Raw genomic sequence first — 288358 nt, forward strand, 5'->3', positions numbered from 1 at the left:
TGCTAGAGGAGCTACGGAGACCTTTTTTTGGGGCCATCTTCTTCAGAGCAGGTCAGACAGCAGGCCGCAGTTGCACTAATTGTAGAGTTGTCTGAGGCCAGACGTGACGTCGCGTGACGTTATGCTGCACACACACACCGCTGCAGGACTTCTTCCTGGCACTGGTGGTTCTCTTGAGTCTTGTGCACCTAAAAAAAATGGAAGACAGAGGAACATCAGTTCAGTTATACAGCACAAAAAAATCGAAAAACACTGCAAAATCAGCACAATCCCAATCCATCCATGCCCTCCATAATGTTTAAATTCAAGACAACCCACAGAAAGACTAGGCCCATGCAAGACTCACTACCCCTGGGCATAAATAAAGGTTGAAAAGTAGGCAAAATGGTTGCAGGCCTAACAACAAAGCCTGCATTCAAAATGGCCACTTGCCTGCCAGCACATGGCCAGTGCCTGTAGCTGCACTCAAAATGGCCACCAGCCACATGGCCTGTCCCTCCCCATGAACACCCCCAAAAATCGAAAAACACTGCAAAATCAGCACAATCCCATTCCATCCATGCCCTCCATGATGTTTAAGTTCAAGACAACCCACAGAAAGACTAGGCCCATGCAAGACTCACTACCCCTGGGCATAAATAAAGGTTGAAAAGTAGGCAAAATGGTTGGAGGCCTAACAACAAAGCCTGCATTCAAAATGGCCACTTGCCTGCCAGCACATGGCCAGTGCCTGTAGCTGCACTCAAAATGGCCACCAGCCACATGGCCTGTCCCTCCCCATGAACACCCCCAAAAATCGAAAAACACTGCAAAATCAGCACAATCCCATTCCATCCATGCCCTCCATGATGTTTAAGTTCAAGACAACCCACAGAAAGACTAGGCCCATGCAAGACTCACTACCCCTGGGCATAAATAAAGGTTGAAAAGTAGGCAAAATGGTTGCAGGCCTAACAACAAAGCCTGCATTCAAAATGGCCACTTGCCTGCCAGCACATGGCCAGTGCCTGTAGCTGCACTCAAAATGGCCACCAGCCACATGGCCTGTCCCTCCCCATGAACACCCCCAAAAATCGAAAAACACTGCAAAATCAGCACAATCCCATTCCATCCATGGCCTCCATGATGTTTAAGTTCAAGACAGCCCACAGAAAGACTAGGCCCATGCTAGACTCAAATACCCCTGGTGAAAAGGCCACAAGTACAGGCCCAAAAAACGAAAATCACTGAAAAATCAGCACAATCCCATTCCATCCATGGCCTCCATGATGTTTAAATTCAAGACAACCCACAGAAAGACTGGGCCCATGCTAGACTCAAATACCTCTGGTGAAAAGGCCACAAGTACAGCCCCAAAAAACGAAAATCACTGAAAAATCAGCACAATCCCAATCCATCCATGGCCTCCATGATGTTTAAGTTCAAGACAACCCACAGAAAGACTCAGTCCACCCACCACTGAGTACCCCTGGGCAAAAGGCCCCAAAACAGCCCAAAAATCGAAAATTCCAAAATTTTAGTTGCAGCAACTGTAATGCCCCAAACAAACTTACTTGTAAAATTTCTAATCCAACAGTGATCCAAAGAAAGTCAAAAAGGCCTCAAATCCAAATATCCAGCAGCATCCACAAAAAGTAATCCTTCCAGCTCCAGATCCAAATGAAAAGTGACCAGGAGATGGACAAAGCACTGGGAGGAGCCTGCTGAACAGGAACAGGAAGTTGAAGACTGTGGGGCACTTCCTTCCTCCCACCCCCCTCCCCCCCTCCCCAAAATGGACTCCTCGCTAAAAAAGTGCAGGCAAATGTCAACCTAAGGAGTTATTCAGATAAAAATCATCATTTCTAGAAGGTTTATGCTGCTTGCTGGTGGATTTCTTGTGCAGAATTGCAAATTTTATATTTTCGCTCGCCGCATCTCAAATCTCGCAATTGCGAAGTACCGCGAGACGTGATCTTGCCGTACTCGCGTTGACAAACTCTCGCTGGCAATCCGCGATGACGTTGCGCGCTCGCCAATTCCCGCGGGATCACACAGCAAGATCCAAAATGGCGCAGCACTCGCAAACTATCGAGAAAAACAACCCGGCAAACGATGATAAACGCCGCGCGCCGCAAAAATTGTATCACCAACGCCGCGCGCCGCAAAAAAAATCCGCTGCGTGCGAATTTGCGGATTTTGCGGGAAATTCGCAAATCTCGCGGATTGCGAATTTCCCAAAAATCCGCAAAATCCGCGAGCGAAACGGATTTTCCGCCCATGCTTACTAATAACCAAGAAATAGAAAATCGCAGATCCTCCAGAGATAATTATCTGGAAGCGTTCACTCATAATATGGGCACAAGCGGAAAGTACAGCACTACACAGAGAGGAGACAGTGGGGCTCCACAAATATCCTATTGCGCAAGGCTGGAACACATTACTCACTGCCCTACGAACCGGCAACACAATGGACGCAGACAATACCCTAACTGCTGATCCCTGACAGATACACTAGTGCTTCACTGCTCAGCTAAGTGGAGCAGACACGCTTCAGAATGCACATAATAGGAAATGACCGCACCCCCTGGTCCGTTGTGGGTAGGCACACGTACCCCATCAGTTTTTAGACTTAGAGGTCCCCTTTGCTGGTTGGTTATTATATTTAGTTATGCGCACAGCTTCAATTTCTGACCGGATGTGCCACTATGTGGAAATGAACCGATAATACACCCTTGTACCCAGTCATGTAGCACTGATTTAGTTTGTATTCCATTAACGGCAGATTTCCTTTTTATATTATAAGTTGTAGTTTAGTTTGAATGTTTTTAGAAAACAAGTCTTATTGGTATTTTTCAGTGATTACTTTTTACACTCTGTCATCATATAATTCCTTTTTTTCCACAGTGAAGTGGGTTTTGTATGTTCATGACATATATAAATAAGATCCTGTCATTACAGTTCAGGTCGGATGTGTCATAAGTAAGATGTGAATAGAAATGGTTATAATTTATAAACCATGATGTAGCAAAACACTGAGCAATGGCACATTGGGACCCCAGAACACATACCAACATAAAATGCAAATATCTGCAACCGAGAATAGTACATTAGTAACAATAACCATCTGGTGCAATGTGTAATACTATTCTATATATGTGTTCTGTATTTATGTTATATGCATTTGGATATTTTGTATAAAATTGTGATGACAGTCATGTTAAAATCATAAAATACCAATAAGCCCATTTAAACAAAAAAATTGGATGAACTGGTAAGAGTCTGAAAGCAGACTTAATGTCAGCTTTTGACATTTCTGCTCCTGTCCGGAAAATTCATATCATGTGTACCTCTTCATCAATTCTGGTGTATGTTACCCAATAATCTTTTTAGGTCGAGCGACCTATCTCAATGCGCATGGGCATTGAGAGGGAGCTCGATATATAGCGTCTTAAACAGACTTTACCTAACTGGGCGATTTGGTGCTGTGCCCGTGGCTTTTATGTCAATGCGCAAGCGCATTGACCTAAAATGCGCGTGCACATCACCAAATCGCCGTCTGTTCCCTCAGCCGCACTCCTCCCACACCTTTGAAGTGAAGCTTAGCTTCACTTCAAAGGTATCCCCCTCCCCCGCCCCCTGCTTCACACTTCTCACGGCCGGCAGGCCGGCTCGTATTTCTCCTCCCTCCTTCGCCTCCCTCCCTCAGCACTGACGACGCAAAAGATTTACCTCCATAAATCTTAGCTTGGTCCTCCGAAAACCCTCATCTCCTTCCTCTCAGCTGTCAGAAAACAGTGGTCAACGCACTTAGTTTATCACGTGGCCTGGACTATGGCAACTCTTTACTTGGGTGCTCTTCCTTATGTTGTAAAACAGTTTCAAATTGCGCAGAGCACAACAGCCTTTCTGCTTAAACTTCCTTGTTATTCTCCAGCATCTGCACATCTTTTCTTGCTTACATTGGCTTCCGCTTTAGCTGCTGTTTGTATTTAAAGGCCTCTGATTCTCTCATCGAGCTTTCTATGGCACTAGACCGAATTACATTACAGACAAACTTCAGATCTACTCTTCCGTGTGCATTATTACGCTTACCTGCTGAGAATTTTCATCTATTCCTTGAAATTCTCAGGACTAGAGTAAGAGGTCTTGACTAATTCTTTTTGGACCCCCAAATTATGGAATGAACTCCCTTCTGTTCTTCATGAGGAAAGTAGTTTATCAGTGTTCTGATACAACCTGAAAGCCCATCTGTTTCCATAGGGCAGCAAACTATGATTTCTGTTCTCTCTTCTCCATTTTTGTTTTCTCTTCGTGCCAGAACACCCTTCTGGGTAATTCGCTTAATACAACTTCTCAATCAATCTTTAGTTTTTCTGTCGTCTATTTTCGTGTATTGCATGCTTAAATTGTAAAATAATGCTTATTGGAGTGGTAGTGAAAATGTGCAAATAGTTTTTATAAATCTGATTTAAATCTGAGTCAAGGTGAGTGTAGAAAGTGTGACAGGTTGTCAGACCTGAACAGGGAGCGAAAAGCAGCCCTGCAAAATGTTTTATGTCAACCACATAAACCACCAAACGAGTGAGTTCAGCAGGAAACTTTAACTCTACCCATAAAGATTTTTGAAGGTTCTTAACTCAAGAACATATGTATATATATTGTTTTAATGGGAAAATCCTTTTACTGTACATGTTTCTCAACTATATTGGTTTAAAAAGAATTTTTCAATCACCACATCCACCACCACTTCACCACCGCATCCACCACCACCACCACATCCACCATTACATCCACATCTAATATGACATCCACCACCACATCCACCACCACATCCACCACCACCACCAATACCACCACCACATCCACCACCGCCACATCCACCACTGCCACATCCACCACCGCCACATCCACCACCACATCCACCACCACCACATCCACCACCACCACCACATCCACCGCATCCACCACCACCACCACATCCACCACCACATCCACCACCACATCCCCCACCACATCCACCACTTCCACCGCATCCACCACCACCACATCCACCACCTCATCCACCACCTCATCCACCACCTCATCCACCACCACATCCACCACCACCGCATCCACCACCACCACCACACCCACCACCACATCCACCGAATCCACCACATCCACCACCACCGCATCCACCACCACCACCACACCCACCACCACATCCACTACAACCACCACCCCATCCACCACCACCGCATCCACCACCACCACTGCATCCACCACATCCACCGCATCCACATCCACCGCATCCACCACCACATCCACCATCACATCCACCATCACATCCACCACCACATCCACCACCACATCCACCACCACATCCACCACCACCACATCCACCACCACTTCACCACTGCATCCACCACCACCACATCCACCATCACACCCACATCCACCACCGCATCTACCGCCACATCCACCACCGCATCCACCACCACATCCACCACCACCACATCCACCACCGCCACATCCACCACCACCACATCCACCACCGCCACATCCACCACCACATCCACCAGCACCACCGCATCCACCACCACATCCACAACCACATCCACCACCACATCCACCACTTCCACCGCATCCACCACCACCACATCCACCACCACCACCACTACATCCACCACCGCATCCACCACCACCACATCCACCACCACATCCACCACCACATCCACCACCTCATCCACCACCTCATCCACCACCGCATCCACCACCACCACATCCACCACACCCACCACCATCACTTCCACCACCACATCCACCACCACTTTTACCACATCCACAAGCACCACATCCACCACCACCACATCCACCACATCACCACCACATCCACCATCACCACCACATCCACCATCACATCCACCACCCCCACCACACCACATCCACCATCACATCCACCATCACCTCCACATCCACCATGACATCCACCGCCACATCCACCACCACATCCACCACATCCACCACATCCACCACCACCACATCTACCACCACCGCATGCACCACCACCACCACACCCACCACCACTACATCCACCACCACATCCACTACAACCACCACCACCGCATCCACCACCACCACCACATCCACCACCGCATTCACCACCACCACCGCATCCACCACCGCATCCACCACCACATCCACCACCACATCCACCATCACATCCACCATCACATCCACCACCACCACCACATCCACCACATCCACCACCACATCCACTACCACATCCACCACCACATCCACCACCACATCCACCAACACCTCATCCACCACCGCATCCACCACCACTACATCCACCACACCCACCACCATCACTTCCACCACCACCGCATCCACCATCACCACCACATCCACCATCACATCCACCATCACATCCACCACCACCACCACATCCACCACCACCACCACATCCACCACCACATCCACCATCACCTCCACATCCACCATGAAATCCACCACCACATCCACCACCACATCCACCACCACCACCACATCCACCACCACCACATCCACCACCACATCCACCACCACTTCCACCGCATCCACCACCACCACATCCACCACCACATTCACCATCAAATCCACCGCATCCACCACCACCACATCCACCACCACCATGACCACCACATCCACCACCGCATCCACCACCACCACATCCACCACCACATCCACCACCACATTCACCACCACCTCATCCACCACCTCATCCACCACCGCATCCACCACCACCACCACCACCACCACATCCACCACCACCACCACATCCACCACCACATCCACCATCACATCCACCATCACATCCACCACCACATCCACCACCACATCCACCACTTCCACCTCATCCACCACCACCACATCCACCACCACCACCACCACAACTGCATCCACCACCACCACATCCACCACCACATCCACCACCACCTCATCCACCACCTCATCCACCACCGCATCCACCACCACTACATCCACCACACCCACCACCATCACTTCCACCACCACCGCATCCACCATCACCACCACATCCACCATCACATCCACCATCACATCCACCAACCACCACAACCACCACCACATCCACCACCACATCCACCACCACATCCACCACCACCTCCACATCCACCATGAAATCCACCACCACATCCACCACCACATCCACCACCACATCCACCACCACTTCCACCGCATCCACCACCACCACATCCACCACCACATCCACCACCTCATCCGCCACCTCATCCGCCACCACATCCATTACCGCATCCGCCACCACCACATCCACCACACCCATCACCACATCCACCACCACATCCACCACCACTTTCACCACATCCACAACCACCACATCCACCACCACCACCACATCCACCACATCACCACCACACCCACCACCTCCACCACATCCACCACCACCACCACATCCACCACCACATCCACCCCACATCCACCACCATCACCACCACATCCACCATTACCACCACCACCACATCCACCACCACCATATCCCCCAGATCCACCACAACCACATCTATATGTGTGTGGCTCTGTGTGTGGTAGGTGCAAATGCAATGTTCTTGGATTTTCGTCACAAAAAAATACACTGAACATAATCTTCACAAAAGTTATTTACAAACGTTTAAGCTATTGCCATTATAAATTACAATAACTTTTATTTAAGTATTAATTATTTACAAAATTAAAAGCCATTGTTATTTGTAATATCAAGACATCTAAGTCACATAAATACAACACACATTGCATTACAAATGCTATAGGTGTCACATTTGCAAAAGTTAAAACTATTGACATTGTAACTGACAAAGCTATTAATTTTGCTACTTTCAAAACCAACACATAAATAAAAAAAGTGTCATTTACTATACCAATTGCGCAAACTTTCCTAATGCGCGACCTATTGCATTTCCAATGCTTGTTGATTAATGTAATCATTAATTAATAAACCCTCTGGCCGTGATAGATGATGAATCAGCCTATATTTCCTTTCAATCTTTTGGGAACTAAACCAATCAATGACAGAATAAAATTATGAATTGGCTGTGACTCAAATGGTCCTGCCATCCTGTGCCCCCTGCCACCTCCATATCAGGATTCTCTTGCACCAACTTCTCATTCCTCCTACAAGATTTTAAATTATCTACCTACCTTTTGAATCTTGGCCTTGTGTATAGTGCCCTGGAACCTTCTGTGAACCCCTCTCCAATTACCCTGCCTCCCTGTAGCCAGGGTATGGTTGCAACCATCCTTTCAATATCCCAATCTTTATTGGCGTAATTGTCTTTTCCAGTAAAACTTTACCTCTGGCCCCTTGCTGTGCTCCTTGTCCCACATTGCACTGTATAAGAGGGCCCCGGCCATTGCATTTCTGGCCTGCGTACCTGAACTTCCAGGGGGTATATATGACATGCCCCGTTATTGTAGTTCCAACAAGACCAGACTGATCCTGCTTTCCCTGTTTGTACTGTTCCCCAAACCTCCTTTCCCACACTGTCCCACGACCCCCTTGTGGACACCCAGGAAACTGTTGTATGGGAAGGGGGAGACTGCTTGCCGTGTGCTGTGTTGCTAATGGCCTAGGAGGTGTCATCTGTTTTAGCCATTGTCCATAGTCCAATCTCCCCATGCTTTTGCTGGTTCAAACTTTTTCTGGAACAAACCTTTTCATCATACCAAAGCCTTTGCAAGGCCACTAAAGCATACACTGGCAGTTTTAAACCTGTTTTCTTCTGGGCGTTTCTCACACTTAGGGGCAGATCTACAAGAAAGTGCCGCAGCGCAGCACCGCAAGCCCTTTGGCTGCGCCAGGCTGCAGCACTTTCAGAGCACAGGAATGCGACATATCTACAATGATATGTCGCATTCCTGTGCTCTCCCCAGCTTTGGCGCAGAAGCAGCTGCCAGGCGCTGGCGCAGGCACTCATGCACCATGGTCCAAGGATGCCTGCGCCATGGGATGATTGCTTTTGTGAAGGAAGGGGCCCCTTCGTTCACAAAAGCATTCACTGCAGGCATTTCCTCTTTCAATGCATGATGTAGAATGCAGCACACATTGAAAGAGGTAAAAATGAGGAGAAATGAAAAATTTCTCCTCGTTTCGCTTGGCTACCCCACCCTTATGGTGGCGCAGCAAACTGATGCATTTCCAGGTTTACAATTTCTCGTAAATGTGGAAATGCATCAGTAGAAATGGGTGTTGCATGGGAAAAGTCATGTCCCGCCCCTAACATGCAAAGTGCTGCGTGAACAGGGGCGATATTTAAAAGCACAGGTTAAGTCACGCAGGGTGACTTTAACTGTACTTGTAAATATCCCTTAGCAGGCTGCACCACCGGTGCGTCATGCAACGTGATGCACCGGCGGCGCATGGGGCTTGTAAATCTACCCTTTAATGCTCACATAGATAGTTAAAGCCAATGTCCATGTATTAATATTTTTAGGACTGCTTGAACTTTTCACTAGCAGGACTGTGGTTGAAATGCTGTAGTATTCATATCTTCTTCCTCCGCTGTCCTTATGTTAACTGCTCCTTTTTGCTTTCCTACAGTGCCCTGAAAAGTCTTCTCCTGAGGTTGTTCTGGAACCTCCACCCAAAAGGACCAGAATCTTCGAATGAAGAATAACCTATTTGTTTGGAATACTACTTCCTGCACTTGGGATGACCCTGGGTATTGTTTCTGCCTGTTCTGCTAAGCAAAATATATTCTGTGTTGGTGCAAATGCTCCTCAACGATGTGACAGAGATGTCTAATCTCGTTCCACTCATATCCTTGTGTCATGTCTTTTTGGCCAACATCTTCAATAATTAAAGCAAAAACTACACTTTCTGGGGACTACTGCTGCTCTGTCAGATACCTGTCCTACTCACACCTCAGTCCTGCTTCAGGATTGGTATACTACACCATCTACCTCATACTGAATACTCCATCCTCTTACTGACACTGAACCCTCACTGCCCTGGGGAGTGGTGTGTCCACCTCACATTTGTTCTTTAGTAAGACCTTTGATGAGATGATCCTGATGGAGGTCCCACACAGGCCTCATTAGGCTATGTTTGTTTCTGACACCTCTCTGCAGAGAAGTGGTGCGCCACAGGCTCTCCTCTGGCTGCTGTGGAGAGAAGCAGGAACGTAGAACTATAGGCCTAGCATTCCTCCCTTTCCTGGGAGTAGTACGCCATGCTGCTACTGAGGCCCCAACACCAGCTGTAGCTGCTCTTTCCAGTCTACTTGTAGCTCGCATGAATGGATCCCATTGAGGAAAACCCTCCTCTCTGCTGAAAAAACTAGCGGTTGTCGTGGGAGCGGCTGCAATTTCATCTGCGTATGGAATGTGCAACGCGTCTCCCTCCGACGTGGTCTCCTGACGGAAAGCTGCTCTCAAGGCGGATTAGGAATGATGTAATTGTAACATCCTTTTGGCCGCCTCGTCTTTGTGCCCATGGCTTCCCTCCCACAATAATCCTCAGGCAGAGATGGTGGGACCTGCCTCTTCCACATAGGGCCCTGTTTACAAGTTGCCTCTTCCATTTAGTTTCATTTTGTCACAGTTCCTCCAACTGTTGAATCAACGTGCTCTCTGTGATCCTGCCTCGGATCATTCTTAGTACCATCATGGCGACAAGACCCCCCCCCCCCCCCCGCCATCTTAGCATGCATCCCGCAAATAAATACACTCCACACAAGTATTAACTTGGGAAAAACTGCTGCAGGTTTATTACATACAACGTTATGTAATCTTGTGGGTTAGCTTATGGGCGATCCAAGGGCAGGTAGCATTCTCGTCACCTGTCCGCCTGATGAGCCAAGCAGCACTGTGGTGAACCACCTATGTACTGCCCCTTCTGGTAATCCCCTTCCAGGATCACATGACCATTGGTCCCTTATGCTCACGCCCCTTTCGGGGCGGAGCTTAGCTAGGCAAGCCCCCAGTTGCTCAGGCCCATAACCGCCTGAAGGACTAATGGGGCGCTGTCACAGGTTCCAGGAACCTCCTATGAGGCCCCTGGGGTTAGGCTCTAGCACCCCTATGTGCCGCGCTGAGGTACCCTTCTGTACCCATATGCTGCCAGATCGCCCTGTAACTCCTCCAGCAACGATAAAATAAAACCTTAAAAAGTTCATGCCATGTCGCTTTACGCCGACACGCTGGGTAAGCGGTAGGGTGGGAGACAGTGTGTCCACCCCTAGGTGTCCACGGCGCGTCCGGTGCTCCAAAAGGCAGAAAACATGGCAAGGGGGACTTATGTACCCCTCGCTCTGCCTGGTGCACCGGACGTGACGTAGCACACCCACGACCCCCGAGGCGACTCCTTCCTTAGCCAGCCCCCCTTTGGTGAAAACGGGGTGGAAGAGGGGGGGAAGCCCAATGGCACTAAAGGACCGCCCTCCTGAGTGGCCCCCTACGGTGGCCTCAGGCAGCCGCATAGTACCATCATGGCAACAGGACCCCCCCCCACCTTAGCATGCATCCCGCAAATAAATACATGCCACACAAGTATTAACTTGGGAAAATCTGCTGCAGGTTTATTACATACAACGTTGTGTAATCTTGTGGGTTAGCTTACGGGCGATCCAAGGGCAGGCAGCATTCTCGCCACCTGCCCGCCTGATGAGCCAAGCAGCACAGTGGCGAACCACCTATATACTGCCCCTTCTGGTAATCCCCTTCCAGGACCACATGACCACTGGCCCCTTATACTCACACCCCTTTCTGGGCGGAGCATAGCTAGGCAAGCCCCCAGTTGCTTAGGCCCACAAACACCCGAAGGACTAATGGGCGCCAATACTGGTTCCAGGAACCTCCCAAGAGGCCCCTGTGGTTAGGCTCTGGCACCCCTATGTGCCGTGATGAGGTACACTTCTGTACCCATATGCTTCCAGATCGCCCTGTAACACCTCCACAGCCCGGGAGGCGGCTATCGTCACCGCCAGGGCCCCCACTAAACCGCTCATGTCTTTACCTGCAATACTTCTGCGCTAAAGCTTCCTGTAAGTAACAGGTACTAGTCCATCCCTACTGGTGATAGGCATACCCCATCTGCTACAAAATATCCTTTGACCCTCTCTTGGATCATATCATGTCTAATGAATCCCAGGCCCCTCTGTTCAGTGAATTGCGCATGGAGATGTTCACGCGTCTCCTGGAGCGCCCGATCGCCTCGCAAGATTTCGCCCCATGCCACAACCTACGTGGCACAATCACTGACCACCAGAGCTCATACTGCCCCATGCGCATGCTGACCGCCCCCAGGTCGTGTTTCATCATTTGCAATAGTAAAGTACTCCCAGAGGTAGTGAGGTTGTTGCCCCCCAAATGTAACACCAAACAGTTGGGCGGAGCTTCCTCAGCGTGGCTAGCGAGTGCTTAATAACACTCCAAGGTACCCCAACCACGCAAATTTTGTCTGTGAAAATTCACGCACCCAGAACTTGATCGATACCCAACGGGCTAACCTGAAGATGGCTGAGTGCCCAATGACCCCTACTCTGTACCCTGATAAAATGAAGGACACGTTTCAACTCAGTATTTTTATTATTCAAAGCCATTGTGCCATAGCACTCAAACACTGTAAAACGCAGCAAACCATATTAGCACACCGCACTGCAAAACTACTTTCTACAACACAGACGCCTTCAAGGGCAGATATAACGTGTAGGCCAGCCCTGTACAAGCGTGCCCCCATTATATGCTCCGTCATATACTTGGTTAAAGGCCCCGTGCCTGCATGGATCAATAAATGGCCCGGTCCCACTGGGCACAGCTGCAAAAGGGAAGCCTCAAAGGGCGAGAGGGTAACAACTCGTAGGACATCCAGCATCGCCTATGGTATAGTTAAGTCGAGTGGGGACCTGCTGTCAGAAACCCTTGACTCCTCTCTGGCCTAACCTTTCAGGGCCGCCCTGATGATAACGTACTTAGCTGGGTCCTGCCCTTCCCACAACTTAACATCGTGGCAGACTGCCGCCAAATGTCCACAAACCCAGGAGTGTCTCTTACCCAGTTTCTTGTCCCAAACCACAAAAGCCTGTACTCTGCCCTCCCTGGGTAACCCAGCCAAGCCCAAGGCATCGGCCACTTGGTTGAACGCGGCCAGCTGGGCCAGGGACCGTTTACCTAGTACCTGGTGCCAAGGACCGGTCCCCCAGTGTTCTCAACTCTTGTTCGACTCTAAGATTCTCCAGAGGGAATGGGACCTTTCTGTCTGACAGGATCTCTGGCCACAGGTGGAGTGCACTAACGATGGGGAACAGCTCCAGGACGGTGATCTAGGCGGTGCCGCACTTACACCACGCGTTGGGCCACTCCTGGGCACCCTGCTAGAACTAAGGCGCTCGCAAGGACAAAATATTGGGCAAGAGCGGGTGATTAGTGGGGGGAGGGGAACTAGTGGTAGTGGTAATCATGCAGCCTCGACTATTTTGCCCGCCTTTTACGGCTGGCTGAGTGCCCTGCTTAGTGTAGCAGAAAATCGCAGGGTGAGGCCTACCACATGTGTAACATACGTGCTGGAACTTGCACATCCTACCCCATGAGCATGATCCATTGTTAAAAAGGTGGCATGTACCTGGGGGGACCACCTGAAACCTCCTCTTTGTCTCTCCCCCTGCGTGTGCCGCGAAATGCCTGTTTACCTCGTGCACCCGCATAAAAGGATCCCCTGGGTAGAGCCCGTCCTGCTTGTGTATTTACCTGGGGGCCCATCCTCTGCTGTGCCCGGGACCCCATGCAGTCCCTCCATAGCTTGACCTATTTTTGGTCCCAACCCATACCGGGACACTGGAACATCATCCACCTGAACTCCCTATCATAGTTCAGCCAGCCATTTCCCCCCCACTTCATAGCCTCATTGAGTATTGACATAGAATACTGCATTAGCCCAGGGCCCTGTTCTGGAAATTTCTCCATTGTTACAGAAGCTAGGATGGAAAAAGCATAAAGCCAGTTTGCAATGTTCTTAACTGGCCAAGGCTGGTATTTGACTTCTCTATCGTCCTCGTTCGCCCCTATCATCCTGGCGTCCAGACCCTCTTGGCCCAAAATGAGCAGGGTAAAAATGTCTATGAAATCCCTCCTCCAAATCCCCTCTTTGGCTGCCTGGGGCACCTGCCAGGCCAGTGAGCATCGCCCAGACAGCAGCGGGCGGTGGTAACTTGGACCATGGAGGGTGAGGAAGGGCGTACAATGGAGGACATTACTGAAGTGACCCCCGCACTGATGTTCACAGGGGGCGGAACCTGGCAGGATGATTGGGGGAGGGGCGCGACGGGTGCTGTCACAGGGATATGCCCCCCAGAAGTTGTAGTTGCCGGAATACCCACAGCTGCAGGGACCCCCATCTGTCCCACTGGCTCGCCTGCTGACCCTACCTTTGCTGCTGCTAACATGGCCTCTTCCTGTCCCCTTATACTGATGCCCAAATGACCTCGGCTGGGGCCAACAGCCCCCACTTGTAACAATGACATGAAATTGTTCATAGCGTCCGAGAGTTTGGCCAGGAAGTCCCTGGTGGCGTGGTTACCTTGGGCAGTGGGACAGTCCGTCGGGGTGGGCGGCCCCTGAGGCGGTGGAACAACCGACGGTGTTGTGACCTCCTTGGGGGTCAGAACAGTTCTGCTTTTAGGTGGCGGCAGCAGGTCTTGCGGGCAATCCCTGATCGAGGGTATGCGGACCCGCTTGGGTCTAGAGGGGCCCGCCTCTGCGCTGGGATTCTGTTCTGGAGTGAATGAATCGCCAACAATCCCAGAGTCTGCCTGTTCAGGGGCGTTCATAATGCTGCTAGCCCATGCCAAACCTTTGACCTCGGCCGTCGCAAGAAAATTCACCCATTATGCATCTTGTAAAGTGCCCGGCATCGAGTCCTCCACCTGAGACGTCTCTGGGAATAGGGAGGGGGGCAATGGCTGTCCATGCTGACTTCTGCCGTCACACGGAACACCAATCTGAGGAGAAAATGTTTGGATCAGCATAATGGATTCACTGAGTTGTTTGCCTAGGGAGGACCTCTAAGTCTCCTGTTGTTGCAGCGGCTCTGTGACCCCCACCTTCCATTATACTTACTTAACGTGTGGTCGCGTAAGTGGACGTGGGGTGCAACGTGCGCAAAAATCGGTGCGGTAAGTCTTCTGCGTGCGAGGATGGGTGGGGGGCTAGGCTGAAAAAACAAATATTTAGCTGAAACAATGGTGTGTGGTACGTGAACCATCAGTGTACTTCCTCGTTATGCTTCTGGTACCCCAACTGTGGGCCAGATGCCATCTCCCTTGCTCCCCCCCACCTGCCGACCCCTGACCCATACCTGCTATTAATCCCCACTGTTCATTCCTTTATTTACATTTCCACCTGCGTCCTTGCCTCGATAGCGATTGACTCTTCGTCCTGCAAATAGAAAGACAAATTTTTCAATGGGCTCCGGGCCGAGCCCTGTGTTCCTGACCCATTGACCACTGCTGCGTTGTCGTCTTAGGCCCCCGGTCACGTCCAGCGCGTGCATCGCCCAATCCTTAAAAGCGTGAAAGCTATACAAGACACACCCTGAAAGTAAACCAATGTGACCAAGCACATGCAATAATTCTTGCAATCAGCCAATAGAGGCTTTTATTTTTCTGACAGGCATTCCAAGAAATTGTTATTAATCACCCATGAGACTCCGCTAAAATCCCCTATTATAATTAAACTCAGACTGGAGAGCAGCAGTGGGAACATATTTATATAGTGCGAACTCGACCCAAAGATCAAGGAGCGCCTCACATGGCACCATATTTCATCACACATTCAGGCATGTGGAGAATGGATGATCCTTCTGCCTGGCGTTCACGCTCAGCTGTAGGGGGGGGGCACATCGCTAGGGCGCACTTCATGTATGTGCCGTGCGCCAGCAGAAGTGAGCATGGACAGCCAGGGCTCCCCCCTCCCCTTTTACCAGAGACTACGCAGGTGGAGGACTCGTTGCCGGGTACCTCCCAAGATGCACAGTGGGCAGACTTTTTCGAGATGGCCTAGCTTGAAGGCCTACCGTGGGCAAACAGCATCATGCATGCCCCCGAGACAGAAGACTCTGGATTTGTGGGTGATCCATCCCCGTCGGATCTTCAGCCCAGCGCTGATGTGGCCCCATCCAGACCCAAGCGGGTTCGCAAGCCCACCGTCAGGGATTTCCCTCAAGACCCTTTGCCACCACCCAGGAGCAGAACTGTGTCGACCCCCCGGGAGGTCATATCCCAGGTGGCTGCTCCCCTGCCACAAGCACCGGTTATCACGAAGAATAGCCTCGCTGCCCAAGGTAATTACGCAACTAGGGATGACATGGCCAAAATGTTGGACACATTGAACTCTTTCATGGTACGTTTTCAAGCAGGGTCAGTAGCTGCAAGCACGTCACAGGTGGGCTCCATTGTCTGTGATAAATTGAGTGCTGCACCTGTAGCGTCTAATGTTTGGTCCACAGGGCAGCCAGCGAATCTGGGCGGGGCAGCGCCGGCGGTGAGCATTCAGGTTGCTAGCAGTGATGGGGGGTCGAGTGCGCCACCTCCTCCGGTCGCTCCTCCCCTGGTGTCCAGCCAGGTCCCGCCGTAGCACACAGTACCTCAGGGGTCACTCCTGCAGTTATCCGGGCGCCCATTCCCCCTAGCTCTTTGGTTCCACTAGTCACCTCCGCCCCGCTCTTGTCCGGACGTTGCTCTTTGGCCTGGCAAGTACCGCAGGCCGCCAAAGAGGGTATCTGGAGGCGGGATCTCTTAGATATCTTCACGTTGCTCATGCTGGGCCAAGAAGGCATGGACGCCAGAAAGATAGGTGCCAAGGAAGATGAGAAAAAGGTTAAGTACCAACCCTGGCCGGAAAAGAACACTGCAAACTAGCATGAAGCCTTCTCTATTCTAGCCTCAGTCACGATGGAGAGATTTCCAGAGCAAGGCCCAGAGTTGGTGCAGTACTCCAGGATAATTCACAACGAGGCCATGAAATTGGGAGGTAATGGGTGGGTCAACTACGACAGGGAATTTAGGAGAAAGATATCGCAGTGCCCAGAAATGAGATGGGATCAGAAAGAGGTGCAGCTCTGGATGGAGCACATGGGGGCCCGTGCTCACCAGACCAGTGGCTCCCAGGGTTTCCCCCCGGGGGACAGCCCTCACAAGGAGGGTCCTTTCAGTCAGGGCCAAGGGGCAAACATACCTTTCGAGGAGGCCGCAGAGGGGGCGGACATAGAGGGGGCTTCAAGAGATCCCCCCCAGGGATCATGCTCCTGGGGTAAGACATGCAAATTCCTGCACGCATGTCACACTTGTGGGGGACCTCACCCTGCGGCCTCCTGCCAACCCAAACAAAGCTCACAACCAGCAGGAATAGGGAGCAAGCACAGTTGAATCAGTTATCTCGCCCCCAGCTCTGGTTCCCCCTCCCCCTCCACTTTCTCCTGCCCCCGCGCACCTCCTGGGCGGGGGCAGTTTCTCTAATTTCCCTGCCACCTTGCCACCAGTTGCTCTTTCTCCTTCTCCAGGGCACGCTGCTTAAGGTTGTTCTCCTATAATCCTGGACAACATTACCCCTTTGCTTAGGCGTTATCCCCTGGGGACTGACAGCCGCCTGCTGTTGTTTGGATTCCATGAAGGTTTCAGGATCCCCTACGTAGGTGCCCTCGGCAGCAGAGAAGCAGACAACCTTAGATCTGCCAAAGACCAACCAAAGGTAGTTCGGGCACAAGTGGAGAAGGAGAGATCATTGGGCAGGGTGGGGGTACCCTTCTCGTTTCCCCGATGGAAAACTTTGTTGTCTCGCCCCTGGGGGTGGTACCCAAGAAATAACCTGGTGCCTTCAGATTGATCCATCACCTTTCATACCCAGAGGGGGCTTCTGTTAACCATTGTTTGAAGGAGGGCTTATGCTCTGTGTCATATTGTACGCTGGACGTGGCCTTGGACCTAGTCAGGCGGGCGGGCAGAGGGGCCTGATTAACAAAGGCAGACATTGAATCTACTTTTCGCCTATTACCAGTCCACCCGAACAGCTCTCACCTACTGGGCTTCAAGCTAGACGGAAAGTACTATTATGACAAATGCATGCCCATGGGCTGCGCTGTGTCCTGTGCCTACTTCAAAGCGTTCAGTTGTTTCTTGCAATGGGCCCTCAAAGACACCTACGGGGTGGAAGGGGTGACTCATTAACTAGACGACTTCCATTTCATCGGGAGCGATGGGACACAGCATTGTTCACAGGCCCTAGCAGACTTTGTACAACTAACTGGGCATCTGGGGGTCCCTTCCGCCCCTGGAAAGACAGTAGGGCCAGCGCAAGTGTAAACATTCCTGGGAATTGAGATTGATACCATTGCGGAGGAGTCCAGGTTACCGACTGACAAAGTGAGGGACCTGGCGAGTCTGATCCAATCTTTAGCTGGTCTAGACAGGGCCCCCTGGAATGCATTCAAGGCATCTTATGGTAACTCAACTTCGCAGCTAGAATCATCCCAGCTGGTAGGGTGGTTGCCAGAAGACTCACTAGGGCCACCGCCAAAGTCACCAAGAAACACCACATGGTGAAGCTGAGTAAAGGCATGCAGCACGACCTGGCCATGTGGGCAGAATTCCTGGCCAATTTCAACGGGGTAGTGATCTGGAGGGCTCCATGGGCTGGCAGCCCCGACCTCACTCTTTACACTGATGCTTCTGGTAGGCAGGGTTTTGTTGCCATTCTGGACAGGGACTGGTGTGCTGAGACATGGCCCAACGCTTGGCACAAGAAAAAGGTGACAGCTAAGATTACAGCTCTTTAGTTATTCCCCATTGTTGTGTCTTTTCACTTGTGGCCTGCAGTGTTGTCAGCCAAAAGGGTCCTGTTATGGTCGGATAACCTGGCTGTAGTACAAGCCATAAACTCCCATTCTGCTAGTTGCCCACTGGTTTTGTGCATCCTACGTGAGCTGGTGCGAGTGTGTCTTTTCAACAATGTAGAATGCAGGGCACGACACATTCAAGGTACCTAAAACATTGCGCCTGACGCTCTCGTTTTCAGTGGAGCCGGTTCCGGGAAGCATGGCCAAGAGCGAGAGAGGAGGCAACCCCCTTACCAGCACATCTCTGGTACCTGTTGAAGTGGGAAAGCGAATGAGGGGACTGGGGGAGCTGTCTTTAGCACCTAAGACCGTCAGTAGATACAGGACATGCATTCATTAGAAGCGAGAGTACAGTCATTTATCCTGTGGGCTAAGGACAGCAAGAAGAGCCATTCCTGGATATCTGGCCACCTAGCGGCCATCAGCCACCACGCCAAGCTCAGGGGGCAAGCTGACCCTACCAAGGCCTTCATGATTAGGGCAGCGTTAAAAGGTTGGGCTAGGAGTGAACCTAAGGCTCCAGACAGTAGATCACCCATAGATTTTCAGACTTTACAAGGGATGATCGATTGGCTGCCCCAAGCAACTAGCTCAGATTTTGAGGCTGCGCTGTTTGAACCCACTTTTGGCATGGCTTTCTTTGGAGCGTTCAGGATTTGCGAGTTGGTTGCTAGATCTAAGAATGACCCGTCAGGGGTGGCACTGAAGTTGCATGATGTGTCTCTCTCTGGCGAGGCACTCAAACTCACGCTGCGACAATCTAAGACTGATCAGCGGGGGGGAAAGTGTTTTGGTTGAACAGCCTAGGAGTTAGCAAGTATTGCCCAGTCCGTTTAGTAGCCGCCTACTTGGCAGCACGCCCGGCAGTGGACGGCTATCTCCTCATCCATGCAGACAGCACCCCCCTCACCAAATATCAGGTGGAACACATTATGCACACATGTCTGGCGCTGTCTGGGGCAAACGCCCCAGGCAGGCGCTTTTGCACTCATTCCTTTCGCATAGGCGCAGCCACCACAGCATTTACAGAAGGCTTGCCAGCGGAGGGCATAAAGCAGGTGGGGCGGTGGCAATCAAACTGTTTCAAAAGGTACATTAGACCATGAGCGCACAATTATATGGTCAGGTCCGACAACAGACAGCGAAGGGGGACATTTCATAGGGTGTTAGTGACATGTACTTTTAATCAATGATGGCATGTGGCCACAAAGTTATGGAGCTGCCAGTACACATCGCCCTGTCTGGCAGCAGAGTGTTGTGTTATGTATTCATTTGCAGTGTGGTGTGATTTGTGTTTAACAAAACAAGTTTGATACATCACATCTCTTTATTTACCAGGAACGAAAGTCTGGGTGATGGGCCACGCGGGTGTCTCCAGATTGGCACAGTGGGCTGAAAGCAGGAGGTGGAAACATGGGTTTTGCAACCCTGAGATCATTTGACTGGGATTCCGGGGCATGCGTTGGAATGGGTTGTTGGGCACCTTGCAGCGAGAACTGGGTAGGATCTTCTCTCCGCCAGACGTACTAGTCATACACCTTGGCGGGGACGACCTACCGGCATTGGGCAAAAGGTTTCTGCTGAGGGACATAAAGGCGAACATGTGCAAGATAAGCAGCATGTTAGGGACATTTGAACTGTAGTGGTCTGAGATCACGCCACGTCTGGTGTGGCATGGGGCACGATCAGGGCAAGCTTTGGAGGTGGCGCACAGGAGAGTTAACAACACAATGCGTAAATTCACCGACCAGTTGGGTTTTGGCTTTATTCGACATGGGGAACTGCACGCCAAATCCACCAGATGCTTTGAGGTTGAAGGAGTTCACCTTTCCAATGTGGGCATGGACTTGTTCCTCTAAGACCTTGAAGAAGCGTTAGGAGTAGCAGGATGCAAATAAGTAGGTGTGCTCGGGTGGGGGGGGCCTGGTTGCGACGGTCGCCACACTTAGGGCTGTGGCGGAGTTACAGGATGATCCAGAGGCCGAAAGGGACTCAGGAGTACCCTATGCAGGAGCACAAAGGGTGCTGAGGCCTAATATCCCTGCAAGATCTGTGCGGTGGACCCTGGGGTGCGACGGCGCACCGTTATCCTACGGGCGGTTGGAAACCTGTACAACCGGGGGTCGCTTGAACGCTCCACCCCTCGTAGGGGGGGTGTGAGCAAGAGGGTGGACCAATGGTTTACCAGATATGGGAGGGGCTATCCTCTCACCACAACCGCTAAGCACCGTCTGGCCAAGACCGCAATGCTACTTGGCCCATCATGTGGTAAGCTGAGAGGGGCAGCTTGCCTTTGGATCATCTGTAAGATAACCCACCATGTTGGCATTGTTTATGCTAATAAACCTGCAACAATGTTTTCCCATCAACAATTGTCTGGTCTGTTTATTTATGGGATATGCATGTTGCTGGGGGGCTGGTGTGTGAGCCGATATGGGCACTATGGCCATGATTATTACGGAGTCTATCTGTATTCCAAGGGAGCCTACCCCTTCTATCTGCCGCCGAACGGTAATCGCCGCCGCCACCCGTGGCCCGCTTGGCTGTGAGCATGGTCTGATGACGGAAGCGGAAGTGCGGCCTGCGAGGGCTGGGACTGATGGCAGAAGTGTTGCGGGGCTCCCAAAGGCGGTTATGTTTGTGCACTTGGCAGCGCAGGGGGCCGAGGCACATCGTCGGTGCCTGTCCCCTGCCGCATGTCGCGAAAGAATGTAGCACAACGCTGCCGCCCGTTGAAAGCGGTGGCCAGCGTGCCAGTTGCCAGTAGTGTTGCGGGGCTCCCAGAGGCGAGTGGAAGCCCCACAGTAACGGAGGTGTGCTTTGCAGCACAGGGGGCTAGAGTCACATTGTTGGTGCCTGCCCCCTGCCGCATGTCGATTAAGAATTCAGCATGACGCCTCCGCCTGGCCACCCGTGGAAAGCGGTGGCCTCATATCCCGCCCACCTGACAGGAGTACCCAGAGAGTTGCCCGCTGAGCCATCTTCTCTCCCTCATGCTACCATCTTTGGGTAAGGGGGGTGGGGGCTTGGAGCACGCGGGGAGGCAGGGCGCTTGTGGGGAGAGAGGTTGGCCTCGTCTTGGTGTTCCTACGGGCCATGCGACGCTGTATGGGCCGCTGTCCTGCACGGCCACAACCGTTGCTCGGGGCTAGCAGTCTCACTATACCTATGCACTATAACACCCCATTGACACCCTCCGCCATCTAGGCGCCGGGACCCGCAGTAAACGGTCCCCTGCAGCGGACCCAGCAGCCTGCATGGGGAAATAGCAATCTGCAGCAAGCGATACCGCACACACACGGAAGAGGAGCGGGTGGCGAGGCACATGGACAGGCCCAAGGCGGCCCCCAACTCCCCGCAATACTCTTCATTTACTAAAACGAAGGCCCTTCCCGTACTGGGCAGTCCTAGAGACACCCCTCACACCTGGCAAACTCGGCATGCTTCTGAAGCACATGTCCCCTCAAAAAGAATAAGCAGATAACACGTGAAGGCCGGACCCGAAGCGCGACTGCCTGGTGCACCGGACGTGACGGAGCACGCCCACGACCCCCGAGGAGACTGCTCCCTTAGGCAACCCCCCTTTGGTGAAAAGGGCGGTGGGGTAAGGGAGGGACGCCCAATGGCATTAGAGGGCTGCCCTCCTGAGTGGCCCCCTACGGTGGCCTCGGGCAGCCGCATATCCTGTGTGTTGCGCTTCTTCACTTTTGCTCTGATTGCTCCAGACTCAATTGCTTCAGCCTTACCATTTCACAATCATACTTTCAGGGCTGAACGTCAAGTCTTTTCTCTGTTTATACAGGACAAATAAGTCAGATGTCGATGCATGTTTGATAAATAAACACACTGAAAGGTGAGTTATTTTCAAATAATCTATTATCTTCAGTTATTTACATAGGTATGAAACATCTTTGCGACCTAAAGTGGAATAAAATATTATAAATACAAAATATGCCAGCAGGTAGAAGAGGGACTGTTATAAATATTTCACGCATAGACAAAAATAGATACACCCTAATATTTAAAAATATGTTGATGCAATATACAACTTTAAACTGATTTACAGAAAATAAACTATAAATTACAAAAAACTGATTTTCAGTCTTTTTCTGTGTCCTAGTACAGTACAGTTCTTTCAAACTCCTGCTGCGCTTTTCATCAGGACTCTCTGGCTGTAAGGGACGGAAGCTAGTAAAAAAAAACAAAAAAACGAAGAAGTCATAAAAGTGCAAGGCAGAAGAGTGGTAGTGATTAGTGACCATCAGTTTTATGGACTCACTGTGGTTTTTAGTTTATCTTGGCTTTAGTGTGACAGGTTAAAAATGGCAGACGGTGTAGTACGTTGACTGTGTGATATAATTCACAAAATGACTGATCACTGTATTTTTTGGGGTACCTACTTTGTCTCAGACTAAGCCCTTTTATTTTGATTGCCTGGATTTGGCCACCCAAGTACAACTTAGTATTGGATCTTTGGAAGTACTGTATCTACAAGGACAGCCTGGCTAATGGATGGGTAAATTTGGATTTTTTTATAAAGTTGGGCCGCCCTTGCACAGTGGCTCCCAATATCAGAAGGTGCAGCGGCTCTTGCCCTGAGAACTCCAATGTGCACTCATTGAGCCTGTATGCATCCACCACTAATCCCATGGATGCATTCCATTTGGAGCGATTCAGTCTTGCCCTTCTCCATGGTAAAGGAGAGGAGCCTATGCTGCACAGACCGGAAGCTGCAATGTATATGTGGCCCACAGAGACTGTATCATCTCCAGCGCATGCAGTGTGACATTGTGGGCCAATCCACTGGTCTCGACAATCAGTCTTAAGGATGCTTAGTCAATGGAACCACAAACATGCGGCCCGCCTGACTGCGCACAGGGTGAATGGCAGATACTCATAAAATCAGATTTTTATAAGCCAAGGAACCATACGAGTTCCAGTGGGACATTTTATTATGGACAGCTGCCATGATTAAGGGATAACTGTCCTAGTGAAACACAGAATAAGGAAACGTCATCATTGTTCCTGCTAGAAAACAGCCATTTTGCAGTCCATTCTTTCTTTTCATGCTCTTCACTACAGAGTAGTAATTGGATTTAAGAATATTTCAACTAATTAAATTGAATGTTTCACACAGTGTGAGTTTCTGGCTTATTAAGATTCAGAAGGTGTTTATCCAGCAGGACACAAAACATGACGTTGTGTTACCATTGTTTATATGAGAGGCTTTCCAAGATCATTCACGACATCTTCACAAGCATAATAATGGACATGTGACTAATCTGACAGAGGCCGATCAAACTGGTGCAATATTTGATATTTGAGACAAGGAATCCTCTTGTAAATCTTGAATATTGTGGAAAGGGTGAGACAGACACCCCTGTGACCTTCTTTTTCTTTACTTATGCCATCCCTGAAACATTTCTTCTTCTACTTCTTGAGGGAGATTGTCTTCCACCATGGTGCTACTCTGCACCAAAACGGCATCCTTCCCTTTTACTTCCGGTGTCCCTTGCCCCTTTCCCTGGAGGTGATACACGGTGTCCTGCTTGGGGAATGCTAAGCCCTTTGAGTCCTAGTTCCCTGCGTCTAGGGTGAAATCCATATGATGACGCGGCATCTATAAAGGTCAGACTTTAAGTTGCAAAGTATGGAAAAAATGAGTTAGCCACAGGTATTACATTTTAAATACTGTAGAGAAAGGATGTATATTAAGCTGAAGGCCTGGCACTAAAATCAATGTGGCTGGTTCCTGGACATTTCATGAAAGAAATAATATTAAGAAAAGTCAGTGGCCACAATTAATCGCGTCAAGTACTCGCTACATTATGTGGACAAGTATAGTTTTTTTACACACAATGGTGAAGAGAACATTAATGCTCGCACAAGTCGGACCAAAAAAAACACGTTAGATGAAACAGATTGAATTTGATGATGGCGCACACCTCCCCATTGCATCCAGTCGTATCTTTCTCTGCGTATGTTGACATCAGAGGCTCTGCTTCGTCTCCAGGCTGCTCCTACTTTCTTTGTGGGATTATACACCTCTGCTTGTCGAGGTGTTATGGCTTTTAAAAGTTGAGCATGTCACAGCGATGATACATTCACCACATCACTGTTACAACTAGGCAAAATTGTTCATAACCAACCTGCAGAATATTCTTATGAAGTTGCCAAAATGTATATGCAATTTCACAATGGCACACATACAGAAAACAGACTTTGAATGTCAGCCTTTCACAAGAACCTAATGGAACTCTCAGAGAAGGGTTCTTTCAATAAAATTCTACATTAGACATTTCCTTCAATTCTACCCAAGAGTAGGACGGAACACTTTTGCCGACCCCATTATCAACCTCGATATGGTTAGTGTGCAGAAATTATGAGGTGCATTTCCATTTTTTTTACAAAATAATCAAGTCGGCTCCTTAATGCAAGCAATCAAGCAGAATCGTTTTTGCAGGGTGACACAAGGGCAATGCAACCCTTGGATTTACCGAGCCACACAGAGCCCCCTTGCGCGGCCCTCTGCATGCGTGGTTTGGCAAATCTGGAGTAACGCAAGGCAGCTCAAATCACCGCCTCTGGTTACTCTCTGCCAGGAAGGCATTACATGCGTGGAGAGTGAGTGCTCCCATGCATCCTTCCATGGTTTTTGCCGCATGCCAAAATTTCCAAGATTAGCAAACCTGGAATGCGTCAATATTGTAAGGCTTCCTGACACAGTTGCAATGAGGAGATATATCTTTTTTTTCTTCCTTGTTGTTTCCTCTTTCGAAGTGTCACACTCAGAAAGAGGAAAAAGCCTCTAAGGATTGTTTTAGTGCAGGAAGGTGCCCCTTCCCTAACAAAAACACTGCCTGTAACGCAGGGTGCATGCGTTGTTGCTAGGCAGCATATAGTGCACCAGGCATTAAGAGAGCAGTCATGTGCCATATGTTAGTAAATATGGCACCTTCCTGCTCTCTTCATTTGATGCAGTGCAGCATATATTGATAAATATGCCCTCGCATGGCGCACTCCTGACACAGAGGCAGCTACTCCGGTTCACATCATGAGAGTACTTAGAGGACACAGGCATGTTTACTTTAAGGACTGTGTGTACTTATTTTCAGTAAGTACAATTGTGACAAGAATTAAAGCTGTGTGCTGCAATATTCTGCTAACTGGATCACTCTATTTTGAAATCAATGGCGTATTGGTTGGTCCATTTTAAGGATTGTGACGCTGGAGCAAAAATGTTGCGACATTTCCTTTTACAAGTTTTGCTGTGCCTAGCGCCCATGGCACTTTGTTCCTGAGATGATGAACTACAGCTTGGGATCCAAAACCTGAGAATGAACTAGTCAGGCTACGGAGAAAGCACGTCAGCACCTGGGAGTGGGCAACAGCAGCACTGTATGCATCACTAGCTTAACGTCCTGAGGTTTGTAGGCTCTGCACCTAAATGCGTCCTGCTCGTAGCATTAAGTGTTATAGAAGTCTTCTCTGGTAGAATACATTCCAGAAAAAAAATGTGTGCCCTACTTACTTCTGAGGTAGATTACCAAGTTTCATTGGGATGTTCTGTTCCAAGTAGAGGGGGATAGTCAGTGGACTTTAGTTGGAAAATGGTTTCCTAATACACTCAATAGGTGCTATGCTCTTGTAAAAAGAGGACCCACCCGTGGTATTTTCTTTACCTGTGCCGGTATCTAAAGAAATTTGGAGAGGTCACCTCACCCACACATTATCATGGCATGCGTCGTCAAAGGTGTCCTCTCCACCTCGACAGCCTCAACCAGTTCTGGAAACATTGCAAATGGGAAAATCAGGGATCTAGATGTAATGTAAAATTTTTTTAGGGTATACCTAAGAGAAGTTCCGTTTATTTGATGAGTACCCTAGATATGATTTAACGTTTTTGTTAGGATGTTTGATGAAAACAAGTGTTTCTTCCATCCTTAATATCTTGTCAAGATGTTTCAGCTTGATACATGCCCAAACGGGTAATCGTCCTTCTTCAGTGCTCTTATGATCCCTGCCTCGTATGCATTCATACCATGCAAATAGAAGAAGCCTAAAGCTCTTATACGTGTTCTTGAAGTTCCCTATACCCACATTTTATGGTTTATAATGTATTCTAGTTTAGAGGGCACCTGCATGGTTAAAGAGAATACCATGGTTGACTCTCCTTTTTACATGACCTTAGTTCTGGTTATGGATATTAGTTGTCTATAAGAAGGGGGTGTAAAGGTATTTTCCCTCTCTGCTTTGGTGTGCTCAAAAAATGGTTCCCTGCCACGAACAGTAAGCTGTTTCAGAGTCATTCTTGAGGTGCAACGCTAGTATTCCCTCTGCACCACGGTGGCACTCAGGCAATGGGGAGAACCTTAGATCAGCAGGCATGACTGAGAGTGTAAGTGCACAAGTGACAGCATTTTTTTATACAGCACACACTGCAAGCTGAGTAACTCTAAAGGCACTTCATTTCATGTTGGGTGTATATTTTGTGCTGTGAAAGATGCTTGCTGGGAGCATTAGGTCCTGAAGGCCTTCGAGGTAGCACCCACGTATTGCTGTTATCACCAAATAAGATGATGATCTTGAACATGTTATTCACTGAGTATGCAGAGGTAGATACCAGAGAGGCGATCCCGTGCAGCAGGTATTTAAATTCCATTGGGATCTAGGAACTGAAATAGGCATCAGCCTGTTCCAAAGTATCATAATAATGGTCTTTAAGGCAACCCTCTCCCTCCTCCCGAAAATAGAAAGGAATAGTTTTTGAAAATGTGCTCTTCCATTACCAGTCTACTCATGAAAGCTGAATTTAAGAAGTTCAGAGAGATTCTAGATCAAACTGCACCTTCTCATCAAATCAAAGGGCTTCTGATGAATCCTGTCCACATTTTCAAAGTCCCTTTAAGTTTCTAAAGTGTATAGCTTATAAACATTGCCAAGGACACAACAGTAAGTCGCTGGATCTGAAACTGGCCCTTTGCATGGTCAAAGAAAGATGATTGCATCCTTCACAACTTTGCATTGCAGGACCATCTACTATACTTGTCCTGCAGATGATCCATGTCAAGGTCCTGCTGAAGCTCGATCCTCTGTGCTTGGCAAGTGGTACACATCAGGTGTACACAGAGGCACATTGACCCTCAGAAAGTTTTGAGTTTTAGCACCTTGGACACGGGTTCCTTTGCACTGGAGTAAATGAGGTAGGAGCCAGAGCTGGTGTTGAATGCTTCCCAGTCTCTGCAGCCGAAGGTTGGGAGGTGGTGGACGGCCACAAATCCTTCGTATCCCTGCCACCTGCAAAACAAATAATAGCCATCATTGTCATCTTCTGTCCTTTGTTTTAGGATAGTTTATTATGGCACTTTATTTTACTGTGATCAAATACATACCAGCAAACCTATCTAACTTAGGAGGATTAAAAAAGCATGCTGGTCCAGCAGGAAATAGATTATTTGGCCGTTTTAATATATTATCTTGTATCAAACAGTACTGCACATGTACTTTATTAATCACAAATTTCATGAGTACCAATTTCGGATAGAGTTGGTGTGAACAAGTCATAATCCTCAAAGCATAAATGATTTGACTCAGGACTAATTTTTGGGCTTCCAAGTTAATTGGGTAACGAAGTCTTAATGACGCCCTTCCAATTCTTAATGTGAAAAGAAAACAGTCTTTTTCCCATATTGAAATGCCTGATTTTAAAATAAAGGAATGTATTCTACAAAGAACTCTTTATACAAGTGGCATCCATTTTCACACCCATAACTCGTCTAATTTGTGACATCTCATAGTACCTAATTCCGAGAGATATGGAAGCATACACATGGTCTACACTATCTCCAAACACACAAGCATATTGATGCATGCTCTCACCCACCCCAGCCCCAGTGCCTCGTGTGTATCCTAGAACAAGACATTTTTCTGCCTCTTCTATAGGATTTAGATTGGTTCTCATCACTGTAACTATGCTCATCCACAAGAAGAGAGAAACGGTGTGGCCTGAAGCGCCACACTCTCAGGGTAGCAGCCCATGTAAATTTGGCCAACTACAATTTAGAGAACATATATTGTGTTGCAATGCTTTCTTTTGGATTATCACAGCTCATGGACTACATAGTCATAGACCCTTGTTAAGGTGGCACAGGAAATGTGGTGGGAAAAATCGAGCCTTTTATGCGCTCGACCCTAAAGTCCGCTAAGAAATAAGAAATTCCTGGAGGAATTGGATCTGATTCCCCAGGTAATTCCTTATTTTGGGGCAAACTTTCACCTGGAGTTTTTTGCATGCTTGCAGCAGTCACAAAACCCTCAATAATGATTGAACACTCAAGTATTTGCTGAGGCATTTGCATCTCCCAGAAATACAGCCACAGCGCCCATGTGCTACGTACCCAACAGTTAGCAGTTCCCTGATCTAAAGCATTGCAAATACTGGCCCCAGGTTACTGTGCGTACTTCCTCTGGTACAGAGTTGGACAGATCAGGTGCTCACCTGTATATCACACTCTTCACCAAGAAGGAGGAACCATCGAAGGAGTTGGCTACGACCAGGAAGGAGTCTTCACCCACCGAAAAGAACTCCCAGTCCACGGCACTGAAAAGAAAATAGCAAGGTGTTAAGTGAATCTAGAAAGAACTAAATGGTTGTGAATGTCGTTAAATGTAGAAATGTCCAAAGAAAGCACAAACAAAACAAATGAGAAATTAATGATTTTAAGATGTGTCTAGAGTCAATCTCAAAGTTGCTTTTAAAAAAGTAGACATGCGGCAGGGGAGATTGGGTGCTTCCAGGAATGTTTTTGCCACTATTTGGCTCAACATATTAGTGCACTGTGTGGATTCTGCAAGGTCATGCTATCACCACTCTCTGCTGTTTGGTCTACATTGCTAGCACATAGACGGTCACCTCCGGGCGACATTCCGTACTCAGAAAATACGGTGGATATTTGCAATGAGTGCAATGGCTCTACAATGCAGTGCCAGCAGATGATATTCTAAGAGCCAGTGTAAATTAAAAAGCATATAAAGACCAGATATTCATCTTTTAAAAACAGAAACAGGGTACATGATGGTGATATTATTACCATCATTTTTCATGTTCATTAATGGCGCTTTAGTGGTATTGACCTAGAGAAGCTTGGTTTACGTGTCTCTTCCCGTACAGGTCTACGTGAGTTTGTGTGAAGAGTGTTGCGTACGTGCATGCACGCCAAGGCTCCTAAGCAGCAGAAAGCTCTTAGCTCTGAACTTCTCTGCAGTCTCAGCGTGAATTCCATTCTAGTGCCCCAGGTGCAGCAATAATTTGTTTTAATGTTGGAAATAAGCTGTTTTTGCTCTTATAAACAGAAAGGAAGAGAAAAAGACGCTGGGCAATCATTGCACCCCTGCCAGGCGAGCAAAGCGTGGCTCGGAGGGAAGGCAGACTAGCAAACAGCCAACAAGCAAAGGCAGCAAATGTGTGTCTTGAGGAAACTGGACCTTTAGTATTTTAGAGTAAAGCATTGGAAAAGAGGAGAGGAGAGGAGAGGAGAAGAGAGGAGAGGAGAAGGGGGAGGGGGGAGAGGGGTGAGGGGAGAGGGTGGTGAGAGGGGGGGGGTATGGGGGGAGGAGAGGCTTCATTAATATTGGCCGGTAACAAGTTAGAAATTACTGGGGAACTCAGTAATTACAGATCAGATTCCATGGTAATTCCTCTTTTTCTCCCGAATTTCAGCTGGAGATTTCAGCAGTCAAAATCTTCTGGTGAAACAAAGTAAGCACTGCTAGAGCAGCCTGAATCTTTTTAAAGATGGTGGTAATGGTTACCAGGCTCCTTTGGAATTTAAGGGACCTCTCTCAATGAAGGCAAATGTCTGGTTGAGTCTTGAATAGTGACTTCTTGCAGCCTGTTGATCATCTGACAGTGGCCTATGGTTCTTCTGTCAGGTTATATAACCTAATTTCATGCTCTTCCTACTAAAACCTTGAGAATGTACTGAAAATGTACGAAACCTGGGAAATATCTCAACCCGGAGAAATAGTATGATTTATGTTCTGTAAATACCTCACCCTCTTCTGATCTACTTGGAATCAGGGACTTAGTATGATGAGATGAAAAAATCAAAAAAGTATTATAGCTATGGCATTCCTGACCTGCAAAAGTGGTCTTCAACCTTATGTGTCATCCCTCTCCTTGTTTCAGGCAACAACTCTTCTGGGGAAAGGCCACAGGCATAAGCCTGATTTTGGCCTGGCCGTGATGTTTGCTCAATCCTGTTGTCGAAGTAACCAAAATAGAGGTGAGCCTCGGAGCTGAAAATCGGGTTGCACTCCTTTTCACTTTCACATCTCCCTTTCAAGAGAACAGGAACAGTGCTTTGGGGTTTTTTCACAGCTTCACTACATAGTGACCTGAAGTGTCCTCGCTTGATTTCCCTTATTCCTACTGGAGAGGATTGGAGTGTACTCCATTCCATATCTCCCCTAAAAGTAGTGGTGCACACAGTTTTAATTGTATAGTTATGTAAAATCTGGACATTTCAGCCCACAGTAGCTTTCGTATTTTGCTATAACAAAGTTATATGTATACCTAAGCTGTTCCTGTTTTCCCTGGCACGTGTTTATTGGGAGTGTGCATCCTAATCACCGGCATCCCCTGATTTGTGGCATCCAGGAAAAACAAATGATGGTTAGGTATGCGGGTTGCCTGGATCCCCATCCAGCACTTCCTGTATCTGGATTCAGATGTCATGGTAATGCTGCTGGAAAGCATGGATTCTCCTACTGAACACTAGGAGGTGCAAGATTGCCCAGCAGGGATTGAATTTGGGGTTGACCATCATGTGATGTGTGTGGGCAGGTTGTCTGCAGAGCAGGAAGAGGCCAGGAATTAAGTTATGCCAGGCAGGGCTGCCCTATTTGTTGGCAAGCCTGGCCACAAAAACATCTTTGGGTGGGTGTGCAGGCTGGCCTAAGCACTGGAGGTTCTTACCAGGGGATGGCTAGATGACTGCATAGTAGCACTAGTACTCAGTTCACTAGAGCAACCTCAAAGTTTTTAAACTGCAGGAGTTATGCTAGCGGCACACTTTGCGTAGCTCAGTAAATTCAGCAATATTTTTCAGATTTACAAGTATTGGCTCTACAGTATTTTGCACACTAGATGTGCTTTACTCCACTCTTCCATTATGAAGGGACTGAGCCGGTCTCCCATATCAGAGGATTAGGAAAGGGGTGCTTCATTCCACGCCCTCACACATGAAAGTAACTTCAGCATACTTTAATGCATGGCACCTTTATTAGAGTACCGGGGATGTGCTTCCATTTCACCCCCTCTGCCCCCTCCCGGATCAGACGTAGACAGAAAACATTTCTGGGCATTACATTAAAATCAGATAGCTAAAAAAGTACCCCACATTTGCTAATCAGGGAAGTTTTGAGCTTGCAAAGACATGCTATATAGGTGTTTTGCAAGGTATGGGAGACTGCTTGCATTTGTACTTGCTGCAGACAATGTTTGTGATAATATCTGGGATATCAACAGTAAAAACCAGCCCATCAGACCATGAAACAGGCCCAAACAGTCAAAAAGCGGCCTACACACTGGCCTGTCAGACCAATCCTCCTGGCACTTCCTGATAGCCCTACAGGCCAGTCTGCACCCTCATGAGGTGGCAGGAACTGACATGCTATACCTTCAAATCTCCGTTATACAACTTTTGAACTGCTTTTTCACCAGATACTACTTGTTGGGTGAAGATGAGAGAAATTATTCTCCCAAGTCCCACTTTGTATATGTTTTGTGCCTCTCACCATAGCAGGAGCATGCATGTCCTCTGCGCCTGTGACTATAGGAGATATGTTCTGTTATGTTATTTGTAACATGCGCACTCTACGCTGTCTTGTTTCTGAGGTTGCCACGTTATATTATTTGTAACTCCACACCACAAACTGGCCTGTCTCTGGGCATGTGGTGAGTGCTGATAGCTGCTGCATGCCATATTGTGTGTACACATTCCCCCCTCTGAAAAGTACAAGGTGCAGATCTTCACTCAGCTGTTCATTTCCCTCACATGAGCATCATCCCATCTCCATGGGACATTCAAACCGAATGAAGTGACACGTCTGAGAAAAATGCCTGCCAAGTGACTCTCTGACAAAACCTAGCACTGTTCTGATCAAAAGTGTGAGGTATTTTTCCTGTGAAATTAGTGCAATGAATTAAAGATAACTAAATTAACTAGAAGATGAGGAATTTCCCTATGGGATTTCCAAATGCGTTCTGTTTGACTAAAGGACAGACACCAAGATACTCCTTCATATCATGAATAACCTTAGACTCTAGACCCCAAGTTGTAGGCCACGAACTGAATTGTCACTCAGTATTCTTTACCAGCACGCAGAGTTAACAGGTTTTACCTTGATAGCAGAGTCCCTAGATATTCAGAATCATTAATTACCCGTACTGCAACAAAAGATTAAGAGCTTGATTTAAAGTTTGACACTATGGGAGAATGGAGCTCAGGTAAGTGTGTTAGGGACAGGAGTTTGGTTGAGTAGGCACAAAGGAAGACGTCTTGTATGGCCTGTTGAAGTGACCAATATCTGGTCCATCACTATATTAACAATTAACTTATTTGCTGCCTTGCGGTTCCCTCATTTGGCATCCGGTACGACAGCTACTTGCACCCTTTGGTGGATGAATCTATTGTTAAATGCAAAGTTGCATCATCCAAAATACTGTACAACTCTTTTGTTTTATCCAAGACCTGCATTTCTTAAATGTTTTGTAGCAACACTGCCTTAGTGTTACTCATTTACTGATAGCTGTATCTAATGTGGACATTCGAATAATTGCTTTAAGAAGAAAAGGCGGGGGTCACATGTTCATGCCCTAGGAAACCTTATGTACAATAAATACACATCATGCAACGTTGGTATACAAAGCAAACAGCAATAAAAGCAAAATTCTCTATAAGCACAGGAAAAAAGTCCCTGTTTTTTCACTGTGCAAAAAAATGTGAACACCTATAACCACTATTATTTACAAGTTTTGAAAACACCGAAAAAAACCACCCGGATTCCCCAAAACACAGATATTGAAAACTGCAGATTCTATCAAAATGGTAACATATAAGGTAAAAATCGATACTTCTGAGACAGACTGCTTCTAGACACAAAGGGGCCTATTAGGATGGCGGGCGGACTGTAGTCCGCCCACCACCCTAGCGGTGCTGGGACCGTCTGCCAGTGGTACGGCGGCCCGCACCGGTAATTAGGATGCCACCGCCAAGGTGGCATCCCCCATCCACATCATTGTGGCGGGAGGTGCACACCGCACCGCCCACCACAATGCTGTGGCTGCACATTGTGCATTTGCATGCACAACGTGGCAGGCACCGCGTGGTGCCTGCCACGTTGTGCATGCAAATGCAGGGGGTACTATAGGTACCCCCCTGTGTGCACCCCACACCCCCCGACATCCTGGGGGCCCGCAATGGGCCCCTAACTACGCACACCGCATGCCTTTCCGCCACGGAAAGGCTGCTTCCCGCCTGTATAGTAATATGGGTGGCGGTGTCTTGCAGACACCGCCATCATATTCAATCCTTTTCCGCCCAGGCGACTCGTCGACCGGGTGGAAAAGTGGCGGGTGGTTTTCCCGTCCCCAGCAGTACCCCCCGCCATCATATTATGGCGGGGGAAATGGGAGGCGGGCAGCAGATAATGTCGGGCGATCGGATGGCGATCCGCCTGACATTATAATAGACCCCATAGTATTCCAAAGAAAAAACAGCTACAGAAAGGAGCTAAAAAATGCAAACCACAAAGTGTCTCTGAAAGGGTTATTTATCATATTTAAGCCTCAGTCCCACTGACTTCTAATTTAAATGAGGGCGGTGGTAGGTGGAAGCAGAAGAGGAGTTACCTCTGATGAATGAGTACAGACCAAGCACCACAGCGTGGCAAAGCTGCATGTGTATCTGGAGTGGGCTAAGATGAGCAGTGGTTACCTGAAGGTGAGAATGTCTTGGAACTTGACAAACATCTGGGCCGTGATGTTGAGCTCATAAATGACCGAGTTGATGGCATAAGAATTGTTCTGCACCAGGGTGCCGCTGTCATAGCTGTGACTGTTGGCCACAGCCAGGAAGATCCGGTCATGGATGCGGAACACCTCCCAGTCTGCAGCGCCAAAGGTCTATGGATAAAGTGATAATAAACATTAACTTCAGCATACTGGCATCAACAAAGAGAGGCCTGGCCATACTGTGCAGACTTCTGAACATGGCACCAATCGGTTCGCTGAGGAATGACCGCATTCATCGTGGTAACCATTGATCACAATAGACGAAAATATAATAGCTACAGCAATGACATTCAACTAAAAGTATATTTTCAGGAAATACATATGGCTCAGCAAAGTAGGTGTTTACTGCTAATATCTGAGGTGTGCTTCAAGTCACAAGTTTGAATTCTGCTCGCTAACTCATCCTTCTACCCTTCTTAAGGTGACAAACCTCATACCATTAAAGTGGTCAATAGTAATAGAAAAAGCTCATGTTAAACAGCTATTAGAAGCCGCAAAAATTGTTGTATTACATACCTAATGAAGAAGGCCATTACTAATATTAATATTAATGTTATTATCAAGAATGATGATGATGCTACTATAAATAATAATAATAATAGCAATAATGATAATGTTGTGTTTGTTGTTATGGCGTGTTTTATATTTGACTCCACAAACTAGACACCTGGTATCTCTGCGTATACCGTGCGTTTCCATTACTTATATTGACTTCAAATGAGTGAGAAGGTCTGTGGGTCCTGCCAGGGTTCTAATGGGGGTCCGCAGGTTAAACACGCATTTTAGAAGCAGCCAAAACCATCCAGTTAAGTGTCCAGCACTGGCTGGATGATAGAATGTATATGTGAGGGTGACCTCAAACATCGATGTAGGTGTTTTGTACTCCACTTCAACCATCCCTCATGTTTTATTTAGCTTTTATTGTCTACATTCCCTCTCCATACATGATTTCATCCTATGAAGGGGTGTTTTAATAGTGTCAATCCCTTCTTTATAACTTTATACTTATTAAGCTGCTTCTCTTGACATATATGCTGCTTCTCGCTTTATTTGTTTGCATGTGCGTAGAGTGCCTGCTATCCTGCTGCAGAGCAAGTTGCATCTGACACACTTTTCAACCACAAAAGTGTCTCGTTACTTGGAGTGAAAAGAATTGTGAACGCAACACAAATGAGATCTTGATTCATCCATAAGGAGTCAACGAGGATTCAAGAATGCTGCTCACCTACAGTCCATACCTGGGGAATGCCAGGATGGCATCAGGAATTCTTGCCTGTAATTCCTTACCATGATTGACTGGAAGAGTCTGAACATTCCACCGAGCCAGATGTAAAGGTGAGAGTCAATCCGTGTTGAGGTGCCATTGAAGGTGTTTGCCACCACCAAGAAGGAGTATGGTCCAACTGTGAAATACTCCCAGTCGTAAGCACCAGAGGTGGGTATGGTCTGGTTGACCTCAAACATCTGTGTCTTGGGGTTCCATTTGTACACAACACTGTTAATATTGTGATTGTCTTCTAAAATACACAATAATGCAAAAATTAGACTTCGGATAGAGGAGGAATAACAGTGCAAACAAGTCGGAGGCTTAAAACTCATTAGCCTGGCAATTCTATCAAACATGGAAGCAAAAGGGTCAGCCATAGGGGTCAAGGGCAAGCCTTCAGGAAGAACCTCAGACCGTTTCAGGCTTATGTGTTTTTGATTCTTGTTCATTGATTCCAGTGACAGTTCAGGGCAACTCCTCTATGAGGTCTGGCCGGGCAGCCTGTGAGATCCATTTGTCTATGCAAAAGGTACCATGGGAAGCTACTATGCAGAGGAAGAACATTGGAAAATATATTATCTCTGCTGAAAGCCTTAGCCTACAGCACTGTGAATTTCGACACGCTTATAGAGCAACTCATGATAATGCCATTGGAATTTAAAGAAATATTAAATCTTACAATCATGTTTACTAAAGTGCCTCACTTTAAGCCATGCAATTAAAGTTAGATAACACATTCATTTTCAATGTTTTTGAGCTTTCCCAATAAATTGTATAATACTCATAGAACTCTCAGTGACTTGAAAAACAGAAAATAGAGCAATGAAAATGTTACTTACCCTTTAAGCATCTGTTCATGGCATGTAGCACTGTAGATTCGCATTCTCTGCATACCCCTGCCATCTAATGTTGGGTTAAGATTTGTGCAACTTGTTTTTCTTAAAAGAAGTCTCTTGCATCATGAGGTATAATGACTCCTCCTACAGTTGGTAATACTCATGGACACCAGTTCCATTCACACGTGGTGGATGCGGATAGAAATTGAGCATGGAAATTAAATAAAATTCCCCTAGAGATAGAGAAATTAAAGGAAAAGCATCTGCAACAGGCAACGGCTTCCTGGAAGGATAGTGGGTGCATGTAAATCTATAGCACTACCTTCCACGAACAGATGCTTTTGAGGTAAGTAACATTTTCTGTTTGAGGCATGCTCTTCATAGACTGAAAAGAAGTTCTCCCATTAGCTTTGGCTAGCCAGAGGATGTTGTAGAAGACTGGAAAAGTGTACGGAATGCAGACAGGCCATCTTGGGCTTGTTGCTGTACCAGAACAGCCACACAATAGTGCTTGGTCAATATGTGAGGGATGGGCCAAGTAACTGCTTCACAGATATCAGCTATTGGGATATTGCCAAGAAAGTCAGTGGAAAGTCCATGGGGGGCTGCTTTCTTGCATGAGAAAGCAATGCAAGCAGAAAAGCAACTTCTTTAATAATTAAATTTGCCATTTTGGTTCAGGAGTAGTCAGCACCAAGAAACCTTACTATGTATGCGTGCTTAATCCATTTTATAACATACCTTCCAGGATAGAAATTGGAGAGGGCAAGAGTGAAAGGACTCAAAAGTGGATATGACTCTGGTTAAGACTATATTGAGATTACATACATGGGCTGGGGGTAACCTGGGTGGGATAACCTTTTTTAGTCCTTCCATTAAAGCTTTCATGACAGGGAAACTGAATGGGACAAGAATTGATGCCTGCTTGCACTTTTGATCAGCTAATCAACAAGGTAAGGGAACACGTGGAATACCGCTCCCCCATGGATTGGCTAAGGGATAAAAATCCAATACCCCAAGTATTAGCCATATCTATATATTGTGTTAGCATAATGTATCTATATACTCTTTGCGTTTTATATGCCTAATGCCTAATCTATATCTGCTTTAGCTAGTTGATAAGGGTATATGCTGTTTGTGTGTTCTGTTTACATCGAGTAGGCCGAGAACCATAAAGACGCCATCTTTCTCTGCCTGTGCCAGACCCGAGCAGTGATCACGTGTTACTCTCCAATAGTTGTCAGGCCCCAATTTAGTTGAGTTACTGAGAGCAGCTGAATGCACACCATTCTTCCTCTGTCCTGGGACTCAAGGTTGCATCTGGCTGTGGGTGTGATAAGCGCATTCCTGAAGGCACCGTGCCTGCACTCCCGGGCACCGGGACAAAAGGGAGTCGCCCCTCCTGACCTCCACAATAATAAATAAGCAGAGCTTTGAACTAATCATGTGTGCCATATATGGTCCTTCCTCGAGGCCCAAGAGCCAAGTAGTGTTTTTCCATTTACGGTGACTTCATGTACTGTGCTGAGAGTATATATGTGCTATTTTGAATGTAAACCAACAGTCTTCTCCGCGCGCCTGATGGGTGAGGATTGGAGAGGCTCCTCTCTAGAGTATTTGCATAATAAACGATTGAACTTTTTTCACTGCCAACTGACTGGTTATTTTATAATTGGTATTGGGGCTATTGGTAGGTATAGCTCCTTTGTTATTTTTTATGGTACATCAGGGCAGCTACCACAGCAAGGCATTTGGTAAAGACTTTGGTGGCCACAGTGACCCTAAGCGCAGTACTTTGAATTGGAAATTATGTCCACAAACTTTGGATAGCGGCGGTGAGGAGACTGGGTTGGGATATGGAACTAGACGTACTTCAGGTCAACAGCCATCATGAAGTTGCCTTTTGTACAGCTGAATGAGATCCTGGAGCGTGACCACGTGGAAGTGCTCTGAACAGATGTACTTGTTGAGGGGCCTGAGGTGCTACAAGTCTTTCTTATACAACCTCAGGACCGTAGTTACAAGTCTTTCTTGGGAATGAGAAAGCACAGGGAGTACACCCCTTTGCTATTCTGTTGTAGGGTCACAGGCTCCATGGAAGCTTTGACTATGAGCGCCTATACATCCTCGTGTAAGAGGCACTGATATCTGGAGAGAGGGAGGGTTTGCAGAGGGGATGGTGTTACATGGTTGAGCCGTGACTTCCAGGCAGTAACACTGCTCTACAATGGAAATTACCCATTGATCTGATGCGATCTATTGCCCATATAGGAGGAACCCCTGCAATCTTCCACTGACAGGTGTTGTGTGAAGGGAGAGAGAGTCACTGTTTAGCGGGAGCAGCTCTCTGAGCTGCACCCCTTCTACCTCAACCATTGGAATTATTACCCCTATCGGCACCCCTGGAGTATCCCTGGAGGGGTTGCCGATATTGCTGCTGCCTCTGATAAGAGGTGAAAGCGTCCGTAGAGGTGGTTTGGGCACTGCCATAAAACTGGGTTATATGAAAGGACCCATGGGGAAATGGGGACTGGAGCGCCCCCCAGCCCTATAGCAGTGTCTGCCTTGTTTTTTTCCAGCATCTGATCAACTTGTTGCCCAAAAAGGAGTTCCCAATCGAAAGGTAAGTTGGTGAGATGCTGATGGACTACCGGCTGGAAGCCCGAGACATGGAGCCACGCATGTGTTGATTCACAGCAGCATCTAAGGCACACCTAATGGTGGTATTAGAGATAGTCTTTTCCTTGGAAAGTAGCTCTTGTAACCACTGCTTATACTCGTCAGGGAGACATTGGGTTAGGTTCCCCCACTTCATCCCATTGGGCCCTGTCATAGCTGGAGAGTAGACCAACCGAGTTGGCAATGCGCCAGTGGTTGGCTAACTGTAAAGTCACCCTTTTGCCCACCAATTTAATCATCTTACCCTCCTTGTCCAGTGGCAGGGTGTAGCCAGTACCCTGTGCATTGGCACGCTTACGTGCAGTGTGCACTACCAGAGGGTCCCATGGGAGGTGGCCTGGTATATAAGGGGAGTCCTAGAGGGAGAGTTTATACTTTTCATCTACCCTCAGAGTGTTCGCTCAGGCCTTCAAAGGGTATTTATGGATCTCCGGAGTGTTTTTTACCATGCCCCTTTAGCATGGAGAGATAGTGGACAGAAAACACAGTGTTAGAAAGTGTTTTCATGTGGAAATCGTCCTGCTAAGGGATTGTGTATAGGTCAACCTTGTGAAAGGTGGCTGCCCTGTGAATAACTTCATGATAACAGGTGGTGTTATCGGGATGGGATGGCTTCAATGGGTATAGATCAGGGTGGTTGTCCAATGGGTGGACGACATTAAAGTCGTTCCATGGATCATTCTTTGGCTCATGGTCACATTGTCCCTCATAAGACTCCAATGAACTTGAAGGGTTATCCTCCCATAGGATGAATGTGGAGAGCCTTTGATGAATGTGGAAGAGATGGTCTATGTCGTGGTACTGGAGGAATGGAGGAGAAGGCAGTGATGATTGAGGAGGAGATGGAGGTGGAAGAAGTGGAGGACAAGCCAGGGGCGGAGGAGGAGGAGCAGGACGAGGAGATAGAAGATTGGACCTCCTGTCCTGAAGTTTCTGTAGTTTTGGAGGCAAGTTGTTCTTCAAAGGTGAGAATTCTCTTTTTGGGGAGTTGGTCTTGTACTTTTGGCAGTGCTTTTGTACATCTGTGGGTGAATGAACACTCTTTTTGCCAGGTATCTAACTCCTCCTGGAGGCGCTGCTGAATAGGCTGCTTTCACTCATCAGAGTCCACAGAGGAAGGAGGTTTTGATGTTTGCGTCAAACTTGATGGGGTGTTTGATGTTGATGGAGGCCTCAATGCAGAGTGGTGTTTTTGATCTTAAGAGGGCTTTGGCATCAGCGTAAAGAGCTCTGTAGGCATCAAAGAGAAAGATGGGTCTTGTCAGGCCCTTTCAGTGCATTGAAGTCAGCGCTGAAGCCCTGTGCCGGTGCTTACCATAGCTGGAAGGTAGTGGTGGCTCAGAATTCTTTTGTGATGGGGTTGTGGGCTCAATGCCCAACTCCCTTGATGGTGGTTGAAGGATAGCAGGCTGGAGAAACCTTCTTACTGTTAACATCTTCTTGAGTTTGTGCCAGCTGGGCTGGTCATTGGTCTCGGAGCCTGATGGAGAACTCGTCTCCGGGCTGAAGTGAAGCAGAATCATCAACATGCAACTGGGCCGCCACCTCAAAGACAACAACATCTTGGACCCATCCCAGTCCAGATTCAGACGAAACCACAGCACCGAGACAGCCATCATCGCCGCCACAGACGACATCAGGTGCCATCTAGACAACGGCGAAACATCAGCCCTCATCCTCCTGGACCTGTCAGCCGCCTTCAACACGGTCTGCCATCGCATTCTAAAGACACACCCTCTAGAAGCCGGAATCCAAGAGAAGGCTCTTGACTTAACCACCTCCTTCCTCTCCGGCAGAACCCAGAGTGTCCGCCTCCCACCCTTCCGATCCGAAGCCACCCACATCATCTGTGGCATCCCCCAGGGCTCATCCCTCAGCCCAACCCTGTTCAATGTCTACATGGCCCCCCTCGCACAAGTGGCCCGCCATCATGACCTCAACATCATCTCCTACGTTGACGACACCCAGCTCATCCTCTCCGTCACCAAGGACCCGCACACCGCCAAAACCAACCTCCACGCGGCAATGAAGGCCGTCGCCGATTGGATGAGTAGCAGCCGTCTGTAGCTGAACTCGGGCAAGACGGAGGTCCTCAACCTCAGACCCACCCCCTCAGCCTGGGATGACTCCTGGTGGCCGACCACACTGGGAACAGCACCTGCACCCACCGACCATGCACGCAATCTAGGATTCATCCTCGACTCCTCCCTCTCCATGTCTAAGCAGGTAAACGCCGTCTCCTCCTCCTGATACAACACCCTCTGCATGCTCCGCAGGATCTACAAGTAGATCCCGACCGAAACAAGAAGAACGGTGACACAGGCCCTCGTCAGCAGCAGACTGGACTATGGCAAAAACTCTAAGCAGGAATCCCAGCCAAACACCTACGACGACTACAACGCATCCAAAACGCCTCCGCCCGACTGATCGTCAACGTCTCCCGCCGCAGCCACATCACCCCCTACCTGAGAGACCTACACTGGCTCCCCGTTGACAAGAGGAACCCCTTCAAGCTCCTCACCTACGCACACAAAGCACTCCACAACGCCGGACCAGCCTACCTGAACAGCAGACTCAGCTTCTACACCCCCAACCGCCAGCTCCGCTCCGCCAGCCTCGCCGCTGTCCCCCGCATCCATTGAATGACCTCCGGCGGCCGATCCTTCTCCTACCTCGCCTCCAAGACCTGGAACACCCTCCCTACCCACATATGGCAGACCCAAGACCTACTCGCCTTCAGAAGAGTCCTCAAGACCTGGCTCTTCGAGCAGTAGCAGCACCTCCCCTCCCCTCAGTGCCTTGGGACCCTCACGGGTAAGTAGCGCCCTTTACAAGTACTCTGATTGATTGATTGAGTTGATCACCTCTTCGACATCCCTGCTGAAGCTGTCCGGATTGTTGTTGTCACGTTGATGAGCCATTGTGCATCGATCCATTCACCAATCACACCAGTACCTGAAGATCTTCTTGGACTGAAAGGCCAGGCAGGTGAAACAGGAGTCGTGACACAGTGTGCAGACGGTGGTTGTCTGGTCATGGGTACCTTGAATGACACTGTGAACAGTACTACGTGGGAGTCCTTTCTTTGATGGTCTCTGCATTCTTGAGGACAGAGTCCAATGAGAAGGCCCCTGGAGGCACAAGGCCCTGACAGAGGGAGTTGAGGAGACCCCAGTCATAGTCGCAGAACTGGAATCACAACAGAGATTAACCGAATGCAAAAAAGTGATTGTGTCTTGCCAACAGGAGTGGAAGAACCCAAAGCCTCTGATGACGATCACTACACAATATCAAATCGGAGCTTCAGCATTGCACATGCAAAGCAGATGGCAAAAGAAAGCAATATAACAATAGACATATTGCCCATGAGTATTACTAACTGTAGAAGGGGTCACTATACCTCATGACTCAAGAGACGTCTTTGAAGAAAAACAAGTTTTACACATTGGAGACCAACACTAGATAGCAGGAGTATGCAGAGCACTTTTATCTACAACCACACCAGCCACGATCATAATGTCTTACCGTGTCAATGACTAAATGTTAGAATGAGACCTAGCAGTTTACAATCTTAGCAATTATGACTGTAGTATTAGATCCCATGTCCTGGAGCAAAATCTGTACCTGGTCAAAAGAGCTACCTAGCTTTTTCAGAGTTCTGATGTAAATAATTAATTTACTCTCTTAATTTCTATGCAGGTAAGTACTTAATCAATAATAACTCAATCGAAATGAAGGAAAACAGAGTCCGTGGTGCAAGAGTTTCTAAGGGTTTTATTCCTCATAAAGGAATCAGGATATCATGTTCTGACCACCACACAGGATGTCAGAAGGGATAGATGAGCGCGCTGGCGTTTATTGACAATACATAGCTTATATACTTGATTAACATCATAATGTTCAATGTAAGAGGCGTAGCAGCTGAGAGAAGACAAGATAACAGTATACACGTGGTGCTAATACATCATCAAGAGGCGTAAACTAGGCGTGAACTAGGGTGTGTGCTAGAAAACGTCACTGATAGGTGACGCAAGTGGGTGGCACCAAGGGGTGGTGCTAACAGAATGTTGCAATGTCAGCGGAAATCGGAAGCTTGGATGCGCGCGCAGCTGCATGACGTGTGATAGACGGGGTGCAGGGGACTTGACATTTACACTGACGGAAAGAGACAGAAGTCTGGCATGTCAGATCAACTTGTGCTTCTATCATATCTGATATCTGATGTTTAGGAACTAAGCTATCTGGGCAGAAAGGTCTCTAGAGCAGAAGCTATTCTATACTTGCTGTGAGTGCGTGTATAAGCGCCTGAGTGTCTGTATGAGAAGCGTGGGGGCATGGGGCCTTCCATGGAAGCATGGCAACAGAGGCTATGAATTACTTGCATAAAGACAGGTCGGCCCTTTAGCCCTGTAGCTGAGGAAGGATGTTTACTGAAGCTAGCAGGCTGGAATGTATCTTCGGGGAGGGAAACAGATAACTCGAAGGTTATAGTCAATCTTGGCAGGCAGCAGGCTGAGCTGAGCACGGAGGGCCGCGCTAGAAGTAAGTCAGAGTTCACGGGTACGGGGGCTGCTTGGGCAGAGGCCCTCGCAGTCAGAAGCCAGAGAAGAGGCTCGGTGGCAGAGATTCAGGGCCTACTCTGCGGCCAAGCTGAAAAACGTAGGAGTACACTTCAAAAAGACGTTGGCATAGCATACTTAGGAACGGACCATCAAACCCATTCAGGGTGGGTCTGAAAGAGGACAAGTTAACGTTGGACGCAAATGTATTTGCGTCTTCATAGCTGGTAGAGGAGGGAAGTTACATGCACTTTTAACTCGTACATGGAGTCGGTGGGGTACTCGCTAGGGAACACAACATGACCATAAAATTTATATTACCTCATTCCCTCCTTGTTCCCTACGGACCCTTCATGATATATCGATCCTCATAAATCGATCGGTTTGTTCTTGTAACATTATATGTTCGTCTTTCTTTCTTTGACTGTTTGAGAGGCAACTGGAATGCTCAATGCAGGATGTGGCACACAGTCCACATATCGCTGGCCCACACTGCAGGCATAGGCAACAACTGAATACTATAACAAGACCAATGCCTAGGAAGGATAAGATCTTCCATCCCCAAGCTGTTAACGTAGTCCAGAACCAACCGGACCAAGTCCAGGTGCCTGGATTCTGATGTATCTGATTTGCAATTTTATGTAAACGGGTGATAGCTTGATAGACAGATGGTGCGTTTTGTGGAATGAAAACACAGCAGCTTGACCCGATGACCTTACAGGCTCCACCTCTATCTGCCAAGATGACGTCAATCACAAGACGATTTTGAAGGACAACAGTCCGTATAGCAGACTGCTCCTCTGTTAAGTTACCTAGAGCGGAGGCAGTTTCGTTCACTACTGCTTCAAGTGTTCTCGTTAATCTGCGTATTAATTTACTGTTTTGGACAGGACCTAGGAAGAAAAAGAATCCTTTATTGAAATCAGTGTACTGTTCCCATGCCGTTTCGGTGTAGTCGACAAGGGGAATATCTCTTTTGGGTCTATTTGGTGCTAGATTCGTATTTCTATGGTAATCAGGGGGAGCTAGAAAAACAGGTGGCAGAAGGAATGCAATGTAACAGGTACCATCCCAATCTGGAGGCAAACGTATGTATGCGGTATGACCACAAACAAAGTAGGAATGACTGGTAGCTTTAAAAGACGATTTACCATGGTCACTGAACTCGACCACAGTAGTGCATTTACTATGACCTACGTGTACTGAACCTTTCTTGCTAACACATAATTCACCTGTGACTGGTAACACTAACATATGGGGCAGAACTGGAGCAGTTTCAGATTCAACAGTGAGGATCATAAGGCTAATTGTGTAATTACCTAATCCATATACTTCATTTTCTAGATCAGTTCCTATTCGAGTGGGAAGTCCCTCTTTATCCGGATAACAGACGTTGAGCAGGACTAAGTTCAGGTTTCCCCAAACCCAGCCTCCATCGAAAACAGCAATATCAGGATCTAAAGAATTAATTATTTTAAACCATGCTCCACAGGAGCCATTGTGAGTGAATGGGTACGGAAAGAGAGGCAGAGCTCCCTTGTAATTCTGGTAGGGAGGGAGTCGGCCACATATCCAACAGTCTGTAGCATTATTTGTCTGATGGGAATGGTGTAACATACTAATGAATGTATTGTTGCGCAGCGCAAGTCTGTAAGAGAGTTCATGTGCGGGAAGTTCACTAAAAGTGTGTTCAGCAGAAACATTGTAAGCAGATTGTTCACGCCTGAAAATAGGCCAGTACATAGGAAGCAGAATGCTGGCAATAATAATTAGAATACTCAGAATAAACATGATTATTAGTGTCACTATGCAGTGACTACGAAGTGATTTGCAATATGTTCTTCTCTTTTCCTCTCTCTCTCTAACTCGATCTAGGGGGTACATGTCAGAAACTATTTAACCGATTCACCTAGGGGAGGACTTAAACAATTAAACTGTCTGACTTGCTAGATCGAAGCTTCATACGGAAAAGTTCTTGAGGAGTCTTTTCTCTTTTAGGCACAGTAACGTCTTGTGCTTCAACACAGTCTTTGGTGGGGGTGGACGAGTCAGAGTCCTGTTTCAGTCCGTTTTTTTAGTTCATTGCATAGCTTGATGTGACTCGTGTGGACCCACCCCTTTCTCCCCTCGATTTTTACGGCGGTCCTGGTGGTAAGCAGAACGGTCTTTGGAGACTTCCAGCGGGGCTCCAGCGGACTTTTCCGGTCGAAATTCCGGACGACTACCAGGTCTCCTGGACGGACCTCATTCGCCTTTACATCGGTGTTGTCAGGGAAGGCTGCGGCAACCTGTGAACGACATGATTGGAGTGCAGACATCAAGGAGGCAAGGTAATCTGTCAACATGTTACAATCAATATCAGTGATCTTTTTCGGAACGGGCGTCCCCCACATATTCGGCGGTCTGCCAAAGACCACTTCGTACGGGGATAGCCCTGATCTTGAGTGGGCGACCATTCTCATGTAGAATAGCGCCACGGGCAGGGCGACTATCCAGTCGACCCCTTTTTCCTGACAGATCTTGGCAAGACGGATTTTTAGTGTCTGATTATGCCTTTCTACAAGGCCAGCTGCTTCGGGATGTCGGACACAGTGGAACCTCCACTGATATCCTAGCAAGAGGGAAACTTGTTTCATCAGCTCGGACGAGAACGGCTGTCCGTTATCTGAATACACGACACGGGGCAAGCCGTACCGTGGGAAGAATTCACGAACCAACTGTCTGGCAGTGGTCGGAGCAGTGTAGTCTGGGACTGGGTATGCTTCGGTCCAACGGGACAGAGCACAAACAATTACAAGGACATACTTAAATCCTCTACAGCTATTCATCTGGATATAATCCATCTGGAGGACTTCAAAAGGGTGATCGGGAGGATGGAATCCACCTTGCTCAACAGGGACGCTTTTACCTGGATTGAACTGACAACAGATCATGCAAGTACGCACTTTCTGTTTTGCTGCTGCTCGTAAGTGTTTGTTGTACCAGAGATTCTGTAAACTGTCTAACATCGCCTTCTCTCCTAGATGGGCAGGACTATGTGCTGTATTTATTATGACTTGAACCATTGAGTCGGGGAGAAACCATATAGATTTGCCCTTCGTCACCCAACCTTGATCTGTCTGAATCCCTCCTAGTTCAGTCCATTTCTTTATCTCCTCTGGAGTAGCATGTGTCTGGATATCAATTACATCTAGGGCGGGATCTCTAACTGCCATACACTGGGTCTGGACTATTGTCTTTGTCACATCAGTAGTCTGGGTGCGAGTCAGTGCTGTGTGTTTTGCTGTCTGGTCTGCCAGGTCGTTACCCTGGGAGACAGAATCTGTGACCTTAGTATGTGCCTTACACTTCATGACTGATATGCCCGAGGGCAAATGTATTGCTTCTAACAGTGCTTGAATAAGGGGGCCATGTTGTATCTTGGCCCCATGGGAAGTCAGAAAACCTCGTTCTTGCCAGAGGACTCCGAAGTCGTGTACAACTCCGAAGGCATAGCGGGAATCTGTGTATATGTTCACATTTCTGTTCTTGGCTAGAATACAAGCTCGGGTCAGAGCGATGAGCTCTGCTGCTTGAGCAGACAGTGTGTCAATACGATGTGTTTCTTTAATTTCAGTTTCAGTGGTCACGGCGTACGCGGCCACTAATTCTCCTGTACTTGTTCTCATGCATGAACCATCCACATAAAGTGTCAGGTCTGGATTTGTCAATGGGACATCTGTTAAGTCTCGTCTAGGCTTAGTTACTGCATTAATTATTTCTATACAATCATGCGGAGCTGGATCTGTCATAACTGTAGGTAACAGTGTTGCTGGGTTCAGGATGCTGCAACGTCTGATTTCTATGTGTGGCTGGAATAGTGTTAATTCATAACCTGTCAGTCGTGCTATAGTTAAGTGTTGAGTCTGGGTTCGGTTTAACAAAACCTCTACAGAATGTGGTACTTGAACTGTTAACTGATGACCTAAAACAATTGAATCACTTTGTCTTATTGCTAACGCTGTTGCTGCTACTGACTTTAAGCACGCAGGGAGTGCTTGAGCTACTGAATCCAATGTACTAGAAAAATAAGCACAAGGCTTATGTGAACCTGCTTGGTCTTGAGTGAGGACAGACAACGCTGTGCCTTCACGTTCTGTAACAAAAAGTGTAAACGGTTTGCTGTAACATGGTGTCGCTAAAACTGGTGCTTGGCATAAAACTTTCTTTAATTCTTCAAAAGCTTGTGTGTGTTCCTGAGTCCAAGGGAGGACAGTCGAAGTCGCTGCCTCCTGTGTCGTTAACTGGATGAGTGGTTTAGCTAGAAATGCATACTGGGGAATCCATTGTCTGCAGTACGAGGTGAGGCCTATGAAGGCCCGCACTTCCTTTTGTGTCTTGGGTTGCGGCATGTTCACAATTAACTGAATGCGATCGGGAGTGAGCTGTCTCCCCACTTTGGACAGTAAGTGACCCAAGTACACAACTTGCTGAGCGCAGAATTGTAGCTTCGAAGGAGACACCTTGTGTCCCTTGTCAGCCAGGAAATGTAAAACTGTCAGTGATGCTTTTTCACATTCGGGCTCACTTCGTGCGGTGATCAGCAGATCATCGACGTATTGTAGTAAAGCGGTGTTAACTGGCATTTGAATACAATCTAGTTGTCTTTTCAGTGCTTGACTATAGATGCTGGGGCTTTCTGTGAATCCTTGAGGTGCGCGCGAAAATTTGAAACTGCGTCCATTTAAACAGAATCCGAAGAGGTATTGGCTCTCCGGATCAATAGGCACGCTGAAGAAGGCGTTCTTGAGATCAATTACAGTAAAGAACGTTGCTTCTGAATCAATAGCAGTCAAGAGAGATGATATATCGGGGACCACAGGATACTGTGGGATAATGCATTTATTCAATTCTCGGAGATCAATCACCAGCCGATATACTGGCGGTGCATTGGGATCAGTACGTTTAAGAATCGGAATGATGGGTGAATTACAGATATTGGAGTCGGTCTCGACGACCACTCCTTGGGCAATGAGCTCTTCAATGATTTTCAGTAAAGCCGCTACAGCATCGGGTGGTAACTTATATTGTCTGATTCTGGGTAATACAACACCTGCCTTGAGGGTAACACGGTATGGTGTAATGTGCATACATCCTACATCAGTTGGGCCTTTTGCCCACAGGTAATCAGGTACATTTTTCAATCTGACGTCAAACTCACGAAGGACGTAATGACCCTTGAAATCCCGCAGAAAGAGTCTAACCCCCTCCGGGGAGCAGCATATTATAGCTCCTAGAGCTTTCAGTGTTTTAATTCCTAACAGATTTTCCGGACATGATTTTGTTAGTAACAGGTCTGTAACGCGTGATAATGGACCCACAGCCAGGGGAACTGGTTCTGATACTTCATTTACAATAGGTTGTCCTGAAAAACCAAGGGAAACATTTTGTGAGCCTGAGAGGGGTGCCCCTGGAACTTCGTCATGACTTATTGTAGTGCGACTTGCCCCTGTGTCAATTAAAAACTTTCTATCTTTCCCCAATACTTGACTGTGTACATAAGGACCTTCTTGATCTACAGGAATCTCGATAAGAGGCAAGCCACCTTCCCTCTCTAGGCTGTTTCATGTATATCTGGAATATTCGGGGTAAGCAGACTGGGCATACTGGTACATCTGTTGTGAGACTTGTTGAGTTGCAGCAATGGGCTGTGGCTGTGGTACTGCTACGGTCTGTGCTGTCTGTGCAGATGCATGCATGGGCTGTGTATTCTGTGTAGACTGATGCTGGTTATGATCTTGTCTAGGCGGATGCGGTCTCTCTTTAGTTTTACCTGTCGCTATGTTATGTTTCAGAACTGCACATTCGTGTACGTAGTGACCTGGCTGCTTGCAATAATTGCATGTCCCTTTAACAGGAGCTGCAGCGTGACTTGTCTGGGTCGTACCTTTCCTGTGATTGTCGGATGGGACTGTCTGGGCTACTAACATTTTCATTTTCGTGTCTTTCATACGCTTCTGTTCCTGATCTTGTTCTTCCCTAATTCTATTCTGGTGATATTGTAACATTTGTAACATCTGGGATGGCGTATTTGCTTGCCATGTACTCTCGACTTTATACACTCTATTCTTAACTAACGGTAGGGAATTCTCGACTAACTTTGATACAAAAAGATGTGGGTACGACTCGCTACTTGGCTGGAGGCCACTATTGATAATAAAACATTTCTCGAATCTTGAATAAAAGTCGCTAGTATCTTCATCATGTTTCTGTTTACAGGACGAGATTGCATCCCAATCCTCCTTTCTAGTTGTCAATAATCTGGGCAGGACCTGTACTATCAAACCTGGTAATGCTTTAGTTTTGTCCCCAAGGCCTAACCCTGGAACCCGTTTTTTCTCTTCGTCTTCTATTTCTGCCCAGGCAATCTTTGCGTCTCCCACCTCCCAGTCCTTTTCCTTTAATTTCTCGAATATTCCCGTAGGCAATAATACTTTCAACATTTTCATGATATCATCATATGTGTAGTCCCCCATTAATAACATGTCTTTAAGCTCTCTATGGAATCCTGCAGGGTCTTTATCATGGCATGGTACTAATTTCTTCATTTCTAACAGTTCTAATTTAGTCAGAGGCGTGTGTACATACACGCGTTTCAAAGTTTTATCCTCACCCATGACAGGGTGCACTTCTCGTAAGGGGTTCTGACTTTCAATACCACTCCCGCACTGCATATGGTACATTTTCCTTTCTGGAGGTGGGGCGGGGACATATTCAGGACTTACAAAAGTATCATATCTGCGTCGTTGTTCTAGAATTATTTGAACTAATTTAGTGCTTAGGCCTCTCCATCTATCCATCAGTAGTGCTTCTAGTGTCTCATGTAAGGGACCTGGATCGGAATAATGTTTTCTGTACTTAATGAGAAGGTGCTGAATCATATATACCCCTGCTAATTTCTGTTCGTCGGGGGAGAGGTTCAGAAATGTCTGTGCTACGGTGTCATCATTATATATGTCTGCATTTTCGGCCCATGATACCGCTGATCGGGCTAATTCTTGTTCATCCATAGAATTGAGTACATGGTACCCAACTCGATCTCGAAGCCGTTTATCAGTTTCCTGGAACTGATGCTCAGCAGAATTCGGATTCGTTAAGGCAGAGAAGAAAACTCTCTTGCTTTCCGGACGGACACCTTTCCTAAGGTAGTTTCCCCTACCTACATATGCTATAGTACTTGTAGTTGGTTCTGGTTCTTCAGATTCTTCTTCCTCCTCGGAGGGAGCCTTTTCTTTTTCTTTCTCGTGTACTGCTATCACTGCTTTCTTAATCTTTTTATACATGGCCTCTATGCAATTTTGTCTGTCATGTTTTCCGTCGGCTATATTTTGACCCCACTTGTTCAATGCATCTAATTCACTCTGCTCTGTTCCGGGCCTGTCTCGTTCTCTTATTAGACAATTTATGCAAAATCGTAGTATCAGTCCTTGCATGTTAACTTTCTGTTTCTCCAGGGCATCCTTAATACTGTCGGGGTCCTTTCCCGTTTGAACGAACTCATATATTCTATCTAGGCGCTCCTTCATTCCTGCATAACATAACAAACTATCAGTAGCAGATCTTAACCGTAAAGACGCTAATACCATTAAGTCGTCCTGTCCAGGTTCTGGATCGTATCTACAAACTGACATATTTTCTTTTAGTGCATCAAGACGGGATGAATTAGAAGAACGGGGGGATCTGTACGTAAGAGGACTCTGCTGACCTCTGAGATTTAATCTGTGAGTCGGTGGCGGGGTCTGGAGACCCGCGGTCGCACCTTCTGAAGCGGAAGCTTGGGCATTATCTCTGTGTGTAGTCAGTATCTGAATTTGTCTTTTAGTAGGATCTGATTGAAGTGGTTTCGGTAACTCAGTTTTAGGTGAGGGAAGTGGCGGAGCTGGCGGAACGGAACTAGTCTTTTTCGGTGTTGGCTGAGAGTGATCTTGGGGGGCAGTACCACCCCCGGCCCCGTCAGTAGGCAGGGCACGAACAGGCAGATTGGTGTAAGCTGGCGCTACATCTTCGAGGTATGAATTTAGGAATATGTCTTTAGTAGTCTTATGCATTACTTTAGTTGGAACTAATGGTGACGGCAAATTTTTCGGTATTTCTGAAATGGCGTCAGGGGTACCATCGGCCAAAAGATACATGTTGTTCACTTTGCCATTTTGGATACGATCTATTTGTTCTACCTTTACTCGAATTCCCTCAGTAACTAGTTCGTTTTCTTGGGCTTTTTCTGATTCTTTAAGCCTGTCTTCTCTACGGAGTGCTCTATCAGCACGTTTACGTGATTCCTTACGCCAAAATTCTATGGCGTCTTTCTGAGATTGTCTAGCTTTCTTTTTCCGTAATATTTCTTCTACCTTTATGATGCACTCGGCATCCCATGTTCCGTTAACTGGCCATCGGTATCTTTCCTCTAGGTGCTTGGTATAATCTGTCCATAACTCTAGATACAAGATGGCGTCTATGCCATGTTTATTGTACATAAAATTACCTGGAGTGTCCCTAGGGGGGATTGGAATTTCTTCCTCTAACATCCCTTTCCTAGTTCCTATCTGCTTTAATTTGTTGAAAAACGGCATTGTGCCTACTTGATACTGGAGTGCTTGATCCTTGATACTTAATGTCAACTGTAACTATTTATACAAAAACACAATAGTAAAAACAATCACATTCATACCACGACATTAATCACATGAAACATTTAAAGACATAGCTAACTTCCCCCTACTCTGAATGTACCGCTCAACGATACAGATACACTGCTGTAACAGTGCAGAAATTCGGAATACTTTATATACTGCTAAACAGTACAGATACACTGCCTAAAAACAGTGCAGACCGGACTTGCGTACCCAAACCCGTCTAGATACGACCCAGCAATGGTACTCACCGGGAAGCACGGAAAACAGAAGGCCTCGGAAACTCGACGGGACTCGACTCGGAACTTCGGAAAACTTTGGAAAACTTCGGAAAACTTCGGAAAACTTCGGAAAACTTCGGAAAACTTCGGAAAACTTCGGAAAACTGGTGGGCCTCTTCACACCTCGGACCTTGCTTCCTTCGGCTGGGCTCTGGTCGGGATCCTCCGCACTCCTCACCGCCTCGTCTGGGCACTGATCGCAGTCTTCGTCACCTCCGTGTGTCAGAGGGGGATGCAGGAAATCCTGCCAGTACACGTGTTGTCCGTCTAACTGATGGCAGGGGACACGGATTGCAACGCACCTTCCGGCGCGTGAGGTGGGGGAGGGGTCCCTATTCGGGCGCCAAAATGATGTAAATAATTAATTTACTCTCTTAATTTCTATGCAGGTAAGTACTTAATCAATAATAACTCAATCGAAATGAAGGAAAACAGAGTCCGTGGTGCAAGAGTTTCTAAGGGTTTTATTCCTCATAAAGGAATCAGGATATCATGTTCTGACCACCACACAGGATGTCAGAAGGGATAGATGAGCGCGCTGGCGTTTATTGACAATACATAGCTTATATACTTGATTAACATCATAATGTTCAATGTAAGAGGCGTAGCAGCTGAGAGAAGACAAGATAACAGTATACACGTGGTGCTAATACATCATCAAGAGGCGTAAACTAGGCGTGAACTAGGGTGTGTGCTAGAAAACGTCACTGATAGGTGACGCAAGTGGGTGGCACCAAGGGGTGGTGCTAACAGAATGTTGCAATGTCAGCGGAAATCGGAAGCTTGGATGCGCGCGCAGCTGCATGACGTGTGATAGACGGGGTGCAGGGGACTTGACATTTACACTGACGGAAAGAGACAGAAGTCTGGCATGTCAGATCAACTTGTGCTTCTATCATATCTGATATCTGATGTTTAGGAACTAAGCTATCTGGGCAGAAAGGTCTCTAGAGCAGAAGCTATTCTATACTTGCTGTGAGTGCGTGTATAAGCGCCTGAGTGTCTGTATGAGAAGCGTGGGGGCATGGGGCCTTCCATGGAAGCATGGCAACAGAGGCTATGAATTACTTGCATAAAGACAGGTCGGCCCTTTAGCCCTGTAGCTGAGGAAGGATGTTTACTGAAGCTAGCAGGCTGGAATGTATCTTCGGGGAGGGAAACAGATAACTCGAAGGTTATAGTCAATCTTGGCAGGCAGCAGGCTGAGCTGAGCACGGAGGGCCGCGCTAGAAGTAAGTCAGAGTTCACGGGTACGGGGGCTGCTTGGGCAGAGGCCCTCGCAGTCAGAAGCCAGAGAAGAGGCTCGGTGGCAGAGATTCAGGGCCTACTCTGCGGCCAAGCTGAAAAACGTAGGAGTACACTTCAAAAAGACGTTGGCATAGCATACTTAGGAACGGACCATCAAACCCATTCAGGGTGGGTCTGAAAGAGGACAAGTTAACGTTGGACGCAAATGTATTTGCGTCTTCATAGCTGGTAGAGGAGGGAAGTTACATGCACTTTTAACTCGTACATGGAGTCGGTGGGGTACTCGCTAGGGAACACAACATGACCATAAAATTTATATTACCTCAGTTCCTTCACAGAAATATGTTTAAAAGTTCACTGCAGCACTACAATCTGTAAACATTGTCTAATGACTACATGTTCCAAACTGTTGCTGCACAATATAAATGACTTAACTGCTAACATCACAAGTGCAATATATATCCCTGTATGCCCTCCGAAAGCAGTGCACATCCATTCTCTCAAGTTATCTTTTTCTTGTCACCACTATTACTGTTTCAAAGTGAGCCTCCACATACCCCGACCCTTTATTTTTTAACTTTTGAAAATGTTCATTCATATGCCCTCCCCATCATGAGGACGACATATGAATGAAGAACACCAAAGACATTCTAATTAAGAAGCTGTGATCACCTGGTTTAAAGAGTGATCCACCTAGAGAGACAGGTATGTTATGGTTGTAACAAGAAAAGATATCAGAGAGGAATTAAATTTTCTAATAAATAATCAAATCACCATCACCTCCTGTCTCACCGTATTACAGTCCTTACTGTTTCTAAATGAGGTGTTGCTGAAGCTCACATTGGTGGACCTCATTACTTCAATTATCCTGCACCAAAGAAGTGGGAAAAATTGCTACTCCATTACTAGTGCCCAGGACAGGTAGACAATATTAATCACACCCGGTCGGAGTTTATCAGGGGCACTAAATATGGCCTATTAATTGTTATACCCCACAAAATAGGGCATAATATGGCAATGGTGGTGTTTTGCAACTAAATTCACACACCCCAGTGTTTAGCAGGATCTTTCTCCCCATTACGTTTTGGCAAGTTTGATCTGATTAAATTTATTGGGGAAAATCTGAAAGTGCAGGGCCTGATTCACACAGCTAACTCACACATTTGAGTAAGTTTACTACTTTTCGGTATTTGCAAATTGCACTTTTGTAATAACTTACACTTTGAAGTAAGTCCAGCACTGCAAATGGCCAAATACTGGTACTGCAACACCCTCCCATAGAAAATAATGGAGTTAGGAACTTATTAAAAGAGTGTAAGTTACTTGCAAAAGTGGAGTTTGTGAAAAGCACTTTGTAGTAAAGTTTGTAGTACTAAAATACATACTACAGAGTGCAGTTTGTGAATAAGCACTAAAGTCTTCATTATGCTCAGTAATGAGCAAGTGACCTAAACAACACGTGCATTTGCGATCTCTGTAAAAGCATGTGTTTGAACATGGTTCTTAAATTACAAAAACACATAATCAAGGCCTTGGAAGCCATTTATTGTAAAGAAGGTTGGAAACCTTTGGTTTTTCTCGAAGGTCAAGGTGGACTTTCTCTCATTGAACGTGTGGGTCATTATCTGATCCTGTTTGGGAATTGCCACAAAAGCCACTTTTCCAGTGTTCCAGTGTTTGCTTGTCATTATCTGATCCATAAATGCTGCCGTGCCACTGCCATTGCTACTGCCTCCAAGGTGGGTGCCCTCAGCCTCCAAATTAATTGTTTAATTAGAATCGAGCCTGTTATTTCACGGTTCTTAAATAATCCTCTCTTTCCAGCATTATTGCTGACAGGCTCTCAAGTCCTTCAGCCAGTCCTTCTCTGTGGGATAATGTGACTCTACATTCTCCAAAGTATGATTGCAGCAGATGACACATGGAAACAAAATACTATCCAGTTCATTCCACTTTCTCGTAATTGGATCTGTTATATTTATTCGTTTTGATTATATGCATCACGTAATTGGATATTGGGAGCAAAAGCATATTGATATTGTGAAAATAGATCCTAGCTAGGGCCCACCATTGGTTCAACTTCAGTAAAAAGATGCCTTGCTTCTGAAATGTTGAACTATACTCAGCAAACCTTCTTTATGAACCTTCATTTACTGTGTAATGCTCTTTAAGCCCACTGGATGGAGAGATGCAGAAGTATATGATTTGATGCAGATGAATATCAACATCTGTGGAATTTTCTCCTCACAAAGGACTTTACCTTTTCGTCAGCCAGTGTTGTGCTCACATCCTTACACAACCAGTGCTGCAACTCAACCATCCTCAGGAACTGAATCAGTAAGCCCCAGATTAGAATTGGTGTAGCATGCATGCTTTGAGATCTATAACAGAAGCAAAGTCCAAAGAGTCCTCTCTCCCTAAATCGTATCTGCTTTTACACGAGTACCTGAGATCTCTGGAATTAGGAATTCCCCTTTTATTTCAGCCCACAAGTGAGAAGGCTGTGTTTATTCCTCAAAGGCCTTATGTAGGTTTATAGAGTACCATTCCTAAGATGTCTTCTGCACTGCCTAAAGTTCCTATTGATAGGTAACCCGCAGAGCGATGGCCAGGCTCCAGAATACAAAAGTTTGAATTCTGCTGATGGTTGAGGTCCCACACTGTAACACCAACCAAGGCCGAATTCCACAGCCCTGTAAGACCCTGACTTATTTCCGGATTCCATTCTGTCTTCACCCGCACCACACAGGGCAAAAGCAACCTAACCAAGAGCAGCTGAGCCATGTCTTGGAGATCAACTCTTCTCTTCTCCTTACCGGCTGTCTATCCATGCTGCTGATCAAATCCTCATCCTGGGACTTCCGGTGTACTTGTCCATCCAGTGTTTAATGCAAAGAATGCCTTTTCCTTCACCTAAAGGGCTATGAGTTATGCGCCAGGCTGTGCATTCGAACTATGGCAGCCATTAAACTTGCTGGAGCTAAGGGTTGCCTCGTTCCTTAGAAACAAGATGCCTTCCGAGTAAGCTGTCCTTTATGGGCTCTCTGTTGGGAGAAGAGATACTAGAAATGTAAACAGTTGTAAAACAGCATTAACAGGTTGTCCGCCTGGACGTATGTGGACTCATTCAACCCAGCAATTGCTGGAAAATATGAGGGAGTAGAAAATAATCGAGTTTACCGATAGGAAGTTTTCTTCAAAGGATGGGAGAGCTGAAGACAGAATAAGTCACGTGGCAGGAAAACTAAGAACTGGCTTCCTATAACGTATGCTTCTTTTATAAGGCGCTGCATAGAAGAAGGTTAAGGGGAACTCGGCCAGGTAATGTTTTCCACCCGTCCGCTCTTATGGGTAAAACATAACTCTATGGGTGTTAAGAGGTTTCACTTCAACGCTGCCTTTATGCTGTCTCATTGTGGGTCCTGTGAGCGCTAAAATAGTGTTTTCCACAAATGGTAACTGTTCCAGCAGACATGCCTCCTACGTTGACTCTTTGTATGTTGAGTCTCTACTTAGGGCAGCTCATTTGCGAAATGCATGTATTACAGAACTTCGTATGCAATTGTTGGGTCATAGATGCATGATACTTGTGGGATTAACGTACACGTTTATCCTGCGGAACAATTTTCACAATTTTCAAGTTTTTCAAACTGTTCTGTACAGCCACTGCATCTCTTGGCAAAAGTTCAACTTCTGTCTAAACAGATGTATCTTACAGCCCAGCATACCCCACTCCCCCCCCATAAACCCCCAAACCTTCCCCGGAGACCGTATAACTATCTTGTTTTTCCTTTGTCCAAACGTTACAACTGTGGGATGAGGTCACTGCTGCAGGCAACCTAGCGTGTAGTGGGCTTCCATCTTCACCTCCCTAGTATCCATCATCGTAAACACCTTTGACGTGTCTGGGGTTGTCCAACCCAGCTTCTCTCATGGTGTCAGGTCATGGGAGTTTTGTGTACGTCATAAATTCCGCACCAAATAATTTCCGCACCAAATAGCGCTACATTTGACTTCTGTTGCCTACCCTGCCTGTGTTTATGCAGCACACATACTGCTTCTATAGGCATTAGGGCTTGCTCCACAAAACAAAACAGAATGCCTTGAACACGCGACTCCTCACAGCTGGGACACCGAGCAGGCCATGAATCGCACGCTGGCCATAGGTCGGTACCATTTGAAAGGTAAGAGGAGGAAGGTGAAAGGGGATAATGTCCATGATGTAGTTGAGTGGAATTCGCCACACTTGCTCCTCCTCAGGCACAAAACCAGAGCACAGACATCTGCATCCCCAGCACAGTGGTGCGGGCGCATGGTCTATTTAATCCTTTCCTCCTAGGGCAGAAACATGGCCGGACATAATCAGGCGAAATCCCAATGCCACGTGTGTCATCCCTCGCGCTGCTCTCGCACCTTGGGATACCAGGTCAGGCAGAGAAGGCCCGCCACAGCTTATCTCAGAAAATTGCTTCCTGCGCGAGGGGAAGAGCGCTGGAAGGGGAGATTGTCTCAGCAGAAGTCCATCACAGCGAGCGCTCCTGCTGGGCGCGGACGCATTTCTGCTCAGTGATTGACGTGCCCACACATATCCCGCCGCTTCTGACTCGCAGGCAAAATAGGCAATTTGAGAGTGGATTATCACTGCAAATTGTGTTTATTCTGTGTCTGTTGTCTGTGTCTTTTCAGATAAAATGAGTATTGCTCTGTACAATTACCCTGGTCGTTATTATTGTTTCGTGATGTTCTGTTTCTTCTCAGAACGTGTCATAAAAGCCTGTTTTGCCGATGAACTGTACAGGCTCTCTCCTGATATTTCTGTATCATACAAAAACCCTAGGTTCGGACCTCGTGGCAGAGACGTTTTCAGGCATGGACAAAGTGAGTACGTCGCCTGGGCCCCCATCTTCAAGGGCCTCCCTGGGAAAGTGAACTTTTTATCTAGCTTAAGGGTATTTCTGTACCTTTGATGAATTTTCGAATTTTTGTTGGTAACATAGGGCTTGAATTAGCAGCTGTCAGAATGGGGGTCCTAGTCGGCAGGTTGTTACCTTGTTCAAGTAGGGACCCTTCTTCCTAGTCAGGATAAGGGGGATATCCTTCTAGGGGGGCGTGGCTTGGATGCCGAGGAGGTAGGCTGCATGAGCCCGGAGCTCCGCGCCCGATCCCAGATATTATCCTGATTATCCACGCGAATTCCAGTGAAATTTGGAAAATCCGTGATTTAAAGGCATCGCGGAGGCAGCGGCGTTCAGAGTGGACGACCTGGAGCTGTTCCTCGTCCTGAACATCGACCTCGAGTAAATGCATCGGGTGTGATAGCCATTGATCTAAGATGGCGGTCTGAGGCCTGGACGATTGTCGCAGTCGGCGGAGGTGGTTTGAGGCCTGATTCTCCTGCTGATCCAATACTAGCGGTGATTACCGGACCGGAGGGCCTCCCCTAACCCTGTCAGCAGGCACAGGTGGCTTTTCCTCGCCCTGGTGGCGAGTCACGGGGACACAAGAATGCATGCAAATTCTCTGAGGAGGCCCCAAAATGGCGGCGGCTTTGTGGCGACGACCCTGACTCTCCGCGCGTGGACTGGCACCTCGAGACCCCGTTGTGGCAGAGGACTTCCGGGAACTGGCCCCACGGGTGCGGTCAGAGCAGCGCTCAGTGCCCTACAGGTGTCTTAGATTACTGATCCTATCGCCCGGGGGAGCTATCCGGTGGCGAGGTCCTGCAGTGCGGAGACAGCGAGGAGAACAAAGGGGTCCTGGGAGCCAGTGCCTACTGCAGCCAGGATGGTGAAACCAAAAGGGAAGGGGGACGGAGCGGCTGAATCGGAAACGATGGATGGAGCGGATCGAGACCACTCTGCTCTCCAGCGCATGCAAGAGCGTATACTAGAGGCCATCACGACCACAAAAGACGCCCTGCAGCAGGACATCGCCCAGGTGGCGACGGGCCTAGGTCTCCTGAAAGCGGACCATGACAAGCTTAAAGACAGAGTTAAGAATATAGAGATATCTATTCAGAAATTGGCCCCGGACCACGCAGCGGTGAAAGCACAGATGGCGGATGCTTTGGACAGGCTGAAGGTGTTGGAGAGGAGGGCCGAGGATGCGGAGAATAGGAGTAGGCGCAACAATGTTCGCCTCGTGGGCCTTCCGGAAAAAATTGAGGGCGATGACATGGTGGGCTACCTCGATAATTGGCTATGCGCCGAAGTCGCACCAGAGGGACTATCTCCTTTCTTTTCCCTGGAGCGGGCCCACAGGGTTCCAGCCCGACCTCCGGCCCCGGGCCTGCCTCCTCGCCCGGTGGTGATTAAGCTACTTCACTACAAGGATCGAGACTGGCTACTACAGAGGGCGAGGGAGGCAGGACCCTTTCAAGTTGACAATAACAGGGTCACCCTGTTCCCGGACTACACTTTTGAGACCCAAAGGCTCAGGGCCAATTTCCTGTCGCTCAAGCGTGAGCTCCGTGGGGAGGGTATAAAATACTCCCTTCTCTTTCCAGCGAAGCTGAGAGTAGTGGTGGACGACAAGTCGCTTTTCTTTACCACCTCGGCGGATGCTTGGGCCTGGTGGGACACGTACAAGGCTGGTACGGACGGAGCAAGGGCCAGGGTGGAGGAGGCTAGAGAGAAGCAGCCGATCAGGACGTCACAACGTATTCGCAAGAATCGGCAGAGAACTGGGAAACCCTCGGTGTCACAGACGGAGACAGAGAGGAAGGCAGCCCTACAGGCGGTGGTGGACCTCTCTGGCACGGCAAGAAGCCAGTCCGGGAAGGGCACGGACTCGGAGGAGCAGGGCACGGGATCGGAGACGGAACTTTCGGAATTCGGAGGAGCCAAGGGCCCCATCGTCACGCCTCAAACATCTGGGGAGATAGTCGAGACATGAAACGCTGGACTTGAGGAGCGACCTGTTGGTCAGACACAGGGGCGCTGTGCCCGTGTGCGCAGTTTACCACTATATGGGACTTCGTGAGTTTTCATGGGGGGATCATGGGGAGGGATATGCAGGACTGATTTGCTTTGACGAACTCCTTCGGCAGCGGTCTGCGCCCTACTGGCCCTTACGGTCATCGCAGTGGCGACTGCGAGTATTAGTGCCTTTCTTTGAGGGGATATTTAGTTGTAACAGTTTGGATGGGTTCACTTCCAATTGTGGAGGGGCCTGTCCTGGGGGGTGGGAACCAAGAGTAGTTGGGGATGCTCAGGTTGATTTTGGGGGGATGTGGGGTTCATCTGTTTGGAGTGGGATGGGGGGCAGCATTATGTTGGCACGAGCGCATGGTCGATGGCTGTTATTGTTCTGTCTGCGGGTGCAGGGGGGTATGGCTAATACAGGGGCTTTGAAATGTGTGACCTGGAATGTGCGGGGTCTCCATACCATGGTGCGTAGACACAAGGTCCATGCGTATCTGAAACGTAGGGGTGTGCATATAGCTTTTCTTCAAGAGACGCACCTCACCAAGCAGGAGGGAATAGCGCTACAGAGGAGGTGGAGGGGGCTGCTATTTAACACAACGTATTCAGCCTTTGCGAGGGGGGCATTGATTTGGATACGGGCAGGGGTCCCCTTCCAGGTCACTAAAAAAGTAGTAGATCCAGAGGGTAGATTTGTGGCTGTGGAGGGAAGACTCAGGGGCCGGATAGTGTCTCTCTGTAGTGTGTATGCTCCGAATGTAGATTATCCCGCTTTCCTGACAGCGCTTTCGGGCAAACTGGCGAGCTATTTGGCAGGGCCGATGGTCATGGGAGGAGATTTCAATTCGGTGGTGGATACTGATTTGGATAGATCCCATCCCCCATTGCACGCCTCCCCAGTACACAGGGTAGCGAAACGTCGACTAGATTGGCAGGAGAGTTGGGACCTGGGGGACGCCTGGAGGGCACTACACCCTACCACGAGGGGTTACTCCTTTCATTCTACTTTACATGACCTGCATGTTAGGCTGGATGTGTTTCTGTGATTTTCGCATGTGCTCTCGGCAGTGGGGAGCGCAGAATATTTGGCCCGCACGTTGTCGGACCATAACCCTCTGTTGTTGTCCCTGAACTGGATGGTGGAAATCAATTGTGTCCCAACATGGCGGCTGCAACCTGATGCATTGGATGATTTGCTTTTTAGGGAGGCCTTGGGGGAGCGAGTGACACGTTATTTTGAGGAGGATAGTGGCTCCGCCTCCACTAGGGCTGTGGAGTGGGATGCGTTTAAGGTGGTGGTCAGGGGTCACTGTATCGGGAACGCTGCAGGTGCTCGTAAGACTTTGTTGGATGATCTTGAAAGAGCGGAGCGGCGGTTGTGGGAGAAGGAGAGAGAGCGCCCGAATCATCCTGAGCTCCAGGAGGGGGTAAGAGGCGCCAGAGAAGCTATGGCGGTGGAGCTAGAGCAGTTGCGTTGCTTCGATCACAAGGTATATCTGACGAGAGCGCATGCGGAGGGCGATAAGGCAGGGTCGATACTGGCGTGGCTTGCCAACCCGATCAGGAGGGGTGCTCCAATCATGGTGGTTCAAGAAGAGGGGGGCGGGCTTTGCCACACCCAAGCCGGGATCCTGGATAGGTTTAGAGCATATTATGAGGGTTTGTATGAGAGCGGGCTGACGGGCGGGGCGGAAGGATTGGAAGCCTTTCTTGGGGGGTTGCAGCTGCCACAGCTAGAGAAATCGGAAGCAGAGGAGCTGGGTCGGCCTATAACGATCGGAGAGATAGGGAGTGCGGTGAAACAGATGGCCAGGAATAAAACCCCATGGCTTGACGGTCTGCCGATAGAGTTCTATATCAAATACTTGGAGTGCCTGGCCCCACAACTGCAATTGGTCTACAACGAGGCGCAATCGTGAGGTAGACTTCTGCGGTCAATGTGGGAGGCCCTTATGATCCCGTTGTTAAAACCAGGTAGAGCGAGTGAGGCCCTCTCATCTTACCGTCCATTATCTATGCTTACGACGGATTACAAGATACTGAGCAAAATCCTGGCGAATAGATTGTTGACTCACATCACAGGCTTGATTCATAAAGATCAGTGCGGCTTCATCCCAACGCGAAATACCACCCACAATATTCGCAGGCTGACTAGGATGTTGGGGGCTCGGTTATCGTAGGGGACTACTCCATTCGTGCTCTCCATAGATATCGAGAAAGCCTTCGATAGTCTTGAATGGGAGTATCTGTATGAAGTAATGAGGCGTTTCGGACTAGGGAGGGTTATATTAACTGGACCAAAGTCTTATATACGGAAGCCACGGCTAGGGTTAGAGTGGGTTCACTGATCTCGAGTCAATATCCGGTACGACGCGGCACTAGGCAGGGGTGCTCCCTTTCCCCCCTTTTGTTCGCGTTGGCAATGGAGCCTTTTGCAGCGGAGGCCAGGTCCGGCCGCTACTACAAGGGGTTGGTCTACAGGGCCGGGCCGCATGTCATCTCGTTGTATGCAGACGACTTGCTGATGTTTTTGGCCGATGCGGACGAGGAGTTGCTGGGAGCGAGACGTTTGCTAGAATTATTCGGGCGGATGTCGGGCCTGAAGGTGAATTGGCCCAAATCTTGTCTGTACCCGCTGAGACGGGGAGAGCCATGCCCCCTCATGGTGCAGGAACTCTGATGGGAGCCTCACTGCCTGCACTACCTCGGCGTTTATGTGTACCACACCCCGGCAGATATGCTGGATGGTAATATCACTCGTTGTATTAATGCCTTGAAAGGGTGTATGGATTTCTGGGCTACTCTCCCACTCTCGCTGGCAGGTCGGGTCTCCTTGCTTAAGATGGTGGCACTACTTAGGCTACTATATTATTTTAGAACTCTCCCGATATGGGTGCCAGGCTCAGTCTTTCGGCGCCTGAGGTCGCTGGTCATAGCGTTTCTGTGGGGCACGGGTCGGCGGCGAATAGCACTGGATACCCTTTTGCGACCCAAAGATGAGGGAGGCATGGCGGTGCCTGATTTCGAATGCTATTACCTGGCGGCTCAACTGCAGACTTTCACACAGGAGGTCACGAGGGTGTACCGAGGCCCGGAGCATTCTAGAGATGAGGGAACTCCGCGGCATGTGCTTGCGTATATCACGCTGCATCAGAAGTTATTGCTTAGAGATCTAACAGTGGAAGAGCAGACGTTCCGACTTTGCTGGAACCGGGCGCGCAAACGAGCGGGAATCCGCCGCATGTATGCTCCGGAGATCCCGCTGGGAATGGTCACAGCCCTGCCTCATGGTGGCGACTGGTCGAGACTACTAGGTTGGGAAGAGGCTGGGGTTCAGATGCTGGGCGATTTGTATGAAGACGGTGCATTGCTTCCGTTTCAAGAGCTTCAGGAGCGGTTTGACCTTCCACGAGGCGATTATTTATTGCATGCGGCGATAACGGGCGCCATGCAAGACCACTGGGGAGAGGGATTGCAGGAACCTGCGACCTCCATGGCGTGCCAATACGCGATGATGGCGGCCGAAACCTTTAAGGCGGTAACCTGTCTGTATTCCAGAATGTTGCGGGAGGCCTTGCAGCCGCTCACAGCTCTAAAAGCTAAGTGGGAACTGGACCTCCAAATGGAGATTCCTGACGCCACTTGGGGTCAACTATTGCGGAGGGTGCGGAAGAGCACAAGGAACGCTAGATTCCAACTCATACATTTTTATATTATTCATCGAGCATACCTCACGCCAGGGAAACTACGGCAGTACTTTGGAGTAGAACAAGCGGCCTGTCCTAGGTGCAACACAATGAGGGCGGATCTGGGACACATGCTGTGGGATTGCCCTACCTCGGGGGAATACTGGCAGGAGGTTGGGAGAGCTTTAAACAACGCCACGGATAGGGAGATACAGTACACTAAAGCAGTGGGGGTGCTGTACTGGTACCCACACACATCCAAAAATAAGACAACCAGCAGATTCATAGATATGGGGCTGATATTGGCGAAGAGGGAAATAACCGGGAATTGGAAATCGAAAGTGGGGCCCACATACAAGCGCTGGGATGGTGAATGTCTGAGGTGGGCAGCCTGTGAAAGCACTTTACGATACCAGATGTCAAGGAGGACTGATGATGAGAAAGCCATGGAGAGGGCAACAGCATGGGAAATGATGGTGCAGGCGCTCTGGGATGATAATGATGAGGAGGAGGGAGAGGATATGAACTCTGAAACGGCCGACCCCATTAGCCCACCTTTAGTGAATGTTTAACTCCTCCTTGCACACACCAGACCTTATTTTTTCTCTAGGATTCTACTATAGCGCTGCCACGGGGGGGGGTGTTCGGGAGTTGGGGGGGGGGTGGTTAATAGTGGGTGGGGGAGGGGCGAAAATGTAAAAGCAGTCCGCGTCTTTCTGTGTTTTGGACAATGAAGCAGGAAATGGACTCACTATATTTGTTGCTCAGTCTTCTACCTGGAGACATGAATAGCATGTTGGAGGGGGCGAAATGATTATGTGCCTTACTGCTATGTTGATTTGCTATCCATCAATGTGTTGTCTGTGCAATTATTTTGGTACTGCAATAAAAACGATGTTACAAAAAAAAAGGGGGATATCCTTCTAAAAAATAACGCCTGCTCAACCCCTTGGTAGCTTGGCCCAAGCAGCCATGCTTATTTCGGAGGCAGTTTGTAAAGCAATTATATATAACATTCAGTAATACATGAAAAACACTACAAGGACACCACACCAGTTGTAACAAAAATATACAATACTTTATCAATGCAAACAAGACCAAAAACAATAAAAATCCACCACATAGTTCTTAGAAATAGCAATAAGCAAAAATAGACTTAAAATACAGTTCCTTGAAGGCAATAGCTCCCTCTGGGGCTATCATGGCATCGTGAACAACAAATCCAAATAGTTCTGGCTGGCCCCGGCATCGCGGGTCAGCTATGGTGTTGGGAAGACCCGCAAACAGTACTTTTAGAAATGCAGGGAGTTAGTGGCCTAGCGATGAGCCTTGAATAGCCGGTGTTCTCAGGCGTCTGTTCCGAAGGTCGGTGTAGGAGTCGTCGTGGGCCTTGAAGACACACCCATTGCAGATCGAACTCTGTGCTGATGAAGTCAGAAGCGCTGGCTTCAGCAGGCATCGGAGCTCCGGTGCGAAGTGCAGCAGTGAGGCGTATGGTGCCCTCAGGTTGCAGTGCATGAGGAGGCTCTGTGATGGTCGTCCAGCGGCGTCGCTGAGACCAGGGCTGCGGTGTGAAGTGGTGCAGGGGTTCGTAGGTCACAGTGCAGGCAGGGGCATCGTTGTTGCTGAAGCGCTGTTGTCAGCTGACGAACTGAAGTCAATGGCGTCAGTAGGTCAAGGATGCGGTAACTTACGAGTGGTGACCTCAAACCACAGTGCAAGCAGTGGCGTCAATGTCAGCATGGAGCGGCGTCATCAGGGATACCAAAGTGGCGGTGTGAAGCCCATAGGTCACAGTGCAGCAGCGGCTCTGTGGCGGCGTCAGTGAGACCAGGGTTGGAGTGTGAAGTGCTGCAGTGCCCTCTGCAGTGCCTTCAGGACACGGAGCCTGCAGCAGCGTCATTGGTGGAGTCGGGGTGCTTTTTGCTTCTGTTGCAGAACAAAACACACAGTTCCCAGTGCTAGTAGCGGATGAAGTTGAAGTCTGTGCTGTTCCTGAGACTTCTTGAACAGGGGGCAAGCTCTACTTCAAGCCCTTGGAGAAACTCAAACAAAGAGGTTGCAGAAAGTTAAGTCCAGTCCTTTCTCTGCCCAAGACAGAAGCAGCCACTGCAGGCCAACAGAGCAAAGCACACAGTAAAGTGGTAGTTCCTCCTCACAGCTCCTCCAGCTCTTCTTCTTGGCAGGTTCTTTTATCCAAAAGAGTTCTAAAGTCCTGTGGACAGGGCTCCAATATTTAAACTACATTTTCTCTTTGTCCTCATTTTGGCAAGGGTCTCTGAGCCCTGTCCAAAGCAGTTCTACCCTCTCTGGCCCAGTTTCATTACAGGAGGCGGAGACATCATTGTGCAGAGGAGACACCCCCTATTCAGGTGTATGTGAAACTCCTCCCACTACTCTAAATGCATCTAAGATCTAGTCAGCTCAGCTCCGAGACACTCAGGAAATGCAGGACACACCTCAACCCCCCCTTGTGGCTGTCTACAGTGAATGCACATCCCCAGCCGCTCCAAAACCGGACAGTCAATACACCAACCACCAGAGGAACACAGAATGGTTAAACAGAAAATGCCTTCTTTCTAAAAGTAATCACCAAATGGGATAGGCCCAAATTGGACAGGGGACAGGTCAGGCTGTTTTAAATTACAAACACAAAAAAGCGCCTGGCCCCGTTCTGCTTTATGCTCATCAATTTTACGAGCTACAACCAGACAACCACTATATCTGTTTGCATGGATTGTTTATTTATCCACTTCTATTCAAATTGGTTTCTCCGAAAATATTTTTTTCCAAAAATTCAAGGTACAGAAAAGAAAATGCTTCAATTTCAACTAACATTTCTCATCAACCATTGAATATATTCTTGATAACACAAATTACATTAATACAGACAATAATGCACAACCTACACTCACACATTTCACTCATAAACATCATCCTCCCTACAACTAAAACGAATCTATGCAACGTCATCCACTCACTCTGTCACACACAGGGAAATATTAAACGCAACTGGGGGATACAACTCATCACCATCCCTCTCAGAATGCACAAATAATTTTAATTTTTTTTAAATCCTCTGCTGTTTTTAAAAGGACCACTCTGCACCAGGAACACAGGGGCACTTTGGCTGTGAGCAGCTGCCCCGTCCGGGCAGCGCCTAAGCGCTTAGAGACCCCGGGTGATAACGCGCTATATAAATTGAAATAAATAAATAAATAAATAAAATATGCGTGACCGCGCACCCTCGCACCCTAATCCTCTTCACTGCGGCGCTTATATTATCAAATAAATTCCTTTTCAGTCTGCACTCGCAGCTCTTTTGTCAACAACTTCTCAATGTTATATTTTCGAATGCTCCGGATCCATTTACTGCAACAACGCCATTCTGAAAACAGCATTGAAATGCATCTGATGCTGTTTTCAGAATGGTGCTGTCCTGAGATCTGCCCCGAACGCAGAGAGTCCAATCACAAGGGCAGAGAATTTGCACTCGTAACTTTACTACGTGTAAGTACCCTTATAAATCAGGCCCTCTGAGTCACTGAAGCACCACAAATGGCCAACGACTGGTACTGCAATGGGCTACCATAGAAATCAAAGGAGGCAGGCAATAATAGTAATATGTAGGGAAAAATGTAAACACATGAAATTAAATATCATGTCAAATTACATTTTATTTAAAATAATTAACATTTTTATACTAAATATTTTGTAAATAATAATTAAATGTTACATGAATACATGTAAAAGCATTTAAATAACATGTATTGTAAATGACAATGTATTCATTACATTTAAAACAAATAAAATAGTGTAAATACATAACTTGCATCGTAGATTGTGACAATACTTAACACGAGTTATACAGGAAGAGTTGGGGAGATAGAATTACCAATTCATTTAATAAAAAGCATAATTTAGATAACCATTTTGGAAAAATGAATTAAGATAAAATGTTATGTTAAGTATTAGTCCAGGTGTGTTTTTCCTTGCTACTCTCGTAGTCTTAGGTGAATACTAATTAGAGAAAAGTGTTTGTATTTTTCTTATTACAAAAATATTTTATGAAGAATTAATTTTCTAAAACCTCCGCATTACTTTCTGTAGGGTGATCTTCCTGGGTGTAGGTGTAGATCTGCACTCGAGGAGATCTCCGGATAAACCTACCATTGTGACTCAGCCCTTTTGTGTTTATATTCTAAAACTCTTTATTTATCTGAAAATGCAAACATGTTAGGCAGAGATAATTATATCCTTCTCAATAAGAAAAGACTGAAATGTGACATTTTAAGTGGTATAAACCACCCTCTATAAAGCCAAACTCCAATTAGTATTTTAATTAAACTTTGTAGGAGACATCCACTCAACTTATCAATGTGTTGTTCTGGATGCACTAAGAGTATCTTACCTTCTCGATGGTTAGCCACAGCAAGAAATGACTCCCCGTCAATCTGGAAGGCTTCCCAGTCCCTGGCACTATGTGTGAGGATCTTCTGGTAGACCAGGAATTTCAGCTTCCAATGGTTCCACTTGTAGATGACGGAAGCCTCCTCACCCCTGCCATTTTCTTCAAAGTTGGCCACAACGAGGAAGATCTGAAAAAGCAGATGTCATAAAATTAGTAATTTATGTTCACTGCCTCTATATGCTTTTCCCAGCTCTTCGGGCGAATAGAAGCAGCAATACTTAGAACAGAAGAATTCAGAGGTAGGTTGGCCAACAGGGAGATAAGAAGATTGTTCAGACAGTCTGCCTAGCCAGCCAAATGTTACTTGCATTATTATACGAATTGAATTACATTATTGCATTTGTCCACATTTTTTGAAAAAATATAAAAATAAAAGAAGAAAAAAAGTGGCGAAAAGTACTATTTATGCCTTAATTTGTGAAAAGAGATGCAAAATCTATGAGATTGTGACATAACTACTGTTTTGTAGGCAGTTTCATGTAACCAGGGCCAGCTTTAGGGGTGTTTTTTGGCGCCCCCCCCAATGACCACCTCCGCCACGGATTCCCTCCCTACTACCCTTTAACAGTCTCCATAGCCACTCTCTCTCAGATGCATTTATTACATTTTATAGCATCACTCATAAAAGTGAAGGGTGTCAGAGCACTGTACATAATAACGCACACATTACACTATCAATCATAGGCGTGCAATCAGCCTATAGGACATGTTTTATAAGACAAAGGATAACAAGGGGTGAATTCACATGTCATTCATATTGATAGGCATTATGGTTTTGTTTTAAAAAAAAAATATTGTTCTTATACAGCAAAACTGCGAGAAAATACACAATAATCAATTCACTTTTCCATCATCTCTCACATGAAAAGGAAAAAAAGAGAAAAAAGGAAATACAAATATGTTTACATCCAAATGAAAACTCATTATTCATAATAATCCCTGAACGCACTTCAAATTTTTGTACCCAGTCTTTTTTTCCTCAGTCCTTTAATTGAGAATAAACTCCACTCAAGATTATATAGACTCAACATTTTAGCACGCCACTGATGAAAGTCCGGTGGTTTTTCCTGTAGCCACTCCATAACTATGCACAGGCGTGCAGCTGTCATTGCAAAAAGAATGAAATGGTGGTATTGGAATAGTGGTTCCGATGTGTTGTCTTTTGGAATTTTACCTAATAACAACATTGCTGGAGTGATAACAACCGATATTTTAATCACCAGAGATAAAAACTGTTCAAGGTCTCCAATATAGCCCTGGAGCTTAACACAGCTATAAAAAATATGTATCGCCCCAGCATCATTTTCCCCACACCTGAAGCATTTGCCTTCATTTCCACCTCCCCATTTTGCCATTCTTTTAGGAGTGTAGTATAGATCATATACAGTTTTAAAGAACTGAGCTTTCAAATTTGCGGACATTAAGGCCTCCTTTGATAGTATTAAAAGGTCTTCCACTTCTATCTCTGAGTCTCCTAAAGAGTCTCTCCATTTTAACTTAACTTTTTCCATATCATCATTCTTAACTGATAACAATAATTGATATATCACTCCAATTTTAACAGATATCCGAATTCCTTCAATAACTTTATTTTGATTTAAGTTCCCTCCTCGTCGATTTAGTTAATCACGAATTTGTAAATATTTAAAGAAGTAACTTCTAGGCAGCAAATATTTATCCTTTATCTCATCAAAAGATTTACAAATCCCCTCCTCATTTACCATATCTCCTAAAAACCTGATTCCTTTCTGTTGCCATATTAAAGTCATTGCATCGGAGAAGATTCCAGGTAAAATCCTATGTGCGTTAAGAGGGGTGTAATACGATACTCTTCCTATCCCGATTGTTTTTATGAACCATTTCCAAACCTTAAATGCACCTAGGGTTACCTTAAACCTGGTTCGTTCGTAGTAGCTCCCATCAATCTCTTTACCTAAAGAGTGCTTTGCCCATGCCCCTAACTGAATATCGAAAATGTTCGGGCATTAGCCACCTCACTTCCTTGCTCACCAGTAATCAAAACCCTCATCTTTAACAAGAAACAAGTTACATAATATAAAAAAAAATCTGGGACCCCCATTCCTCCCCCTAAGTACGGTAAAGTCATATAATTCATTGCCCTTCTGGGTCTTCCTGGACTCCATATAAATTTCCTACACACGGCTTGCAATGCCTGTATTTTATCTTTAGTGATTTCTAAAGGTATCGACCAGAATAGGTATAAAACCTTTGGTAGTATATTCATTTTTATGACATTTGATCGACCGATAATGGTTAAGTATAGCCGCTCCCACCTATCCAAAGATGACTTAATTTTAGCCATCAGCATATTCCAATTTACTTGAACTAATTCCATCATGTTTGCCCTTTCTAAAATACCTAGATACGTTACTTCTTTTACCACTCTACGATCCTGCCATGTTACAGTCTCAGAGCAAAGAATTTGAGTTTTTGCCTCATTCAATTAATATCCGGTGATTGTCCCGAAAACCTTTGTCAGCCACTCGATTTTTTAATTGCAGTTTCGGGGTGAGTAGTTACCACTGCGATATCGTCGGCGTAGGCAAAAACCGAAAAAAGATAGTCTTGGACTTTATAAGGTGGAAGCAGAATGTTCCGACTTAATAACTCTATGAAAGGATTAATGTAAAGGGCAAACAAAAGAGGGGAGCAAGGGCATCCTTGTCGAGTACCACGTGTAATTTTAACAGTATTCGAGAGTAAACCCATAGCTGATATCTTTGCTATAGGGTGTAGATATGAATATTGACTTGCGTGAATACATTTTTGACCAAACCCCATTTCTCTCATTAATTTCCACAGATATCCCCACTGCACACGATCAAACGCTTTTTCCGCGTCAAGCAGAATCAGCGCTAGATCGTTCCTTTTCACAGCGGCTATATCAAACAGAGAGATAACTTTATTAACATACTCTACCGTCCCCCTTCTAGGAATAAAGCCATGTTGATGGTATGAGACTAAGGAGGTCATGCATTGGGTCAATCTCTGGACTAATATTTTGGAATATATTTTATTATCTACATTTAACAATGATATTGGTCGATAGGAACCTACTAACTCTGGTGGCTTACCCTTCTTGCAAAAAACTGGGATGGTGGCTTCGGCCCATGATTTTGGTTGATATCCAAGCTGAGCATCTCGTATAACTTTTAATAACTCCTCTTTAATATCTTGATAAAATTGTGCATAGACCTCACTAGGTATCCTATCAGGACCTGCGGCTTTTCCATTTGCGAGACTTTTCACTGCCTTTTCCAACTCTTCCTCTGTAATCGTGTCTTCTAGCCATTGTGCTTCCGCAGGCTCTTAAAAACATGGTTGTTTAACCAGTAAGAGGATGGCTGACTCCAGTAGCTCCACAGCGCCGAGACACCCCAGGGTATTTGTTGCGCTATAAAAATTACGTAAATAAATAAATAAAATAAATATAGGGTCTATCCTTTTTAAACCCTCTTCTAACATTGCAACCCAATCTGATCCATCACCGTCAGCTCCTTTCTGTTGATCATATAACTCTGAATAAAATTGTTGAAAAATCTTAAGTATTTCTTGTGGGTCCGAATGAGCCACCCCAGCAGAATCCATCATTTGAACAATGTTTCTGGTTGATTCTTTTATTCGTAATTGGGCCACCAATTTTTTCCCAATTGCCTCACCATATTCATATTTTTCCATCTTGGATGTAAGAAATCTCCTTGCATTTTCTACGGACCAAAGTCCTAGCACTTTCGCTCCATCCTTTGCCACTGTGTCCTCCAATGTAGTTAAATCGCACCCCCCATTAACTGTCCCCTGCATCAATAATGTTTCAGATTGACTTATTTGCAAATATAGTCTATCTAACTCCTGTCTCACCTTCCTTTGATTCTTACAGGAAAAACTGATACATTCTCCCCGCAATCCTGCTTTAAAAGTATCCCAAATTATGGCCTGCGTGGTAGATCCCTTGTTTTCTTCAAAAAATAACTTGATCCACTTCCTTATATGAAACCTAAAATCACTATTAACTACCATCTTCCTATCAAATGTGAAATTAAATTGTCTAGATTTAATTAGCGCTGTGCCTATCTCCAATACTATCGGAGAATGATCTGATGAAATCCTGGGATACACAGTAGTTGGTCTGCAGAAGCACAAACCATGAATTTAAAATGTAACACAATGGTTTGGGGCTCTCTTTAATGACACCCAAGTGAACTCTTTTCGCAACATTAGAATAATGAAAGTCTGGGGAAAAACCCATATGTTCTAATCTATACCTTGAAGTCTATCAGCAGTTCTTTGATGACAGTTATTAGGTCACTGTAAACTGAAGCTAACAAAATGAAGTCTCTGACAAACGCAGTAACCCACTGACCTGTTTACGTTACATTCACTTTGTGATCTGCATGGTATATGTTCTGTGCAGCAGGCATATCAACCCTCTGCACTACCTATCCAAGAATAACAACTTCCTCGAGTCAAAACATCTATTAGACAAAACTCAGCTGGAAGAAAATTAATCACCAGAGTTTAATTGACATTTTAATTCCTGCATGAACACTGCAAGAAGCCAGGAACGCGGCAGCAGGTGCTTTTACGCCCCTGTGCGAAGTCAGCACCCGTTGCGGTGGCACCGGTCGCACCGCCCTGCATGTAACTATGAATTTCCTTGAATTGAAAGAAGCGACCATGCCTTTTATCCAATGTGAACTGAACTGCATTTACATTTTAAGAATTTCTTCCTTGGCCCATTTTTTCCAGTTCAAGATGGACAAATTAGCACCACCGGACACAGTTCTGATCGCTTTGATGCCTTAATAAATCAATCGCTGAAAGTCGACCAGTTGACCCTCACAGAGTGTCTAAAATTGCATCCTGCTTTCCATGCTTTATATGTGCAACTTTTAAGTAATTTGTGACCCATTTCAGCTTGAAACATGTTGTTTGAGGATGTCTGCAAATTGTGGGAAGTTTGTCAAATGCACTTCTAAGCACAAAATGCTGGAGCTGCAGGCTTGCACAATCCCCGTGCACCTACGTGTAATCAACTACAAATAGTAGAGCTAAAGATAATTCTGTGTTTTGGGGGATAAATGCAGGAAGGAAAAAATTGTGAACCTGACACTCCTCTGTTGGCAAATTCTATTTTAAAGGATCTGTTGTTAGAAACACATTTAGTGGCTGGAGATAAATTGAATTAAAAAGCATAGTGAACACCAAGCGTGTCCACATGCTCAATAATTTCCTTTCAATATTCCCTTTGTGTCACCCTCTAGAACGAGCTCACACACATGCACACACTTGGGTAGCATCATACACACGGCCGTGCAGCAAGTGCTTAATTTGTTCTGCTGTTCTTCCGTGATCAGCTCTGACCCCCATTTCCCCTGTATATACATCCCACATGTGAACAATTCTGAATAAAGACAAGATTTTAAATGCATCTTTGGAAATTGAATTATACTTCCTGGTTATTTAAATTCATAATTATTGTGTGGTGCACCGGGTGAACTTTGTTTAGCAATGTAAAAAATATATTTAAAAAGTAAAAAATATAGGCATAAAATAAGAATATATACTTAAAAATAATTATAAACATAATGATTAAAAAATATATATACACGAGTAAAGATACTACTAAAAGTAATAATAATTACAACCTCTAAATATTAAAAAAACTACAAAAAACAAACAGTAAACAAGTATTTACATTAAACTAGCTTTTAAAATTAAAACAAAAAAATGTATTTTGAAAGATTTTTTTTTTTAAACCAGATACAAAGAAATTGACCTGGAGGTGTCAAATTCACTACTCCCACTCCTACCTGAACAACAGTAGGGAAAGTGGTGGAATTTGGAGAGTGAATAGCCAATCCCACCCCTCACAAATAAGCAACAGTAGGGAAAATGTTGGACATTGGAGTAGGTAGATTTACTATTCCCACTCTGACTTATGAAACAATAGGGATGGTGCTGGACTCTGGTGGGGTTAGATTTACTATGCCCTTCCGACCTCGGCAATAGTAGGCAAAGTGTTGGGCTCTGGACTCAAATTTACTATCCCACTCCAGCGTAAGCAACAGTAGGGAAAGTGTTTCACTTAGGGGGGTATTAGATTTGCTATTCCCATTTCAATTTACAATTCCCACTTCATCCCCATTAATAGGAAAAGTGTTGGGCTCTGGAAGGATCAGAATTACTATTCCCACTCAAACGTAAGCAACGGTACAGAAAGTGCTGAACTTTGGAGGGGGCAAATTTACTATTTCTACTCCAACATAATATTAAAATATTATATATAATTGATTAATATCAAAATTATTAAAAACTAAATAATTAACATAATTACCTAGTTAACCAATGAATACATTTAAAAAATGATAACCACAGTTTTTAAGATATCTATTAAAAAACTGTGAAATATATTTCCACTATTTCATATTTAAAATAATAGCAATTTATAATCCAAAACGAAAACTACTACACTATAATAAATAAATAAACAATATTATGTACAACAATATTTTTTTTAAACAATATGAAAGACTTAAAAGAATGATACTCTTAGCTTTTACATTCTGCCCCATGATATTTTGGACACAATATTTGTATCTTGCGATGGTTTTGAACCAATATTTTGGATGATTACCGCTCTAAATAGCTATGTAGGTACTATACAAAAAATACTGTGTCAATTCCCAATACAAATTCCTACTCCTGCTTTAAATTATGTTCAAGTGCAGTCACAACCAATTAATAAATATCCTTAGGAGTTGCAAGTAGGGTTCAATGCCCCATTTGCTGTGTGATTCAAAAAGAGGTACAGTGTTCAAGTCGAAGAGACATTTATGACTCACGGTCTCTGTTTTGTAAGTTGCAGTGTGAACTTTTGGAATGGGTTTTGGGGGGGGCGGCCGACCATCGGGAGGCCTGCCACCCCCGGGGGTCTTTGGAGCCAGGAAGGAGGGGGTGGTGGGGGGGTTCGGAGACTACGGGGATCCGGGATTGGGCTCCTTGGGCTGGCGTCGGTTGGTTGGGCTCCCTTTTGGGCTGGGGGCTTGGGCTGGTTGGGCTGGTGGCTATATTACCGGCCATTTTGGGGTTACTGACTACCATTTTCGTGGCGGTGACCCAACAGGCAGAGGGGGCCCCAGTCGCGCGTTTTTGCCTTTTGCCCACCCTCCCTCCCTGGGTTTTTGTGGTAGGGGTGGTTGGTTCTGGGGAAGAGGGATCTTTTCATTATCCTTTTCCTTGGGGTCTGCATCTGGGTCATGCATGGGACAGGCTTGGAGGGAAAAGGGGGGTTTGTTTCCCAGGGGAGTTTTCTTGGGAGCACGGTGCATCGGGTTCTGAGGTTGTGGAGTTTTCGTGTCACTGGAGCAGGTGCAGTGTGCAATACAAGAGGTTGGCGCTTTCCTACCAATAAAGGGGGCTAAGGGTAGGAGGCCTGGGCTTGTTTGCCAAGGGGTGGGGATTGCAGAGGTCAAGGAATGTTTATTGCGGTAAGGAGGCATGTTGCAGGTGGTATGTTGTGGTTATGTTGTGGGTGTGTTGTGTTATGTAAAATGGGGGGGAAATCATTTAGGGGAGGGGGTGGTGGGGGATTGGTTAGGTACTGCATATTTAGTGAGGTGTCGTTTTGTTCGGTACAGGCCAAGGTTTGTTTATTTAGGATTCACCTGTTTCCAATAAAGCGGCCTTTGTCACACTTCAATACTTGTCTGTGGTCATTTCCTCCCCCCCCCTGCCCTCCTGGGTGGGCCCCAAATAAAGCCTGCCAATGTTTTCATTGTACGGTTTTGGATTACAGACACTGGTTGGAAATACTATGGGCATCTGGCCCTTCATTTAGAAAGGCAAGATACGCGCATACTCTGAACCATGATTCACTCTGATTGAAAAGACGCTAAGAATGCAACCCAGAAACTTGTAGGCGAAATGAAAACAAAAAGTCTATGATGCTGGTAGAGCGTTTTGTAAAGATGCTGTAACTAGGTAACATAAAATGTTTTAAGATGACAAAGAAAATTATTTAAAAAACATACTCTACCAGCATGAAAGAACATCTCAGGAAAGCTACGGTTATCTTGACCCTGCACGCTAGTTCAACTCTGTCTGAATAACTTTTTTGTATGCTGTCCTCTTTCTTCAGTAGCATACTACAGTCAATAAACAAAGAGATTCAGAAGCCTAATAGACTTTCAAGCGTATCTAACATCGCCATTGGCAACCAACACGCAACGCTGGCCTTTAGAATTTCTCAGACCCTCTTCTCAGAAACTGAATCATGTGGCCCGACACGTGAACTCATATCACGATGGGCATGGAGCAAGTTGTGTGATGAACTAACATCTCTAGTCAATGACATTGCCAATGTCTCTTTGGCATTCTGTGGGTCCCAAATACAGCAAAAACAGCACTACAATTCAAGAAGGCTAAATTGGACCACAGAGAGCCCCAGCAATATTAGAGCTGTTGAGCTTTTTGAGCAATGTGTGGTGGTATCGGGTCAACCTCAGAAGCACCTTGATAATTAGGGTCTCGTCCCCTCTCTTCAACAAGGGTGTCTATCGTAGCAATAGGGACTGAGGCTACCAAGGTCAAGCTTTGGGACAATGTTATACACTCAGGTAAGTAATATTCAAAGTCCTCGGTAAAATTACAGTTCTTCACTTGCATACTCTTCTTACCTGAAAAATAAGGTAATTTGTTAAGAAATTCTAAGCAATCTGACACCCTCTTAAGTGCCCCACGGGGGTGTTGTAAGGCACCAGCCTACAGTGGTTTTTACACACCACCACCCTGAATGTGGTGGGGTATGCAGAAAGAGGATAGCAGGTTTGGTTGATTTTGCTAGTGCCCCATCAGGTCTTATTGCCATGATCCTCAGTGAGTAAAATTGTGTAACTAGATTGCTTCCCCAAAGAGAAAAAATTGGTTGGTCTAGAACAGATTCTGTCTATATTTTGCAAAAATGTACTGCGGGTTCCCTCATGAGCCTCTGTTCTCCCTAACATTATTCATCATCTATCCCCCAAACTTACAATTAGGCACTGGCTACTTTCATTTCTGTAAGACAATAGATGGGTCATCCTGTCAGATTCAAAATGTTTCCACCTTTCTAGATAATCTGAATTGGGCTATTGAAAGCAAACAAATTAAATGAAGCAAGACATCGTTCGCCTTGGCTTAATGTTATTAATTGTATTTGAGAAAAACGCCCTTACTCCTTGCCCGAAATAAAATTCTAGGAGTCACCCCAGATGATGAACTTAGCAGAGTCCAGCGGGTCTGATGTTCTGCAATTGACTGTTGTTAGTTAAGGAGAAAAAATTGAAAGATCCTAACTTTCCTTCTGAAGCAAAATTTACTATTTTTAAAGGAGAGGTGTCTAACCGTAGGCCAGCTACAATAAGTATGAATGTTTTCTTACATGGTGCAAACGTAAGGAAATCAGTAGCGCTAAACAGAGGACAAGAGAGAGACCAGGTATATTTTTCGTAGGATGTTTCTAAGCATTAGCAGAGAGGCCAGAGAGGGTGGGTACTTAGTGGGTGCCTCAGTACCTCACTGACACCTACTAAGAAGACATGGTCAATGCAGTAATTTCCTGCAGGGTTGTTCCCTTCTGGCACCACGCCACAGGCACATACACCATGACAGGAGCAGGAGGAGACTATAAAGTAATCCATTGCAAGTAGAAGCATCTTCGTAGCAAGTGAACAGTCCTGGAACCAACCCCAGGAGAATGGCGCCACATTCAGGTTGTGACACTGAACAACATTCAGCAAGATGCAAAACAACATAAACAAGCATTAGTAAAGCCAGACTCTAGTTTTAATGCAACAACAAATGCAAACACAAGTGTACTAAAAAGTGCACAGTATGTAACTTGCCTCTTGCTGTGCCTATGTTTGTGTTCTGTTTTTTTATACCTCAAAAAAACATGATTAGGTGTGACATTAGCAAGTGGGTGGAAACACTTTTAGCTACAAAATCACACTTAAATGCAACTTCATTAGAAATATGGAAATACTTTTAAGAGAACGCTGCTTATTTCAATATCTGGAATTATCCAATCCAGAACAAAAACAAGCCAACAAATAGGAAATAATTAGTCTAGAAGTTAGAAAAGAATCCCTTAGAGTGAATAAATCCTTATAACCAAAAAGAATGTCCTTTACGTGGTTTTTTTGTTATAACCTCCAGAGGCAGAGGGAAACAAAAAGACAACCAAAGGGGGTGGGGGTTCCTAAGTGTGTGATGGTAATTCTCTCAAATTCAAATTTAATGAGAGGATTAAATATATGGCCAACCCGTTGCTACCGGTGGGAAGGGAAAGAGACCCTTTTCTTTTAGTAGCTCTCACTCACTCTAATGGTGACATGCTTCATCATCGGGCTCACCCCAATTCCTAAAGGTCAGGGTGGACTCAACCATATTTCAGGGAAAATTGGCTCAAGCCGGGGAGCTTGAGTACGAGTAGGTTCCAGCAGGGCAGGACCTTTGACCAATGTGTGACTACAAGGCTTCCCTCCTGCGCTCCCTTGGGAATCATTAGCCCTGAGTCGTGGGGTAATTTCATATCCAGACCGGTGGCATGTATTAGGCTTGTTCCAATTTTTAACACTTAGAAATGCACATATAGCGTATATGCACTCGCGTCTCTGGGGGAAGTAACCTCATTATGTCCCACCCTGACGAAAGCCGAGGACTTATTTAGGCCAGTTAAGAAGGGCTGAAACATGTTGGTGCTGATTCTAGGGTCATAGGACCATCACATCCTGATACCAATTTGTATATATTTTAACCTTCCCTCCCACTCCACTATTAAAGAATTCTTTAGGACTGGGTGAGGAATTTTATCTTTAATGGTACGCCCCCATGCACAATATCTTTAAGTGCTCCCTGAAATATGGTTGAGCCCACCCGACCTTTAGGAGTTGGAGTGAGCCCGATGATGAAGCATGTCACTATTAGAGTGAGTGAGAACTACTAAAAGAAAAGTGTCTCTTTCCCTTCCATCCCGTAGCAATGGGTTGGCCATATATTTAATCCTCTCATAACATTTTCATTTTAGGGAATTCCCGTCAAACACTTAGGAACCCCCCACCCACTTTGGTTGTCTTTTTGTTTTCCTCCGCCTCTGGAGGTTATAACAAAAAACACCAGAAAGGACATTCTTTTTGATAAAAAGTATATCAAATAGGGCGGGCATGTCCTTTCTATCATCGTGACTGAGGACCGCTCTACCCGCCCGGGACCCCCCTGATCCCAGGATTTTGTGTCCCTGAATCAATTCTTCAACATGGATTGCTTGGAGAAGGGTAGAGAGGAGGGGCATTACATATAAACTCAAAGAAAACACAGTAGGTATTAGGAGTAATAATAATAATAAAAAGGTATTATTATTATTATAGCCATTGCTGCAGCTATTATATATTATTAAGTAAAATTATTATAATAATAATTTTAAAAAATTATCTCGTGACACAAGGTGAACCAGAAGCCCTGTGTTAAATATTAGGTTAATCCATCTTCAACTGACTACTCTAAACGATGTCTGTCTGGTGAGTTAAAATATACAATTACTTCTGTAACGCAGCATTCTCCATGTGCACAAATGACCTGTATGTCGCAGCTCTGGACAGACAAAAAATAGAATATTGGTTTGTTGGTAAACTTAACGTGTCACACAAAGCTTGCAATATGCGGCCAGTTGTACCTTTCAGAGTTTGCAGTCAAAAGATTAGCAAAGTCGAGACGAAGTGTAAATATGTCAATTATGCAACGTTTGGAACCTTTGAATCAATATAACATCATACAAAGTAAAGAATGCTTCTATAGCTAAGGGAACAGATAGGACAGATAGACAGGATGCTACAGCACTCTTTACAGACTAACTTGACGGCAGGGATTTCGCCATCCTTCAGCTATAGTTAAAATTGCTCCAATGTGATGAAGGCAGTGTAGCCACTCCGCTTGCCTTGACTCACGCCACTTGTCTGCTAGGGCCCTTGAAGCATTCATTGCACTTGCGGGGAAGAGTGTCTTGGGGCACATTGCAATCAGCCACGGATGCCATCTGGATCAAATAATTGGCTCTTAACCATCTGTACACTCTAGAGATAGCTCTGGGGCTGCTTTCCACCTTGTTGATGTGATGATGTTACTGCAGAAAGCTTTACAGGGAGAGACAGAGATGATATCCATCCCCTTGATGGAAGGAAAAGTACAAACCCCCCCGTTGAACTTTCTGCTTTACTACAGACGCGAAGGACTGTAAGTAGCTAGGAGTACAAGCATTAGCAATGCAATCGGTCTCGCCTTTGGAACCTTATATGTATTTAGCTATGCAGCACATTAGCCTGGGTGTTGAAACGTCTACTGTTCTTTAACATGGAGGGAAAATAAGCACCAAACTGTGGAAAATGGCAGGTATGGGAACACTTGGAGAGAAATACTGCCTATTAGTGGGAACTGGTATTGTCTAAAGCTCTGTTTTTAAAATAAAATCAGGGCCTTTGGTAGTCATATCACTTAAAACACAAGATTTAAAAGAAATATTATTCCCTTTAGGTGCTCGTGGAAGACAAGTTTCTATGGCCTGGAATCTAGGGAATGCTAAAGTGATTCTGGTATTTTACTGACTTCTGCTGGTCGTTTTCTATCAAGAAAGTTAAATAGAGACAGTTACCAGAAAAATAAAAAAGAAAGTCCCTAAGCAGGAAGCAATTCTGGTATTTTACTGACCTCTACTGGTCGTTTTCTATTAAGACAGTTAAAGCAGTAAAAAAAAAGCGGAAGTATACAAGTCTTAGGGCTGATCTCCAGAGCCCGCAAAGAACATACAGCGCTGTCTAGGCTCGACCTAAAAAAGTACTCCATTGGAAGGCAAAAGTGAAAGAGAGAGGCCCCTTATATGAAGAATTGAAGTGAACAAAGTAATATGAAACTGTCAAAAATGCCTTACCTCTCATTTTCTGATAGAGCCGACAATAGGCAAGAAAGCTGCTGCAGAGAGCAAAATAAGAGAAAGAGAGCATGGATGACACAGAAAACAAGGCAGAAGAAGCAACTCCCTAAGTACTGCTAATTGAACCTGGGGTAAGATCTGATTGCGGACAAATCCACAGCCACCTAGCAGATATATATTGTTATATATAGCTATTCTGTCAGAATTTCAAATTAAAGTCCTAGTTATGTTCTGTTGACAGCTCAGAAGAACATTATACACACTATTCCTTTATCCAAAATAAAAAATCTGAGACAATTTGAGATTTCTTAACAGGGTGGCTCTCAGGAAGAGTCACCTCAGTCAATCACATATCATAAATCCATTGCATAACAAGTGTGGTGTGTCTCTAGTTTGAACCTTAATGTGTAATTCAAGCATTTTCTGAGCAAAATTCACAGTACCTTTTTGCCGATGGTGAAGTGTCTCCAGGCTTGAGCTTGGTACGTTCTAAGGTACTGGTAGGGCTCGAACCTTCCATTGATCCACTTGTATATGGCAGATCCAGGACGAGTGTTCCTATTGGCTGTTGCTACAAAGAGTCCAGCATTGGGAATGGTGAAGATCTCAAGACCCATTGTTTCTGAGCCAGTGGCCAGATTCTGATACTCCTCTACATAGTCTAACCTCTCTTTTGCTGAAAGGGAAACACAAACATTAATTGAAGTTACCGGGCATCACGTAGTATCACTCTCCATCGCGGTTCCCATTATAGCTCCCTGTGTGGTCATAATAGCTCCGAATGTTCCCGTCTCAACTCCCAATATCCCCATCTTAATCCTCAGTGTCTCTACAGCGAGGTGTTCAATGTAGGTTTATTGTGGGCCAGAGCCATGACAGATTTTCATGATATCCATGCAAGTTAAATTTAAATATAATTAATTTAAATGTAAGCATTTTTCACAATTTCCTAAAATCTAGTTTGTATCCAGCCCTCCGTGACCTTTGGTGGACATGTCAGTGCTAGTGTCTCAATTTACATTTAAAAAGAAAGTGAAACCTTAATCTATATTGTAATGTATCCAACCAGGTTAACATTTCTGAGGTTCACAACAGAAAAAGGGAAGGACCGGAAGTCTAAAAAAGGGGTTGTAGAAAGTTATCTGTCATGTTCCATCTGTGCTCTATTAATATTCAGCAACAACTCCATTTATGGCTGGTTCTTCAGAGGGCATACTAATAAAGGTATATAAAACAGAATTTGCAAGAAGGGCATCATGGCACATGATAGAAAGTCCTGATAGACACCATTTCACAGGAAGTCCTCAGATGCAGTACCCATTTCATCCTCTATGTGTGCCTGCCAATAGAGCTATGTTGGGCGGATTGTGTCTCCATATATGAACACATCAAACAAACAGATCCCTCTTTGCACTCCCTCCTTACGCTAATCAAATCATGCAAATAGTGCGGACCTGACAGTCTTACTCCCTATACTATACTCTTCACACAAGTATTGTAGTCTTTTGAAACCACATCCATCAACTCCAGTAAGAGGTGCATGTAAGAGAAAAAAAATCTGTGACCCCAGAAACATAATAATCATCATCATTATAGACACTGCTCAGGTATGAGAAACAAAATAAATGAGTGACAGCCTAACCGGTTGCCTGATGTATGGTTTGGTATGATTAGTTTAAAATGATAATACTCAAAAGATCGGATTATTGTAACTAACAGGAGAAAGCTGCTTATTTCAATATCTGGGAGTTATCCAGCCCAGAACAAGAACAAGCCAAAAAATAGGAAATAATTAGTCTAGAAGCTAGAAAAGAAGCCCTTAGAGTAAATCAATTCTTCTACATGGACTGCTTGAAGAAGGGTAGAGAGGAGGGAAATTATTTATAAACTCAAAGAAAATCAATACACAATAAATAAGAACCAAGGGGCATACTTACAATGCTCCAGCAGCACTTTTACGCTGCCGGAGCGTCACTTTTGTGATGCTCAAGAGGCGCAGTGTCTTGGCCCATATTTACAAGGCCACGCAAAGCGACCCTGCATGGCTTTTCATCGCCTTGTAAATATGGAGTACGGCAATGCCTTACTCTGCATGGAAGGAGTGCTCCATGGGTGTTGCTGTGGGTGTTCCCAAGCAACATCCATGGTTTTTGACAGTGCCCCAGATTTAAGGCATAGTGGAAGTCTGGAGCAGTGTCAAAACTAACGCCTTCCCAAAGCACGTGTAACAAAGATAATTTCTGCTTTTTTTTTCCTCTTTCAACGTGTGCTGCATTCTGCAGCACACATAGAATCAGAAAAAACTCCTCCTTGGATTGCTTGTGGGCAGGAAGGTGCCCCTTCGTGCACAAAAACAATCATGCCAACAACACAAACACCCTTGCACCATGGTGCAGGGGTGGGGTGCCTGCATTGGCACTTGGCTGCAGTTTGTGCACTGGCGCTGGCAGAAAGGATAGGAATGAGCTGTATCTTGTAGATGCGGCACAGTCAGGATAGGAATGAGCTGTATCTTGTAGATGCGGCAGTCATGCCTTTTTCTATTGACGTAGGGCAGGAAAGCTAGAAGACTTACGGCACTTCCCTACACCAAAATATTGTAAAGATGTCCCTTAAGTTATTTAGGAGACTTTTCAAAGAACCTTGGGACCCTCGGGAAATCAACAGGCATTACATTACTGTAGACATTTCTCTATGAGGCGGAGGTTCGTGGAAAAATCTCTGTCTGTTAGAGAAATTGATATAGGAATCATCCTCTGGTCATAGGCCACAAGGTAAGTCTTCCTTTGGAAAAGAGAATGCTCCCAGGGATTCTGGGTACCAGGGAATGAAGCTTCATGACCATAGTTCACATTGTTATGTCCCCCTGGAAATTATAGATCACAAATCTGGGTCCCTGGGAACTCTCAACGTTCATACTGGCTATTAAAAGGTTCAAGTAAAAATCCCTAAAGCGAGAGAGATCTTGTCTTTTGGAGGGCTACTCTGGCGTCTGAACCAATAATAATATTATGGAAATATCAACAATTGCATACTGCACCTTCCAGCACGGAAATCCATTCCATGCCATTGCAGATAAAGAGTCCTTTTCCAAATGCGTCCAACCAAAACTGAGCACTTTCATTTTTCGTGCAAACTGGACGAGTGCCGAGTGTCACCCTCATGTCAGCTTCTGAACACAATGACATGAAAAAATAAATAATTTAGGCATGTTCAAGGTCAATGGGATTTAAGCCTCTGTCGTTACAGAAATCTGGATAATATGGAGGCAAGATTAGGTACACACAAAGATAATTTAAATCAGGGCAATAACAAAGATATATTATAAGGTGATATTTTGAGCAATAGATTAAAAAAAGTTAAGCTAAAAAGAATTAAAAATAGTATTTTAAATACAGTGATTACATTCAAAATTATAAACAATGAACACAACTTTAATAAAAATATATTAAAATGTAAATCTTAAAACAAATTTTAAAACGAGCAAAAGCGATAAACAGTAGAATTTGAAAACAGGATTACAAACATAGGCGACAAACAGAGGGAAGTAATAGTTTGAGCTGTTTAAAAGACCTTAAAGCAGGCTTATGAAAATAAATGGTTTTGCTAGAAAGATTTAAAAATAGAAATCTGGAGTATGAAGCTTAGATTCTAGTTGAAGAACATTATATATAAAATATGTAAAGCATAATTTGAGCTAAAGACTGAATTGAAGACCTGGATTTTAGACAAACGCAATAAAGTGCCGATTAAACAAAAAGAACAGGGGGAATAAGTATAATTATCTATCAACTGAAATAAATTATATAAGTGGTATTGTTAAGATGTGTGAACATAAAAGATCCGCAAGTAAAACAATACATCAAATATTAGATGAAAAAGGAGTTTGAACATGCAAATTTAAATGCATTGTTGGAAACACAGAAAATATAACGTAAAGAGAGTCTTAACAACATACACTGAAATTGTCATATGAAACTTAGACACAATTTCAAAGCCAAACTAAAAATGTCCACGAATATAGTTTCACCTAATTTGGAGAACAGACGTTTCTTTCAAGGCTCAGCTAGTCTGATATATTTTGCTACGTCCATCAATTCCTTAAGTCTGTGCTTGCTAAAGTCAACTTGCGATGCACCGTTCTAATCCTTTTTTAGGTTTCGCCTGTCGAAAGCTGCGCAAGCAGCCTTTCGTGCTGGCGAAATCTAATGAGAACAGTATGTGGCTTGGTCACCGCCTCTCTGTTCCATTGGCTAGCTCCATAAATGGAGGCTAGCCATTGGAACAGAGATCTGTCCGTCATAGGCAAAGCAGATTCGTGGGTGTTCCGGCAAATTTTAGGCTTTTCGCAACGTCATAAAGACGTGTCCACTGTGGGCGTGTACTTTTTTTTTTTTTACATGGCTTCTTTTTCATCATTTGTTCGATCATCCTGGTCCCGCATGGTTGTATCCTGCTGTCCGTCCCCCCTCCCGTTGTCCGTGTCTTTGTCCCCCCCCCCCTCGTCACTCCCGCTGTCCGTGTGCCCGTCCCCGCTGTCACACGGGGCACCTCTAACCGTATCTCAGCCCTCAATCCCAGTCTTGTTTTAGGACATGTGCCCTTGGAAGTGCAGTAGCAACTGAAGAGATAAGAAGGGCCGGTACTCAGGACTGGAGAGCAACCGTCAGAGAGAGGATAAGGGCAAGACCCTGCAGCAGAGGAAGAGACAGTGAAAGAGAAAGGACTGGAGCAGCACGACAGATTGGTAAAGTGAAAGCTGCCAGGCAGGAGAGCAACAAGAAGTGTCGGGGATCAAACAAATACAAAAGCATAGTGGAATAGGGCAAGAGCAGAAGCGCTTAAGCGGCTTCGGGGGCGGGGTGGGTGTGCAAACAATGAATAACACAGGCAGGGTTGTAAGGGCGGAGAAGAGAACATACGCTTCTCTGTCCCAATACTATAGACAGCATTTTATCAATATACATACATAACTGGATCTCATGACATTCCATGAATTAAAAACCCACCCAGTAGCTCAGACAGCGATTTCCGCTGCTCCCTCAGAGCAGGTTCCATTAGCCCAGACATGCCCTGTTCGGGTTTAGCTAAATGTAGCACAGAAGTACCAGCTAAACGTGGGAGCGAATAGTCAGTCATTCCAAAACACCATTGGCGGGCATAGACACAGAAGAAAGACAGCCATCAGATGCGTACTGGTAGCGGAGTCCGCTAAAACTGGAGATTCGAGTTCTTTTGCTAAAAGAATTAGGCAAGAACACTCGACAACAACGAAATCAACAAACAGGCTTTTATGTTTTACTAAATTTTGATAGCAAATTAAAATTCACAATACAAAATGTTATTAGATTTACGTTCGAACACCATTGCATTATGCCACTCTCGAAAACAACTATTAGTTTCTAAGAGTCTCTCACAAAATCTATTTTTAAATGGAGGGGGTAGCAAGGCAGCTCTATATAACTAAGGCTTTGGAACACTAGTCCGAAACGGCGGACTGTGCTATTGGCTGAGGATACATTTATTGTCCTTTTTTAGTGTTTATACAACTAAAGCAGCCAGCCTCCAAAACAGAAAGCCACGAGACTTTACACTCCTCCTCGAGCACAGGTTCTCTCATTCTACTGGCTAAAGTTTTGGGTGTGCGTCAATCCTGATTGGCTAGTTGACCTCGATGTTTCCTGCTCCGAACCTTCTATTTGTCAATAGTTTTGAAAAACACGTTCTTTGCTTTTAGATTGTTTTGTTGTGGTGCAGCGATGCCGAGGACAACAGTAGGGTTCTCTGCACTATAAATAGTTTTTTTTACCCACCGTTTCATTATGAGCTTGAGTCATGGGGGGCATTTGTGGTGCTAACCGGGTTTCCACAAGTTTATTTTGGTTCTGTAATTCAGGCAAATGGGTTTCATTTTCAAATGATCCGGCACCCAGCCCTGGCTTTTCATTCAACATTTTTTTTATTGTGGTATTTAGTTTCCTGTGCATCATTTATCAGTATGAAGTTAAAAAAAAAGCAGGCAAGAGTTGTTAGCAAAAAAGCCAGGACTGACTTAAAACGTCACACCAAATTTCGGGTCACACAAGTCCCTGATAACTCATGTCATCAAGGAGCACCATTTCCTTTAGTAATTATTTGCATTTTAGGAATTTTAGTTTAGGTTCATTTCAACTGGACTAACATTAAAACAATGATTTGTAAATGGAAATCACAGCATTGGAACATAGTGTCCTTGATAACAAAGTCATCTGGTAACCTTAATTTTAACTGGTTTGATTAAGTATTGGAAAGCCTATTCCTGAGTTCATGATATCTTATTTCTTTCGTTTTAGTCAGATATATGGCAGTCCCACAACTTCAAAGTACTTGTTTTCCATTCTTGTCGCTGCCTTTATGACCAGAGCAGCAACAGCAAGTCCAGGCGTAGCAACTGCTACGCCCAAATGATGTCAATGGTGGTAAATCCGAGGTGAGGGCGGGGCAAGCAGCTGCGTAAGGAGGGTCTTATAAAACTTTGACCCGACGCCATTGGAATCCCTAAATCACATCAGGAAATCCCCTATGGGTGCTTCTAGTTACAGCCCCAGTGGCCAATGAAATCCCCTTTTCTACATAATTTAGAATGACCCATATCCTGCATCTCGCTCACCCCTGTGTCTGGGGTACTCGCCTCCTCCTCCTCCGGCCAAGCAAGACCCTCCTTCACTCTCACCCCCCACCCAGGGTCCTCCGTCCCACACTCGCTCCATCGGTCCATTATCGGCAGGGCCTCTAAGGCGCAGAGTGTTGCTGCAGTTTTACACACTCCCTCGAGTCTGGGGTACACCTCCTCCACCTCTGGCCGAGTTCGACCCCCCCCACGTACGCAGCTCTCCCTTCACGCTTGCTTTCCTCCTCTCTTTCATCACTTCTCCCTTACCCTCCCTCTATTTCATGCTAGAGGCTTTATGCGAGCCTCAGCTGGTGAAACTCTGCTTCTGTGCCACCCCTGACCTCTGTGTGGGGCTCTTTGCGTGTGTGTGTGTGGGGCTCTTTGCGTGTGTGTGTGTGTGTGTGTGGCTCTTTGCGTGTGTGTGTGGGGGGGGCTCTTTGCGTGTGTGTGGGGGCTCTCTGCGTGTGTGTGGGGGGCTCTTGTGTGTGGGGGGCTCTTGTGTGTGTGGGGGGCTCTTGTGTGTGTGTGGGGGCTCTTGCGTGTGTGTGGGGGTCTTTTGCATCTGTGGGGGGCTCTTGCGGGTGTGGGGCTCTTGCATGTGTGGGGGCTATTGTGTGTGTGGGGGGCTCTTGCATGTGTGTGGGGGGCTCTTGCGTGTGTGTGGGGGGCTCTTTGCGTGTGTGTGTGTGTGTGTGGCTCTTTGCGTGTGTGTGTGTGGGGCTCTTTGCATGTGTGTGTGTGTGGCTCTTTGCGTGTGTGTGTGTGGGAGGCTCTTTGCGTGTGTGTGGGGGCTCTCTGCGTGTGTGTGGGGGGCTCGTGTGTGTAGGGGGCTCTTGTGTGTGTGGGGGGCTCTTGCATGTGTGTGGGGGGCTCTTGCGTGTGTGTGGGGGGCTCTTGCGTGTGTGGGGGGGGGCTCTTGCGTGTGTGTGTTGGGCTCCTGCGTGTGTGTGTGTGGGGGGGGGAGGCTCTTGCGTGTGTGTGTGGGGGGGGGCCTTGCGTGTGTGTGTGGGGGGCTCTTGTGTGGTGTGTGTGGGGGGCTCTTGTGTGGTGTGTGTGTGTGGGCCTCTTGTGTGTGTGTGGGGGGCTCTTGTGTGTGTGGGGGGCTCTTGTGTGGGTGTGTGTGTGCAAATGCAATACGTCTCGCATTTGCGACAGAGTGAGCTATTGGCATTGTAAATGACAATGCCATTTATTTATCTGTTTTCAAAACCAACACATAAATAAAAAGTTTGTCATTTACAATGCCAATAGCTCTAACTTTTCTGAAGGCAAAACTGTTGCATTGTAAATGCTTGTTATATACATTGTCAATAATCAAGATCAGAGTTTTGTTCAGTGGTTAATCTGTAAAAAGTGCTGGGGCTCTCATCAGAAGGAAGCTTGCACCAGCCCATTTCTCCTGTTAGTGCCACCTAACACAGAACCAAGTACTACCAATGAAAGTGGGGATAGGATGTGGCATAATAACCAGAGCTGCTGACTTCAGAAATAGTGAACCAGGTCCAAGTCTTGGTGTCAGATCAACATCTCATGATTCTGGGTAACACATGCATTCTCCCAGTGCCTACCACAAATGAATATGTCCTTAAATGGTGCTCCTGAAAAGTGCCAGCGTTGATGATTAAGTGCTGGCGCTCAGCACCAGAAACAACCAGCTCAAATTAAGCACTGGCTTTTTTTTTTTTAAATAAAAGTAGTCACTACAACATTTTCATTATTACCAGGGGCTCTTGAATGTTTTCAATTCTTGTGTACATTTTTATGGTGTCCCATTCGCAATGATGCATGTATTATGAATTTTTACACAATTACAACAAATCACATATTTATTTTAGTTAATTGAGCTGATTTCTGTAATGCCGCACGTGACATTCTTTGACCTTTTCAGAGCAACTTTTTGAATTAACATCTTACAAACTAAAGAGGTAACTTGAGTGTTCACATGATATGCTGAGTACATCTCTGGATACAAGTATAACATACTCTGGTGGTCATCTGGTATGGAGGAGCAATATGCTTCTATTTTAAGGTAACTAATTAGTAGCAATGGTGGCGCTGGGCTATCTCATATTGGTTACAGGATACAGTTTGCTGTTGGCCACGGCAGAGGGAATCCAGTAATCTGGTATTACTCAATGGTGCTGTCTCACTTCATAGCCATGTGTTTGTTTGGAAGATTTTATTTTCCTCAATATCATGAAGACAGGGCAGTTAGGTTTTGCTTTTATGGTAGGTTGAATGTGTTCTTGAGGCCAGAACATGTCATTCCTATAGAACTGACCCTATGTAATAGTCATTTTAATTTTTCAGTGTATTGTCTGTGTGGTGGCTACGTGTAGGATCTTTTGATGGGATGAAATGAGGGACAGTTTCCTATCTAACTTGAGCCATTGTTTCTGGACCCATTATGCCCTGTTCATAATCAATTGAATGTAATCCTGACTTTTAATGTGAGCCACTAAACTGCATTTAGGGAGGGTTTAATGTCGCCATATGTCTTCCAATTGAGGGGTTACTTTGCAGAGAGGTTCTGCCCAGTTTGTGGTCTGTCAATAAACTGTTTTGGCAAATATAAATGACATTGCAGAGTCCTGTCATTTCAAAACAAAGGCTATTGCCAGCAGCATTTCTTTGAAGCAGCAATGAATGGTTTGTTCTTTTACCATTATGTATGAAGGAACTGTGCCTTTCCCACAGAAGGGCCATGTTTGAAACAGGATAATTCTCTGTTTTACACGACTATTATTAAAATGTGCATTTTAGTACCGTTCACGAGCGAGAGTGCTTTCCTCACCCAATGGTGGTTATGGTTCAAGTTATCTGTGATGTTAGTTTGACTTCCAGTTTTGCCACCCAGATGGAGTCTGTGTGCCTTTGGTGGACATTTGAAACATCAGCTGTAGTTTCAAAGTTGTGTGGTTTAATTGTGAAATCAGTGGCGTAACACAGACCCCCCCCCCCCCCCCCACCAAGCCCCACGCTACAGGGGGCTCCCATCACCACAGTACTCCGGCTGGAGACCTCCTGATTGAGCCGGGAGGGGGCACCTCCACATACCTTGCAGGGGGCCCCCCTCAAGTTTCGTTACACCGCTGGGTGAAATGCATGAGTGGTGTTAAGGATGGCTCATATAGTGCAAGAGATGGGACTCTACGCTTACAGTATCTATCGACCCTATTCTGGCTGAAGTTAAGGAAAAGTTGGATACACCCACAATCATGCCTGTGATTTCCATCATTCGTCTTTATGTTAAGTAGGATGCAATGGCCTAGCATGACGCATGCTGCAGAAATGCTTCATAATCTTCAGTGAGGGTGATAACGAGGTCTTCTCTGATATTCCCTATTGTGGCGTGCATTCCTCTTTTGGGCATGAATTCATATCATCGGCCATGGAGTATTGTGTATTGCTCCGCCCATTTTAGCAGTTACCTGCACTGTGAATGCCTTTTCAAGATTATTACTAGTGTAGATAAGTTTTTACATGTTAGAAAATAAAGCCTAATTTAAACGTGTTTTCATTTAGCATGACTAGGCCACTGTCAGCTTGCATTGACAGCTATTTATATTTGCAAAATAATAGTGCACTTTTTTATGAGAGTGAGCCTTTCTCTCTCTCTCTCTTTGTGCTTATGAGTTTTTGAAGCATTCAATTGTAGAGTCTGTACAAGCATAAGATGTATTATATGTGTACTCACAAGGAAGCAATGCTCAGGATGTTCCGTTATTTTGTAGATTTCCAAGGTTTATTCGCCTTGGTCTAAGTATTGTGGAGATTCACACAAACCCTTAATTCGTTAATTAGAGTGTCAGCACTAGTAAAAGAGAGGTTTGAGATTAGCCCCTAGTTGATTGTGTTTTTGGGGGTCAGTTATTGGTTTCTTTCAGGTGTTGTGTAGCAACTGCAAAACACACAAGATGATGGACGGAATGTTGCACAATGGCAAAACATTCATCCCCAGTCACAGATCTGGGTTTAATCCATCGTTATTTTGCTCACCAAGCCACCCCAGTTCAGACATGGCCATATGCAAATCAGTCTTGACCCTGTGCCTCATGGGAACAGTCCAGACCGAACTGCCAAGCCATGTCTTCCCTGGACCGGAATCAAGCATCCTGGGACCGGTTTCTGGCTATCAGCCGTCTTCAGCCAGGATAGCTTGACTCCAGTGGCTTAGTGAGCACGGGGCCCACATCTGGGTATACCCTTCCCACATAGGGTGGACAGCAAAACACACAGGATGATGGACGGAATGTTGCACAATGGCAAAACATTCACCCCCAGTCACAGATCGGTAGCAACTGCCTGCTTCAAAACCACAAGAACTCTTCCCTTGTGGAAAGCTAAGGAGGTCTTATATGTCTATGGAAAACATCTTTAAAAACTGTCGAAACTTCTCGACAAATAAAAAAATGATGCCTTATTTCAATTAGATTAAAAACAGATGGCTTTAGATAAAGAATACATCACAGACTGAACTGCCTTAAATACTGGGCATTATTATTAATCACCTCAGGGGTCCTCATTGCATCAATGCTGGAATAATGAAAGGCGAGGTAAGTGGTCCAGTAATTTGAAACTATGGGCTGTAGATTACACACACACATACAAGTGGTGGCACTGTACCTACTGATCTATCACTCCGATTTAGGAAATCCTACAGACTATAGCTGAGATAAGCTGGTTTTGGAGCTTACAACTAAAGTTCTTGACTTCATTGAAGTATGTCCTGTGGGGTCAGAGCTGTAAATAATACTTGAGGCTCATACTGTAGACTCTCAAGTCACACTTCCATTGCAGTCATGTGTAGACTGAAGATTGGCCGGATGCGCCCAATACTGACAACCAATGGGCATAATTGGACTTGCTTATTATTGTGAGGTAACCTACACAGGAAAACTGCCCCAGGAAATAGATCCTGTGAAGTTGACACATTCCATGATGTCTGACATTGCTTCATAATAAAATAGAAAATAAGAAAACAGCAAAGCATCCTTTGGCTCAAATTCACTAATTCCAAGTCCCCGTTGGCAGTGAGGAAGACTAGGCCTTTTCAGTAATGCCAAAAGTATCATGGCAATCGACAGAAGTGGTATTCCAGTGAGCGTAATTTCATCTGCACTGTGCAAACCCCAATGTAAATGGCATTCACCTACCTGGCTGCCAGCACATTTTGTAATAGCAAGTGTAGACTGTCCTTAGATACTGCTAATTTTGGAGCAGGTAGGAATGTTCAGCTTTCCGGTGATTCATGAGGCCTTGTAGTATGCTACGTTGGGGCTATAAGGTTGAACAATTTAGTAGGGTGGTGGGTGTTCAAGTGCAAGGTGGTTCTGGGCACTGAATGTAAGCTCCATTCTGAACCTAAGCTAGTGAATGGATGGCATTCACACATCCACACAACCCCTTATACACTCACTCATTCACATACACTCCTACTGACAGACTCACTGACACTCACATACTCACTCATGTCCCCTGTAAGTTCATGAATCTATCTGTTCCAGAGTACTCACCGTATGGATATGTGAGCTGAATCTCATTGTTCTCCAACTTGATGGGCAGTTCCACCAGCGCCGGAGGGACCACCAGAACTGCCAGCTGTGGGCGGAGACTCGGACAAAGTTCTGCTGTCGCGTCAGAGCCTGGTACTAAAACCAGCTGCCTTAATAACCCCTATAAAAACACACAACTGCAATGTGTATAAGCATTATAAAGAGAGGGGAAAGCATATCAATTGGCTTCACTGTATTGTTCAACTATGCATGTTTCTGTACATTTCATTGAATCCCTTAAATAACACTGTATCCAGAAATAAAATAGTTTATTATCCAAATTAATTAATTCCTGACTGGGGGAGGGGGGGGCGGGTAATACATTTGAGTGGCCTTTCCCTATAAACCTTTTGGTCCATTTGCTGTTTACTCTGAGGTACCAGCTCCGACGCTTGTATTTGATAGTCACATTCCAGGTTCATGCATGACACATTACCGACCTTTCCCCATCCCAGGCGGTCTGTACCACCCAATGGTCTGTCCAGAAATATCCTGTTTGTATAGTCCAGTGAGCTACTGTATTTTTACCTACTGAGGATGCATTTATGAAATAGAGTCCGGGTTTTCTCCAAGCAACTTTCCTTAGTAAGGGGAGCATTTCTGCATCCTCTCTTGGACATCTGTTCATAAAACTCACGTGTAAAGGCATTGATTTGAGCATCAAAAGAAGACATGCTTATGTTAAATTTGTTTGCATTTGTATCCATGGTGTGGGGCCGAGTAGGAGGGTGAAAGCAATAAGACCCTTGCTGCGCAAAGGCTTTGCTTCAGCACCCCAGTCGCTCAGCCATTGAGTCATTCGGATTGTCTAAATTGAGGATGTAGTGAACATCTGGAGACAGTGAGGCTTCAGTAGCTGTACTCCCTCCATCCCCGTAAGTACCAAACTAGCTGTCTTATGTACACCACGCCAGAAGGGGCTATCCAGGTGTGGGGTCTCTTTGCTGCACATCTTTCCCTCACTTTTCTGTACTGTCCATTTTGCACTTCAAGAGGTTATCATTTGTCCAAATCTGCAACAGTATTTTTTATTAAATCACACTTTGCCCTTTTCACAGGTGAGCGTTTAGTGGCTCGGCCACTAGGCGGTGATATGCTATAGTAATCTTTCAGGAAAGTGAGCAATGAGGAATGGAAGGGACAAACCAAACCACCTCTAAGCACAAGGGGACGAGAGAGATATTAAGTCACACTGCCAAATATCCTCCCTGCAGAACTATGGGCACACTAAGGTATTGCAGTCTGCAAGTGATTTACAGCCCCTATTTCATCGTTATTCATTTCCAACAGGCACACAGACAGATGTAGAATCCATGCCCACATAATATGGCCAGCTCCGCCGTTGGATCTCCCATAAAGCACAGTGACAATGGTGCATGGTTTGTTTATTTCTGTGTGTTAGGATATGCTGTTGTCCTTTTATGTCCCACTCACATCTGTTGGCCTTCCCTAGTGGATCTCATTCAATTAAACATGGGTCAGCTTATTTTGCCTAGCAGTGGCTGATGTCTGTGAAAACCTGGCGGGGCTGTTGCTTTGGTCAATCAGATATCAGCTTTGCCCCGATGTGACTATCCCAGACCCACCACCCTGTTGAGAAACCTCTTGATTCCCCAACATACGTGTCTCAGGGATGATATACTCACAGTGAAGGATCCTTTCCGCCTCTTTCTGCTTCCAATGTAAAACTTCGACCCTTCGGTACTGAGGGTCGTTGGGAACAACGTACCCACCACACTACAAAGCAAGCAGAAAACAATAACGTGCTCTAATGAGGGTAAAATACCAAAGCAGAATTAAGCATGTAACCAGCCAATGAAATGCATTGATGCAGATACCACATGAAATCATCCAGTGACATACATTGTTCAAACAGTAAACAATCGACTTCTGTAGTAGCAAGTGCACAAATTAAGGTATTAAATAGAAGGCAAATGCCTATAAAAATATGTATTTTCGATTAAATAAAAGAAGCTAGCAGGATAAGATCTGAAAATAGTTGAAAGAAACTGCTGAAACCTTTGCCAGTGATATTTAGATCAACCTAAATATTTAAAGATATTACTTTCTAACGAAAATACTGAATTGTGACAAAGGGTTTACAATGGGCTAATTTCAAAATGTCCCTCCAGTTCCAAATGTTCGCATCTTTATAAAGAGCATGTATAGCCCTTGGAAGTTAATGCACTGTACCTTTTTTTTCTCAATTTTGTAGGCATCACTTCCTGTAGGCTGAATAACTACAATGTGCTCTTTTGTGGCGATTAACGCAGCTTAACATTGGTTATCTAATACCATATAGTAATTTTTTTCAATTGATGCATTTTATTATTTTCCCTCCTGCATTGGAATGAATCAACCAAATAAAATGGTAGCAGCAGACTGAAAACGGACTTACTTCCGCTGCAGCAGCTATGAGGTTTGAGGACAGATGTGAATTTGGAGAACTCTGCTGGCAAAGCACCCTCCCGGATCAATAGAGCGACGGAACAGCATCACAGGAAGTAATTACACCGAAATACACGGTGAATCACGTACAGTAAATACAAAGTGAAGCAGGGATGGGGATAGAAAACATACACACTGAGTACATAGGGACAAGTTTCCGAGAGCAACATCCGACCCAGAGATGAATGGAGAACTTGCTGGAAATGTGTCTGCTGCTATTATCGACTCTCATTTCAGAGTTGCGACATTTGTAACACTCTCTCTTTGAAGGTTTCCCAATAATAGGAGTTCTGTGAGGTAATATGTCCTGCTCCAAGGAAATAGCTGTCCTTGCATATTGCGGAGGGAGATACCTCATCTGCTCTCAGTTTGATCGAAACAGCCCCGGAAAGGTATTGGGGTTCATCCTGTTCTGCTTTTTCCTGATGCTAAATGGTGCCCAAGTTGGATTGTGGTCGACCAAGGGGTAGAGGCTCTAATCAATCATGAATGGTGATTTTATGAGCACTTATTAATGTCCAACTTAGTAGATGCCTTCCTCCCCCTCAGGGCGGGAGCTCATCTGTGTTCATCCCACAGTCTGCACTGCATGTGTAGGCCATTGACTTGTATTTTCCATAGAAGCAGCTGCACTTAGCGCTAAACTGAATGCATTTGTCAGTAAAGGTTGCTCGTTTTGGGGTCTGTGTGTCTTTGCCAGTGAACTATACTTATTTGTCAGTAAAGGTTGTGTTTCTGGAGGGGGCCTTGGTGTCTTTGCCGTTGACCACTACATGGATGTCATTACCAGTACCTTTATCTTTCCAAGTGCCCTTTATATTTTGGTAGCCACTGGCTTTTATCTAATTACAAATCAATCAAATCTATCAGGTTCTTGTAGAGCACGGCTAATCACCTGTTAGGGTCCGAAACGGAAATGGTGTTTTTTATGATTGTATAATTCTACTTTGCAAGACCTGGACATCTCAGATATGGGTAGGCTTTGGTTGGCTTTGGTTTTCGTTTTGGCTAAAAGAAATATCACACAACAGTGGCGAGCACCAGAGGCTTTGAATCTTAGGAAACAGAATGCAGGGATGAACTATTGCAGGGTTCTGGGAGCGTCTATGCATGAAGTCCATGGCATAAGATATGGGAGCTATGGATAGCTTATATAGGGGCTCTCATAGGGAATATATTGATTACACTTAGTTTCAAAAATAGTTCTTCTAGTAGGGGCTGATTAACACTTTTCATGGTGCATGTTAATTACAAAATAACTGAACAGCACATTTATACCCAGTCTATAGTACGCAACGATGATGTTAGATGTTTTTCTTTTTTTTCTTTTGCTCAAATGCCAATAAACCGGTTTTATTAAAAACTAATAATAAAAAACGGTTGTATCATTTTTATGATCTACATGGGTTTTTCTGTTTTTCTTTAAGTGAACGCCCTGATGTGACCAAATAATAGGTTTGTGTATTTATTAAATAATAGGCACCACAGAGCTAAAGAGCACAAGTTTTAAATAATTTTACATTTTAAAATAAGAATTTAGATTTTTACGTGGTTCATATAGATTTGTTAATTGAACCCCGTAAAGTAAGTCTATGCAAGAGTTAATTTATCCATATATTGTAATTCTTTGCTGCATACTGTTAAAATAAACAATGTGTATATTTTTTCTGGAAAACAAGTCTTAAAATGATAGGGTTATGTATGACCTCTGACTCTCGGTCTAGGTCAATCAATCAATCAGGAAATTGTAAGCACGCTACTCATCTGTGAGGGTCTCAAGGCGCTGAGGGGGACGGGGCATGCAGACCTGTTCAGCTGAAGAGCCAGGTCTTGAGGGTCTTCCTTAACGGTGGGCGGCCAGCTACGCTCCGTGCACGGAGTGTGCGTAGTGCCGCCTACTCCACATTTTGCGGAGCTGGCGGAGCCAGGCGGCACTACGCACGCTCCGCAGACGGAGCGTAGCTGGCCGCCACCCGCCTCCCTCCCGCCCTCCCTAAATACTTTGAAATAAAGGAATAAAATAATTTTAAAAGCACTTACCTTGCCGCCGCTGCCCGCCGCGTCCCCGGGGCTCGGATCTTCCGTCCGCTTTACTAATGCGCATGCGCGGGCGGCCGCGCATGCGCATTTTCACGAGAAAATGCGCATGCGCGGCCGCCCGCGCATGCGCATTAGTAAAGAAGACGGAAGATCCGAGCCCCGGGGACGCGGCGGGCAGCGGCGGCAAGGTAAGTGCTTTTTAAATTATTTTATTCCTTTATTTCAAAGTATTTAGGGAGGGCGGGAGGGAGGCGGGTGGCGGGGCTGGCGGCCAGTGGTGTTTGCGGAGTGGGGCTACGCGGAGTGCGGAGGTGGGCGTAGTTTCTCGCCCACTTCGCGTAGCTCCGTGAAGCCCCACTCCGCGAACTCCGCCCAGGGTTAGAAGGTGTTCAGGTTGGGGGAGAGTCTGATATCTGCTGGTTGCTCATTCCAAGTTTTGGCTGCAATGTGGGAGAACGATCGTCCACCTGCTCTGGCTCTGTGGATGCGAGGGGTATCAGCCAGTGCGAGGTTGGCAGACCGGAGGTTTCTTTTGGGTAAGTGGAAGTTTATTCTGTCATTGAGGTATTTGGGTCCGTTGTTGTGTAGGCATTTTTGTAGGCGTGGGTGAGGATTTTGACGAGGACGCCAAACAACCACAGGACTACCACAACCAGATCAGAGCCACCAAGAAGAGCTGCATTCACAACAAAATGCTGGCCAACTCCAAGGAACTTTTCAGTGTCATTCAAGTATTCACCAACCCAAGCAGCAAAGCCACAGACATCACCCCATCCCAAGACCTCTGCGACAAGCTTGGGACCTATTTCCACCCTAGGATCAAAAACCTCTACGACAACTTCATCGACCATCCACCAGGTGCCACAGACGCCCCCCCCCCCTCCAAAAACACCAGCCAGCCCACCATATCCAACTGGACGCTGATCACGGCCAAAGACACCGCCTCGACCGTGAAAAGCATCCACTCAGGGACCCCACCAACCCCTGCCCTCCTCACATCTACCACAGAGCCGCCATCACACCCAAACTACAACACACCATCAACACCACCTTCAAAACAGGCACCTTCCCAGAAGACTGTAAGTGCGCAGAAGTCAGACCTCTGCTCAAGAAGCCCACAGCTGATCCCACCGACCTCAACAACTATCGGCCCATCTCGCTCCTCCCCTTTACAGCCAAAGTTGCAGAGAAAACAGTCAACAGGAAACTGACACAATTCGTTGAAGAAAACGCTGTCCTCAACCCGTCCCTATCTGCATTCCGAAGCAACCACAGCACAGAGACCACCCTACTCGCCGTCACGATGACATCTGCACCCTCCTGGACCAGGGCCACTTTGCAGCATTCATCCTACTCAAACTATCACCGGCCTTCGACACCGTCTCCCACGGCCCACTAGTCATCAGACAACATGATGCAGGCATACAAGGAAAAGCCCTGGACTGGATCCGATCATTCCTCACCGGAAGAAGCCAAAGGATCAGACTCCCACCCTTCCTCTCCGACCCCACGAAAATCACCTGCAGAGTCCCACAGTGTTCATCCCTGAGCCCCACCCTCTTCAACATCTACATGAGCCCCCTCGCAGCCATCGTCCGACAACATGGCCTCAACATCGTACCCTATACCGACGACACCCAGCTCACCCTCTTTCTCACCTAAGACCCCATCACTGCCAAACTCAACTTCCAGAAAGGAATGCAAGACGTTGCAGTCTGAATGACCATCAGCTGCCTGAAGCTCAACGCCGAGAAGACAGAAGTCCTCGTCCTCGGTACCACCCCTTCTGCATGGGACAGCACCTTGTGGCCGACTGCCCTCGGAAGCCCATCTCCCCCCTCAGACCACACCAAGTACTCGCATCGTACTCATCACTCATCACTCATCATGAACTGAAAGTTCAACGCCTTCCCCTCCAGCTGCTTCAACACCCTCCCCATCCTGCACAAGACCTTCAAGTGGATCCCCCATGAGTCAAGGAAGTCATTCACCCATGCACTCATCCCCAGCAGACTGGACTATGGAAATGCACTCTACGCCAGCATAAACAAGTCCCTACTCCGCAAATTCCAGACAATACAGACCACCACCGACAGCCTCGTCCTCGGCATCCCCCGACATAAAAACATCAGTCAACACCTACGAAGTCTCCACTGGCTCTCCTTGGAGAAAAGAGTAACTTTCAAAATCCTCACTCTTGCCTATCAATGCCTACACAACAATGGACCCAAATACCTCAAAGACATATTCAACTTCCACGTACCCAAAAGAAACCTCCAATCTTCCAACCTCGCACTGGCCGAAATCCCGCGCAACCACAGAGCCAGAGCAGGCGGATGATCCTTCTCTCACATTGCAGCCAAGACTTGGAACGAGCTACCGGCAGACATCAGACGTGCCCCCTCCCTGAACACCTTCAGGAAGACCTGGCTCTTCGGCTAAACAGATCTGTGGACCCTCCCCCTCAGTGCCTTAAGACCCTCATGGGTGAGTAGCACGCTTACAATTCCCTGATTGATTGATGTGAGAAAAGGCAATCTGGGAAAAATGTGTCAAAAATGTATATAACTGCAGTATCAAGAAGCAAACTGTTTGGCTTTGAATCATCAGATAATTCAGCTGAAAGACACAGACTTTTGGATTTAGAAAAGGCAAGGGACAATGCTGCTGTACCTTACTCATGACTTATCCAACGTCCTCATACCTACGATCACCCTTCAGCTGATATGTAAGTCTCCACCCGGGAGCTGTAATAGTACTGACACATGCGTATTGATAGTGATTATTTAATTGTCTGCATCATAACAAGTCAAGACAAAAGGTATAATAAAGATTGGGTTGTTGCACATAGATACAGATGATAAAGTGGTTGCATTATGGGAACACAGAATATAACAAATTGTGTTTTGCAGAGAGAAAAAATAAGTTCAACAAAAATATACTAGTAAAACAACAACAAATTATTTGCGTTTTTCTGGGTTGGGTTGCCAGGGCTTTTGGTGGTGAGTTATTGTAAGAATGGATGGAGTACTGACTTCGAATTAACTGTGTGTGTGAGTATGTGAGTGTAAGAGCAAGTCGTTGACTTGTATTCATTCTTATTTGTGTATGTACTATGTATCATAGTGATCTATATATGTTTGGGAGTGATCTAAATGTATTTAACAGAGAGAAATATGGAATTTATAGAGACCGGAATGCGTTTCGTGGTGATTTATGTGTTTTTACAGTTAGCCTGTATATGAGTCTCAAGCGTTTTCTGGCCATAGGCATGTATTTTGAAGGGAACTCATTATTTATTATAGAAAGCAAGTGGAAAAGGATGTGATAATCAATCTTACCCATTTCTTTAGACTGACAGGAGTTGTAAGACAGAGCTCTATTATCCACCTGCAATGTTGTATTGCCCAGAGGCATCTGTGTGCTTGTTGGCTATCTGTATGTGCTATTCACTGATATTCACATTTTTAGTGGCCTACATGTCTTTGTTAGGGATCTGTGTGTTTTGCCAAAGTCACTAATCTGCTTATTATCAACCAGTATGTTTTTTTACTGATGTCTACGTGTTTGCCTATGGCCTCTATGTTTGCTACAGTTCTGGTTGTGTTTACCAGTGACCTTAATTCCCTTTTCACAATGGTTCGAACAACTTTGCCACTTAGCTCTGTTTTTCACTAACTAGCAAGTATTTTCTGGTATGAATGTGTGTGCCACTGCCCTGTATGTGTTTGCAACTAATCGTTATTTGATTGCTATTGGCTCTCTAATGTTTGCTTATGATATGTTTGAGTTTGGTAATAATGTTATATGTGAACTGGATTTATCTCCAAACACCAATATAGAGTTGTATGTAAATGTAAAGTTCGCACCACTACAATAAATAGGGGTGAGAAGGTGTTTTATCAGATGTGGGGTTCACTAAACTAACTTCCACCCTGTGCAACACCTGACACAAAAAATATAAACGAAATATGCAGCTCACAACTAAAAATAGAAATTAGAAAATAGAATACTGCCCTATTAAATACCCTGAAGGAACTTACATATCTAAAGGCATGCTGCAGTCAATGGTGAGAGAAAAGGAGTACCCAGACACCGCGAGTACAAGTGTGTGCCACTGGTTATCTGCCAAGCTGATGTCTCTGAAGGTTACCCGCGTCTGCCAGCCATTGGCCAGGTCTCTGTTCCAAAAGAGAAAGTGGAGCTTGCTCGAGGAGTACCGCAGGCCAACCAAGACATTCTTGCTTCCTTCTTGGATCATTGTAAAGATATATTCATTCTTCTGTGGGACAAGGTGTAAACAAGTTTAAGAGTTTGTGCCTCGTGAAACACATCAATACACCTTCAGTGGCTCATGGCAGTGTCTGCATGCCCAATGTTAATACCTCTAAAATATTAATGAAGCATTTTATTATAAGTGTAAAAAAAGATTTCCAAAAGCCATTTCTCAATAGAAGTGAAAATCCACTGAACGGGCACAAAATCCAAAATACATACTTGCCTCACCCAAGCAGTTGTAGTCATGAAACTGGGAGCCTGAAATGCTAATCCCAGATCACACACATTCCTAGACAGGTTTGACTATATCATAGGTATATAATATATATTCCATTCCCATTAAAGTTATCATAGGTGTATGCCATTCCCATTAAAGTGTCACATGCACAGGAAGCACTTTACCTTAGCAGGCATACTATCAATTTTCACAGTGATGACAAGAGAAAATTCTTCCGGGAAAAGATCACAGTGAACGAAGAGCCGGGATGCTGGGAAGCTGAGAGCATGTGCGGAAGAGGAGAAGCGGAAACCACGCGCCCCTTGCGCCTGGATCATCCGTATCCCACTCGGTGCCGGCCTAGAAGGAGCCACTTCCGCCAGAAGATCCAATGGGCGCAAATCTGTGAAACGAGATTGCTTGGATATTAACAGCCTGTTGGGTAACCCTGTGGAGGGGATCTTCTGAAACAGAGGAGTTGTCAGTTGGTTATGGCAGTACAACAAAGTATGTCTTCTGGGATGGCACATAACACATTACAGTGGTACAATAGAATGTGCAATGTTCACAAGAAGCTGAAGTAGGCTAGCTTGAAGACACAGGCTCCTGCCTCTAGTGCAATGCGAGAAAGGCTTAGTCAAAAGCAGTCACATGATTTACCACAAATTAACCGCTTGCCACAATAATGTGCAAATAAATACAAACTTTCAAATAATAAGTTTTCGGATCTATATATTTCGCCCCCAAATTAATAAGCGTGACCTAATTTTTAACGTTTTCAAATTTTATGTAACGGCAGGTCAAGAAGACTAGTTAGTCAGTCCCACTCAGAAGTCCAACATTTGTTCTTTAGCGTGACAATACCTATGAGGATTGTCATGCTAAAGAGCCATCTTTAGGTAAAGTCTGAACTTTACGAAGACGAGTAGTCATATACCCCCTCACTCTTACAGGCAAAATATAATTTAACAATTTGAAAAGAGAAAAATATGACTTTACTAAACCACTGCTATTGACTGGTATAAATATTTAAGCTTCAAGAGTGTCGCTATTGACGCCTTGTGCTATTCTGTTTCAAGCTGGCCCCGGAATAGCACACATCAGTGTGATACGTGGAGAGCACTCGCCACCACACAGCACCCCCTGCTATTCTACGGTACTTGTTTTGCCCTCAGGTGTCCTGGGCCGACATGCAGTTGCCTTCTATGTTTTTCCTGATTCTCCTGTAAGGTAGCTAACAGAGGAATTGCAGGTCAGCTGCCCATATGCTCTTGAGCCCTTTCACAACCTGGCGGAGTAAAGAATTTCAATTTTAAATTCTGGTCTAGCTCTATTAAAGGACAAATATTTTCTTCTTTCTTTTCTGCAATATTTGATAATGTCTAGAAAGGGGTAGAGGGCTTAAATCATGAGGAATGGGGAAGGGTATTTTGGAATTTGAGACAATTGATCGGATGCAGTGCTCCCCAATGTAGGCAGCGCAGTATTTGTGTTTCACAGTCATTAGAAGGCAGCCCTCAGCCTGAAGCACCTCTGGCTTTGTGCTACAGACCACCTCTGGCATTTTGCTCTGTGCACAGTTGCTGCAGGTCTTCTGTGTCAGCAAGTTTATAGAATATGTACCAACGTGAAAGACTCCACCTAGTACGACGTGCCGCATGTCCATGGAATCAGGCATTGCAGATGCAACTGAGTAGGCCACATACATACGGTTGGCCCTGCAGTGGGCCATGCATAACTACTGGTTATGAACATGGCAGGCTCGATGGGAATGGGTAGTAGCATGCTCGAGGACCTCTTAAGAAGCGCCATGTTATAGGCTATGATGATCACATGGCCCCACTTCATTCAATGAACACCGGGGAGCAACACAAAAAACACTGAAGATTGCAACTTAAGCTTAGACCCCTGAAGATTGCAACTTAAGCTTAGAACCCCAAAAAATATAAACGAAATATGCAGCTCACAACTCAAAATAGAAATTAGAAAATAGAGTACTGCCCTATTAACTCATAACTCACACAATACCCATGCAAACAACACCTCACACACCAAACTTAATGTTCATCTTCAAGTCCAAATGTTGTAATCAACGTGACAGAAGGGATTATATATAACATTACCCTTAACTCTATGACAACAATGAATGCAGTATTATTTATTATTTTGAGTATGCGTTGTTATTTAAGTACATTAGGTTATAGTGGTTGTTATTTATTGGTATAAACAATATTGTGAGATCATATGCCTTGCATTTTGTGTGCGAGTTATGGTTTCTATATTGTATGTGTGTGTGTGTATATATATATATATATATATATATATATATATATATATACATATATATATATATATATCCAAACACTCCAAACAAGGCTCCCAGGCAGCTTGGGCTGCATGTAATTTCATTAATTGTGTAAAACCACCACAACGCATTTTGGCCAGTACAATGGACTGGATCATATAGCGAGTGCCATATTGAATGCTATTTAAATGATCACATGATTGTCACTATCCACAAATCCACTCCAGGTGGCCACACTAATAGGAACGATTCTGACCAGGGGGGACACATACCCTGAGGCCCAGCCAAGTAGTGAAATGGAAGGGGGGCCACATGGTCCCCCCTCTTCCCAGGCCAATTTCGGCCCTGGGGCCCAGCCCATTACTGAAAGGGGAGTGGGGCGATGCGGTCCCCCTCCCTGGGTCGATTCAGACTTGGGGAACCCATCCGCTAGGACCCCCCAGTTAATGAAGGAGGAGGGGCGAATAGCTCCCCTACCTGGGAGGTTTTGGACCTGGGGATAGCCGCGATCCATGCAGGTAACAGTGGTGGGGCCACGTTGGGGGGTTTTCAAGGGACGATGCGAAGGGAAAATTAATTATTTATTTAATTTTCCCTCTGCATCATCCCTCAAAATACCCCGAGCACATCCCCCCCGCTGTTGTCTGCACAGCTGCGGCTGCGGACTCTCTATCCTCCAGTGCCCGACCATTTAGTGAAAGGGGAGAGGGGAGGCAGTGTGGCTCCCCACCAAAGGACGATTTTTGCCCAGTGTAACCCATCCCCAGGGCCAGGCAAATTAACACAGGGGGGCCATGTCCCCCCTACCCCCGCCCAGGTCAATTTTAGCCCCTGGGACCCCATCCCCTAGGACCCGATGAATTCGGTAATGGGGAGGGGGACTACATGATCTCCCTCTCCAGGCCGATTTTGGCCGAGAGGCCATCCAATTACTAAAATGGGGGTGGTGCATGGCCCCTCTTCCTGGGCCACTTTCGGGCCCTATGGCCCACATCTCTCAGTGCCTAGCTCATTACTGAAAATTAAGTTGGGCCCTTCACTGGGCCGAATCTGGCCATGGGGATCCCATCCCCCCAGGCGCAGCCAATTAGTGAAAAGGGAGGGGGGGCCAACTGGCCCCCATCCCCAAGTTGATTTTGGGTCCAGGGACCCCATATCTCAGGGCCGGCCAATTAGTGAAAGGGGTGGGGTGCCACGTAGCTCCCCCGTCCCTAGACAGATTTTGGCTCTGGGGACCCTATCCCCTAGGGTCCAGTCCATTACTGAAAGAGGAGTGTAGCCACATGGCCCCCCGCCCTGGGCTGATTCTTTCCTCGGGAGCCCATCCCCCGGGCCCAGCCAATTAGTGAAAAGAGATGGGGGCCACGTGGCTCACCTGCCCGGGCCAATTTTGCATCCAGGGACCCCATCCCCTGGGACTCAGCCAGTGAAAGGGGAGGGAAGCCTGATGGTACCCCCTCCCTAGGCCCTAGGATAGAGTCTAGGTCAGTTTTTGGCCCTGGGGAACCCATACCCTGGTGCCAGACCACTTGTTCCTGGGTGCCTTGGCCCCACCCACGGCACCCAGTATGCAGTGTTGGGGACTGAGGGAGAGCCTTAATGCCTCCACGGTCCCTGCCGGCTCCCAGCTTCCAGTGGGAGCAGGATTGCTCCTGCATGCAGGGAGAAGCAAAAACGCTGCTCCCTACGTGCTGGAGCAATTCTTTCTTCTGTTTTCCTGCTCACTTGACAGAGGGCAGGAAAACAGATGAAAAGTCTGCTCTCAGCAGGCGAGAGCAGTTTTCCTGCTTGGAGCGGACTTACTGTTTGCTCTCGTTTGGCAGGAGCTGTCAAAGCTCCCGTCAAGAGACAGCAAACAACTATGTCCCGAGGGTGGGCATTTCAGGGCATAGTGAGCCGGCCCTAGGAGGTGGCAGTCCCCAGGGCCATTAATTGCTCCAGGAGGGGAGGGCCTCCTATGTTATCACAAGGCCTGCCCCGAGGAGATGGTAGTGCCCGTGCCTGATAACGGTCCAGGAGGGGGAGCTGCAAGGCCAATCGGCCTGGCCCTGGGCAAGTGGTGGTCCCCGAGGCCATAAAGACTGCTTGTATTGGTCAAGCAGTAGGGGGCAACTTCAGTTTCGTCATGCCAACACCACCTTAGGCAAGACGAGTAGATAAGGACACAAAATACCCAGGCAACTGAGCAGTGGGGCAAACTACTAAATATTCCCAGTCTGGGAGAAAGGTGGGGGAAATCAAAGACCCCTTTGCCTTTAAACATGGGGGGCATCAATAAGCCTACACTTCAGCAAGTGAAGGGGGCAAATAAGATGGGGATACGGCATACCCTCCTCCCTTTGACAAGATGAGCAGCTTAACACAAGAAGCTCCTCTCCCCCTTTTGGCCAGGTGGAGTGGGGTGGGGTGAAGGGTCAGCAAAGACATATCCCCTCTTGTCCGTGGTCAAGGCATGGGGCCCCCAGGGAAGATGGAGTACTAAATATCTCCACCCTTGGACAATGCAGGGGTGCAACCAAATCCACAACACGTAACACTTGCACAAGAATAAAGTCTAATACATTACTCCTGCCATCTCTGGCCAATGGTGGTATTGAAATCCACATCCCAAGGCCTCCTGCAAGCTGAGGGGCTACCAAATAAACCTCAAGATCCTATGAGTGATGCACTGTTAATAGCCATCAACACCTGAAAATATTAATGCTTAAGAAACCAAGGGGCACAAGCCTGTTACTTGTTTATATTTATATTCAGTAAAACGCATGACAAAATGCTTACCAGTGATTGCAGGTAATGGGCAGCGGCGCTAATTTTTGGAGACTGTGGCTTATTTTTCCATCATGAGACTTTGACCCAGAGTAAGAGAAAGAAAGGCAATACAGGAGAAGGAAGGAAAAAGAGATAGATGCTAAAACAGTGACGAGAGAATGCAGAGATATAAAAAACATTACAAGAGAGAATTAGAGAGATTGGAAAAGACAGGAAGTGTAGGATGGTATAAGAAAGTGTCCTGAAGCGAAATTAAATTGGGCAGCACTGCTATTCAACACATTATTTCACAAATAAAGTACTGCATAATCTAAACTATGATATTCCTAATCAAAAGAATGATTATATGTGGATGGAATTACAAAATTACAAGTGTATGTGAAACCACTATACATTCCCAAGATTTCCATTCACAACTCATTTCCAATTTTCACACATGACACAGTATGGTAGTACCTTAACTTTTGAATTTCATGATTTGTAAGGAATATACACATATATTTACTGTCAGCCACTTCTGTTAAGGGAATAGGTGAACTGAATATGACCTAAAAGAAAAATGTCTTCTAAAATCACACAGCTATGGAGATCCAGGAAAAACTAATTTCTCGAATGCACTACTGGTCATCTAACCCATATTTTCACAAAAGAACATCCCGAAAACATCTATATATATATAAAAACGAAAGTATGTATGTTTGTCCTTTATGCATTACTACACCATTCATCCAATCGCCATGAAACTTTGGGAAGTTGTTGAGTACACTCCCGCGAAGGTTTCTGGCAAAAAAAAATTTTTTTTTTTAATTAAAAAAAAAACATTTGTTAAAAGTTGTTGAGTGCACACCTGCAAAGGTTTCTGGCAACAAAAAAAAGACAAATGTGTTAAATATCGGCCCCCCTACCCCCCAGGGCCCTCATAATCTTTCCAATACTGAACGTTTACAGTTTACGGTGCGACTCGCTTTTGTAATGACCATCAACAAAGCACAAGGACAATTGCTGCAAGTGTGTGGACTAGATTTGGAGAATCTGTGCTTCTCACATGGACAACTGTATGTGGCCAGCTCACGCGTCGGAAAACCTTCTGATTTATTTGTTGACGCACCAGATGGAAAAACAAAAAATACAGTGTATCCACAAGCACTCGAATAAATAAACAGAATTAAAACAACACTTTAAAATGTTTTCCATATTAAAATGAATAAGTTTCAATAAAAATGACACAATGTAAATTGAATGTTATCATAACAAGTTTCCTTAAATTTCCTTTCTTCTGAGATCGCAGCAACGTGCGACGGGTAAGCTAGTCACATATGAAAACAACCACAGTCGGCAACAAGCTGGGTTCACAAGTGCCGGATTAAACTCTGTGAAGGTCCCTAGGCTGTCGAAATTTCGGGCCCCCCTCGCAAATTGCCTCCTAATACCAAATGTACCGTTGTTTAAATTTTTTCTATCTTTTGGAAACAATATTTAAGAACACTTGAGTGAAATGTTCTTTCAAGATCAAATCAATATTATTTTGATCCGTTGTCGCGGGCCCCTACAAGGAGTTGGGCCTACTTTGCCTATCTGGTAATCGGGCACTGGGGCTCAGTGAGGTTATACAGAGCGGAAAGGCTGCTATGGGTGTCCTCTCAGAGACTGAATGGAGGTTTAAGACTGCAGTACCACTGTCAGCACCTAATGCCCTCACAGACAGTACACTGAGGCCAATTGAGAAATGCTGAAATTGCACAAAACAGACTGCATGGATTACTAACGCTTGCTAAAACAATAAAAGCTGCAGTGCCACTGCTGCCAAACACACATCCTCACCAAAATGATATGCAAATGAATGGTGCTGCTGAGCACCTCAAGATTGCAACACTAAACTGAGCCAACCCTCCAGATCAGACGCACTGATGCCAAGTCCACCCTAACTACAGTGAAAGTGAATTTAGGGAACCATTTACAGACAGCCGATAGAGCTATTAAGCCGTACAATAGCACCTGGAATGACCCATCGTAACTGTAGCTACAACCACCAAGGACAGCAAAAATTAAGATGCTATCCATAGTATTCTGAAACTACCCACAAGCACAACACCCCAGAAATAAAGGCTTGTATTTCCCTCGCAGTGGGATTCAAAGAGGGTTTGCCCTCCTCTTGGGGCTCTAGAGGTCGCTGCATCCCCTGAAATGTATCAACCCAATATTTGGACCACCACCAGGAGTAGCCATCAAGGGATACTAGTAGGGTCGCAGCCGGCGTCTGCATTACAAAAAATCATATGATTAGAAAGCAGGAACTAATAAGGGTGCAAATTGTGCGTTATGCAACCGAACACAGAACTGAAATGTGTTTTTGAGAACATTAAAACACAGTCACCCAGCACTTGTATGATGGCTTGGAGTCACGTGTAATGGCATAGAACACTATTGTGACGTCGCTAAATTCCATTGTGAGGTCAATAGACCCTAATGGGTGGTACCTGAACCCTGCTCTGATGACATTCACAACTATAGTTATGCCCCTTGCTGTCAGTATATAAGACACTGTAGACACTAGTTCACTGCAGCGAGCTCTACAGTGAAGATACTGTGCTCACAGAATACTGTGGTCCGAGAGGTCTTGTGATCAACGCCCTTAGATGCCCAGTAAATCAAGAGAATAAACAACTCAGCCCTCTCGCAAAACTAAATCTTCAGCAACTCATGTGTCTAATCAGGGATTACACTATGAAAACAAAAGGCCAAGGCTCGCAACTGCTGTATCTAGTTCTAAACCAGCACTTCCTTCACGCACAGCTGTTTCGACCACATCCTGCGCAGGGGCGCTTCTAAGCTCTCTTCTCTTACACACCTAGCGTCTACCTTCACTGGCTGGGATCGGCACCGGGTCATATTTACTCACAACCGCATAAAGCCGGCCCATGTTGACTTTTGCTTCAAAGTCACCACAGAGCCTTTGATCCGGGCCCGCGGCCCGTCGTTTGAACTTTATTGTACTCACCTGGCGGCCCCGCAGAGCGGGGTCTTAAATGGCTTCTCAGAATCGCTATTTACTGTACAGACGGCATTGGGTGTCAGCCGGGTGCCAGCGCGCGGGGAGCACCGACACAGCTGCAGCCGTTTATGGAGAGAGCTTGTCACATTTCTGTGGCCGGAAGCGCGAAAAGATGCTATTTTATTTATACCGCAGGGGTGATATGAGACCTTGTTTGGGTTTCATCGGGACACCGCTGCAGGATTCCTTCGGTCCAGGCTGCGCGACATGCATCTGCTGATGTTGCCAAAACAGCGCGCCAGGTTTTCACTTCGACGCCCTGCCGAAAGATGGCACGAGGAGCCACATTTTTCAGAGGACGAGTGGCTGCAGAGGCGCAGTCGAGAACTAGGAGAAGGTCGAGAGGCGCTGGAGCCACCTTTAAGTAGCATTTGCTGTAGAAGTATGCGTGAAATCGCAGGTCAACAGTTCTATACCCCACAGGTCCAACCCAGAAGTTCATCTTTGCAAGGTGTGTGTGTGTGTGCGCGCGCGTGCGTGCGTGTGTGTGCGTGTGTGTGTGTATTGTGTGTATATATATATTATTTTGGTTGTTTGTTTCTACTCTGAAAAAAACAAAGGTTCAATGGTCACAGGGGCATTATAGTTAGGACATAAAATTTAAAAAACCTTAGAAATTCGCTAAAAAAAACAGAGGTCAAAGGGGCGTTACAGTTAGGTTCAGATTTTACACACACAAAACGTAGAAATTCAGCAGTTATAGTTAGAGTTATCTCGAGCCCTAAGGCAACTATAACTCGCGCACCCACCATGCAGAGTTCTCTTATCAATAATTTTACAGCAAATGTTGCAGTGGTATTAGCAACGATCTCATAGAAGGTGTTATAAATGATGTAACATGTGGGGTAGTTAGCAATACATGGTGAGGGGGCAAGATATTGTTACCTTAGGGATGCACGTTATAGTTACTCCCTGGGTCATTTTTGGCCCCGGGGACCCCATCCCTTAGGATCTGGCATATTCTGTGGGGGGGATGGGTATGTGTCATCCTCCCTGGGCCATTTTTGGCTCCAGGGACCCTAGCCCCCGGGGCCCACCATTATATTTATGGTAGAGGGTCAGGCAGGCCCCTGCCCTGGGCTGATTTTGGACTCAGGGACCCCATCCCCTGAGGTCCGGCCTTATTAAAAGGTGGAATGTGGGCCTGCGGGCCCCCTTTCAGGCCAAATTTCAGCCCCAGGGACCTCCAACCTCCAACCTCAGTGCCTGGCCAAAGTTAAAAAGGGGGAATGGTCACACAGTCCCCTCCCCAGGCCTATATCGGCCACAGGGACCCTATTCCCTGGGGCCTGGCCAATGTGTAAAGGGGTGGGGTGGCCGTGTGGCCCCTATGCCGATTTCGGGCCATGGGACCCCTTTCCTTGGGGCCGGCCATTTACTAAAGAAGTAGAGGGTTGCATGACCCTCCCCCCCCACCCCGGGGCCCAGCCAATGAGTAAAGGGGGGGGGGCTGTGCGCCCCTTCCCATCCACTGGTTGATTCCAGCCCTGGGGATCCCATACCCTGGGCCCAGCCAAGAAAAGGTGGGTGGCATGGTGCACAGGGCATCCACTATATCTTCATTGCCAGCATTGCTCCCACCCGTAGGGAACAGCTAAAATGCTGCTTCCTGTGGGAAGGCGCTATATTCAGATGCTTCCCTGCCCACTTCACTGCGCGGAGGGAAAAAGATCTGAAGTCTGCTCCGAGCCGGTGGGAGCATTTTTAAAGCTGACATGGTCAGTGACCTCATTGATGATATCTCAAACGACATCACTCATGACATCATCCACACCCCTATACAATCTCTCATACACCCACTCACACATGTACACAACCACTCACATACCCATTTACAGACGCATACAAGTACTCACACAACCACTCACTCATCCATAGAGCCACTCGCACACCCACCTTGTCACTCATATAGCAACTCACCCAACAATTCACTCACCCATACAGCTACTCATACAAGCAGTCACTCACCCTTATAGTCACTCACAGAGCCACATACTCACCCATACAACTACACACACATACACTTATTCACTTATACAGCCACTCACTCACTCACTCAACCTCTCCACAACCACTCACTCACCCACACAAGCACTCACACACCCACACAACCACTTACATACTCATTCATACATCCATACAAGCACTCCCACATCTGCTCACTCACCCATACAGCCCTTCATATAGACACTCACTCTCCAAAACAGCCATTAACACACTAACTCACTTAACCAAGCACCCACTCAAACAGCCACTCACACACCCATACACCGACTTATACACCCAGTCACTTACTCATACAGCCATTCAGATAAATACTCACTCACCCATACAGTCACTCACACGCCCACTCATCCACCCATAAAGTCACTCACTCAGCCAATCACTGAACTGTATAACCACTCACACATCCAATCACTCACCAATATAGCCACTCACTCACCCACACAGCTACTCACACACCCATACAGCCACTCACACATGGATACAGAGAGTCACACAACCACTCAATTCACATATCACTCATTACTACTGCAAAAAGAATAGTAATTTAACTTATACAGTAGCTTAGTATATATCTTTAAGTCTAAGAAACGTTTACAAAATACTTATACTGGATGATGTCATCAGTGATGTAATTTGAGATGTCATCAGCGATGTCACTGACCATGTCATGAGTGATATAATATGTTAGGTCATAAGCAGTGCATTTGCGGGGGCTCTATAACTATAACTGCTGAAATTCAATGTTTTTTACGAGTGAAATCTGAGCCTAACTATAACGTCTCTGTTATGTAATGTTAAATACTACTTATAAAGCGTATGTACACCGGATTGGTTTCATGGCGCTGCTCTAAGGAGTGTTGAGTCCTCGGATTTTACTCATATGCCTGTCTAAACAGCCATGTTTTAAGGAGCCTCCTAAAGCTCAAAAGGTCTGTGCAGGATCTGATTTCGAGAGGCAGGGAGTTCCACTATCTGGGGCCTAGTACAGTGAACCTCGTTCCACTGAAGCGCTTCAGTTTGAAGGAGGATATGCATGTGGGCAGATCGCAGACGGCACGTAGGATTGTGCCTTTGAGTGAGACTGTCAACAAATTTAGGGCTCCTGCCATTCAGGGATTTAAAGAAACATAATAAATCCCACCTTGAAGGCACATCTCTGGGCTATAGGCAGCCAGTGTAACTTCCTCATGAGGGGCGTGACATGTTGACGCTTGTTTTGCCGAAAAATCAGTCTTGCTGCCTGGTTCTGTACCAATTGTAGTCGGTCAATTAGGTAGGCTGGAATGCCAAAATATATAGAATTGGCATTGTCTATGTGGGAAATTACCATAGCTAAGACTACCTGTACTTTGGCTTCGTGTGAGGAATCTACTGATTTTTCTTATTTTTCTTAACTGGAAGAAGCACGTTGAAATCACAGAACCAATTTGGGTCTCTATGTGAGATCGCTGTTAATGGTTACCACCAAGGTTTTGGCAGAATAGGACGGGGTGGGAAGCTGTCCTAGTTCCTTTGGCCAAAAGAGAGGACTCCAAGGGTTCAGTGAACCCCCATTAGAATCACTTCTGTCTTATCTGGATTGAGTTTTAAGTGATTGCTTTCATCCAATCACGGATGAGTAGCATAGTAGTGTGAAATTCGTGGATGGATGCAGGGGAGTTGCTGATGGAAAACATGAGTTGAAAATCATCCGCAAAGTTAAAGGTGAGCACTTTCCTTTCCTTCAGAACATGGATAAGAGGGAGGAGGTATAGATTAAACAGATGGTAGGAAAGTGAGGAGCCCTGAAGGACACCGCAAGTAGTGCTGCCAGATGTATAGTGCATTATAGTTTCAGCACCTCAGCGTTGGTAGGACGTTGATCTGGACCACCCAGTGATTGCAACTTCACAAATATCTACAAACATTTGTTTCATTGAATTTACTTGAATCAAATGGCACAGAGTAGAACCAAACCTTAGAGGTAAGCCAGATCCCTTTTAAATGGAAAGGAATCTAAGCCCAACATAGATCCTTGTGCAGAATCATAGTACACCAAGCCAATGTCAAATTAAATTTTTGACGTGATAAATGCATCTAGGCATGCATTTGGCCAACAATCATATGACGGTGAGTTACAATTCTTGAACTCTCTCTCGAGATCACCAACACTGCCACATGATGGCAGAGTGGGACCACTAAATTAGCACAAGTTTAGAAATATAGCTTCAAACACCAAGAATAACCGGAATTCCCTCATTTCATGAAAGTTTCACAGTTCCATGGTCTTTTCAGAGTGGGAGGGCACTCCATTATGCGATATGCTGTGCATTCAATGTTACACTTTAGTCCAAAACACCACTACTTAGTAAGCTTAAACTGGAAACACCATTAATACGTATATGAAGGTAAATGATTAGAAATAATAAATGTTTATCACAATTACTGAGAGGAAGGTATATATATGTACCCTACACTTTTAGAGCTCATTTATGACCCTAAATTATCCAGTGCCATTAATGCAGATCTTGAGAATATGACAAATTTACTGAAATCTGCCAGAACTATGGGCCTTTTTTAGAGTTTGGCAGATGGGATACTCCATCAAAACATCACGGGTATCCCGTCTGCTGTACTATAAGTGCATTGGCTATAATGCACTTCAAATAAGAGCAGACATGACATCCGCCACATTTGTGATGGATCAATCAGGGAATTTATAAAGCGCACTACATACCCGTGAGGGTCTCAAGGCGCTGGGGGGGGGAGGGGGCTGCTACTGATCGAAGAGCCAGGTCTTGAGAAGTCTTCTGAAGGACAGTAGGTCTTGGGTCTGTCGTAGGTTGGTGGGGAGGGTGTTCCAGGTCTTGACGGCGAGGTGGGAGACGGATCTGCCGGCGGCGGTCGTTTTAAGGATGCGGGGGACCGTAGCGAGGACGAGGCTGGCTGAGCGGAGGCTGCGGGTGGGGGTGTAGAAGCTGAGTCGTCTGTTGAGGTATACTGGTCCGGTGTTGTGTAGGGCTTTGTGTGCGTGGGTGAGGAGTTTGAAGGTTATCCTCCTGTTGACCCCGTCTGTCAAACTCTTAATAAAGCCCTAAGTAACTGCAATACTATGATGTCCTCCAAGTATGTACATAGCATAATACACATTTTAGTGCTTTACCCACCATAATTCAGTTTCAAGGTACCATATTAGTGTTAATGGATGATTCCAATGTAAAGATAGAGGACTTCACAGAACGAATACAAAAACCTTTCTTGATGTGTGCACACTGTTCTCTCCTATCTCTGCACTCCTTCTGTGGGTAATACTGTCAAAGTAAGTCATGTCAGTATTTTGGTATTGCCAGTCAAGTACCAATCCATTTTAAGTCACTTAATTTGGATTCTACCACATGCTTTTGATACTTTGAAATATTCACTTCTCCTTTTCTTACATGATAAATATGGTTTCCAAGAACGTATGAATGAATGTGGTATTTCTAAAGCACAGACCTAGCCAAAAGGCTGTGGAGTGCTATACACGGTTAAAGTTCGACATAAAGTTAACGAGTTGTAGTAGAGGTAGCTAGTTTGTGGACTGTTAATGCATTGTGATGTAGTGTTCTCTAAAGAGTTACGTCTTCAACTCTTTCCTAAATTGGAGCAGCGATAGGGTGGTCCTGACGGATATGTGATGTTGTTGCAGGTCGTTGTGCATAGATGGAAAAGGCCTTGTTTTTTCCTTTTTAAACTGCAGTCTAATGGTGTCTTGGCTGAGGGTGTGCCGAGAATAGCCAGAGAAGGTGAACTTGTCTGCAAGATAAGTGGGTGTGCTGGTCATGATGATTTGTAAATGATGCAGCTCGTCTTGGGTGTGGGCCGGAAAGAGGATCCAATGGGTTTGCACCAGGATGAGGGTTTGTCAAGTGAGATGTACAACACCATTTAAATTAACGTGAGAATACACACTACCAGTATTCATGGATGCATGTACACTTTACTGTAGGGACTTGTATAAGAATAAGATATTAGTTCACTTGACTACTAGGTAATTAATACCAGACATGGCAACATGGTTGTAGGACACTATATCAGAATCAATGCTATTGATCCATAATTATATTGCATCCAATATATCCTCTCATGACATCATCATTGTGGTAGGTATATTATTTTTATCATTACATCATTTACCTAACCCAATTAACAGGTTATTCACCTGTTGTATGTACCTGTTCTTGGTTGCATGACACGATCTTTTGAGGCTGATAACATCTACGCAAAAAGTTATGATATCTACTACATCGTCAAGCTAAGTATATATTTACTACTCTTACCTCCATATTTACTTACACTATACTTATCTTGTGATATAGTTGGTGGGTAGATGTAATTGATTAAGTGTTTTTGTTATGCAATATATTGGCAGAGTACCCTATACTTACCTAACAGTTTTATGGTATAATGCTGTACTGGATGCAATGAAATTGTAAAGCGATATAATGCATGTAATATAGTGTTGGTATACCTGCAACACATAATCCTCAGCAGGCTATGGGCAAGAACGATTTGAATTTAAATACGATATCGAGGAAGTACAAATTGCACCTGCTACAGAAATGGGAAACACCATTTAACCTCGAAATGGAGTCCACCTTATGCTTCTTTATGGCCTCACATGAACACATTCATAAATTCATTAGGAGGCATAATGTAATGTATACCAGGTCTCATGGCGCTGCTTGTAATTTTGCGTCATGCACTTTAATGCACATTGTAAAATGTATAGAGTGGTAGGTGCTTATGGGGCTTCCTTGAGGACTTGCAGTGATTTGGGGTCGAGTTGTTCTCCATGGCCACCAAGAGAATTTTGCTCTTTGCTGTGTTGCTTTGAATGCCTACAAATGCAAGAGGGACGGCCACAGAGAGGCTGCAGTAATGAGTGCTAGAGGCCCTCCTAATCTCTTCAATACATCAGAGTTGGTGGGCAACTCGAGGAGGAGGAGGAGAGAGAAGCATAGGCCACCCACTCGTCAATAATGTCGCCTTGTTTTTCTTCTTCGCATTGTCCCTTCTCTCCTCTTTCTGTGTGTCCAATACTTTGGCTAAACCATGACCTCTGACTCGGCTAGTAAAAGAAATGATGGGTAAAAGTGAACTGCAAAGAAAGAGGAGAGAGGCGAACGAGAGTGAGGAAGCACAGGCAGGTGGAGCTAGAGATAAGGTGAAGAAAAAGTGAGGTAGGGAGAGATGTAAGATAAAGAGAAAAAGGCGAGGTTGCCATGAAGCAAAATACAGTGAGGGAGAAAGAGGAAGAGATGTAGAGAAAGGTAAGATTTTAGAGTGAGGCAGAGTATGCTGAAGGTAAGGAGGCGAAAAAGTAGTGAGAGGGAGAAGGGTGGGATATACTGAGGGGTGAGGGAAAGACAGCGAGAGAAATAGTGGTAAGATATTGGGGGATGTGAAGCATTATTGAAAGACAAGTCAAGTAAAGAGTTTGATGCGGCAGAGAGAATTAGAGCGGAGGAGTAGAGAGACATTAGAGAGTTAGAACAAGAGAGGGGATATTGACACAAAGGAAGAGATATAGGGTGATTTACAGGAGAATTATTGTGTAGAGGAAGTGAAAGAAACAAAGACATGCATAAAAATAGAGTTTTAGAGAGAGAGGGTGGTGAGGTACAGAGGGTTGGTCTAGGAAGGGGTTACAGAGAGAGATGACAGAGAAGGTAATAGAAAAAAGAGGTAGACATAGAATTAAGGTAGCAAGAAAGAAGCTAGTGGGAATAATGAGGCAGAAGGAAACTAGGTAAATAGTGAGAGAGGTATAGATGCACAGTATCGAATGAATGGGGAGGTAAATTGAGAGGTTAGGTAGTGGGAACAAAGGGGTAGAGTAACGAGAGCCCTGTTAATGAAAAATGTTAGATAGCGATAGAAAAATGGGGTGGAGAGGGGTGAGGTAGAAATGGTGAGGTAGAGAGGGTTAATTAAAAGACAAGAGGTGAGGTAAAGAGAAGAGGTGGGAGAGGGGTGAATTAGATGGAAGAAAATACAGTAATGTCCAATTGAAAAAAAGTGAAGTTCAGATTGAGAGACGAGGTAAGGGAGATCTGAGGTAGAGACAGTGATAGAGAGGTACACGGAGGCATAGAGAGTGCAAGAGTGCTGCGGGGTAGAGAAAGATGCACTGATAAAGAGATGAAGTAGATGTAGATGCCATAGAGAGACTTGAGCTAGAGAGAGCGGGACAGGTACATTGAGATGCAGAGGCAGATAGAGAGACAGTGAGAGAGGTAAAGGGAGTGTGGAGAGATGATTTAAGGAGATGGATATGATGCAGTGGGAATCTTTTGAATCAACGGCGTGAGAGCATGTGTCTTAAGGTTGAGAAGTCCAGGAATGCATGCTACGCTTCTAAGAAGTTTGCATGGCCAAAGGTGAACTTAAAAACAGCTCTCCTCATAGAGCTGGCTTTAATGTAGTAAACAGCATTCATGAATGTCTTTGTCTACAAGCAGTGGCACATTTAAGCCGAACTTCCTGACTTTGCCAATGCCTGTTTAGTGGTAATTGCACAGTGTCAATTTCCACTTTTGATTATGTGACCACTGGATGGCACTCTTACTCCGCTGAAGGCAAATTGTAGGAAGGAGTTCATCGAGAGTCAATCGATTTAATCAGATGACCACATATCCGGCGTGTGCCTTACCTAAGGAAGCTCTATTTTGAAAAGGCAATTCAAACATCAAGGACAAGTGAATGGTCTGCAACTGGACAGACATAATTGCTGTCCCAGTTTAGGAAGACACGCTCTGACCAGTGAATGAAAGCAAAGGGTCGGCAGTCCATTGAAGTGGGCAGAAACCAAGCATATCAGCAGTATAGAAAGAGGACATGCGACAGAGACCTGGGGTACTTGTTACTAATGTTCCCACCCAGCAGCTGGCTCCATCAGTGTCAGGGTTCAGAGCGTCTGGGCCAGTTTTCAGAGTGGGGGTGCTGCCATCAATGTTACGTCATTGAAGCCATAGGGGTTGCAAAAAACCCAAGCGTCACACAAAGAACCAGGTTAGCAAATGAGCCAAGCCTATTCAGTAGGAGAGGGAAAGAGTGTAGTTGCTGTGGTAATGCACTGTTATTTACAGTCAGTACATCTTCCTAAGGAATGGCTACCAAATGTGCACAGACATGTTGTTTTACTAATAAAACTAGTAGTAAGATTTGTTTATTAGTCGTTAAAAAACCATAAACATTGTTGAAAATATACAATTAGCATCACAAATATATTAGTGAAAATGGGAAGAATGGAGAAAATTAAAACAATCAACCATCAAGAGCCTCAAAATAACTCTAATAGACCAGGTCCCTTTATCGTATAGCCTTCATTATTATAGGGGCAGGGTGCCTACTGTTTGGGAAATTCCAATGTGCATTACTCCTCAGGACAAACAGCCAATGACCCCAAGATTGGGTGCCGCCACATTTATATTCATGTGAAGTTCTATATGCACATAGACGATATAACAAATTTATATTTCATATTTCACTTGCGTGCAAGATAACGCATAAAGTGCAACAGTGCAGATATTCTGTCATGGTAACCTCTAGACCATGGGTACTCACAAACTTTCTGTCGGGGGCCAAAATTACAGTGAGGTTTGTGGACAAGGGCCGCACCAGTAGGAGTGGAGTCAGTGGGGGACGGGGGTGGGATTAGAGTAAAAAAATCAAACCTGTTTCAAAACATTACACAGTGCGATAATGCTGTATTTTAAAAGCAGATGTTACTACAAAGAGCATATTTTGATAATACTTTTTTTTATTAGCAGACAATAGCAATATTAAGAGGTATTGCATAGCTTCCTATACATTTTAATCCCAATTCCATCAGTGTCTCCCTCCCCCAGTCCATCTCGCTCTCTGACAGTCAATCTGTCTCTGTCAGTCTCTCTAACTCTCTGTCAGTTTCTCCCTCTCTCTCTGTCAGCCAGTCAGTCTCTCTCTCTGTCAGTCAGTCTCTCCCTCTCTCTCTGTCAGCCAGTCAGTCTCTCTCTCAGTCAGTCTCTCCCTCTCTATCTGTCAGTCTCTCCCTCTCTCTCTGTCAGTCTCGCCCTCTCTCTCTGTCAGTCTCGCCCTCTCTCTGTCAGCCAGCCAGTCTCTCTCTCTGTCAGTCAGTCTCTCTCATGTAAACAAAAAATCTTTGCTTAGCATAGTTTGCCACCCTACTGGTATTTTGCGGTTTGTCATTGTATCCTGATATATCATATACAACCGGTGACATTATACCTGCGACAAGTCCGTACTATTGGCTTTGCCAATGGTTGTTAGTTGCATAAGATAAATAAGCAACAACTATGGCTTTGTTGTATATCATATATAACATTGAAAATGCTTCAGTTCTGTAATTATGAAACTGTAAAAGAACTAAAACGGGCCTATTTGGAATTGCATCAAAGGCTTTGTGCTGCTGTTGAGTTGATATTTATCTAAGGGCCAAAATAGAGACCCCCAGTAGTTGTTAGTTGCATAAGATAAATAAGCAAACACTATGGTTTTGTTGTATATAATAATGAGAATGCTTCAGGTCTGAGATGATGAGACTGAAAGAATGAAAACAGTGGATTTGAAATGAAGGCTTTTTGAGCAGTAGTGCTGCTGCCGAGTTGATACATATTTTTTTTTACCCCGAAGGCAAAAATGGAGGCCCAATAGTCTCAGCAGCCCTGCCTGCTAACTCGGGGAGAACAAACTCGCATAAAAAAGTACATTTCAGCCGATGATTAAACTCACAATATGGCACAGAATACGGGAACAGCGCCATCTACTGCCATAGGCACTTAAATTAATATGCTTATGCAAAACCACTCGTAATAATTGAAAAGAAAAACATAGATAAATCACTCTTCTGCACAACATTTTAAGCGCCCTGGAAACCCCCAAACGATATCTTTAATTTTTGTGTGGTGCATAAACAAGATCTAGTAAAAGAAAACCACAAAGTATGGGGGCCCAGCAATAGCAATTCTAGTATTGGCACACACTTACTCTTTTCAAAGGCGAGGAGCCACGGCAATTGGTTTCAGGTTGCAGTGAATCTTGGCTCGGTTTCAGCTGGGCACACACTGCTTCCATCGGTGTGAGTCCGAAGTAGGTCCTACTACAAGCCTACACGAGGGCAGGTGAGGGGCTGCTGGTGAGCATGGAGACACTAATTGTCTGCGCATGCCCTATGATCTTTCTCGGCAAATGCGGCCCCCAAGGAGACACCACAACAGCAGTTATGGCGCTGAGTCTGTGACTGCTGTGGGGGCCGCAAGGAAAGGTCTGGCGGGCCGCAAATGTCCCGCGGGCCGTACTTTGAGTACCACCGCTCTAGACCATGGGTACTCACAAACTTTCTCTCGGGGGCCGAATTTACAGTGTGGTTTGTGGCCGAGGCCGCAGCGGTGGAGGCGGGGCCAGTGGGGGAGGGAGGAGGGGCTAGAGAAAAGAAAAACTGTGACCATGAGGTTGAACACAGACGCCTTCATCCACTAAGCCAACAGACCACCATACACACATCTCTCTCTCTCTCTCTCCCTCTCTCAATCTCTCCATCTCTCCCTCCCTCTCTCTGTCTCTCTCCCTCCCTCTCTCTATCTCTCTCTCGCTCCCTCCTTCCTTCTCTCTCTGTCTCCATCTGTTTCACTCACTCTGTCTCTCTCTCTCTCTCTCTCTCTCTCTCTGTCTCCCTCTCTTTCTCTCTCTGTCTCCCTCCCTCTCTTTCCTTCCCTCCCTGTCTCCCTCTGTCCGTCTCCCTCTGTCTGTCTCCCTCCCTCTGTCTTGCTCTCCTTCCCTCTGTCTCTCCCTGGCTCACTCCCTCTGCCTCCCTCCCACTCTCTCCCTCTCTGTCTGCCTCTCTCTCTGTCTCTCTGTGTCTCCATCTCCCTCCCTCACTCTGTCTCTGTCTCCCTCTGTCTCTCTCTGTCTCCCTCTCTCTCTGTCTCCCTCTCTCTCTGTCTCCCTCTCTCTCTGTCTCCCTCTGCCTCTCCCGGTCTCCCTCCCTCTGTCTCCCTCTGTCTGTCTCGCTCTCCCTCACTCCGTCTCCCCCTGACTCCCCCCATCTCCCTCTCTCTGTCTCCCGCTCTCTCCCTCCCCCTCAACTCCCTCCGTCTCCCTCCATCTCCCTCCCTCTCTCTCCGTCTCCCTCCATCTCCCTCCGTCTCACTCCGTCTCCCTCCGTCTCACTCCGTCTCCCTCCATCTCATTCCGTCTCCCTCTGTCTCCCTGCGTCTCCCTCCATCTCCCTCCGTCTCCCACCGTCTCCCTCTGTCTCCCTCCGTCTCCCTCCGTCTCCCTCCGTCTCCCTCCGACTCACTCCATCTCCCTCCGTCTCCCTCCGTCTCCCTCCCTCTCCGTCTACCTCTTCGTCTCTCTCACTCTGCCTCTATCTGTCTGTTCCTGTCCCTGCCTCTATCTGTCTCTATCTGTCCCTGTCTCTGTCTCCCTCCCTCTGTCTCCCTTTCCATCTCTCTGCTTCTGCCTGTCTCGGTCTGTCTCTGCCTCTATCTGTCTCTGTCTGTCCGTGTTTTTGTTTGTCTCTGTCTCTACCTCTATCTCTCTTTGTATGTATATCTGTCTGTCTCTGTCTCAATCTATCCTGCTTTTATCTCTGTCTCTATCTCGGTCTCTCTCTCCACTGTCTCTATCACTGTCTGTCTCTACCTCTAACTGTCTCTGCTTCTATCTGTCTCTGTCTGTCCCTGTCTCTGACCCTATCTAGCTCTGTCTCTATCTGTCTCTATCTGTCTCTGCCTCTATCTGTCTCTGTCTCTATATGTCTTTATATGTCTCTATCTCTATCTGGCTCACCTCACCCGGCTCTCACTCCCTGCTGCCCTCCGTCACCTCAGCAGGCTCTCACTCCCTGCTGCCCTCCCACCTCACCCAGGTTCCCACTCCCTGCTGCCCTCCCACCTCACCGAGCTCTCAGTCCCTGCTGTTCTCTGTCACCACACCCGCTGTCCCGCCCAAATACCAACCCCCCAGGTGTGTGTGTGTGTGGCAGCCCGGGCTGACACAGCTTCCTGGGCACACACACAGCCGCACCCCAGTACTTCACATGTCACTGGACTCAAGAAATACAAGCACATCTCACCGGCACTCAGAGAACTCAAATGGCTCCCTGTCGAAATGAGGGCTAGTTTCAGAACAGCTTGCCATACTCACCAAGCCCTACACACAGGCAAACCTGAATACCTGGCTGCCAAACTCAAAAAAGCAGGGCAGAACAGGTACCTCAGAAGCTCAAACACCCTTCTACTCATTCCACTGAAAGCTCATAAGCAAAAAACAGTGGCCAGATCATTTGCAGGAAACGCGCCCAAAATATGGAACTCTATTCCTCCCCACATCAGAACTAACCCCTCCTTTATGAGTTTCAAAAGCCAGCTCAAAATCCTGTTCGTCGATAGATCCCTAGTGAACAGATAGGAGCTGCTGGAGCGCTAAATAATCGACTCCGTACTCGGCCGGGCTCTATGCCAGCCAGCCCTTCTCTGGCAATGTGTCTTCTCAGTTTTTATACTCCAAGATTGTCTCCATCATTGTATTTGTGTTTTTACATGTCCTATAACTGTTGTAAAGCGCTCCGAAACCCACCGGTCAGGTCAGCGCTATATAAAACTCTGCAAATAAATAAAATAAAAAAAAATAAAAAAATCAGGTCTTTAAAAGACCATTTTCATGTTAATGAGGCTTTGTTCATCTCTTCTTAACGCCCCTGCAGCTCCACTCTGACTCTGGCTGGAATAGCCCGGTCCCCACAGAGCAGTACCGACGAGGTTTGCTGACACTTAAAAAAAAAAAAAAGAACACAGGTACGATGTCTGTAAGGTCCACGGGCCACCAAGGTAGGCTTGACGGGCCGCTGGCGGCCCGCGGGCCGTACTTTGAGTACCCGTGCTCTAGACCCAAAAAGGTGGGATAGGGGACTGCTGAGCCCTGGTTCTTTCGAGCAGGCAGTCAGGACAACGCAATAATATAAGGTGAAAAAGTCCTACGATGGTCGAAGTGCAACAGTGTTGGAATTCGGTCTCAAGGGGATCAGGTCTGGCAGGATAGGGAGCCAATACCCCTTGCACTCCCAGCAATCCCCCATGACTGTGCAAACGTTCAGTGATAAAACTATATTTTGCAAACAATATTATGTGGGAATTGGGTTTCAATAAATATCATTTCCCCAAGTTAAGCGTCTCGATTTCCTTTGCTTCCATCACACTTCAGAATTCCAAGAAAATGTGTTTCATTTGTGCTTTCTTAACTGCTGATAAATTTTGAAATGTTTGTACATATTATTTACAGGTATTTACATGTTATCCAACATTAGACAAAAACTGACACACTATGACCTTTCCTTTCACACATCAAGTGGCAAGATTGTCACACACATCGCTTTACATAATCCTCTCACTTTGCAGGCAGAGGAAGATAAGTGAACACCACCCTCCATGCTACAATAAGCAGCAATTTGTCAGAAGCCAGACCTTGACATTTGACCTCAGTCTTTGAAGACACAGCAAATGTGACAAGACTAAAACAAACGTTAAGGGCATATTTATTGCTCATTCACCTTCTGAACTCCAGTATGATTATTTGGGGGTGCAGCATCACCCTATTCCCCCAACCCTACTTCCAATGCCACAATAATCCCTTTAAGACTGCCGTTTTGCGACAGATAAATAAATATATTACTTTGGGTGTAGAGTAGTTATTTCTGTAGGTTTGGTTTTGATTTTCATGCTTGTTAAGCATGAACGTTTGCTGTTGCCTCGTCCTAATATGTTACTTAAGATAAGATAGAAATCAGCTTGGCCGCTCCAGTCAAAACAGGAGAGGGATTATATTAAGTATATTACTGGAGATAAAAGGAACTGTTTCACTGCATTACTAGAAATAGTCAGTTCATGGCTATTTGTAGTTTGTTGACCACAAACTTGTCAGGCATATCTCAAAGGAGACGTTTCATTTGCTGTATAAAAGCCAGAAGACTTTGGGTGTTATAACCAGCGATATTATCTACCTCTTTTCCATACTCATACGTTGAAGAAATATATGAGCTTCCGCCAGCTAAAGCACTGTAGGCCAGAACCTTATTCAATTATACTTTTCACTTTCAAGTTAGTCTGGTCCATGTGTTACGCTATTAAACATGCATTCAATAAACACCCACTGACACAAGCGCTATGTTGTTATGTTTAACATGGCTGTTTTGTATGTTACTGTTAATCTTTGCTGGCACTGCTTACTTAGAAAGCATGTTTAGTTCATATAATATGTACCTTTAAGGCATAACACGTAACCCATCGTGTGCTTTATTCTAATCTACACCTACCAACAACTTTCCTTTTTTCTGAAAATATATGCATTGTCTCCAAAATCTAACTGTCCTTTTAGCAAATAACTACTTTTGGCCTCAAGCAGTAGCTTGTTGTTTTTAAATGGAGTTATCTTGTCTCTAAATATGTATTTGTTTATGTTTCTGCAAATAAAGTCACTTGTTCCTTAACTCCTGCTTGTCATGTGCTGGAAATATATGTATTTTCTTAACACCAGCAAGGACACAGGGAGCTCAGAGAAGGCACACCTGCACGGCAGAGCAGCAGGAACGCCAGCACGGACAAGCAGCAGCTGAGTGATAGCTTATGCGCTGTCCCGCCCCCGTCCCGATCTAATCCTTTAATTGGCTGAGCTGGCAGGCTGTCTCTCAGATTCTGACAGCGAGGGAGGTAAAGACACTTGAACTTTGGCACAGTTTTGCCAGCACTGTTGGCATGTGTGCTGGCCCTACCATTTCCCTTGCTCTTTTATGACATTGTGCATGTGGGTGGTTGATAAAAGGTGAAATCAGTCCACGTTTGTGGTGGTTGTGGATGCTTCAATTGCTAAGCTGATGACCTGAACGAAATCCAGCCCATTTGCTCTCAGGATACACCCTAAATAACCTAATGGAGCAGCTCCTATTGGTTACCGCGGTCTTGCATTTCCTGGTCTGGCAGTTGTTAAGTAGAAATGTGAGGACTGAGGAAGAGTGGGATGCAATAATTGTGAGTCATGTTCGGATGAAACATGCATGCTCACTGATCAGAGGATTTACTGGGTAAAGAATTATACAACACATACCAACCTCCCTTCCTAATGGTAGACACCATTTTAAGAATATCACTTAACAAAGAAATGAGGGTAGTCGTTATTCTGGCAATGGCAGTGCGGTATTCCACATCTCACCGATCTACCCTTTTATATGGACCATCTCTCTGATGGCTTCTCTTTATGGACCAGCTCTCCGGTTGCTTCTCTCCTCTGGGATTACCCTTACACACATAAATACCACCTGGATGGAGCTTTGACTTAAAGCGAGAGTCCCAGCATCCTTCTTCTTGCTCTTGGAAGACTTACCTAGCATACCTAGCACACTGAAGCCAAGAAACTTGCTCACTACCTGGAAGAAACCAACTACCTTGATCCCTGGCGGCTTGAAATACTATGAGTGCAGGGCAGTGAGGCGCCCTTGGTGCTGATAAACTCCGAGCTACCATGGATGAAGGCGATTCTGCTGCGCTGATCATACTCGACTGTCAGCAGCATTCGATATGGTGGACAATGATATACATCTTCACTAGTTGACTACCATCAGCAGTAAAGATTTCATATTAGCCTCATTCTCATCTTTTCTTGAGAAGTGGACTCCGTCAGTGGCCCTCCCACATCTGCCTCATCACCCGTCTCCTGTGGAGTTGCTTTCCCACCACAATGTTGTGTAACATGTGTATGTGTTTCCTAGCTCACTTAATCATAACTTTGGCTGGCTTGCAATTTCATATATGGATGATACACAGATGATCACATGTCTCGGCCATCAGGCTTCACATGTCACTACAAGGCTATCTCCTGTATGTCAGAAGTTCAGCTGTGAATGCCACAGCATTTTCTTAAACTTAATGCCAACCACACTGATATTTAATGTGCAGGCTACAGTTTTGAATACTACCATAACTGCATTTGGCATCAAAACTTGGGTGATGCCTCCCTTCCCCCAGCTGCAAGGTGAACATCTTAGGAGACGTGCTAGATCAAGATCCTCTTTCACAGTGCAGTTCAATACAGCTTCCTCACTGGGTTTCCACATTTTCAGTCTCTTGACGAAATCTTGCCATTCCTGCCACCTCTGTAGAATGGTGAAGTTGTGTCCTCCATAGTTCTTTCCAGGATTGACTACAGCAAACCTATCTACTTGGGCCGGCCAGAATCCTCACTGGCAAAACTTCAGAGGGCTTAGAAATTTGAAGACTTGTCAGCAAGCTACAAAAATGTGATCGGGTAACTCAGGCAACAAGGGTTCACCTTCATTTGCTTTCTGTTAAGCAAAGAATCTTTTTAAGAAACACCTCCTCTTGCTAAACGCTTCACTCACTACACCCTCTCGAGATTCTGCACTCGATCGCTCAGCTACTATTCTCAATTCAGCCTTTCAAATGATCTACCTCGGGTGGGCCGCTCTCCACCCTCTCAGCCTCCATCTTTGGATAAACCTCCATCTACATGTCAAAAGCCTTCAGTCCCATCTAGCATTCCCAAAGGCTGTGAAAATGTACTTCTACTGCTGAATTTTGATAGCTTTGTAATGTTTTATTGTTCCTTACTGCTAAAATGTCTACCTTGATGTACATGCGCTGCTCTACAGGTAATAAATCAGTCAAATAAATCTCTGTGATGGAGGTGTTTCATTGGTGTACACTGTTGGACGTCTGAGCATAACAATGATCTCAAACATTTCTTTTTTGGGGGGAGACTGACTTGGGTATTCAGTCTGAGAAGCATGTGACTTTTGCTTTGCACATTTAAGATTATTGGTGCCTTTAGCAAGCCGGGTTGTCATTAGGGCTCTAGTGTTCGGACCATTTCCACAGGAGAGCTTGTGCATGACTTTCTCCCTGAGATTATGTCTGAACCATATTGCATTTGTCTTTTTGTTGCTTGGCAGAAGGCTTTGCATATGGCCTGCAGGTCGATGGCATTGGTTGGGACACAGGAAGACTAGGTCAGAGTTTTGCTGTGGCATCTCAGACTGTATCAGGGTTTTCTATCTTGGGGTTTTGGGGATACAGACTTGCCATCTCCTCAATCTCGCTGTCGGTGATCACACCAATGGCAGCACATCATGCCTCCTATAATGCAGGAGGTGTGCAGCAGGAGAGTGGGGGGAGGTGGGGGCAGGTCCGTTAAGAAAAAGGTGTGGAAATGGGGCCACCCACCAGGTAAAAAATATGGAGAAAAAAAAGAAGGCTGTAGCAAGGTAGTGGAATACAGAAACAAACCACCACCAAGGGCATGCACACAACACTGTCTGTGTTGCCTGCCTTCCCAAAAATTGCAAACTAGTTTGCAGGTCAAGGACAGGAGTATTAAAAAGGGCAAATGGCTAAGACAAGACTGACTTTGCCACAGGACAGTAACCAACGTTTTCTGTGTGGCAGCAAACATCCTGTGAGGAGAAGTGCTAGGACCCCTATCCGTCAAGTGAGACAAGATTCCATATGTTGAACCAAAGTTTGGATGCTAAATGTGCATTACTCGACAGATATGAGGCTTCAGTAGCGATGTATGTTACGTGGCTGTCCGTGCCGGGCAGAAGGTGTGGCGCTCTGGTGCAGAGGGTGGGTGGGTATTGCTGCAGTGATGGCGCTGAGGTGGCATTTTGTTTGAATGCTGGTGTGTTTAGTCTTTGCTTAGTGTGATCCTTAATGGAAGGCAGAATGTTATGAACATGAACACAGGCAGGGTAAGAGACACTGTGATGGGAGGATGATAAATGTGGAGGTGTTAAGCACATACTTGATTTGTGAGCAGCTCAGCAGCCTGAGGGGAAAGGTAAGCTGCCAGACGGAGGAGCCCTGTCTTCATACTGAGATGCATTCAGTAGTGGCTTTTGCAACAATCTGGTGTGGAGCACATAGACGAAAAGGTAATTTCTTATATCAATAAGAGTGCAGTAGGTTGCTGCATGCTCAGCCTGGTGTCTGAAAGAAAAGGACTGATGAAGCCTTAGAAGGTTTTTGTGTGAGTGTGACGGTAGGAGGCTATGAAATAATGTATTGAGCTTGCTGTGAGTGTTGCAGGAGGGCCTGGGTGGTGTTAAAGACTGGGGGGAGGGTTCAACTGTGTGTGGAGTACTTGGTGAGCGATTTAAGAATTGTGTGAATTTATTAACATTTACTCTCCAGAGTGTTTTCAGAAATCCCTATTTCTTTCTATTTGAAAATGTCTTTGTTGAAGAACCCCTAATCCATATTTAAATATTATGGGTCCGACTTAGAGTTTGGTGGATGGGTACTCCATCACAAACATGACATAGCCCATCGCCTTATTACAAGTTCATTAGGGAATAATACACTTGTAATAAGGCAGGTGGGATAGTCGTTGCATTTGTGATGGAGTTCCCATCCACCAAGCTCTAAAATCAGGCTGTAAGTTTATAAAGTACATGCTTTCATAGTATTAAAATGGATCAGCAGTAGTTTGACATTAATTCATCTTGCTCCTTTTAAAATAAATTTTTGATCACTTTGGCCAAAAAAGACGGATTGGAATGTGACCCAACGTAATTACAAATGGCTGAGAATAATTTAAAGATTCTATTCAACATGTTTTGCTTTTCAAAGGAAGTCGTAGATCCTAAGACTCTTAAATCTGATCTATTTTGATCAAAGTATGACACGTGATTCTTTTTGCAAACATTATTTTGGGGGCCACAGTCAATCTCTAATTGTTTGCATGTGTGCATTTATAGATATTTGTGTATCACAAACCTAGTTGCAGAGCAATCGAGAATCCCTTTTCGCGTTTCCATCACATGTCCTTATCCTCCTGAACCACCAAGCCATGAGTCAAAAGTATGCCTGGGAAGTACGTGTTTGAGGAAGAGGGACTGATAGATGGTGTGAGTGAGAAGGGTTGTGAGGGGGTATGCTGCAGCAGGAGGGGGCAATATGGCCTTCCGTATGCAAGAAGTTACTTAGTGAATGAGGAGGAACTGCTACCTACCTACCCCCATGGTGGCGACCTCCATATTTTACAGGAGACTGTTCCCAGCACTATTATGATCTCAACCCTGCTGCCAGGTACGACCCTTTTTAACCTAGCAGGGCAGCAAAGTGGCTGTCCCTCTGTCTCCCATCCCCCTTAAAACTCTCATCTTCTTCCTCTGGTCTCTCCACTCCCTCCCAATCTTCCTGCACTCCAGGAGAACGCCTAAGGAAGTAGACAGACCAGCACACTTCGAGAGTTTGGGAGGCAGGTCACAAACTGACTGAAGACTACCGTCATTGGTGGAGCTGTCCGTCACTGGCGTAGCAGAGATAGGATCATTTTGCTTCCTCTGCCTATAAAACCACGAGTTTAGTGTTAGTAGAGACCGCTGGTCTGGCCTCTTTTTGTATTTTCCAGTCCCAGAATGCACCTCTTTAGAGCTAACTAGGACAGCAGGCCTCAACTCTTTTGTCCTTCTTCTTACATCCAGAATCCAGAGATGAGTCCCTCCCTTTCGCGACAACAGTGACGACTCGACACCCAGGCTCTCTCATCTACTACCCACAGGGTGCAACTTTACATAACTTTACACATTCACAAGGACAAGCTACCACAGTTGTGACCCATCTAGCGAATAACCCCTCCTATCCAACTAGAGACAGCTTGTCTGCTTCTCCCCTCATCTCACCACCTCCCGGAGCACTCACCCCACACCAACCAGGACTTCTGACCAGGCCAGCCTCAGCAAGTCTCCTCTCCGATTTTCACTCAGACAGCTGACCAAGATATCTCAATGTAGCCCCTCATCCTAAAAAAACATCATTTATGGTCACAGAGGCAAGGCCTGTCTCTTCATTTAGTCATCCAAGGGAACACCTCTTCCACGCTCGAGGCGACATCTGACCAGGTCTGTCTGTCTCTCTCCCTCTCCACTCTGTAGAAGCACATCTTCCACACCCTGTCTTTTCAGGGAGCATCTCTTTTACGCTCTCACTGGCACCAGACCTGGTCTCTCTATCTCCCCCACCTCTCTCTCTCTCAGAAACACCTCTTCCACAACCTGTCTCTTCATTCCCCACAGGGAGCATCTCTTCCACGCTCTCACTGACATCTGACCTGATCGGTGTCACTGGCACGCACGCACACACACGCACGCACACACACCTTCCACAGTCTGTCTCTTCATTCCCCGCAGGGAGCATCAGCGACATCTGACCAGGCCTGTCTCTCCCTCTACCCATCTGAGGGAGTAACTTGTCCTCGTCCTTGTCTCTTCACGTTCTCGCCTCAGGGTGGCCATCTTCCCAGCGCAGAGGCACAGCTGGTGGTCAGGCCAGTCTGCCTGTCTGCCCGGCCCGAGGGAGCCCCTCTGCCACGCTCACAGAGACCGCCGGCCCAGGTAGTATTTCCAACTCTGTCTCTTTTCTGGCAGACCCATTGTCGACGCAGTCCCTTTCTTCTCCCTGTTTGCTGTATGTGATTGACCCGAAGGCGGGATCTCTTTCATTCTCCGCATTTAAAGCTTGGCGAGCTATCACACGACATGAAGGCACCGTCTTTTGAAAGGAGAGCCCTTGAAAACATAAAATGCCTTTATTAAAAACACAGCAGCAAGGCCTGCGCCGCTTTACCGGAGTGTCGTGCGTGAAAACTACTTCAATCCATCTCCCACCCACAAGTACCCCACACCTCGTACCTTTAGATGTTCCACGCGTATTAAACGAATATACCACTATGTGCATGAGGTTCTATAGGATAGGAAGCTTGAAGAAACCGTCCAAGCAGACTCAGGTAATTGTAATAGCATTTATATAGCGCTTACTCGCGCTGATGAGGCGTTGAAGCGATGCTCGGTGAGTAGCAGAGCATGTAACAAAAGTAACCATGTGTGCATTAGAGGTTTTTTGTGGCAAGTCTCGGATGTAAAGAAGGCCACGGGGACAACAAGTGCAGAGAGTTCCTTATCCACGAACTCGTGGTTACCGTAAGTTACCGTACTTACTTACTTACCTTAGATAAGTTACAATAAGTGACCATGCTTCTGACATGTTCACAACAAGGAGCAACAAACAATAACAGGTTTTTTCAAGTCAGGCTGTATTATCATCAGGCCAAAGGTTTCCGTCAAAAGGTTTTCCAGTGCGGCAGGATGCATGGCTGACATCACATTGAAAACAGACTCACTTCTCAACGGGCCTTTTCCTCAGGGTGTGACAAGGACGGAGCGAAGACATTCGTTGTCCTTTTTGCGTCATATTTTGTGAAAGCACGGTTGTGATGTCAGAAAGGTTTTGAATTCTCTCTCATATATAAAGAATAACTAGAAGGTCTACCATCATTAGGTGTGATCTCAGAGAGATTCCTAAAATCAGTCTTATTAAATAAGAATAACTTGAAGTGCTACCATCATCTATTATAAAGTGGAAAAATAGTATCTGGTGAAGGCGAAATCGGAATCGTTTAGCAACAAAGGGTGCATCGGGCGAAATTGCCTACTTGGAAGGTAAGAGGTGTCCAAGACAGGCTGATTGAAACTGGAAGACATGTGGCAGAGGAATTCATGTTAGCAGATTTCTTGACCCTAGACCACATCTCAGTGCTGTGGCGCAGGGGCCGTGACAATTGTAACGTGCCCGGACACATTGGGTCATGCTCGCCTCATCTTCTGTGTTTCCCGAGCTGTTGCTATAGGAACCCCTCCCACAGAGATCAGCATGTCTAACTCCATGGTCTGGACCAGAACTATTACATTCTAGTGTCAAATGGATCCCAGGATCATCATGTAGCACACTAGGACTCCTGGGTTATCTAGGTTGACTTCTGTGCTGGTGTCTAGAAGCCATATCTATTGATGTTTCTGGATCCCTCCATCACTGTGTCCCATCCGTGCCTGTGGTGCAGGGGCCAGGGCCATGGTATTGCCCTAGGAATCTCAACCTCTTCTTTGTACAACAATAAACACATCAGTAATATACATATGACTGCACCAAGGTTAGGGTTGGGTCTTGTATTGACAGTCTTCTGCCACCACAAGTGGTTTACTTGTCTACGGTTAGTATGATTTGTTACCAGTTTGGTCCAAGCTTAGGTATTTGTTAAGAAAATATGTCATTTTTAGATATGGCTTGACAGTGCAGCTATTTGTTGACCAATACTTTAAACTACACATAATTAAAAGTCTTTCTTACCTCATTCTATTGGTGACTTGGTGTACCCTATGAACTACTGGCAGTGCACTGCCGGGGTATTATTTTACAGTTTAAATGTACACTGAATCATCGCACATTAAGTGATTTATATTTTAGAGGCATAGTGTACAGAAAACAAATGTTATTTCGTTTTATTTCATTTTTTTTCATAGCAGCAGCTTTAATGTTTCCGTCGGAACACATTGCAACGCTAGTGGCTTTTCCAATGTTTTAGTGACTGCATTCCCGCTTACGCATTCATGTACGTCATTTAAACCAAGGTACCCAAAATGGGTTCAAACATCATTTGCATCCATTTTACAACTTGCTCTTATTGGATCATGAATAGATCTCACTGCTGTGTTTTGGTGGCACATACCACCGGGCCCTCAGTGATGGTAACTTCGCATACAAAACATGGTATTAGGGGTAATTCTGCGCAGATAGTGGTCAGAAAGCATGTTCGCGAAACCCATCCCTTTTGTTTAGCGCACAGGTATGGATTAGATGTAAATGATTTAAGAGCCAGGGACTTACACCTAGGTCTACGTTACCAAATAGTGTTATTTATTCCCACTCAGACTGAACATATTAAACTCTTTTAGTTATGTGACGTCATGTTATGTATGTTATAGAGAGCGTGCGTAACATGGACATGCAGCCTGTTTGAGTTTGCCCCCTGGCCTTCAGGATTCAATGCCAGGCCAGACTCCTCTGATTTCTAGCTGTTGGAGGTGGATTATCAATATTGTGGTAGTGGTCGACATGCGCTTGCATGTATATTTTCGTGTTGTGTGTGTTACAGCATTTAATGATGTATGGACTGGTATTAAAGGACTTTACTATTTCGGGTACAGGCCAGGGAGGATTAGCACAGGCACTGACCCGACTGGAGGGTGTATGGGCTCACTGAAGTATGGTGTAATCCTAGAGGTCCACAGTATCCTTCTTAACCAGACTAACTGTGGGGTGTTGGGCTGAATGTGGTGCGAATTGTTGTGGACTTAATAGGTTCACCCGTATCGTACCCCGAGCTCGAGCTGTGATTGATGCCTACGTATTGTCCATACCGATGTGTTCTTTTGGAGGCTGTGATTATTTGTTATTACAGTTTGGTTACTAATATCATAATCTTTCGCCCCTTAATTTGTACAGACTCACTTCTGTGTAATTTCTCATAATTTTTGTTTCCGTTTTTTTGGTTAAAAAGCTGATCGTAGAATTACCAGATCATCTTGAAATGCAGTAACGCAGACCGTGGATAGCCGCCAGAACAGGCTATGTATGAATGTAACTGAAGCTTGGATGGCACAGAAAAATCTCAAAAATCCTGCTAAAACAGCGATCGATGTAGTGTGTGAACATGTGAATGACTGGACACCAGCTTTGTGACTAGAATCAATGACTGCTCACCCCTTTCTAGTTTCCGGGAGAGCAGAAAGTACCCAGTCTTTTTCAAAGGACACTAAAAGAAGGGTATTTTTCCCACCAAGAAACATTTTCGAGGTCATCATGGATCAGAATCTCTCTCACACCTTCTGATTTAAGTTGATTAGGAATCCTGTTTTCACAACTTTAAATTTTTTATAAAAGTTTGTGCCTTTTCCATAGTTGTGCAAGCATTTGTATTGTCCCAGTTTGACTAAGTCCATGGTGAATACGTCGGTCTTTGTGGGTATTTGAGCAAGTGTTTGAAAAAAGTGGGTAATGTTGTAGAAGCTGACGCCACGGGGCAGGGAAGCACACGGCACCAGTCGTCCAGTTATCCATTGGCTCCCAAACAGCTGCTTGAACTGACTTTGAGGCAAACTGGATGCTCATAGCCTTTCTCACTAGAGATGGCAAGGACTGGCCAGACTTTGTTTCAAACAAACTCAGTTAATATATTCCAAAAGTGTCAGTTACTTCACACTGCTATATTGCTGCTTAGGTTCAAGATAGTTTGTAACAGAGGGTGAGTATTTTTAGTGTCAGAAATCAATTTGTAGGCTGCATTGCCCATGTCCAGAGGATCTTTAGTAGATCACAGAAGAAGGAAAGATCAGTGTATTCCTTTGCTAAGACTCACTACCTTCTTTGACATTCTCTATCCTGGCAGTAACTTCACAGCATTAAGAGGTCACACCACCTGGCAGGCATGCACTCATTAAGTTAGCCTAAATTAAAACTGTGAATCCTCAATAAGGGGGAAGCATTCTCTCATCAGTGTGGACTTGCCACTGCACAGCATATGGGCTTGAGAGGCAATTGAACAGAGTGATGTCTACAGTCAATTGGAGGAGAACCAATATGTGCACTGTTAATCAAAAGTTGGCTTCAGGTAGGAAGGATTCGACTTTTTTCAGGGGTGAATTGGTATCATACTGCCTCGGTTTTCCAATCAAAGTGTTCCTTGGCAGACAGGGGGGCATTTGGGAAGGGTGAATGCAAGTTATTTTGTATTTGCTGACAGCTGTCAGGTAAAGTCTACTATCCAGACATGAATCAGAGGTTGTTTGGCACTATGGGAAAGAGGAGGAATTCAGTGTTAGATGGGTTGAGTTTTAAGAAGGTGCTTGCCATCAAACTCAAGTAAGTTAGAGTTAATTCTAAGCCACTGGGTGTTCTCCAATAAGGAGTCTTTGAGGTAAACTTGTTTCTCATCTTGAAGTTGTAATTGGAGAGTATTGTACCCAAGACTTACATGTAGAACTTAAAGGTTGGTGAGAGGGTGGATCCCTGGGAGACTCCAGGGGAGACAGGGAACTTCTGGGATCTCGAGGATATCATTTGTGTGAGCTAGCTTCTGTCAGTAAGGTAGGAGGGAAATCAATACAGAATCCTGTGAGTGAAACACACACACACAATAAATAAATGTTGATCAGTTCTTGATGGTTGACATTGTTAAAGGCAGCCAGAGGTTGAGCCGAACCAGAAGCAGGGATCCTTTTGATCATCAAAGACGGGAGCATCATCAACAAAGTTCTTTGATGATGTCTCCATGCTGCAGCATAGACTGAAGTCTGATATGAAAGTCTATAGGAGTTTATTTTGGATGACCTGATCCTGTAGTTGACGGCAACTGCTTTCTCAATAATTTTCCAATTAAAGGAAAGCGGTGGAAGCATCAGCAATCAGCAAAGATTGTCTGGGTCCACGCTAGGCTTTTATTAGCACTGTGAGGATTTGCACTCTTGTGGGGTTATCTTGGAAGATGCCTTGGCTGAGGTAGGTGTTGACAAGATTGAGAACGGGTGTAGGACATTTCCATGGAGACATTTTATGATGGGTGATGATAGAATGACATCTCTGTGAGAGGTAGTTTTCAGTGCTTTTATGAAGTCAGGTAGTTCATCATTCTGAGGAGGGTCAAAGGCTCTCCATTTAGGAAGAGAATGATGTGGGATTTTAAGTGAAATGGAGGCTCGCTTTGATCTGTTGATGTGGAGTCTGATCTTGTTTTTCTCCTCATTGATGAAGTGGTTACTGACGTCTTGGAAATGATGTGGTTGATGGTGTTGCACTTGTTGACTGATTGTGGTAAGGTAGGATCTGACAGTGGGTTGATGCAGAGCTTGAATCCTTTCAACATGGTGCTACTTATGTTGGTTACTTTGCTGATTGTATTCTTGTAGAAGGAGCGTTGGAAGAGCTGATGACTGACCGGAGGGCTCTTCAGAGTACATCGAGGTGGATGAGTTCACAGGGGCCCTAGTTCATTTCATCTTCATAGGGTGCAGTTTTCCTCAGAATCCCTTTGTATATCATGGTGCAGAGGGTTTACTGTATGTAGAGCATGTTTTCAGTGACGCACTGGTATTTTAAGGCTATGTTGTGTTCCTTGCATAGAGTGTTAACAGCTAAGGTGAGCTGCAGTGTATTTGAGAGGATGATGAGTTGCCATTCAAAGATGCCCGTATAATGGTCTTTTAAGAAGTACTTAGTTCGCTGTTCTAAATCGTATTGGTCGTTGTGGATAAAGGGTGGTTGAGGATGCAGAAGAAGATAGCTTGGTGGTCCAGTCAGTCTAATGGTATAATCGACTTGCAGTGGATTGAAGTTGAGGTAGACATGATACAGATAAAAGTGTTACTTTATGAGGGAATGTTTGATGATGTGCAGCTTGATGTTAAGAGTTACGAAGAGCGTTTTGAGAGATTCTTCCAAAATTGTGCTGTTGGTGTCACAGAGGAGGGTGAAGTCTCCAAGGATAAAGGAGATGGAGTGCTGATGGAGACAATGGCAAGAAGGTTGGTTATTCCATCGTAAAGTACTTATTGGGGTCCATAGTCTGTACATGAACTAGAAGAAGGCTGTGCACAATGCTGAGTGTGGAAAGCAGCAGACGGGAAGCTCAAAAGATTACGTGTGCTGGTTGGTTGTTGAGAGTGCAGGGCAAGTTGCTTTGTGGATGACAGTAAGTCTGTCACCATCCTTGTACCTGCAGTCTATGTGTTGGATGTGGTTACCTAAAGTGACGAGGACGCCAAGGATACAGAAGAGGAGGGTGCATTCCATGTTTCTATGAAGAGTGTATGTAAGCAGTGCTAAGAAAAGGAGTTAGAGGGTTTGGATTCCAGCTGGTGTGTTGGTTTTTGAGTGGAATGTGGATGAGGTTTTTTTTCTGAGCAGGGGAGACCGGCATGTTTGTGTTGTCTTACACAGTGCCAAAAATGGTGCGATTTGATGTAATTCATACGTTTAAGGCCCCAGGACTGTATTATGTACACAAAGTTACCTGTAAATATTTTGCATTCCTTTCCCACTTATTCCGTAATTGGGGACCACACGGGCTCCAAGTGGGTCTTTCAAGCATTTATGGCTTCAGGCAAATATTTCTTTGCCTCCCTCCTCCCCTACAACGGGCCACCCAGATAAACGTAGTTCAAGACTTAGTGAGCCCACCCTCAGGGAGAGACGGCTCTTCTCAATGCTGCAGTACCCAAATTCCGACCTAAAAGCGGGTCTGACTGTTTCAGCTGTTTCAACCTGGAGAAAGGCGGCGTCGACCCCTGCACAAATTCATGTCTTGAAGGATGGTTCATTATCTGGGCATGCTCAAGCTCACACTCAATGACAAGAGAATTAGCTGGGAATAGGGTCGATAAGTTTAACTGGACTGGGTCCAGAACTGTGAAATGAGACTCTGCCCCAGTGGAGATGTATGCTAGGGGTAGAAAACAGATGGACAACCTAACTCCAGTATTTTGTGAGGTGGCATGTACTGGAGGGTACCACTCTGGGGGTAGTTCACTAAGTTTGAAGCATATGTGAAGAGCTTCAAACACAGGGAAAAACACATCAGGAGGTTCAACGATCTTATCTGCATCACTATACGCACTACTACAATTACCAAAACCACTGGCACGGACCACTACACCTCAGCGCGGATACAAAGAAGAGGAAAATGAGCTGTATTGTGATAGACTACGGGGTCCATAATGTAAAGTGAGTTTGTATAGAGAGAAAGGCGTGCTAATTAAACTATGAACTGCACTATCAAAGGATTATTTATACGGTATTGTTTTTCATTACCAAAAAGTACACAATTCAAGATGCATTTCCTTACTCCTATAATGCTTTCAAAATACACAGACAGTCTTTAACATTTTCGAATGGGTCAAATACACAAAGAGTGTGGGACCATTCCAGGCAAACGTTATTGAAATCAGTGATCGTTTTGAGGCAAGAGCGTTGCAGTATTATGGTTTCTTCCATAGGCAGGCTAAAAGGGCCTAACTCCAGCCTTCAGATGTTTGACATCCTGGAACAATCTGCAAAAATACACAGACCCTGCAAAGTTCTTCGGGCTAAAAAACAGAAACCTGACCCTCCACAGAAATGTGCAACTCTCTTTATGTGTAGCTATTGTTGCTCTTAAAGCGAGCACCGAGACCGAGTTGTCTTTTAGTGCTTTAAGGATACATTTCACTATTGCCCAATTGAACTGTACATATTTTATCAACCCCAGAAGCATGCCATTTGATCAAACGCAGAAACAAAACAGTCTGACCTGCCCGCAACGGCATTCAGACATTTGACTTGTTTTTTTCACCAAGGGCCAGATGTAGGTAAAATAGATTTACCGATTATTAATTACCGAATTTTACCAATTTACCATCAAATTGGATTTGATGGTAAAATACCGATTGGGTAAGGCCTCTGGGACTCAGAAGAGTCCCACCTACATCTGGGTGCCTCAGAATCAGTAAATTTACCGATTTTATTTTTTACAGAATCGGTGAAATTACCGATTCGGTAATTTTACCGATTCGGTAAAAAAATGCCCCCTACATACCTGTCACCCTTTTACCGATCGGTAACGGCCGAAAATACCAATTTTCGGCCGTTACGACCGACCTACATCTGGCCCTAAGATCTCGGAAACAAGTGCCCAGAACACTGAGCTACCTATGCAGATAATTACAATTATTTTTTATAGCGAGATTAGTTGGTAAAAAATGTGAGGATAAAGCAACGCTACTGAGCCTTTGCAACAAAACTTGCATCTGCCATGACTAAGAAAAATATCAGCAGAAGGGAGCAGACCCATACACAGACTTACACGGACAATCTTCTAAAATAGCCCTACGGGAAAGCATCATATCCAATTAGTTTGCCCAGATGCATTACTCTATTCTGTAAAGGTATCTATACTGTTACTCTGTTCTGTACAGGTAGGTACCTTTACTATTACTCTATTCTTTGCTTGTATCTTTACTATTAATCTGTTCAGTACAGGTACCGTTTCTGTTACTCGGTTCTGTACAGGTGCCTCTACGGTTACTCTGTTCTGTACCAGTACCTTACTTGTTACTCTGCTCTGCACAGGTACCTTTACTATTGCTCTGCTCTGCACATGTACCTTTACTATTACTCTGACCTGTAAAGGTACCTATACTGTTACTCTGTTCTGTAAATGTATTTTTAATTTGAATCTGTTCTGTATAGGTACTTTACTGTTACTCTGTTCTGTACAGGTACCTTTGCTAATACTCTGTTCTGTATGGGTGCCTATGCTATTGGTCTGTTGTGTACGTTGAAGCAGGTACCTTTGATATCACTCTGTGCATTGTGCATTATTTCAGAGCTGCATCTTACTTTCCATCAACAGGCTCTTTCAGAGCAGTGTCTTCACTTTCCATCTAAAGGCTCTTTCTGAACAGTGTCTTTACTTCCCATATACAGGCTCTTTCAGAGCGGTGTCTTTACTTTCCTTCTACATGCTATTTCAGAGCAGTGACTTTACTTTCCATCTACAGGCTCTTTCAGAGCTGCGTCTCTACTTTCCATCTACAGGCTCTTTCGGAGCACTGTCTTTACTTTCCATCTACAGGCTCTTTCAGAGCTGAGTTTTTACTTTCCATCTACAGGCTCTTTCGGAGCAGTGTCTTTACTTTCCATCTACAGGCTCTTTCAGAGCAGTGTCTTTACTTTCCATCTACAGGCTCTTTCAGAGTTGAGTTTTTACTTTCCATCTACAGGCTCTTTCAGTACCGTGTCTTTGCCTTCCATCTACAGGCTCTCTCAGAGCAGTTTCTTTACTTTCCATCTACAGGCTCTTTCATAGCTGCATCTTTACTTTCCATCTACAGGCTCTTTCGGAGCAGTATCTTTACTTTCCATCTACAGGCTCTTTTAGAGCTGAGTTTTTACTTTCCATCTTCAGGCTCCTTCAGATCTGTGTCTTTAAAGTGGACCTGCAAGTCCTTTCAGAGCAGTCTTTGCGGTCAATCTACACATTCTTAAAAAGACATGGGTTGGTTGGCTCGCAACCTATAGGTTCTTCAACAATGGGTTTGTACTTCCTCTTATAGGTTCTTTTAGAGCAGTGCCTTTATTTTCCTTCTATAGGTTATTTGCAGAGCAGTGTCTTTGAATCTCACAAAAGGATCTTTCAGAGCAGTGCCTTTGCTTCCCATTTATAGGTTATTTCAGAGCAGTTTCTTTACGTCCGCCAATAGACTCTTTCAGTGCAGTCTTTACTGTCTCTCTACAGCGTCTTTTAGAGAAGTATCTTAACCTCCCATCTATAAGTTCTTTGTGGGGCAGTTTCTATGAGTTACGCCACTAGGCTTTTGCAGAGCAATGGATGTTCCCCATCCATACGTTTTTTCAGGCAAGTGTTTTTACTTTTCATCCTCAGGATCATTTAGAGAAGTGCCTGCGATGTCTATCTATAGGTTCTTTCAGAGCAGTCCTTGCTGCCCATCTACACGTTCTCATAGAGCAGTGTCTTTGCTGTCCAATCATAAAGTTGTTTCAGAGCATTGCCTATTATGTTCAATTACAGATTATTTCAGAGAACTATATTTGTCATCTTTATATACTTAATTTGTGATTATGTTCTGACCTTGTGAATGCTTTTTCACTGCATCCTTAGCTCTCTATCTATAGATTCTTACAGAGCAGTGTATGTGCTGTCCCTCTGTATGTCATTTCAGAGTAATGTCAGATGTTCTTGGTTAGATTCGTTCAGAATTTATATGTGTATTTAATTTCTACTTTTAAGCACTATCATTTATGATTTCTTTGAAATAAGTCTTCATTGGTGCAGCAGGTGCAGTGGCACTGGGGCCCAGAGACCAGAAGCCCCCAGCCAACCATGCTTATTGCTGTATTTTATCATTCAAACAGTGGCTAGGGGGGCTATTCCCTTCCTTTCACGAGGGCTTAAGGCACGCTCGCTACGCTACTGGTTGTCCTTCGGTAAGTTCTTTCTGATAAGTGTTCTGTTGTTTATTTACAGGTTTTATGAGAGCAGTTTCTTCTAGTCTATCTACAGCGTTTTCAGGGCAGTGTCTTTGATGTCTACAAACAGGCTTTTTTGCAGTAGTGTTTGTTCTGTCCATGTTGCCTTACCTCTCTCTCTCTCTCTCTCTCTCTCTCTCTCTCTCTCTCTCTCTTTCTCTCTTTCTCTCTCTCTCTATATATATATATATATATATATATATATACATATATGTGTGTGTGTGTGTGTGTGTGTGTGTGTGTGTGTGTGTGTGTGTGTGTGTGTGTGTGTGTGTGTGTTATAATTAGGCTGTGGGGTTTTAGGTTTAAACCTATAATAACTGATAAAACCCCACTGAAAGAAAAATAGCCCTCACCGGTGAAAACATATAACCACTGAAAAAACACCTGCACAACCACAAACTAAATGCCATTCAAAGAAAGGAAAAAGAAAGTGAAAGAGTCATTTTATTCTTACTGAAGGGGTCAATAAAGTGTAACTTTGTTATACAAGCTAGCAGTAAGAAAGACTGGCTAACATTATTCTGCTTGCGTTTTGTTCTTTAGGGATGCCACTAGAATATTGTTTCTTCATCCTTTGACTTTTTTCAGTTTTATGGCCTTTGGTCTAAAGATGCAAGGTTTAGTTTCACGTTTTAGGTTTATTTTAATTATTTTATAAACTGTAGAGAATCAGGACATATCAAACTCACATTTGATATTTTGGCTGCATTTGATTCTTTCACTGATCGGTAAAATGGCTAGTTTCATAAAAATCTTTCCTAATATGTGTCTTCACATTTACCCCCAGAGAATGGGTAAAAACCTTTAATACATCAGACCATAGTTTCTAGTGGGTCAGTATTGATAGTAGGTGAATTGCCAACACCTCAGGCTTTAAACATTAAATGCAAGGTATAGTGACAAATTTATATATCACCAAGCATCTGGGATAGTGGTGAAAACGTGACACCAGACTTTTGGAAAACATGGAATGCAGTGTCACTTGTTATGCTCTGCAAAAAAAGTTATTTCCAAGTTCAACAAAGATTGGAGTGATATTGTTTGTATTTATAGTGATTCAGCTACGTATATTAAAAATGTGTGTGATGACCTGTCAAAATTGATACCCAAGCTGAAGTGATTCCCTGTAGGAGATCCTTGCCACTTGTTAGATGGTATGCTGAAAGCATCTTTACAATCTTCTGAGTTAATGAGGGATGCTACTGACTTTTTAGTCCATTCTGTTGCACTGTTTTCTTATGCCCAGGAACTAAAATGCAAATATTTATCATTTCGTGCTTTATGTGGCATCAAAGAAAGAGTCATACCAACTGTGTCCCTTAGTGGACGGTTCTCAGCCCAAGGGCCTATCAATGTTGAGAGGGCCTTTTCACAGAGGTTTACATGGGAAGGAAAGCACGAGCTCACATGATCAAAGACTCACTGAAGAAGTATTGAATGGTGTACTACAATAAGATTAATTTGCAAAAATCTCTTTGGACCTCATATACATTATACGTACACTGTCTATATACCATGTTCTTTCAGTGCAGAAAGCAAGCAATGATAAAAGAAAACGTTCCATAAACACCGGAAAAACACTTTTTCTTTTGTTTTTAGTGGCGTGAAAATTTGTAACCACTGATAACAACTGTTTTTTAAGATATTGAAAACACTGAAAAAACCCCACCAGAATTTACCAAAAATAGAAACTGAAAACAGGACAGCCTAGTTATAATAGAGCAATGTCTTTACTAACTATACAGGTTGTTTTAGAAAAGTGTCTTTGCTGCCCCTGTAAAGCTTTTTTTAGACCAATATATTTGCTCATACACTCTAAGAGCCTCATGTGCTATTAATGTGGTCACGAATTGCGCACTCAAGTTCTGCACCAGCTTTTTGTGATCACTAAATTATTTTGCAAATCGACCTAGGTACAAATAGGTTAGTTCACACAATAAGGAATCGGAGGGGGTTGTAATCTGATCTACCTCATTCCTATTAATGAGGTAGGTTGTGAATTGTGGCTCACTCTGATTGGAGACTAAAACAAGAATGATTGCCTGCATGGGTCAGCAGACCACCATGTCTTTGATTTCTTTTGAATAGAGCAAACTTTTTTTTTAAAACGAAGCCAGTTTTAAGGAAAAAGTGCTGCATTTAAAAATAAACTTTCTTTTTTTCCCTTTGTTTGAGAGTTGGAGGTGTTCCTGTGTCAACCAGTCTCTACTCCTCAACAAACTATTTTCAACATTCACAAAAGGGAAAGGGCCCCATAGGGACCCTTTCAGCATTGAAAATGGGTTACTACCTCCTTTGACATGTCAGTAACTTTTCAATCTTTTACAACCAATTTCGGTTTCAAAACATTGATACGTAGAATACTGATTTAGCATTTGGAAGGGACAACTCCAAAATGTCCCATTCAAATACTAAATCGACATCCGTTTGTAAACACACTTACTCATTCAAAAACACTTTTCCAAATCACTAAATGAGTTTAGTGCATAGGAAAAAGAGTTTTAGCATTTTGTTTTACCGATTCTAGGGTTTGCTAACACTAAAACCCTTCGTACATGAGGCACTGAGTTCTTGTTAAAAGTGTGTCCTTACTTCCCTGTGAAGACTCTTGCAGAGCTGTATTTGCTGTCCGTCCAAAGGTTATCACTGAACAGTCCCTTGGCTGTGTAAGATCGGTGTCTTTCAGAACAGCGTCCTTGCTATTTGTGCATGGGGTCTTTCACTGCATTGAATTTTCTGGCTCTGCACAGGTTCTTTTAGGGCAGTGTCTTTGGTATGTGATTGTTTTTACGTCGAGCCTAGAACCAGCGCGCATGCGCTGCTCTGCAAGACTTATTGTAGAGGAGTAGGTGAATAGAAGCTCTGCTCACTCTCCGCCCATATTTGCCATTGGCTTGTGTCATTGTCTGTCCTAAATGCAGGCTTCTGATTAGTTGATAGGCTTGATAGTCCCTCCTTAGTACCGCCTCCTCTTCATTTGTCACCTCCCATGGCGACTGCCCCCTTTACTTATGTTGTTAAATGGTACGTGTTACTTAGACTGTGAACACTATTTTCTTTAATGAGGTTCTCCTACTGCAGGCACCACATGCTTTGGTGCCTTCTTTACTCCCCCCTCCTGTTTTCATGCCTTCTCCCCCCGTCCTCCCTCCCATTGTCCGTGCCTTCTTCCCCCGCCCCCTCCTGTTGCTGTGCCTTCTCCCCTCTTCCTGCCCTCCCGTTGTCCGTGCCTTCTCCCCCCGTCATCCCACCCGTTGTCTGTGCATTCTCCCCCCACCACGCCCGCCCTCCCGCCATTGTGATGCCTACTATTTGCAATGCAATAGGTCTCACGTAAATGCGAGATCTATTGCATTGCAAAAGCTTGTTATTCATTGGCTCATAAAAGGTATGGTGTTTGCTGTTTACCTACACATTCTACTGGACTGTATATTTGCAGACTCCGCGTATGCCCCTTGAGGGCATTGTACTTGATGTCCTTTTATAGGCTCTTTCAGGGTGGTGTTTATGCTACCTGTAGATTCTTTCAGAGCTGTGATTTTGCTGTGCATCTACAGGTTGTCAAAAAGCACTGGTTTGCTCTGCAGCTGTAGGTACTTTCAGGGCAGCAGCTCTGCTGTTCATTTTTAGATTCTTTCTGGCTGGAGCACTGTTTTTGCTGACCATAGAAGGGTTCTTTGAGAGCAGTTTTTGTGGTCCATCTGCAGGTTAATTCGGAGCTGTATCTTTGGTTTACATCTCTATATGATGATATAAAACGGTACCTTTGCTGCCCAGCAGAAGTTCTTTCTGGGCAGTGTTTTGCTGCCATCTATAGGACCTTTCAGAGCAGCCTATTTACTTTCCGTCTACAGATTCTTTCAGAGCAGAGTATTCGCTGAATATAATCTATAGGGTGTTATAGAACAGTTCCTTGGATGACCTGCTATCACTCTTTCAGAATAGTGGTTTTGCTGTTTACATATAGGTGTTTTTTTCCCACAGCACCGTTTTTTCCTTTCATATATGGGATCTTTCAGAGCAGTGTTTCGCTCTCATCTATTGGTTCACTCGGGGTAGCATTTTCCTTGTTATCTATGCATTCTTTCAGATTGGTGTCCTTACTCCCCAACTCTCCTTCTATCTGGTCAGCAGGCTGGCTGTCCTTCTACAGGTCTTTTTCGAGCAGGGCTTTCGTTATTTAGCTATAGGATGTTACAAAACAGTGCCTTGGCTATGCCACCACAGGTTAATTCAGAACAGCGTTGCTGAAGGCCATTTGTAGATTTTTTTCCGAGCAGTGACTTTTCTGTCCATCTATAGGTTTGTCCAGAGCACCATTGTTTCTGTCCATCTATTGCTTCTTTCAGAACAGATGTTGCTGCCCTTTGGTGAGCTCTTTCTGGGGCACGTTTTTGCTGTCCACCGATTGGTTCTTTTAGAGCACTTTTCTTTCTCAGATATCCTTTTAATGTTCCCTCAGTTTCACTAAGGACTGCAGCGTCTGTAAGGCTCATTCTACAGACCTCGTGTACATCTACGATCACAAACCCTGTGACTTGCAAACTAAACAGCTTTTGCGACCCTAAACCGAATTGCTAATATGTGGGTTGCAAAAGGGCTGCCTCCCTCCTATTTCTGAGTCAGCGAGGACTGCATCAATGGCATGTGACTGCAATTGAGCAGATACCAACACCTTAAGGGGAGGGCTATCTCATTTGAAAAGAAGAAGTGGTCCCCTCTGAACCCGTTCCCCTTTGTGGAGCTTTAAAAATGTTCCAGGAAGAGTTGGCAGCGGTCCTAGCAGCTTCTGCCAACTGTCAAATCAACTTTTCTTTTTTTAAACTTTTTTTAACACCTTTCTTTTTCCTTTACGGAAAACTGCCTGCATTAACAAAAACTTTTATTTTATTTAAACACAATAACAGACATGGAAATCTGCTGTCCCTTGCAGACCACCATCACTGTGATTGTAGCAAGTAGCAAGGGGTTGCAAATTCTGACCTGCCTAAGGAATATTGAAACACTTTTTGCAAATACATTATCATTGCACGAGACCCTCAATCCCCTTGGGTCTGCTTTTTCTGGCCTTTTTCATGTCCCAGTGGGTTTGGAGACTCATTCTTTTGGTATACATATGTGGGTTGTTTCTGTGCACTCACTCACCTTGCTTTGCAGGTATATGTTTCTTCAGACTCGCCTTAGCAGGCATGTTTTAGGTCTGGCTAGACAGTGCAGCTGTCTGTCATCCTATTGTTACTGTCCCCATATTGGCATTTAACTCCACCCAGATGCGTATATTTGTCTCTCTCATCTCATGCGCTATAAAGTGCGATGAATCAGACGGTCTTAGTGGCAGTGCTTCCATTAGAACATGTGGGGACTGTTTTACACATGCAAAGTACACTCAAACGTCACACTGTCACACTCATCTATTTATCTCCAATAGACATCCTATACTTACTTTTTTCCAAGTATTGACAAAGCTGATTTATCTGGCTTTATTAAAATAAACAGCATTTGTCCACGCAATATATGCAAACACAATTTCTGCGTGACTCTGTTTGCATGTTTTATCGTACTAAATCCAGACGCACTGGCTATACAATGCTTGCTATATTCATCCTCAAGTGTTTGCTGTTCTTGCACTCTTGAGACATGTCTGTTGTCCCTTCCCGGGTCCCAGCGCCCTTGCCCAGATGAACAGACGCCTTTCCGCTGCCGCTTTAGAAACAAGAAGTGCCACTTGAAGGTCTGACTCATTCCTGGCTGGACTCCCGTCATAGTTTACTGAATGTTTCCCTCATTTTTTGAATTTTTACTGCTCTCTTCAGATACCTCTCTGGCTGCTGAGAGGCCCAGACATGTGAGTCACTCTGTGGCAGAAAGGTCAGAGGACACATTGTCATAAGTGCTTCGGAACCCTGTCAGGCGTATGAAGCGCTGTGTAAATCGGTGTTGAAGACATCACGAGACCTAGTGAGAAGCAACTAGCGCCTAGACATATGAACTAAGCAAAAGCGGCTATTTAAAAAACACACACATGCACAGTTTAAGACGTAATGTGCGTTTACGCTAGTATGGTAGTATGCCCTCGCTCTTCCGGCAAAAAAAAGAAAGATGGAAGACGTGCATTTCTTTAAGAAACAATGACACCTGTTGACCACACTAAAATCAGAAGTTGCGTTATTTTTGCTGAATTGCAAGTAGCTGCTGGTGTAAAATATTTAATAGGACACACTATGGAATAATGAGACTGGGGGATGGGGCGTTAGTCATAGGCTGGTTGTTATAGTTACTTTGTGGCACTCTGAGCGCTACATTGGGCAGAAGATGGCCGGGCGGGGGAGGGGTAGACAGCATTTTACACTTTATGGGGTAGATATCTCGTCCCTGGTGGGCGTTACGCTGTACTGTGAACCGGGTTGCTCTCAGGGGTCCGGCCTCCCTGCATCAGCATCGTGCTCTGTATAGGACCGCTGGAGCGGGTGTCCAGGTGACCCCTGTGATTAGGGACCGCAACGCCCCCTACAGGGGGGAATGACATCACTTGCTCGCACAGTGTGTGCCTGCATAGCAGCAGTTCTGCCGTCTATGGCGCCTTCAGACACGAGGCTTTTGATATAATGTGAACTACTGCCGTTTCATATGCTTTACTATCCTATATTAACATGCTGCATTGTAAAAAAAAAAAAATAACGTGTTTTTATAGCGTTTCATAACGCGTTTGCTGTTTCTAAACAGTGTCAATGAAAGATGTTAATGTTTATGTAAACTGATGGCACTCCTACTTGTGGCACGCTAAGCTTTGCTGCGCTATGTTTTATTGTTCTGCGGTGTGCGATGCTGTGTCGTTATGAGGGTGCTGTGTTGTGCTATGCAAGGTCATGCTGCGTGTTATCCTGTGCTGGGTCTGGCACTGCTAGGTTTTCCCATGCTATTCTGCGCCATGCTGCACTGTACTGGGATTCTGGGAGAGTTATGCTATTCTATGCCAGTCAGTCAGTCAGTCAAACAAGCTTTATTCGACATAGTCATAAAAGCATTACAAATAAAAATATATTTATAAAAATAGAGTTAAAAATTTAGACAAGCATTTAAAAAGTTTAAAAATCATTACAATAAGGAAAATTTCATAATGTGCAAATACATCAAGTACTCAAGAGAAAAGTGATTTTTCAATAGTCTATCCCTTTGCATTTTTATTTCTAATAGTCCATGCCCATCCTAAAAATTTCGCCACAGCTATATATATTAAAGGGCTTTGGTTTGTACATATGATTCTAGCAGCCACAATTCCACTTCGAGTTCCCAGCTATTCTATGCCGTTATTTGCTTTGTTGTGTTCCAACTATTCCATACAACACATGCCCTTGTCACAGCACTGCAGTGTGCCTGGTGCAGGGAATTCCGAGCACCAGGGAAGGTATGTAAAGGAGCCTCTATTTTCACAGATTCACAAAAGATAGCAAGTGCACACACTCCTAGGTGTGCACCTATGCACTGTGTGCTTCTAGTCCTTTTTACACGTGTTCAAAAATGCAATTAGTGCGTAAAATGCATTGCAAATGTTTGTGAATATCCACATTACACGTTTGTCAACACTCACTTTAACCCAAAGCAGACACGTGACTGCAGCAAACCTGGCCACCCGATGCCCCTTCAACACTAGAAAATGGCATCGGTGTCACAAAAAATCACCTGTGATTCTCGGCCCTGATGACACATTTTGTGTCCCAGAGCATGTCTCGCATGCGCAACAAGTTTTCAGAACAGCCCCTCTAGTTTTAAGTTTCTTTCTGAGTAGAGATTCCGTGGTTGCTGTCTCACCTCAGTACTCTGCTCACCCCCCCCCCCCCCCCCCCCCCCAGGTTAGGGGTCCTTCCTGCAGGGTCCACATAGTGATCTGGTGGGCCATGCACCTGTTTTCGATTTCATCTGCTGTATGCAACACATATGCGTTCCGATAAGTCTGAAGCATTCATGACAACATAGGCAGGGAAACCAATGTGGCAGTGCTGCAAGAAGGGCAATTACCAGTGGTGGTAATACTACACCATTGCACGTCTTCCCACCTGAAATAGGGAATATCCACAGGCCTCTGAGTCTGAGCGCAACTTCAACAGGTTTTCCTGTCATTCTAATTACTTGTCCCCATATATATCCTATGGGCCAGATCGATCAAGGATTGCATTGCCCTTATATCCCACAGTGTGTCGCAAGGGCAGCGCAATCCCAAAGTCAGATTTACCCAGCCATGCAAGGCCACCTACTGTGCCCCTCTGTTGCTTGCCAAATCTGAAGTAATGCAAGGTTGCACAAGTCACTCCCATACGTTAATCTGCCCTGGGAATGCGTTCCATGGGTGGAGCGTGGGTGTGGGATCATGGCACATTCCCAAACCTACCAATACTAGTAAACCTGGGAATGTCAAAAATAACCAAAAAGGGGAGTATAGAGGTGATGGATAGAACCTACCTCCTGTGAGACTGTATATAAACAACGGGATTCTATCCTTTTTTTGTTTTTAGATTATAGTGTTCGCAAGTGATGTGTGAGTCAAGCTTATTCCCAAATGAGATAATATTTTTTAGCACGGAGCAGCACGGAGGTTCCCGACGTACAAGGAAGTATCAGTGTATACTGTCAGAAATGACTAAAGAACCCTCCCCCACCCCTCCCGATGCTAGCTCATGTGGCACAGCGATAATTAGCAAGTGTACCAATTTGGTAATACCTTTTTAAAGAGGTTAATTACCCTCTATCACTCATTTTTTCTGTCAGTTGACCAGCCGATTTTCGCAATCAACTTATCGGGAAATGATAGGCTGATTACACATATATAAAAAAATTATCTCAAAGTGTAGTAGTGATCACAGTAGGTCCTGGTGAGATAAGCAGTGGGGGATTGCTAACGAAACATGTCGACCAAGTAAGAGGGTTGAAATTATCTACATATACTCTCTTGAAACCCCCTTTTTAATATTCCCAGCCAGAGATCTGAATAAAATATGTTTTTTCTACTAGCCAGGGAATTTTTAAACGTCACTCCTTCCCTACCACACAAATCACCTGCACTTATCACTGTTATAGTCTATCAACACATTACTAAGTGCTCCCGCGTAGTCGTAGGTCGAAGCACGCCCCGTCCCGTAGAGGGACGGGAAGAGCCCATGATGAAGCATGACACTATGGGATTCATAGTGTGTGAGGGGTATTTTAAAAATACATAGTGCTTTTTTCCTACATTTGGGAATAAGCTTGACTCACACATCACTTGTGAACACTATAATCTAAAAACAAAAAAAGGATAGACACCTGGGAATATGTCAAGACCTTCCCTGGGTAGACGCAACCAGTAGAAATATCTTTGTTCTTGTTTTTTCCTGTTTCTATGTGTGCCGCATACAGAATGTATCACACCTGGATAGAGGAAAACGCCTCAGAGAATTTGAAGGTGTTCGTTCCTACACAAAAACGACCCCCCTAACGCAGGCACCCTTGCACCACAGCAGAAGGCTGCTTACATTGGCGCTAGGCAGGAGATTGTGCACAAGTGCAGGCTTGGAGCAGAAATAGGTCATACATTGGTAAATATGGCATATTCCTTTCCTCTCCATGTCACGTAGTGCAGCGCAGCGAGTTGTCTTGTGCTGTTGCATTGGGTTGTGTGAAATCTTGGTAATGTGGCCCACCGTGAATGCAGCAGGTGAAATGGGTCGATGGAAAAACCCACGTTGTGGATCTTACCTCATATCTCGTAAAGTGAGGAGAAACATCAGCTCCACCCTGAATGGGGATTTGTTAGTCACTTTTCATTAAGGCCAATGAGGTGGTAAGTTGTAACTCGTTACGTTAACATGTTGGACTGTGTGCTGTGAACGGCGCAATTTATGTGAAAACGGTCTTGTGCTCTCCTCCACTTGCGCACAGGTACAGTCGGGCTCATAATGTGGCCCCAAGTTGCCTTTACATGTCCAGCGGTTCGTGTCTTTCATCCTTCCTTGCTTCTCCGGAAACGTATCTGACCTTTCCCAAGATCACACGGCACGAAAGTGGAAATGCCAGGATTCAAGCACCTGCAATTTGGAGTGATGCCAATTGGCACAAAAATGCACAAAGCATTTAGCTAAGTCAACCATCTGGAAGTAATGGTCTTGGCGAAATCTTTGCTGGCCAAATAACTGCTGACAGTATGGGAAAAAATGTTTATCACCCAGTTGCGTGCCAGAATGCTTGCAATCTAGGGGCTATCTGGAAAACAACCCTTTCAAAGGTTAACATTTAAAAAATGCAAAAACGCTGGGTAAACATGCTTCGTGAAAGAAAAACTGTGACTTTCGACCTATACGTTTAAAAAATGAAAATGTTGGCTGGTGAAATCTCCCAGCACTGTTTGGGGAGGTCTAAGTCTTTTATCCCGTGCGTCGTCTCGCGCATTCTTGAACCAGCTCCAGACAAGCAGGTGCTGAGCATCTAAGACGTCTCGCGCTTGGCTCCTCTTCCCCTTGTAATCCCAAACAGGCCCATTTGTAAAACTGTGAAAAAAGAATTTCTCGTCACAGTTGGTCTCTCACCAGTAACAGTTACATCTGAGGCTTCTGCTTAGGAAGAGTTTTCTAAAAATAAACGTGATTCATTCCAGAAACAAAAAAAAGATGCACGTCACTTGCTGTGGATTAAAGGTCTGCTTTGCATCGAGCCTTTCTCTGGGACAGAATGTTGTGGGCCAGGTTGTAATTGGGCACATTGGGATGCAACGAAGGCATATGACGTCTGTGATTGTCTTGCTAAACTCTGAGATGGGTCATAGCGCCTCGACCTCCATGTGACTGACAATGTGTCAATACAAAGAAAGTCTGCTGAGAAGAGTCCAGGTCCACCAGTATGACCCTGAAGGCATTTCTCATTGTCGCCCACTGCAGACAGTGCTGGCTTTAAATTCATTAATAGGGTTTCTACGGGTGACAGGCAAGAAATCAACGCACAGGGATCTGCAGGGGTTTACAAGAATCTCACAATTTGATCAAGTGCAAAATGAGGTCTGCCAGAGTCAACCCCTTATCCACTAAGACACATGGCCCCCATGTTTAAAGGGGGGGGGCTAATACCGAAGCCACTGGTGAGGTGTGGGGCAATTTCTTCAGAAGCAGTGACTCTGAGTGTACTGAAGTGAGCGGTCTACTCCAGGGCTACAACGCCAGCCCACGCAGGCCCTCTGGCACGGGGGGGGGGGCAAGGGGCTCCAACCCTCAAAGGGGCCCCCAACCCTTTAAGGGGCATTTTCAGCCCAAGTTCAATGAATAGCTGTGAGATATTGGAGAGGCAGGACCACCGCATCACTTTCTGCAGGGAGGCATCACTTTGCTTTATGACACTGGTCTGCGCCGGGCATTACCGAGTCTTTCACAATATAGAAATTTAGCTTGTCTTTAAAATAAACGCAGGAGCCCTTGGCGTATTATTTCAAACGACAGTGAAGGATGTTGTAACATTTCATCCAATTACTAAAACTGCGCTATTTATCCCAGGGAAAATGTCACCCATGCTTTCCGTGTTTTCCCGGGTGCCTTATAAAAAACGCCCGGGTTTCTGCGTTAGATCGCCGTCGCCACATGCATGTTCCTCCAGACTGATGCAGATCGGCGTTGCTCGGCTTTGAAGAATGAATTGCAGTAGGGCCAGCTGTTAGAGCCGAGGTGTCTACAAACTGCTGGAAGCTCTTTGCAATGTGGAAGTGCAGGCAATTTTCCAAGTCAAGAGGCTCTCAAGTGGCAGCATGTTCGCTTCAACGGCTGCTCCCTGCTCACCCCGCAGGTGCACTCAAAATAATCGCGGAATCATCTGCAGTTAGTAAAGAATTGCTGCGTTAACTCAATATCTTGTGGTGGGGTACAGAAAGTGCGCAACGGGGCACAGATTATGATATTAATCGCACATGCATGCTACACAGCGAATGCGTTGCTTGGTGCTTAAGTAAAATAATTATCTTTACCCTGCTCTGTGATCAGCCTACGAAAGATTAAATAAAGACTGTGTCATACATCTTCTGAAGTCACACCTGTTGCTGCAGCGGGGAAGCACCCCATAGGCTAGTAAACCTGATAACCAATGACAATATACTATTTTAAGTTATAAGAAGGTAACATAGTTACAGCACACTACGGTATGTTAGATAGATTAAAGTAAATTAAGCTATGTAATACTTTGCCACAAGATTCTATACATCAATTGTCCATCAAGATGCGGTTGGGCGCGAATTGGCAGTTGTGTGGCAGGGATTCAGTGCTTTTATCCTTGTAGGCTCCCGGGACCCTGCTCACATGGATTAGTTATCGATGGCATGGGGGCACAGGCACACAATGAAATGGGTAGTGAAAACTACAGGGGGTGCCATAATCTAAAGCGCTTCAAAGGCAGGGCCCTGGGCCAGGGGGTCGCTTCTTACCTGTGCAGGGCCTCCATGACTTCCATCCTCTGGCTGCCGGGCTGCCGTGGACCCCTGCGCGCAGGAGCAGAGCGCAGGCCAGCAGCAGCGCAGACATGGGGGGGCCGTCTCAGGCCGGTCCATCCACAAGACCCCTCCGGCCTCTGTTACCAGTCAAAGGCCCAGGGTGACAGCTCTTGGGGAGAGGCGCCAGAGCACGTCGGCATAGTCTGCTTTAGCAGGGCGAGGCAGCCACCGCGAGGAGCCACTCCCCCGCGTCCACCTGCGCCATGGTGCGGCCGAGGATCCAGGCTCCAGGTCAAGACCAAATATTTATGCGGAGTCCTTAATTCTCCTTGTCAACGGAGTCTGATACTGAGTCCCGAGCACGTGCGTTAAGCGAGCCTCCGGCGACTGCCAGGCACGGGGTGGCCTGCGGGTCTCCCTGTCCCTGGTTAAGGCCAACTGACGCGGTCTGGCCGCATATTTCCAAATTGTACAAGGTCTGCGGCATCCACTGCCCGCTCAAAGGACCCACTTGGTCTCGCCTAAACCTGCTACAGATGGTCCTTCACTCTGTCTCCAGCGCTGCTCAGTTCGACGCACTCTTCACGCGCTGAAGGTCAAAGGTAACGCGCAGCATTTCCATTTTCGAGGTGTCCAGTCTATTCTGAAGTTAAGTGTAAATAATAACTACATAGATACTGCACCAGGAAACAGGAAAAAACTGTCCTTGACGACGTAGGGAAGCTGCGGTCCTCGCGCCAAAGTGAGCCCGTGTCCTCGTGCTGGAGTCCGGCGCGTGGCCCCCTGGTCCGCTGCGCGCGCGGGCTGGAAGCCGTAGGGAGCCAGAAGCCGGTGCGCTCCAGACATTTAAATGAGAGCCGGGCTGTCTGTCAGGGGGAGGAACGGCAGCAGACTGTTGCGGGATCTTTTTATCTCTGCTGCTGCTGCCCAGCCCTCTTCAGAACTTCTTTTTTTATTGTTTAGGTGAAGGAATTTCCCTGAGTGGAGGAGGCCCTCTCGGGACGGAGAGCAATGACACAGAGCTGGAGATGGGAGGGGGCAGTGAGGGTAAGGGGGGCGGGGGACTGATGCTGTAATGTTCAGGTGCACCTGAGTACGCCCTGCAGTCGGTTCCTCTAGGCGCTGGAGTAGGGAGGGGGAGAGGGGTAACACGGCTAAAGGTCACTCGAGTTTCTGAAGGCGAGTGGCTCTTTACACGTGCGTTATCTCCTTTATTTATTTATGTATTTGTTAATGCTGAGAATGTTTTTGATGCACTATGCTGCCCCACAATGCTGCTTCAGGGCACAGCTCTTCCGTTCCTGCCTCCCTTCTCTGTCTGAATGCAAACACTTGGTTCAAGGCGGGATGAAAGAGCAACAGAGATCACTTTATAACATACAATTTGCAGCCTAAAATCCTGGCATACTGGTCTCAGGCTTTCATCCTTCCGAGGTTGATAAAACGAGCCCGGTTCGTGGATATTAAACATCATTTAAGCGCCAGGATAGAATTTCCTTGGCAGCGGTTCATGTCTAAAATACCAATGGTATTGTCTGTGATGCCATGCACTTGGCATACTTAGTTTCACATGCATGCAATGCACTTGAGAACTGATATCTGTGGTACATGTTTTGTCAAAGGCCTGGTGACAAATACTTTTTTCCAGGTCTTTTCCAAATATCTGACTGGGCTACATGCGTATACGGGCCACAAGTATGTAGTGTTTTCCAGTAGAAAGCCTGTGCAGTGCTAATTGGTGTACTCTGCAGGCCCAAAAGCTAAAGTCTCCACGTTCTAACATGACATTTTGGGTTGTAAATGGCTTGGCGGCTCAAAACATCAACACCGCCCTCTGTATGAATCACCAGTGCCGTAGCACGGTCAGGTGTTACCCGGTGCAGAACATGTCTTGTCCCTGGTTTCCAAATGCTTCTGAAGCCCTCACCTCTATATTATCAAGGAGTCACAGGGTGAATTGCGGCTCTTCAGTGTTTTTTTTTTTTTTTTTTTTTTTTTTTTTTATTAAACAAGCCGTAGGATAAACATTGGTACATTGATTACTTCATATTTAGAAAAAATTTTCAGGCAATATACAAGAGACAAAACTACACAAACTAAAAATAACGTATGACTAAACGTTTTTCCTTTCATAAAAAGCTAAAACAAAAACGTAGTCAGATTGAAAATATAAAAACTATTGGTATGGAACAAACATCAAGATTACAATACGGATTAATAAAGTGCTAGTGCATTGTAGTATGGAAGCTGCTGATTTAAGACAGCAAGAATATTATTGTACACTTTTTTTTTTTTTTTTTTTTTTTTTTTTTAAAGTGCTAGTGCAGTAACATGTAAAGTTGGCATATGTAAAGAGATTAGAGCGTTAAAGTGGGTGAACCGACAATATATATCAGGAGGAGTATTATCCTATTTCTTTAAAGTACAAATGTAAAATCGCACAACGTTAACAAATTAATATATCTTATGATGGAATACACAAACGACTGGTATAATATAGCAAATTAAATATGTAGTTGAAATTCATTAAAATGTAGAAGCAATACATTCTAAAAATTTGACTTAAATAAGACTATTAACTTCCTTTTATCGATTCAAGCATCTCAAAATATTTCCAGTTCCTTTCAAACCTAGCAATCGCTCCCACTCTACCTGCATAAGCTCTCTCAAAGTTACATGTTCTTCTCATTTTATTAATCCATTTTAATTGGCATGGGGCTATCGTAGATTTCCAATTTTGTAAGATTAAAGATCGTGCTACCGCCGTAGAGATAAAAATAAACACTTCTTCTGATTTGTTAAACCTGCTCCTATCTTTACCGATACCGAAAAGGGCTATCTCTACCTCTGGCAGTAAAATTTTCCCGATTGCCATCTCTATGTCTATAAAGATCCCCTTCCAAAAGGATTCTAACTTAGGACAGGAGAAGAAAATATGTTGCCAGCCACCCTGACCCCTAGTTTTACATCTGAAACATTTGTTCTCGTATGCAGGGAATATTTTCTGCAAAGCCTCAGGGGTATAATATAACAACCAACGAGAAAAAAAAGACATACGTTTAAAATTAGCTGCACGGAGTGCTTTGTTTCCTAAATGACATATGACTTCCCAGTCTTTATCTGTAAAAACACACTGAGTCATAAGGCTAATTTTTTCTAAGTGACAAGCAGTTATTGGAGATGGTCCAGAGGGGAAGAGCTTTTTATACCAGAATCCAATACCTGTATGTTTCTCCCCATATAGAGTTGTTAACAAAACATTAGGTGTTGTATCTAGCCCTCCTATTTCTTTTTTTATAAAATTGACCAGTTGTATATATTCGAAGAACCTAATACGTCTAGGATGTGCTCTATCTATTACCGTTTGCCAGCCAATTACAGAATTTTGGTTGAGTAGGTGCCTTATTTCCCCAAATCCAGCGGATTCCCATTCTAGCAGGTGATTCAATGATATCTGAAGACCCATCTTAGCACATTCTATCAATTTCAAATAGATAGATCCATCTGAACCATATTTTTTAAATAAGAGCCGTAATCTTGATGCATATCCCATCAGTGTCTTATATCTGGTTTTCTTAGGAAGCTTTGCAGTTTTTAAAAAGAAAAAAATTTGAGAGCCTGATTCCTCAAGCATTTTATCCAAAAAAAAATTGTCTCTTGTCTGTCTATTCCTTAATAATCCCGCCACTATGTCAAAAAAAGCTGCTTCATAATATGTTTTAAAATGGGGCAGAGCGAGTCCACCTAGATTTACTGAAAGTTGTACCACCGAAAGCTTGGCTCTTGAGGCCTTTTTATTCCAAATAAATCTCCTCAGCATGGATTCAAGTTCATTAAAAAAGGCCATGTTAACTTTAATTGGGATATTGCTAAACAAGAATAAAAGCAAGGGCAGTACGTTCATCTTTACCAAAGCCACTCTGCCAATCAAGGACAAAGGCAACAGGTCCCATTGTTCAAGTAAGCTCTTGATTTTGTTCTTCGTTTTTACATAATTTAAACGAAAAAGTTCTTGATACTCCCTGGTTACATAGATCCCTAGGTATCTTATTGGATCCCGTTTTTCTGCTTGGAGCTGGAGTTCTAGCGGAAGAAAATCTGAATTTGAGCATAAAACAAGAACTTCTGTTTTTTTCTCGTTGATCTTATAACCCCCAATCTTTTCGTATTCCTTAAGATCTTTCATAAGATGAAGAATATTTTCTTTATCGGGGGCCATATATAAGATAATATCGTCTGCGAATAATTTTAATTTTGACATTCCAACGATTGGGGGAGATATTGCTACATTATTCCTTAATTTTATTACTAGAGGCTCAATAAAAAAAGTGAAAAGCAAAGGGGATAAAGGGCACCCCTGTCTAGTGCCTCGATTAATTTTTATCTTCCCTGCTTGCCTAGCATTAATTATAACCTGGGCTGATGCCCCTTCATAAATATTCTGCAGCATATTAATAATTAGAGCAGGGAACCCAAAATAACCCAAGGAAGTAAATAAAACTGACCAGTTAACTAAATCAAACGCTTTTTCTGCATCAATCATTAAGATGCATGCAGGGATTGTGTTAATATTAAAAAAATCTAGCGCCTGTATCAAATATTCTGTATTAGCAGCCATATAGCGACCGGCTATAAACCCCGTCTGGTCTTGATGAATTACCTCCTGGGCTGCGAACACAAATCTTTGAGCCCAGATTTTCATAAGAATCTTATAGTCCGAGTTCAACAGACTAATTGGTCTAAAGGAATTCACATCCTCGGGGTTTTTATCTTTCTTCACGAAACTAATAATTGTGGACTCTTTGAACTCTAAAGGGACCGTCCCGCCAAGTCGAATAAAATTAAATAGATTTTTTAAGGGGTCTTCTAATTCCTTCAAAAACACTTTATAAAACTCAATTGGGAACCCATCTATTCCTGAGGCTTTCGCTCCCGCTGTTTCCTTTATACCATTTTGTATTTCTAGGGAGCTTATTTCCCTATTTATTTGATTATGCCTGGAGACAGAAATTTTGGGTATATCCAGATTGTCAAAATATTCCCTGATTAGTGTTTCTTCCACTTGAATAGCAGGAGAATATATTCTCTTGTAGTGATCTAAGAATATTTTCGCGATCCCCTCACTCCGAGTCTCTGTGCCACCAAGGGGATCCTGAATTTTCAAAATAACAGAGGACTCTTGTTTTTTTCGGATTGAGTTAGCCAAAAGCTTCCCCATCAGTTGACTATCTTCATATAGTTTTTGCTGGAAGGCCTTTGAGCTGTTTATCTCTTCCAAAATAAAGAAGTCCCTGAGCGATGCTTTGGCTTGTTCCCATTTATTAGGCATTTGATGCAGTTTTAATGCATATTCTTTCTCAGCGATACACTGAAGGGTAGATATTTTTCCCTTACGGACATTTGCCTTGTTGCTGGAATATGCTATAATCTGTCCTCGGGCTGCAGCTTTAAATGCGCCCCATATTGCAAAAGGCTCTGCTGAATCCTTATTGACCAAAAAAAACTCTTTTATCCATTCTCTGAAGCTCTCTACCCATAATGTATTCTGTAGGAGGGTACGATCCAGCTGCCACCTGGGACGCACCCCCTCCGTACCCTCCAGAATCAATTCAATTTCAATCCTCCCGTGATCTGAAAACGGATTACAACCTATCGATGCGTTGGAGATTTGCAACGATCTGGATGATAGTGTTAATACGACGGGACATCTGCAAATGATGTGTACCCCCTGCGAAATGTGATGAGGGAGCCCTGAGTTTCCCATATCTCACCGATGTTCTTTAACCTTGTACGAAACGGGCCCACAGAAGAGTTCATGTAAATGTAAATGTACAGGAATTTATATAGCGCAAATCACCAAGTGGTTTCTAAGCGCTTGCTTAGGGAACCCGTCCTGGTATTCGCCTGTGAGATAACCCCGGCAGGGTATCCGCAAGGTGAAAGCCAGGCATCCCGCCGCGAGGGGCCGTTGTGGAGATTAAGCAAGCTATTGCCCAGAGTCGCAGAGTGTGAACCTGTGAATCGAGTAGGCACCAGAGCGAGAATTGTCGAGTCCATGGACATTTTAGGACTCAAGACCCTGCCGAGCCAGGAATTGAACCCTGGTCCCAGGCTGACCTCTGCTTCCAGGTCTGCCTCCTCTAACCAGTGAGGCACACTTCTCTACCTCCAGTTCAGCCCTCCCTGAATGGCTGTGGCCCTCCTGCACCACAGGAGCTCCAGGAGCCTGCTCTATGCCGCTTGGGTCTCCCTGTGTCTTTTGGGTCTCCACCCCCGCATACGTTGAAGTTACAGCGGAAGCCTTTCCTTTTCCTGCTTCGAGGTCAAGTCCTGGAACGACCTCTGGCTGCGAGGGGGGTCATGTAGACGTTGAAGAGGGTGGGGCTGAGCGAGGATCCTTGCGGGACGCCGCAGATGACTTCGGTGGCCGCTGACCGGAACGGGGGGAGGCGGACTCTCTGGGTTCTACCGGCGAGGAACGAGATGATCCACTCCAAGGCCTTTCCTTGAATTCCGATGTTGCTGAGGCGCTGTATCAGGGTGCGGTGGCATAGGGTGTCGAAGGCTGCTGAGAGGTCCAGGAGGATGAGGGCAGCTGTTTCCCCGTTGTCGAGCAGGGACCTGATGTCGTCGGTGGCTGCGATGAGGGCGGTCTTGGTGCTGTGGTTTGCTCAGAAACTGGAATGCGAGGGGTCAAGGGATCCGTTTGTCTCAAGGAAGGCTGAGAGTTGCTTGTTGGCGGTCTTCTCGATGACTTTGGCCGGAAAAGGGAGGAGCGAGATGGGGTGGTAGTTCTTGAGATCCGTGGGGTCCGCGGAGGGTTTCTTCAGGAGGGCACTGAGCTCGGCGTGTTTCCAGCTCTCCGGGAAGGTGGCCGATGCGAATGAGCTGTTAATGATGTCTCGGAAATGGGGAGCAATGATGGAGGCGGCTTTGTTGAAGATGTGGTGTGGGCAGGGCAGGGGTCGGTAGGGGAGCCGGAATGGATGGTGTTCATCGTGCGGGTGGTATCTTCGGTGCTGACCGAGGTCCAGGTGCAGAGGGTGGTGGCGGGGGGTGCTGGATCGGTGGTTGGGTGCGTGGTCTGTGCGCCGAACCTGTTGTGTATGTCGGCGATCTTGCGGTAAAAGAACGAGGCGAGTGAGTCACAGAGGTCTTGCGAGGGTATGATGTCGTTGTTGCAGTCGCTGGGGCTGGAGGGCTCTTTACCGATGCTGAAGAGTTCCTTGCTGTTGTGGGAGTTGTAGTCCAGTCGTTCTTTGAATGTTGTCCTTTTGGTGGTGCGGATCAGCAGGTGGTGTTTGCGGGTGGCGTTCTTGAGGGCTGACATGTTTTCTGTTGTCTGGTCGTGGCGCCAGGTTTTCTCGAGAGTGCAGCAGGTTTTCTTGGAGTTTTTGAGGTCGTTGGTGAACCAAGAGGCTTTCTTTCTGCCGTGTCTGCTGGGGGGATTCTTCAGTGGTGCAAGGTCATCAGCACAGTTGGTGAGCCACTGTGCGAGGTTGCGGGCTGCTTCGTTGGAGTCCGTTGTGTTGGTGGGAGGGTTCTGGCTGAGGGAGGTGGTGAGTTGGTCGGCGGTGATCTTGTTCCAGCTTCTGCAGGGCACCTGTTGCGGGTGGTGGTGGATCGTGGTTCTCATGAAGTTGAAGTGGACGCAGCTGTGATCTGTCCAGTGTAGTCCGGTGGAGTGGCTAAAGGAGATGTGCTTGCTGGAGGAGAAGATGGGGTCAAGCGTGTGGCCGGCGTAGTGGGTGGGGGTGTTCACCAGTTGCTTGACCCCCAGGTTGGCGAGGTTGGCCAGCAGGGCGGTGGTGTTGCTGTCCTTGTTGTTCTCCAAGTGGAAGTTGAGGTCTCCTAGGACGATGTAGTCTGAGGAGGTTAGGACGTGTGGGCTGATGAAGTCTGCGATGGCTTCGCTGAATTGTTGGCGTGGTCCCGGAGGTCTGTAGATGAGGGTGCCTCTGAGGGTGGTCTTGGGGTCGGTGTGTATTTGAAGGGAAGGTGCTTGGCGGCGGTGAGGGTATCGTCGGAGTTGGTCGTGATTCGGATGGTGTTTCAGTGGGCGATGGCGATGCCTCCTCCGGTTTGGTTGACGTGTTCCTTCCGGGCGATCTTGTAGCCATCCGGGATGGCTATGGCGATGTCGGGGCTGAGGAGGTGTTCATCCATGTTTCTGTGAGGAAGGCGACGTCTGGTGATGTTGTGTCGAGGAGGTTCCAGAGTTCGACGGCGTGCCTGTGGACGGAGCGAGTGTTGAGCAGGATGCACTTGAGGTGATCGTTGCTGGTGCCTGTCTTGGCGGGTGCGGTGCAGGTTTGGAGGCAGGTGAATTTGCAGGCTTGGTAGGTGAAGGGTCCGTGGGTGCGCTTCGGGGTGGCTCGGTGGCAGGCGGGGTTCCGGCCGGCGTTGAGTGCGTGGAGGGTGGCGGTGTCGTAAGTCCATCGGGTGAGCTGGTGTCTTCGTGGGCCAGGGGTTTTGGCGCTGGGTGCAGTCCAGGCTCGGATGGGCGAAGACGGGCTTGCCTTTGGTGCACCTTCAGCGCACAATCGGCGTGCCCGCTGTGTGCATCAGCTGCACGCCCGTTGCGCGGCTTCCATATGAGGGGCAGAGGGAGGGAGGAGCAGCTGGGAGGTGGGAGCGGGGCAGCCAATGGGACACCAGGGGGCGGGGCCGCAGGGACGCAGCGGCGGGAAACGCAAGGGGACAGGGAGCGGGAAAAGGCGGACAGGGGGTACAGAATGCAAAAAGGGGCAACAAAGGATAACAGGGCACAAAAGTCACGGGGTACAGAACGGAAAGAGGGGCAACAGAGGACACAGAGCACAAGAGTCACGGGGTACAAGAAAGCAAAAGGGGCAACAGAGGGCACAAGAGTCACGGGGTACAGAATGCAGAGGGGCAACAAAGGACACAAGAGCACCCAAGCTGCAGGACGGAGCTTCGCCGAGGAGGAAGGCGGGCTCTCACGGGCGGCAGTGGCAGCGAGTCACCCGACACCCAGGGGGCTGCGTGGCGGTGAGGGGAGCGACCTGCCTGAGGACAGGGACAGAGGTCGCTCTCTCAATCACTGCGCGGCCTCCATATGAGGGGCAGAAGGAGGGAGGAGCAGCTGGGAAGTGGGAGCGGGGTGGCCAATGGGACACCAGGGGGCGGGGCCGCAGGGACACAGCGGCGGGAAACGCAAGGGGACAGGGAGCGGGAAAAGGCGGACACGGGGTACAGAATGCAAAAAGGGGCAACAAAGGATAACAGGGCACAAAAGTCACGGGGTACAGAACGGAAAGAGGGGTGACAGAGGACACAGGGCACAAGAGTCACGGGGTACAAGAAAGCAAAAGGGGCACCAGAGCGCACAAGGGCACAAGAGTCACGGGGTACAGAATGCAGAGGGGCAACAAAGGACACAAGAGCTCCCAAGCTGCAGGACAGAGCTTCGCCGAGGAGGAAGGCGGGCTCTCACGGGCGGCAGTGGCAGCGAGTCACCGGACACCCAGGGGGCTGCGTGGCGGTGAGGGGAGCGGCCTGCCTGAGGACAGGGACAGAGGTCGCTCTCTCAATCACTGCGCGGCCTCCATATGAGGGGCAGAAGGAGGGAGGAGCAGCTGGGAGGTGGGAGCGGGGTGGCCAATGGGACACCAGGGGGCGGAGCCGCAGGGACACATCGGCGGGAAACGCAAGGGGACAGGGAGCGGGAAAAGGCGGACACGGGGTACAGAATGCAAAAGGGGGCAAAAAAGGATAACAGGGCACAAAAGTCACAGGGTACAGAACGGAAAGAGGGGCAACAGAGGACACAGGGCATAAGAGTCACGGGGTACAAGAAAGCAAAAGGGGCAACAGAAGGCACAAGGGCAGAAGAGTCACGGGGTAAAGAATGCAGAGGGGCAACAAAGGACACGAGAGCACCCAAGCTGCAGGACGGAGCTTCGCCGAGGAGGAAGGCAGGCTCTCACCGGCTGCAGTGGCAACGAGTCACCGGACACCCAGGGGGCTGCGTGGCGGTGAGGGGAGCGACCTGCCTGAGGACAGGGACAGAGGTTGCTTCTATATCTTCTATATCTGAACGCAGGCTAGTGAATATGTTGCTACTTGGGGAACAGGGACAAATGATGCAAGTTACGGATTTCCCAGTTAAGAAAGCTGCGTGATCCTGGCCAAACATTTTATCTCACTGAGCTACTCTCCCTACCTGTTGACTGTGGGCGCGTTTACAGCTGGTATAAGCCACTATACATACATTGATATTCATATGTTTAAAAAACATACTCTCTCTCTCACCTTCTCACCTTAACTGACCCTGCGAGGTAAAAGCCTCGTTGTAAAGGAAATTTCCTGCCTCGTTGACATGCTTTGGATGGTTTCACTATCTTTTCCAGGGCTCGTATTTAATGACCCAGGTTTGATTGAAGTATTTTTTTATCATATAGAGATATAGGAAAGAAGACAAGACTCTCTCGATTATATACTTAAACACCCGCACCCTGCCAAAACACCAACTTGATCTACATAACCTGCTAACGTCAGAGAAATCCGATATGCTACTATTAACTGAGACCTGGCTAACACAGGAATCTGCCCCCGACATTTTAGCCGCACTACCTGATGAGTTCAATATCATTCAAGCCAACCGTCCACAGGGAAAAAAGGGAAGGGGAGTAGCAGCCATTGTGCATCAAAAACTTAAATTTACGACACACACTTCACTAGATCTACCTCAAACAGACAACCTAGTACTGAAATTAGAATCGGAACATACTCCTTTGGTCTCCTTGTTACTCTACATACCTCCACAGAACATGCCGCAGTTCCCAAAGTCCCTGAGTAAAAAAATATCACAACCTGTAACTAATCATGCCAAAATTCTGATGGTCGATGACTTTAACTACTGGGCCAACGACTCAGCAGGGGGAATGCACTAAGTCGAACTAACAGACCTACTTGGAGGGCTCAACCTGAGCCAGCTGATATCCACGGCGACTCACATCAAAGGGCACATTTTAGATCAGGCATGGTCAAACAACCTGTCTATAACCAATTTAGATGTCACCCCGTGCATATGGTCTGACCACTATCTTATTAAATTCACCATAAATATCCCTAACCACTCTAAAACAACTCACCACGAGCCTGGCTTACGTAGGAGCTGGAACACTACCAATACAGATACATTCATAGAGTCGCTGACCAACACTATTCCTACCGGTCACTCATCTATTAGTCAAAGTGACAAAGACCTTTCAGACTGGCTGATGACAGCCAGCAATAAACATGCTCCCCTCAAGAAATTACGCCATGCTCGCCGCCACGAAGCCTAAAGATGGTTCTCCCCTGAGTTAAAAAAATTGAAACTTGACCTACGTCACGCAGAGAGAAAGTGGAGAAATAAATACTCACCCGACGACAAAAACACTTACCTAGAGGTGCGTGGTACTTTTAAAAAAGCTATAATGGCTACTAAGGCCAAATACTTCTCGTCCAAAATCATCAAATCCACAAATCGCTCCAAAGACATTTTCTCAATCATTAGCAAGCTATCCAACCCAGATAGGGTAACTATGAAACCCACTCCCTCCCAATCCTTATGTGAATCCTTAAACAATTTTTACATTGCAAAAATCAAAACCATTAAAAATAGTATTCCCAACTGTCCGAGTCCTGCATGTCCCACAAAACCCAAGAACTTACAAAAGATGGAACAATTTCCATTAATAAGCCAAGAAACATTAACAGATCTGATAGTTAAAGTAAAATCTGGTTCTCCAAGGGACTGCTGCCACCCTTGGATACTTAAGGAAGCATTCACCGGCTGCCCAAGCCCAGCCGTGACCCTCTTAAATGAGTTTCTGATCCAGGGTCAGGTACCAGAGTCCTTTAAAGAGGCCATATTCATTCCTTTGCTAAAAAATCCAGGAGCTGACCAAAAAACCCTTACTAACTACCGACCGATCTCACTGCTCCCCTACATAGCTAAACTGATTGAAGCCCATGTAGCTAAATGCTCATCCACCTTTCTGGAGCAATCAGAATATCTAGATACACACCGAGCAGGTTCTGCCCAGCCCACTCCACAGAATCAGTGATCCTATCGGTATTGGATACGCTGAGAGAAAAAGCGGACAAAGGTCTCCCCCAAGCTCTGGTGGTACTGGACCCCTCGGCCACCTTTGACACGGTCGATCATAAAATCCTGATTGACCGTGTCAGGGATGCGGGTATCGAAGGGCCAGCTCTCAAATGGACTAGATCATTCCTTACAAACCGATCCCAGTCAGTCCAACTCTGCGGTTTCACGACCCCCATGATTAAAACTACATGTGGAGTCCCCCAGGAATCCTCACTTTCACCTCACTTATTCAACCTCTACCTTCTCCCTCTAATCCACACGCTAAAAGAAAGGAACATCCAAACCTTCAACTATGCGGATGATTTCCAACTAGTATTCCCTATCAATAACTCTTGACCTCCGTCCACGAATTTCAGTCGACAATGCTGTTCATCCATGACTGGATGAACAGTAATCAACTGAAATTGAACCCGGACAAAACAGAATTGATCCTCATGGGTGGCCCACTCAACCCTTGGAACTCCCAATTCTGGCCGAAAGAACTGGGACAACCCCCTACTCCATCTAATCATGCCAAGACCTTGGGAGTCGTGGTCAACAGTGACCTCACCATTAAATCCCAAATTGGTTCTGTCATTTCTACCTGCTTCTTCCAACTAAGGAAAATAAAGAAAATCAGCAGGTTCCTAACTCAGGAAGCTAAACTCCAGGCAGTCCTCGCCATGGTGATCTCACATATCAGCTATGCCAACTCCCTTTACTATGGCATCCCGGCATACCTTACCCATCGCCTCCAACTGATACAGAACCAGGCGGCCAGATTAATTTTGCAGGAAAACAAACGCCAACACTTCTCCCCCCTTCTGAAAAAACTCCACTGGCTCCCCATATCACAGAGATGCGCCTTCAAAATGGGATGTATTATCTTTAAATCCTTGAATGACAATACCTCCAAATTCATTAACAGTATGATCAACAGACATAATCCTACCCGCAATCTGAGATCCTCCCACTTGCACCTCCTGACAACACCCTCTTTCAAACAGAAATGATATGGGGTGATCAAGATTGGCCACACTGGGCCCAAGATACTGGAACCAATGCCCCTTGAAATCAGATCCTGTACAGACCTCATGACCTTTCGCAAACTCCAAAAAACATGGCTGTTTAGACAGGTATTCGAGTAATCACGCAGATTAATTTACCCCATCACCCTTCCAAGCAGCGCCAAGAAACCAACCCGGTGAACGTGCGCTATATAAGCTAGCTATAACATATAGCTATAACATTTTGTCAGCGACATAGTAGTACCTTGGGAAAGTAGGGACAGTGCTGAAATACAGCTGACATGAAACAATCCAAGACATTTCAAACCCAGAACACAGACTATCTAAAAAGTAGATTCTGGCCAAGGACTAGTCATCTCAATTAAACAAACAAATCTGCAACAACAGAACCTGCAGCAAACTTGCTTCTTACAGCCGGGTCAGCCTGCATACACAAAACCGCATGCTACACACAAAATGAAACCTAACTGGCTTAACCAAACTAGCATCTATAGGTTCACGACCTGCTTAAACCTCATTCTCACCCAAGAGTTATACTGAGAAGGAAAACCAGAATAACATAAAGAGGCAACCAATGTATCCAAACTAGGTTCTGCTGGCATGCTATCTTCTAAAACAACATATTTAACAACAAGGGGTGGTGATGGACAGATTTTCTGAATTAAGCAGAATACTCTCACCCAGTCAAGAGATCAGGGCTAGATCCAACACCGTTTTTTAGCTCACTGCACCATCCCAGCTCAGAACCTGGCTATATGCAAATTAGTGTGTTCCTGTCCCAGTGCATGATGGGAACAGGGCAAACCAAACTACCAAGCCAATTCTTACACTGGGAAGGAAACAAGCTTCCGGGGACCGGTTTCTGGCATTTCAGCCGTCGTCGGCCCGGTTTGCTTGAATCCTGATGATCTAATGAGTAAGGGACTCACATCTGAGTATACCCTTCCACGCTTAGGTTGGACAAAATATTTAACAACAAGGGGTGGTGATGGACAGAGTTTCTGAATTAAGCAGAATACTCTCACCCAGTCAAGAGATCAGGGCTAGATCCAACACCGTTTTTTAGCTCACTGCACCATCCCAGCTCAGAACCTGACTATATGCAAATTAGTGTGTTCCTGTCCCAGTGCATGATGGGAACAGGGCAAACCAAACTACCAAGCCAATTCTTACACTGGAAAGGAAACAAGCTTCCGGGGACCGGTTTCTGGCATTTCAGCCGTCGTCGGCCCGGTTTGCTTGAATCCTGATGGTGCAATGAGTAAGGGACTCACATCTGAGTATACCCTTACACGCTTAGGGTGGACAAAATATTTAACAACAAGGGGTGGTGATGGAGAGAGTTTCTGAATTAAGCAGAATACTCTCACCCAGTCAAGAGATCAGGGCTAGATCCAACACCGTTTTTTAGCTCACTGCACCATCCCAGCTCAGAACCTGGCTATTTGCAAATTAGTCTGTTCCTGTCCCAGTGCATGATGGGAACAGGGCAAACCAAACTACCAAGCCAATTCTTACACTGGAAAGGAAACAAGCTTCCGGGGACCGGTTTCTTGCATTTCAGCCGTCGTCGGCCCGGCTTGCTTGAATCCTGATGGTGCAATGAGCAAGGGACTCACATCTGAGTATACCCTTCCACGCTTAGGGTGGACAAAATATTTAACAACAAGGGGTGGTGATGGACAGAGTTTCTGAATTAAGCAGAATACTCTCACCCAGTCAAGAGATCAGGACTAGATCCAACACCGTTTTTTAGCTCACTGCACCATCCCAGCTCAGAACCTGGCTATATGCAAATTAGTCTGTTCCTGTCCCAGTGCATGATGGGAACAGGGCAAACCAACTGCTTAATTCAGACACTCTGTTCATCACCACCCCCTTTTCTGAATCGTTTTTGGCCACTATAGGTGTGGCAGGGTATACTCAGACATGAGTCCCTTGCTCACTGCACCATCAGGATTCAAGCAAGCTGGGCCGACGACGGCTGAAATGCCAGAAACCGGTCCCCGGTAGCTTGTCTCCTTTCTGGTGAAGAATTGGCTTGGTAGTTTGGTCTGCCCTGTTCCCATGATGCACTGGGCCAGGGACAGACTAATTTGCATATAGCCAGGTTCTGAGCTGGGATGGTGCAGTGAGCTAAATAACGGTGATGGATCAAGCCCTGATCTTTGGACTGAGTAAGAGTGGTCTGCTTAATTCAGACACTCTGTTCATCACCACCCCCTTTTCTGAATCATCTTCTAAAACAACAGCATACTCCATAGCCAGCCCTCATAACCAAACCAAAGTCTGTAGATGCAGTAGTAAACCCTAAAACTAACCCTCAAACAACAGACTGCCCAAGTAAACAAAACTGCAGCGGTTATACCTTCTAAAAACTGTTTCCAAAACGGACAGGTTAAGTAAGCTACAATTTACAGGTGCAACAACCACTTCAAAAAAAAGAGTCAAGCAACAAATCAAACAAGGAGCTGTTGACGAGCTAATTGCTAAAAACAAAATGAAAACAAGCATCAAAATGCAATAGGTCTCTCTTTTTATTAAGTTAAAGCCATTTGCTTTGCTATACATTACCATTAGCAAAGCAAATGGCTTTAACTTAATCAAAGGCAAGACCTATTGAATTTTTAATGCTTTTTTTTACCGTCACTTGCTCTCGCAACACCTCACTGTCCCACTAGTACCCTGGGGACATTGAATGGTGTATATTAATATTTTCAAGCGAAAATGGCATATTGCGTATCACATTTGAAATCACAAAGTTGAAGATTTGGGTGGTTAACAGCAAGTGCAATGTTTTAGTTTCAAATTAATCTGAACAGGTGTAAAAGGGATTTTTCAGTTATAAAATAATGCATTTATTCCTAAATAATTGAAATTCGACCCATAAAATGCGGTAGAATTTTGCACATATATATTATCTTCTTTCGTATCTTATTCTATTTTATTTGCAGATTTATATAGCGCTAACTTGACCCAAAGGTACCAGAGCGCTTTACATGAGTACTAGTTGCATCACAGACGGACACATTAATTTTATTTAGGCACGGGGAGATTAATTGATTTGCCCAGAATCACAGGATGCTTGAGCCGACGCAGAGAGTAGACTCGAGCCCGGTTGTTCAGCTTCATAGTCAGACTTGCTTGCCTTTAAGGCACATCTTCTCTGCCTTATCTAAAGTCATTTAATACATAAACCTGCAAGGTACACAGACATACCAAAATATTCTATTATTTCATACTTTAATCTGAAGAACTTGCGCAGTGGAGCCCCACTGGCCCATGCATGTATCGTCATGGAGAGACTCTGCTGTAGAAGCCGTCTGTCAGAATAGGTTCTGCCTCAGGACGTGTTTGGTGGAGATGGATTTTGTTATCCCACTTCGGTGCAGTCTCTTGAAGTGGTAATTAAAGTACTGAGGGGAGCGCTATGTTGGTGCGGCAGCGCAGAAGCCAGTCTCGGTGGCTCAGAAACAGGCTGTATGACAGGCAAGTACACCTTTGGAGGAAATGGCATTCAATGTTGTTAGGGCTGCGGACGCAAGATGTCTAAATCTCGTCTCTCTGATTGGCATTTCCTTCAATGGAGTACTTGGAAGTGCGTCATCTTGCACCTCTTGTTGTATTATCCTGCCATCCCTTCCCGTGAAATATTAGCAGCATGCCTCCTGCATAATAGATTTGTTAATTCCGCTGCTTTGGTCAAACAAAGGAAGTGTTTGAACTCCTGGCTCAAGTTGCAGAGCACAATATGAAATAATCAGTGTGTGGTTACCTATCTGCTTACGTGAGCTGTAAACAACATTTACGTTAAGTCTCTCTGCCTAGTAGAGAGAAAGGGGTTTGACTGGGCTAAAAAAATCCCAAATGACTCAGTTGCTTTAAATTATTGTAAGTTTCTTCAAGCCGTTGTATAGCCCGTACGCGCTTACAGTGCAGGACGTTGTCTGCGAGACGCTCATTTCCTCTAAATTATTGTACGTTTCTTCAAGCCGTTGTATGGCCGGACGCGCTTACAGTGCAGGATGTTGTCTGGGAGCCACTCGGTTGCTTTAAATTATTGTAAGATTCTTCAAGCAGTTGTATGTCCCGGACGCGCTTACAGTGAAGGACATTTTCTGCCAGCTACGCCTTTCAGTGGAGTGGGGCGCAGCGGGGCTTGCAGAATGCCCAGCAGAGTTTGTTGAGCAGCGCCTTTACATATCGCTTTAAAAACAAGATGGCATTGGACTGTCCACTGTCCGTACGTACACGTGCATGTTTAGCTTTGGATGAATGGCGAGAGCAGCCACCTTTGTCCATCCGTACGTGTGCATGTTTAGCTTTGGCTGAATCGATTGCAAAAGGCGAGAGCAGCGTATGCGCTGTAACGCCAGGCAAGACCTAAAGAGTCAACCAGCTTAACCAAACCAGAATCTGCAGATGCGAGGCCTGCTAGAGATGAATTCTCAACAAAAAGTGAAACGGCCAACCAAACTACTATTTGAACAAGAAAATGCTGTTAATCAAAGTAACATGTTCCTATAAACTGTATTCTGGCCACACAAGACCTGCTCAATCAAACCAGACCCTGCCACAGCGCTCCCTGCTCACCATAACCAGAAAGAAAATAGTCTTCTCACCTAGACCAGGTTCTATTAAATCGCATTCTGATCACAATCAATCAATCAATCAATCATTTGTAGAGCGCGCTACATACCTGTCAGGGTCTCAAGGCGCTCGGGCTGCTGTTACTCGAAGAGCCAGGTTTTGAGAAGTCGTCTGAAGGCCAGCAGGTCCTGGGTCTGACCTATGCCGGTAGGGAGCGTGTTCCAGGTCTTGGCGGCGAGGTAGGAGAAGGATCTGCCGCCGGCGGTGGTTTTCCGGATGCGTGGAGCTGTGGCGAGGGCGAGGTTGGCTGAGCGGAGGCTGTGGGTGGGGGTGTAGAAGCTGAGTCGCCCGTTAAGGTATTCTGGTCTGGCGTTGTGTAGGGCTTTGTGTGCGTGGATGAGGAATTTGAAGGTGATCCTCTTGTTGACGGGGAGCCAATGCAGGTCTCTCAGGTGAGGTGTGATGTAGTTGCGTCGGGGGACGTCGAGGACCAGTCGTGCCGAGGCATTCTGGATGCGTTGGAGCCGTTTCGGGAGCTTGGTTGTTGTTCCTGCGTAGAGGGCGTTCCCGTAGTCCAGTCTACTGGTTACGAGGGCCTGGGTGACGGTTTTCCTTGTGTCCGAGGGGATCCACTTGAAGATCCTGTGGAGCATTCGGAGGGTGTTGAAGAAGGAAGCAGAGATGGCGTTTAACTGCTTGGTCATGGAGAGGGCAGAGTCGAGGATTTCTGGGGGTGTTCCTAGCGATGTTGACACCAGGAGTCGTCCCAGGTTGAGAGGGTGGAGCCGAGGATGAGGACCTCTGTCTTGTCTGAATTCAGCTTCAGTCTTCTCTCCTTCATCCATTCGGCGACGGCCTTCATTCCTCTGTGGAGGTTGGTTTTGGCGGTGCGGGGGTCTTCGGTGAGGGAGATGATCAGTTGTGTGTCGTCGGCGTAGGAGATGATGTTGAGGCTGTGCTTTCGGGTGACGTGGACGAGTGGTGCCATGTAGAGATTGAACAGTGTCGGGCTGAGGGATGATCCCTGTGGAACGCCGCAGATGATCATCTCGGTGGTCTTGGAGCGGAAGGGTGGGAGGCGGACCCTCTGGGAACTGCCGGAGAGGAAAGATGTGGTCCAGGCCAGGGCCTTCTCTTGGATTCCAGCGTCGTGAAGGAGTGCTGTTAGTGTGTAGTGGCAGACTGTGCCGAAGGCGGCTGATAAGTCCAGAAGGATGAGGACGGCTGTTTCTCCTTTGTCCATGAGGATCCTGATGTCATTGGTGGAGGCGATGAGGGCGGTCTCGGTGCTGTGGTTGCTGCGGAAGCCGGATTGGGAAGGTTTCCAGGATGTTGTTATCTTCGAGGTAGAGGGTCAGCTGGCTGTTGACGATGCTCTCCGTGACTTTCACCTGGAAAGGGAGCAGGGAGATGGGCCGGAGGTTCTTGAGGTCCTTGGGGGCCGCCTTGGTTTTCTTCAGTAGGGCGTTGATCTCTGCATGCTTCCAGCTCTCCGGGAAGGTTGCTGTCTCGAAGGAGATGTTGATTGTTTTCCGGAGATGGGGTGCTCTTGTGGGCTGTGTAGCTGTCTGGTGTTCGGTTGCGGAGCCAGCTCTTCTCCAGCTTCCGGCTGGCGGGCTTGGAGATCCGGAGGTCTTCGGTGAACCATGTGGCTTTCTTGTTGGTGTGGTTGGCGGCGGGTGTCCTGAGTGGGGCGAGGGTGTCGGCGCAGTCGTTGATCCACTGTTTGAGGATGATGGCGGCGTTGTTGGCTTGGGTGGGGTCGCGGGTGGTCCCAAGGTGAGGGTGGTGGTCAGTTGGTCCTCGGTGACCTTGCCCCAGTGGCGGTGTGGCATCTGTTGGGTGTGGTGGTGTGTGGTGGATTTCCTAAAGGTGAAGTGGACGCATCTGTGGTCGGTCCAGTGGGGTTCGGTGGTGTGGTTGAAGGAGACGTGGGGACTTGAGGAAAAGATGGGGTCCAGTGTGTGTCCAGCGGCGTGGGTGGGAGTCGTCACGAGCTGTTTGAGTCCGAGGTTGGCGAGATTGTCGATCAGGGCGGTGGAGTTGGCGTTGTTGTTGTTCTTGAGGAGGAAATTCAGGTCCCCCAGGAGGATGTAGTCTGTGGAGACGAGGCCGTGGGAGCTGACGAGGGTGGCGATGGTGTCGCTGAACTGGGGTCGGGGTCCGGGTGGTCTGTAGACGAGTGTTCCTCTGAGGGCGGTGTTGGGGTCGGTGTGGATCTGGAAGTTTATGTGCTCAGCGGTGGTGAGGGTGTCGTCGGTGTTGGTTGAGACTCTGAGGGTGTTCTTGTGGATGATGGCGATTCCCCCTCCCATTCCGTTAGTGCGGTCTCTGCGGGAGATCTTGTAGCCTTCTGGGATGGCTATGGCAATGTCTGGTGCCGAGGTGATGTTCAGCCAGGTCTCCGTCAGGAAGGCGACGTCGGGGGCGGTTGAGTCGAGGAGATCCCAGAGTTCGAATGAGTGCTTGTGAGCAGAGCGGATGTTGAGGAGGATGCATCGGAGGTGATTGTGTTCTCTGGATGATGGTTTGGTGAGCCGGATGCTGGTGAAGCTGCAATTCCAGCAGGTGAAGGATCCTTGGGTGCGCTTCGGGGTGGCCCGGTAGCAGGAGTGAATGCGTTCTGGGTTGAGTGCGTGGAGGGTGCTGGCGTCGTAGTGCAGTCCGGTGTTTTGGCGGCTCCGGAGTCCAGGGGTTCTGGCGCTGGGCGAGGTCCAGGCGTGGACGGGCGCAGATGGGCTTGCGGTGGCGCGCAATCGACGCGCCCGCTGCGCTCGTCCGCTGCGCGTCCTGGCGGTGGTCACCTTAAGAGGCAAGGAGGGAGGGAGCAGCAGCTGGGAGGTGGGAGCAGGGCGGCGAGTGGGGCGTGGCCGTATGGGAACAGCGGGAACAGCAGGGCACAAAAGGCAAAAGTGGGGTGGTGGGGGGCGAGGGTGCAGCTAAGGAACGGACTAAGGGAAAGGAAACAAAACAGAAATTGCAACAGTCAAAAACAATAATTAGCAAAAACGAGAGACAAACCAGGGCTGATCTGGGCACAGGCTTGAACCCCAGTCAGGACGGCAGCAGCGGGGGAGAGTGCTCACAGGTGGTGCTGAGGCGACAGGGGAGCGACTCGGCCCTGGAGCAGGGTCAAAGGTCACGTCACTGGTAGTCACCAGAGCTATGCTTGCTCACCCACTCCAGGTTCCTCTACAGCACAGCCTGCAGCCCAGATATCCAGCCACAACTTAGCCTGACCCAAGACATTTTGACATAAAGCAGCGTGCTGAAACAAATTTGATTCTGTGCAGAGCAGCTTGCGCAGCTCATCAGGCAGCCCACTCACTCACAGGGGTAGTCCAAGGACAGAGGTCCCTTTATTTTATTTATTTTATTTTTAGAGTTTTATATAGCGCGAACAAGATCTTTGTAGATATCAGAGCGCTTTACAGAAACAGTAGGTAGGAAAACAAACTTTTGAAAACAGTGTAATATACGGTAGGGAGTGAGTTGCAAAGTAGGGTAGTACTCGCACAAGAGTATGCACACTAATAACAGTCAAGAAGCAATAATATTGAAGCCGTGCAATGACGATTCGAGTAAGATTATAGCACCCCAGAGGGTGAGTAAACACACTGTTGAGAACAGAATAATAGGCAGTAATGAATGGATTGCAAGATAGTAAGGCACTCAGGTCACAGTGTACAGCCCTAGTAAACAATCTGGAAACAAATATTAAGGCGTGTGTATGCACTCTTCAATTTAGTGTGTATGCACTCTTCATAAGGCCCTAAAGGAATAGCACGGGGTGTTTGTGTGATGTGATGTAACGTGCATGACGTGATGTTAGGTTTTGTTGGTAAAGCGCCTAGCGTAGCACCGAGGCCCCTCATGTACTGCCTTTGCTGTAAGTTATATTCGTACCTGCTATCGAAATATTATTACACAACCAAGACTGAGGACTCGAGCATCAAACGATTAACCGACAGGAGCCTGTTCCATTCCTGGCTCCTGGATGAGGTCAAGGTAGGGGTGTGCCCATCTATTGTGCAGCAGGAGCAGTGCCACCAAGTTCCAATGCTAGCAGGAGTGCATTCAACTCTCATTATGGATTTTTTAAACTATCAAACCAGGATATACATGGAACAATTTTCCTTGTTAGTACTAGGACCCATGTCACCCTTGCCACACAGCTGGCTCAAGAGTGAGAAAACATGTTGGCAGTTTTGGAAGGGGAGACGTATATAAAATGAAATACTCTAATATATCGAGCTGATTCGAGCAATAAAGGAAGGTATTATAAAAGAACAAAACGATACCGGGACAAATGAGCCTGCTATGCGCCTGACTCTCCCTAGCACTGGGCAATCAGACTTTCCAGACTGCAGGGAAATGCCCTGGTTTCTCTAGAGGTCAGTCCCCTATAAGGTGGCATGTCCAGCAGGAGAGGGCCTCTGACGTCCTTATGCACACGTGTTACGGATGATCAGCGTCTGAACTTTGAACTAGAATTTGTCGTCTGAAGTGCCAGGGAAAATAGTTTCAAAGTATGTGTCCTTTTGATGAGTAAGACGTGACCTTGGGCCGGGCTGAACGAGAGTTTCCACCGTCAGTGGGAACAGCAGTTTATACTTTAACTCATCCACGTCAATCATTCACCAGCGGCGGATGTGAAGTCTCGCAGGCCAGTCTGAAGAGTGAAGAGCGTGGGCAGCACTGCTGCAAACACACCGACCGGGGAAGAGAACACTCGCAGACACATGCATTCAGTCCCTGGCATTCACTCTCCCACTGACATGCACTCACTCTGCAGCATTGATTCACTCACTAACATTCATTAATATCAATTCACCCAATGACATTAATTCATTCATTAATATGTATTCACTTACTAATATTCATTCACTATTTAAAATGATTTCACTGACAAGCAAACTTTCCTTCACTATCGTTAACTGACTCAGTAGCATTTCTCCACTCATTACCTTTCATTATTCACTCAGTCATACACTAAAATTCATGTACTCACTAAAATGAGTTCACTCACTAACATTCATTCACTCTGTGGCATTAATTTACTTACTATCATTTATTCACTTTAATTTGTTCACTCAATAATATTCATATATACCAGTCATTCATTGGCATTCATTCACTCACTAGCAGCCATTCATTGTTTATCATTAATTCACTTAATAGCATTTGTTTACTCATTGCCATTCATCCAGTCACTAGCATTTGTTCAGGCATTCACTTAAATTAATACACTCACTAGCATGCATTCACTCTGTGGCATTCACCCACCATCATTCATTCATTCGCTATCATGCAGTCACTCACTGACGTTCTGTCACTAATAGCATTCATTTACTCATTAAAGGAAAGATATGATGATACTTTTGGCAGGAGATTTTAATTGTGGGAAGAGGGTACGTGTTCCTCTCATTTTAGTCATACTGTTTTGGGTGACCAATTAAATGAATGTATTAATAGTTTTGACCTTGGTTCTGTAAACGAAATATGTGCACTGCCATCTTCGCTCCCTCCAACATTCAATGGTAGGGGTTGCTCCTCTACCATTGATTATGTTCTTGCTACTAGTAATCATGCCCATAGAATCTGTTCTTTCCATGTCTCTGATAACCCGCTTAGTGATCATTTTCCTCTCCGCCTGGCCGTCGCACTGCCAACGAAGAAAAGTATAGGGAAAAATAAAAGAGACTGAGTCTTAGAAAACCTATCAATTGGTAGTGTTAATGATTATTCCCTACAATGGGCCATGGTTGATCAATCGGAAATACTTAAATTAGTAAGTAGTAAATGTAGGTTAGAGTTTGCGATTTGTCTGAGTGAAGATACCGCCCGCAACTCTTTTAGCCTCTTTCTTATTAATTACAAACGGAATAAGAAATTCCCTTATTAGGCAACCTAAAAGTAATAGAGTTCAGAGAGGATGGTTTGGCTCTAACTCAAGCACTTTTAAAGAAAGAATTACACAAAAAACCCTAGAAGTGTCTCTGAGGTGAGGAGATTCAGGAACTTATATAAATTAGCGGTCAAAGACAGAAAGAACACGATAAAGCAAGAGGCCTGGGAGGCCTTGCACTTAGCCTCGGTAACTAACGATAGTGCAGGCTTCTGGAAGGTTATTAGAATTCCCTTTTTAGTTGAGGAAAGTGGTCCTAAAATTGAGATAGCTATCTCAGAAACTGACTGGATTAACCATTTTGTGAAGGTATATGAGGGACATGAATCTTCAGCTGCTCCTTGCCCCATTAACTTTCCTCTTAACTCAAGGGATCTTGCGTTTACCTTGGAGGAGGTTGAAAGGGCTCACCATGCCAGTCAGGGTGGTAAGGCTCCTGGCCCAGATGGTGTCCCCATAGATATTTTTAAGGCAAGTGTCCCCCAGTGGAGGCCTCTTCTGGTCCAGGTGCTTAATGCAAGCTGCAACACTGGTTTTTTATCCACCTGGGTAGAGTCCACTATCGTGCTTATCTTCAAAAAGGGGGATAGACACGATCCGGGATGCTACAGACCAATTTCCTTGTTGGACTCTTTTACAAAGGTAGCTGATAGGATTATTTTGGAATGTCTCCTGGATTGGGTTGACGAAAACTCAATTTTATCTAAATTGCAATATGGATTTCTGACCGGTCTAGGAACAGTAGAACAAGGTTTACATCTTTTACTGTTGGTGGGGAAATACACGAGGGCCAAGAAAGGAAACTTGTTTTTAGCTTTTGTGGACCTCTCGGCCGCTTTTGACTATGTGGTCCACTCTAAACTATGGAAATTGCTGGGTGGATTAGAGGTTGATAAAAATATTATTTATTTCCTTAAGCGTTTTTATAGTGACGCCTCGGCTCGGGTTCATTATGGCCTGAAGGGTGAACACACGGCCGCAATCCTGATTAGGAGTGGCGTAAGGCAGGGATGCGTCCTGGCTCCATTCCTTTTTAACTTGTATATCAATGGGTTGGAGGCTGCTCTGTGTAGAGGTAACTTAGATTCCCCTTATGTATCAGGCCGTTCAATTCCAGCTCTTTTATATACAGACGATGCCGTGTTGATGTCACGTACTCAAGTAGGCCTACAACGCCTTGTGGATAGTTTTACCCTCTTCATGAAAGGTCTTGGATTGAGGGTAAACTCGACCAAAACTTTTATTATGCGCTGTGGCAGGTGTTTTAAGGTTAAGAGAGCTATTTTTATTGCAGGACAGAAGCTTGAGGCCACTAAAAAATTCTCTTATTTGGGCATACTGTTTGCAGAGAACGACTCCTGGGTTCAAGCTGTAACAGCAAAGAAATTGGCGTTATTACGCTCCACATCCGCCCTCAGCATTTTTGCCAAAAAATTGGGTAAAAGACCACCCGTAGAATTAATAAAAATATATAAGGCAAAATATGTATCTGCTGCCCTTTATGGGAGTGGGGTATGGGGGTTTGCCGATTCTACACCTATCCAGTCAGTCGAAAATGCCTTCTTAAAATATATTTTAGCTGTCCCAAGTAGTACCTCAGGTTATATCTGCCATTCAGAATTATGCCTTCCGTTCATATCTGATTTAATTAAGTTTGAACCTGTGCTATTATGGCACAGGCTTTGGACAAAATAGGAAACAAAACTGAATAGGGATATCCTCTCAGATATTTTGCAACTGAAAGGAGTAATGATGATTCCCTAGTTGAGTTATGTGTATAAATTCTGTAAGGATCTCAGTAAACCAGAGTATTTTTTAAATCCTCTTACTATCTCGGCAGTATCTAGAAAGGACTTGAGGAAAGAGGGCTTGTTACTGCTGGATACTCTAAGAATGTCAACAGAGTTCATTAAGCCCACTGTCCTGCATCATCAAATGTTATTAACCACTTTTAATATTCAACCTTACGTAACTTTTGTTCCAGGCAATTATGATAGATTTTTATTAACTTGTTTCAGGCTGGGGGTCTTTCATAGACTAGACAGTTTTCCTGTTATTAATGATTGGTCGCAAGATTTCCAGCCTTGTCCCTGTGATAATGTGTCCCCCCAAACTACGATACATGTTATTTTATTCTGTAAATTTTATGCTACTGTTAGACGATGGTTGCTAGTGCCTTTTTTAAAACAGTTGGGACTACGTCAATGTCGCAGAGCTTTATTATGTTTACAATTTTTTGACAACCAAAGAGGCGTTCTAATAATCACAGCCTTCTTGAAAAAAGTAGTATATTGGAGGAAATGTATGTTTACTTAATTGCACTTTTGTACAGTGATGATGATATTATGTAATATGGAATCAGTTAATAATGTAATATTGAATACGTTTTTATAATGTGTTCTCTTTTGTGATTTTACCATATGAAATTAATTGTGGATATTTTAATTGTATGCTTTTATGATTGCTATTCAATAATCAAATAAAGCTATTTTTGTTTGATTTGATTGATACTCATTAATTCATTCACAAATATTTATTTACTCACTCCTCGCTGCTGTCTCTTAGTGCGACAGTGTTGTGACTGGCCTCTCTTCTTTCGGACTAAAGTGACAGTTAATAACTTGACGCTCGTGGGATGGAGCCCCGTGGGACAACCTCAGAATCCCTCCTTCCTAGATCTATAAAATGAATGTCATTAAGTTGAGTAAAAATAACACCTGCTATTTACTGCTCCACGAAGCCACAGGAAAGGCAGAAAGTATTATCTGCACCATAAAGCACTATTATCATCTGCACCATAAAGCACTATTATATCACTTGTGTACAGATTGGTCTGTCCTTGGTTCATTCCTCTTTTCTGCATCCACTCCACCTGCACACACCCCACTTCTGTCTTTTATGTTTTAGAATTGGCGAGTCTCTCCTATTCTTTTTATACCTTTTCCTCTTTTTCCTCATTTGATTCTGGACTATGCAACTCTATTTTTAGACGTCTCTAACCATTCTCCCTATCTTAATATAGCTAAAAGGGAAACCCTGTTCTTTCCTCTACCATCTCCTTGTTACTGTCTGCCTCCTGCCTCCACCCCTTACCCTTTCGCTTCCCCTTTCTTTTGAAGCTCAAACCCTAGGTGTTATTTTAGACTTTAGAATCCTTTCTGTTTCTCCAGTTATGCTGATACCAATGTAAACACCTGCAGATTCCAGGTTCACATGACCTCTTCTACAGTGAGGTCTATCTGTTCACATAGATGAAAGTTAGCCTATCCAAGTCCAATCTGAAAACAGAATGTTGTAAGCTATTTGAGGACCGTGTACTAAGTAACCCTCACAGAAGTAATAAAATGACACCATGCCCTATTTAACATGCTAGGGCAGATTATCTAATATCCCAACCTTCTGAAGGAACCAGCAACTTAGCACTGCCTCATTGCTTGAAAGGGAGCACTTGATTCCGGTCCAGGGGAGACATAGCTTGGCAGTTCGGGCTGGACAGTTCCCATGAGGCAAAGGGTCAAGGCTGATTTGCATATGCCATGTCTGAACTGGGGTGGTGTCGAGTGCAAAAAAACGATGGATTTAGGCCCAGATCTCTGTACTGAGGTGAATGTATGATATTGTTCTGCATTCTGTCCATCAACTGTTGTTTTTGCATTTGTCATCCCCGAGTGGGAAGGTATGCTCAGACGTGAGTCCCGTGCTCTCCACACCACGGGAGTCAAGCTATCCTGGCTGATTACGGCTGATGTGTAAATATGAGCCCAAGGAAAACCTAGGACTGCTAGAGGCACAGCTGTTGGGCCAAAGGCCTTTAAAGATTCAAAGCATACATTTAAGTCTCTGGTTCTACTCCATTAACAAATCACATTTATTTTCAATGGTTTGCATTATCATCATAAACATGTAACATAAAGGTACATTATGTAGCATATATATTTTACGCATACACAGATAGTTGAAAATATTCACTTGTCATATTCCCAAATCACATGCTATTTGCACTAATTAGAAATGAATCTCGTAAGTATGAATAAACAAAATTAATGTCCAGAATCCCAATGCATTTCGGGTTTCAAGAAGAACCCTTCGTCAGAGGATTAATAATGTATTGATGAAGGTACAAAATTCTTGCAAATGTTGATGTCGTGTAGTACAGATTCTACAGGATCTATAAGACAGCAACAAAGAGAAACTGTATCCAATTCTCACATTGGTGATACACTGTTCAATGTAAAGGAACTGGGGAGTGCCACTGAGAGAGAGTCCTATAAATCAAGAAACCTGCCGCTAGTTGTGAAAGGTGATACCTCCAGGTGAGGGAGAGTGTGAGGTACACTATGAAAATAGTGAAAGACCAGGTTAGGTTGGGTGGGTATCATGCAAATTTAAAAGTGTCCCAAAGAAAGAGGAACGTGTACTGTGGGTAAAGATCAAGTCAAAAAGCCAAAATTAAAATATGATAGAAAAGTTACATGCTGGATAAAACATACTCGTACTTTCACTAAAATACGCCCAAGTCGTATTTCCCAAAACAGCTAGTTGCAGTAATGCTCGTACCAGTCCGGTAACCTAAAGCAAAACGAGCAAAAGTCAATTGTCCGGAAGTGTGGGATTTAAAGAAACCACCGTGAAGAGAGATGTCAAGAACGCTTACCGCCTGTATTGCCAAACAGTCAGGCTGTTACGTACAGCTGAAAGGTGAACAATCTGAAACGATATGTGCGCCATGGGTATGTTAAAATAGACACCAAGGGATACAAACATCTCCAAATAGGTTGTACATGTCGGACTACAGTCCGTTCATCGACCTGTATCCGCCGATACCGGCACTCTGATTCCAACATGAGACGCGAGTCCGCCCACATGGTCACGTGGTGCGGAACTCGCCAGTTTGTAAAGGGAAAGCCAGGAAACAGAAAGAGGACTTTCTGTTGTGGAAGCAACCACAACTTGTGTTCACCCTGTCAATTACGTGCTATTAAAAGGAAACGGAACATGAGGAATAAAGCGCAAACTCTAGGGGTAAATACAAGGAAGTCAAGTATCGAAAGTACAGGCTAGATCTGAAAAAGGATTCAAAAAGAAACCTGAATAATGATACAGATACCATCTAATTAATTTCCTAAAAGTAATACAGTGACGCAGTGGAATCTAAGATCAATCATGCCGAAAAAGAGGCGTGAAACCACAATAGTTAATCTAAAAATAGAGTGATACCACAGTGATCAATCTACTGAGAAGTGCTTATGTGTGTAGAAACATGCAACTAGAAGTGAATTCTTAAATAGACCAGTGTGGTGTGAATCCCAGTGTACTCCCTTACAATCTTAGGTAGACATGTCTGCCTTTAAAGAAAACATAATAATTCATAATGGTCATTGAGACCTGCAGGAAAAACAGTTCCTAACAACTTTATCCAATGAGTTTCCCTCCTGGCTAGGAGGGTGTTGAACTCTATGCCTGGGGTGCGTTCAATGCGTTCTAGAACTGTATACCTCAGTTGGGGAATGGTGTGTTTTGCTTCTACCCAATGTTTAGCTAGTGAGGAGGTGGTATTGTGGTTCCTGATGCGACTTTTGTTTTCCACTATTCTTATCTTAATCTTTCTACTGGTTCGTCCCACATAAACCAACCCGCATGGGCATTTAATCGCATATACCACTCCTTCCGTAGTGCAGTCTGAATTGTGTCTTAATTTTATACTTTGGCCTGTATGTGAATGCATGAATTGGTCACCAGTGATAACATTACCACATTGTCCGCAATTATAACATTTCATCATTCCTCTTTCTTTTAGTTTTACGCTTTTCTTGGAAGGTTTCAAAAATTCTCTCAAATTTTTTGCCCTAGTGTGTGCGAAAAGTGGAAGACCATGAAATACTGTTAGAAAATCTGGTTCATTCTCAATTAGTTCCCAGCGGTTTCTGATAATGGACTTAATCTGAGAAGTTTGCACAGAGTTTTTAATTACAAATACTTCTTGTTTCATTGGAGTCTTAACTTTGGGCGTTAAAAGTTCATCACAGGTTTTTTGCGATAAGGTTTGAACAGCTTCATTGAGTATTACATCCGGATACCCACGCTCTTTGTACTCTTGTGTTTGTCTTTGGATCTCTTGTTGACATTGATCCTCATCTGATGTGATCCTTTTGATGCGCATCATCTGTGATATGGGGAGATGTTTTTTCAAGCTGTATGGATGAGCACTCGTAAAAAAGAGGGCATTGTTGACGTCTGTAAGTTTCCTGTATACAGATGTATTCTGGGATTCAGCTCGTTCAGCTTGCTAATGCTGTCTTCCAATAGTTCTCTGGTACCTGTCCAGATGACTAAGATGTCATCAATGTACCGAAAAAATACTGCTGCATATTTTTGCCAAACTGGATTCGATGTAATGAATTGGTCCTCAAAAAAAGGCCATGTAGGTATTCGCGTATGATGGAGCTCCTGGAAATCCTATTGCGGTTCCAGTGCGTTGGATGTAAAATTTGTCCTGCCAGGAAAAGTAGCTGAACGAGCTAAATCCCAGAATTAAGTTCACTCATGACATTGATAAGGATAAAATCCACTTCTTGGACATTGAGATAAGGAAAACAAGGAATGGTTTAGAAACATCTGTATACAGGAAACCTACAGACGTCAACAATGCCCTCTTTTTTACGAGTGCTCATCCATACAGCTTGAAAAAACATCTCCCCATTTCACATATGATGCGCATCAAAAGGATCACATCAGATGAGGATCAATGTCAACAAGAGATCCAAAGACAAACACAAGAGTACAAGGAGTGTGGGTATCCGGATGTAATACTCAATCAAGCTGTTCAAACCTTATCGCAAAAAACCTGTGATGAACTTTTAACGCCCAAAGTTAAGACTCCAATGAAACGAGAAGTATTTGTAATTAAAAACTCTGTGCAAGCTTCTCAGATTAAGTCCATTATCAGGAACCGCTGGGAACTAATTGAGAATGAACCAGATTTTCTAACAGTATTTCATGGTCTTCCACTATTCGCACACACTAGGACAAAAAATCTGAGAGAATTTTTGAAACCTTCCAAGAGAAGCGTAAAACTAAAAGAAAGAGGAATCATGAAATGTTATAATTGCGGACAATGTGGTAATGTTATCACTGGTGACCAATTCATGCATACACATACAGGCCAAAGTATAAAATTAAGACACAATTCAGACTGCACTACGGAAGGAGTGGTATATGCGATTAAATGCCCATGCGGGTTGGTTTATGTGGGACGAACCAGTAGAAAGATTAAGATAAGAATAGTGGAACACAAAAGTCGCATCAGGAACCAGAATACCACCTCCTCACTAGCTAAACATTGGGTAGAAGCAAAACACACCATTCCCCAACTGAGGTATACAGTTCTAGAACGCATTGAACGCACCCCAGGCATAGACTTCAACACCCTCCTAGCCAGGAGGGAAACTCATTGGATAAAGTTGTTAGGAACTGTTTTTCCTGCAGGTCTCAATGACCATTATGAATTATTATGTTTTCTTTAAAGCCAGACATGTCTACCTAAGATTGTAAGGGAGTACACTGGGATTCACCCCACACTGGTCTATTTAAGAATTCACTTCTAGTTGCATGTTTCTGCACACATAAGCACTTCTCAGTAGATTAATCACTGTGGTATCACTCTATTTTTAGATTAACTATTGTGGTTTCACGCCTTTTTTTCGGCATGATTGATCTTAGATTCCACAGCGTCACTGTATTACTTTTAGGGAATTAATTAGATGGTATCTGTATCATTATTCAGGTTTCTTTTTGAATCCTTTTTAAGATCTCGCCCGTACTTTCGATAATTGACTTCCTTGTATTTACCCCTAGAGTTTGCTCTTTATTCCTCATGTTCCTTTTCCTTTTAATACCACGTAATTGACAGGGTGAACACAAGTTGTGGTTGCTTCCACAACAGAAAGTCCTCTTTCTGTTTCCTGGCTTTCCCTTTACAAACCGGCAAGTTCCGCACCACGTGACCATGTGGGTGGACGCGCGTCTCATGTTGGAATCAGAGTGCCGGTATCGGCGGATACAGGTCGGTGAACGGACTGTAGTCCGACATGTACAACCTATTTGGAGATGTTTGTATCCCTTGGCGTCTATTTTAACATACCCATGGCGCACATATCGTTTCAGATTGTTCACCTTTCAGCTGTACGTAACAGCCTGACTGTTTGGCAATACAGGCGGTAAGCGTTCTTGACATCTCTGTTCACAGTGGTTTCTTTAAATCCCACACTTCCGGGCAATTGACTTTTGCTCGTTTTGCTTTAGGTTACCGGACTGGTACGAGCATTCCTGCAACTAGCTGTTTCGGGAAATACGGCTTGGGCGTATTTTAGTGAAAGTACGAGTACGTTTTATCCAGCATGTAACTTTTCTATCATATTTTAATTTTGGCTTTTTGGCTTGGTCTTTACCCACATTACACGTTCCTCTTTCTTTGGGACACTTTTAAATTTGCATGATACCCACCCAACCTAACCTGGTCTTTCACTATTTTCATAGTGTACCTCACATTCTCCCTCACCTGGAGGTATCACCTTTCACAACTAGGGGCAGGTTTCTTGATTTATAGGACTCTCTCTCAGTGGCACTCCCCAGTTCCTTTACATTGAACAGTGTATCACCAATGTGAGAATTGGATACAGTTTCTCTTTGTTGCTGTCTTACAGATCCCGTAGAATCTGCACTACACAACATCAACATTTGCAAGAATTTTGTACCTTCATCAATACATTATTATTCCACTGATGAAGGGTTCTTCTTGAAACCCGAAATGCATTGGGATTCTGGACATTAATTTTGTTTATTCATACTTACGAAATTCATTTCTAATTAGTGCAAATAGCATGTGATTTGGGAATATGACAAGTGAATATTTTCAACTATCTGTGTATGCGTAAAATATATATGCTACATAATGTACCTTTATGTTACATGTTTATGATGATAATGCAAACATTTGAAAATAAATGTGATTTGTTAATGGAGTAGAACCAGAGACTTAAATGTATGCTTTGATCTTTTTAAGGCCTTTGGCCCAACCCCTGCCCTGCTAAGCTCCTGGGTAAATTGGCGGAGGTGGTTAATCCACTGGCGCACCCTCTTCTCAACCTTTCGTTGAGTCTGGGAGTGGTGCCGCCAGTGTGGAAGCAGGCAATGGTCATCCCGTTGCTTAAAAAGCCGGGACTTGACCCGAAAGCTCCAGCCAATTATAGGCCAATTTCGCTGCTGTCGGCCCTTGTAAAAATCCTGGAGAAGCATGTTCAGTCGGTGCTCTCCAATTTTCTGGAGTCCCATGAGATCTTACATGACTCCCAGTCGGGCTTCCGTTCAAATCGTAGCACCGAGACCGCGCTCCTTGAGGTTTCTGAAACCATTAAAGGGGTGTTGGATACCGGGGGCAAAGTCATGCTGGTGTTGTTGGATTTGTCGGCGGCTTTTGACACCATCCCCCATGAGGGCCTGCTCGCAAGACTCTCTGAGATTGGTCTGCGGGGGACGGTGCTCAAATGGTTTTCATCTTTTTTAGCCGGCCGCCGGCAAACGATCTGGACATCATCTGACACCGCTGTAATGCCGCCTTTGGGAGTCGGGGTCCCTCAGGGCTCTATACTGAGCCCGACCCTTTTTAACATCTTCATGACCCCTTTGGCGGCGGTGGCGGAGTCATTTGGTGCCCGGATCGTGTCGTACGCCGACGACACCCAGCTCCTCTTCTCTTGCGAGAGAGGGGCTGACTTTGACGGGGAGAGTATCCAGAATTGCCTTTGGGCTGTGTTCTCGTGGTTCCAACTGAACAGCCTTAAGTGCAATTCTGACAAATCTGAGGTACTCTTCTTTGGGTGCGATACGGAGCCTAGCTGGCAGGCCTGGTGGCCCATCGACATGTTCCCTCCGTCCGGCTCTTCTCCCATGGCTAAAAACTTGGGGGTTAAGATGGACAAGGGGCTGACGATGAAAGCCCAGATCCTGGGGGTGACAGGCACCTGCTTCGGCCTTTTAAAAATGTTGCGGAGGTTTCTGCCCCTCCTGTCCGAGGAGCACAGGAGGCTGACTGTGCAGGCTCTGATAGGCTCCAGGTTGGATTATGCCAACATTCTTTACCTGGGCCTGCCAGAGTACCTGCTGCAGAGACTTCAAGTTGCACAGAACGCGGCGGCCAGGGCCATCTTTGGCCTAAGTAGACGCACCAGCGTCTCTGGGTTGTTGGTGACGTTACACTGGCTACCCATCCGCAAACGGATCGCCTTTAAGGCTCTGACTTTGGCCTACAAGGCGCTCCATGCCGTGGGAGCAAAACATCTCCAAAAGAGACTGACCTTTTACCATCCCGCGCGCTCGCTGAGGTCAGAAACTCTACTTTTGGCGGTTGTTCCGCGTGTGAAGAGGGCTCGCCTTGGGGGCCGCTCTTTCAGTCTGTTGGCCCCACAGATGTGGAATTCATTACCGCTCCCACTGCGGGGGGCGACTACGCTCCTTGATTTTAGAAGAGGTTTCAAAACTTGGCTGTTCTCCCAATAGGTTTGCTAGTAGTTCCTCTTTTTTTGTTCTGTTTGCCTTTTAACCTCTTTTAACTGTGTTGTGTTATCTTGAAATCTGTTCTCCTTACCTAAAGCGCCGGGACACTCTTGTTGAGTAACCGTTGCGCTATACAAAAAAATAAATAACATAACATAACATAACATATGTGCCTCTAGCAGTCCTAGGTTTTCCTTGGGCTCATATGTACACATCTGTTACCACGTAGGGAGCTGGGCACACACCCCACACACTAGAGCGCACGCTAAAACTATCGAAGGAGTTACAAAGAAAATCTATTTGATTGAATACAGGTGTGCAGATCCACCCCCTCCAAGAATGATTACGGCTGATAGCAGGAAACGGATTTAGGCCCAGATCTCTGTACTGGGGTGAATGTATGACATTGTTCTGCATTCTGTCCATCAACTGTTGTTTTTGTCGTTGCTTGAGAGGGAGAGAGCAGGACAGCACCATATCTACTAAGATATGTCATTGCTGCTCTCCTTCCAAACACTGGTGCACTTTCTGGCTGCCTAGCACAACGTATACACCTAGAGGCGGCTGGTGGATTATAGAGGTGGTGAGGCTCCTAGAAGCGGCTGGTGGATTATAGAGGTGGTGAGGCTCCTAGAAGCCCAAAAGCACCATCCTGCACTAAGCCTTGCCAGCCTTTGTACAGGCTTTTAGAATGCACACCCACACACTCACACTCTCACTCTCTTAAACACACACTTAGGCGTACAAGCAGACATACAATACACACAGTTGCAGGCATGCACACAAAGACAATCAAAAAGTCATACATATGCATTCCCCAGCACACAGACATACACACACACTCCCCAGCACACAGACAAACACAATACCTTACCATGGGCAGGCCCATGATTTCTGACTCCCCCCGTCCGTCTACAGCATACCAGAGGTAGAGCCACGAGCTTCCACCCAATCAGGAGCTGGGATAGGCTAGAAGGTGCAGAGGTAAACCCTTTTCCTCTATTCCAGTTTCTGATATGTTATGAGAGCATGTGATTGACAAGCCCTAAAGCTCCATTATCTGACGTGTTGCACAGTGTGACGCGAGTGCAGCATGTGGCAGCCGCTACTTCATGCGCCTTTGCATCATGTGCGAAAGTGCATGAGTCGAGTATATGTTTTGTTTTGGAAGTATACCCTTACAGTACAAAATACAATGGTTAGACTTTCTTTTCAACTGTTCTCATTTTGTATGTGTGCTGTCCAGTTAGAAAAGTTTGAAAAAAAGAAAATAGGTCCCTTTTGTGCTTGCCTCTGTGAGGCATATTTTTGAGTGCAAAGCCCATTCTACAAATGTTAGTAGGTAGGACGTTCCATCAACCACCATGGGTGGTTGCATGCGAACACAGATGCACCACCCATGGGGTACCACCTGGCACAAAATAGAGTGTTCCTTTTAGACACAGCTCAAACACAAAATAAGTTTTGACCTGAAAATGAAATCCCAATCAACACTTTGTGCTGGTCTACATCACTTTTGGTGCCTTTGGACCAGCGCAAATTGCTGATAAATCTGGTTCAGTATTTTTCTGTCCTGTTTTTCCTAGAAAGTTTTCCATGCCGAAATTCCTTAAGATTATTAATAATAAGATTATTGTTGTGCTTATACCCTTTAGTTTCTGCCTTTATAGTGTAACTACAGCCACCCAATAGCCCTCAAAGAGGTTTTCATCCCCTTTTAGGCAGACACATCTTGCAGTAGTAGACTTGCTTTAGTGGTCTTTTACTGCTCAGCTTTCTCCATGCTTTTTGGTCTATACTAGCTTTATCCTCTTTTTTTCTTTGGCGCTGAGTTTTGATGGAGCAGGCTGTGGGATCGATGCAAAGTATGATTCAATTGTGTCTTTAGGGACCTCTTGTGCTCACTCTTTTGCTGTATGGAGGAGAGGAGTGTGAATGTTGGGACCACTTTTCTACAGTTTCTTTTGCATGGCTGCCACCATTCATTTTGTTTTTTATAGTGGCGGTCTCACGAGAAAACCGGAACCGGCTTTGTTCTGGTCTCTACAGACTGGTGACTAACTCTGGAAAACTCCTTGTTCTTGATACATGCCTGCTGGATACAATACAATGGAGGGGGAGACCACTTGTTAAAGTGTGAGCATTGTGTAGAGAGGGTCTACTAATAACTTCAAATCTTCCTTCCTCAACAACTAATTGATGGTGCAGTCTCGCAAACAGCTCTGACAGCCACAGCCTCCTTTCGACTCAAGCAAGAGGTAAAACATTAGGTTCTGACCTTGATCCAGATACAGAGCAATTGCAGGATCACAAAGGGAGGTGTATTCAAGGCTCCCATTTGTGTGACAATTTTAACAAAGGATAAGCAAATTTGATTTTCAAGATCCAGACCATGCTCAAGAGGAAGAGGATTTCGTTCAATAGAATTCAAGGAAGGATCCCGAACCCCTACCCTTGCACGGGGCAATTTGCAATGTACAAGGGAGAGGAAGGAAGATAAGACACCTCTCTATTCAAGATAACTAACAAGGCATTAGGTGCATTTGTGATTATTTTCCCTCTAATGTCAAAGTGGACTCATTCATGGCACTCGTCTATATCAGAAGTTGCATCTCTATATGATCAGGTGAACAAGAGAGTTAACTCTGCAGTAAAGAGAGTATACTCGGCCTCTAACTTCCTGATAATGCTAGATTTAATGTCCAGTCTTTGCTCAGGGATTTCCAGGCCCTATCTCAGGAGATGCTGTTGATAATTAACTGTTACTTTCCTCTTTTAATAAAGGAACAAGTCTGCTCCCTGTCAGATATTTCCTTCAGCTGCCTTTGTACAGCAGCTTACTCCTCTATTGCAGCTGGCTGTCATCCGTTGATGAGGTCTTGTATGGCAAACAGCTCTCAATATTATCTTTTGCCTCATCTTCCGTTGACTGGAGGGAAACTTTGGGTTACAGTTGGAGGAGTTGGTTAAGCGTTCTTTTGAGGAATTGAAGCTGATGGCACCTGCGTGTCCTTAGAATAGGGGCGGGGCATTTGGTTCTCGTGGAGCATTTAGGTCCTTTTTACCTGCAAGAGGGTTAATTCTGCCAATTATAGGAAGAGGTCATGGTCGCAGGGCCCCAAGCTCTGATACGTCCTAGTTTGTTCCTCCCAACAAGGCTGCTCACCCTAGAGCGTGGCTATCAGTGGCACAACGTTCTGCAGGAGGGTTGAGAGGTTAAACGTTTTAAGGGGGGTTTGAAAGCAATCATTACATATAGGTTGGTGTTGCACAGAATCAAAACTGGCGACAAAGTTCCATTTTTTAAAGATCTATGAACATTTTCTACTCACATTACATTGAATTATATATTCGGCTATAATAGTTTCTGTGTCCATCAACTAACAGAGACTCCAACCTTTTTCTCATCAAAAAGCTCTCAGGAGCTTTCACACCCTTCCTAAACTTAAAACTGGTGAACTGGTACATTCTTCATGTAAGGGTTGAGATGTTGATGTTGCAGAGTATCCTAAATTGGTGTCTGTGAGAGATTATTTAGCAGTCATAGATCTTTTAGCGCCAGATGTAGGTCGCCATTTACCGACCGGTAACGGCCGATTTCGGCCGTTACCGACCGGTAAATGGTCATTTGTGATGTAGGGGCCCTATTTTACCGATTCGGTAAATTTACCGAATCTGTACATTTACCGAATCGGTAAAATACCGAATCGGTATTTTTACCGATTCGGTAACTTGGAGATGTAGGTGGGACTCTTCTGAGTCCCACAGGCCTTACAGAATCGGTATTTTACCACCCAATCCAATTGGGTGGTAAAATACCGAATCCAGGTGTGCATGCACATGTGTGCATGCACACATGTGCCATGTGACACATGTCACACCTGCCTGAATTCAGGGTGCTAGAGGGTGTCAAAAGTGACACCCCCTGCACACTTGCAACAATCAGTATTTACTGAATCGGTAAATACCGATTCGGTAATGCCCATTGATTCCTATGGGCTTCAATGCCCATAGGAATCAATGGGCATTACCGATTCGGTATTTACAGAATCGGTAAATACCGAATCAGAACGATTCGGTATTTACCGATTCTGAAATACCTACATCACCCCCCCTCCATTTTACCACTTCTTAAATACCGAATCGGTATGATTCGGTATTTATGAAGTGGTAAAATGAATTTACCTACATCGGGCCCTTAGACTCTTATAGCCACATTCCAGTTCATCCTGTTTCCCAGAACACCCCAAATTCTCTATCATTGGACTTCATTTCCAGTTCCACATTCTCCCATTTGTGTTGGCCTCAGCATCTAGGGTGTTCACCAATGTTCTTGCACCTGGTGGTTTTGCTGCATTGTGGGGAAGTCCAGGTATACCCATTTCTACACAATGGTTTAATCTGTTCTTCTTTCTCCAAGGGACTCGAAGATGTGCAGCTGGAATGGGAAGAACAGAAGTTCCCTGGTTCGCTTTCCACTTAAACCCCTCTCAATACCTCAAGTGTATCAGAGCAGTGTTTCAAATGGACTTGAGGAGGGACTTCTTCCAGGGTCAAGGAAAATAAAACGTATGTTTCACCTTGTGACTGTCTTAGATCTGAATAAGGCTTCAGCAGGGGATTGACTTTAGGCTCATGGGGACCAAGCAGCTTCTCTGGCAGTTGTACCCTGGTCTCAATTGCACCTGCAGCCCTTGCTTTTGCATCATCAGAAACATTAGACTCCTCTGGCTGCAAATTATGAAGCAATGATTCCAGTGGTCCTGACAATTCGACAAGACCTCCATCAGTGGTTAGATCCCAGTCACCTCCAAAAGGGGGTGTTTATGTCCCTTCCTTCTAAGCTAGATCTAACTAAAGATGCAGAAGCAAAGGATGGGGAGCATTAATGGGGGAGTCATCAGTACTTGGAGTTTAGTCAAAGGAGGAGTCGGTACAGTCCTCGAATCGGTAGCAATCTATTGTGCTGCTCAATCAGATGGGCAGAGTCTTTCTAAATTGCAAGGGGTGCACAAGAGTTTCCAGGTTTAGCTTTACTAGCTCAAGAGAACAGGAGCAGGGCAGATCAATACCTCCTTTCTTTCTCTGCAGTGTACATTCTTGAGTCAGAGGATGGGCCTGTGGATTGCTTCAACAGGACCTATCTTCTTGTGTCTGTGTCCTGTTCTCATCCAGAAGATCTCAGCAATGTGTGGTCTCCCTTGGCTGGGCCGTTTTTTTCAGCAAACAGGATGCTCTACTCCCACTGGTCTACGCTCTCTGACTCCTTCCCCATGAGCTTAGGGTCTCTGTCCATCTCCTAGCTGAAAGGACTTTGTATGCCTTTCATCCACACATGCCTGCTTTGTTGGGTCATTTGGGAGATTCAGGAGGAAGGTGCGAAGTTAATTTAGTCACCCTGTAATGGCCCAGAAAACCTTGGCATCTGATGTTATCACAGCCTTCAATCCTCCCTCCTTAGAGATTTCACATCCATCCTTTTCCTCTGACGTTCTCTCTTCTTCCAAAGTCCTCTTTTATTTGCCTAAACTCGGTGTGAAGCTTGAGAAACCGAATCTTGAATCCCAGGGTTGTTCCAGGGAGGTCGCCCTCTGCACTCCGGAATCTAGAAGTGAAAGTCCTCAGAGTGTATGCTCCCCATTGGGAAAGCTTTAACTGTAGGTGTTCTACTGGGTGTGTTAAAGCAGCATCTTGTGCCTTTTCAATTGTTCTGGATTTCGTTAGAGATGGATGTCTTTTTGGATGTCTACCACTACATTACGTTTCTAATGGGTAGATTCTAATTTTTTTTTAATTTCTGAAGCATTTTTGAGTTCTCTCAGCTTCCAGACTCCTTTAAAGCAATTTCCGCAGATGCCTGAATGTCCATTCCTCAGTTCCATTGTGGAATCTCCCATTAGTTGTTGAGGGTTTTCAGAACCGTCCGTCTTAACTTCTTTACAATTCCTTTGTAGGAGTTTCCTTGCATGGCTAAAGTGATGTTTTTAGTGATTGTTTGCTCACGTCATCAACTTGGAAAGTTAGGTGCTTTACTTAGTTGTTAACACTGTCTCCAATTTTGTTCAGACAGGGTGATTTTATGCCCTACACCACATTTTCTACCTAAGATTCTTTTGGATTTTAATTTGACTCGGGATCTAGTTTTACCTCTTCTTTTCCCTTTTGCTTTTTTGGCTGAGGAAGTGAAACCTTATACCTTGAATGTACATAGAGCTCTTATAATTTATGTTGCTAGAAAAGCTTCTTTGTAAGATGTGTTATTTGTAACTTATGGTATTTCTGCAAAAGGAGCAAAAGCTCAGTAGAGCAAAACTTAGTCTTTGGGTCATATTGGGCATTCATTGGGCATAAAACGTGGTGGGTGCTATGCCATCAGATTTGGTTCAGGGAAGGTCAACAGGATATGTTACTACGCCCTCTGCAATGTTCAAAGGAGCATCTCTTAAAGATTTGTGCAATGATGCTACGTGGGCTTCACATCAGACTTGTATTTCCCTCTACCATTTGCAATTGGGGAGCAATCGTTAGTTTGGCTTTAGAATCAAGGATACTTTCTCTTTTTACTGGAGAATGTATTTTGTTGTCTGTAATTTTTGCAGTAATTTTGTCCCTTTTGTTTTCTTTTTTGTTAAAGTAGGTATTATGCTCCTGCTACGGGACTTGGGTACATCCTCATTGTATAAGGACTAGGGCAGGAAGATGGGCGAGGAAGTAATGCTTGGATTACGTTCCAGTAGTCTTTATTACTCCAAGCTCTAGTCTTCCTTGTCACAGTCCTACGTACCCACCCTGCCTGAAAAAAAGAGGTTGCATATTTATTTACTCCCAGGAGTAGCGACCTTGGCAAGGTGGAATGATGCCTACATTTTTAGGTTTCGACCTGGCGAGGGGCACGCAGTGCCCCTCCCAGTTCGAAAACTTTTGTTTTCAGTAGGGATGTTCGGACCGCCTCTGTTTCCAATTGGCTAGCTCCATAAATGGAGGCTAGCCATTGGGAGACAGAGGCTGTCAATCACGCTTTCTTGCGAAAACGCGATTCGGGGGCGTTTCTCGTTCTTTTTTTAAGCCCCGCCCCTTTGTCCCGGGCCGCGCTGTGATTGGCTGCCGGCCCGGGACCTGACTTGTTTTCTTTAGTCTTCAGCCAGCCGTACAATCGTTTGTGCGTCATTCTTATGTTGGCTCTTCTGGTAGTTGGCTTGGTTTTGGTGCGAGTGAGCGGAGTTGGTTTGCTTTAATGGGTAACCCGATGTGGCTAGCCCTGTAAAATACCGTTCAAGTTAGCCCGTTTAGTGGTACTTATTTTATCGACTTTGGAAGGATGATGAGAGACTGACTGGGATTTGCAGGAGCGTTAACTTGTAACCTCTGGTTAACACAGATGTTAAAGTTGTGGTCGCCCTCACTTTCGAGTTTGTGGCTACAGCTGCGGGTGAGGATTGGAGACCAGGGTCCTGCGTAAATGGGTGGGTCTGAGATCCTGACTTAACGGGGTCGATAACTGTAACTTGCTCGGCGTTGTATGTAGGGTTAAGGTGGCAACTTTGGGCTGAATATGCATCACTGCCCGGAGTAGTGCCTGCCCCCCCCCCACCTCGTTTCTGTTTTATTTAAATTACGTGATCCCCTGACCGGCTACGAGGGTGTTTATTTGGGTGGGTGGAGCCAGTCTGTGGCTTGTCCTTAAATGCTCACAACTGTGGTCCATGCTTTGACTTAATGAGCTGGTTTGTGAAGGTGAGGCTGCCCTGCAGAGGATTGCAGACTGGCAACCCGGGTCACCACGCATCGGACTATGCACTCCTCTGGGAGGATGCCGTCTCTTGAACTAGCTTCCACATAGCAGGGTACTTGAACACCCATTTGTGCAAACCTTCCACAGCGTAAACGGGGCCAGTTTAGTGAAGCGTAACTCCGCCCCTCCCCCTCCGGTTTGTAGAACTGCCAGACTATAAGCTACTATTTATCAGGCTGTGGTGATGAGCGGGACGACCTTGGGGTTAGACTGTAATGTCTGCATTCGCGTCTAATCTTCCAAGACCACCTGTGTGGGGCTCCTACCTGAATACCCACTACTAAATTTGGGAAGGGGAGAGGTGGTGTGTGTGTGGTATGCAGCAGTTTCACTGCCCTCAAGCTTCACCTGCGAAAGGCAACTGAAATGCCTTCTCCTGCGCATACATTTAGGCAGTCTTTCATAGCACTAATAAGCGGCCGTATCTATAAACCTGTGAAGAAAAAAAAGCTGCCATAAAACTTAATGGCTGGTCGTCCGGAAGTGAAGTTCATGTAAAACTGTGACGGACTCAAAAGGCGCCATTCGGTCGCCCTCAATACGTTGACCGCAACTCGAGAGGTACGCATCGCCCATTTGTTTACCGTAGTTGTTTAGCTTGGCCGTGCATTCGGAAACGTGCACCACTATCCAGGTAAGTGTAGGACATTGTCACGCTCTATCTGGCGCAGTATACGCCATCCCCATTTGTGTTGCCAGATCCCAAAAGTCTTAGCGCACACCGTGCCTGTATGGTTGGTGCTGCTCTTGTGCAGTATGTTAGATGGAAATGGTCAGGGCTTTAACCCCTTCGATGCTGATGACGAGCTCAGCTCGTCATCACCCACGGGGGTCGTGTGCTGATGACGAGCTGAGCTCATCATGAAGAGTGGGAATCAGAGTAATTCAGCACCCAGCGGGAAAACGCCTAGCATCCAAGTGGTTAAGTGCGATGAAAAAAAACAAACTGGGAGGGGTAGTTATCTCAGGGCGTGTCAAATGTAATTATGGGCGTTACTTAAAACACCTACGCTAAAAGTCTGTGCTTAGCATAGTGTACCCTCCCCCCCCCCACCCTCCGACTGGTATTTTGCTGTCATTGCATCCAGATATGATTCAACAAGTGAAGTCAGGGCTATTGGCTTTGTCAATGATTGTTAGCTGCATAAGATAAACTAGGCAGCAACCATGGAGTGTATAAATATTGAAAAAGCTTCTACTTAAAGCCCTAGTGACACCACAACAATATTGCATTTTGCTGTCATTGCATCCAGATATGATTCAACAAGTGAAGTCAGGGCTATTGGCTTTGTCAATGATTGTTAGCTGCATAAGATAAATAGGCAGCAACCATGGAGTGTATAAATATTGAAAAAGCTTCTACTTAAAGCCCTGGTGACACCACGACAATATTGCATTTTGCTGTCATTGCATCCAGATATGATTCAACAAGTGAAGTCAGGGCTATTGGCTTTGCCAATGATTGTTAGCTGCATAAGATAAATAGGCAGCAACCATGGAGTGTATAAATATTGAAAAAGCTTCTACTTAAAGCCCTGGTGACACCACAACAATATTGCTGCTCTTAAGATTAAAAAGAAAAGGGAAATCCAGAAAGCAAATGACTCTTTCAAAGATTTCCCTTCTCCCTACGTCGCTCACCTGGCATGACGTAACTTCTCAACTAGTGAAGTGAGCAGGTGCACATGTGCCTGCTGTCACTGCAGTCCGGAAAAAACGGACCGCCTGTTCCAGGGTACAAAAGAGCCCGATAGAGACCCGTTTCGAGGCCCCCTTTATAAAATTGCCAGTGCTCCGCACCGGTGAGACCCGGCCAACTTAAAGCCCTGGGAATGGTGTATATGCCCGAGCGAATGGGTGGAAGGATTTTAATGTCACATGAGGAGGGAGTTTTTTACTGCTACTTTGGCTTACTTTACCTCCGATTCAATCCCATCTTAGGTTTTAGAAATGAATTGGCAATTGTCCATAGATGCCCCCTGTACATTGAGGTAAATGTATCCGTTCTCGTTTACAGTTAAATAACAAGCACTGGCGTTGCCAATAGGTTTCGCATTTGGAAAGTTGGAGCTATTGGTTTTGTAAATGACATTTTATATTTATATATCGTTATTGGCATTGTTAATAACAATATATAAATATACAATGTCATTTACAAAGCCAATAGCTCCAACTTTCCAATTCGAAACCTATTGGCAACGCCAGTGCTTGTTTTTATTGTTTGCATATCCCACAAAAAAAGAAAACATGCTGCCTCAACATCGCAACCATATGCTTTCAATGAAAATATTAAATTACAAATAAAACTATGGGGCTTCCTAGCAGGCAGATGGACTTAGACCAGTACGGAAACCTTTTTTTATCAAATAAACATCACAGGAAAGTATGATTCATAATGATGCAAAGAAATGTACTTTGATCTTTGAATTACTTTTACCTGATGACTACCAAACTAAACCAGCAATGGAAAAGCTAAATGTCTGTCTTTGACTGCCAGCTGCTTGGGATTGTCAATGCTTGTTTTGATTTGTCATGGTTTATGCAGAGCTTTATAAGCCGTCGTCAATCCAGACGACTTATAAAGGAAAACGGGATGCATTTAAAAAAAGACAAATGAAACATTTTCGTTTCATTCTTTAAGGGCAGGTAGTAGTCCCTGGGACCACTGCCTGCCACTAAAAAATATTTCCCCCTACATTCACAAAGGGGAAGCGGTCCCCTGAGGACCCCTTCCCATTTGCGAGTGCATTTCCACCCTCTTGAAGAGGGCAGTAAATTGCAAGTGTTTTGCGACCGCAATTACGGTCGCAATACATTCTTACATAGGCCTATGATTCGCTATTAGGAAGGGACGCCCTTGGAACGCCCCTTCCTAATAGCGACTCACAAAAAATGTACGACTCGCTAAATAGGGATTGTACATGGCCCTATTAAATTTTGGACGCGTAAATGAGTTGCAAACCTGTTTGCGCATTCAAAATAGGGTCGTACATCTGGCCCTAAGTGTATTATATATCTAATTTTGGTAAAATTAAAAGCTCTTGCCCAATGCCAGATCCAATAGTGAACAGAAAAAAAGCATTAGCAAAATTCATTGTCCAACCATCCCCGCTATTGAAGTGCATTACTTTTTAGGCTGGTGTGCACATGTGTTTAGACAAAATGTAAGCGCTAACAATGCATGACAGCCAATGTCTGTAACGGGCTTACACAGTGCCAACCGTCTTATAATTTGGGAGGCGTAAACAAAATGAGAGTGAAAGATGAACAAACCATGGAGGACTGACCTAACCCTGCTTAAACAATGTGGGTGTTTGTTTTATGTTTTTTTGGATTACAAGAGGTTGTGCAGACAAATGTAGATGTCTTTAGGCCACACTTAAAATACATCGACAATGTCAGTCCTTTTAGTTTCTGCATAGTTTCCACATATAGTGAAGCTTGCATTGTAGCAACTGGTGAATGGAGTGTGCAGCGTAGGGTCCAAGAGGGCGGTGCAGTACCTGGTGTAAAGAGGTAAGGGGCAGCAAAGGGGAAGTGGTGGAAGGGGTTCGGGTTAAAGGAGAGGAGACAGCAGAGGGAGCAACATCCGGTCTAGGGGCAGGAAGCAGTGCTCTGCCGGGGGAGTGATAGTGCAGAATCTAGGCAGGGAACTGTGCAGGGTTTAGGGGAGAACACGGGACACAGAACAGGGAACGCAGGGTAGAGTGTTTTGGGGAGCCAGCACTGTGCCCGACTGGTCAGTAGCGGAGTGTCAAAGGGGTACAGGAGCAGGCAGCCCAGCTAAGGTACAGGGTCCAGGGAGGGGAGAACACGGCAGGGTCCGGTGGGACCAATCGAGGTTGCAGGAATCGTAGTGTCTGGGGTGAGAATGGCAGTGTTTATACATAGGGAGAGGGACAGGCGAGGGGTAAGCATACTCTAGGCAGGCGGTGGATCAAGGAACAGAACTTGCACCTTGTGCACAAGGGGATACATGCATGGAGCGGGGAGTGGGGACAAAGCAGCGGCAATCGCCAGCCACCCTGAACTGTGTACACTAATGTGCCAGTGTCAGCCCAAGGCCTCTGACGTCATTACGTCTGGCCACATCTGCTTTGCGTTACCGGTCTTATGCAGCATCCCAGCTTCCATTGTAAGGGCTGCAAAGCCCGTTTCCATAAAGTGAAACATTGTGCTCTCACGGCAACAAATGTACGCTTCGCCAGGCTTTACAATGGAAGCCCTTCCCTTGTTTTTGACAACGGACGACAGGAGCGTGGGTACTTATGGTGCAGCAGGTGCAGTGGTACCAGCCCCCAGAGTCCAGATGGGCTTAGTGATCCCGGCTTGTAGCAGTGCCCAGAGAACACTTACTGAGCCACTGACTGATGGATATATGACGTAACATAAGGAATGTTTGTGATAATTCACCTGCTTCTCCTTTTCAAGGGGTTGCACCGTTTCCTAAAACATCATCCGCCTACCTAGGGTCACAAACTGGCGGAACTATATCAGGGCTTTCCACACTTTGCGTGGCACCAACGTTCCTATTCTCATAATAGTATTTTCCCGTCCTGACCTGTGTTTCTCTCTGCTTCTAGGCGCCCCTGCGTATGCCCTCTATCCTTTTATGTCTTCTTTCCCGTTTACCCCCGCTCTGCCTACGTCACTCCATCCCTTGCCATCCTGTTGTTTACTCCACTTCCTCTCTCTTCTATTTATTTCTCGGAGTGTTGTCCGTCTCTGTATTCTCGGTTCCCCCTGCTTCTGTTTTGTGTGGTCACCAACCAAGCCCCTTCTCAGGACATCCCGCCTTCACCCTGTTTCTCTCCGCTTTTCTCTGTGTGCAATCCGCGGCTGCCTGTTCCACCTGCCCCCAAAACACCTCAGCGCTCCCCCCTCCGCTCTTCATCTCTCCCCTTATCCTCCTTTCACCCTCTCGTTGTAGAGCATTTCTTTCATTCTGCATCTGTCCTTTGACTCCCCACGGTGATAACTTATGATTTATCTCCCTAAAATGTGTACCGTTTCCCATCAACCTTTAGGGTGCGTTGGCGAAAGCGCCGTATAAATCTAATGAAAAGATAAGTCTAATAAATTGAAAGTAAATGATTGAGAAGCGCTGCGGGCCTTCTGGCGGCTGTTCAGTCAAAAGCCTTTGGCAGGCTCGATCCAGTTCCCTGGGATTGCACACACGCCTAAAACACAGAAACCACCATCGAAGTTTGGAAGTCCCAGCAGAGGCTTTTTTCACTCTTTTTCAGTCACATAATTATAACAAATTGCCTAGACGCGTTATCACATACGTATCAAAGCCCTGCTATAAATGAGTGATTGTACCCAACTGAATGACCCTCGTTTGATCGACATCACAAGGATGAAACGTTGAGCCGAAGCACGAATCACACAATCTGTAAATATGTGACAGAACGTTGGAGTGAATGCCCGAGTCCACTGAAATATCTTACCTGCTGTAGGGATTTACCCCCTCATTGATCCTTTTCGTCCCAGTCGTGGTGCAGTGAGGAAATCACAAGCATGAGACCAGGACAAGTTCTGCCCTGTTCTCTGTAATCAGTCTTTTAATATGAACACCAATTGCATCATTACTGCATTGATAACCACATTTCCAAAATTGTCAGAAACTGTATCAATCCCGTCTAACTTGTAATGGTGGACAAAAGTATGGTAAGACACCCAGGTGGATGCCTTGCATCTCTCTCGGACGGAAATCCCCACTGCTTCCGTCTAAGATGTGCAAACTGGTCTAGTCAGTCCACCCTGGACTTGGGATGGAGGTTCATCATGAACAGGCTTATTTTCCTGACAAATATCTTGGCGGACCCACCTGGTCAAAGTCGACGCAGTCATCTTCTTCCCTTTATTTACACTCCCCACACCCCAAAAAAGTTAATTTGGCAATCTGAACTCTTGAGTTTGCTGCAGATATAACCAATAATGACCTTTTTATATCCAACTAGCAGCCCGCCCCAGCGTTGCCTGGGGCAGAAGGGGGCTGGGGGCAGCATTTCAGGTTTGCGTGCACTCATGGCTCCCGCCTGTCCCTTCGCCGTCCCTCTGTGCGCACCAGCGGCTCTTGGCTGCTTCACTTACCTCACCCGCCGGCGTTGCCCGGGGCAGAAGGGGGCTGGGGGCAGCATTTTGGGCTTGTGTGCACTCATGGCTCCCGCCCGTCCCTCGGTGCGCACCTGCGGCTCTTGGCTGCTTCACTTACCTCACCCGCCGGCGTTGCCCGGGGCAGAAGGGGGCTGGGGGCAGCATTTTGGGCTTGTGTGCACTCATGGCTCCCGCCCGTCCCTCGGTGCGCACCTGCGGCTCTTGGCTGCTTCACTTACCTTGCCCGCCGCTCCTCCCTGCGCTGCTGATTTTACCGCTCCACTGCTCCTCCGCTTCTCGCTGCTCCTCACCGCTTGACAGCCGCTCGCCGCTCCTCCCCGCGCTCATGTCCTCCGCTCTTCCTGTTGCTCCTGAACGCTGCTACTCCCCGCGCTCCCGATGTCATCACACAGACGTCGCAGCCGGCGCTACTTGCAAGGCACTACTTTATTTTTATTTCTACATTTTTTAAACAACGTATATTTTTTATTTTTATATAGCCTATGTCCTTCTGCTTGCCCTGAGGTTTTCAAATATGTCTTGGGTGTTTGGATTGGTGGTGTACTTTTCGAGTTTACCTTGCTCAAAGGACACAGTTCTCTCTTTATAATAGTAGTATAGATGAAGACGGAACCTATTGAAGGGCCTCCTAAATTGGAAGAATTATCTTCTACTGTAAATGGAAATTTGAGTTGACCTTTGGAATTAAGGTAGCATCAGGTTTGAAAATCACCTTTTCAGGAACAAATTTCAAATAAGGGTTAGAAATGTATAACCAACGATCCAGCTCACCCAACCGCCTGGCAGCTGTAATGGCTATCAAAAAAGCTTAGTCTACAAGACTGTTGCCTCCCAAACTGTCACCAGTTCCCTCCAGTTGACGAAGTGGGACCTGTCCTCATCTGACCTCGGTCCCTTGCTTCTAGGTCCTCCAGAGTTGCACCTCAAACCCAGAGACTGACATCCATTGTGAGCTACAGAGTAGAAGGAAATAAAAACCGGACACCCTTCTCCAGATTAGGCTTATGCAGCCACCAACCCAAGTCCTAGACAATGGTCAGCATCACCCGGATCTTAGCCTGGTAGTTTGCTGAGGCTGAATTCCAAGTCATGTCAGGTAATTGATCACTGGCTTCAGAAGTTCAGATGAAAATGGGTCCACGGGACCACCACTGTAGTTGCCCTGATCAGACCTTGAATTTTCTACCAAAATCTGGCCTGGGCTGAATGGAGAAGTATTAGAGTCCTTACATTTGTCAAGAGAGTGTCAATTCTGTTCTATGGAAAAAACAGCTGTTTTTAGTGTGTCAAACACTGCCCCAATGAAGTGACTCTGCTGTTAAGGCTGTAGAAGAGACTTGAGAGTGCTCAGTTTGAAACCCATTTCTTAAAGAAATGTTGCATTTGTGCCACTGTTTGGTGTGCCTTTGGGAGGGAAGAAACACAAATTAGCTAGTTATTGAGTTATGGAAAAAGAGAAATTCATGTAAGCTGTAGGGCTGCTACAACTGGAGCCAATACTTTGGTGAAAGTTCTTGGAGCCATTGACAGACCGAATGTCAGGGCTTGGAATTGGTAATGTTCGCCATCTACCGCAAACCGGAGATACTGTTGGTTGTCGTGATAAATGGGATACTGAAAATACACATCCTCCAGGTCTAGCGTTGCCAAATTGTCATCCTTCTTACGCAAACACTGTTCTCTCAAAACAGACTTTTTCAAAGAAGGGGTCATTCTCTGTAAAAAAAAAAATTCTGGACAGGGGCTATCCCAAATGCCTCATCAATACCTCAATAAAAAGGGCCTGGTTTAGCTCAAGGGAGGACATGTTACAAACAAGAGGCAAGCTTCCATCTGACAAAATTGCATTTGTCACCACCTATTGCCCAGACACTAACAAAATTGTTAACACAATAAAAAAACATTGATCCATTTTGAGAAACATGGATGTTTTCAAAGAACCACCACTCTTTTCATTCAAAAAAGATAAAAACATTAGGGATTACTTCGTTCACGCTGACTCTAATTCTCTTAAAACACAAGCCACCATTCTGTCCTCATGGTGTCTAGATCCCATCAAGGGCCACTTTAAATGCGGCAATTGTGTTCCTTGCCAGTTAACGCACAACACCAAAGCCTTTACACATGGCACCATCAACATACAACACCATACTAACTGTGCATCGAGTAATGTTATTTATTGTACTTGGTGCCCGTGCAATCTGATTTTTATGGCTCAGACTTTTATGATCCGTTTTAAAAAGATCCAATAAAGCTGTGTGACTGACTGTCACAGACAACCCAACAAGGGAAAACATGGGTTGGAAATATCAAAGCGGCTTCTGCTTTGGCAATGAGAAGGCCCCAATATAACAACACTATCTTGCACTAAAATACGTAGCAGATGACTTGAAGTGTGAATCACTGAAAAGACTTTACCAACACCCAGAGGAGGCGACATTGGATATACCCTTCAGCGTTTGAAGAGCAGGTGGATTGATAAAGGTGATTCCATAAAAAATGGCTTTAACTCCAAGGAAGAATGGCAATAATTTATTATACTAATGGACTAGAACTGGCTCACCCTCTGACTGATTTAATCAGTTACCTGATGGTGGCGTTCATAAATTATTATCTTTTTCATGTTTGTTTAACAGCTTGGTTTTCGATTATTCATGTGTGTGTATACATTTCCAATCTGTACAATGTGTTTTAAATGTCTGTATTTAAATGTCTATATGTAAGCCTAATCCCTTCAGGTACGCTAATTTGCTTCTTCATCTACACCAGCACCATCTGAGCTGACATGGATATTTACCAGAGGATCTGCTCCTACCGCTATCCTGTTGTTTTGTTCTGCCACCACAATAACCACAGTGTTATTGTGCTCTTATTCAGGGATTATTGTTTATGCACAGTTGATTGGCTAATAATACAGAAAATGATTATCAGTATGTGGCTGCGACTGGGCTGGACCATTATATCAATTAGTACCTTATACTGCACAGTGGTTTTCCCATTTTGTACTGACTGTGCACACATTTATGACTGCTTTTTTGTCAGAACACCCTAGCTGCATTTCACTTGTGCACCCAATAAGGCCCTCACTACCACCTTGATTATGAGTCTGACGATCCCAGGATTGCCAGACTCACAAGGGCATGGCAGTGGCAGTTCAGTCACCACAGCAGCAGCGGCACGACCACCCTGGTAGGACTTTGGCAGTCAGACCGCCATTGCACTGGCACAATAATCAGGGAACCTCGTTCTCTGATGGTCCCGCGGCAGTCTGAGGGCTGCAACATGCTTGGTGGTGCCCTGAGGCACCGCCCAGCATATTACGACTTTCCTCACCGCCAGGGATGTCATGGAGGTTTTTCTTCCATGTAACTGCTGGCGGTGAGGAAAAAAGGGGACCCTATAGGGCCTTCTCTTGCCCTTGTGCACAGGAGTGCATCCAGAGGGTACATGTAGTGCCCCATTGTAGTTTTGCACCCCCAGTTACTGCACAGGAAGAAATGGACGACATGGTGGATTCTTTCCCATGCTGGAACGTGCACTGGCGGTCCCACAGTGGTGCTATTTAGAGCTCACAATGAGCCTTTAAACAGCACTGCCACTGGACCGCCACGCCGCCCGCTCACCAGACCACAAAATTAGTGCTCACTCCCACACCACAAAAAGTTGTAATAAGGCCCTAAATGTTGGTTTTGTGTAGCTTTTTGAAAATAACTCTCCTGCTATGCCCCTCCGCTCCTCATGAGTATGTATACAAGTACACAGATGTTGGGCTTGGCCCTTTTTGCAGGGTTATCCCTGAACTTTTTGCCTTCCTCCTAGCCTTTTTTTCTGATATGGTGTTGGTGGTTTTAGGACTCTGGGCACTTTAGCACTGCTGTCCAGTGTAAAGTGCATGTGCTCTCTGTGGGAAACATGGTAAGATTGGTCTACACCTGTTTGGTGTATTTAATTTACCTGTCAGTTCCTTGTAAAGTGGTATTTCAAATACCCAGGGTCAGTAAATTAAATACTACTGGTGGGCTTGCAGGGCTGATTGCGCCACCCACCAAAGTAGCCTTTCACACATGTCTCAGGCCTCTGACATTACCGGGCCTGTGCGCAGTGTTACTGCCGCTGTAACGTGGAACCTAAAGTGTGTGCCACGTCTGTGACCCCCCTTTTACTGCATGTCAGTCACCCCTAAGGTAGGCCCTAGCAAACCCTATGGGCAGGGTGCATTGTTGGTAAAAGGTAGGACATGTACCTTAAGTGCGTGACATGTCCTGGTAGTGACAAACAGCCCTTTTGGTTTCTCACTGCTGTGAGGCTGCCCTTTCATAGGAATTCATTGGGGATTCCCTGGTAAGTGTTTCAGTGGTAATTCCTGATATGAGAGGAGCAGCGTCGTCAAGTTTGGTATGTTTGGAATAGTGATAATAAATGCTTTGTAACGGTGTGCACAGGTTTATTATCAATCTTTTAGAAATGCCACTTTTAGAAGTTGGCATTTCTATGTGCCATGTGTCTGCCTGCCTGATGTGTTTTGCATGTCTGGCTCTGAAGTGACAGTGGCTGGTGAGGTGTGTGGCTCCAGGGAGGGCAGGCTGAGTCAGGTCTGTGCCTGTCTAGGTGAATGCTAGCTCCGCCCCCTGTGGTGTGTCTGAGGACTGAGCCCCATCTGACAAAGGTGGGTGGAAGCCTGATAAACAGAGTGCCTCAACACCCCATAACCAGCGTGGGGACTCCCTTGTGCTGCTGGGAAGTCGAGCGGGAGCCCACCCGGCATTGAGGTGAAGCGGGAGCCCACCCCGCTTTGTTATGTAGCATCTTTGTGTGCAGAAAGAGGCCGCCACACCACGAGCGGCGACCCGAAAGCCAGGCAAGCTGCCTGGTTGTGGGCGGGACCTCCTTCGAGGTCCATGGACCAATCTGGGCAAACAAAGCCCCAGAATTCAGGTGACGAGCGCCTGGTCGGGGGCATGGCTCCCGTGTGCCAGAGGAGAGCCCCACGTGTCCACCTAAGTCAAGAGCGAGAGACTGGAGAAAGCAGAGAAGATCCACGTGCCGATGAAGGAAGAGGCCACAGGAAGACTCGGTTGACCCCAACGCGCAGCTCCAAGCGTGTGAGTGAGCACAGAGCTCTCACCCCTACCGCCCTCATTGTGAGTCTGCCTTGGGTCAGCCTGACCTCGTCAGGTGCCGGTCGCTCAACACGCCGCGTGGCTCCTCCTGTAGGTCACCCGGTCCCCTGCTGTTGCCGCCTGCTCGCATTTGCCACCTTTTGCTCCCGCTGTACTTTTGCCCTGCTGCTGTGCCCCGCTCTTGTCGTCCCGCTCTGTTTCTGTACTGCTGATTGTGTCCTCGTAGCGTCATAGTGCCTTTTGCTCCCGCTGTACTTTTGCCCTGCTGCTATTGCCCCTGGTTGTGTTTTCGCTTTTGTCCTCTGCCCCTGATTCTGTCTTCTGCTAGCGGATTCTTCTGGCCCCTCGCCCACTGGTCCACCCCGCTACCTCTCGCTGCTCCCCCGCGGCCCCGCCCACTCTCCTTCTGCTTCCCTCTACCCTCTCCCATTCGCCACCCCGCTCCCACCTCCCAGCTGCTCCTCCCTCCCACTGGGTACTTAGGGTAGTGGCCGTGCGATGGAGAGCTGTGACCCAGCCTGACCTCGTCAGGTGCCGGTCGCTCAACCGGCCGCGTGGCACCTCCTGTAGGTCACCCAGTCCCCTGCTGTTGCCGCCTGCTCGCATTTGCCGCCTTTTGCTCCCGCTGTACTTTTGCCCTGCTGCTGTGCCCCTGATTGTGTTTTCGCTCTTGCCCTCACGCTCTGTTTCTGTACTGCTGATTGTGTCCTCGTAGCGTCATAGTGCCTTTTACTCCCGCTGTACTTTTGCCCTGCTGCTATTGCCCCTGATTGTGTGTTTCGCTTTTGTCCTCTACCCCTGATTCTGTCCTCTGCTAACGGATTCTTCTGGCCCCTCGCCCCGCTGGTCCACCCCGCTCCCTGCCTCTGCTCCCCCGCGGCCCCGCCCCCTCTCCATCTGCTTCCTTCTACCCTCTCCCATTCGCCACCCCGCTCCCACCTCCCAGCTGCTCCTCCCTCCTCTCACCCCCCCACTCTCCATTTATGGCAGAGTCCGCGCCAATTGTGTGCTGAAGGCGCGCCAAAGGCAAACCCGACTGCGCCCGTCTGCGCCTGGACAAAGCCCAGCTACAGGACCCCTGGCCCCCGCAGATGCCAGCCCACCCGCCGGACTTGCAACACCGCCACCCTCAACGCACTCAACACCGGTCGGATCCCCGGTTGCTACCGAGCCACCCCAAGGCGCACCCACGGACCCTTCACCTGCCATTCCTGCAAGTTCTCCTGCATCCGGACCTGTACCGCACCCGCCAAGCCAAGCACCAGCAGCAACCACCTGAAGTGCATCCGGCTCAACACCTGCTCCATCCACAGACACGCCGTAGAACTCTGGAACCTGCTCGACATCAGATCTCCAGACGTCACCTTCCTCACGGAAACATGGATGAACGCCTCCTCAGCGCCCGACATCGCCATCGCCATCCCGGACGAATACAAGATCACCCGGAGGGACCGTGTCAACCAGACAGGAGGAGGCATCGCCATCGTCCACAAGAACACCATCCGCATCATGACCAACTCCGACGATACCCTCACAGCCGCCGAACATCTTCACTTCCAGATACACACCGACCCCAAGACCACACTCAGAGGCACCCTCATCTACAGACCCCCAGGACCTCACACACAATTCAGCGAAGACATCGCAGACTTCATCAGCCCACACGCCTTCACCTCCGCTGACTACATCCTCCTAGGGGACCTCAACTTCCACCTGGAGAACAATAATGACAACAATACGGCCGCCCTGCTGGACAACCTTGCTAACCTCGGACTCAAGCAACTGGTGAACACCCCCACCCACTACGCCGGACACACTCTTGAACCAGTCTTCTCCTCCAGCAAGTACATCTCCTTCAGCGACTCCACCAAACTCCACTGGACAGACCACAGCTGCGTCCACTTCAGCTTCAGAAGGACCATGACTCACTGCCACCCGCAACAGGTTCCCCGCAGGAGCTGGAACAAGATCACCACCGACCAGCTCACCTCATCACTGAGCCAGAACCCTCCCGCCAGCTCAACGGACCCCAACCAAGCAGCCAACAACCTCACACAGTGGATCACCAACTGCGCTGACGACCTTGCACCTCTGAAAAACCATCCCAGCAGGCCCGGCAGCAAATAAGCCTCCTGGTTCAACGACGACCTCAAGAACTGCAAGAAGAACTGCCGTACCCTCGAAAAAGCCTGGCGCAAAGACCCGACTACAGACAACATGACCGCCCTCAAGCACGCCTCCCGCAAACACCACCAGCTGATCCACACCACCAAGAAGACAGCATTCAAGGAACGACTAGACAACAATGCACACAACAGCAAGGAACTCTTCAGCATCGTCAAAGAGCTCTCCAACCCAAGCGCCGGAAACAAGGACATCACTCCCTCACAAGACCTCTGCGACTCACTCGCCTCGTTCTTCCACAGCAAGATCGCCGACATACACAACAGCTTCCACGCACAGACCACGCACCCTACCACCAAACCGACGCCCCCCACCACCACCCTCCGCGCCTGGACCCCGGTCAGCACCGAAGACACCATCCACACGATGAACACCATCCACTCCGGATCACCAACCGACCCATGCCCCCACCACGTCTTCAACAAGGCCGACTCCGTCATCGCACCCCAACTCCGGGACATCATCAACTGCTCTTTAAACACTGCCACCTTCCCGGAGAGCTGGAAGCATGCCGAACTCAGCGCCCTCCTGAAGAAACCATCAGCAGACCCGACCGACCTCAAGAACTACCGCCCCATCTCGGTCCTCCCTTTTCCTGCCAAAGTCATCGAGAAGACCGTCAACAGACAGCTTGCCGCCTTCCTCGAGACAAATGGATCCCTGGACCACTCGCAGTCCGGCTTCCGAGCCAACCACAGCACCGAGACCGCCCTCATCGCAGCCACTGACGACATCCGAGCCCTGCTCGACAATGGGGAAACAGTGGCCCTCATCCTCCTGGACCTCTCCGCAGTGTTCGATACTGTCTGCCACCGCACCCTAGTGCAGCGCCTCAGCAACATCGGAATCCAAGAAAAGGCACTAGAGTGGATCATCTCATTCCTCGCCGGAAGAACCCAGAGAGTCCGCCTCCCCCCGTTCAGATCCGAGGCCACCAAAGTCATCTGCGGCATACCACAAGGTTCATCACTCAGCCCCACCCTCTTCAACGTCTACATGAGCCCCCTCGCAGCCATCGCACGCCAACACAACCTCAACATCATCTCCTACGCCGATGACACCCAGCTGATCCTCTCCCTCACCAACGACCCAGCCACCGCCAGAACCAACCTACACGAAGGGATGAAAGACGTAGCCGAGTGGATGATGAACAGCCGCCTGAAACTGAACTCAGACAAGACGGAAGTCCTCATCCTTGGATCATCACCCTCTGCCTGGGACGACTCCTGGTGGCCCCCTGCCCTGGGCAGCGCACCCAAACCAACGGACCACGCGCGCAACCTGGGCTTCTTCCTGGACTCCTCCCTCTCGATGACCAGACAAGTCAACGCCGTCTCATCATCATGTTTCAACATCCTACGCATGCTCTGAAAGATCTTCTGATGGATCCCCACCGAAACCAGGAAGACGGTCACACAGGCACTCGTCACCAGCCAACTGGACTACGGAAACACCCTCTACACCGAAACCACAGCCAAACTACAGAAAAGACTCCCAACGCATCCAGAACGCCTCCGCACGACTCATCCTGGAAATCCCCCGACATAGCCACATCTCCGGACACCTGAGAGACCTGCACTGGCTCCCCATCAGCAAGAGAATCACATTCCGACTCTTCACCCACGCACACAAGGCCCTCCATGACCTGGGCCCCAGGTACCTCAACAACGGCCTGACCTTCTACACTCCCACCCGCCAGCTACGATCGACCAGCCACGCCCTCGCCGCCATTCCACGCATCTGAAGAGCCACCATGGGAGGAATATCCTTCTCCCACCTGGCAGCCAAGACTTGGAACTCCCTCCCCATCCTCCTCAGTCTGACCCAAGACCACCTCTTTTTCAGGAAGCACCTCAAGACCTGGCTGTTCGAGCAGTAGCGGACACCCCTCCCCCAATCATCTTGAGACCCTCCGGGTGAGTAGCGAGCTATACAAATATCTTGATTGATTGATTGATTACGGTTGTTTTCCGTGGGAGGGGGAGACTGAGTTGGAGTCTCCCCCTTCCCCATACCTGGTAGTAGGCTTTTGGGTATAACAACAAGCCCCAGTGAGTGCGGCCGGCAAGGCACACGGTTGGTGCCTATTTTGCACAGCTGACCAGCCTGTTGGAAGGCAGCTGCAACTTGAGGGCCATTTTTTCGCAAGAGTCCCGGTGTCAGGGCTCTCAAGGCACAGTAGTACCAAGGTGCATTTTCCTCAGTTGCACTGCAGGAGCGCAGGCAGCTGCAATGACGGGGCATTTATTTTGGTGATGATGAGGAAGGGGTGAGTTGCACCCCCTGCCCCAGTGCACTAGGCACATTGCTTTTGCTGCCAAGGCAGCCAGAGTGCCCGTGGAAAGTACTATAATTGCGCCCTGACTTTTGGGACAGAGGGCATTTGAGCCCCAGAGGCCAGTTGGCCTGGGGTCATATGGAGTACCTGTGTGTACTGGTAGGGCGCAAGGCCCTAAGGGAATGCATAATGCGGCTATGCTAAAGGTGATGTATGCACCTGAAGAGTGTTACATGGTTCACTCCTAAATGTTATTTATGCTTATGATGATGCCCAATGTCATGCTATGATGTTTATGCATAATGTGTTGCCAGAGTACAGTATTTTACCAATAGTTACTGGTTGTGTTATTTTTACTACTTGAAATGGTTCTGGCTGAGGCCCGATTGGCCCAGTCATGTATTTAATCCCCTGTAAATTACTGCCTGGTGCCAGTTGGCACAATGTATATGCGTGATTACGATTCTAATGTGTTTTTGATAATACAAAGGCTATTTTTTCTATAACCTTTGTGTGGAGTCTCTTTTGTAGTGTGCCTAGTGTGTTGCTACAGTGTGTGTTCCACAAACCCTTCACACATTGCCTCTGGGATAAGCCTGACTGCTCGTGCCAAGCTACCAAGGGGGTGAGCAGGGGTTATCTTTAGCATGTAACTCCCTTGCCTTGACTAGAGTGGTAGTTTCTGACGGCTTAGGCGCAAGCCCTAGCCAGACACAAATCCCATTTCTAAACATGTATGTATGTATGTGTGTGTCCTGAGGAAGAATATAACTAATGATCATGTGCAAGACTCAGTTAATTTCCCTTTTCGAGTTCCTTCACAGACAAGTATCTCTAAAGCACCACCTTCCCCACCTTAACATCGGCTGTGAATGCTATGCATTATTGCTGACTTTGGCGTTGATCAGAGGTGTGTCACCTTCCACGCCCCCTCACGCCTACCGGGCAGTGGCACACCCCCTTCCCCACCGAGGATGTTGCACAGCCCAAGCCTTAGCTTGGCACATTCGGCCTCTTAAAACAATCCAATCACCAGGACACTTACGATTATCCACATTTTATGCGATTCTCTGATTTGGAGTATGGCGTATGTTCCTATCATGGCGCATTTTCACAATATCCCATACTGGAGCCTCCAGCTGCATTGGTCCAGCTGCACTCATGGCTTACAAATCTAAAATGTTTTTATTTTTTAATGTAGTTCACCAACTATGCTAGTATGAGCCGGTATGAGCCTCCTAACACTTGTTCATTTGCTGTTTCAGGGTCAGTCCCATGAGTATGTTTCTCCTTAATCTTACACATTGGTAAATGATAATTCAAGTATTACTTTAATGGTCTTTGTTTTCATTGGCCGTAAGTTGCAGCAGTATCATCAGTGATACATCATTAGATCGACTTATATGTATATATAAACATTCCCTGTGAGCCTGATACTGATAGGGCCAGTTTTCACACTACCAACTTACTCCAGAACCCTTGGCCGATAAACCTTTGTTCCTGCTGAGAAGTGTAGAGGGGAGAAACAACTTATTTATAATGTCTAGTCAACTTTAGATAGAGGCATAACTCTGAAGAACCACTGACTCCCAAGTTCAAATTAGTGGGTTCATTACAAAGCCAAAAATAACGGGACATACAAACACCTCAGGACGAGGTTGTAGCAGTACAAAGGAACTAATACAAATCCAAACCTGCAGGCAAGATTACATCTTTTGAGCAGGAAAAGAATGACAATCTCCAGAACCAGGACTCAGTCAATAATTGCCCCTACATCGAGGTCCGTCTTCATCTGGGGTTGATAAGGAAAAAAGAGAAAAAAAAGCATTAGTCTATCCTTAAACTACCACTATCGTGACATCCCTACTTAGCATTTCCCAGGCAAGATCAGGAAAAAGTTGTCAGCGCGTGAAGACTTCCTGAGAAGTACACTCACGTTGCGTCAAGTAGCCAAAGCTACAGAGCTCATTCTAAGATTCTCCTTCTCCCTCCATCACTCTCCTCACCTCTTCTCCTTCCTCCATCCTCAGGGCTCTGACCCTAATTCAAAATGTAAAAAAACAGAACATGCCCACTGTTGCATCAGGATCACCTCATCCTCCTGGGCACTTCTTATAGGTGATTTTCCATTTAGCTCGATACTCCCAGCTCCTGGCTCGATGACCTTGATTCCCAGGCCTCCTCCAGTGTGAAAGAACACCGACTCCCTATTATCAGCATTCTTTGCATAAAAGTGTCCTCTCCTCCCCAGGCCTAACTCCTAAAACAAAAAGTGTTATTCTAACTAACAAAGACGACTTTCTCCACCTGCAACAGATATGTGAGAAAGAACAAAACCAGCATGCACATGAATTTCATCCTACCCCCTCTGCTATAGCCATCAGGGATATTACATTTCAGGCCTACAGAAATCGTCCAACCTAAGAATAAGGCATTCAGGGCCTACAAATTACACATGAGCAAACATTTATGTGTGCATTTCCAAACTATCTCGTTACATGAGCCCATCAGTACAAAATTGTAATGAGCAACCTATAATATTCTACTCATTAAATCTCAGTTGGCCACATCATGTGCAACTTCAATATGATGCTCATTTATTTATGCATTACATTATACATGAGCAGCTTCGTTAATCGTTTGCAACGAAAGCTAAAGGTTACATTATTCGAAACGCAACTGCCACGTTTTATTCTTAACATGGCATGTAATAATTCTAACATTTCTCTTTCACATTGTGATGAGCAAGTACGTTTTTCTAGCCACATGTTAGTACAACAAGGAATACATGTAGGTGCAGACTACTCGTTATTATAATGCACCCCTACAGATTTAAAGAGCACCATTGTGCTCCATCAGTTCACCCCCTCTGATAACAAGTGTCATCATAATCAATCACAGCTCCCTGTAGAAAGAACCGACCTAAACAGAACTAGTGGCAACTCTTGCCTGTTGGAACATTATTAGGCTCTTGAGATTCTCACAGTGAGTGCCCTGCAGTCTCTGCAGGGCACTCACTGTCCTGACTTATGCCACTTGTAGCTTTTCCTAGTCCCAACAAAATGATCACACAAACCACCACAATGATGATGGGCTTCAGGATATAACCAAGAATTCCTTTACCAAGGTTGGAAAACCAACTTCCGATCGTTTCCAAAACCTTTTACAACTTTGTCCCAAATGCCTTCTAAGGCCAAATCATGCACCTCAGGGTGAATCTCAGTGATGTTACTTATATACTTCCTCAGATATTTACTGTTATCAGGTATATAAGTACAGCACTGTTGAACCTTCAGTACTTTACAGACTCTGCCCTCTTTTGATAACAGGGCAGCAATAGCAAGACGGTTCTGCATCACCATAGCCCTTATATATACCATCTCTTCATCCACAAGTAGCAATGACTGAGCTGTGTTTGCTGACAGCTTATCCACAATAGTTGACAACCGCTTAATCTTCACAACAATCAGGATCACTCCCTAACTGGGTATCATTGCTCAAAATACATCTCCAACAATTTCTCCTGCGCTTGCACCTCGCTTCTCTCTATGGTGTAATGCATCTTCCAAAGGCCACAAATCCGCTACATGGTATATCTTGGAGAACACAACAGGCACGTAACATGTACCATACCAATTCAGTGGCAATCTCACATAGGCATTTCTTCCACACACAAAATATTGGCAACACTTGCACAGTATCTTCCAAGAACTTCTTCACAGTGGGCTCGATTGTGAAATTGTGATCACACACACTCTCTCCCACAAAGGCCTTATCATAGTACATCTGTACCTGCTGGATACAAAGCTTTCCCCTCTGCTCAAAATCTAAAGGTATTGGACCAGAACTTACCCTTTCTTTGTGGGATAACTCTTCCTAGGTCCTTTCAACCCTTCCTCCTTTACTATCAGATTTTGCCACTAGGTGTCTATTTCTATCTTCTACTTGAGCTATAAATTTCTTCTCTCTGTCTGTTAATGTGCATGTTAGATTATGATGATGTGCATAAGCTGTATCCAATGCAACGGTAGGTATGAAATATTTTCCCATTCTATCTTCTTGCTTGTATTAATCGTACTTGTTCAAGTGCTTATAGGCTGGAACTTCTGAAAGCACTACGTCATAATTTGAGAAATAATACTCATAATGACCCTTACCATAAAATATACTGAGCAATAAACTACATGTGATGCCATATGTCAAAGGAAAGTGATGATAACGAATACCCTCTTCCACAGACGCAGGCAACTGCATACACACATAGCAAACTCTCACATCCATCGTGCTCGCATACTCATATAGCCGCTTTGCATAAGCGTTAAGCTTGTAATCACTCTTAGAAAAATCTACGATACCCTCTTTTGTGCTAGAAGTAACAGGTGTGGTTGTCCCTTGTACTCCCACTCCTTCTTCAGCATCATGTGAAATTTTTAAAGACACAATAATGACTACCGCTATCACTATTATCACTCCTACTATGAGTGTACCTATCACCCACTTAGACCTACGGTTTGAATTACCAGACTCTATTTTCAAATTGTCGGTTTAGCACAGCAAGAAGATCAATGCAAAGTCTCTTTCTCTGCCTCTAACTGCTGTTTTACCACTTACACGCAGTTCGCTGAACTTCTGGAAATCGATTCACAGTTTGTTGCACCTTTATTTACAGTTTAAAAGACTTCCTTCGCCATCTTTCTTCTTCTGCTGGAAAATCCCAAAATGTATTCTTCTTCCACTAGGGCCTAGGTTATCTTCTTTTAAGCAACTTTGTTTGCAGTTCACAGTTCAATCAAAAGTCTCTTATAAGCTCAGAACCAATTTCAGCAATAACAGGTTGTAGAATCTTGTGATGATCAGCTATAATCTCCTGTGCTGGTGGCAGATACCCAAAGGGGGGAAAGGACAAATCTTGCAAAATTGAATCAAGTGCTCCGCTCAATATCGGAGGTCTCGGCACAGTCACTGTCAACACCCCTTCTATTTCCAATCGAGGGACTATTAACACAATATCAATTTTCAGTCCGGGAATCTACTGACTACTCATGAAAACCTCAGTCTCCCGGTCCCCACTGCTCCCGGCTAAGCATGGGCGGAAAATCCGTTCCGCTCGTGGATTTTGCGGATTTTCGGTAAATTCGCAATCCGCGAGATTCGCGAATTTCCCGCAAAATCCGCAAATTCGCACGCAGCGGATTTTTTTTTCTTGGTGATACAATTTTGCGGCGTGCGCCGCTCACTTACCGTCATTCAGCGTTTGCCGAGTTGTTTTTCTCGATATTTTTGCGAGTGCTGCGCCATTTTGGATCTTGCTGCGGGAGCGGGAGTTTGGCGACGCATCGCGAGAGTTCGCAATTGCGAACATGTAGGTGCGGCGGGCAGCAACAATCTCGCACTCGCGAAATTACAAAATGTGCAATTCTGCACAAGAAATCCACCAGCAAGCAGCATAGACCTTCTGAAAACGATGATTTTTATCAGAATAACTCCTCAGGTTGACATTTGCCTGCACTTTTTTGGATTTGAGGCCTTTTGACTCTCTTTGGATCACTTTTGGATTAGAAATCAACTTTCATAAGTAAGTTTGTTTGGGGCATTACAGTTGCTGTTCTGCAGAAAGCACTCAGCAGGTGCAAAAGTTCACTCATCATTAGTAACCATTCCCTGTAGTACTTCCTGAGGGCCCCCTCCAGAGTTCAGTTGCCTACTAATTTTCAAAAATGAAAGCACTCAGCAGGTGCAAAAGTTCAAACTCATCATTAGTAATAGTAACCATTCCCTGTAGTGCTTCCTGACTGGGGCCCCTCCAGAGTTCAGTTGCTAGTTGCAACAATTGTATGACCCTGCTCTGACCCTCACAGCAGGCTCATAGAATAGCTACAAGTAGGGCACAAAGGTCCTGGAAAAAAAAGTTGCACTGCAACAGAAAGCAAATTACAGATAAGGAAGCAGGTGCCAGACTGGAATTTTAAAACAGTGACACATTAATAAACCAACCCCAAATTAATTCATGTCAGTTGAAGCAGGGCAGGTGTGCTTGCTTCCCACCCCCATAATGTACAGTGATGATGAACCAGAGGGTGGCATTGATGTACCAGAGGGTGGCATGGGTGAAACAGAGGGTGGCAGTGGTGAAACAGAGGGTGCTGGGAACCTGTGATGATGAACGAGATGTAGAAACAACATAGTCGCAACGGTTGCGAGCCGACAAGTAAGTTCACAATTGCGAACTGGTACCAAACCCTCGCGAACTGGCAGAAACTCTTGCGAACACACAAAAAAACAATCTGCAAATTCGCGAGGATTCGCGGATTTTGCGGAACGCCAGATTCGCAAAATTCGCCCATGCTTACTCCCGGTATCTGTGACCAAGTAAGTCCACTCTGGGGCAGCGTGCCTCTGAGAAGGCACTCTTGCTCTCCTCGGCCTCCTCTGGCTCTCTGGTGCTTGTTCTGTATCATTCAGCTCAGAATCAGGCATTTCAGACACCGGAGCAAGATCTCTTTTAGACGCCAATCTCAAGTTTGGCCTTCTCTGTCTCAAAGGCCATGATTCACTTGCAACGTCTGTTCTTCTTCTCTGCAGCTGACTGCCTTGCACACCAGCTCCCTCAGCTGAGTCTGACTCTGTACCACCTGCAACGTTACTGTCTCCCTCAGAGTCAATACCTGGGCCTTGTGTCGCGTGACCCCCCTCAGCTTGCTCTGGTGGGCAATCAGCTTCATCAGCAACCCTCACAGTTTGGCTAGTCCTCTCCGGTGGCCTTGCAACCACAGCTGGATTTTCTTCTGGGAGAGGAGCTGTCTTTTCAGAGGGTCCTGAAACCCTGTGGGTATGGGCGGCATGTATCCAGTTCGGCAAGCCTCCACACGTCACAGCTGTATTTGTCACCAGAATCACTTGTTATGGACCTCTCCACCGAGCATCAAGGCAGCTGTTCCCCACATGCTTACGAACTAGCACCCAATCACCTGAGCACAAGTCATAGCACAGGTCCTTCGAGTTCGGGACAGTCGCAGCTTCAACCTGGTGAGACACAGAATGGACTACGTCAGCCAGTCCTTTGCAATAATCAAGGATCAAATCATCTGTGATGTTTATCAAAGCTGTAGATGGCACTGCAGGCAAACACATCGCCCTCCCCATCAAGATTTCTTGAGGCGCGAGACCTGTCCTCTTATAGGGGATACTACGAATACTCATTAACACCAAAGGCAATACATCAGGCAATTTCAGGGACGTGGATGAGCACACTTTCGCCATTTGCATCTTGAGAGTTCCATTGATCTGCTCCACAATGCCAGATGCCTTGGGCCTGTAGTCACAATGCAATCCCTGATCCACTTGTAAAGCAGCACAAAGTAACTTCATAATCTTGCAATGGAAGTGCGTTCCTCTGTCCGATTCCAAAGAAGTTGGGAAACCGAACCGAGATATAAGCTCCCTAAGCAATAACTTTGCTACTGTGAGACTATCACACCTTCTTATGGGTAAGGTTCCACCCACCGTGAGAAAATACATACAACAACCAGAATGTACCTCAACCCATTGCACCTGGGCATCTCGATAAAATCAAGCTGGATCCTATTGAAGGGTCCCCCAGATCTTCCAATGTGACTCAGTGCAGCCACAGTTTTATTTCCAGCATTCAGTTGCTGACACTTAATACATCTATGACACGCTGCTTTAGCAAATGCATGAAACTGTCGGTTAAACTACGTTTGTCTGAACACTTGCAGCATGGCATCCCTTCCAATGCGTACTGCTCCATGAATTTGCCTTGCCATAGGACTCAGTAAATCATCTGGTAACACTGCTTGACCATTAGCTGAAACCCAAATACCCTCATCTCCTTTCTCACAACCTGCTTTCTCTGGGCTCTACCTAGTGTACTATCCTGTGAAAATGCATCCGTTTTCAGCACAGAAACGAGCAACCTCATTGGCGTATCTATTTCAGAGAGTCACAAAGTCATTTCCCCTCCCGTGAGCTCTGCACTTTACCACAGCTATTTCCCTTGGGTGTTGCAAAGCCTTTAACAGTTGTCTCACATATTCCCCATTTCTGATGGGAGATCCTGATGGCGTTAGGAACCCCTTCTGTGACCATAGCTGTCCGAAGTCATGAACCACACCGAACCCATACTAGCTATTGGTGAAGATGGTGACTCTGATTTGATCAGCAACCAAGCATGTGTCACTGTCAATGCAATGATTTCAGCCACTTGTGCGGAATATACTCCTTGTAAACAAACAGCTTCCACAACTCCAGAAATGGTACATACTGCAAATTCTGCTCTCAGGTGACCCACATTGTCCCTTAAACATGAACCATCTACAAATAAAATTTCATCGGACTTAGGTAGAGGTTCATCAACAATATCAGGTCTCAGTTTGGTGCAAAGTTCAGTCACATCAAGGCAGTCATGGTTCTCACAATCTTCACCATCATCAGTTGGAAGAGACATCACAGTAGCAGGCTTCAGTACTGAACATCTTTTCTGAGCTACATTCTGTGAGGCGATTATAACCTGCTCATAGCTGTGAGTCTGTTATTTGTCAGCTGCTGTGTTTTGTTTCTCATTATCAGGAGCTCAACTGAGTGTGAAACAAGAACAGTAAGAGGATGACCCATCACAATACTTTTACACCTTTCAATGCTGATACCTGTTGCCGCAACAGACTTGAGACATCTAGGCAACGCAGAAGCTACCGGATCCAAGTTAGCTGAAAAGTAGGCAACAGGTCTACGAACACCTCCATGAGTCTGTGTGAGTACGGATAGTGCGCAACCCTCCAGCTTACAACAAAATAGTGAGAAGGACTTGTTGTAATCAGGCATCCCTAGAGCCAGAGCGCGGCACAGGCTTTCTCTCATTTCCAGAAAGGCAACCAAACAGTTGTTATCCCATGGTACCAGATCACTCACATTCTTATGTGTCAACCTCTATAGAGGTTTCGCCTTCAGCGAAAAGTTGGGAAACCGCTGTCGACAGCACCCAACCATCCCAAAAACATCCTGACTTCGTTTTGTGTGGTAGGTGCCGTCATGTTCATGATTGGATGAATGCAGTCTGGTGACATCTTAATCTTTCTCAATGCGATGGCCCAAATACTGACAAACAATTCTGTAGCTTGTTCGGGGTCACCTTGTGTCCATTCTCTGCCAAGTGGTTTAATAAGGCAACAGTATCAACCCTACAAGCGTCTCCTGTCTCGGATGCAATCAAGAGGTCATCAATGTACTGCACAAGGATTGAATTCTGTGGCAGTACCAGACTCTCAAGATTCTTCTTCAAAATCTGATTGAAAATCGATGGACTCTCTGTATACCCTTGTGGAATACGACACCACGTTAACACACAATTTTCCTGCCGTAAAGAGAATAAAAATTGGCTTTCCTTGTGTAAGGGTATCCAAAAGAAGGCCTGACACAAATAAATCACTGCGAACCATGCGGATTCACACGGGATTTGAAATAAAATCACTGATGGATTTGGTACCACGGGACAGCATGGAACTACAATCGTGTTGACCTTTCGCAGGTCTTGCACAATTCTAAATTTCCCACTCAGTTTCTGCAGTCCCATTATAGGGGAATTGCATGGGTTCCCCATGATCTCTTTCAGGATTCCCTGTTCTATCCTGGATTCAATTACAGGCTTTATTCCTGCCAATGTTTCAAGGGTCAGATTGTACTGAGGCGTTCTTGGGAATGCAGCGTTTGGCTTGATCCGAATCTTACCAGGCTCAACCCCTTTGATCAACCCTATCTCTTCTCCTGTAATATCCCTTACATCCAAAAAGACTGTCTCTCTCAAATCAAGTGGTAGTTCTTCAACTGTCAATACTGGATACATCTCAATACAGAAGTTCTGGTTTGCCAGTTTGAACACAAGATCATCATCATTAATCTGCATCTCCACTCCTTTGGGCGAGCAATAGAAGGTGCAATTCAACTTACACAAGAGATCACGACCCAACAACCAGACTGGACCTGAATTACACACTACAAATTGGTGTCTACCATGGAAGTTTCCTATTCTGATCGGTATCTCATCTGTCAACGGATTAGTCATTCTCTTATTAGCAACTCCTACAACTTAGATCGATTGTCCTGAGAGGGGTAGGTTTGGGGATTCTGTAGTTCTCACTGTAAAATGGGTAGTTCTACTATGTTAGACCTGGCATAATTGGCATGAGTCTCTCCTCCATTTTTTGTCTGTTTGCCTCCTCTGTTTACGATGTTTTGCTGGAATATTGCTCTGGGCACTGTGCCACTGTTGATCGGTGCCACAGTGCATGTGCTCCCTATGTTAAATTGATTCATTAATTGGATTCCATGTTTGGCTTATTTGGTTTACTGTCAGTCCCTAGTCTAGTGCACCAGGAGTGCCAGGGCTTGTAAATAAAAATGCTTCTGGTGGGCTTGCAGCACTGGTTGTGACACCCACAGAAGCGGCCTAGAAAAATATGTCTAAGGTCTCCCTTTGCAGAACCTGCGTGCAGACTGGTACTGCCATGCTGACTGCGCAAGTACACCTACTTGCCATTCCCTGAACCTTTCCCTTAACTTCATGTTAGTCACCCCTATGGTAGGCCCGAGGGCAGGGTGCATTGTAAGCATAAGGTAGGACAAGCCCTGATGTGTGTGGCATGTCCTAATAGTGAATTATAGCCATTTTCGTTTTTCACTATTGTAAGGCTACCTGCTCTCCTTAGGCCAGAATGGGCTGTTGGGATTATTACACTATATAATCCTAACAGACTCAGAGAGCATGGTGGAAATTCGAGTATAGTATCCATGAACTCAGAATTTAATAACACATCCTTTAGGATGGATGGTTTTTAGATTCTGAGTTTGAAACTAGCACTTTTAGAAAGTGACTAGTTTCTTGTCTAACTGTCTACCGGTCTCTGCTGTTTTTTTTGTGTGTGACAGGAGCTAGGTGGCTCCAGAGGTATGAATGAGTCAGTGTGGGGTGAATGAGGCATTTGCGTTTAGAGTGGGGGAAGAGTAGTTCCTGATAGCCTGCCCTGCCTGACACAATACTGGCTCCACCTCCTGGCGGGTAACTTATGGCCCTGCCCCTGCCAGTGACAATACTGGCTCCACCTCCTGCTGGGCGGCTGAAGACCCTGCCCTGCACAGTGAATAGGCCAGGTGCCTCGGCCTGGCAACACCCACAACAAACCCAGGATGAGGGGAAATTCCCCTGCATGGACAAAGGGATCAAAGCAGAAAAGGGGTATAAGAGAAGGACCCCTGAACCAAAGAAGTCGGATCACTTCTGACAAGGAAACCTATACCAAGGACAAGAAGCCTGCTGATCCAAGGACTTGCCTACCCCTTCTACCAGAGTGCTGTTTGCTGGGGGGAATCCTGCAGTTGCTTCTTTATTTTTGCCAAGGAACAAGGAGAGAGGAACTGAGTGTGTACTCTCAAGCTTTGCCAAGAAAATCTCCAGGGCTAGAAGAGTGCCAGCCTCCTGTTGAAGTCACAGAGCTGAAGGAATTCACCATCTGCTAAATTTGCCTGTTGCTGGAACGTGGGAGTCCAGCACATTTAAAGAAACCGGCAATCACGACGCCACCGACGCCGCCGAATCCAGCTCGACATCGTGAGTACGACTCCATTGTCCCGCACCTTCGACACCGGGCCCAATCGATGCCAGTAGCGACGCCGCTACCGATCGCCTCGACACCGCAGCCCCTCTCGACGCCGTGAGCGCTGCTCACTCTTGCAACAATGACATCGACAACGACGCTGTATCCTGTTTCGCCACAGTGAGCGCTGCTCCGTCCCGACATCTTTCGACGCCGCTGCGGATCGCCCTGACTCCGAGGCTCGATCGACGCTGAGGCCTCGACACCGACACTTCTCGACGCCACGGATCATCGTTTTCTTCATTCTAAAAGGTACCGTGTTTGTGGGGTCTGTTTCGACTCCGGGCTCGACGTAGCGCTCCTCGTGGTCGACGCCGAACCTTTGGAATAGCTTTGCCTCGACGTCGTGTGACTCCTGTGGGGGTTACATTGTTGCCAAGAACTGTGCTTTAGAGAAGAAGAGTTACCTTTGTTGCTAAAGAACTGTTTACTAAGAAGAAACTTTACCTGAACTATTATTTTTCCTTCCAAAGAGTATTTATTGAGATTGTGGTATATTTGTGTCGTTATTTGGTCTTGTGCTAAGCCTTATATAAACATCCTTATTTTTATAATACCTTCTGTGTTGTGTCCATTTGTGGTGTATTCACTTTATTACTGTATGTGGTCATAAATGCTTAACACACTGCCTCTGAGATAGGCCTGTCTGCTCTGCCAAGCGACCAAGGGGGTGAGCAGGGGTTATCTGAGTGTGTGATCCCCTTGCCCTGACTAGAGGAGGTAGGTCCCTATTTGTCAGAAGTATTTACCTCTGCCAACTAGAGACCAGCCGATTCTAACACGCTATCAATCAGAAAGGTGATGGGATGACCGTCAACATCAGCATCCACGTACGGTCCTCTCTGGTCTCCCTCCAAGACTGCTCCAAGGTTACAGTCTTCTTACCCACTCAGGCTCCATCATTGCAACGGGTCTTACTCGAAGTCATTGAAAGTCTTGATGAATGGCATCTGCTGGTACATCGGAGTTCCTTGAGGGATTCTCAGAGGTTGGGAAACCTGCACATGTGGATTCAAACCCCTCTGTGTGCAGATCTGGGCCTAGTCACTGTATTCACAACCTCAGGTGTCTGTACTCCTGCCTCATCTTGGACCTGATTAGCGGTGTTTAATCAACACTTGCGCTTACAGTGCCTGATCTTGTGACAAAAGTGACATGAAGTAGTTTTCTTCAAGGTACCAACATCAATCCCTGTCTTGAGATCTATGGGCTTCCCTATTCCCTGACCCGTGTTATTCAATGCCCTATGGATTCCTCCATGATTGTTTCCCTGCCTTCGTCCAATGTTGCCCCACTCTGCTGTGCGTGTTCCACCCTGTCTGCATTCCTCATCTAGACTAGCATCAGCGTATCCTTGAGATTTCAATGCTTCGAGTCAACTTCCTCACTGCAATATCTGACATAGCGCAGAATTTTGTCCACGGACTTGTTCTGCCAGCAAATCAAAAAGCTAATCTATGGTCTTAACCCTAGGAGAAATTTGGAAATGAACTGTCCCATGTCCTTCGAATCTAGAGTATCCATGTGAACGACTGTTACAAGTTTAAGCCAAAATTAGAGGCATACGACCATTTCAGGGCTGCTGCTACCTTTTTCTCCTCTGGATCTGACTCCTCTGATGATGGAGACGAGGAGAAAGCCTTAGAAGATAATATGCTGTTCACTTTAGGGATATGGGGAAAATCATCAACACATTAAAGAAGATATTGTTTGTTGAGAAACGTACGAATGTTTGTTCGTCAATGTCTTTCCATTCATTGCAAAGAATCTCCTTTATGACATCATGGAGTGGCAGATCCTCTACTGTATTCCCACTGTACTGAGCATAAAATCCCTCCTCGTCCTGGGATTTTTTAGGGAGACCCAGTTCCTCCCTTACATGAACCGACATGTCCTGAAATGTTTTTTTCTTGGAAGACATATTTTCCTTTGTGAGAAGTATCCAAATCATCATCAATGTCAAACTTGCCGCTTTTTGCTTGTGGGTGAGAAAAAGCAGCACCCACAGCTTGAGTAATCATTTGTTGGAGTTGTGCCTTGGATATGTATAACATCTTACCCTCCTAGTTTGGTAAACATCCTTTACCACGTGGATTTTACTACGCGTGGCCTTTACAACGCGTCCATTACAACGCAAGTCGTTACCACGACTTGCGCTGGAGGGCGCTAAAGGATTAAAAATAGTAAATTTACTATCCCAACACCTTCCCTAGGGTCCACTGGGACTGGTGTTGGAATAGTAAATTATTCTATTCGAAATCCGCGCCCCCAACGCAAGTCGTGGTAACGACTTGCATTGTAAGGGATGCGGTGTAAAGGGATGCGTTGTGACGGTACGTGTTGTACCGTCATACATCCTACTAGTTTATACAGCGTTGCCCCACTGCTTAAAGGAAGAAAAAAATGATAATAAAACACTTTTATTATCATTTTCTTTTTCATTGACTTGGCCTAGTTTGCGGAGTCGGTGAGTCTGGGGCGGGGCAGGGCCAGGTCGCAGTCACCAGCAGGGGAGGAGGAGTAGTGGGCACTTGGATATCTCCAGGCTATTCCTGTGATAGTGACTGTGACAATTGTTTCACAGTGTTATGCTTTTACTGAAAGGTATCTTACTTCTCCTTAATTAAATTAGGTATGTGCTATGTTATATTGATTTTGAATTGTTAGATGGATAAACATACCAAATACACATAACGTTAACACTGATAGAAGATGGGCATTTATTCCATACATTAATTCAATGTATTTTAGCATAAAGGTAGAATGTATATGAAATGCAACATATTTTGATGAAAAGAGAATGATAGCCCCAGATTACTGTTAGGAATGCAATGCGGAACTGGGAATCACATTGCGCATGCTCATAAGGGAATAATTTTTTTTTTTAAACAACTCTTTTTATTTATCAAATCGCATAAAAGATACAGCTCTCCGTATCCCGGAGGAACTGCGGCAAACACAGTACAGTATAATCTGCGATTCAGTTTACAGTAATATAGAAAAGAAAACCCCCAACCCCCAGCCCCTCACCCTAACTTCCTGACCCACCCCCTCCCCTACCTATCCCCTGCACGGCGTCTCTCCCGTACTGTATACAGTGTTTATATATGACAGTAAGGTATTGAACATCACTCACATGTGCCCGTCACATCTGCCCCTCCACATCTCTAGTCGGTGCCGGCGGTTCCAGCCACAGACCCCTGTAGTCTGCCCATCTTTTCCAGATTTTATAATGTTTTGTGGGGCAGCCTATGGCCTCATATATCTGCCGCTCCAGACCTATACAGAAGTCTAGGCCCTTTTTCCACACAATCACTTTGGGAGCTCTGGGGTCTTTCCACGCGTGAGTCACATCCCTTTTCGCCACCGTAAGGCCCAGCGGAAGTAGTTGTCTCTTATAGATGTTACCCCCAACCCCTTCGAGGACTTTTAACAGTAGTGCCGGACGAGGAGGAAGGGTATGAGGTGTTTCACCCTCCCTAGTAAATGTGTTTTCTATTTGGTACTTGGGTCCAAGGACTCTCAGTCAGGTATGGTTCTGTCAGCGTCAGATTTCACCTGGGATCTGAAGCACTGGAGATGCAAAAGCATGCCTCTTCTTTGATAATCTCTGAAATATTTATTTAAACTGACCTCACCTCGCTCTAGATCCACCCACATGCACCTGTATGCATACACTTACATTTAATACCAGACAGTCTATTTCACCATTTAGAGTTATGATGGCTTTGTAATATCTGAGAAAAACGCTATAACCCATTTTCTCATCACATTCTGTGTTTTTTGGAATTTTATTTCGGTTATCCCCATGCACACAATATAGTTGTCTGGGCAGCACCATATAAATTAAGGGTTCCTTTTGGTTAAAAATGCTCTCTGCAAAGGGGGGGAATGTACTGCACCCTTTGCTATTTCTCGAGGTGTACGACAAGGCTGTGTGATGGCCCCATTCCTTTTCACACTTTATATAAATAATCTTGAGGAAACTTTGATAAAGGAATGTAGGGATTTGCCGATGGTGAGGGAAAGACCAGTGCCTGCATTGTTATATGCCGACGATGCGGTTTTAATGGCTCGAACCCCACGGGCCCTACAAGCCTTGGTCTCCTCTTTTGCAGATTTTATGAACGGCTTAAATTTAAAGATAAATTGCGCAAAAACTTTCACCATGACTTGCGGTACAGGCGCAACTAAGAAGAAGAAAGCTGTTCTTATTGGCCAGACTTCAGTTGAGTTTACCCCAACTTTCTCCTACCTAGGAGTTTTATTTGACTACACTGGAAAGTGGAATACTACTATTAAGACTAGAAAGCTGTTATTTTGTAAATCTATAGCGGCTCTTAAAAATTTCAGTCATAAACTGGGTAAAAAACCTACGGGGGAAATGTTAAACGTGTATAGGGCTACTTGCGTAGCTATAGTGACCTATGGAGCAGGTCTTTGGGGGTTTGCCAATGTGACATCGCTGCAGGTGGTGGAGAATCTTTTTATGAAACAACTCTTGGCTCTCCCTAAAAGTGCCTCTACGTATGCTTGTCATACAGAACTGGGGGAGCCATATTTAGAAGATATCATTAAGACAGCCCCAATACTGTTATGGCATAGAGTTTGGACAACGGATGAATGCCAGTTAAATCGCCTAATCTTGAATGATGTGTTATGCCTGGAAAAGAAAGACAACATTTTCTGGCTGTCGTATGTGAAGCAATTTTTTGTGGATTTAGATATGGTACATTATTTTAATGACCCATTGTCTTTAGCTAACATTTCAAGGAAATCCTTGCAGAAAATGTGTATGGTATTCCTTCAGGATAAGAGAGCATTTAAAGAGTTAAAAAAGGTAACTGTGGCTGCTCACCAACAAACGGTTATTTCAAGGAAAATGCAGCCATATCTAAAGCTGACACTGAGTGAACATGAGAGGTTTTTATTAACCCGTCTTAGATTTAACCTACTGTTTCGCATATTTAGCTACCCCAAAATGAATGATTGGTCGAAACAGCTGGCAAAATGCCCTTGCGATGATGTATCAGAGCAATCAGATATGCATATTCTTTTCTTTTGTAAATTTTATATGGATTCTAGACGCAGATTAGTTGTCCCCCTACTGAAGATCATGTGTGTTAATCGTTGTCGCCCTGCCTTTTTAGCTGTACAGCAATTGGATAATATTTTAACTGTCGTATTTATTTCCTCATTTTTGAAAAGTGCTCTTAAAATACGCAAATTAATGGTGTTATGAATTTTTGATGAACTATTTACTGGAGAGCGGAATAAGAAAATAATGATTTGTATATGGACTTATGATAACAAGTGTATGAATTATTATTATTATTATTGTACTTTTGAGAATTTGCTAAATTGTTTATTCTGGATTGTGATTTTATCTGTACTTTCATGGTTATTAAGTTTCTTTAATAGCCGAATAAAGAAATTTTGATTTTGGGTACCACTACAACTCGGACTTGGGCTTTTGCTAAATCAAGACACTAATGAAAAAAACCAAATTTAGAAGTGACATATTAACAATTGGGAAACTGGTACATTAACCTACCAAGCAATCTTATTGTTAATGGAACCAGAGAATCACAGGTTAAACAGGTTTTAAGGCAGTAGACACTCAACCTTCTGAGCAATCTACATTGGGAATGGAACTGTGACCTGCAGGAGGCAAAAGCTTTGAGGACCGGTACCGACCTGTGAGGGCACTGACCTGGCCAGGCCTACACCTTCCCACCTCACAAAGGGCTCTGAACGTACTTGCACTTGATTATATGGGCAGCTGAGCTAAGATGGGAGAATGGCAGATATCAACGTGGCGGGTCAATATTCATATATCAATTGGTGCCCTTGTTCCATCAGGTGGCCCTGTCTGGTGGAAACACTACCTAGCGGAAACCTCCAAGCAATTGGGAATCCCTGGCACGCAGGCAGTTCAGGGGTGAATCCTGAGCAGTCCCCAGTTTCAGGGCTCCGAAGACACAGCATTAGTCCACTGGATTATCTTTTCTGAGCTGATAAAGCTCAAAATGGGACTTCCCTCGTTCGTACTGTACTACCTTGGGGTACAAACAAGGGAATACCCGAGGCTCCCTTCTAACCTGGGGTGCTAGTGCCTCACAGGGAAGGTAATCCCTGCAATTACCATGGTGGCCAGAGGTGGCAGGAGCCATCTCACCCTCCCACGGGCTGAAGGATCCTTGGGAATTCCCCCACCCTAAAGCACATGAGTTGAGGGACAGTGGAGACTCCAAAAGCCTCACTGGGTATTACCACTACCTCTGAACTGGGTGGGGGAGGGTTCATACCTCCATCCTCACACCCTGCCTGCTGATGTAACACTCAGGAGGCTATTACTGCCACCCAGTGCTTAATTTAAACCAGTGGTTTCTGGTACTCGGCACCGCACTTAATTGTCAACACCTGCATTTTAGACAGACTGACACATGGCGGCACTGTTAGTCCAATTCAGAGATTTATTTATTTATTTGTAACATTTGTAGATCACACTGCAACCCTGCGGGCATCCGGGCGCTGAGACATTTGGAGAAGAAACTGATATGAAGGGTTACACAGCTGGGACAGAGGGTCATACTTTGGGGAAGAGCCACGTCTTGACTCACTTACGGAACATCATTGTATGTTCCTAATTTCAAGACGATTTCAAAGGCGGGCAGCTGCCACGCCGAACGCTCTTCCCCCCAGGGTTCCTTTCTTTATCCTGGGAATCCTAGCAAGACTTGAAGAAGATGAGCAAAGACTGCGTGCAGGTTCATACCATTTAAATCTGCCTTGGAGCGGTTTAGCCCCCTGTCCATGAAGTGCCTTAAACACTATACATAAGGATTTAAACAAAATCCTTTGAGTCACCGGAAGCCAGTGCAAATCTTCCAGCGCTTGTGTCATCGAGGAGCGGCGTGCCCGGGTCAGAGCAAGCTTGGCTGCTGCCGCCTGAATACTCTGGAGACTAGCAATCAGATATCCCGGAGACTCCAAGAGCAGGGCATTACAAAAATCCAGCCGATTCAGTATAATGCTCCTTACTACCGTGATTCTTGCCTGGGCTGGCAGAATTGGTAGCACTTTACGGAGTCCCCGGATGAAAGCATAGCAAGCTCCCACCAGTTTGTTAACATGGGACTCCAAATTCAGCTTTTCATTGAATCTGACCCCCAGATTGCGTACTGTGCTCACTGGTACCAGAGGGACGTCTGTAGCTATGGGCCAGAAATCAGCTGGTAGTCCTAGAGTGACCCCACCCACCTTACGGTGCAGAATCTCTGTTTTCTCACTGTTAAATTGAAGTGAGTTGTCCCTTAACCATTTCACCATTTCTAGCATACATGCATTAAAACTTTCCTGAGAGCCCGCATGGTCACCGTCCAGGGACACCATAAGCTGGGTGTCATCTGCATAATTGATCACCCTAATAATTTGCATTTTTTACAATATCCAGCAGTGGTTGCATATATGCATTGAACACTATCGGGCTGATAGAGGACCCCTGAGGCATCCCGTATTAATCTTTTGCAAATTCCGATTGATACAGGGGACCACTACTGCTTGCCATCTATCAGATAAATAAGAGCGCATCCAGTTCAGTGCCACACCTGTCACTCCCAGAGTTTCCAGCCTTGTAAGAAGAATGGCGTGATTGACCATATTGAATGTGGCGGACAGGTCTAGCAATGTTAGAGTTGCCGATTGTCTACTGTCCGCCCGCATTTGAAGGTTATCCAAAACCAAGGCTGTCTCTGTTCTGTGACCAGGCCTGAACCCAACTTGTTCATTTTCCAATGTATTATTTGTCTCCGAGAAAAGGGACAATGCCCTACTTACCAAACATTCCATGATCTTAACTGGGTATGGTAATAGGGAGATTGGCCTATAGTTCTTATGGCAACCTGGGTCCTGTGTGGACTTTTTCAGGAGCGGTGTTATGATTGCCTGCTTCCAGCTGGGTGGCACATTAGCTGTTTATTAATTCAATACACAATACAAATGACTAATACCTCCCACCCATGCCATTTTATATCTTTGGAGGCCTAAACCTGTCACACTTTTAAGAGAGAGATGATTAGTAGTGTGTTGGTGCATTCATTGGCAGCTCTGGCGGGGGCACAGGGTGGTTCAAGCTGCAGTGGCCTCCTGACGAGACACTGCCGCCACTTGATTCTTATATCACAAGGGTTTGGCAGGCAACTGGCAGTAGATGAGGCAGGGCCAGTCCCGTTTAATTGGGGCTGACCTTGCCTATGCCTTCTAAAAAGGTTGCTGGGTGGTACTTTATTAGGAGGGGTTACTATCTCTCGATACTAATTCTGGAAATGGCAGATTTTCATCTGCAGATTTTTTAAATTTCTCAAGCTCTTTCTGCACAGCACAGAATGACCTGTAACACTGGAGAGTTTTGAATTTCTTCAAGAATGCATTTTTTTTATCAACATATTGTTTTCCCTGCCTCTGATAACCCCAACAATCCCTCAACCCTTTACCCGTCTAACACCCACTGCTTGTTATATCATGTTTTAGGTTACCTTAGTAACATAGTTAGGAAGGTTAGATAGTTGGGACATTTCAGGCTCACCACCAGACCCCCAATCGTCCTGACCAAGATATGCCCCTCTTCTGGTAAGTGACAAAGATTGTCCCAGTCCCACCAAACGTTTAAGTTCAGCAGCTGGTTCAAAGAGCATGCTAAGATCAGAGTGATCAAGAGGTGAAAGCAAGAATGATGCAAATCTAGCAGGTTCAGATGACTCATGCTGCAATCTATAAGGGCGAGGAATCATGACAATTGACAAAAGGGTATTAAGGCACCAACTGTGGGCAAATCATTTGGAGGTCAGTGAGTGAGATCAGGGTTCATGTTGATGTAGACAAGTGAGTTAAATCATGCAGAGGTTTATAGATGAAAGAACTATGTCAGGGTTAAAAGAACAAAAATAGTTATGCATGATCAAGAGATGAGAAGAATCATTTTGGAGTCAACAAGGGAAGACATGCAAGCTGAGATCGGCAAGATAAGAAGAAACATTAGAGCATCAACAGATTAGAGGATCCTCGTGCTGAGATAAATAGGAAAGTACCACAAACATGACAAAGATGCACTATTATGTATAAACATACCTAGACAACAAGACAGTACAAGAATCACACCAAGATCAATAGGTGAGAAGGAACAAGAACCCTGACAAGGTGAACAGTAAGAAGTATCAATCATGCCTAGTGTGATAATAACTATTTTAAAGGTGAGAAGAACTATTTAGAGATGAATTTATGAGAAACTCTGCCTTGCTGTCTACTAGAAATAGGAATCTTTTTTAGGTCAACATGAGATAATCTAATAGTAGATATAAGGTTAAACTAAAAAGTATGTGAAGCCAACAGGCAAAAACAATAAATCATGCTAAGGTAATAGATCAAAAAGATGATTTCAGAGTCATCGGGCAATAGCAACAACCATCTCACATTTAACAGATGAGAAGGACAACACCAAAGTGAACAAATGAGAACGAGAACTATTCTAAGGTCAATTAGTAAGTAGGGTCTGGTCAACATAGGCATGTGGGCATCTCTATGCATGGTCAACATGCAAAACGGCTTGTGTTGAGGTCAAGAGGAGAGAATAGGTGTACATAGATGAGAACAGAAATCCTCTTGAGGTCAACACATAAGTGAGGTTCCTCCTGACTTTACAAGGTGGCATCTCAGACTCATGTCTTGAGACATTAAATATTTTTTATTTTACTTAGATGTAGGGTTCGAGACAATAACTATGACTCTCAGAAAGGAATTGGTGGGTGTTAGAAATTGGGGTCTCTAGTTGGCAGAGGTAGGTAACTTTATCCAAGTAGAGACCCTTTGTCCGAGTCAGGATAAGGGGATACACTTCTAAAATAACCCCTGCTCAACTCCTTGGTAGCTTGGCACGAACAGACAGGCTTATCTCAGAGACTGTGTGTAAAGCATGTGTGCATGCATACAATAACACAGTGAAAATACTGAAAATGGACACCACAGCAGTTTTGAAAAATAAGAAAACTTTATCTAAACCACTAAGACCACAAATGACAAAACTCCAACATGCAATACTCTTACAAATAGTTACTGTGCAAAATAACCTTTAAATTGCAGGAATAACATTGAAACACAGTTCCTCCAACTCGGTAGCTCCTTTTGAGGCTAGCACCATACTGTCAAGGACTACATGCTCCTCGGGTCCAGGCGATGCTCAAAGGGTCCACCTCCAGACCTCCCCAAGCTTGGTTCTAATCCATCACCCAAGCTTAGAGGCTGTCAGGCGAGGCAACATGTAAACGGCCGGGATGGTGCGGCCAGGAGACTGCCATTCTGGAAAACAAAGGGAGAGCCTGTTATAAGTATTCTTGGACACCTATCTGTCTTTACACTCCAATGTTTTCGTACTCATACCTTGCTAAGAGTATCAGCGGGTAGAACGTCATTGACGCCTGACGCTCTCCTCCTGAATGCTGCCCCCTGGAATCCTCCTATCAGAACATAAGCACATCATTACTCCCCTATCTCGCCTACTATGTACCTCTTGTATCTAGACTCCTTCTTTGTACCTACCAGTGACACACACCATGAGGACACTATGGAAACCGTCAGGTAATGCCGATAACAAGTCCTTTTAGCAATAGAAACGATAAGGCACCCCCTCTTCTGTTACGTCACAGAAGCTAGAACAGTATCAAAATAAAATGCACCAGAGCCCGGAAAGTAACAAGAAATAGTAATCACAGAAATCAAGAACACTCTTCAGAGTGATCCTACTCGTTATCCTACCAACACACACGGAGTCAACAGATCACTGGGCTCCTAGGCAGATTCAGAGTAGTCTTCTCCTCGCATAGCAAGGCACTCCTCCGGGTGAGAATCTCTCTTACCACACAGGTATTCCGCCGGCGTCTGTGTCTTCGTGAACCATCAGCGAAGCCCCACAGCGCCTCCACTTCGCAACTGCCGAAGCGCTACCTTGCTGTTCGTAGCAGGTCAGAGGGTGACGGTGTCTTTGCGTAGGCAAACTGCGAAGCACCACCACGTCACCAGAACGCCTCAGCCGACACGCTTCTCCCCCTTCCTCGGTGATTCCTACGCTGGCTGTGTCTTCGCGTGAGCAACCCCACGAAGCACCACAGGGTGAACAGAGCGCATCCGCCGACACACTTACCTCAATCTGTAGCAGCACGGTCCGACCATAACAGGGGTCCGATTCCCAGAAGTCCGTGTCTTCGCAAAGAATACCGCGAAGCACCACGGATCCCACGATGAACGGACAGCCGCCCACTCTCCAACAAGCACAATACACCAAATCCAATCCAACCCGACTTCCGGGTCCAGAGGGTTTTTAAAGGTCCCGCCTTCAAGCCGCCAAGACTTCTGGGACATGAAGTCCCAACTTTAGGCAGGCGCGATTATCGGGTCTCAGAACCTGACAGCACGTCCTACTCCCAGGTGCATCCTAGATCAAGGTTTGCCCAGATTACCGGATGGAACAAATGCACTGCTCTTGGAGCATGCACACCGGAACACGGTTCCCAGGAATCCTCCTCCGAACCGTATCCCTTCCAAGAAACAAGGTACCAAAGCCGCCCCTGACGATACCGAGAGTCCAAGATCTTGCGTACCTCATATTCCAACTGGCCATCCCGCATCACTGGAGGTACTGCCACGCGACGGGGTCCACTGGCCGGCTTCAGTAGGTTACAATGGAACACAGGATGAATCCGCAGGAAGGCTGGCAGCTTCAAACGATACGCTACCGGATTCACCCGGCGGACGACAACGTACAGGCCAATGAAGCGAGGATGGAACACACTGCGGTATCTGAACCTGATATTCTTGGAGGATAGCCACACTCGGTCCCCTGCTTGGTACTGAGGCCCGGCTTGCCGATGGAGATCAGCCCATTTCTTGTAGGCAAATTTAGATCACACCAACTCCATTTGTATACGCTTATGCACCCTCAGTAGATCCTTCACTTGAGCATGGACAGATGGATGATTCAGAACTTCGCTCGATATGGTCAAAGGCAACGTGTTGGCATGATACCCGGTGTTTGCCCTCAAAGGGGTTTCCTTGATGGAACTGTGCCAAGAGTTATTATACGTGAGTTCCGCCAGCCATAGCAACGACACCCAGGATTCAGAGGCCTCCTTAGCATAGAATCTCAGGTACTTCTTGAGGGTTTGATTTAACCGCTCAGTCTGGCCATCGGTCTGCGGATGGAAACTTGTGGATAAGGCCACCTCCACATGCAATGCCTCACACCACGCCTTCCAAAATCGTGCTACAAACTGCGGTTCCCTATCGGAAATTATGACTTTGGGAAGGCCATGCAACCGTACCACCTGTTGCAACAGCATTTGAGCGGTTTGGGCGGCAGTCGGCAGGTTTTTACATGGAAGAAAATGTCCGGCTTTGGTTAAACTGTCCACCACCACAAGTATGGCGTTGCACCCTTGATCCATGGGTAACCCTACCACAAAATCGAGACTGATGGTCTGCCATGGGCTGGAAGGAGTGGGCAACGGCATTAGAAGTCCCTTTGCTTTACAGGTCTCACCCTTGGCTCAAGCACAGGTGTCGCATTGGGAAAACCAGGTTTTCACATCCGTAGCCATATTATCCCACCAGAAGGATCGTTGCAGGAAAGACATCGTTTTCGTGAATCCAGGATGTCCTTCTAGCACTGCGTTGTGACACCAGTTAAAAGCCTTTTGGCGAATCTCATGGTGCGGCATATACAGGCGGTTGCGGAACAAAGGTTCCCCATGCTGTAAGGAGCGGTTTTGACCTTTCGTGACCCATTCTTGCCATTGGGCCAGGGTCTTATGATTCTTCACCTGATCCAGAAAGCCTTCCACCGTGACCCCAAACACAACCTTCTCGGGGGGTACAATGGCCTCAGGAGCAACCAGGCACCTGACATCTTCTTCCCTTTGTCTGGACAGCGAGTCTGCTTTGCGGTTGTCAATGCCAGGACAGAAGGTAATTACAAAGTTGTATTCCGCAAAGAATAAAGTCCATCGCATTTGCCTCTGTGATAAATGCTGTGCGGTTGTCATATATTGTAGGTTGCGATGGTCTGTGTATACCGTGACAGGATATTGAGCCCCCCACAGGTAGTGCCTCCATTCCTGGAAGGCTTTTTCGATCGCCAAGAGTTCTTTCTCTGCCATGGTATAATTTACCTCTGCTTGGTTCAGTTTCTTGGACAGGAAGGCCACCGGATGCAACTGCCCTGTCTCCCATTCCCTTTGCGACAGGACCGCACCAATAGCCGGATCTGACGCGTCGGCCTCAACGATAAAAGGAACATCGACATGAGGATGGCATAATACTGGCGCCGAACAAAACACCTCCTTGAGCTGTTCAAACGCCATCGTTGTCTCAGGAGTCCATACATAGGAAACCCCTTTTCTCAGTAGCTTGGTGATGGGGGTTGCCAACTGAGAAAAGTGTGAGATGAACCGCCGATAAAAGTTGGCGAAACCAAGAAATCGTTGTACATCTTTCACGGTCTTGGGGATCTGCCACTCCTGCACCGCTTTCACCTTTCTGTCTGCCATACTGAACCCCAGGGGACTTAGGATCACCACAAAACACAGAAACCTAGTCCCAAAGGCAATACTTGTTATAAATCTATGGGCATACTTGGATTTGTCAATAGATCGTTCCAATGGCTCTCCTAAAAATAGAAGTAGGTGTCATGCTCAAGATACTTGCCAAAAGTAGTTAATAAAAGTAGCCACTCTCTGATAAGTCTAACACTAGACAACACAGTACTAACATTCACTAGAAAGACGACATTTGAAAAAATGTGTGAATAGCTAGAGGACACTTCACGCGCGCACCACCAATGGGGCTCCTGGTTGGTACTCACCAGGTTAGCCCTGTTCTCATCATCGGTGTCCACTAGCTTAACGCAAACGTGTCCGACTCCCAAAAGTAAAGAGACAGTGAATGGTGCAGTGTACACAAACTTATATGTGACAAGGACTAACAACATTCAACATATAACAAAACATATACTGTGCATGCAAGAAACAAGAACCTTTTTATTTGTATCCTCTTGTCTGCCACAGTAAACATATAAACTTAAAAGAGGAGAGAAGCGAATACTACCTATCGATTCGCTTTCAACTCACTGCCGACATGTTTCATTGCCATGGTAGGGTTTCAGGCAATTTCTTCAGGGCAAATGTTTTTAAAAAGCCACTGCCAGCAATACTATGTTGAGCGTGCTGTAAATCAAAACAAGCATTGGAAATGCAATAGGTCTCGCATCATTAGAGTTAGTGCTTTTAGAATTGTTTATGGGTTTTTTTTGTAAATCTTTAGCATTTTTGTTTCCTGAAGCCAATGCAAAAGAATTACAAATAAAAAAAGCCATAAACATTTCTAAAAGCTCTAACTGAAATGGTCTGAGACCTATTGCACTGCGTGAGGGTGAGGGGTTGAGGGTGAGTGAGGGTGAGAGTGAGGGTGGGTGAGGGTGAGTGAGGGTGAGGGGTTGAGGGTGAGTGAGGGTGAGTGAGGGTGAGGGGTTGAGGGTGAGTGAGAGTGAGGGTGAGTGAGGGTGAGGGTGAGTGAGGGTGAGGGGTTGAGGTTGAGGGGTTGAGGGTGAGTGAGGGTGAGTAAGGGGTTGAGGGTGAGTGAGGGTGAGGGTGAGTTAGGGTGAGGGGTTGAGGGTGAGTGAGGGTGAGGGGTTGAGGGTGAGTGAGGGTGAGTGAGAGTGAGGGTGAGTGAGGGTGAGTGAGGGTGAGGGGTTGAGGGTGAGTGAGGGTGAGTGAGGGTGAGGGTGAGTGATGGTGAGGGTGAGGGTGAGGGTGAGGGGTTGAGGGTGAGGGGTTGAGGGTGAGTGAGGGTGAGGGGGTGAGTGAGGGTGAGGGTGAGTGAGGGTGAGGGTGAGTGAGGGTGAGGGTGAGGGTGAGTGAGGGTGAGGGTGAGTGAGGGTGAGGGTGAGTGAGGGTGAGGGTGAGTGAGGGTGAGGGGTTGAGGGTGAGTGAGGGTGAGTGAGGGTGAGTGAGGGTGAGTGAGGGTGAGTGAGGCTGAGGGGTTGAGGGTGAGTGAGGGGTTGAGGGTGAGTGAGGGTGAGGGTGAGGGTGAGTGAGGGTGAGTGAGGGTGAGGGGTTGAGGGTGAGGGGTTGAGGGTGAGTGAGGGTGAGTGAGGGTGAGGGGTTGAGGGTGAGTGAGGGTTTGAGGGTGAGTGAGGGTGAGGGGTTGAGGGTGAGTGAGGGTGAGGGGTTGAGGGTGAGTGAGGATGAGTGAGAGTGAGGGTGAGTGAGGGGTTGAGGGTGAGGGGTTGAGGGTGAGTGAGGGTGAGGGGTTGAGGGTGAGTGAGGGTGAGGGGTTGAGGGTGAGTGAGGGTGAGGGGTTGAGGGTGAGTGAGGGTGAGGGTGAGTGAGGGTGAGGGGTTGAGGGTGAGTGAGGGTGAGTGAGGGTGAGGGTGAGTGAGGGTGAGGGTGAGTGAGGGTGAGACGGAAGAGACGGAATTCAAGGGGCATGGCCCACTTGTTTTCTGAGGGAAATGGGGTTTCAATTGGATCCCCGGAGTCTGATAAGTTGTGTTGATTTGTCTTGTGGCCAGGAACTGGAGCTGACGTCTTAGGAATGATGACACTGTTTGTTGCACAAGGCAAAACGCGCGGAACTGTGTGATCTCGGAAGAGCCAGTTAACGTCTTTTGTGAAGAAATTGTTGTGGTTCAGCGTAGCGTGCAGCGGGGATTACGCCTCGTCACATGAGTGCGCAGCGTGGCTAATGAGAAGGGATCGGGCTGGCTTCTGTTTTGAAAACAAAACCGAGCCCAGCACAAGGCATGCGGAATGGCACGGCCGGTGCGTCCTTGTCTGCTTTAAGAAATAGAGGGCGTGCCTTCAAAGGGAAGGTTGTGGATTCACAAACACGGCTCACAGGTTGTGGGGGAAAGAGACGGAATTCAAGGGGCGTGGCCCACTTGTTTTCTGAGGGAAATGGGGTTTCAATTGGATCCCCGGAGTCTGATAAGTTGTGTTGATTTGTCTTGTGGCCAGGAACTGGAGCTGACGTCTTAGGAATGATGACACTGTTTGTTGCACAAGGCAAAACGTGCGGAACTGTGTGATCTCGGAAGAGCCAGTTAACGTCTTTTGTGAAGAAATTGTTGTGGTTCAGCGTAGCGTGCAGCGGGGATTACGCCTCGTCACATGAGTGCGCAGCGTGGCTAATGAGAAGGGATCGGGCTGGCTTCTGTTTTGAAAACAAAACCGAGCCCAGCACAAGGCATGCGGAATGGCACGGCCGGTGCGTCCTTGTCTGCTTTAAGAAATAGAGGGCGTGCCTTCAAAGGGAAGGTTGTGGATTCACAAACACGGCTCACAGGTTGTGGGGGAAAGAGACGGAATTCAAGGGGCGTGGCCCACTTGTTTTCTGAGGGAAATGGGGTTTCAATTGGATCCCCGGAGTCTGATAAGTTGTGTTGATTTGTCTTGTGGCCAGGAACTGGAGCTGACGTCTAAGGAATGATGACACTGTTTGTTGCACAAGGCAAAACGTGCGGAACTGTGTGATCTCGGAAGAGCCAGTTAACGTCTTTTGTGAAGAAATTGTTGTGGTTCAGCGTAGCGTGCAGCGGGGATTACGCCTCGTCACATGAGTGCGCAGCGTGGCTAATGAGAAGGGATCGGGCTGGCTTCTGTTTTGAAAACAAAACCGAGCCCAGCACAAGGCATGCGGAATGGCACGGCCGGTGCGTCCTTGTCTGCTTTAAAAGTACAAATGAGTTCACGCTTGCGCTTGGAATGCGATAAGAGGGGCGGAGCAGGGAGAGGGAACAGACGGAGGGAAGGCCAGATAAGGGGAGGGGGGAGGAGAAATGCGACACGGCGGGCAGGGGAGGGGGCGGAGCGGGGAGAGGGAACAGACGAAGGGAAGACAGATAAGGGGAGGGGGGAGGAGAAATGCGACACGGCGGGCAGGGGAGGGGGCGAGGGGGGAGGAGAAATGCGACGTGCGGATGAGGGAACTGATGTGCACGCGCTTTTAAGCTCAATGCGCATGCGCATTGAGCTTAAAAGTCACGGGCACTGCAAGGAATCGCCACGATTCCTTGCAAGTTGGACAAAGAGTGGATAAGCCCCCATAGTCTCGCTTGCTCGATGCGCATGCGCATCGACAGGCGAGACCTAAAAAGGCATGTATGAGAAGCTGCCTGTGATTACGCTGTGTACTGTTATTTCACAACCATAATGGGGAATGTTCATTACCTGGTTCTCGGCTTTTGCTATCATACCACTTATGATCACGTCTTTACACGTCAAAAGACCCACTTCCAGTCGGTAAGTATGGTCTAGTGCTCCCTTAAATTTTATCTAATGCAGGGAAAAATGAAAGCCAAACAGGGGGCCGACATTAGAGAAAGCCAGTCTAATCTTACCGGGTCTCCTGTTGTCAAAGCGAATCGATCGCCACGCGGTGGTTACCTGTGGAGAAGGCACGAGCGGCGTCTTCTCAACACCGGATCACCGAGTGTTTGGGGAGTGTACTATTTATTTTCATTCCAGGTTTCTGATTGGTTTTTGGCGTCACGTGGGTTACGTGTCAAAGGGCTGTATGGTAAAAACAATTTCCATTGGTCCCTGAGTTGCGAGGCACAAGAGCCAGTGTTTTTGATTGGACCTTCATTTTATGGTGTTTAAACGTCAGAGTGTTTGGGTTGTTCCTGTCCAAATGTAAACAGAACGACGTTGTAGTGTAATATACGCGGAAGCAGTTAACATATACTGACGGTTATCGGTATGTTTGTTCTTAATGATCGTGCTACACTTCTCCCGCATTTAAAGTCAGTGTTACAAATGAATATAGATGGAGCGTACATCAATTCACTGTATGGATTTAGAGACCGATATTTCTGTGATCATGCTGCATTTACCGACAAGTTAATTCAGTATTCACAGCGGATTTAGATGAAACATACATCAATTCACTGCATGGTTTTAGAAATCGATCTTTCTATGGCAATAGGTGTATATACTCATACAATGGAATATCTTATTCAGAGCGAAAATTAATGACAGGGTAATGTGACCACTCTAACACTTTAGAGGGAGGGGACTAAAAATTCAGTATTGCTATTTCTCATTATCAAGACCCCTTTAAAAAACTCATTGAACAAATTATGGGGGAGAATTTTTGTAACAGCTCAAACCCCTTAGTGAAAAAAAGGGCTGCACGAGGAAACAGGACAGTGTTTAGTCACATGGGACCTTAGAACGCTGTGCCAAGGAACACCTATATCATTGTTTTAGTGTAGCTTGTTCCATTCCAACAATTCATTGAGTCCCCGTTGTTCACTCTGCTCTTGAAATATCCAACGTGCCTCCTTTGTCAGAAGACGTCTTTCTACAGTCTGGGTCTCCCCTAACACTCTCTCCAGTACCACCCAGGTAAAAGAATGTTTATTTCGATGACAATGCTGCACTAGCTTTGTGGTCAGTTTGCCTTGTCGTATGGTGCTCAAATGTTCTTGTATGCGGAGCTTGATCTTGCGCATTGTTAATCCAATGTACTCAAGTCCGCATTCACAGGTGAGTCTATACACAACGTTTGTGGTGTTGCAGTTGCTAAAGTGGTTCAGTGACCATACCTTGCCAGATTTTAGTACAACTGTTGTGCTTTTTTTCGTGAGGTGGCAGACCGAGCAACTCCCACACGGATAGTGACCGTTTGGTACGGTGGTTTTTTCAGTAGAGGATTTTACTGTCATCCTTGTATGGACCAATTTATCTTTAAGATTTTGGGCCCTACGAAACGCAAAGCGAGGAGGTGGCATCTTATGCTCTTGTGTCGACAGAATGTGCCAGTGTTTTCTGATGGCTTGACGGACTTTAGAGGCCAATGGATCGAAGGTCATGACTACGGGAAGGCATTCTGATTTTTCTTTCGCCTGTGATTCCAAGAGGGCTGCTCGTGGTGTGTTCAGGGCTCTCTTATTCGCTTGCCGAATTACTTTACTTGGGTAATTTCGTGCTTGTAGTCTACTGCTAAGGTCTTTTGCTTGTTCTTTATATACATCAGTGGAGGAACAGTTCCTTCTGTATCGCATAAATTGGCCCACTGGGAGGTTATCCCTTAGTGCCCTCGGATGGTATGAGTGGTAGGCTAGTAGCGAGTTTCTGTCGGTAGGTTTTTGATGTACGCTGGTAGCGAATTTCCCCTCACAGGCTTCAATGTCCAGGTCGAGGTAGACGGCGCTTGTGTGATGGTATTTCCATGTAAACCGAAGGCTCATGTCCTGAGTGTTCAACCAGTTTAAAAACTGTACAAGTGAGTCTTCTTCACCCGACCAAATGAGGAGCACGTCATCGATATAACGTTTCCATAAACGTAAATGATCTTTGAAAGGGTTGTTATCCGATTCGATGACGTGCTCCTCAAACTGACCCACGTAGATAGAAGCTACACTGGGTGCCATCGTCGCACCCATAGAAGTTCCGGTTACTTGCAAAAAAAGGTCGTTTTTGTAGCAAAAATAGTTTCTTGTCAGTGCTAGTTCAACGCACTGTAATACGAAGCTCTGTAGTGCATCGTAGAACCATTCTTGTTTATTCAGGGCTCTTGCTATTGCCACGAGTGCTGCTTCCTGAGGGATACAGGAGTATAAAGACTCGATGTCTATGGTTACAATATACTCTGTTGTTGGATTGAACGACATGGAGTCCAGGGTGTTCAGAATATCTGTGGTGTCTTTTTGTCGCGATTGCAAGCGGCGCCAATACCTTCGCGCACCACTAACCTGAGCAATCCGGTCAGCAGGGACGATGGGAAGAATGTCCTTCCGACTTGCCTAAACACCACACCCAGGGGCGTCTTAGAGATCGCCGTCTGAATGGGTATCGCAGAAAGCCGGAGGGATAATGTGCAGGAAAGAACGGAGTGCGGGATGGGGCCCTCTGAGTCTGGGTCCGGGGAATCCTCCTTGGACGAATGTGCTGCAGCAGGGGAAGACAACGGACAGGTGTAAGTATCTTGTTCCCTTCTTTTCCCTGTTCTCCCCTGGCCCTGAGTAATCACACTTACCAAAGTTACTGTCACTCGCACTGTAAATGGAACCGATCTGTTCCTCCTATTCCGACAGACTGAAGTGAAAAGTTGAAAGTCACTTTCCCGCTCAGTGCTGTACTCCTTAGAACGAGTATCGGTATCTAGAGCTTTTAGAGTTGTTCTCCGTTCAATTGTATCCTCAATTATGCTTGAGCATACAGCAAATGAAATTAAACCCTGGGATTGAGTTAGTACTGGCTTGTACGAACAAAAACAAAAACAATAGCAATTTCTCCGGTCTGAACGGAAAGAACGAGCCCGTTCTTCCGTGATGATACTTGCGGTTCTCTGGAAGTTGCTCCACTCCTCTTACCGCTCTGGTTCCTACTCGGAACTTGGCTTGATGCTTTTCTGACCGCGCAGGCACTTGATCGGCGCTGGCAATCTCCTCTGACCGTGCAGGCACTTGATCGGCGTAGGTAATCGTTTCTGACCGCGCAGGCACTTGATCGGCGTAGGTAATCTTCTCTGGGATAACTCCGGCGGGGAACACCATCCGCCCGTCATGAATCCACGAGAACAATTGTCAAGCACCGATCCTCATCTAAGGCGGAGCTATATAGAAAAGACCCTCCTTCCTGTTTTCCCGGTTCGCTTGGCATTCTGGGACTTGTAGTGCAGGAGGAGTGAACGCGCACTTTGTCCTTTCTTAAGTCCTCTCGTTGTGGCTGCGAGAGCGATCATGACAGAACCCCCTCTCGAGGACTGCCGACTCGGCGGTCGACCCGGTTTACCAGGGAATCGCTCATGGAACTCCACAACCAGATCAGGGCAATGCAAATGGTCCCCTGGTTCCCAGGTTCTGTCTTCGGGCCCATATCCCTGCCAGTCGACCAAATACTGAACCTTGCCACGAATCAACCGGGAGTCCAGGATTCGTTGCACTTCGTATTCCTCCTGACCTTCCACTTCCACTGCAGGGGGACGCTCCGGCAAGCGCATACTCAATGGACAAGGCCGGAGGAGAGACACATGGAACACCGGATGAATGGACCACGACACCGGCAGGGACAATTTCATGGCGACAGGGTTCACCACCTCACTGATACCGTAGGGACCAATAAATTTAGGCTTAAACTTATTGACACCCTTCAAGTGGATATTGCGTGTGGATAGCCACACCTTGTCCCCCACCTTGTACTCGGGCTCCTCCGACCTCCTCCGGTCTGCAAACAGTTTGTGTGCCGCCTGTGCCGACTGTAAACAATGTCGCGCATCGATCAGAATGGCTCTCAAATGCGCATGATGTTCATGTATGGAAGGAACCAAGGATTCCGCTGGCCAGTCGAAGGGAAGCATATTCGGATGGAAACCGTAAAGGCAGAAAAAGGGGGAACACCCCAAGGTGGAGTGAACAGCATTGTTATAAGCGAATTCCGCCAGCCACAGAAGGGTGGTCCATTCCATGGCATTCTGCATGGTGAAGCATCGAAGGTATTGCTCCAGTGTTTGGTTAAGCCTCTCGGTCTTACCATCGGTCTGAGGATGATAGCTAGTTGATAACTTGGCATCAATTTGTAAGATGGCACAGAGCGCTTTCCAAAAATGAGATGTAAATTGTGTGCCTCGATCGGTTATAAGCACACTGGGCACTCCATGCGCCCGTACAACGTGTTGCAGGAACACTTTAGCCAATTCTATCGATGTAGGCAGCCCCGGTAAAGCAATGAAGTGGCCCATTTTCGTCAGATGGTCTACTACCACCAGAACCACAGTTTGATTGCCGCAGGGAGGCGTCTCCACTATGAAATCCATGGATATGGTGTGCCAAGGTTTAGGAGGAATGGGCAATGGGCGTAGTAGACCCGAGGGTTTTGTATGTACAGATTTGCCCTGGGCACAAACAGCACATGTCTTCACGTATTCTTTAACGTCCTTGCGAACTTCCTTCCACCAAAAGGAACGCTCCACATTAGCAGTGGTCTTTTAGATGCCCATGTGTCCACCTAATACTGAGTCATGCGCCCATTTGAGCACCTGTTGTTGTAACTGCATCTGGGGGACGTACAACGCTTGGTAATGGTAGGCCAGTTCGTTTTCCATACGTCGATTTCTTGGCTCTTCCTGTATCCAAGTATCGATGTCCAGATCCGCTATCGCCACTTTTAAATCATCCAGAAAGTCTTCGGAGGATACCAGGGCAAGCGAAACCTCAGAACAGTCTGTGCCTTGAAGGATATATGGAGGCTCTGTTGGTTCCACCGTATCCTCTGTACCTAGTCGGGACAAGGCGTCTGCCTTTCCATTACGGGATCCAGGTCGATACTTGATTACAAAATCAAAATCGGAGAAAAACAATGTCCATCGAAGCTGCCTTGGGGTCAGAGCCTTAGCTGTTTTGAGAAACAAAAGGTTGCGGTGATCCGTGATAATCTCCACGGTGTGCAGTGCTCCTAGAAGATAGTGTCGCCATTCTTCACAGGCTCGTTTAATAGCGAGGAGTTCCTTATCTGTGATGGAGTAATTTATCTCACATGGTGTAAGTTTCTTGGAGTAGTATGCCACTGGGTGCAACTGCCCCGGTTTCGGATGTCTTTGGGACAAGATTCCCCCAAGAGCGTATTGGGACGCATCGGTCTCGAGGATATAAGGCAATTGAGGATCGGGATGCCTCAGAATAGGAGCCTGGGTGAACCTGTTCTTGAGAACTTGAAAGGCCTGTGCTGCTTCAGGTCCCCATACAAAGGGAGCGTTCTTTCTCAGGAGGGATGTGATGGGATGTATGGCCTTTGAAAAGTCCTGAATAAAGCGTCTGTAATAGTTGGCAAAGCCAAGAAAACTCTGCACCGCCTTAACATTCTTTGGGGTTTTCCAGTTCAGGATCACCTCGACTTTACGTGTGTCCATTCGGAACCCTTGAGCGTCGATGATGTACCCCAAGAAGGCGACTTCCTGGACATGGAAGAGACATTTCTCCAATTTGGCGTACAATGAGTTTTGCAGAAGCTTCTGCAACACAGTTTTCACATGGACAACATGTTCTGTCATTGTTGTGGAGTATATCAGAATATCGTCGATGTAGACCACACAATATGTTTCCAAGCATCCCCTGAGCACCTCATCCATGAAGAATTGGAAGGCAGCAGGGGCGTTGCAGAGTCCAAAGGGCATCACCCTATATTCAAATAATCCGAATTTGGTTCTGAACGCGGTCTTCCACTCGTCGCCCATTTGCACTCGGACAAGGTGGTATGCCCCCCGAAGATCAAGCTTTGTGAAATATTTCGCCCCCCTCAATTGGTCCATCAAGACCGGGATGAGGGGAAGGGGATAGCGGTTTTTTATCGTCACCTTGTCTATGCAGGGACGCAACTCGTCACAGTCCTTTTTTGCAATAAAAAACATCGGTGAAGACGCCGGGGAGGTAGAGTGTCTAATGAATCCGGAAGCGAGATTGTCGTCAATATAAGTTTTCAAATATTGGGTCTCCTTCTCCGTCAATGCATAAACCCGGCTACAAGGGATATCCGCCCCCGGTATGAGGTCCACTCGACAGTCATAAACCCTATGGGGGGGTAACTGTGCTGCCTCTTGTTTGTCAAACAACGCCTGATACTCCAGATATTCAACGGGAAGCACCGTGGCACAACAGAACAGTTCCAAGCCACAGGCGCTCGCCAAACAGGCCGCCGGCGAGGGCACCAGAACAGGAGGACACATCTCATGATTCATGCAATGTTCCTTACAATAAGGAGAGGTCATACTGACTGTTCGGGACGACCAACTCACGAAGGGATCATGCAACGTAAGCCACAGCATACCCAAGATGAGCCGGAACTGCGGGGCATCAATCAGATCAAATTGGATGTGTTCTTGGTGGTTCTCACCGAATTCCATCAAAAGTGACAAGGTGTTATAGACCACTGGACCAGACGACAGGATAGTTCCGTCCACTGCCTTCACTGTCTCGGGACGCAACTTCTTTTCGCAAGGGATGCCCATCCTTAACGCATAGTCCTGGTCAATATAGTTTCCAGTGGCCCCAGAGTCGAGAAGGGCATCTATCTGTAATTTGTTGTGCGAGGCAATCCAGAGAGATACACGTACATTCATGTGGGCCACTGCTGGATGAAGGGTGTTGGCCAGTACGGGGGAGATCATAGGCTGCTGGTATCTTAAGTCAGAGACCTCCGTCTGACTTAAGATCTGAAGTTTTCCGCCGGTTCGCTGTCTTTCTGAGTAGCCTGAACCCGAGGAAGGGTAGAGCGTCCGGGAACGTAATTACGGGCTCTACATTCCTTAATGAAATGTCCTCCTTTACCACAATAAAGGCATAGTTTCAGACGTCGCCTTTTGTCTTTTTCTTCGGAAGTAAGAGGCCCCCTGACCCCTCCGATCTGCATGGGTTCCGGCTCCTCGACCCCTTTCATCTTTTCCTCTCCTCCAACTTTGGGACGGGAAGGGGGATAGTAGAAACGATTGTCCCCTCTGGGCCTTTCTCCTTTACGTTCCAATAATCTATGGTCCAACTGTACGGTGAGATCTATAAATTCTGATACCGTGGTGGGAAGTTGTACCACCTGGGCCAACACATCCTTTAATTCTCCTCTCAACCCCTGATAAAAGAGGGAAATCCGCTTCTCCACCGGCCAATCTGTTTCCACGAGCAGGCGATTAAAGGTAGTGATGTAAGATAATAAATCTTGCGACCCCTGTCTCAGCGTCATAATTTCTCGGTCAAGGGTGAGCATATGGGATTTCCTGTCGAATAGTTTGCGTAATTCGAGGCAAAAATCCGAATAATTATGTAACACCGGGTCGTTACGTTCCAATAAGGGAATGGTCCAGCTTGACGCATTCCCTCCCATGTAGGACATCATGAATGCTGTTTTAACCGCTTCCTCCTGGAAGACCACAGGTTTACAAAGGAAATGAAGACGGCACTGGTTCAGGAACGTCTCGAATTTACGGGGATCCCCATAAAACCTCTCAGGAGGGGCCAAAGGAATCCCTTGGTTCTGAATCACCTGCACCGTCGGTACCGCATCCGGGACTGCTGCGGGAGTCGATAATGGCAAGAAGTAACCCCCGGTTCGGGAAGACGAAGGGGGAGGCAAAGTGGCTGGTTTAAGAATAGGACGTGCCGCTGGTTCCTTCAACGATAAGTCTGACATCTCTTTACGCATTAGCGTGACTTCTTGGTATAATGCCTGATTCTCGGCACGAGAGGTAAGGACCTCCTGACGAAGCTCCGAGAAGCTTTCCATCAGGGAAGCAAAGGTAGCATCGGCGTCCATCGTCCGGGCTGAAGAGTATTCGTGGGCTTGACAATCTGTCGCGATTGCAAGCGGCGCCAATACCTTCGCGCACCACTAACCTGAGCAATCCGGTCAGCAGGGACGATGGGAAGAATGTCCTTCCGACTTGCCTAAACACCACACCCAGGGGCGTCTTAGAGATCGCCGTCTGAATGGGTATCGCAGAAAGCCGGAGGGATAATGTGCAGGAAAGAACGGAGTGCGGGATGGGGCCCTCTGAGTCTGGGTCCGGGGAATCCTCCTTGGACGAATGTGCTGCAGCAGGGGAAGACAACGGACAGGTGTAAGTATCTTGTTCCCTTCTTTTCCCTGTTCTCCCCTGGCCCTGAGTAATCACACTTACCAAAGTTACTGTCACTCGCACTGTAAATGGAACCGATCTGTTCCTCCTATTCCGACAGACTGAAGTGAAAAGTTGAAAGTCACTTTCCCGCTCAGTGCTGTACTCCTTAGAACGAGTATCGGTATCTAGAGCTTTTAGAGTTGTTCTCCGTTCAATTGTATCCTCAATTATGCTTGAGCATACAGCAAATGAAATTAAACCCTGGGATTGAGTTAGTACTGGCTTGTACGAACAAAAACAAAAACAATAGCAATTTCTCCGGTCTGAACGGAAAGAACGAGCCCGTTCTTCCGTGATGATACTTGCGGTTCTCTGGAAGTTGCTCCACTCCTCTTACCGCTCTGGTTCCTACTCGGAACTTGGCTTGATGCTTTTCTGACCGCGCAGGCACTTGATCGGCGCTGGCAATCTCCTCTGACCGCGCAGGCACTTGATCGGCGTAGGTAATCGTTTCTGACCGCGCAGGCACTTGATCGGCGTAGGTAATCTTCTCTGGGATAACTCCGGCGGGGAACACCATCCGCCCGTCATGAATCCACGAGAACAATTGTCAAGCACCGATCCTCATCTAAGGCGGAGCTATATAGAAAAGACCCTCCTTCCTGTTTTCCCGGTTCGCTTGGCATTCTGGGACTTGTAGTGCAGGAGGAGTGAACGCGCACTTTGTCCTTTCTTAAGTCCTCTCGTTGTGGCTGCGAGAGCGATCATGACACTTTTACATAAGAGTTTTGAGTTATAACTGATTCACGCAGGTAGTAGTCTGCAAATTGGGACAAAGGTTCCAATATAGATTGGATCCCTGACACAATAGGCCTGCCAGGGGGTGGCCTGGCAGGTTTATGTATCTTCGGGAGAATATAAAAGGCCGGAGTCCTCGGGTTGGTGTTAATGAGGAACTCCGCCTCTTTGGCACTTATCCATTTCTTTTCTTTTGAAATGGATAAGTGCCAAAGAGGCGTGAATCAGTATCCCTGTATCCCTCAGGAAGCAGCACTTGTGGCAATAGCAAGAGCCCTGAATAAACAAGAATGGTTCTACGATGCACCACAGAGCTTCGTATTACAGTGCGTTGAACTAGCACTGACAAGAAACTATTTTTGCTACAAAAACGACCTTTTTTTGCAAGTAACCGGAACTTCTATGGGTGCGACGATGGCACCCAGTGTAGCTTGTATCTACGTGGGTCAGTTTGAGGAGCACGTCATCGAATCGGATAACAACCCTTTCAAAGATCATTTACGTTTATGGAAACGTTATATCGATGACGTGCTCCTCATTTGGTCGGGTGAAGAAGACTCACTTGTACAGTTTTTAAACTGGTTGAACACTCAGGACATGAGCCTTCGGTTTACATGGAAATACCATCACACAAGCGCCGTCTACCTCGACCTGGACATTGAAGCCTGTGAGGGGAAATTCGCTACCAGCGTACATCAAAAACCTACCGACAGAAACTCGCTACTAGCCTACCACTCATACCATCCGAGGGCACTAAGGGATAACCTCCCAGTGGGCCAATTTATGCGATACAGAAGGAACTGTTCCTCCACGGATGTATATAAAGAACAAGCAAAAGACCTTAGCAGTAGACTACAAGCACGAAATTACCCAAGTAAAGTAATTCGGCAAGCGAATAAGAGAGCCCTGAACACACCACGAGCAGCCCTCTTGGAATCACAGGCGAAAGAAAAATCAGAATGCCTTCCCGTAGTCATGACCTTCGATCCATTGGCCTCTAAAGTCCGTCAAGCCATCAGAAAACACTGGCACATTCTGTCGACACAAGCGCATAAGATGCCACCTCCTCGCTTTGCGTTTCGTAGGGCCCAAAATCTTAAAGATAAATTGGTCCATACAAGGATGACAGTAAAATCCTCTACTGAAAAAAACACCGTACCAAACAGTCACTATCCGTGTGGGAGTTGCTCGGTCTGCCACCTCACGAAAAAAAGCACAACAGTTGTACTAAAATCTGGCAAGGTATGGTCACTGAACCACTTTAGCAACTGCAACACCACAAACGTTGTGTATAGACTCACCTGTGAATGCGGACTTGAGTACATTGGATTAACAACGCGCAAGATCAAGCTCCGCATACAAGAACATTTGAGCACCATACGACGAGGCAAACTGACCACAAAGCTGGTGCAGCATTGTCATCGAAATAAACATTCTTTTACCTGGGTGGTACTGGAGAGAGTGTTAGGGGAGACCCAGACTGTAGAAAGACGTCTTCTGACAAAGGAGGCACGTTGGATATTTCAAGAGCAGAGTGAACAACGGGGACTCAATGAATTGTTGGAATGGAACAAGCTACACTAAAACAATGATATAGGTGTTCCTTGGCACAGCGTTCTAAGGTCCCATGTGACTAAACACTGTCCTGTTTCCTCGTGCAGCCCTTTTTTTCACTAAGGGGTTTGAGCTGTTACAAAAATTCTCCCCCATAATTTGTTCAATGAGTTTTTAAAGGGGTCTTGCTAATGAGAAATAGCAATACTGAATTTTTAGTCCCCTCCCTCTAAGGTGTTAGAGTGGTCACATTACCCTGTCATTAATTTTCGCTCTAAATAAGATATTCCATTGTATGAGTATATACACCTATTGCCATAGAAAGATCGATTTCTAAAACCATGCAGTGAATTGATGTATGTTTCATCTAAATCCGCTGTGAATACTGAATTAACTTGTCGGTAAATGCAGCATGATCACAGAAATATCGCTCTAAATCCATACAGTGAATTGATGTACGCTCCATCTATATTCATTTGTAACACTGACTTTATATGTGGGAGAAGTGTAGCACGATCATTAAGAACAAACATACCGATAACCGTCAGTATATGTTAACTGCTTCCGTGTATATTACACTACAACGTCGTTCTGTTTACATTTGGACAGGAACAACCCAAACACTCTGACGTTTAAACACCATAAAATGAAGGTCAAAAACACTGGCTCTTGTGCCTCGCAACTCAGGGACCAATGGAAATTGTTTTTACCATACAGCCCTTTGACACGTAACCCACGTGACGCCAAGAACCAATCAGAAACCTGGAATGAAAATAAATAGTACACTCCCCAAACACTCGGTGATCCAGTGTTGAGAAGACGCCGCTCGTGCCTTCTCCACAGGTAACCACCGCGTGGCGATCGATTCGCTTTGACAACAGGAGACCCGGTAAGATTAGACTGGCTTTCTCTAATGTCAGCCCCCTGTTGGGCTTTCATTTTTCCCTGCATTAGATAAAATTTAAGGGAGCACTAGACCATACTTACCGACTGGAAGTGGGTCTTTTGACGTGTAAAGACGTGATCATAAGTGGTATGATAGCAAAAGCCGAGAACCAGGTAATGAACATTCCCCATTATGGTTGTGAAATAACAGTACACAGCGTAATCACAGGCAGCTTCTCATACATGCCTTTTTTTGATTTACAGCACGCTCAACATAGTATTGCTGGCAGTGGCTTTTTAAAAACATTTGCCCTGAAGAAATTGCCTGAAACCCTACCATGGCAATGAAACATGTCGGCAGTGAGTTGAAAGCGAATCGATAGGTAGTATTCGCTTCTCTCCTCTTTTAAGTTTATATGTTTACTGTGGCAGACAAGAGGATACAAATAAAAAGGTTCTTGTTTCTTGCATGCACAGTATATGTTTTGTTATATGTTGAATGTTGTTAGTCCTTGTCACATATAAGTTTGTGTACACTGCACCATTCACTGTCTCTTTACTTTTGGGAGTCGGACACGTTTGCGTTAAGCTAGTGGACACCGATGATGAGAACAGGGCTAACCTGGTGAGTACCAACCAGGAGCCCCATTGGTGGTGCGCCCGTGAGGTGTCCTCTAGCTATTCACACATTTTTTCAAATGTCGTCTTTCTAGTGAATGTTAGTACTGTGTTGTCTAGTGTTAGACTTATCAGAGAGTGGCTACTTTTATTAACTACTTTTGGCAAGTATCTTGAGCATGAAACCTACTTCTATTTTTAGGAGAGCCATTGGAACGATCTATTGACAAATCCAAGTATGCCCATAGATTTATAACAAGTATTGCCTTTGGGACTAGGTTTCTGTGTTTTGTGATTGAATGAGTGGAGGGCTACCTAGTCCTAGAAATCCCTCTTAACTCCTAGTATTTGAGCAGACTTAGGATCACCCCCAAGAACTCCACCTTCCGCACGCTGAACTCGCACTTACTTAACTTACAATAAAGGTGGTTCTCTTGCAGTCTTCGTAAGATCATACACACATGCTCAGAATGCTGCGCCGGAGAAGCAGATGAGATGAGGATGTCATCTATGTATACAACCGCTATGCGGTCCAGATAGTCTGTCAGAACGTCATCTAGGAAGTATTGAGACGCCGCAGGGGCATTACACAGCCCGAACGGCATAACCAGATATTCGTATAGTCCGTATCACGTCTTAAACGCCGTCTTCCACTCATCTCCCTGCCTTATACGGACCAGGTGGTAGGCCTCACGTAGATCGAGGCGAGTGTAAATCGAGGCCTCCCTCACCTGGTCCAACAACACGGGGATGAGCGGAAGCGGGTAACGGTTTCTCACAGTGTTCTTGTTCAGAACACGATAGTCTATACAGGCTCTCAAGTCTCCATTGGCTTTGGCTGTAAAAAAAAGCGGAGAGGCCGCAGGTGAACGGGATGGTCTTATGAACCCCAAGGCGCTGTAGTGATTGATATATTCACGTAGATGTTTGTTTTCCGGTTCGGAAGGGGCATAGACCCTACAGGACGGTATGACTGCTCCATCCACCAGAACGATCTGGCAGTCATACTCACGATGTGGGGGCGATGACTCAGCTTTGACCTCGCTGAACACATCCTGGAATAACGCATATTCCGAGGGCAACTCGACCTCCTTCTCTGCCACCGTGGCCACCTGATGCACCAAGGCGAGAGCCAATGCAACGGAGCTATGTTCTTTCATACATTGCGACAAGCATTCCCTGGACTGGAATTGAATGGTTTTTTGTCATCAATCCATGAAAGGGTTGTGTCGCTACAGCTATGGCATGCCCAGTATGATTTCATACTGAGGAGCTTCGATAATATTGAGAACAATGCTCTCCACGTGACCCTGAGGAATCCCAGGAAAGGTTATTTCCAGTGCCTCAGTGTGTTCAACAATGGGGCCTGACTTTAAAGGGGTGCCATCCACTGCCAACACAGGTTTAGGTTTCTGGCTGCGTACTCGTGACAACCCCAACCGCTGAACTAACCCCTGGTCAATGAAATTCCCCGTGGCTCCTGAGTCTATCATGGGCCGAACCGGATAACTGGTTTGATGAACCGCTAATCGCATATCCAACACAATATGCGATTCTGAGGTTTTGAGTTCCGCTAAGGCCAATGAGGGGATCTGCCAATCCGGTTTCCGTGTCTCCTCTTCAATCCCGGGAGAGGGCTGGAGTTTCTCCTCTGAGTCTCCTACCATATTCACAGCTACCTTTTTCCCCGGAAAATAGGTGTTCCTTCTCTTAGGTTTTGTGGGACAATCACGGACGTAGTGTCCCTTTTTGCCGCAGAAGAGGCCTAACCCCTGGGCCCGACGGCTCTCCCTTTCTGACTTAGATAAGGGTGGTCTGATGGCGCCTATGTCCATCGGCTCGGGTCCTGTCTCCTTGGGAGTAACCTGAGACCGATTTTCCAATTCTTTTACAGGAAAAGACCTATCCCCCCTTCGGCCTCCCCCATGTCTTGCAGAAATACGATGGTCCAGTCGTAGAATAAGATTAATGAGATCAGTGCAGGAGGCGGGTTGTGGGTCGATTTGTGCAAACACGTCCTTCAACTCCTCACACAACCCCTGGTAATACAGGGACATTCTTTTCTCCTCTGGCCAGGCAGTCTCCGCGATCAGGCGGTTGAACGCCGTCATGTAAGACACCAGGTCCCTTTTACCCTGTCTAAGCTCCAAGAGTTCCTTATCTGCACTGAGGGTAGTAGCTCTCCTATCGAACACCCTCTCAAACTCCTTCCTGAATGCATCCCAGTTAGATAACAAAGGGTCATCGTTCCTAACCAAGGGAACCGCCCATTCAGCCGCATGTCCAGTGAGATACGAGATCGCTAAAGCTACTCTAGAGATATTAGTAGGAAAGGACGCAGGCCTACACGAAAAGTGCAGCGCTATCTGTGTGAGGAAGGTCTGTATTTTATGGGGATCCCCAGAATACCTCTCCGGTGTGGCTAAAGGGACTGGAGGAGGTACCATAACGTGTATCTGAGGGTTGGATGAGGAGGCGTTGAAAGGGTTGCGCGCCTGTCTATCCACCCATTCCCTTAACGCCGCAGTCTCAGCCTTGGAATCTGCTAGCACCTGCTGCACTAGCCTCAGAGCTTGGAGTACGTCCTCCAAGGTTGCCATGTTTTGGAATCACCTGGACCAATAGGAGCAACAATTCTTGGGTATTGGATTCTGTCAAGGACTACACGCTCCTCGGGATCCAGGCGATGCTCAAAGGGTCCACCTCCAGACCTCCCCAAGCTTGGTTCTAATCAAACACCCAAGCTTAGAGGCGGTCAGGCGAGGGAAAATATAAACGGCCGGGATGGTGCGGCCAGGAGACTGCCAATCTAGAAAACAATGGGAGAGCCTGTTATAAGTATTCTTGGACACCTATCTTTCTTTACACTCCAATGTTTTTGTACTCATACCTTGCTAAGAGTATCAGCGGGTAGAACTTCATTGACGCCTGACGCTCTCCTCCTGAATGCTGCCCCCTGGAATCCTCCTATCGGAACATAAGCACATCATTACTCCCCTATCTCGCCTACTATGTACCTCTTGTATCTAGACTCCTTCTTTGTACCTACCAGTGACACACACCACGAGGACACTATGGAAACCGTCAGGTAATGCCGATAACAAGTCCTCTTAGCAATAGAAACGATAAGGCACCCCCTCTTCTGTTACGTCACAGAAGCTAGAACAGTATCAAAATAAAATGCACCAGAGCCCGGAAAGTAACTAGAAATAGTAATCAAAGAAATCAAGAACACTCTTCAGAGTGATCCTACTCGTTATCCTACCAACACACACGGAGTCAACAGATCACTGGGCTCCTAGGCAGATTCAGAGTAGTCTTCTCCTCGCATAGCAAGGCATTCCTCCGGGTGAGAATCTCTCTTACCACATAGGTATTCCTATGCCGAAGCGCTACCTTGCTGTTCGTAACAGGTCAGAGGGTGACGGTGTCTTCGCGTAGGCAAACTGCGAAGCACCACCACGTCACCAGAACGCCTCAGCCGACACGCTTCTCCCCCTTCCTCAGTGATTCCTACGCTGGCTGTGTCTTCGCGTGAGCAACCCCGCGAAGCACCACAGGGTGAACAGAGCGCATCCGCCGACACGCTTACCTCAATCTGTAGCAGCACGGTCCGACCATAACAGGGGTCCGATTCCCAGAAGTCCGTGTCTTCGCAAAGAATACCGCGAAGCACCACGGATCCCACGATGAACGGACAGCCGCCCACTCTCCAACAAGCACAATACACCAAATCCAATCCAACCCGACTTCCGGGTCCAGAGGGTTTTTAAAGGTCCCGCCTTCAAGCCGCCAAGACTTCTGGGACATGAAGTCCCAACTTTAGGCAGGCGCGATTATCGGGTCTCAGAACCTGACAGCACGTCCTCCTGCCAGGCGCCTCCTAGATCCAGGTTTGCCCGGATTACGCGCATGGAACAAACGCACTGCTCTTGGAGCTTGCACACCGGAACACGGTTCCCAGGAATCCTCCTCCGAACCAAATCCCTTCCAAGAAACAAGGTACCAAAGCCGCCCCTGATGATGCCGAGAGTCCAAGATCTTGCGTACCTCATATTCCAACTGGCCATCCCGCATCACTGGAGGTACTGCCACGCGGCGGCGTCCACTGGCCGGCTTCAGTATGTTACAATGGTACACCGGATGAATCCACAGGGAGGCTGGCAGCTTCAAACGATACGCTACCAGATTCACCTGGCGGACGACAACATACGGGCCAATGAAGCGAGGATGGAACACGCTGCAGTATCTGAACCTGATGTTCTTGGTGGATAGCTACACCCGGTCCCCTGCTTGGTACTGAGGCCCGGCTTGCCGATGGAGATCAGCCCATTTCTTGTAGGCAAGTTTAGATCGCACCAACTCCGTTTGTATAAGCTTATGCACCCTCAGTAGATCCTTCACTTGAGCATGGACAGATGTATGATTCATAACTTCGCTCGGTATGGTCAAAGGCAACGTGTTGGCATGATACCCGGTGTTTGCCCTCAAAGGGGTTTCCTTGATGGAACTGTGCCAAGAGTTATTATATGTGAGTTCCGCCAGCCATAGCAACGACACCCAGGATTCATAGGCCTCCTTAGCATAGAATCTCAGGTACTTCTTGAGGGTTTGATTTAACCGCTCAGTCTGGCCATCGGTCTGCGGATGGAAACTTGTGGATAAGGCCACCTCCACATGCAACGCCTCACACCACGCCTTCCAAAATCGTGCTACAAACTGCGGTCCCCTGTCGGAAATTATGACTTTGGGAAGGCCATGCAACCGTACCACCTGTTGCAACAGCATTTGAGCGGTTTGGGCGGCAGTCAGCAGGTTTTTACATGGAAGAAAATGTCTGGCTTTGGTTAAACTGTCCACCACCACAAGTATGGCGTTGCACCCTTGATCCATGGGTAACCCTACCACAAAATCGAGACTGATGGTCTGCCATGGGCTGGAAGGAGTGGGCAACGGCATTAGAAGCTCCTTTGCTTTACAGGTCTCACCCTTGGCTCGAGCACAGGTGTCGCATTGGGAAACCCAGGTTTTCAGATCCTTAGCCATATTATCCCACCAGAAGGATCGTTGCAGGAAAGACATTGTTTTCGTGAATCCAGAATGTCCTGCTAGCACTGCGTTGTGACACCAGTTAAAAGCCTTTTGGAGAATCTCATGGTGCGGCATATACAGGCGGTTGCAGAACAAAGGTTCCCCATGCTGTAAGGAGCGGTTTTGACCTTTCGTGACCCATTCTTGCCATTGGGCCAGGGTCTTATGATTCTTCACCTGATCCAGAAAGCCTTCCACCGTGACCCCAAACACAAACTTCTCGGGGGGGTACAATGGCCTCAGGAGCAACCAGGCACCTGACATCTTCTTCCCTTTGTCTGGACAGCGAGTCTGCTTTGCGGTTGTCAATGCCAGGACGGAAGGTAATTACAAAGTTGTATTCCGCAAAGAATAAGGTCCATCGCATTTGCCTCTGTGATAAATGCTGTGCGGTTGTCATATATTGTAGGTTGCGATGGTCTGTGTATACCGTGACAGGATGTTGAGCCCCCCACAGGTAGTGCCTCCATTTCTGGAAGGCTTTATTGATCGCCAGGAGTTCTTTCTCTGCCATGGTATAATTTACCTCTGCTTGGTTCAGTTTCTTGGACAGGAAGGCCACCGGATGCAACTGCCCTGTCTCCCATTCCCTTTACGACAGGACCGCACCAATAGGAAAGATATGACGCGTCGGCCTCAACGATAAAAGGAACATCGACCTGAGGATGGCGTAATACTGGCGCCGAACAAAACACCTCCTTGAGCGGTTCAAACGCCATCGTTGTCTCAGGAGTCCATACATAGGAAACCCCTTCTCTCAGTAGCTTGGTGATGGGGGTTGCCAACTGAGAAAAGTGTGAGATGAACCGCCGATAAAAGTTGGCGAAACCAACGAATCGTTGTACATCTTTCACGGTCTTGGGGATCTGCCACTCCTGCACCGCTTTCACCTTTCTGTCTGCCATACTGAACCCCAGGGGACTTAGGATCACCCCGTAGAACTCCACCTGCCGCACGCTGAACTCGCACTTACTTAACCTACAATAAAGGTGGTTCTCTTGCAGTCTTCGTAAGATCATACACACATGCTCAGAATGCTGCGCCGGAGAAGCAGATGAGATGAGGATGTCATCTATGTATACGACCGCTATGTGGTCCAGATAGTCCGTCAGAACGTCATCTAGGAAGTATTGAGACGCTGCAGGGGCATTACACAGCCCGAACGGCATAACCAGATATTCATATAGTCCGTATCACGTCTTAAACGCCGTCTTCCACTCATCTCCCTACCTTATACGGACCAGGTGGTAGGCCTCACGTAGATCGAGGCGAGTGTAAATCGAGGCCTCCCTCACCTGGTCCAACAACACGGGGATGAGCGGAAGCGGGTAACGGTTTCTCACAGTGTTCTTGTTCAGAACACGATAGTCTATACAGGCTCTCAAGTCTCCATTGGCTTTGGCTGTAAAAAAAAGTGGAGAGGCCGCAGGTGAACGGGATGGTCTTATGAACCCCAAGGCGCTGTAGTGATTGATATATTCACGTAGATGTTTGTTCTCCGGTTCGGAAAGGAAAAAGACCCTACAGGACGGTATGACTGCTCCATCCACCAGAACGATCCGGCAGTCATACTCACGATGTGGGGGCGATGACTCAGCTTTAACCTCGCTGAGCACATCCTGGAATAACGCATATTCCGAGGGCAACTCGACCTCCTTCTCTGCCGCCGTGGCCACCTGATGCACCAAGGCGAGAGCCAATGCAACGGAGCTATGTTCTTTCATACATTGCGACAAGCATTCCCTGGACTGGAATTGAATGGTTTTTTTCACCAATCCATGAAAGGGTTGTGTCGCTACAGCTATGGCATGCCCAGTATGATTTCATACTGAGGAGCTTCGATAATATTGAGAACAATGCTCTCCACGTGACCCTGAGGAATCCCAGGACAGGTTATTTCCAGTGCCTCAGTGTGTTCAACAATGGGGCCTGACTTTAAAGGGGTGCCATCCACTGCCAACACAGGTTTAGGTTTCTGGCTGCGTACTCGTGACAACCCCAACCGCTGAACTAACCCCTGGTCAATGAAATTCCCCGTGGCTCCTGAGTCTATCATGGGCCGAACCGGATAACTGGTTTGATGAACCGCTAATCGCATATCCAACACAATATGCGATTCTGAGGTTTTGAGTTCCGCTAAGGCCAATGAGGGGATCTGCCAATCCGGTTTCCGTGTCTCCTCTTCAATCCCGGGAGAGGGCTGGAGTTTCTCCTCTGAGTCTCCTACCATATTCACAGCTACCTTTTTCCCCGGAAAATAGGTGTTCCTTCTCTTAGGTTTTGTGGGACAATCACGGACGTAGTGTCCCTTTTTGCCGCAGAAGAGGCCTAACCCCTGGGCCCGACGGCTCTCCCTTTCTGACTTAGATAAGGGTGGTCTGATGGCGCCTATGTCCATCGGCTCGGGTCCTGTCTCCTTGGGAGTAACCTGAGACCGATTTTCCAATTCTTTTACAGGAAAAGACCTATCCCCCCTTCGGCCTCCCCCGTGTCTTGCAGAAATACGATGGTCCAGTCGTAGCGTAAGATTAATGAGATCAGTGCAGGAGGCGGGTTGTGGGTCGATTTGTGCCAACACGTCTTTCAACTCCTCACACAACCCCTGGTAATACAGGGACATTCTTTTCTCCTCTGGCCAGGCAGTCTCCGCGATCAGGCGGTTGAACGCCGTCATGTAAGACACCAGGTCCCTTTTACCCTGTCTAAGCTCCAAGAGTTCCTTATCTGCACTGAGGGTAGTAGCTCTCCTATCGAACACCCTCTCAAACTCCTTCCTGAATGCATCCCAGTTAGATAACAAAGGGTCATCGTTCCTAACCAAGGGAACCGCCCATTCAGCCGCATGTCCAGTGAGATACGAGATCGCTAAAGCTACTCTAGAGATATTAGTAGGAAAGGACGCAGGCCTACACGAAAAGTGCAGCGCTATCTGTGTGAGGAAGGTCTGTATTTTATGGGGATCCCCAGAATACCTCTCCGGTGTGGCTAAAGGGACTGGAGGAGGTACCATAACGTGTATCTGAGGGTTGGATGAGGAGGCGTTGAAAGGGTTGCGCGCCTGTCTATCCACCCATTCCCTTAACGCCGCAGTCTCAGCCTTGGAATCTGCTAGCACCTGCTGCACTAGCCTCAGAGCTTGTAGTACGTCCTCCAAGGTTGCCATGTTTTGGAATCACCTGGACCAATAGGAGCAACAATTCTTGGGTATTGGATTCTGTCAAGGACTACACGCTCCTCGGGATCCAGGCGATGCTCAAAGGGTCCACCTCCAGACCTCCCCAAGCTTGGTTCTAATCAAACACCCAAGCTTAGAGGCGGTCAGGCGAGGGAAAATGTAAACGGCCAGGATGGTGCGGCCAGGAGACTGCCAATCTAGAAAACAATGGGAGAGCCTGTTATAAGTATTCTTGGACACCTATCTGTCTTTACACTCCAATGTTTTTGTACTCATACCTTGCTAAGAGTATCAGCGGGTAGAACCTCATTGACGCCTGACGCTCTCCTCCTGAATGCTGCCCCCTGGAATCCTCCTATCGGAACATAAGCACATCATTACTCCCCTATCTCGCCTACTATGTACCTCTTGTATCTAGACTCCTTCTTTGTACCTAACAGTGACACACACCACGAGGACACTATGGAAACCGTCAGGTAATGCCGATAACAAGTCCTCTTAGCAATAGAAACGATAAGGCACCCCCTCTTCTGTTACGTCACAGAAGCTAGAACAGTATCAAAATAAAATGCACCAGAGCCCGGAAAGTAACAAGAAATAGTAATCAAAGAAATCAAGAACACTCTTCAGAGTGATCCTACTCGTTATCCTACCAACACACACGGAGTCAACAGATCACTGGGCTCCTAGGCAGATTCAGAGTAGTCTTCTCCACGCATAGCAAGGCATTCCTCCGGGTGAGAATCTCTCTTACCACATAGGTATTCCTATGCCGAAGCGCTACCTTGCTGTTCGTAACAGGTCAGAGGGTGACGGTGTCTTCGCGTAGGCAAACTGCGAAGCACCACCACGTCACCAGAACGCCTCAGCCGACACGCTTCTCCCCCTTCCTCGGTGATTCCTACGCTGGCTGTGTCTTCGCGTGAGCAACCCCGCGAAGCACCACAGGGTGAACAGAGCGCATCCGCCGACACGCTTACCTCAATCTGTAGCAGCACGGTCCGACCATAACAGGGGTCCGATTCCCAGAAGTCCGTGTCTTCGCAAAGAATACCGCGAAGCACCACGGATCCCACGATGAACGGACAGCCGCCCACTCTCCAACAAGCACAATACACCAAATCCAATCCAACCCGACTTCCGGGTCCAGAGGGTTTTTAAAGGTCCCGCCTTCAAGCCGCCAAGACTTCTGGGACATGAAGTCCCAACTTTAGGCAGGCGCGATTATCGGGTCTCAGAACCTGACAGCACGTCCTCCTGCCAGGCGCCTCCTAGATCCAGGTTTGCCCGGATTACGCGCATGGAACAAACGCACTGCTCTTGGAGCTTGCACACCGGAACACGGTTCCCAGGAATCCTCCTCCGAACCAAATCCCTTCCAAGAAACAAGGAACCAAAGCCGCCCCTGATGATGCCGAGAGTCCAAGATCTTGCGTACCTCATATTCCAACTGGCCATCCCGCATCACTGGAGGTACTGCCACGCGGCGGCGTCCACTGGCCGGCTTCAGTATGTTACAATGGTACACCGAATGAATCCACAGGGAGGCTGGCAGCTTCAAACGATACGCTACCAGATTCACCTGGCGGACGACAACATACGGGCCAATGAAGCGAGGATGGAACACGCTGCAGTATCTGAACCTGATGTTCTTGGTGGATAGCTACACCCGGTCCCCTGCTTGGTACTGAGGCCCGGCTTGCCGATGGAGATCAGCCCATTTCTTGTAGGCAAGTTTAGATCGCACCAACTCCGTTTGTATAAGCTTATGCACCCTCAGTAGATCCTTCACTTGAGCATGGACAGATGTATGATTCATAACTTCGCTCGGTATGGTCAAAGGCAACGTGTTGGCATGATACCCGGTGTTTGCCCTCAAAGGGGTTTCCTTGATGGAACTGTGCCAAGAGTTATTATATGTGAGTTCCGCCAGCCATAGCAACGACACCCAGGATTCATAGGCCTCCTTAGCATAGAATCTCAGGTACTTCTTGAGGGTTTGATTTAACCGCCCAGTCTGGCCATCGGTCTGCGGATGGAAACTTGTGGATAAGGCCACCTCCACATGCAACGCCTCACACCACGCCTTCCAAAATCGTGCTACAAACTGCGGTCCCCTGTCGGAAATTATGACTTTGGGAAGGCCATGCAACCGTACCACCTGTTGCAACAGCATTTGAGCGGTTTGGGCGGCAGTCGGCAGGTTTTTACATGGAAGAAAATGTCTGGCTTTGGTTAAACTGTCCACCACCACAAGTATGGCGTTGCACCCTTGATCCATGGGTAACCCTACCACAAAATCGAGACTGATGGTCTGCCATGGGCTGGAAGGAGTGGGCAACGGCATTAGAAGCTCCTTTGCTTTACAGGTCTCACCCTTGGCTCGAGCACAGGTGTCGCATTGGGAAACCCAGGTTTTCAGATCCTTAGCCATATTATCCCACCAGAAGGATCGTTGCAGGAAAGACATTGTTTTCGTGAATCCAGAATGTCCTGCTAGCACTGCGTTGTGACACCAGTTAAAAGCCTTTTGGAGAATCTCATGGTGCGGCATATACAGGCGGTTGCGGAACAAAGGTTCCCCATGCTGTAAGGAGCGGTTTTGACCTTTCGTGACCCATTCTTGCCATTGGGCCAGGGTCTTATGATTCTTCACCTGATCCAGAAAGCCTTCCACCGTGACCCCAAACACAAACTTCTCGGGGGGTACAATGGCCTCAGGAGCAACCAGGCACCTGACATCTTCTTCCCTTTGTCTGGACAGCGAGTCTGCTTTGCGGTTGTCAATGCCAGGACGGAAGGTAATTACAAAGTTGTATTCCGCAAAGAATAAGGTCCATCGCATTTGCCTCTGTGATAAATGCTGTGCGGTTGTCATATATTGTAGGTTGCGATGGTCTGTGTATACCGTGACAGGATGTTGAGCCCCCCACAGGTAGTGCCTCCATTTCTGGAAGGCTTTATTGATCGCCAGGAGTTCTTTCTCTGCCATGGTATAATTTACCTCTGCTTGGTTCAGTTTCTTGGACAGGAAGGCCACCGGATGCAACTGCCCTGTCTCCCATTCCCTTTACGACAGGACCGCACCAATAGGAAAGATATGACGCGTCGGCCTCAACGATAAAAGGAACATCGACCTGAGGATGGCGTAATACTGGCGCCGAACAAAACACCTCCTTGAGCTGTTCAAACGCCATCGTTGTCTCAGGAGTCCATACATAGGAAACCCCTTCTCTCAGTAGCTTGGTGATGGGGGTTGCCAACTGAGAAAAGTGTGAGATGAACCGCCGATAAAAGTTGGCGAAACCAACGAATCGTTGTACATCTTTCACGGTCTTGGGGATCTGCCACTCCTGCACCGCTTTCACCTTTCTGTCTGCCATACTGAACCCCAGGGGACTTAGGATCACCCCCAAGAACTCCACCTGCCGCACGCTGAACTCGCACTTACTTAACCTACAATAAAGGTGGTTCTCTTGCAGTCTTCGTAAGATCATACACACATGCTCAGAATGCTGCGCCGGAGAAGCAGATGAGATGAGGATGTCATCTATGTATACGACCGCTATGTGGTCCAGATAGTCCGTCAGAACGTCATCTAGGAAGTATTGAGACGCTGCAGGGGCATTACACAGCCCGAACGGCATAACCAGATATTCATATAGTCCGTATCACGTCTTAAACGCCGTCTTCCACTCATCTCCCTACCTTATACGGACCAGGTGGTAGGCCTCACGTAGATCGAGGCGAGTGTAAATCGAGGCCTCCCTCACCTGGTCCAACAACACGGGGATGAGCGGAAGCGGGTAACGGTTTCTCACAGTGTTCTTGTTCAGAACACGATAGTCTATACAGGCTCTCAAGTCTCCATTGGCTTTGGCTGTAAAAAAAAGTGGAGAGGCCGCAGGTGAACGGGATGGTCTTATGAACCCCAAGGCGCTGTAGTGATTGATATATTCACGTAGATGTTTGTTCTCCGGTTCGGAAAGGGCATAGACCCTACAGGACGGTATGACTGCTCCATCCACCAGAACGATCCGGCAGTCATACTCACGATGTGGGGGCGATGACTCAGCTTTAACCTCGTTGAGCACATCCTGGAATAACGCATATTCCGAGGGCAACTCGACCTCCTTCTCTGCCGCCGTGGCCACCTGATGCACCAAGGCGAGAGCCAATGCAACGGAGCTATGTTCTTTCATACATTGCGACAAGCATTCCCTGGACTGGAATTGAATGGTTTTTTGTCACCAATCCATGAAAGGGTTGTGTCGCTACAGCTATGGCATGCCCAGTATGATTTCATACTGAGGAGCTTCGATAATATTGAGAACAATGCTCTCCACGTGACCCTGAGGAATCCCAGGAAAGGTTATTTCCAGTGCCTCAGTGTGTTCAACAATGGGGCCTGACTTTAAAGGGGTGCCATCCACTGCCAACACAGGTTTAGGTTTCTGGCTGCGTACTCGTGACAACCCCAACCGCTGAACTAACCCCTGGTCAATGAAATTCCCCGTGGCTCCTGAGTCTATCATGGGCCGAGCCGGATAACTGGTTTGATGAACCGCTAATCGCATATCCAACACAATATGCGATTCTGAGGTTTTGAGTTCCGCTAAGGCCAATGAGGGGATCTGCCAATCCGGTTTCCGTGTCTCCTCTTCAATCCCGGGAGAGGGCTGGAGTTTCTCCTCTGAGTCTCCTACCATATTCACAGCTACCTTTTTCCCCGGAAAATAGGTGTTCCTTCTCTTAGGTTTTGTGGGACAATCACGGACGTAGTGTCCCTTTTTGCCGCAGAAGAGGCCTAACCCCTGGGCCCGACGGCTCTCCCTTTCTGACTTAGATAAGGGTGGTCTGATGGCGCCTATGTCCATCGGCTCGGGTCCTGTCTCCTTGGGAGTAACCTGAGACCGATTTTCCAATTCTTTTACAGGAAAAGACCTATCCCCCCTTCGGCCTCCCCCGTGTCTTGCAGAAATACGATGGTCCAGTCGTAGCGTAAGATTAATGAGATCAGTGCAGGAGGCGGGTTGTGGGTCGATTTGTGCCAACACGTCTTTCAACTCCTCACACAACCCCTGGTAATACAGGGACATTCTTTTCTCCTCTGGCCAGGCAGTCTCCGCGATCAGGCGGTTGAACGCCGTCATGTAAGACACCAGGTCCCTTTTACCCTGTCTAAGCTCCAAGAGTTCCTTATCTGCACTGAGGGTAGTAGCTCTCCTATCGAACACCCTCTCAAACTCCTTCCTGAATGCATCCCAGTTAGATAACAAAGGGTCATCGTTCCTAACCAAGGGAACCACCCATTCAGCCGCATGTCCAGTGAGATACGAGATCGCTAAAGCTACTCTAGAGATATTAGTAGGAAAGGACGCAGGCCTACACGAAAAGTGCAGCGCTATCTGTGTGAGGAAGGTCTGTATTTTATGGGGATCCCCAGAATACCTCTCCGGTGTGGCTAAAGGGACTGGAGGAGGTACCATAACGTGTATCTGAGGGTTGGATGAGGAGGCGTTGAAAGGGTTGCGCGCCTGTCTATCCACCCATTCCCTTAACGCCGCAGTCTCAGCCTTGGAATCTGCTAGCACCTGCTGCACTAGCACCAGAGCTTGTAGTACGTCCTCCAAGGTTGCCATGTTTTGGAATCACCTGGACCAATAGGAGCAACAATTCTTGGGTATTGGATTCTGTCAAGGACTACACGCTCCTGTGGAAAATTAATACGTTTTGGTGAACATTATCTGCGCCATCTTCCCTTTTGCCCCGATGCCACACTCTCTGTCGCACAAACCCACCACTTTAGCTGTCTTGACCAGACCCACCCTCTGCACACCCCTGACCCCCAGCACGGCTCTTCGCCTACACAAGCACCCCCACGCACTGATCACTCCTGCTTTCACGTGTCTTGCGCGTAAGCGGCAGCCATTTTTTTAAGCACCATGACCTTCCTACCCCTCGCTGATAGCCAGCTCGTCTCTCTCTCTCTCCTAACCTCGCAGGCATCCCCCGCACGCTGACAACCCCCTCGCTCTCACATGCCTTGGGTCATAAACCCCTCTTCAGCGCAGATCTGCCTCAGAATCCCATCCTGTTCCCAGCGCGACACCTCCCTTCATTCCTTTCATAGTCTCAGGCCCTTTGATGCAAACCCCCTCTTTCCTGTGTGCCCGTCTGTCTTCCTTGTTCCCAAGCCACCACCTGGCCCTGCGGATATTGTTTATTACCCCGTACAGTAGGAAGCCTCCCCTCCCCATCAAAAGACCCTCGAGCCGATCAAAGCCCCCACCCTTCGAGATCCGATCAAACTCCACACATTCCGTGAATCAGCGGAATGTCCTGCTGCGCGATAATCATCACCTGTTGTGACCGGGGTGGGGAATTCAACTGTAAATGTATGTGGGAACGGGCCTGACGGGGAGATTCCGAGGATGTTCTTTCACATATCAAAGTGTTGCAAGAATGTGTTACGTGCAATAAAGATCATAAAACCTGAGTATAAGAGGCCAGGCCTCAGAGATGCGGTTAGAGCACCTCGTGACGATACTTGCTGTCTGAATTGATGTGTTCTCCTCCGGAGAGAATAAACCCTCGTTTCCTGCCTTTCAGTCTCCAGCGCCTGCTCCTTCATTGATTAATATTGGTGGGTCATAGAGGCGATACCGCCGGGCAACACAAAAGGGTCTTTGGTTACTGGTTGTCTTTGCACCCTTTTTACACTCCTCGGGATCCAGGCGATGCTCAAAGGGTCCTCCTCCAGACCTCCCCAAGCTTGGTTCTAATCAAACACCCAAGCTTAGAGGCGGTCAGGCGAGGGAAAATGTAAACGGCCGGGATGGTGCGGCCAGGAGACTGCCAATCTATAAAACAATGGGAGAGCCTGTTATAAGTATTCTTGGACAACTATCTGTCTTTACACTCCAATGTTTTCCTACTCATACCTTGCTAAGAGTATCAGCGGGTAGAACCTCATTGATGCCTGACGCTCTCCTCCTGAATGCTGATCCCTGGAATCCTCCTATCGGAACATAAGCACATCATTACTCCCCTATCTCGCCTACTATGTACCTCTTGTATCTAGACTCCTTCTTTGTACCTACCAGTGACACACACCACGAGGACACTATGGAAACCATCAGGTAATGCCGATAACAAGTCCTCTTAGCAATAGAAACGATAAGGCACCCCCTCTTCTGTTACGTCACAGAAGCTAGAACAGTATCAAAATAAAATGCACCAGAGCCCGGAAAGTAACAAGAAATAGTAATCAAAGAAATCAAGAACACTCTTCAGAGTGATCCTACTCGTTATCCTACCAACACACACGGAGTCAACAGATCACTGGGCTCCTAGGCAGATTCAGAGTAGTCTTCTCCTCGCATAGCAAGGCATTCCTCCGGGTGAGAATCTCTCTTACCACATAGGTATTCCTATGCCGAAGCGCTACCTTGCTGTTCGTAACAGGTCAGAGGGTGACGGTGTCTTCGCGTAGGCAAACTGCGAAGCACCACCACGTCACCAGAACGCCTCAGCTGACACGCTTCTCCCCCTTCCTCGGTGATTCCTACGCTGGCTGTGTCTTCGCGTGAGCAACCCCGCGAAGCACCACAGGGTGAACAGAGCGCATCCGCCGACACGCTTACCTCAATCTGTAGCAGCACGGTCCGACCATAACAGGGGTCCGATTCCCAGAAGTCCGTGTCTTCGCAAAGAATACCGCGAAGCACCACGGATCCCACGATGAACGGACAGCCGCCCACTCTCCAACAAGCACAATACACCAAATCCAATCCAACCCGACTTCCGGGTCCAGAGGGTTTTTAAAGGTCCCGCCTTCAAGCCGCCAAGACTTCTGGGACATGAAGTCCCAACTTTAGGCAGGCGCGATTATCGGGTCTCAGAACCTGACAGCACGTCCTCCTGCCAGGCGCCTCCTAGATCCAGGTTTGCCCGGATTACGCGCATGGAACAAACGCACTGCTCTTGGAGCATGCACACCGGAACACGGTTCCCAGGAATCCTCCTCCGAACCAAATCCCTTCCAAGAAACAAGGTACCAAAGCCGCCCCTGATGATGGCGAGAGTCCAAGATCTTGCGTACCTCATATTCCAACTGGCCATCCCGCATCACTGGAGGTACTGCCACGCGGCGGCGTCCACTGGCCGGCTTCAGTATGTTACAATGGTATACCGGATGAATCCACAGGGAGGCTGGCAGCTTCAAACGATACGCTACCAGATTCACCTGGCGGACGACAACATACGGGCCAATGAAGCGAGGATGGAACACGCTGCGGTATCTGAACCTGATGTTCTTGGTGAATAGCTACACCCGGTCCCCTGCTTGGTACTGAGGCCCGGCTTGCCGATGGAGATCAGCCCATTTCTTGTAGGCAAGTTTAGATCGCACCAACTCCGTTTGTATAAGCTTATGCACCCTCAGTAGATCCTTCACTTGAGCATGGACAGATGGATGATTCATAACTTCGCTCGGTATGGTCAAAGGCAACGTGTTGGCATGATACCCGGTGTTTGCCCTCAAAGGGGTTTCCTTGATGGAACTGTGCCAAGAGTTATTATATGTGAGTTCCGCCAGCCATAGCAACGACACCCAGGATTCAGAGGCCTCCTTAGCATAGAATCTCAGGTACTTCTTGAGGGTTTGATTTAACCGCTCAGTCTGGCCATCGGTCTGCGGATGGAAACTTGTGGATAAGGCCACCTCCACATGCAACGCCTCACACCACGCCTTCCAAAATCGTGCTACAAACTGCGGTCCCCTGTCGGAAATTATGACTTTGGGAAGGCCATGCAACCGTACCACCTGTTGCAACAGCATTTGAGCGGTTTGGGCGGCAGTCGGCAGGTTTTTACATGGAAGAAAATGTCTGGCTTTGGTTAAACTGTCCACCACCACAAGTATGGCGTTGCACCCTTGATCCATGGGTAACCCTACCACAAAATCGAGACTGATGGTCTGCCATGGGCTGGAAGGAGTGGGCAACGGCATTAGAAGCTCCTTTGCTTTACAGGTCTCAACCTTGGCTCGAGCACAGGTGTCGCATTGGGAAACCCAGGTTTTCACATCCTTAGCCATATTATCCCACCAGAAGGATCGTTGCAGGAAAGACATTGTTTTCGTGAATCCAGAATGTCCTGCTAGCACTGCGTTGTGACACCAGTTAAAAGCCTTTTGGAGAATCTCATGGTGCGGCATATACAGGCGGTTGCGGAACAAAGGTTCCCCATGCTCTAAGGAGCGGTTTTGACCTTTCGTGACCCATTCTTGCCATTGGGCCAGGGTCTTATGATTCTTCACCTGATCCAGAAAGCCTTCCACCGTGACCCCAAACACAAACTTCTCGGGGGGTACAATGGCCTCAGGAGCAACCAGGCACCTGACATCTTCTTCCCTTTGTCTGGACAGCGAGTCTGCTTTGCGGTTGTCAATGCCAGGACGGAAGGTAATTACAAAGTTGTATTCCGCAAAGAATAAGGTCCATCGCATTTGCCTCTGTGATAAATGCTGTGCGGTTGTCATATATTGTAGGTTGCGATGGTCTGTGTATACCGTGACAGGATGTTGAGCCCCCCACAGGTAGTGCCTCCATTTCTGGAAGGCTTTATTGATCGCCAGGAGTTCTTTCTCTGCCATGGTATAATTTACCTCTGCTTGGTTCAGTTTCTTGGACAGGAAGGCCACCGGATGCAACTGCCCTGTCTCCCATTCCCTTTATGACAGGACCGCACCAATAGGAAAGATATGACGCGTCGGCCTCAACGATAAAAGGAACATCGACCTGAGGATGGCGTAATACTGGCGCCGAACAAAACACCTCCTTGAGCTGTTCAAACGCCATCGTTGTCTCAGGAGTCCATACATAGGAAACCCCTTCTCTCAGTAGCTTGGTGATGGGGGTTGCCAACTGAGAAAAGTGTGAGATGAACCGCCGATAAAAGTTGGCGAAACCAACGAATCGTTGTACATCTTTCACGGTCTTGGGGATCTGCCACTCCTGCACCGCTTTCACCTTTCTGTCTGCCATACTGAACCCCAGGGGACTTAGGATCACCCCCAAGAACTCCACCTGCCGCACGCTGAACTCGCACTTACTTAACCTACAATAAAGGTGGTTCTCTTGCAGTCTTCGTAAGATCATACACACATGCTCAGAATGCTGCGCCGGAGAAGCAGATGAGATGAGGATGTCATCTATGTATACAACCGCTATGTGGTCCAGATAGTCCGTCAGAACGTCATCTAGGAAGTATTGAGACGCTGCAGGGGCATTACACAGCCCGAACGGCATAACCAGATATTCGTATAGTCCGTATCACGTCTAAAACGCCGTCTTCCACTCATCTCCCTACCTTATACGGACCAGGTGGTAGGCCTCACGTAGATCGAGGCGAGTGTAAATCGAGGCCTCCCTCACCTGGTCCAACAACACGGGGATGAGCGGAAGCGGGTAACGGTTTCTCACAGTGTTCTTGTTCAGAACACGATAGTCTATACAGGCTCTCAAGTCTCCATTGGCTTTGGCTGTAAAAAAAAGTGGAGAGGCCGCAGGTGAACGGGATGGTCTTATGAACCCCAAGGCGCTGTAGTGATTGATATATTCACGTAGATGTTTGTTCTCCGGTTCGGAAAGGGCATAGACCCTACAGGACGGTATGACTGCTCCATCCACCAGAACGATCCGGCAGTCATACTCACGATGTGGGGGCGATGACTCAGCTTTAACCTCGCTGAGCACATCCTGGAATAACGCATACTCCGAAGGCAACTCGACCTCCTTCTCTGCCGCCGTGGCCACCTGATGCACCAAGGCGAGAGCCAATGCAACGGAGCTATGTTCTTTCATACATTGCGACAAGCATTCCCTGGACTGGAATTGAATGGTTTTTTGTCACCAATCCATGAAAGGGTTGTGTCGCTACAGCTATGGCATGCCCAGTATGATTTCATACTGAGGAGCTTCGATAATATTGAGAACAATGCTCTCCACGTGACCCTGAGGAATCCCAGGAAAGGTTATTTCCAGTGCCTCAGTGTGTTCAACAATGGGGCCTGACTTTAAAGGGGTGCCATCCACTGCCAACACAGGTTTAGGTTTCTGGCTGCGTACTCGTGACAACCCCAACCGCTGAACTAACCCCTGGTCAATGAAATTCCCTGTGGCTCCTGAGTCTATCATGGGCCGAACCGGATAACTGGTTTGATGAACCGCTAATCGCATATCCAACACAATATGCGATTCTGAGGTTTTGAGTTCCGCTAAGGCCAATGAGGGGATCTGCCAATCCGGTTTCCGTGTCTCCTCTTCAATCCCGGGAGAGGGCTGGAGTTTCTCCTCTGAGTCTCCTACCATATTCACAGCTACCTTTTCCCCCGGAAAATAGGTGTTCCTTCTCTTAGGTTTTGTGGGACAATCACGGACGTAGTGTCCCTTTTTGCCGCAGAAGAGGCCTAACCCCTGGGCCCGACGGCTCTCCCTTTCTGACTTAGATAAGGGTGGTCTGATGGCGCCTATGTCCATCGGCTCGGGTCCTGTCTCCTTGGGAGTAACCTGAGACCGATTTTCCAATTCTTTTACAGGAAAAGACCTATCCCCCCTTCGGCCTCCCCCGTGTCTTGCAGAAATACGATGGTCCAGTCGTAGCGTAAGATTAATGAGATCAGTGCAGGAGGCGGGTTGTGGGTCGATTTGTGCCAACACGTCTTTCAACTCCTCACACAACCCCTGGTAATACAGGGACATTCTTTTCTCCGCCCATTCAGCCGCATCTCCAGTGAGATACGAGATCGCGAAAGCTAATCTAGAGATATTAGTAGGAAAGGACGCAGGCCTACACGAAAAGTGCAGCGCTATCTGTGTGAGGAAGGTCTGTATTTTATGGGGATCCCCAGAATACCTCTCCGGTGTGGCTAAAGGGACTGGAGGAGGTACCATAACGTGTATCTGAGGGTTGGATGAGGAGGCGTTGAAAGGGTTGCGCGCCTGTCTATCCACCCATTCCCTTAACGCCGCAGTCTCAGCCTTGGAATCTGCTAGCACCTGCTGCACTAGCACCAGAGCTTGTAGTACGTCCTCCAAGGTTGCCATGTTTGGGAATCACCTGGACCAATAGGAGCAACAATTCTTGGGTATTGGATTCTGTCAAGGGCTACACGCTCCTCAGGATCCAGGCGATGCTCAAAGGGTCCACCTCCAGACCTCCCCAAGCTTGGTTCTAATCAAACACCCAAGCTTAGAGGCGGTCAGGCGAGGGAAAATGTAAACGGCCGGGATGGTGCAGCCAGGAGACTGCCAATCTAGAAAACAAAGGGAGAGCCTGTTATAAGTATTCTTGGACACCTATCTGTCTTTACACTCCAATGTTTTCATACTCATACCTTGCTAAGAGTATCAGCGGGTAGAACCTCATTGACGCCTGACGCTCTCCTCCTGAATGCTGCCCCCTGGAATCCTCCTATCGGAACATAAGCACATCATTACTCCCCTATCTCGCCTACTATGTACCTCTTGTATCTAGACTCCTTCTTTCTACCTACCAGTGACACACACCACGAGGACACTATGGAAACCGTCAGGTAATGCCGATAACAAGTCCTCTTAGCAATAGAAACGATAAGGCACCCCCTCTTCTGTTACGTCACAGAAGTTGGAACAGTATCAAAATGAAATGCACCAGAGCCCGGAAAGTAACAAGAAATAGTAATCACAGAAAACAAGAACACTCTTCAGAGTGATCCTACTCCTAATCGCAGATTCAGAGTAGTCTTCTCCTCGCATAGCAAGGCACTCCTCCGGGTGAGAATCTCTCTTACCACACAGGTATTCCGCCAGCGTCTGTGTCTTCGGGAACCATCAGCGAAGCCCCACAGCGCCTCCACTTCGCAACTGCCGAAGCGCTACCTTGCTGTTCGTAACAGGTCAGAGGGTGACGGTGTCTTCGCGTAGGCAAACCGCGAAGCACCACCGCGTCACCAGAACGCCTCAGCTGACACGCTTCTCCCCCTTCCTCAGTGATTCCTACGCTGGCTGTGTCTTCGCGTGAGCAACCCCGCGAAGCACCACAGCGTGAACAGAGCGCATCCGCCGACACGCTTACCTCAATCCGTAGCAGCACGGTCCGACCATAACAGGGGTCCGATTCCCAGAAGTCCGTGTCTTTGCAAAGAATACCGCGAAGCACCATGGATCCCACGATGAACGGGTAGCCGCCCGCTCTCCAACAAGCACAACACACCAAATCCAATACAACCCGACTTCCGGGTCCATAGGGGTTTTAAAGGTCCCGCCTTCAAGCCACCAGGACTTCTGGGACATGAAGTCCCAGCTTTAGGCAGGTGCGATTATCGGGTCTAAGAACCTGACACATACTGAACAAGACAGAGTCTAACAATTCCAGCCAACCACATTGATTCGGGTCGGCTAAAGCGTTGACAGACTCGGAGACAGTACCTTTCTTGTTGCGGCCAACACGGCGATGCAGGTCGGTCGGGACAACCGCCGCGGTTGCGATGTTAGATTGAAGCGTTGCAGCGCGCGGTGTCCTCATGGCTCGATGCAGGCAGTGGCTCAATGACAAAGTCATTGAGGCCAAGGCTTGCGTTGCAGGATGAGACCGTGCTTGGTGCGGTGCTGGTAGGCCACAGTGCGGTGATGGAGCCAGGTGATGTTCGAGTCGGGCAGCAACAGAGTCGTTGACATCTGTGCAGCATGTAGCGAAGCGGCGCGGAGTGCGGTGCCCACAGGACGCGGTGCAAGCAGTGGCTTATTGCAGAAGTTAGTGAAACCAGGGTTGCATTGCAAAATGAGGCAGTGCTCACTACGGGGCTTTCAGGACACGGAGTCTGCGATTGACTAGTTGACTGAGTCGGCTGCTCTTTTCTTCTGTGGCAACTGGAACCAGTGGAACCAGAGAGGATGGTGAGGTATTTGCTGTTCCTGAGACCTCGTGAACAGAGCGCAAGCTCCACTTCAAGCCCTTGGAGATACTTTCTCAAGCAGGATGCACACACAGTTCCTACCCTTGGCAGAAACAGCCACTGCAGGTCAACCCCAGACAGCACACAGCAAAGGGTCAGCACTCCTCCTCCAGTTTCTCCAGCTCTTCTCCTTGGCAGAGGTTCCTCTTGAAGTGCAAAAGTGATAACAAGTTCTGGGGTCTGGGCCCCAATACTTATACAGCAAAATCATTTGTTCTCTGGTGGCAGAGAAGCCCTGTGCCCAGTCAAAACCAGTCTTGTCGTCTCTGGTGCAGCTTCCTGGCAGGAGGTGGAGACAGCATTGTGGAAGGCAGACCATGCCCATTCAGGTGAAAGGAAATCTCCTCCACCTATTTTAAATGCAGCCCAGATCTATTCAGCCCAGCCCTGACTCATCCAGACTCTCTGGAGCCACTGCACCTCTCCAGTCCCTGCCACTCCAAAGCTAGACAGTCAATACACATACTATCAGAGGCATACTGTATGGCTAAGCAAGAAAAACCTACGTTCTAAAAGTGGCATTTTCAAACAAAGAATTTAAAAATCACCCTCACTAAAAGATGTATTTTAACATTCTGAGTTCAGGCACATCAAACTTTATTTTCCTTTCTGGTTCCCAAGGGCAGTTATGTTTATAAGATGTTAGAAACAAGCTCCCTTTCTATCCTATTGGATCAGATAGCCTTGCAATAGTGAAAAACGAAATTGGCAATATTTCACTATCAGGACATGCCACACACACCAGGGCATGTCCAACCTTTCACATACACTGCACCCTGCCTACAGGGGTACCTTGGGCCTACCTTAGGAGTGACTAACATGTAAGAAAAGGGAAGGTTAGAGTCTAGCAAGTGGGTGGATTTGCCAAGTCGATGTGGCAGTACTACACTGCTCACGGATGCTGCAGTAACAGATCTGAGTCACATTTACTGGCTGCTTATGTGGGTGGCACAACCAGTGCTGCAGCCCACTAGCAGCATTTGATTCATAGGCTCTGGGCACCTATGGTGCACTGTACTAGGGAATGACTGGTAAATCATATCAGCCAATCATGGAAACACCAATCCATAGCAACAATTAACAAAGGGAGCACTTGCACTTTGGCACTGAGCAGCAGTGGCAAAGTGCCCAAAGCATCTAGACCAGCAAAATGAAGCCCAACAAGCAGCATAAACACAGGAGGCACAGGCAAAATACAGGGAAAACCCACGCCAATGATGCCAGACCTGGGTGCCTTAGCTAAAATGAAGGTGTCTTATGGGACTATATCTTACCTCTTTTTTCGCTTCTTTCTACAGGGCAACAAGAAGGGCTCCTTAATGTCTGAATTTGCATAATTGCTGTATGTTTACAGGCTGATCTTTGTCGTTTGTCACCATTGGATTCGGATTACTGTAAACACAAGTTGTGGCATGCATAGTGGTGGAACAACATCTGTGTTGTTTAAACGTGTGGCTTTTTGATAATAAATGCTGTATCCCAGTCACCTCACTACCGCTTTGTTTTCTTTTCCCCTACTCATGTATTCCTCTATGCCCAGCCTGTGTCCTTGGCCCACTTGTCTTGCAAATAAAAAAATTCTACTAATAGGGTATTTACTGAGTTATGGTGCGATTTAGAGTACGGTGGACAGGTACTGTGTCAGAAATTTGCCAGACATCCCAACCATCTAATTACAAGCCCCTTAGGATTTAATGGACTTTGTGACAGAGTAACCCTCCCACCAAATTCTAAATTAGGCCCTTGGTTTGGGTGAATATTAGTTTTGAAAATATCTTGATCTTCTTTCCTAGCTTGCAATGTAGTATTGCTTTGTGTTGAACTGCTGTGTGTTGGTTGTTCTATTATGATATCAATAAAAACATTCAGACCTAATTTTAGCAGGTGAGAAAAACAACCATGCACCAGCCAACCGACAGGGAAGGGGTAATGTTGGACCATGATATAGAGCAGGCACATGCTGAGGTCATTCGGGTAGAACACAATCATGCTGAGGACAAAAGAGGTGGAGAAAATCATCACACGGGCAAAAAGTGAGAATAACCATCTCCCAGCCAAGGAACAAGTGCCCTGGCCAGGAACACGCACAGCTCATCAGTTGAGAAGTACTGCACAAATATCAAAAGCTGGGAACAAGAGTGATGCAACTGTCGGTCCTCGAGAGGAGCCATGATATGGTAAACATGTAGGAAGACGCATGCTGACATCTGCCACTACGGAGTGTTTGACTCAAGGGCATCACACTATAAGAATTACACCGCGAAAACACACGAGAACAAGAATTATGCAGAGGATGTCAGGTTAGCCATGAACCATGTCAAGGTTATCAGGTAGAGACTAATATCATGCTGTGGTCATGGTGCCCTTGTGCTGTGCCCCATAAAATGGCGTCTTTGTGTAGAGCGGCGCAGGGATAGTGCGCACTGTTCTTTTAGTTCTCTCGCCACAAGAATTCAATTACATTCAACATTCCTTCCATGCACTCTCGACAGATAGTTCTTATCAAGTGGACCCTTGGTAAGTGCTCTCTGATTATAGGGTCGGAATTCCTCGCTGTCGCTGCCGTGCAGCTCTATAATTCCCTGTATCTTCGGTAAGGCCTTTTTTTATCAACTCTGGATTATCCTTTGGTTCTCCGCAGCCTCAATGTATTAAATCGCCTGCTGTACACCAATAACTGTTTCCCGCTGCCTTGTATGTTTAAATCAGTCTTTTGCATACTTCATTCCTAAAGGGCAGCACACACTGATTAACGCAGAAGGCACCAGCGACCTCTGCACAGAGTGCAACCTCGGGGAAATAGTATAGTCTAAATTCGGGCCAGCGCGGAATGGACGTCATTTAGGGTCACTGCGACCCCTGGCTTGCCCTTGCTACCCCTAACACTGCCTTTGGGACCCCTGGCCTCAGAATTGGTCAAATCTGTGCCAGGAACACCTGGGCAATTGGGGCCCACTCTCTATATTTTTTGATAACAATAATAGTAAATAAATAGAATAAATTATTCACTAATAGTGTAATGCAAATGAAGTACAATAAGTTCGAATGTGCCCTTCCACGGCAGCTGAGGTAAGTAAAAAAAGCTTTCAAATGTATGTTATGTGCGTGCTTGCGGGTGAGAGTGGGTTTGTGTGTGAGTGTACATGTGTGAATGCGTGTGTATGTGTGTGTGTGTGTGTGTGAAAGTGGAGGTCAAAGGGCGTGTGATGTCACTTCAGCTACCCCTGGCATTGCGGTGAATTGCCGTCCATGCAGGACAGGTCACATGCGTGTGGCCCTGATGCACGAAAGCCATGTTAACCTAATCTTCGCCATGTATTCGCGAATAAAGTAGGGCCCGTGCCTCCCACTCTTCAGTATGACATGTAGAAGGGCATGTGCCATCGATCCTCACAATATTTATTTGGGCACAGTGGATGTCACAATGAATGTAAAGGGTCAAAATCTCCATTAAAATGCGTGTCCGTCGATCTCCTTTGAAACGTTTAAGAGGCTCAATGAATGCATGCGTGGATTGCAATATAACATACATTGGTGTACAGCGACGGCCCTGTGCCAGCTCTCTTTTACTATTCCTTGGGGCCCAATGATGGACCTGCATCATCATCTTTTTAGTATTCATTAGAGCCCAATAACAGCTTGCACTCCCTCACTTTTCATATTTATTAGGGTCCAATGTACAGCTTGCACCACCTCCCTTGTATTATTCATTAGGGCTCACGGAAGGATGAAAGCCAGGTCCACATTGCAGGAAAAAGAAAGGGATGAAATGTTTGAATACATCTCAGCCATTGGTTCCACAGGTCTCTGGTGCATGCGATTATTTATGAATCAATTGTCATGTATAGTGCACTGTGTGAAGCGAATGCCTCCTAGCCTCAGAATGCCACTGTAGGTGTCAAGACGGTCCTAACATTTTCACTGGGTCTTCCGGATGCAGTTGCTGACAAAAATGGCCATATCGCATCTATATGTCTCAATGGTGTTCCTTGTCCAACATGCACTTGATTATGTAACCTATCAACATGGAGCTGAAAAGGGTAATGTAAAACCCTGTCCATGCAAATTCAAGGTCATGGCTGTCAATTAGGCGAAGCTAGGGGTATTAATCGCTGCTCAGGAACAGCCCCTTGGTGTCTCTGGCAGTGCCTTTGCTGTCCTCAGTCTCAATTGTCATGAAGTCAGAAATGCGGCGAAATAAGGAGCAATGAGCATGATTCAGAGTTTTGCAAACGGGTTTACTCTGTCGCAAATGTGATGAATATCACTACAAAACAGGTGATATGAGCCATGTTTGCTTTCACAAGTGTTCATGCTTGCCCTTCCGGCAGCTGCAAAAAGAAGTCTGCTGAGGACCATATGGGGCAAATATCCATCGGCAGTGAAAGGGTGTGTGATATTACTTCTGCTGTGTTGGCACTTTGAGAATTAACGCCATGCCCAATGTGCACAAGTCCTGCTTCAGCACGGATGAGGCCTCTCTCCAGCTGATGTACACTTTTAGGCAGCACTATGCTTATGAGACCACGCGTGTTCTCTCCTGGGTGGAAGCCTCCATTATCCTAGATAAGTGGGACTTCGCAGGTGTCGCCTTCTCGCCCAGGGCCATGATTTGGATTAAGCACGTCTGGTACAGGAGAGATCTGGTGCCTCACTACTGACAGAGAGACTAATCCCCCTCTCTGACTGATCCTCAACCACTTTTGTTCAAATTGCAGTAGAATACTTTCCGGATTTGATATCTTTCTGTCCATCAAGTTCAAGGTGAGCCCTGTAAGCCAGCATTGCCACCCACTGAGGTCATTTCATGCCAAATGGCGGAGCGAAATCTTCCGTGCAATTTTTTTAGACTGACAAAAAATAGCAAGTTTTTCTTTTTGGGAAGTCTCATGAAAAATGCGTATTGTTGTTTGTCTGCCCCATTATCTACATGAAATTTGCAAGAACATTGGGAGGAAACATAACAGAATTTAGAAACAAAAATGTAGCAGAAATGGTAAGGTAAAAATTGCGTTTTTAATAAAAAAAAAAAAAGTAAAGTGAATTTTGGTGGCGAAACATTAAGACTTACAAACAGAGCCAAAAGTGGAACTAAACAAAAATTTTAGACAAAAAAAATGGAATTGTTATGTTATGCTATGCCATGTTATGTTGGAGAAGTTTGTATATTGCACATTAGCATGGCCGTAAGGCACTGTTAAAGTTCTGGTACCCTGACATCAAGACTTTGAGAATCCTGTTTCAAACTAAGTTGAGTCATCAGTAGAGTTGGTGAGGTTCCGTGAGCTTGACTCAGTCCTATTAGCGTGATAGGGGGTAGTTTGTGATGGATGCGAGTTTCCGGAGTTGTTTTTCCAATTTGGGTATGTACCGTCTGGGTGCACTAGAATGCATATTGTCATGCTAGCAATCTGTGCATGAGGTAATTGCAAGTATGGTTGTGGAGTGAAAAGTCCACAGTAACTCTTTAGCAGACAAAAAGATGTAGTATTTGCATTTTCTGAACTACGAATTGTTGTGGCTTAGTAGATGGTTTTTAGGGGGTTTGGGAGAGGTCAGCCTTTGTTGTATTTGTGTGCAGTGTTGTGTTGGGAATGGATTGTATTGTTTCTATATGGTCGAAGTCCTTGTGGGAATGGTGCTATCACAAGTTATTTGGCTGTGTTGGATATATGCATAATGTTCTGTCTAATGTGGTTTCTTGGAGGTTGCATGTGTTGTGTATTATGGTTAACACTGCTGTGAGCTCCTGAATGCACAGCTATGTGGCATATCTGGGCTGTTGGATACAAGGTTAGAGTTATGCCTAGGGTATTTTTTGGATGTTGTGTGTGCTGTTTCTCAGTGGTTGTTGTTATTGTTATGGGCACAATGATATTCTACTGTATGGACTATCAGTGTGCTATTGGCAAGGTAAGCTGCTTTTTTTGTCTTTACACTCCAACAAATGATGTGTGTGTGTTGTGTTCTTATAGTAAGTCTTGTTGTCAGCTCAATGATGCCCAGCTGTAGCGGGTAACTGATATATATCGGATGTGTGATCTTTGACATGGTTGTCTCTAACAGGCAAGCTAGGGAATAAACTGGTTAAATTAATCCAGAGTACTATCTGCTTCTCTCTGTGGGCTGATAATTACGTCTAAGCTGTTTATTATGTTCTTTAAGAAATATTCTGCAAGTATGTTGTCCTGTGGTTATTGCTTGATTTACACCTTCTTACTAATTTTCTTTAGCAATGTGTATTTATACCTTCAATTGCCAATCAATGTATCTGTTAATGTTCTGTCATTGTTGGTATTAATCAAGATGACAGATTCCTTTCTTGGTCGACCGTGCAAGTGACCAAGTCATAAAACTTAAACTAGTTATTTGGCACACTGCTATCGCTGGGAGGACCTTGACTCTTCCAAATGTGACTGATCTCGTGTTTATCTTTATTTCAATACTAATCCCCTCCTCACCGCCACCATTGACATCCACATGCTACTCGCCCAGGGACACCCCGCATCCCTCATCCCACTAGACCTCTCCTCAGCCTTCAACACCATCTCACACCGCACGATCACAGCGAGACTTCACGACGCGGGGATACGAGGAACTGCCCTCAACTGGATCTGATCCTTCCTCTCCGGCAGAACCCGGACGATCAGACTCCTTTCCTTCCTCTTCAAACCAACAGAGATCAACTGCGGAGTACCCCAAGGATCGCCACTCAGCCCCAGGCTCTTCAACATCTACATGGCCCCCCTCGCCTCCACCGTTAGACAGCACGGGCTCAGCATAGTCTCATACCCCGACGACACCCAGCTCATCCTCTCCCTCATGAAGAACCCTGAGGACACCAGACTCGGCTTCCAGGAAGGAATGAAGGACATCCCGCGCTGGATGAAAGGCAGCTGCCTGAAGCTCAACTCGGAGTAGACCGAAGTCCTCATCCTAGGACCCTCCAACTCGGCCTGAGACAACACCTGGTGGCCCTCTGCCCTCGGGAGTCCACCCACCCCTACAGACCACGCAAGAAACCTCAGCATCATCCTGGACTCCTCCTTCACCATGACCCGCTAGGTCAACTCCGTCGCCTCCACCAGCTTCAACTGCCTTCGCATCCTCCGAAAGACCTTCAAATGGATACCCCCCGAATGCAGAAAGACCGTCACCCACTGACTCATAACCGTCAGACTGGATTAGGGCAATGCCCTCTACGCCGGAATTAATAGAACTCTGCTCCACAAGTTCCAAACCATCCAGAATGCTGCAGCAAGACTCGTCCTAGGGACACCACAACACGAATACATGACCCAACACCTACGAGACCTCCACTGGCTTCCCATCGAGAAGAGAGTGACCTTCAATCTTCTAATCAATGCCTACAAATCCCTCCACTACTCCAGACCCAAATACCTCAACGAGAGAGTTTCCTTCCACGTACCCAAAAGGAACCTCCGCTCCGCCGACCTCACCCTGGCAGAGACCCCCCGCACCTGCAGAAACAGAGCTGGTGGACGAGCCTTCTCCTACATTGCAGCCAAGACCTGAAACGGGCTCCCAGCAAACATCAGACACTTCCCGAACCTACACACCTTCAGGAAGAAGCTCAAGACCTGGCTCTTCAACTGAACTGGAGCTGCACCCCACCCCCGCCCCCAGCGCCTTGAGACCCTCACGGGTGAGTATCGAGCGTTATAAGCCCCCTGATTGATTGATTGAATCCCAATCACTGGAGCTGTGTGGGGCTGTGCTTTAGTTTAAGTAATCTGGAGAATACATATGCCTGGAGGTTCCAAAGCACGAGAGGCAGAGAGGCTGAAATAATAATAGGATTAAATCTGTGGTGATATCTCCATTGCGAGGACGAGACAGCCCATTGGACAAAGAAGAGGCAAGTCATATAGCGCAGAGCAGGAGACATCTGAGGCCTGTCGAGTCTACCCTCAGGGTCCAGGTATTCTGGGACATGAAAATCAGCTGCAGTCATGAGCCCAAGCAGCAAATTGTCTCACACCAAGGAGTGTAGTTAAGTGTAATTTCTCCCCCCTGCCATCAGGCCCAAAGACCAATTGCCCTCCCTACCTGCTGCAATAGCGCATCAATTAGCTTCTGAAGATTAGCTATTGGGGAAGAGTGGGCGGCACAGACTACTGACAACTGGGTTGTGTGAAAAAGGCTGATTAATTGAAACAGGTGCATATTACAACATAACCTGGGCCTTTGCATTATAAAACTATAGCCTCAGTGTACATCTTTACGATAAACTACTCCACCCCTAAATTAACCGTCCTCAATAATCTCCTCAAACTTGAATAACATACATGCATCAGAGCTGCTGAACTGAGAGTGGGACCTCTAAAATCCAAACACTTTTCCTACCTCAACTACCCTTTGAATCTCAATGAACTTCCTACCTAACCTTTTAACTTTCTATGTCATCCAGGTGCGAACTTCCTACCCATTCCCCTTCAGCCTGAACTGCCGCTGACAAATAATAACACAGGTACTGACTGCAGACCTAACCCACGGTACAAGTGACCCTTGTACATTCAGATGTTCCACTACCTCCAAATCTTCCTGCTCTCCCCATCCTTTGAGTGCTTCCAAGGACATTCAGGTCCTTTTCTACATTCAATCCACTTCTCAACGCCACCAACCCAAGTCCAACCAGTGAGTCGCAGGCAGTGCTTTAAATGGGCCGGTACTGTCCAGTACGGACAGTACCGGCACTTTTTCAGACAGGCCAATGGGCCTGGGCGGGAGCCAGTCACATATCTCCCATGCATTTCTGTTTTCCAGGATATTCATGGAAATCGACATGGAGGGGGGGGGGGGGGGCAGTTCCATAATTGAAGGAAGCTGAGCAAGCCTACGTAAAAACATATGCAGTGCATGATAATAATTTCTGGAAGGGGATATGGAGCTCTAGTGAAAAGAGTGCGCACAGGACAGGATGGCTTTACATTTAATATCAGAAGGGCCTTTATATGAATACGGGAATGTATGTTGTTCTTACAATGTTTACTATTAGTATACAAATAACAACATTAATGACTATTACTATTGTTGCTAGTGTTGTGGTGGGGATTGTGGTTGTGAAGGTGGTGGTGGTCGTTGTTGTTGTGGTGGCGGTATTACTCCAGGCAATCATAAAATTAAACATTGTGAAAACACCCATGCACTAGGAATGCTATTAGAAAAAAAGAGAACCCTGGCTTGCCCTCGCATTTCCACGAAGAGGCCTTGCCCACGCGGTGGTGATGGGCATTGCAGACTCCCATCAAGTACACAGGCTCTTGAGGAAGGTGCTTTTAATATACACGTCTGCATTTGACCTCATTTGATGGGTTTTTCAGCGGGAAAGAACAGACACGTCCCCGTGGCCTGATTTACAGGGAAATACAAACAATTAAAATGAGGAACATTTGTAAAGACTTGCCTCACCCCCATCGGCTGCTTCCGCTCACCCCAGCGCAGCGCGGGGTGTCTCCGGCACAGGCAGGCGTGTCTCGGGGTGTACCCTGGAAGGCGCCGAGAGGGCTGACGAGGGGCAATGACAGCTCACTTCAAACGGGGAGCGGTCAGACCTCGAGGAACGAAAGATTCTAAGACTAGGCGAGGAGAGTTGGGGGGGGGGGGGGGGGGGGGATTTCAAGAGTATATGAGGGGCAGGGTCCTGGCGCTGGGAAGGTGGGGCTGGCGGATGGGTCGGGTGGAATCGTTTACAGTTTACTTGATATGTGGCTTTACAGTATTGCTGTCTTTATCTTGACAACCCGATAAGATTTAAGGAGCAGGCAGAGCAGGGCTCTCATTGGCTTATCAGATGGAGTGGCTCTGGGGCCTCGGCGTGTGTGTCGCTCACTGCACCGAATAATGGATGCCTTATAGTATGTAAACCAGGAGTACGGTGGAAGGTTTCCCAAAAGGACCCGTGACATCCTGGCTACTCCACTGGACCAGGCGGGATAGGGGATGTGAGCAGTGCTCGAAATGGAAAAATAGAAGTGCAGGTACCTGCGTGTTTCTGAGAAGTGCAGGTACTCTCTAATTAAATATACTATGTCACTCTTGAAAAGTGCTGGTACTCTCCCTTTCAAAATGAAAAGGTGCCTGTACTCAGTACCGGGCAGTACCAGCACATTTAAAGCACTGGATATGAGAGAAAGGCATATGAGTTGGACCCAGAGTGCCCCTCCATTGAGGAGGCGCTGTGTCTGGGTCACTTCATGTGGCTGCCCCACTGTTTCCTAACAGTGTAGGAAAATAGTATAAGGTTCCGGGGTGCTAGGTCCAAAGGGAGAAGTGTAAGTGTGGCCACACAAAGAGAATGATGGCAGTTCTGGAGGCCACATGCGGAGTATTTGATCTCAGTGGTGTAACATAGCTCCCCGCAGCCCACACAGCGGGTGGGGGGGAGGGGCGAGCGCTAGGTGGTCCCCTCAGCACAGTAACCAGGCCCAAGAGCTTCTGATTGAATCCAGCGGGGTGCTCCTCCATGTACCTTGAAGGGGGCCGCCTCAAGTTTTGTTACGCCACTGTTTGGTCCAATGTGAAGTCCACACACTCTGGAGAATGAAGATAGATGACATGTGGCACAGACACGCCTTGCCACATTGGAGCAAGGTCTACACCCTGGGGCAGATATACAACTAAAGTGGCGGTGGTACTGTGTTAAGCCAAGAAGGCTAATGTCACGCTCCGTCACTTTAGGAACGCAGGGCTGCTCGTGGATCACACATAGAAGTTGCAACTCGTCATTTTTAAAATGATTGTTTATGTGCAGGAAGGCACACCTGCACATAAACAATCATTCATGGCGTTTTGCTGTTTCTATGTGTGCTACCCAACACTGAACACATAGAAACAGCAAATATGAAGAGAAATAACGCATTTCTCTTCGTTTTGCCTGTTTAAGACCTGGTTTTCCCTGGTCTTAATTTTGGCGCTACCCCATATTTGCACCACCCTTGTAAATATGGGTCAGCGTCAAAATCAATAGGTGTTGCGGCAGATCG

General features: G+C 46.4%; 1 protein-coding gene across 1 annotated transcript; it reads right to left on the reverse strand.

The window, feature by feature from the left end:
* Window positions 1-22736: 22736 nt before the first annotated feature.
* TSPEAR (thrombospondin type laminin G domain and EAR repeats) lies at window positions 22737-157135 on the reverse strand. Its single transcript, XM_086955511.1, has 12 exons — window positions 156243-157135; window positions 103917-104134; window positions 103280-103518; window positions 96395-96485; window positions 94710-94869; window positions 85582-85713; window positions 82985-83217; window positions 69500-69686; window positions 36228-36457; window positions 34864-35051; window positions 29364-29465; window positions 22737-28162 (listed from the first exon to the last, which is right to left on the reverse strand). The coding sequence occupies exons 1-12, from the start codon at window positions 156337-156339 to the stop codon at window positions 28009-28011; spliced, it is 2031 nt and encodes a 676-aa protein (XP_086811637.1). The 5' UTR covers window positions 156340-157135; the 3' UTR covers window positions 22737-28008.
* Between the last annotated feature and the right edge of the window lie 131223 nt (window positions 157136-288358).

The sequence above is a fragment of the Lissotriton vulgaris genome, chromosome 2_1 (assembly GCF_964263255.1).
Source record: "Lissotriton vulgaris chromosome 2_1, aLisVul1.2, whole genome shotgun sequence".
Classification (NCBI taxonomy): Eukaryota; Metazoa; Chordata; class Amphibia; order Caudata; family Salamandridae; genus Lissotriton; species Lissotriton vulgaris.

Excerpts from the sequence above, each read along its gene's own strand:
- TSPEAR (XM_086955511.1), bottom strand. The coding sequence starts at position 156,339 with ATGTCTGCGCTGCTGCTGGCCTGCGCTCTGCTCCTGCGCGCAGGGGTC. Across the intron at positions 36,458-69,499 it reads TGTGGCTAACCATCGAGAAG|AAGACAATCACAATATTAAC; the intron begins GTAAGATACTCT and ends TGTGTATTTTAG. Across the intron at positions 35,052-36,227 it reads GACTCTTCCAGTCAATCATG|ACCTTTGGCGCTGCAGACTG; the intron begins GTAAGGAATTAC and ends CTTTATCCATAG.